At 44.0% G+C, this 288358-nt stretch overlaps 2 protein-coding genes and 1 long non-coding RNA gene across 35 annotated transcripts in view; 1 reads left to right on the plus strand and 2 right to left on the minus strand.

Moving 5' to 3' along the window:
* Nucleotides 1–15083: 15083 nt before the first annotated feature.
* Nucleotides 15084–146810, minus strand: FBXW11 (F-box and WD repeat domain containing 11). 31 transcript variants are annotated; one of them, XM_055554579.1, is made up of 16 exons: nucleotides 146787–146810; nucleotides 137242–137403; nucleotides 105259–105315; nucleotides 104372–104473; nucleotides 56186–56248; nucleotides 52887–53112; nucleotides 43329–43515; nucleotides 42364–42454; nucleotides 35230–35367; nucleotides 33123–33241; nucleotides 31251–31500; nucleotides 28284–28402; nucleotides 26484–26594; nucleotides 25543–25621; nucleotides 24311–24496; nucleotides 15084–17536 (listed from the first exon to the last, which is right to left on the minus strand). In XM_055554579.1, exons 3-15 carry the CDS (start codon nucleotides 105271–105273, stop codon nucleotides 24335–24337), a joined length of 1662 nt encoding a protein of 553 aa, XP_055410554.1. In that variant the 5' UTR covers nucleotides 105274–105315; nucleotides 137242–137403; nucleotides 146787–146810; the 3' UTR covers nucleotides 15084–17536; nucleotides 24311–24334. The 31 variants fall into 31 exon arrangements, with proteins under 31 accessions (XP_055410554.1, XP_055410548.1, XP_055410555.1 ...); XM_055554573.1 differs by lacking the exon at nucleotides 146787–146810 and adding an exon at nucleotides 145957–146096; XM_055554580.1 differs by lacking the exon at nucleotides 146787–146810 and adding an exon at nucleotides 145292–145567.
* Nucleotides 146811–188746: 41936 nt separating this feature from the next.
* The window catches only part of STK10 (serine/threonine kinase 10), a 127527-nt gene continuing 27915 nt past the window's right edge, over nucleotides 188747–288358 (minus strand). Inside the window, exons 2-19 of one of the 2 annotated variants that reach the window (XM_055554571.1) lie at nucleotides 263872–263920; nucleotides 263735–263780; nucleotides 256809–256958; nucleotides 239596–239668; nucleotides 238468–238662; nucleotides 237805–237886; nucleotides 228381–228515; nucleotides 226080–226622; nucleotides 223699–223829; nucleotides 218308–218431; nucleotides 217720–217899; nucleotides 206823–206915; nucleotides 203204–203333; nucleotides 200824–200948; nucleotides 198574–198762; nucleotides 197947–198072; nucleotides 195270–195383; nucleotides 188747–188953 (exon numbers count right to left, since the gene is read on the minus strand). In XM_055554571.1, the coding sequence (XP_055410546.1) occupies nucleotides 188810–188953; nucleotides 195270–195383; nucleotides 197947–198072; nucleotides 198574–198762; nucleotides 200824–200948; nucleotides 203204–203333; nucleotides 206823–206915; nucleotides 217720–217899; nucleotides 218308–218431; nucleotides 223699–223829; nucleotides 226080–226622; nucleotides 228381–228515; nucleotides 237805–237886; nucleotides 238468–238662; nucleotides 239596–239668; nucleotides 256809–256958; nucleotides 263735–263780; nucleotides 263872–263886 (2595 nt within the window). In that variant the 5' untranslated portion in view covers nucleotides 263887–263920 and the 3' untranslated portion in view covers nucleotides 188747–188809. The remainder of the gene's footprint in view (nucleotides 188954–195269; nucleotides 195384–197946; nucleotides 198073–198573; nucleotides 198763–200823; nucleotides 200949–203203; nucleotides 203334–206822; nucleotides 206916–217719; nucleotides 217900–218307; nucleotides 218432–223698; nucleotides 223830–226079; nucleotides 226623–228380; nucleotides 228516–237804; nucleotides 237887–238467; nucleotides 238663–239595; nucleotides 239669–256808; nucleotides 256959–263734; nucleotides 263781–263871; nucleotides 263921–288358) is intronic. The other variant, XM_055554570.1, reaches the window with a different exon arrangement.
* LOC129632860 (uncharacterized) lies at nucleotides 228437–238898 on the plus strand. Of its 2 annotated transcripts, none has more exons than XR_008704706.1 (3): nucleotides 228437–228537; nucleotides 230950–231294; nucleotides 236818–238898. It is a non-coding gene; the product is annotated as an uncharacterized LOC129632860 (long non-coding RNA). The 2 variants fall into 2 exon arrangements; XR_008704705.1 differs by lacking the exon at nucleotides 236818–238898 and adding an exon at nucleotides 233318–233708.

The raw sequence follows: 288358 nt of genomic DNA on the forward strand, positions 1-288358 counted from the left end.
TTGTTTTTTTTTAAAATACTACGTGGGCCAAACAAAATATATCTGTAAGCCAAATTTGACTCAGACCATGGGTTTGCAATTTCTGAAGTTTTGTGTCATGGTAAAGGCAATGGAATCTGTCTGGGTTCAAACCCCAGTTCTCCCATCTGCTGTGGGGTGAACTTGGGCAAGCGATCTAGCCTTTCCAAGTCTCAGTTACCTCATCTGTAAAATGGGTATAATAGCAGCATCTACTAAGATGGTATTTGAGAAAATTATATGAATTGATGTCACGGAAATTCCTTGGCACAATGCCCAGCACATGGTAAGCCCTCTAGAAATGTTAGCTATTATTCATAATGCACCCAGAGGGATAAAGATAGAACAGGAGGAGTGGGCCAAGAAAACCGATCAAGCAGGTGAACAGGGCCAAGTCTGAAAAAGCCAATCAACCATTTCCTGTCTTGCTGTGTCAGGAATGGCCCTTAAGAGATTATTGTCACAAACTGACAAGAGGATTTTAAATAGGTTGGGCAGTGACCCGAAAGGTGGTGGCCCTTCACTATTCCTCCTCGTCCTTCCAGAATATCATCACAGTGATCTCATGAAACCTTCTAGAGTGTTGTAGAGCAAAAGAGGGTTAGGAGGGTAATCTACAGAAGGCAAACCGGTGCCCCGGTCTGTGGCTCAGTCGCGGCCCAGTTTTGTGATTTTAGCTGTGTCATGGCTTCTCCCTCTGAGACTCCACTTACCCATCTGTAAAATAGGCTATAAGAGCTGCTCAGGATACCGGTGGGGATTAGGAACAACGCAGTGTAGCATCTGATGTGGCGCTCATGTACCGCCGATGGGGGCTGCATTATTGGCTGCTGTTGTGATAGTCTGTATGATTAATGGGGGAACAGAAGTGCTTGCCTGACCAGCATCCACTGACCCCTTTTCAGGTAACAGTCTTGGTTTTCCCGTGGGGAACCGTATGTTCCTCATTCCCAACTTAATGGTTCAACTGGTGCTGGCTCCATCTAAGGCTGCAGGGACAGGCGTGTGATTCGGGCGTAGCTGATAAGAGCTGCATAGTCACCTGGGCTGATGGGAACCAGACCCAGGCTTTCAAACTCTGAGGAAAGAGAAGCTCCCTTTACCCCCAAACTTGCTGTAGTGAGGAGCAGGCCCGAGCTGGGGTCAGCCATCTATCGCCACGTGGGGAGAGCCTGAGAATGAAGCCAACATCGAGGAAATCAGAGCAAAGAGTTGGAAAAATTCTTGATTCTTGATAACATTGCTTAAGCACCTGGGTCCAGCTGTGCCTGAGGCTTGCACTATGCTGGGTTATTCCATTACAGGAGCCAAAAAAAATTTTCCCATTTTTGTTTAGACCATTATGAATGGGGTCTTCTGTAACTTGCAGCCAAGAACCTCAACAGATACATGAGACTTAAAGATGAGTTAAGAAAATGCCCCAGAGGAAATTTAATTAGTTGGTAGTTCTTATAGGCTCTCAGATCATGCTCTGAGTCTGACAACACTATTCTCCTTCTGAGAGTGTGCTAATAAACTCTGAAAGCCTTTGGTCAAGCATTCCTTAAAGCAATGGTTCTTAGCTGGGACGATTTTGCCCCAAGAGGACATCTGGCATGTCTGGAGATGTTCCTGGTTGTCACAGTGGGGCAAAGGGGAGGAAATCTGCTTCTGACGTCTAGAGAGTAGAGGTCAGGTATGCTGCCCCAAATCCTGCAATGCACAGGCTAGCTCCCCTCCCCCAGCCAAGTGTGATCCCTTCCAAACATCAACAGTGCTGAGCTTGAGAAACCCAGAAGTAGTACATCATCCAATATTTTACTCCCACCGATTCTCCTCTATAACCATACCTTCCCTGGGGTCTTAAAGTACAACATACTTGAAGACAAAACCCAGGCTGGGAGGAAGCTTTATATATTTCATGATGTTCTCTGGAGTAGGTAAATGTGACTCAAACCCAATTCAGAGAAGCTGCCCAGAGTTTACACACAGGTTATACATCATCCCCTCCTAGGTCTGCAGCTGCCCTCCCATCACCATAACAACCACAGCTCACAAATAGCAGATCAACAGGATGAGCCGGCACCCTCTCTGAAGACAGAGCATCTCATCCAGTGATACCTGCATGGCCTCCCACATCCAGCAGTAATGATCAAACAAATAAGCAATAATATAAATTTCACAAATCCAATAAAGAGGAAAGATAGCATTCCCTTTCTATCTGAGGAATATTTCTCAGAGTGCTACTCCTCTTGATCTGTTTTCTGGGTAAAAAAAAAAAAAGATTTCAAAATCAAACCAGTATGGGAAACACAAAAGCCTTCATTACCTTCTGGGTAATAATAGCATGTGTTAGCATATTAAAGGCATATTAAGTCCTGCAGTTTAAAAAAACCTGTTTATCTTTCTTCAACATGGTATTCCCCAAATTCACATGAACACAGAATCCCCATTCACTTTACAATACTTGTTTAATAATTCACAGAATTACTGCCCCACAGGACACACATTGAGAGACAGTTCAAGGGAACTACAGAGAAAAGGAAATATGAATGAGATGTACAAGCAGAGCTGGGGAAACCAAGTCATGGTGGAAATAGACCAAGACCCCCTGTCCAGAGGACTGTGCCTTCAAACTTCTTTCTCAGTGTGGCTCATCCGAACCACATCTGCACGTCCCTACATTCTTATGGCTCTTCCAAAAGAGGCTTGAGGGCTGATCGATAGTGCTAGAAAGCACAGGACTGAGAGAAAAGTCAGACTCCAGTAGATCCTGCAATGATGGGTGGGATTTGAAGAAACTACCATGGAAGAGATGATGTTGCTGTGTGAATGCCAGCCTTCCTGGAGAGCCTTCTCATGTGAAGGAAGATGGAGGGATTGGCCCCTTGTATCTTAAAATCTCCAAGTAATTTCAGGAACATATGATTCCTACATAACAGTCAGTTATATTGACCTGTCAAAATTTAACAAGGAGCAGGGCAGACATGGGGGAGTCAGGGAAGAGAGCATGGTGACCTGTGAGTGGTGATGGCAGCCTGTGTCCTCCTAAAGGGAGCCACCCACCCAAGACTGGGGCAGCCAATCACTTCACAGAGAGTGCTTGAGCAAGGCATGGCCACGGACTGGACAGAAGACGGGCGCCTGACCCAAGGGGAGCCCTCCATTGGCTGGATGGTGACCTATGAGGCAGCCAGTGTGAAAAACCCTGCCCAGTACTTTCAAGTAATTGAGCTGACAGACTCTGTCCTTCTGAGTTTTAAACAGGAAAAATATGGAGTGAGTTAAGAAGTTGGTGGCAGAAGAAAAAGATACAGACACAGCCCCGATAGAGTAAAGATGTGTGAGTTCCTGCTCTGAAGGGATCAAACAGCAAAGAGCCTGCCCCAAATCCTGACCTCAGAGACTTACATGCAGAGCCAGGAACCCAAGCCCCAGGCTGCCGACCCAGAGTCCTGGCTCCTAATCAGTAGGGCAGCACAGGGAGCCCGGAGCCTGCTATTCCTCGAAGAGCCAGTGCCAGCCTCAGGCTGATGTCACCCAGGAAAAGGCACTGTTTTAGAGCCTGCAGTCAGGAGAACTGGGACCCTAATAGTGACGGTCAGTGTCCAAAGGCTGGCTGGGACCAGTCCTCGGCCAGAAGCCCCTTCGCCTCCCAAGGCATCTTGGGAGGACCATTGGGACTTCACAGATTCTGCAGTCCTGACACATTACAGCTAATGTCACAGCCAGGGGCTTGCACGGCTGTCCCCGAAATCACACGGAAGGCACTGCAAAAACACAATACAAAACCTTGTGCGTAGAATAACAAGGTCACAGTGCTCTTGATGTGAAGGATGGGTGACTATTTGTAGGGGAAGGAGGTGGTCAAGGTTATATATTTGTCTTAATGAAGTCATGCCAACCATGATGCAGAGAAAAACTGACTTCACTTGCCTGAATTCTGCTGCCAACAACAGCGTCCTGGAGGCAGCAGGAGCAGCAGAATTAGATCACACGGCACTCAATTTCACCCCGGACTCTAGGACCTAAGCGTCAGTGACCAGTGTCTCGGGGCGGGAGTGTGAGAGCCAGCGAGACACACAGGCAGCCGGCAGGACCTCCTTGGCAACAACCCAGGAGGTCGCCTGTATGTCAGGCCGCCAAGCAAGGCTGGGGTTCAATTCCATCATACTCACTGAACCCCCTATTTGTGTTACACTGTCCACCACGCCCTTACATGTGTGACCCCATCTGTTCCCTCTGCAACAAACAAGTCTCTCGGCACGTATTAAAGCTACAGGATAAGGCTGCCTGTTAAGCCAGAATGGAGTGAACCTTGCAGGAAATTTAAAATTCAGGAATGAGACTTCCTGGTGGTGCAGTGGTTAAGACTCTGTGATACCACTGCAGGGGGTGTGGGTTCGATCCCTGGTCTGGGAACCAAGATCTCACATGCCGTGTGGCACAGCCAAAAAATAAAATGAAATTTGGGATTTACCATTTTCTTTATTCTTTTTTCCCTCTTACCTCCTGAAAGTTACTTTAAGAGCAGCATCATTTGAATGATGGAGTCTCTGCATTTAGACTTTTCTCTTGCCTCCTTCCTGGTGGCTCAGACAGTAAAGAATCTACCTGCAATGCGGGACACCCAGGTTTGATTCCTGGGCTGAGAAGATCCCCTGGAGAGGGGAAAGGCAACCCGTTCCAGTATTCTTGCCTGGAGAATCCCATGGACAGAGGAGCCTGGCGGGAACAGTCATGGGGTCTCAAAGAGCCGGACACTGACACTGAGTGACTGACACTCGCCTCCTTCGACCAGCTTGGTGGTTCTCAGACTCTGACTGGATGTCCGAGTCACTGCCCTGGGTCAGAGAGCACACGCTCTGCATCCTACACTGAATTCACATTTTAAAAGTTTTTAAGAGTCTTTGACGCTATGGTTTTTCACCTAAAGTGCTCACTTTGGAATCCAAGGACTGTGCAAAGGGAGGCACTATTGTACACCCTGAGAATTTTGGAATCCACAAGTTTGTTCATTCAACACACCTTTATCAGTACCTGCGATCAGGACTGGGATCACAGCGATGGCCAAGGATGGATCCTGGTGTGAAGGAAATCAAAAGCCCTCTGAACCCAGGCTGGGCTGGTTCATCTCGCTGAGCGCTCAGAACGGGCCTGAGAAGGAGGAGGGCTTAGACAGAAGAATCTGGTTCTTGATCATCCAATCACTGAAGAGCAAATAGGAGAATTGAATCCAAACCCTCTGATCTCCAAAGAGGACTCTTCTACCCTCTCCACTCTCCAGTCCTCAAACGTGCACAATTTCTACATCTTAACATTTATTTTTGGCTGCACTGGGTCACTGTTGCCATGTGTGGGGTCTTCACCAGCTGTACCTAGGAAGGGCTACTCTGCTGAGGTGTGCAGCCTTCTCATGACGTCGGCTTCTTTTGTTACGGAGCTTGGGCTCTAGGTGCATGGGCTTCAGCAGATATGTCCGGCACTGGCTCTGTTGCTCCAGGACATGTAGAATCTTCCCTCACCAAGGATGGAACCCATGTCCCCTGCCTTGCAAGGTAGCTTCTTAACCACTGGACCACTAGGGAAGTCCCTTACACGCACATTAATAGCTACACCACCAAGGAGAAAGTGACAAGGCAGGAAATGAGTCCAGGCATAGAGGAATTAGCTCACTCAGTGGATCAGGAAGGAGGTTATTGAAGAGCATGCAAAATTAGTCACATTCCCTGGGGAAAATGCAGGCGCAGTGGCAGGAACAGTGGGCACTGGGTTTTGTCAGCCCAGCCTCCAATGTCCTTTGTTTGTGGACCTCAACACCTAGGCTTTCTTTGAGCGTCAGCCTCCCTTCCCGTCTCAGGCTATGTGGTTTGCACCCACCTGGCTAAGGGTGGCTCTGTGATCCAGGGCTGGCCAGTCAAGAGCATCTCATTCCTCTGACCACAGCGAGGGGTTTCAGGGTGGGCACATGACCCAATCTGAGCCAAGGAGAGGAATTCTAGGGCCCTCGAGGAAGAGAGAGTTTGCCCCACCAGAGATATTAAGAGACTAGGATGTCCTCCAGCGGTTGCTAGGAGCCACTCGGCCACCTTACAGGGAGACAGCCTGTCTTCCAGTGAGACCATGAGAGAAGAGAGCCAGGCAGGCAGGGAGAGTCCCCAGAGCAGGGGGGCCTTGGAGGCCACGCCTAAAGGGACCTCATCCCTGGGCTTACGTGTGCACACTTAGTCGTGTTGACTCTCTGCAGCCCCATGGACTATAACCCGCCAGGTTCTCTGTGCATGGAATTGTCCAGGCAAGAATACTGGAGTGGGTTGCCATTTCCTATTCCAGGGGATCTATCTTCCTGACCCAGGGATCGAACCCATACCTCTTGTGTCCCCTGCCTCAGCAGGCGGATTCTTTACCACTAGTACTACCTGGTAAGCCAAGAAATCCCCTTCTGTGAGGAGGCCGGTTTGAATTGGGCTTCTATCCTCAGATCAATAGAGTGAGCAGAGTAGAATAGTCCTAGAAGAGGTGGCCATTGAAATTATGTTGGACCTTGACATTAATATTCGGCTGGAGATACAGAAATCAAATCTACTTTGTAAACTTTTCTTGAATACAATTTCCAGGTTGGTTGATCAGAAAGCAGGATAATAGACTCTTAAGAGCTTCCGCAGATGGACTGTTTCCATTCTCATTTTGACAAGGAAACGGAGAACGGAAGGACAGGGGCCACAGAGCTGCGAGGAGCCCCACAGAGGGTGCGGTGCTGAGGAAGCAGTCACGGATGGGGGCTGGGCGTGTGGAGGGCAGTGCCTAGATACGGGCCAGAAGGAAGAAGTGGGCAAGGCACCCGGCAAGGGGCCTCGGGCTGGGCAGGACTTGAGGAGACCCACTTTCAGGATGAGAGAGGACTGGGCTCACATCCTTGCTCTGCTGTTTCACTAGCAGGGTGATCTTGAAAGCCACTTCCTATTCTGTGCCTGAATGCCCAGGTTTATAAAAGGGGGTTCAGTCCTGCGCTGAACTGTAAGTCACTAAGCCCTCTGATTACTAAACCCCAGAACAGTCTCTGAAGAGAACAAACCGAGTTCCTGATGGGCCTCAGGAAGGTTACGTTTCCAGTCAGGGAAGTCAGGAAACACACAATTTGTTCATTATCAGCCTTCCTAAGTCATCTGGTAGGCTCCAGGGGGCAAGGAGATTTGTTTCACTACTGCCTAGCTCAGTACCCACCACAAGGTAGGCCTTCAAAAAATAAGTCTTGAATGAATATGAGTAAACTAATAAAACGGCAGTTACTATAGAGTAAATAGAATGAATACATGCTGTGGTAGAAAGTGACAAGGGATAGTTTATGACATGCAGAGGAGGCTTCCAGGAGAAGTGGGTGTTTGAGCTGGCTCCTGAATGGTGAGCAGAGAGTCATAGGAATAGCTGGGGGAAATGCATACCAGGGAGAGGGACCAGCACGTGCAAAGGCCCTGGGCTGAACTCATGACTGGAGAAAAAGCCACGCAGCTCGGCGGGAAGCTGACGGAGAGGCAGGCAGGGGCGGGATCACTGCCGATAACAAGGCATTTGACCCTGAACTGAACCCAGTGGGCAGCCATCAGAGTGCTCGGCAGGGCAGGGGTGTGAACCAACCTGTGCGCTCAAGAGCTCCCTCTGCCCACTGTGTGGTAGACAGATTTCAGCAGGAAAGACAATAATATACGTCACACATCTGGCGCATAATAGGTTCTCAGTGAACAAGATGCACCCTTCACTACCCCCAGTGCCACATCCACAAAGGCTGGATGTATCTGCTTATTCGCTCAGTGGTGTCTGACTCTTGAAACCCCATGGACTGTAGCCCACCAAGCTCCTCTGCCATGGGATTATCCAGGCAAGCATACTGGACTGGGTTGTCATTTCCTCCTCCAGGGGATCTTCCTGACCCAGGGATCAAACCCCCATCTCCTGCATCGACAGGCAGATTCTTTACCCCGGAGCCTTCCCAATGTCCATTCCAAGCCAAGACTGTGCTCTTTATCCTCTGGGTTCAGGCTGTCTCTAGCTACCCTGTGTGTACTCTTGATGGTCACAGTAAAGCCAACAGACAGATTTGGAGGAAAATCCTCTCCCCTTTTTGGTTACAGTAACAGCCCAGGAGCCAGGGAGGGGAGGTGCAGGGTGGGGGCGGGGAGTGGGAGCCTTCTGTTCAGTGTTGAGCCGTTCCCAGCATACTTTTCAAACATTCGTTTGCTTTTGCCCAGTCTCCTCCGTAAGAGACATGCTTTCGGATGTGTTTTGAAAAATATTCCATATGCTAATGGAATGTCACCATCTGCCAAAGAAGGCAGAGCTGTTTTTAAAGGAAAAACTATTACAGAAATGAGGTATTCACAGAGGGGCACTAAAGAGCCCGAACGTCGCTGACCTGAGGCTGACCTGGGCCGCCTCGTGTTACCAACATGAAAAGGGAGTGAGAGAATCTGAGGCCAATTAACTTCTCTCTCTCCCTCTCCCACCCTCTTTTTCTCCCCTCCCCTTCTTGGAGACATGATGAAATTTCCTGAAACAAAAACTCGCAGTCCGTTCTATAAAACGCTTTCGCCTCTGGTGGAAAAAGCCCCGATGGTCCCTTTTATCTCCTCATTCCTGAGGTGCAGACCTGGCCCCGGCTGTACGTGCAGACGGGGCCGCGGGGAACGCTCCCAAGGCGCGAGAGAAGCGGGGCTGGGTGCGAGCGAGGCTCTCCCGGGCGCCCCGAGCCCTTGCCATCGGGTCCGGAGAGCGTGGCCTCATCTTGGAAGGAGAGGGAAGCGGGATTAGGTGTCCTGCGGCATGATTAGCGGACAGGCATTGTTGCCCGGAAGGCCTGGGCCGCTCGGACGGAGGCAAGTGTTTGGAAAAGGTTTTCCAAGTTCTGGGCGCGTCCTCCTGTCCCGCCAGGCCCGCTGGTTGTCACACCCCTACCTTTCCGGCGGCTGCTTCTCCCTCGCGGTAGCTGCCTGTCCTCCTGGGCCCTCTTCTCAGGGCCCTGTGCTTCTGGGCTCTGCCACAGGCCTCTCTCTCCTCCACGGCCCGAGGCCCCGCGGCTTGAGTATCTCCCAGGCACCTGCAGTATGCCTCCAGCCGCTCTTCCACCCCCTCAGCCGGACGCCTCCTCCCCTTACCTGGGGGACCAAGTACCCCACCAGCTAGTTTGGTGCAGGGGGTGTGAGGGTCTCAAGGCCTTTGCACTTCCGCCCGCCCAGCCCGGAGCCTTGTATGGCAGACTCCCACCACCTATCATTGAGGTCCTGGGTCAGATGTCTCCCAGGCCACTGCGCCCTGTGTAATCTCTTCAGAGCATTTATCACGATCTGAATTTATCTTGTGAATTCATGAATGTATGGGCAGTGTAGCCATTGCTGTGTGTAGTCCATTTCTTCTTGGTGAATGTAAGCTTCCTGAGAGCAGGGACCACATCTTCTTACATCTGTTAGAGCGTCACCTAGTGGCGCTCCGGAGACACACCCACACAGAACAACCGGTGCCGTCGTCAGCTCCAGCTGCTCTTCCAATCAAGGTTTCTATCTCCTCGATACCATGCCAGGGCTTCCCCAGCGACTCCGCGGTAAAGGGTCTACCTGCGACTCAGGAGATGCAGATTCGATCCCTGGATTGGGAAGATCCCCTGGAGGAGGGCATGGCAACCCACTCCAGTATGCTTGTCTGGGAAATCCCGTGGACAGAGGAGCCTGACAAGACTACAGTCCACAAGGTCGCAGGGTCAGACAGGACTGAAGCGGCTGAGCACACGTAAGCAATACCCCTCAACACTGCTCTCAGCGTTCTGCCCCTAGTCCAGACCTCAATCCGTCTCTGGAATCTTGATGCTGGCCTTCTACCTGGACGTGTACAGCTCCAAACCCCACCAGGGGCTGCTGCCCACTGCCCCCAGGATACGGCCCCCACCCCACCCCGCTCCACGCACTCCCCGCATACTGCATTGCTGAAAGCACACCACGCGCATCTGCTAGTGACCACGGGAGAAATGCCAGGGACACACCAGTGAGCGGGGAGAGAGGTGTGCAGAGGGCCTGTTACTTCAAGGGGACTGCACGGCATGACGCCTGGCTCCTCAGGGCGACTGCTGGCATCACGGTGCCCACCAAGAGGAAGAGGCTAGGCAGTGTGCTAAGAGGTCAGTCGAGAGAGTCCAGCCAAGGCAGACTGGAATCAAGCCCAGGGCTCACCAGTGAGACACACCTGAGCTTCAGTTTCTTCAGCTGTGAAATGGTAATGGTATAATCACGCAGGTTACTGTCCAGATGAAAGCGCTTACCAGCAGGCCTGGTGCTCACCACTGGCGGTGATTTTTATTTGAGCTGTGGTTGGTATTAATCACTCTCTCCCCTCCACCACCCACTCCCCTCAGTCCCACACCTACAGGTACACTGAGGACATAACGCTGTCTGTCTACTTGGAGACGCTGCAACGAGCTGAGGATACTGGCATGTTGAGGTCTCCTTCTTTTTCCAGAAATATCCCTGGCAGATAGGACAGGCTTTTAAAGCTGAGTTATTCTTAATTAAAAAAAAAAATTAACAAAAATAACTTGGTAGAAATATGATTCGGTTGGTCCATCTCCCTCTGTTCCATCCACTGAACAGCCCGAGTCCTCACCGGGGCCAGTCAGCGTACTTCCTAGTCTTTCCCCCTCAAGAGGCCCAGATAGGCCTCAGTCTGCTTGTGCACGTTTAAATTTGTCTCATATCACACCTTCCTAAACTCTAACCCTTATACTTTGCTCTGGAAATTCTGCACCATCTGTTTAAATGCCACAGTTGAAGCTACCAAAAAAAGCTGGCATCAAAAACCTGTTATGTACCAGGCACTGTGTTAGGCAGTGTAGATTATGTCATGTGACCCATAGCGATCTTAAAATACTGTCTCCACTTCCTAGATGAGGCAGCTCATGTTCACAGCAGGAAATGCCCTGGCCCAGGGGGCCTGCTGTCAATTAGCTACCAGAGGCCTGGTTTTGAACAAGGTCTGCCAGCCCCAAAGCTCATTTCTTTCCTCCCTGCCATCCAGTAGACCAGTGACCCCCCCTGGATGGTCTTCATCAAGATCCAAAGGCCGTGGTGTTCTAAGAGCATTTCTTCCCAATCATCAGAACTGAGGGGTATTTGGGAGAACAAACACAGCCCATAAGCACAAAAAGGTCCCTTGGATCCGGAAAGGGTGGAGGGAGTTTAAGTTGTAGTCACTGAGGTCTTCTCCCCCAGAACATCGGCTTTGAGCTGTTCCTAAGGCATGCCCACCACAGATTGTCTTTGGTGTGGTTACTTCCCGGTTCTGCCAGGCCAACCCACCAACAGCGTCTACTCTAAGAAATATAATCAAGCAATTCCTGGAGACAGGACAAGCAGACGGCCACAACCTGAAAGCCATGGAACAAGACAAATCCATTTACAGGACAGCCTGCTTTCCAGGTTGCCCTGGGTGCACAGAGGAAATGATTACTTCTTGAGCTGCACCACACTTCTACCACATGGCTTCACACAACCGATAAAAATTTTACAACACTGAATGAGGATTTCAGTGCATCTGCGCAAGTAAACACCTGAAGATGGCCCTGTTCTGTTATCCCACAGATGCTGACGGTCTATGAGGTGTTAGACCCAGCTCTGTGCAACAGAGTTGGCAGATGTTGGAGCTCCCAGAGGCTTCCCCAGTTAGAAGACCAAGTCGACCTTAGACCCAAGTCCTGCCTTGCTTTAGCACAAGCTCAATTCCAACACAAAAGCAGGCAGCTGGTGTGCCATGAAGCGTAGCAAGTACAAGCATGCCACCTCTGATGTTAAATGTGACTGAAGACAGTGGCTGCCAGCTCTTGGCTCCTTCCTCCTCCTGTCTTTTCAAACACTTCCCCCTTTTGGTCATTTTTCATTAACCAACCTGTATTGATACTGTGTGCCAAAAAGCTTATCATTAATTTGTTCCTTTTCCCTGGAATCTCTTTCATCCTTCCAGAGTTGTTGCCCTCTTGGATGCAATGCCTCAACAGGTCACTGCTAAAAGTGCTTCAGTTCAGTTCAGTCACTCAGTCATGTCCGACTCTGTGGGACCCCATGAATCGCAGCACGCCAGGCCTCCCTGTCCATCACCAACTCCCAGAGTTCACTCAGACTCACGTCCAGCGAGTCAGTGATGCCATCCAGCCATCTCATCCTCTGTCGTCCCCTTCTCCTCCTGCCCTCAATCCCTCCCAGCATCAGAGTCTTTTCCAATGAGTCAACTCTTCGCATGAGGTGGCCAAAGGACTGGAGTTTCAGCTTTAGCATCATTCCTTCCAAAGAAATCCCAGGGCTGATCTCCTTCAGAATGGACTGGTTGGATCTGCTTGCAGTCCAAGGGACTCTCAAGAGTCTTCTCCAACACCACAGTTCAAAAGCATCAATTCTTCAGCGCTCAGCTTTCTTCACAGTCCAACTCTCACATCCATACGTGACCACGGGAAAAACCATAGCCTTGACTAGACAGACCTTTGTTGGCAAAGTAATGTCTCTGCTTTTGAATATGCTATCTAGGTTGGTCATAACTTTTCTTCCAAGGAGTAAGCGTCTTTTAATTTCATGGCTGCAGTCACCATCTGCAGTGATTTTGGAGCCCAGAAAAATAAAGTCTGCCACTGTTTCCCCATCTATTTCCCATGAAGTGATGGGACCAGATGCCATGATCTTCGTTTTCTGAATGTTGAGCTTTAAGCCAACTTTTTCACTCTCCACTTTCACTTTCATCAAGAGGCTTTTGAGTTCCTCTTCACTTTCTGCCATAAGGGTGGAGTCATCTGCATATCTGAGGTTATTGATATTTCTCCCGGCAATCTTGATTCCAGCTTGTGCTTCTTCCAGCCCAGCGTTTTTCATGATGTACTCTGCATAGAAGTTAAATAAGCAGGGTGACAATATACAGCCTTGATGTACTCCTTTTCCTATTTGGAACCAGTCTGTTGTTCCATGTCCAGTTCTAACTGTTGCTTCCCGACCTGCATATAGGTTTCTCAAGAGGCAGGTCAGGTGGTCTGGTATTCCCATCTCTTTCAGAATTAAGATGGTGTTAATTCAGAGATAGCAAACTGGTGCTTGAGCAATTGACTTATGGGTCTCTTCATAATCTGGATTTTCAGTTCTTAAAAATTCAGATGAGGCATCACTATGTCTGCGTTCCAGCAACAGGTCATCCGGAACTGGAGCACGTTGTGTCCTCTAGGAATTGAGCTAGTGAAGCCTTCCTTTATCGATGAGGAAATGGAGATCCAAAAGGGGTATTGCCACACAGCTAATTAGTAACAGGATGATCAGCCAGATGGCCCAACCTCCTTTTTCCTTGTTAACTAGAAAACAAATAGGCTGAGATGGCAAAGCACCACTTAACCTGACTGTATATCCAAGGAGTTCTATGAAACTTGAGAATGTCCACTCATTCACAGAGTGAATTTCTTGCAGTAACATCGCCCATCAAGGATAAAAGAAAACTAGTGTTCGCTGTCTTGCGCTGACTGAGCACCAATATGTGATGGCAGAAGACAGCTAGAGGGGTGAGGGTCAGCTCTGGCACCGGAGCCTCTGCCCACTCCGCAGCACGGCTTGGGTTCAACATCTGCTGTTCGCAATGACTAGCCCAAATCACCAAGAACAGTTTATCCTGTTTAGTGTTTAGTACAAGCAGGGACATACAGACCTGTGATAAACAAGAGTCATTACAGGGAAAGTCAAGAAACCACATCAACCTCAAGGAACTAAGTGACTTGTAGAATATCATTATAACCAAATACTATGCAACCATCAGCAAGAATGAGGTAGAATTACATGTACTGACACAGGCTAATCCCAAGACTAGATGAAATAGGTGAAGTACAGCAGGCTACCCCAACTATTTCAGGGCACGGGGACAGCAGCTATGAAGCAGGTAGGAAGGCATTTGCGCGCGCACGCAGACACACAGCCTTCTATGCACAGACTACTATCTGTCAGAGGCTATGCAAAAAACTGGCCAATAAGGATTGGAGGACTGAGAGTCAAGAGTGAAAGGGAAAACCACTGTGTACACCATCTCTCTATGGCTTGTAAATTGGCTTTCTTTAACCACAGGCATAGGCTTCCCTGGTGGCTCAGAGGTAAAGAATCCACCTGCTAATGCAGGAGACGTGGGTTCAACCCCTTTGTCGGGAAGATTCCCTTGGAGAAGGAAATGGCAACCCACTCCAGTATTCTTGCCTGGGAAATCCCATGTACAGCACTGTAGCGGGCTACAGTCCACAGGGTCGCATAAGAGTCAGACATGACTTAGCGACTAAACCACAACAATCATATGTGTGCTACCTATTCTTAAAAAAATTTTTACAAGAAAAATGGGTGGGAGCAAAGCTGTGTAGAATTACTCTAATTTCATCTCAAAAAAGTCCAAATAAACTGAGCTGACTAAAGGCTGGTGTGAATCTGGTTATCAGGAAAGCTCTGCAACTACTCAGGACTTCTGAACAGAATCCTGAAGATACTAACTGTATTCCTTCTGCTTTAATCCTCAGTAATGTGTCAATCTGCAAAAAGGAAAGACAATTTCATGTCCCTTAAAGGGCTGCAATTTAACTGTACATGCCCCCCAACCCCCTGGATTCAGAGGATTCACTCCCACTCTGAGCCCTTGGGCACATTTAAGGGACCATTCTCACAGTAAATTTTGAAGCAATTAAGCATTTGTGGGAAGCGAAGTAGCTGGGGAGGAGATCTGAACCAGCCTCCAGCTCCTGAGGTTAAAGTTGGCTTTCAGGAAAAGGTCCCTAGGCAGAGATAGGCATTATCTCATACCAGTTCTCACAGGCCAAAAACGAGTACTTTGCCTTTAACCTCATGGTACAGAGCAGATGTTTCTTTCTTTTTTTTAATCTACAAACTTTAATTGTATGTCACTGAATTACTGACAGCATGTTAACAGTTTTTTTGTGGGGGGGAGGGCGGGAATTTCTTAACAGAACATCATAGCATCGCAACCCTTTATCAATCCAGTACTGGCTTTGAATCAGTGGCTGCAAGAACAATCGCACGAAGCCAGATCAGGTGTACTGCATAATACTCATACTTGATTTATTGACATTACTTAGCAATTTATTGGACAAAGGTCAAACTTTTTGTTTTTTATTAAGCACATTCCACAGTACAAAGCTGTCATGAATAATATCTGTACAATTTAACAGTTTTAATAGCTGTTCAGACACAAATTTATTTCAAACAGATAATTGGCAAACATAATTAATTACAAGTTAGAATTAGACTATCCCAGTGCTTTAAAACATTAATATAGCAGTAATTTACAGTTGCTCAATTATGGTTAGCAAAATAAAGTCCAGAGTACGGCTGGGAATTACTACTATAATCCCAGAAAGTCGGAATTCCTTGGGTGCCAAAGTCCCCTGCTATAATTTAGTAGGCACAATTCAAAGGTTGTGTGCATATTCAAAGGCCATGATCTCCCAAGGAACAGGAACTTCTATATTAAACATGCAAAACAACAGAAAGTCCATCCGTTCAGAAGCACCGCCTCCTCCCCTCCCCCCTGGCCCGCCCCGGGCTCTCCTGCCCAGCCTGCTGTTAAAGCTGCAGGATGAAGAGCGGGTCAGTGAAGACAACTCGCATAACCACCCTCAGGCTCACACATCCACCGGATGAATGGAGATGTATTTTTTTATACTTTGAGACTCCTCAAAAATAGAAATTAACTTAATAATATGTACGAGAGAAGGATGTTATTTTTTTAAAGGACAAAGGAAAACAAAAAAACCAACCAACCCAATAAGCAATCACAGACACACACGTTGATCCCCACACCGTTCTTAATGCAAAAGGACAAAGCAGAGCCCAGGTACCTTCCCCTCTGGGGAGAGTGTGCTCTCACGGGAAGAGGTTTAGTTAACAGGAGGTTCTCATTGGTCCTTGAAAATGTTCGCGACCTTCCTTGATCTTTGGAAACAGTGGCAAAGGGCAAATCAAAACCTAATACTGGACAAGGGAAAAGGAGGGCCAACTGGACACCAGCATCCTTTCCATGCGGGCCATCGTGACAGTGCCATTCACACATTTCCGGCTGCGGAGCGCCTGGGTACCAGGGGAGCTTGCTGGGGCCACGGCAGCAGGCACCAGGGACGACAGGGACGGGGTCTGTGGGCCTGAGGCCTCACACCTCCTGGGAGGACTCTTCCACTCAAGACGGGCCCCTGAACCAGCCTGACCTGGAACCCCGGGCTCCAACACACAAATGGGCCCTGCCACCAACCCGATCCGGGCAGGACGCACAAACGCCGGAGGTGGGACCGTCAGTGAGTAGGGCTGTCTCGCCCTTCCCTTTCCAGGGTTACTAACACACAGAGCGTGACCTGGGATGAGAAATCAGATGAATGAATGCCATAGGAAGTATCCACAAATACAGAGGAGTACTGATGAGGAAAAGAACAACAAAAACATTTAAGGTACCTCTCTTATTGTATATACTGCATGACAAACAAAACATTTCGTGTTCAACTTCAGAAATTACATCTTAAAACAAGATTCCCATTAAAGCACACACACTCACCCCACACATGCACAATGACAATGACGAAATGAAAACACTGTATGAATACTGCAGGAAGGGTTCCAGGTCATCCACATCGACCCCGGGAGCGGGTTCTTGAGCCCAGCCCATGGTGAAGTGCGAACACACTGTGGATTAGTGTCTCAGGCACAGGGGCCCCGACTCGAGCAACCTTGAGGTTAAACTGTTATGTACATTATATCTACATGCGACACAGTATTTTAAATTAGGAGGCAAGCACACGTGTGAAGGTGTTACTCTACTGAATACCAGGAGATGGTGGCGGGTACGGAGAACAGTTAACAGAAGAAGAGGAGCTGTATCACCTGTTGGGAGAGAATATAACCTGGCTTATAGTTCTTTAAATTAAAAGAAATTGGTACAGAAAGGAAGTATAATCCAAAAAAATATCAATCGATCCAGAGAAATGTTTCCATTGTCCAACATGTTCCTAATACAAGTCAGAATTCATCATGACTTGGACAGTCAAAAGGAGAATGCTAACTTCTGAAAAGGGAAGCCCTGGACATTCTGGGTAGGTGTTTGGCACCCAAATTTCACCGAAGAATGCTGTTCCTTAATATCAGACCAAAGTGCAAAGCAATATAAATTAGAGGCCAAGTCTTCTCTTGACGGTCGATTTACTTCTGCAAAACAGACTTTACGTTCCTCTCATATGAACAATTTACATTTGAAGCGTTAGATTTGTTTTCACTGGTAGGGGGAGGAAGTGGGCTTCTGTATTACTACTGAAAGTCGGTGAGGCTAAGGTATCCTTCTCAAAGCAGAGGCCGGAATCGGAGGTGAGAAATATCGGTAGTTGAAGAGTTAGGCTGCTTTGCATCTACCCAGCATCTAGAACCAATTCCAGCTTCTTAACTCAGCTGTGAAGAACTCCCTTAGGCATTTGGTAGCCGCGTAGCCAGTAGTTCAAGACTAGGAAACCCTGAAAAAAAAAACACAAACAAACAAAAAAAAACAAAGGGAGCATGGATGGATATTCTGGTTAGATGTGAAGATATATATCACAGCCTATTCATCTCCACAAAGACACGTACATTGCTGTGCACACATTAACACTGACTGTCAAATAACCAGCATCAAAACAGAGGCTGCAAACTGTTTTGAGCATACTACGTACCAGGGGTCACATTTATTTAAACCTCACAACAAACTTATGAGGGAGCAACTATTATACTCACTTAACAAAAGAGAGAACTGAGGCTCAGAAACATTATTTAGTTTAAAGCATTAGCCCTTATATCCTGGGATAAACCATAACGGAAAAGAATATATAAAAAAGAGTATGTTTATGTGTATAACTCAGTCACTTTTCTGTACAGCACAAATTATCACAACACTGCAAATAAACTAGAATTCAAGGGGGGAAAAAAGCATCAGCTTAAGTGACAGAGGGGGGATTCAAAGAGATGACTGACCCTATACCCTATCATTTTTCACACTGCTAAAAGTTATGCATGTAATATATGCTTAAAGTTACATTTTGTAATTAGCATCATCTTAAATTTATGCCACCCACAGCCCACCAGGCCTCTCTTATGAAAGATCAAGAGCCTTTATCTGTCACTGTAAAACAAAAAATATGTAAAGGCTAGTAAATAAAGTATTCCTTCTTTAAAAAAAAAAAATGCTGTGCTGGGATCTCAGCTGCAGCATGCAAGATCTAGTTCTCCAACCAGGGATTGAACCCAGGCCCCCTGCATTGGCAGTGTGGAGTCTTAACCACTGGATCACCAAGGAAGCCCCTAAAGTATTCATTCTAAATAGAATGCTAATAGTCAGGAATTACTCCTTTTTGAAATAAATCATTTATAAGAGGAAAACACAATGCAGAGGGGGAGGCAACTGAATGGTCTCTATTTTTTTTGACCATGAACTTGAGTGAGCTACCCAGGTGGCGCTAGTGATAAAGAGCCTGCCTGCCGATGCAGATGTATGAGACATGGGTTCAGTCCCTGAGTTGGGAGGATTCCCTGGAGGAGGAAATGGCAACCCACTCCAGTATTCTTGCCTAGAGAATCGCATGGACAGAGCAGCCTGGCGGGCTACAGTCCAAGGGGTTGCAAAGAGTTGGACACAACTGAAGCAACTGAGCACACATGACCTTGCGTGAGGAACATGTTTTAATCACAATCTCTACATGTACACAAACACACACACACTCCTAAGCAAAACATTCATGAAACAATACTTATCATTACTATGAACAATGCAGGTTCACACTTTAAATCCTAAATTTCACCCAAAGTCAAAATCCACTGAAATGATTTCACAACCACTAATTAGTTATAATCCTTTCCAAACACTGCACTAAACCATTGGCCTGGAAGATCTAAGTTGCCTTTAGGTCTAAAACTCTACGGTGTAAAATAGAAAGAAAGAAAAAGGGGTGGGGGTTGTTTTTTAAAGCGTTTGATTTGTTTTTAAAGCTTATATCCTATTTAAAGGCAATTTTCCTAAAAGGTTGGTAATTTTCACTAAGACCAAGAATCCTACTGTTTCTCAATAAATTCAAGACAGATTCAACTTCATCTGCCACTATTTTCCCCATGAAGGATACGAAGAGTACTTGAATTATTTAAAAAATATTAACACTCAGAGATTAGAAGTCAGCACTCTCAAATGCTACTAGTGGGAATGTCACGAGATGTAGCTCTTCTGCAGGGTAACCCCAAGTATCAAAGTCTTTAAATGTCATACTTTTCAACCTAGACACTGCAGACATTTCTAGAGTTCTATCCAAAGGTAATAAAGGGTTGGGCAAAGACTAAGCTGAAAGATTCATGGCAACGTGTTTTATAATAGCTAAAAGCTGGGAGGAAAATATAAATATATAACAGGGCCATATCCAAACAATCAAATTTTATTTTGCCATTAGGAACAATAATTTAGATAAACAGTGACCTTGCTAACAGGCAATAATTTCACAATAAAGGAGGCAGGGAGAAGCACAGTTATCAACCACAATTTTTAAAAGCCTGAAAGGCTACGTACAAAGGAGTTAATAATAGCAAACCGAGGAATTTATTCTCTTCTTTTGGCTTACCAACTTTTACTAATTTCCAAATAATGATCCTATATTGTCTTCTAATAAAAAAGAGAGCTACTGTATACATAGCTCTTAGAAGTCAGTAATTTTTTAAAAAATGACTCAGCGAATAAATCTACTGCTTTAATTTCCTGACATAGAAATACTCTTACCTTATATTTTAGGAGTAAATATCTTACTGCAAGGTTAAATCATCATTATGGTAGTGCTTTTTATTATGCATAAATCTTAGAGTATCACATGGTAATAATTTTTCCTTGTTACAATAAATGAAAAGAACTTGGAAAAGAGCAATGAAATTTATAAAGTTGACTGCCAAAGTTGTCAAAAGTAGTTCACTTTGAAGAGACAAACACATTTAAGGTTTCAATGCTTGTGCTGCTTAAAAAGCAGATAAGATTTTTCCACTGATTTGTAATTGTGGATCACAACGCAGTTGTTCTTAGGCTCCCAACAAGGGGGTGAGAGGATGGACTGGAAGAAGTAACACCTCAGTTTTCTTTCCACCAGAGCCAATGAGAGAGCGAGCCCTGGTGATCATTATTCCATCTCTCAGTCAAAGGAACCATGTTTCAGGGCAGTTTCACGAAGTCTATAAAAGTTGTCCAATTTGTGAATGTTTACTATGCTCTATAAGTCATCTATCAAATATGCCAGAGGGGAAAAAACACACTACAGACGTCTTAGATTTTACCATGTGCTTCTCTAGTAGAGTGGCACATTTCAAAACCACCAAAGAGATACATTTAAGTTGCTATATGATACACCTCCTCCTCTGACCCCATCCATCTCAGGTCGGTCACAGTTGGAGCTGTCCATGTTCTGTTTTGCGCACATCTCCAACACAGGAAAAATAAAAGCAGAGACACTGGGATACAACAAAAGCAATGCAGAGAGAGAAATGTATAGCTTAGAATGGAAGTTAAGAACGGAATCAACTTAACAAAAGATGTGCAAGACTTCGACACTAAGAACTGCCAAGACACTGCTCAAGAGAAACAAGAAGATTTAAATAATCAAGAGATATACTGGGTTCATGGATTAGAAGACTTAACATTTGTTAAAGATGGAAATTCTCCTCAAAATGATCTTTAGACTCAATGCGGTTCTGATCATAATCCTATAATCTTCATAGAATTTGACAATTTCATTCAACAATGAGTATGAAAACCAAAAGGACCTAAAAGAATCAAAACAATGTTTTTAAAGTTGACTTATTATACAGTGTGGTATTGGCAAAAGGATAGCTATAGATCACAGAACAGAAGAGAGGCCAGAAAAACAACTACAAACAAGTGGGAAACTGAGTTTTTGACAGAGTACTAAGACAATTCAATGGAAGAGGACAGTCTCTTAACCCAATAGAGTTGGAATGCCCAGATGGGTGTATACAAAACAAGAACAATGATATTCTTACCTCACGCTATATACAGAAATTAACTCTAAAGAGATCAAAGACCTAAATGTCAAAGCTAAGCTCTTACAATGATGCTCGTCCAAATATGGTAGTCACTAGCTACATGTAGTTGTTTTAAGTTTAAATGAAGTATAATTAAATATAATTAAAAATCCAATTCAATTCAATTTAAATGTAATTAAAAACTCAGTTCCTAAATCAAACTGGACACATTTCATGAGCTTAACAGCTACATACAGCTCATGACTACCAAAGTGGATAGTGCAACCGTGGAAAACTGACATCAATCTAGTGAAAGAAAGGTCAGTGTTCGCTAAGGCTGCGGTGGGTCCGGTTCTGACTCAAGGGCACAAGGGAACTTGGGGGTGACAGAAACGTTCTTATCTGGACTGGGGAGGAAGCTGCAGGGGAATGTAAATTTGTCACACAGTATACTTTAAGTGGGTACAATCTGTTTTATAAAAATCACACCTCAATAAAAATGATTCAAAAAAAAAAATGGAGATTAGCAAAGGGAAAGGGAAAGGGCAGAGGGAGACGTGTACATATAGGCACCTGTGTATATGAAGACTATATCTAGTACTTTGACTATGCTAGTTTGGACAATTTATTCCAATTTCTTACTGAGTTACTCTCTTTATGTTTGCGGAAGGTGACTGTATGAATACACTGCAGTTTCTTATGCACACTTAATTATTTACGGTCAGATTCTGGTTGGCTGAGGAGGAAGGGCACAACAATGTCATGCTGGCCCCAGGAACCACTTGGACAACCAATGCCAGTGAGCGCTCACGGTGCACTGTGTGGGGTCAGACACTGGGGCTCCAGAACAAGGAGGAGAGCCACAGCCTTGTAAGAGAGACAGGCGTGCACACCATTTCAATGCCAAAGAATAAACCAAGTCAGATCAGGTGAAGGAGAGAAGGTGGGGTGCTGGTCTCTACAAAGCCCTGACAACGCAAGCAAGGGGAGCAAGGGGCCAGAGGTCTGAGGAGTAATGAGGGAAAAGGAACAGAATTCAGTCTGGTTGGAGCACTGGGTTTTTGAGAGGGAAGAATGAGAGGCTGAGGTGGGGGAGGGTAGAGAGGACAGCAGGTAAGAGCTAGAGGGTGAAAGTCCTGGTAGCTAGTCCTAGCTAAGCCTTGTTCCTAAAGGCAGCAGGGCGCTAGTGCAGGGCAGAGGCAGGGCGCTAGTGCAGGGCGGAGGCAGGGCGCTAGTGCAGGGCGGAGGCAGGGCGCTAGTGCAGGGCGGAGGCAGGGCGAAGACAACCACAGGTGTCAGCAGGATCAAGGGTGGCCGGAAGAGGGAGAAGAAAATCCCATGAAGGAAGGAAGAAACTAGTTTTCATTCAGGTCCATTCCTCCTTCCTCATGTATTTCTTTTTCTTTGGGGGAAGGAAGGCTGAGCCGGGGATGAGCAAGCATTCAAGAGATCCTTGCCTTCTTCCTCTGTAATTTCCTGTAATTTAATAAATGTAAAAAAGTGTGGCATGTGAATTTCTCAACTGACTTGTAAGGAATCTATCCAGAGAGAAAAAAGCGAGGGAGATGGCCATTATCACAAGAGACAGCAGGAACACACTTGAGACCAGGATCAGCAATGATGTATGTGACTTAAGGGTCACTACTGTGGCTCAGCTCCTACAGCCAAGGAGGCACAGCCAACCCGTGGTGGCACTGAGTCCTCCTGGGTCCACGTGCGGTCGCGTCATCCTTCCTACTGACCGGCAGTACTCCAGCCACGCACTGCTGCTCAAACTGAGTTGGCATGAAGAAAAAACACACTGGCCATTCCTGATGCAGACCCCTGGCTTCTCACTAATAGATGGAATGGGGCAAGACCAGAGGTCAGCATACTTTTCTTAAAAGGTCAGAATGTGTACAGATTTTAGATGCTGTCAGCCACATGGTCTCTGTTGCAACTACTACTTAATACTGCTACTGAAGCACGAAAAAAGCCACAGACAACAGCTATGGCTGGGGAGGGAGAGCGTATAGAGGACAGAAGGTAAGAGCTAGATGTTGAAACTCCTGGTTTCACAGGCACAGACATGACTGTTTCCAATAAAACTATTTATGGGCACTGGAATTTGAATTTTATGTAATTTTCACATGTCTTAAAATAATACTGTTAAGTTTTTCAAAGTATTTAAACTACAAAACACTATTCTTAAAGTGCTGTGCTAAGGATAAAGAAGACTGGCAGAGGGTCAAATCTGGCCTCTCGCTGTAGTTTGCTGACCCTTGAGTAAGTCAAATTTCCTGGAGCAGAAATAAGGAGTATTTGAAAAGATGTCAACTTAGTGATCCATAAACCAGTGATTCCCTATCTTTTCACCAACAAATGTCACAATTCTACACATGGACTTTCTTTACATTTCTAATATTCAATAAATAGAAAAATATACAATGATAAAAAGCTACTAGGCACTAAGTAATGTACATAAATATGAATTTCATTAACACAGTCTTTACATACGTGGTAGTACAATATGCACAACCTTATTTCTTCAATCTACAAAGTTTAATGTGCACAGAATGCACAGGCCTCCTTGCGGAATTCTCAGTTGGGATTACTGGTCCAGATGAACATGATCATCAGTTCCAAGGACACAGCCAAGGAAGGCTTCTCATCCCCTATTAATGGATAACCTTTGTAATCAAAACATGCCATCATCCATGGTTAAAATGGCTCTAAGTCTGCCTGTAACCAGGGCAAAGAACTCTCCAGGGTACCTGCTGAGTCTAATGGATAAAAAGTGAGTTTTAGGGGCTCCCTCAACAAACACCCTTCTCTGACTCCTCCTTCAGGGAATGGTGGTGGTGGGTGGACTGTAATGGGAGGAAGGAGAGGTAGTTTTAAGAGTTTGGTTGATGGTGATTTTTTTTTTTTTAAACATAGAACTGAAAGACAGGAAAGAAAGAGAAAAAGAAGATCCTTATATTGCAAAACAGATTGGGGGATTTTTACTGGTATTAAATTGATATGACCTGGGAAACAGTTTTAAAAACAGGAACCATAGTTTCTGGCAATATGAAAACTCACAATAATCAGGATTCTGATTCAGACCTTATTTTGATGTGACCATAAAGATACTAGAACTATACTAGAGTTCTATACTAGAACTCTGCAAAGCTGATGCCTCTAATAAAGACTAACCACCTTGGTTCCTATTACTTCCCCAAAGGGAAGGTGGACTCAATCAGCCAAGTTAAAAGTGGGGAAGTACTCACCTGAAATGGGCAAAGTGCAGACTGTTATCTGGAGATGTAAGTGTATGTTCTGGAGGGAGAACGGGTCTCATTCTGGGCACTGGGAGGCACATTTAAGAAATCCCAAATCAAAATTGTGTCATCGTGCGAGCTGCTGATGATCTGAAATTCATCAAACTGTAGCCGAAACACACGTCCAGAGTGTTCCTGGGAAACATATCAGCTTGATGAATAAAACGAGACCTTGACAATCCCTCCTATCTCACTACCAGGGAGCTGGCACAGCCAAAAATACAGCTCCTTATCCAGGTTTCCTAAATAAGTCTCCAGAGCTTACTGAGCTTTGCCCTTCACCCAAGGAACACATATTCTGCTTCTACTTCAAGGGTTTTCTTTAATTTAACTTTGTATTCTAGATTCTGGCCTATTAATATGTCAAAGAAGAAAAACTGCCTGATCATCTCGCAACAATATTTAATACCTATTCTTGATACATTGTAAAAACTAGGCCCAGAAGGGTAGTGTTTTTAACATGACCAAGCATACCTATCTCCAACCACAGCCAACATCGAAATCAATGGTGAAATACCAGAAGTATTCCTATTAATATCAAGAAGGAAACAAGAATGGCCCTGACTAAAGTTCTGCATGTTCTAGTCAATGCAAGGAGGGAAGAAATAGAAGCTAAAACTATTAAAAATAAGAAAAATCAATCCATATTTTCAGACAACTGTCTCCTCAAAAATACAACAAAAGCAAACAGATTATTAGAAATAATGAGCTTGGTGAAGTAAGCTTGCTAATGAGCTTGCTAAAATAAAATTAACATATAAAAACAAGTATTCCTGTATGCCAGCAATAATGCCTAGAATACAGATTGAGGGGAAAGTTCACCATGACATACAAAACGTGCTGTGTTGTAAAACACAACCCAGCCACAGACACCCATATTAGGAAATCTCCCAAACCTGCAGACAGGAAATACTCCACGCTCCAGGAGGAAGCCAGGCCATCTACAAATGAGGAGGCCTGCTTTCATATTTTAAGCTGTGGTAACACTCCCGAGGAAAGAGCTCACAGTGATATGAATGTACAATAGTCTCTGATTTTGACTAAACTAATGGAAGAGTCCACTTCGCAGAAGGAACGCTGTGAGATGTAGAAGCTTTCCCGTGATGGGCTCAGGGAGGTCTATCTGCAGGGGGCCAACTGCCAACACAGGGAAGCACTTCCCATTCCAACAGATCACATACCACCAATGTGCGCAGACACAACGTGCTTGCTGGGGCTCGGGGGTCGAGAGCAGCTTGCAAGTCCCAAACTTTGATTTTCCTAGAAAGGAGAATGAGATCACAATGGGTGGGAAAGTTAACGTTTTACACACTGTCAAGCATTTCCTTGACAAAAAGGAGTGCAGTTGAACTGCCTATTTTAAAAGCTAGTGGGGAATCTGCTGATGTTTTGACAAGGTATTTAAACCAACTACACTTGCTTTGGAAGAAATAAGGGCCTACACATTCTCAGAATTGCTGAAATGGTGAAGAACTATTATTTGAGGGGATACAAGAAAACAACTTCATGTTATCTCAATTCAATTCCTGACTTGATAATCTGTGTCACCAAATTCATTCATCAGGGGGCTCTCTAGGGCTGAGTAGGTGCCGCTGACAGAAGCTAGGGCTCTTGGTGAAATTCCAAGGATACCTTTCTCCAAACTAAGCAAACGCTGAAAGTTAATAATAGGAGTATGAACAGACCAACTAACTCAGTGAAGTATATATAAGGTCATCTTGAAAGGTTTATGGTTGCCATTTGCTCATTTTAAAAGTCATGAGGCTTTTTAAAGAGGATGTGTTCAATCTACCAAAAGGGGAAAAATAAATTTATCATTGAACTCACCATACACATACAAAAAAGCCTGGTTTAATTTAGGGCTGGGACAAAGAACTGAATTTCCGCACAGCCTAAGCTACTCCCTTCAGTTTATGACAATGGTTAAAAGCATAAGCTCAGTTCATCCTTCTGGGCCTGAGTGGCCCCACACATCAAGTGGTGCCGCACCCGCCACCCACCATCACGAAGGAAACAGAACACCCAGCACGGGCCCCGCCAATACATGGCCGCTCATCAGCAGTACTTCCTGTTCCTCTTCATATAGTTGTGGCTGCGCCATTTGAAAATCTGAAACACATACCCATCATAGGCCCCGCTGACAATCCTCTTGTTATCAAACCGGATGCATCGGACCAATTCTTCATGTCCCTCAAGGACTCGCAAACAGGCGCCACATTCAATGTCCCACAGCCTTCAGTGAAAAACAGAGCTCTGTGAGCCAGCCTCGCACATGACCACACTATCCACACATCTTCGCCATCCTGGGAGCACTTATTTCTGTTTCACTCCTGCCACATTACACACATTCAAAGACGCATGTGTGTATCTTAGTCAGGTATTTTTTAAGAACTTGGGAAGAGGCCTTACTTTCCACTTGAAACTTTTAAAAACCATGTTGTTATTATTTAAATAAGACCAACAAACAAGAAATTTCAATTATATTTAGTTCCTAGGCATTCTAGTAAAGTCTGAATTGATGAAACCAAGGAGTCAAATGATCTGTGAAGGATTTTTCTGGGGGAGATGAGGATTGTAGGCTGTAAAGAAGAAGCATATGGGTGTAGGGGAGATGAGAGAGACAGCCCAGGGGGTAGGCTTCCAAGCCAGGTACTTGGAGCCTGGAGGCCATGAGGCCCGCTGTGATTAGGACCAGTGGACCAGCTGGTGGTCTCGTCTCCCGATTAGCTTAGGGACATCCCCTTCCTAAGACAGGCTGCAACCTCGGGCTACCCAGAGCACAGCAGGGATCTCTTACTGGGTGCATGTCTTAGAAACACGAACCCACTGACTACATACAGCCCTTTTCTCTATACGATTTATGTAGCAATTCTGGAAATAGAGTTTTTTTCCTATTATCATTGATATGTCTACATTATTTGCAAAAAAGAAATCACAGTAAACTAATATGCACAAACAAAGCTAGCAAATCTATACTGATGTTTTCTTAGCCTCCAGCAGCAGAGCCCAGTAGCTCCTGTCACACATCCAATGACTACTCTATTCTAAGCAACAGCTCTCAGCAATCAGTGAGGGTGGCTTCCTAATCTACTGTGAAGACAGCCAGTCAGCACTGCCCCTATGACTCCAGAGGTTCCCTTCCTTAAACTGAACAGCAATGCGCATTATTATTTTGCAAAAGCTAAGAGATTCCAATGAGGAAGTTATAGATTGTTTATTGCTGAAACATTACATAATGCAAAGCACAGAGAATGCAACAGAACGAAGATTCAAATTCTCAATGGACTTTTATGATATCGTCACACTTAAAATGGTAAAGAAAACTCTTGGCAGTTATAGCTATATTGTATCTGCTTTCATTCTTTTTTTAAAAAAATAATCTTGAACCGAATCCGTATTTTGCTCAAACAGCCAGTTTGTTTATAAAAGTTACTAGCAGATGTTGGGATGGTGGAAAAAAGACCTGGGATAATTAAGTAGATATTTGAGGAAAGTTTTTAATACAATAAAAAGTATTTAAGGATAGGCATATTTATTAGAAAGCAAGGACAACGAGCGTTGGGGAGAAAAAAGGGAGATAAACGACTAAGCAGGAATTGATGACACTCCCATCTGCTGGGGAGAGAGGCAGGAGCTCACAGGTGAGGGAAGCAGAGCATCAGGTGGGAGCATGCTCTGTTCTGAGGCATTTGGGCAGTAAGCGATTCTGGGTGGAGGTGAGGTTGTAAAACCCTGTGCACTGGGGAGTCTTGGAGGAACACCCAGGACATACACAATCCGCCCACTTTAGTATGCAGAGCCAGATACACATAGAAAAATTACCTGAAGCTTGCTTATCAGAAGCAGCCCCCAAACCAAGTCTGCTGAGCATTAGGACTGAGAGACGTGAGCCCACCGGCTCGGCACAGCTGCTTCCACCCACCTTATGGTATTGTCTGATGACCCGCTGACAACCAGCCGGTCCCGGTACTGGAGGCAGGCAATGCCGCGCTTGTGCCCGTTCAGAGTGCGGACAAACTCACAGGTGCTCGTGCTCCAGACCTGAAGGCAATTAGCAATACTGTCAAGAATGGATGCGGAAAAGCTCTCGACAAGATACCTTAAAACACAAGCAGAGCTGCTAAGAACAACCAAAACACTTGATTAGGAAATATGCTGCGGGGGCTGGGGAACAGACTGGACAGCATAACATTCTCTCAGCTGTGGAGTGACAGAACTGGAATGAGGGAGCTGTGGAGCCTCCAAACCTTGAGATCTTCTCAAAGAGAACTTCTCCTGGAGGCTTCCAACATCCATTTGCCTAGAGGGAAGGGTTTGGGCCAGATTTTATGTTTTTACGCCAGCTGACATGTCAAACCCAATGTAACTGATGTGAAAAGGCTTCACCTTTCACATTCTCCTCTTTTCCAGCAGTTTCTCAAACAGCTCCATTTGTTTTGACACACCACTGCTAATATTATGTATGTGAAATAAACAATCCCCCTTTTGTGAAGCTGTCTGCAAGACTCAGATGTCCACAAACACACTTAACACAGGCCAAATGAGACGCAAAGCAGCCAATGTGCCCTGAACTATTTTATTAGCTGCATCTGTAGTTGAACGGGACGACTAGCTATCTAGAGGCAAAAGGGTGAAGTGGAATCCCCATGTCACACCTTATCCAAAAATTTACTTCATCATGGATCAACGACCTAAATGAAGGAACTGAAACTATAACCCTCAGAAGAAACAAGAGTAAATCTCTGTGGCCTTGTGCTAGGCAACTTCTCAGACATGACAGTAAAAGTACAAGTAACAACAACAAATCGGTACACTGAATTTCATCAAAGTTAAAATTTCATCAAAGTTAAAAGTGTTTCAAAGGACGCTATCAAGAAAGTGAAAACATGGGCTTCCCTGTTTTCACTTTCTTCCAGTGGTTAAGAATCCACCTTGCAATGCAAGGGACACCGCCTTGATCGTTGGTTGGGGAAGATCCCATGGCCCACGGAGCAACACAGCCCGTGCACCAGACCCTGTGCTCTGCAACGAGAGAAGCCGCCACAAGAAGAAGCCTGTGCAACGCAACCAAGAGTAGCTCCTGCTTATGGCAACTAGAGAAACTCCACGTGCAGCAACCAAGACTGCCCCCATAGCCAAAAAATAAAATAAATTTAAAAATTTTTAACTTTATCTGATAAGGGACTTGTAACCAGAATATGCAAAGAACTTTTGCAACTGAATAATAAAAAGACAAATAATCTAAGCTTTGAAATGAGCAAAAGATTTAAGTAGATGTTTCTTCAAAGAACTTATAAAAATGGTCAATAAGTCCATGAACAGATGCTCAACATCATTAGTCATTAGGAAAATGGAAAGCAAAACTGCAGATATACTACTACTAAACACCTTCTAGGATGGCTATCATAAAAAGACACACACATACACACACACAAGTGTTAGTGAGGACGTGGAGAAATATCTGGGCTGATATTATGCAATCTGTTTTATAATAGGGCCCAAACCCTCTTGGCTTGCAGACACGGGTCTTGCACAAATTGGTCTGATTGAGTGATGAGTGAGTTGCCACAAATCCTAGTTTTTCAGCTTCCAGGCTATCCAATCTGAAGTTTGATGCAATCTAGTCTTGATGTGTGGAACTAGATACTAGAATGCTGGCCAGTATAGGTCATAAAAGGAAGGTTTCTGATGAAGTCATTTTGGAAAACAGTTTGACAGTTCCTCAAAATGTTCAACACTGAGTTACCATCCCAAGACAATTAAAAATATATGTACTTGCAAAAAATCTGTACACAAATATTTATGGCAGCATTATTTATAATAGATAGAATGCGTAAACAATCAAAATATTCATGAACCAATGAATGAATAAAAATGTGGACCATCCACACACAGAATTTCATTTAGTCATCACAAGGAGTGAAGCACTGTTGCATGCTACAAAGTACACGGATGAACCTTGAAAATACTACACTCAGTGAAAGAGGCCAGGCACAAAAAGCCACACGTAATATACGATGACATTTACCTTAAACATCTAAAATAGGCAGATCTACAGACAGAAAGTAGATTACCAGTTGTAGTTGAATAGAGGAAGAGAATAGCAGTTGTCTGTTAACAGGCATGAGGTTTTTATGGAGGGTGATGAAAATATTCTGAAACTAGTGAGAGTCAAACACCACTATGAATATACTAAATCACTGAATGGTATGCTTTAAAATAATAAATCTTATGGTATGTGAATTATATCTCAATAAGGCTGCTGTAAGAATAAAAGGAAAGCTAAACGTTTTAAAGGTTCACAAGGATACTGGAATCAGCACTGCATTCACCGTGTCTGAGGGATCACCCGGGACCACAACTGCTTATCACATGTCTGCCTCACACCACATGCTGAGCTCCTTGGAGGCAGGGGCGTGTCTTGCCCAACACTGCATCTTCAGCACCGAGCCCAGGGTCGATGATACGTCAGGCTCTCAAGGTTAGGTGAATAAATCAAACTTCAGCTCTGCCACTGACTAGCTGTGTGGTGGTCTCCAGCCCAGCCCATCTGTAACACGTGGCTCAACAAGAGTGCTAACAGGGCGGAGTGAGGCAGTGATGGGAGGCATCCACGCATGACACACGTCCCGCAGGGAGTTCTCTTCCCATGAAAAGGCCATCAGCAGTAACAATCTCCTTTCATGAGGCAGAGGACTGCCCGTGACCCTCTTCTCAGACCTTGCCTATGACTCTAGAAACAAAGACTGAGCATGCCTTGATGTCTCACAAGCACAAATGGAGAAGAATCGAGATCTTGCCAGATGTGAGGCTGGTATAAGTCACAGCGGCTTTCTCTATGTGCAGAAGGGATGGGAATAAACAGAGTTCTGACTGTGGACACACTCACTTTGATGGTCCTGTCCCCAGAGGCGGACACTATGTACTTGTCGTCAAAGTCCACGACGTTGACAGCAGCCCGGTGGCCGACAAGGACCCGGCGCAGAGTGATGTCGGTGGCAGAGGCCATGTCCCACACGGCGATGGAGCGGTCCTTGGAGCAGGTCACCATCAGCCCGTTGCTGAAGCGCAAGTGGAGCACAGCCTCGTTGTGGTGGATCAACGTGTTCAGAACTTCGCCTGTGTTCACATCCCAGACTCTAGAGCAGAACAGAAGAGCACAATGCTTAATTACTGAGACAACCAGGAAAAGACTCCAGAGTCTGTGCTCTGGGCCCACTGTTGGTACTAACCCTGACAGCAGGCTGGGGAAGTGTGGACTTCACACGTACTTGGTGACTGGGACCTGCTTAAAAGGAGCCCCCAGAAGCAATTTTTCTATCTGCAAAGAAATGTTCAGATGGTTTCAAAAAGGTCAATTCTGCCCAGGTATTCAGGGATGGTGTTTGCAGGCTTGTGCTGGTGACAAAAAAAATGATTCAAGAAATCACTGGGCTTTGCAATGAGCCCAAGATGACAGGGAAGATGGCTTGGTAGCTGGCTTTCAAGCATGAGGTTCTTTATGACCTTTGGCAAGCTTCTGAGTCTATTATTTATCCACTGCAAACTGGAGACTGTAAGTCATGGTGTCTCCTCAATCACCACACCAGTCTATTTACCCGACTGCTTTATGGACAAAGTCAGTGTCTCCAGCTCCTTGGGTTCTTAGGGGCAATCCGTCACGTCATAACTTTTCTGTAACCCCAAACTCCTAAGGATACAAGGTCATGTGGAGGAGAGGAGGAAGATTCACACTTCTGGGGCTGAGACATGATCTGTGTCAGCAGGAGTAGCCTGAAGCCCTGAGTCAGGCAAAGGATACAGGCGTGATGGTGACTATCTCTATCTCTTAGGTGTGCCTGTAAAACAACCCTCTTCAAGTCTCTGACTCACCCTAGGAGAGGCATTTCCTTTCCTCCACACAGCAGGCCTTTCTCCGGCTACCAGCAGTCCAGCTGAGGCTGTACTGTATTATCTCTAGGCTCTGGTGAACTCACTACACCAAAATCCAAAACTATCTGGAGTGAAAAATGTCCTTGTCCCAGGGGTTTAGGAGTAGATCCAAGTAAGGTTTCCTTTCTACTCTCAATCGCAACCAGCAATCTTAGCATCCCTTCTACTACAGAACACTGCCACTTCTGTCTTCATCACCTGGGCCTTGTGATGGCATCTGAGAACTGGAGTCTCCACTACTGGAAAAGCTACATATCAACAGTCTTGAATGACAAAACACAAGGCTCAAAATTAACTATATGAGTAAATTATTTGCCTCTCTGGCCTCAGTTTCCCAAAACTACACCTATATAAAAGAAGATACTATTTACCTATTTGGAAAGGTTTCTGTGAGAATTCAACAGGAAAGCATCATACAAAATATCTGGCACATTATTTGGCACATTATTAAAAGTGCTGCAAATAGCTGCCTCCGATTCTTTCTAGTATCCATAGCTTACTACCCATCACACTCCTACAATACCCCACCTCCTTCCTTACCCTCTGGAGCATGGTCTCCGGGGAAAAGCTAGCTTGATATGAGGTAATGTGCTTTTACAGGAAAGCAGGTGCCATCTCTGTAACGTCTGGTAGTGGGAATAGGACCTGCTTAACAAAGTTAGCTCTCCTGTCTATTTTGCTCTAATGCAGCTACACCAAAAGTGGTTTTTAAATAGAGCATACAAAAACATATACACGGTATGTGTGTACTTTATTGCAGAAGAGGGTATGAACCTCAATCTTCTCATGGAAGGTATACAAGTTCAGACTAGTGAAGCCATATCCTCACCTCACTGTGGAGTCTGAAGAGCCAGTCACAATGACACGTTCATCATACTGGAGACAAAGGACAGAGCCAGTGTGGCCCGTTAACACTTTCAAACATTCCAAGCTGGTTTTATCCCAAATCTATTGAGACAAGATCAACCACAAACAGTAATTTAGTATATCACATTCTGATACATGTTTTTATCTCACCTTATTTTCTGAATCATTAAACAAAACAAAGCCGTGTTCCAGTAAATAAGAGCAATGAACATCAAACAGGTGGTAAGTGACTAGGGGGAAGAGGCAATACTGAACGACTTCCACAACAGACGGACCATTCTGTTTACTTTGTCCCTGTTACTACTGTGTCCATTATACTCAGCAGCCTTATAAAGAGAATTTTTAGATAAACTCTGTGAAAAGAGTTGGCTCACCCTCTGGAAAACAATATGATAGTATCTATTAAGAGTCTTTAAGAACGCATACCCTTTAACCCATGACATTGTTTATGAAAAATTTAAAATGAAAAATGTTCAGCATCTTACAAAAAATTTCACAGTAAATTATGGAGAGTTTTTAATGAGAAAATACACTGCTTTATTAAGTTATGTTTTTCGAAAACCCAGAGTAAAAGTCACCCATGTAGTGACATAAACACTAAGTATGTTTTAAAGCAAAGATTAAAAGGAAGTAAAATGGTGACAGTTGGCTCTATACTCTGAGTGTTGTTTTTCTCCCTTCTTTTGATCTTTCCAGTGGTTTCCAAGTTTTTGAGACTGTTCACAAATAATGGGGACGATGGGAAGTGATTTTCTTTGAAGACTGTATTGTTAAAAATAGATTCTTGTAGACCTGTTTCTTGGGGCTTCCCTGGTGGTTCAGATTGTAAAGAATCTGCCTGCAATGCAGGAGACCTGGGTTCGATTCCTGGGTCAGGAAGATCTCCTGGAAAAGGGAATGGCTACCCATTCCCTTACCTGGGCAATTCCATGGATGGAGGAGCCTGGCGGGCTACAATCCACGAGGTCACAAAGAGTCAGACACGACTGAGTAACTGACTAGCACTTTCACCTCTTTCTTCCCTTGTAAAAATACTATCATAATTTGCAGTGTTCCTAAAGTTAACTACAAATGGCCAATGCAAATTATGACAGTATGTTCTCACAAAAAACATGCATGCATATGTTTATAGTGGCTCTCTCTATTCATAATTGTGAAAAACTATAAACACAAATGCCCTTCAATAGGTAAACAGATAAACACACTGTGGTGTAACCATAAAGAGGAATGCTACCCAGCAATAATAAGGAATCAACTATTGTTAAATGTGACAATGTAGCAGAATCTCAAATGCACAATGCTAAGTATAGAAACCTAGACTCCAAAGGTTTTACTATGTGAGTCCATTTATAGGACATTCTCAAGAAGGCAAAATTATAGGGACAGAAAAAAAGATCAGTAGCTGTCAGCACCTGAGGAACCAAACAGGTAAACACGAAGCAGCAGGGCAAAAAGCCTGGGGGACGGCAGAGCCGTTCTGGGTCCTGGTCACTGTTACGGCTGCACAACTGTCTGTGCTTATCAAAACTCACAGAACTTTACATCGAAAGAGCATATGTAAATTGTAACCAAAAGTTTAAAAATCACACATTTTCTTAAATATGAGAAAATAAGCTACAAACCATATGAAAAAAAATGTTAGCGCCATTAAACATTAAACAGAGAAATTATCCAGTTTATCTACTACTGAAAAGTGGATAAAAACAACATAAATTGCTCTTTCTTTTGTGTTATCAACTTAGCCTTTCACAGAATCCATAAAAGGTAATGACTCTTGATTTATGTGCAAGTTAGCAACACTTTCACCAGCTAGCAAAGTACCCAGGAGCCCTGTGATACTGAGGTATTCCCCACTTGCACCTACATACAGAATACAGAAGTGAATGTGCTTCGGGAAGGGAAGGACGTGAGAGGATCCAGGGGTCTGCCGTTAGTAGAGCGCAGACAGCTGCCAAGGTTGAGTGAAACAGACAAAAACCAATCAGGAGGAAATGGAGAGACTGTTACATCTAGTGTCTAACATGTAACCACAGTTCTAAAAATAACACACACAAAATACAGTCATTTACCTTAATGGAATTGTCTCGCAGGCCGCTGATAATTTTCTCGTCGTCATACTGTAAGCAGTAGACGCCTTTGCTGTTCTCAGAACGACACTGAATCCGCTGCAGGTTGTGCCGCCCACACCGCCAGTTAGACTCTATAGTCTGGGGAAAGGGGGCGAAAGGTGAGCTTCCGTCAATCAACTGTTCTATCAGGGTGCAGTCTTTGCATTTCAGAAACAGCACACCAGGGATACTCCATCTTGGTCTGATAGCTGTCTGTGGATAGGAATTAAACTCTTTTCCAAGTAAGACATTAGCCCAACAATATTTTTCCTCAAACGTTCACTGCTCATCTGGCAACTATCACAAGATTTCCAATGAGTGTGGGTTGGGCTTGGAAAAAATGGCCTAGATACAATTCAATATGCTTAAACAATGCTATTTGCACCCAAAACATACAAACAAATAGTAACTCACTGGATCATTCTTTAATGCCACTTAAAATATTTGGCAGAAGACCACCACTAACATAAGTATATACTAACAACCTGTGTATCTATGCAAAACACTGACTGTCTTGATCAGTGAGAAAATACACTGAAAATACCACATGCCGACTACTACAGAAAGAACTGTGTCATCCATTTCTAATCTTCCACAGATTGAAGCTCCTTCAGAGGAAGAATGGCACATTCCAGTCCTGATTTTCATTCTTTCATCATTCATTCAACACTTAGTGAGATGTTGGATACTCCAGGTACTGACTGACCGACTGTGCCAGGCAAGGGGATGAAAAGATTGACAGGAAGCATAGCTGGATACACACTAAATCATGTTTATTTGGTTCAATGATCCATGCATCTACCTTGGAAGGAAGTTCTCATTACTTCCCTTTTACAAACAAGGAGTTTAACTTGCCTGGGGCCACAAAACTAGTAACTGGATGAGCTGGAAACCACACCCAGTTCCTTCCTGACTCTGAGCCTATGGTTTTTCTTTTAAAATATGCAGTGTCCACAAAGTATAGAGGCAATGAACACAGAACTTAGATCAGTAACGACTCCACATAAAATATCAGTGTCAAACAAGATTAAAAACTGTAAGTGCTGCAGGACTTAACGGGTCTTATATAGTGCTATGGCCCGAGACCAGTGGGCAAAGTTTAATGAGGAGGTGGGCCATGCCCAGAACACTAGGCCTATCCCTGGCCGTGGATGTCAGGGATTTTCAGGATCAAAAGACACAATGTTTCCACTAAGGACAACCAAAGTATAAATTCCTGATTCTTGAAATTAGGGACAATAGGGACTACAATAATTGGTTATACTAGTTCAAAATACTTATCTGAGTAGTTAAAAGATTAATTAATTGCTTAAATGAAGAAAGGAGATAAATCTCATGGTTATTCACAAAGTTAAGCACTTAATTACTGGTTCTTCTGACATCTAATAAACCACATTTCTTATTTTGAAGGCAACAGCTTCTGTATGCTCTAAAATGTTACAATTTACTGAATGTTATATGCAGGTGACATGTTTCCATAATCCTATGCCACGTGTTTTATACAGCTTATAATATTCATTTGATCATCATGAGTCTGAAGCCAAAATTATTATTCTCATTTTACAGAAAAAGAAATTGAGCATTGGCGATACGGATACATATATACTTAAAAAGAAAACGCCTTCTCATTTTTGGCCTCCGTACTTAGCACAGGAAGCCTGGAAATGCATGCCCTGTTCTCAGAGTTCCCATACATGGCCTTGAGAGAGGGCAGGATCACATATTTCCAACAACCAGGGGGATGCAAAGAGGTGCCATGGAGGTCCCAAGAGCAAGAAATAGTTCATCTGTCCATCTGCTACCAAATGAGAGCTTCTTAGCCATCATCATCATCTCTAGTGCGTCTATAAAATGCCAGACATAAAGCCACATTTCAAAAACAAACAAACAAAAATTTATTGCACTATGGCTACTGCTATCAAGGTAGACGAAAGACCTGTCTGTATAAGCAACTTTATAAAAAGGGATCCAGACAATAAAGAATCTCTGAAATTGAACTCAGTGCTGGGAACCATTTAGAGAAATGCTGTATTTTTAGAGTGACTAAGCCACTTCAGCATGCTAAGCACACCAGGAAAATTCTGACTTAGAAGGCAGATCTACTGGTAACAAGTCTTATTCATGACCAATGACTCCTGGCAGTGGTTACCAGTATTCAGGCTACACTCTTGGGGCCCAGAAAGTTGCTACTGAATGTGACTCCATATAAACCCAAAGTATTTCAAAGATGAATACATAACCTGTCTTCTCAATATATTTGGTATTATTTTTAAAATTCAAATCACCATTCTTAGTTTTAAAACATACACAATTGCTTTAAAATATTATTGAATCAGTAAATAGCTTTGCTACCCTATATTTCAATGAATAGAAAAAGCACATTTACTATCACTATTTTTGGGGGGAAAAAAATGTTTTTTTAACTTTGGTATGGGAATCCTCAAAAGAATTTCCTACATGCCCTCCCACTACTCTAAAATGTTTTCTAGAACCCAGTGACTTGGTTATAGACTATTACTGTACTTCAAGTCCTGAGGACACAGCAGAGAGAAGCTGGGTATGGTAACACGATCAGCCGCGGTACCCCCATCCCCTGAGATGTCTGGACGAAGAACACTACCCAACATAAAGGGCCAAGCCAGACCTCTAGCTCCAACTCTCAAACAAGAGCCAGAGGCCAGAATCTCTCAAAAGCTCTGCTAGAATCTCTCAAAAGCTCTGCTTTCATTCTAAGTCAAGTAGATATTAGGAAATAGCTTAGCTTCTCAAACTGAGGAGGAGCCTAATTTTCTAGAATATATTTCCAAATTTTAAAAGAAAAATCTTACCAAATAATTTTTGATGGTCATTTTAGGAAGTTCCCATCTAGGGCTATTTTAAAAATTATTAGGTTCCTGAATCCCAAAACAAAAGCAGCTTGTTTCAAAATGCCAGGAAAGGGACACGACAGCAGAGCCGGGAGCGGACTGCTCCGCTGCACACCAACTCGGTGTGACTCCTAAGACCTCACTCTTCTCAAGTCTCAAGGCCACCCACAAAAGAAAGCAACACTCCCTGCTGACTGTGCCTGCCCCAAAATACTACCTACCACTATATGTGACGACCTCAACTCTTATTAGAATGCTTATATAAGCCAGGTCTTTTTCAGAAAAAACAGACCTTTTAAAATGGAAGGCAGCCCATTGTGGCAGAAAATACCTAGGTCAATTAGCAGTTCTGGCAAATGACCTGGGACTATTTGAGCTGTAGTTTTTCCTCTTCTGTAAAAATGGAAACTGTATACTTCCTCAAATCTACTGGGAGGAGCAAATGAGATTACGTGTGTAAGGTGTTTATCACAGTGCTACAGATGGCACCGGCGATGCTCTTCTGAGTGTGTAGAGAACAATGACCAAAGGAGTGGGCGGTGACCAGAAAAAGTCTCACCAAAGTGCTAGGAACTGCTGTCTCGGTCTAGGTTGATCTTCAACGCTGATCAGCCGGAGCCCTCCCAAACCATTCCCAGGAAGGGGTTCAGCCTTCAAATGCAATTCAACAATTACCTTAATGTCAGCAGCAGGAATACAGGGCATACACAGGTGCACCTTTTTAATGATACAGATACCTGCCTTTCACTTGGACATCCTGTGGTATGGCTACTGTAGAGGAATATTTCATGTTTTTGAGAACTTTTAAAATCCCCTTACCCTGTGCAAATTTTCAAAATAACTGGGAAAGTAGCCATGATACACAGAGTATACAGCAGCATTTAAATTGGCAATAGAGTGAAAACAGATGTCTGAGTATGAAGGAATAACATTATTTTTAGAAGCCTAAACACAACTGGGTGGGTGGGCAAGTTTCGGCATTTTCTGGTTAGGACAATGTTAATATCAAGTCTGCAAACCACAAAAAAGCTCCCCACTTTCCCTGAATAAAATGTGGTTTATTAAAAGGTGCGATACAACACACCATCATTTTACTAGTGGTCTGTTCCAAGGAGAGGGCTTCAAAGGCTTTAATCCAGAGAATTTAAAAAAAAAAAGGAAAAAAGGCATTCTACATGAGAGAGTTTGTCACTACTCTGAGATGACAAAGAGAAAAATCCAAGTTCAGGACATCAGAACTCTGACTGATTGAGCCTACTATAACAACTCCCATCTCCCTGTCGAGGAACGCCTAAGGGCATGGAAGGACAAAAGGGGTTTTGGACTAAAAATTTTGGTTCTGACAATTTGAGAAATGAATTAAATCACTGTGGCAAAGTACCTAACAGTAAGCTCACTATTAATAATGATGATGATGGTAACAATTAAGACTCTAGAAAGCAATGGCGATATGGTTGTTTCTTTTAGGACTGTGCCTCAGGTTTTCCAGGAATTCCTTCTCAATTCAGAGGCTCTCTAAACTCTCTCCCTCCCACCCTACCCCCTTCCCCTTTTCCCTTCTACCCGTGTGTGTGTGTGTGTGTGTGTGTGTGTGTGTGTGTGCGCGCGCGCGCGCACGCGCGTTCGCGTGCATGTGTGTGGCAAGAATACCCATGAGAGATCAAACTTTGCAAAAAGCTAAGAATTCTTATTCTCTCCAGGCTTCATTTCTTATATTCTCATTTCCTGAATAATAAGGCTTGGCTACACTAAGCCAGGTTCCCTACTCTTCTTAAAAATTAGCCAATTCCTCTTGGGTCAGTGCGGAAGGGCAAGGTCATCTGCTTGTCAGAGCCAAATATGGGGATGTATAGATGACAGGAGCCAGCACATGAGCTAGAACTGTCAAGGCAGAGCAAGAAGGAGAGAAAGCAGAAGGAGAGAAAGCAAAAGGGGCTGTGAACTGGCAACCCTGCAGAGTATGTGGGAAAAAAACCGACTCTAAGGTTGTGTGTGGATGGTATCTTGTGAGAATTACAAGCAATCAATAATCTATATAAATCACACAACACAGTTCATGAGTATACTGCAAGGGCTCAGAAGAGAGTACCTATAATTATTATAGTTTGCTTGTGAGGGCTTTATACCAGCCACGTGGTAACAGCCAAGCCTGTGAGTCTCCCATTTGTTTGATCCAGGCATCACTGAAACAACTCTTTACTTTGCGTGTCCACCCAGGAGAAGATAAAACACACTTATAAAGGAGAGGTAAAGAACTCTACTTTGATGAAGTACCAGTGATCTCTAGTGTAAAAAAAGCCGTACTGAGTGCAGAAGAACGTAAGGTTGATCAAACTCAACTACCCACTGCCTGTGTGATCATGGGCAAGCTACTTAATCTGGGTAAGCCTCAGATTCCTCAGCTTTAAATCAAGACAGGGCTTACCCTTTCAAGCACTGTCCAGAGTGTAAAATGAGAAAATGCATTATATAACGCTTAAAGTATCTATGACAAGTAATCACTCCATACGTAGTACATTATTTTTATTATTATTACTATGAGTGAATGTACCAAAGTATAAAACACCAACCCTTACACTAAGAGATCTAGCCCACAAAAATCTGGAGGAGACTCTTGTGGCCTACCAGTGGGTTTCCCTCAACCACACTCTAAGAACCACTGGGTAGACCACCGTGATGTAGGGGTTTTGCCCTATAGCTCCGTTTTCCCTCACATCTGCCTCCTCCACTAACTTTAAAATGTTATTTTAGCCTGAGGAAATGGTTATGTTAGGTGGTGTCACATACTGTCATGCCACAGAAAACTGAATTCATACTGTAGGTTATGACAGTACTCATGAGAATTAAAATAATCTATGTCACCAAATCTTCAACCTGATCAAAGTCCTTGCAGAGTTCCTATTTATTAATGATTGAGCTTAGACATCACCCTTCTTATAATGAAGGACTTGCTAAAAATTATTCAAGGAAATTTGGAGATATGTTATAAAGAATAGTTGGGAGGAAAAAAGTAAAAAGTAATAGTTTCTAAGATATATGCATAAGCAGTCTTAGTAAAACTCCATAGGGGTAAAAGACAATCCCTCTTACCTGAAACACACACACCAATTTAAGGTCCAAGCTAACACTATGTCTCAGTTACTAACACTGTTGGAGCAATTTATTCTAAGCTTTGAACTGTCAGTAAATCAATTAATTCCTAAATTTTAGGATGTGTCTGGCAAAAGCTTTAACTCACTTAAAGCTTTTACTTCCCTAAAAGGTTACTTTACAGCTCATTTTAGGGAACAGAATACTCAAGACAACAGCTTGCATTTGAAATAATGATATTCCAGTCACATTCAGATTTACCATTAACCAAACAGTTCCATTAGTTCACATCACATCTGCCTTAAAAAGAAGTGGGCGGCTACAAAAAGCACATGCTTCTCTATTAATGAATTCTGGCACGATAACTTTTATGCCTATCACCTGGGGGTGAGGATTACTTCACATGTGGGAAGCCGAGTGTAACTTTAGGGGTGATACAGCGCTGCCTAGCCAAGGCTGAACTCGCCAAGGAGGAAATAGTGAAGGAACCAAGACCTGCCAAAAACACATGTGAAAGAGTTAATGAGAAATGCCTGTGCATGTCTTTCCTGGTTCAAGGAAAAGGGCTAAATAATAAAACCGAACTAATTAGAACACATGAACAATATCAAACATCTCCAATGTCTCTCATCAAGTTCACAGAGTTTTACTGGTCTGGGGAAGTTGCACTCAAATCCAAAATGGTCCACGAGTGTAATTTGCTCTATAAAAACCACTTAACTATTGCTTAGAATCATATTTGAATCCTTTTAATGAAAAAGCATGGGAAATTTACAGAGGAAACTGAGGCTGTGCCTTCCCTGGTTCTCTAGAGGTGGCTCAAAAAGGTGAAACCACGTTTACCTGAAAAACTGGGCCTTGGATTTTGGAAATTTCATCAAATTAAAAAGGTAATTTTGGATTAAGGTTTCAATTAACTGGCAGCCTTGCAAAAGCATTTCACATTTTAGAAAAGTTAAGACTTTTTTTTAATACAAAAAGGGACTATCCAACCTGAAGAATTACACACTGTAATGAGCAGATCACACATTGTAACATATTTGCTCTAAGACTTCACCTTAAAAAAAAAAAGACCCATTCTATGATTTTTAGATCAACTGAACACTAAGCCCATAAAAAAGATAAATCATAAAATTACCTCTATATCCTGGATAATCTTTGGGTATAATGACCTATAAAATGAATTGGGAGGGCCATCTGTTGGTCTGTTTTTAAACAGGTACTGATCCCTGGCAAATAAAAACAAACAGATGTTACATTTTTGCACATAAAAGGGTGAATTTTATTTAAACATGGTGCTTACAAAGTTGTATCTTTCAAGTCTTTTGATTTGCATTGAGCTTTAACAGTTCAAAAGCAGGATTTCTGACAATTAAAAGTGCATGTTTGACATAAGTTCAACTTACAGTTCTTTACATGATCCCAACTTTTTATTTTCTGAATACCCAACACGATAATCTAGCCTTTCATTCTACAGTTCAATAAAAAGGGCTAATGTAGCTTTGTGAAAAATCTAACTTAGTACATATCAAATCTCTTCCTATAAAGGAAACACAGCCTAGCCACCACTCAGGCCACCGCCTGTGTGTCCTGGCTGTGGCACTTTCTCTGCGCCAACTGGGCCAGGCTACTGACATGTACGGAGCTAGAAGGCTGGATTTCAGAGACGGTGGGTTGTCTCTGAAAAATCCTGCCTGTTGTATACCTCCCGTCTTCAACCAGGATCGATATCTAACAGCAAAATGGCATGATCTGACTTTCTCATGACTCTCCCTTTTCTGTATCTATCTCTTGGTAATGGTATCAACGCCTTAGGAAAATGTGAAAGGAAAAGCATAAACATATAGCTTTGAAAAGTCAAACTGCTCAAACTGTAGAATACATCCAACACTTAATAAATATAAAGGAAATATGCATTTCAGAAGAAGTTATTCTAACAGCTTTAACTTTCCTCCTCTCAACTCTTGACCATGCATCTTTCTCTACTTGTTTAAAATAGGCCAACACATTAAGCCAGTATTTATAACTACATTTTTTAGTACTCAAACTGACCCTAGGTCAAAGAAACTGTCTTTCAAGGGAACAAGCAACCTGAATACTTACCACCCTCTTCTTTCTGAAAGTCCCTTCCACAGAGGATCAGTGCGCACCATTCGTTCAATCAGCTTCTTCCAAAGCATTCCTTCAGAGATCACTCGCTGCCATTCTTTACACACCAGCTCTGCTGCACACAGAGATCTGGCATCCAGGTAGGAAAGAATGTTTTCCGCTATGTGATCTAAGCCTTGCTCTACAAAATACAAAAAGCAATGAAGGAATAGAAAGGGAGACGGAAATGTACCAGCTACCATTTCCTTAAAGCTAAGAGAATAAAGAAATCCTGAACCAGGAAACATACTTGAGTAATATCAGAAGTTCTGCAGATACACATGTACATGAGTACCTAAACATACACACTTCTTTTTGGTTCTGATTTTTCAAGAAAAAATAACTGATATTATCAGTTGCTGGGTCTAAAAGTCAACCCTGGGCAGTTCTATATTTGTCAGATATTCTAACAGAATATTTATTTTCATTTTCTTTTACAGAACTTTATGGGGCAATGACACCCCAAATTTTACAGATGAGGCAGAGAGAGGTAAAAAGATTCATGGTTTCACAACTAGAGGACAGTGAAGTCACGAGTGGAACTCTGATCTCTTCCTCCGAAGTTTGCATTCTTTCCCCGTTGATTTACTGCTTCTCATAACAAATCATCCCATTAATTCATGACCTATGTGAATCCCCTGGGGCTAAGGACACAGAAAGGTGGAACACTAACTTATATGAAAAAGCTTATGAAAAAAACACAACAATCTAAGAATTAAGTCAAGAGTACTCAGTTGTACTTTTGTCAGTCACTTTTCTCCACCTCTTTCTTATACAGGTAAAATCCTCAAAACCATGAACCACATCCTAAAAATTCTAACCCTTAGGAGATTTAATCCTACACAATGCAAGTATCCTTTCAAAGACAACCAAGATTCAGCCTTTGCCTGACACTCAAAGGCCAGACGAGCCCTGCGGTCAACAGTGTCGCCGCCTACACACCCCATCCAGTGGTTCTGGACACGTCCTTCTGCAGCCCCAAGAAATAAAGCTTTCCCCAGGTCTCCTCTGCGTTGCAGTGGGAACACTAAACATACAGTCGGAAAATTCCAATTTCAAGTCTAGGTTCACCACCAAGAAGTTCTATGACATGAAACAAATACTTAAAGAATACTGAAACATCCCTGCCCCTTGTCTTCTTTACCATGTAACATGGCAATGGCCAGTAACTATCCTTTCTCGTATTACCTGTATGAATCAACAAAACTTTGTGATAAGATTTTAAAGATAACAAAGCATCATTCAAGGTTAATATTTTCTTTTTTCACCATAAACAGAAGCAGTATAGTCACACTAACTTGACAGGGTCTAGGTAAATCATTAAACTTTCAGAGCCTCAATTTCCTCATCTGTATAAAATGAGGATAATAATTTCCCTTATTTTGAAAATATAATGAGATGATGTATAAAAAATGCTTTACAAACTAAGGTTTTTTCCCCACTCTTGAGTATTTACACTGTTGATTATGGTTTACAGCCCTTCACATACTGGTTCCACTCTACACTAGATCTAATACTCGAGTCATGATCTGATAACAAAGACTAGCTACACTGGGGTCCCTGTATTTTCTTGTGCGTGTCATTATATCAAGAGATAAGGCAATCAAAGGTTACACTGCCTTCATCTAACAGCCATGTCACAGCAGACTCCTAAGATGTTAGTAAGCTGAACTGAAACCTTACGCATCTCCCCATAAAATGTCTATTAAAAACAATTCCCCCTAATTCTGCATTGGTATGGCCAGGTTAAAAGGGGAGGGCAGATTCACACAGAAGTCTACAGTTATCCTCACTATAGTTCACTTTCTAAGACCCTTGAATTCAGCCTCTACAATTCTGATTCCATCACCCAGAAGTGTGGACATTCCACACCAGATCTGCATGACGGGCAAATGTAGTCTTATTCCAAGCTGTTGGCAAACATGCTAAATGGGTCAGAACCAAGGACAGCACCCGTGATTCTCTATTTCCCTTCAGGCTATTATACATCCATTCACTAAATACAAAGGACCAACCCTGAGCCACCAGTTCCATAATCATCTGGATTGTAGACTATTTTCCAGCCCACATCTCTCTATTCAGTCCTCAAAGATACTTGGGGAAACTGCCCCATGAAGACACTGCCATCTTTACATTATCAGGTGAATCTGGTATGGTTACTCTTTGTGTTCCCTTGCTGGTGCTTACTACATAAAGTTGGCATTGCAATTTTTTGTTTACAAGTTGGCACTACCTGCTTTGTGTCCCTTTTTAAACATACACAACCCATGTTCACTTTGGAAAAACTTTGCCTATAAGAAAATATCTTTAAATCCCCAAACCTCACTGCTCAAGAGATAATGACCTTTGACATTCTGTACACTATATCCTTCTAGGCTTACATAATACTACATAGTCTTTTCAACAGCTAATTAACTTTTGATAACCCATTTGAGAATTTGGCCAGAATGAAACATCAAATTCAAAATCCAGTATCTCCCCAATACACCGTCTCCCAGTTCTCTAGTTCTTAAAAACCAGGAAACTGGCTCCTCAGTCATCTCTGGGTCCTGTCACGCAGGAGACGACCAAACACAGCTGTACGAGGTGTATGTGCGCAAGCGCACCCAGCAGCTCTGCCCACTGGTTTGCAATTATTTCTCAATGTTTCACAATTCTGAAAAAAACCACCTCAGGTTCTGTCACTATCCTGGCACACAACATCTCTAGGTCTACTTGTTACAGGGGCTGTGTGTTTCCTAAATATCTTCTTTCTTTCTTGGACAATTTTTCTACCCTTCTAGTTTTAAAGCCACGGTTCTTAGTGGCAAAAGAAAATGGGATAAGTTAAATGAGGAGCAAAAACATGCTGTTTCTTCCTATCACCACTTCACCATGTATTCCAAGTACAGTATCCCTTCATTCTTCTCACTCTTGCTCCAAATAGTGGATTATTTTATTTTGTTTTTAACTCTCCCAAATTATGTAACCATTTTAGACAATTTCACATTATTCAGGGCTTGGACTATTTGATACCATTCTCAAAGATTCAGGCTACCATTCTGTTATCTCCAGGCCCCTTTCTTCCATCTAAGTGTATTTAAAGTGAGGAAAATTCACGGAGAATCACAGGGGGTTCTACTTGTGTCTCTCCACTGACAAGACTGACAAACTATTAATCTGAACTTCAAATTTCAGAATCTCTCTACCCTCTTTGACCGTATTTATTTTCACAGTCTCCACCCATGGCCTAATAAACTTAACTCTTCTCAATTTTCCTAATTCTGGGGTACTTCTCTGTCTGTCTTCTAGTTTCTACACTTAACATTAGCACACAGTCACTAAGGTTTATGCTAATTCCAATTATAAACCAAACTCTACTAATTGGTTATAAACACACCCCTAACCAACACACCTCTCAAATCCTCTGCTGAGAGAGAAAACAAATAGATAAGAACACATTATATGCTGTCTTTTCAGGCCTCAATGGCTGCCACATCCTCATGGTCTGAATATTAACTGGGAACGCTGCATCCAATCCTTCCACCTGGCTGGGTAGTCTATGAGCTGGTTCTAGGAAGCCTGTGTGGTTATACTTGAACCATTTAGGGCTAGTGATTTGAGAAACAATAGTAGCAAAAATAATTTCTGAATATTCTCATCAACTGAGTCAGAATATGTAGATGGTAGGCCCAGGAATCTATCTTCTTAAGAATTCAGTTCAGTTTAGTTGCTCAGTCATGTCCAACTCTTTGTGACCCCATGGACTGCAGCAAGCCAGGCCTCCCTGTCCATCACCAACTCCCGGAGCTCGCTCAAACCCATGTCCATCGAGTCGGTGATGCCATCCAACCATCTTAGCCTCTGTCGTCCCTGTCTCCTCCTGCCTTCAATCTTTCCCAGCATCAGGGTTTTTTCCAATGAGTCAGTTCTTAAGAATTATCACCAGATAATTCCTACATGCTGGGAACTTCTGCTTTATAGCAACAATATCCCTTTTAGTCCTCACTGATGTTCCCCTGCCTATGGGCGATCAGCAAGATTTTGCATAAGGAAACTCATTATTAGACACATACCTCCTACTCCTTCAAATGCCACTGGTCCAGTCTAGCAACGGCTCAGTGAAATCGGGGGATTTATTTCCTTTTGTTAATACTTTAAATTCACTCCATCTTTTTAGGGTGCAGCATGTTTCAGTCTCTTGGAAAATATACTGGCTATAGAGCCATATAACCTCGTGGAAGCAAATCAGTTTTCCTTTTTGGATCTCAGTCTTCCATAAAAGAAGAGTAATATTAAATGCTTAAAATGGATTATCTCCTATAATCAGCATGATAACCCTCTGAGATAGGCTATCAATAGCCTCATTTTATAGAGAAGGATCTTCCTAACCCTGTTGGGAAGGTTAATAAGAAGAGGTTATTCAGGAGTCAGATACAGAGCAGACATTTGGTAAACACCAGTCTCTCTTCTTCCCTCTTGCAGAAACTGCCTTAGCTGGTATCAGTGGTTAAGGAAGCTAAGCAGTACTCCCTTCCCTTGTTATTTTCTGCGGAGAAAACATGACATGCCTTCCCTGGCAAGTCGCTAAGTCTTCCCTAATAGCTTGGAGTAAATCTCATATTCCTTAAATACTGAAAGAACAGGAATCACACAACCTCTATTTGGGCACCTGGGAGTAGCCACTCCCAGGAGCCATGAAGACTTTATAACTTTCTGGTTTCAAGACTATTCAGAACAAAGAGGTTACTGACTAAGGTGGCCCATTTGCCTAAGCTAAAAAGTGCTCTGAGGTGTTACAACTAAGCATTTTCTTAAAGTATCAATGTCTGGCTCTCATTTACTCTACAGTGCTGAGACTCCCCCATCTCCCACAGCAACCCCCTCCCCAAGGCAATAAGAGGACACATTATGGCCTCGGAAAATGAGTCCAGAATACTGCACACACAGTGCTGAAGACGTGCTGCTGGTGCTAATTATACGCACCAGATGAAGGTCTGGAAATTTTTCAATAATAAATTAAAACAATTAAAAGGCAAAATTTCAAAGCTCAGTATGTAAATAACACTGCACCAAAATGAAACTCAAATGTGTAATGTCAGTTCAATGCCCTTGACTATAGCCAGTTTCAAGACAGCTGCTTAGATCATACAATTACAGAAACTTTTATTATTTTAGAAACGCATTTCAAAGAGCAGCTGCAAAGAAATTTTCTTCCCCACCCAGCCCTGCTGTCCCTCCCCCTCCCTAGTCACAAACCTAGTTGTAAAACCTGAAGTCAGAGACTTTCTTTCCTGACAGCAACAGCATGTCACTGGATTTCTTTAACTTGGAATATACTGACCTAAAGATTCGGACTAAAATGAAGTAAAATAATGCTCAGGTCACAAAGTCCAACATTTTGTTATGCCAACAGAGTGGCACACACACCTACCTAAATGATGTCAGGATGAATCAATTCGGAAATCAGTGGGTGAATAATTAAAACTTCCTGGCAGTAAATCGCATTGCCCCTGGAGAAGCAGGTGTTTCCTGCCTCTCTGGACTTTTTTTTTTTCCCCCTTAAACTGTCATCCTCAGACTACCTACCAGATGCCAGGCATATTATGTACATTATCTTTAATCCTCACAATATCCTATTAAGTATTAGTATTATTCCCATACTGATAAGGAAACTCCAAAACGTGAGCCCACGTATCAGGTGCAGATGATGGGATTCAAACGCAGGGGCCGTAACATGCAACAATCGGCCTCTCCACTGCGTCACACTGGAAATCTGGTCCTGCATATTCTGGTACTTCCACAGCTCCCAAGACCGCTGATCTAATCTCTGTCCCATTTACAGTCTGTAATGGTTTATCATCCTTACTTGGGGGACAAAGGAATAAGCCATGGCCACAAAGCTAAGTGTTTTTAAAATTCTTAATTGCTCAGACACCTCACCAATACTTATCATCCTTCTTGAAGTACAATCTGTCTCTACTTCAAATGGTATAAATTTTCCCTTTAACAACAGTTCTTACAAACCACAAACTTAGCCTGCAGAAATTGACATTGCAGACTAAACATTTACCATGATTTTTAAAAAAGCATATCATAATTATCACTTTTTCCACTGAACCAAAAGGAGCCAGAGACCACAAACATTTTCCATTTTCCCTATACTGACAGGTACGATATTCACAGCAAGTATTAAAAAGTGAAAACTATAGACCATTTTTATAGAATTAATGGTTTTTACAATCAAAAGAAGTCTTAAGTTGACTGTCAATTTCAACAAAGTAAAAATTCAAACTCAGGATCATCTACAGTAAAAGCTAAACATCAAACTAGAATAACGATTAGTAAGTACTCCACACGTTATTAAATCTAAGCATGAACAAACACATGGACCTGTTTCTTCCCTAAAGCTCTTTTCTTGAGGCATGGTCTGTGCTAAGGAACTAATGCCAGATTTACTCCAAGTCTACGAGACAGCAACTAACACAATCAACTCGGCCAGCTTGTCCCCAGCTATTAGATTCATATGTATGATATATACTGACACATGTATATATGTTCAGATCAAATCCTGCTAAAACAAATAGCATTTTAACAAAAATATTTCCATGTCCCAGCCAATGGTCCATTCATTTCATATAATATTCAGCACCACAAAATTCCACTTTAACAGAGATATGGACAGTGCCTTAAAATTCGCTGTAATGAAAACTGAATTGTGTACAATTATACTAACCATATTTATATACATAACACATGTTCATCTGCTCTGTCTCTTCTCCAACTCTGCACACTCCCCAAGAGAAGGGGCTGCCTCTGAACTACACTCTGCAAATCAAGAGAACTTCAACAGTGCCACCTCGTGGATGTTCTGTAAACACAAGCTGGGTTCTCTGCTATTCTAAAATGTTTGAGAAGCAAATTATAGACAAAAACAAAACAATCGAAAGCAAACAAGCAAACAGAACAGATCTGCTTGGAACAATGGAAGCACAGCTTCATTTATTTAAAAGCACTTAAGAGGAACAAGTCCAGGGGTCAACCTGGGCTAAAGGGAAGTTGCTAATATAAAGGGAACTCAACTCGGGGCTGTGATGACCTAGAGGGGTGGGATGAGGGCTGGGGCAGGTTCAAAAGGGAGGGGACACAGGTATACTTTTGGCTGATTCACACTTTTGTATGGCAGAAGCCAACACAGTACTATAAAGAAACCAACCTCCAGTTTAAAGTAAATTTATATATATATATGAAGTGAAGTGAAGCTGCCCAGTCATGTCCGACTCTTTTGCAATCCCATGGAGTGTAGCCTGCCAGGCTCCTCTGTCCATGGGATTTTCCAGGCAAGAACACTGGAGTGGGTTGCCATTTCCTTCTCCAGGGAATCTTCCAACCCAGGGATCGACCCCGGGTCTCTGGCATTGTAGGCAGATGCTTTTACCGTCTGAGCCACCAGGGAAGTCATACATACATAAAACAAAAACGAGCCTGTCTCTTCTTGGTTTGGGTGCAGGCTGGGTCAGTAGAAGAGCCTGGATGACGGGGCTCTGCGTTCGAACGACACACACAGAGGAGCTGCAGCACACGCGCGCCCGCCTGGCTTACACGCACCCACGCTTCTCTCATGCGACTACAAGCGTCTCTCTCCTCGTCCATGCGCTTTCTCTTTAATTAAAAGTACAAGTCACTGAAATGGATTGTAAGCCATGTAGTCTATACAGAGTAATCTTAACTGCAAGTGATTTCAGCTTTCACACTAACTTTGAACCAACCCCCATCATCATCACACAATCACAATAACCAAGATATATGATCTTAGGCATTTCATCCAATTTCTCTGATCCTTGGCTTTATAACCTATCTAATGAAAAAACAGTACGAAATGACACCCAAAGTCCCTTTCAGCAATTAAATACTATGATTCTAGATAAAAGAGGGTTCCCAGAAATACTAATTCAAGAAATGAGGAAAAAAAGGCTATTATTTTCAGCACAAAAAGAACAGCAGGCTCAAATTTTCCTAAGCTAACTCTCAAATATCCTTCAATACTACCGCTGTAGAAAGTGAACTCACAAGTTCTGGAAGCAAGGTTAGAAACCACAGGCTGGCATGTCCCTTGCAGCCCCAGGTCTCAGGCCTGGAACACGAGCCCAGGGCCTGTTCACTGTGGGAGATGCTTAGACCATGGAGCTGTGATGCATTGCGCACGTGTGCCTGCTGAGTCTCCTCAGTCGTGTCCAACTCTCTGCAACTCGATGGACTGTAGCCTGCCAGGCTCCTGTCCGTGGGATTCTCTGTGGGCTGCCATCTCCTCCTCCAGGGGCTCTTCCTGGCCCGGGGCTGGAGCCCACATCTCTTATGTCTCCTGCACCAGCGGGCAGGTTCTTTACCACTAGGGCCAGCAATGCGCTGTAAATCAATCAGGCTAAGCGAGAAGCTACTCTTTGAGGAGCCATCCAGAAGCTCTCACAAAGGGGAGGGCTGGGAGCAATGCTACTGGTTTTTCCTTGGCTCTTTCTAGGCCAATCCTGGCATGGCAGCTGTTACTTCCAGGCTACCCTGACAATGTCAGAGGAAAGTTTTCTGGCCAGCATTCTCAAATTCTCTTCAAGAGTAAAACCTCTCTATTCTACCTGAACAAATTTAAAACCAAAAAATTTTAAAACGAGGGAAAAGAATTAACAAGTGCTCAAAAAATCAAAGGGGGACGAACAGGCAGAGCACAGAGGGTTTTCAGATCCATGAAACAATTATATAGGACACTATAATGACAGATACATGTCATTATATATTTGTCAAAAGCCAGAGAATGGACAACATCAAGAGTGAACCTTAAAGTATGTATTCTGGGTGATCCTGACATGTCAAATGTCCCACTCGGATGCAGGATGTTGACAGTGGGGAGGCTGTGGGGAGGCGGGTGGTGAAAACTACTTTCTGCTCAGTTCTGCTGTGACCCTAAAGTGCTGTGAAAGTAGTCTATTCAAAGAAAACAATGAGGGGGTGAGGAGGGAGAGACCAGGGGGGTGAAGCACACATTCAAGCAGGGGTAAGGCAGTGAGGGAGAAGATGCAGAAGTGAGTTTCAAGAAAGTTACTGAGACACGCTATCAACTTCCCCAATGCTTTGCTGCCATTCCCTAAAAGTCACTTCAGATGTAAGTGAACATCTTAGATTTGAGGGCACTTTCCAAACACTGTAGGAAAAACTGTCCCATATTAAAAAACAAATACTGTATTACAAAGGCAAAATGCAGACGGTATAGAGATCACATCAAAAAAATATATATAGCAACAGTACTAACTAGTAGTCAACACTATTAATCACAGAAACTGCCTACAGTTCCTAGATAGATGCTAAATTATAACTCCTCTTCTAGTACCACATATCAAAATGCAGTGTGTATCCCAAAGAAAGGCTGTCTCACACTATATTCATTCACTCATTCACTTTGCAAACACCTACTTGGTTCCATCTAGGCTCTTGGGATGGGCATTCTTCCACTTTTCAGCTTTTTTTACAGACAAACATGGTTACCTGGTAAAGCGGTAATAAAGTCCCGCTGCAACATGGGCTTCAGGTAAGAGTTAATATGTCCATGCTGGTAATGACACATTCGTGAAATAAGGTGTTCCACAAATTCCACTTGATCTGATTCAGACCACTGGTCAAAATATTTAATACACAAGTCTTTTTCTTTTTGATAGTTTCCTTCTGATGGCCTCTTTCTGGAGACGATCACTGATGATGTTCCATTACTTATCTATTTTAGAAAAACAAAAGAGTAATTAGTTTGACGAGGAAAATGAATCTAAATAGTCTTCTCATCAGAAACATATTTTTGCCATGTGTATTTATACTTAAAATGCCAGTTTTATCCTAAAGCCAAACTCATTCCTTTATTAATTCAGGCAATAATTAAAAATGTATTCAGAGATCATGTACTCGGATTAGTCACTAAAGTAAATGACAAAGTCAGAATTCTTTGTAAAGTTAAATGGTGTCCTAAATTATCCTCCTCCAATGCTTATTCCCAAACCATGTTGTTATCAGTTAATTGATGCTGGAGAAGGCCATCTTAGAAAACCTGTTCAACTTGACTATTGACTATTAATGGTTTTTTCCTTCCTCAGAGTTGAAAGGTAAAGATACACGCATTTACGCAAACAGCTCTCATACTTGTGCATGCATCAGATAACAAAAGAGTGTATTAACAGAGACCGCCAGGGGCCACTCTGGAATAGAGCCCTGAGCTAACGTCTAACAAGTTCCTGGATGCTGCTGCTGCTGCTGCTCTAAAGACTGCACTTCAGGGACCTCACACTCTCTGTAACAGAGAAACCAGAAAGCAGTTCAGTCTAAACAGCTTCATTTTACCTAACAGTTTCAATCGCCTCTGTATTATTTCCAGGGCTGCTAAACTGCTGACAAAATAAGTTTATAGACTTTCATTCCCTCTTTCTGATCACCGACTCTGAAAGTTACCCCAGGCAAACCACATATGCCTGAAAACGTCCTCATCTTATTTAGTCTGTTTGTGGATATCCCACAGACTCCTATACTAATGGCTGCATCTCTCATCAAATCTACACGGCCCGTGCATACAACCAGTACATTTTTTTAAAAACTGAAACTGCATACACTGCATCTGGACAACAATATCCAAAAAAATCTAAATCCCTAGACTGAAGCCACAACTGCTTCTGATAAGGCTCAGCAACTTCCCTGTTTACAAACAAAATAACCTCAATACTTTGGTCAAACACTGTCAGGCCATGTGTCCATCACTATTCTGACAGCCTCTTCATGTGTAACTAGAAGGAATACAGACAAGAGAATTGTGAAAACCAAAGAGTTGTGTCACAAACGTTCGTTAGTTCCATTAGGAGCTTGTCTCAGAAGTCTTGCATGGGAAGAACCAAGAGCTTCTGTTATCAGCATATCCCCTAACAAAGTAGACTGAACCCATCCCAGAAAGAAAACATCCTTTGTAAGTATCCAACAGAGTCTTTGACCGTCCTAAAAATCTTTCCTATCTGATGCAAGTTCTTTTCTCGACATTTATAGGTATAAACCTGGAAGGTCTTTATGTCCCTCCTCATTCGTCTCACCACTTCCTCATCTCGTTTTCTCCCTTGCATTCTTTGGGTGGTGGAGAGCTCACTGACACCGGGCACCACCAGGGGGCAGCACTGGGCGGAGATTTTTGACGCTTGTACAACATTTGTATCAAACAGGACCAAAACAGCAGCATTCAAAACAGTCAGATGAAATGAAAATTATTTGCTGTGGTGAAAATCAGCTAGCATAGGAGCATCTTTGCTACTTTTACGCATAATAATGTTCGCCATAATGTTATATTAAAGAAAATTTAGAAAAAAAACTACCCAGTTACAGGCAACTGGTTCAAGTGAATTATAATACATCTACACAAAGTACTATAAAGCGGCCATTAAAATTAGGTTTATAAAGTAAGATTTTAATAAGAAGAGAACATGTTTATGAAGTATCAGGAACAAAAGAATTTTATATAGCATATGATCACAATAATTTGCGTTAAGGGGTACACGCCAAGACAGAGTAAAGAATAAATATGAAAATGGTAAAAGTGCCTCATTTTGCGAGAGAAAGCTGTGTATTTTTTCCTTCCCCTTTTCTTCCTATATTTTTTCATAATAATTAGCCAAAATAACTACGTTCCTCACAGGTTAAATATAAGTATACGTCCCTAACAGGTTAAATATAAGTACAGTAGCAACTACCATTTGTGTACTGCTTTGTAATTCACAAAATATTTTCACACTCATTATCTCACTGGATAAGCAAAAGGGTTATTACTTCATTTTCAGAACGGTTCCTAGCCCTCTAGCCTCCCTAGAGCACTGGTATACCATTAACTAGTCTATTGAAAGACAGATGAAAAAAAAGCCTGAAAACTAAAGTGTTAAGAACCACTGTGAGTTGAAAAATCAATAGTAAAGTAAGAGAATCCTGTTGCAAAATACCAAACGTGAAGGAGGGAACAGAAGTCAGTCTGCGCACAGTTCCCCCTGAAACGACAGCATGTGCTTAACTCCACAGCACACTCTCCATTTCTACTTCTAGCCACCTGCTTGACCCAGAGATCTTCCTAGAATTGCTCCACTTTGGTACTTTTCATCTTAAATTTGTTGGGGACACTTTATTCTTGTTAATAACTAAATTACTCCTTTGCTTCAACTCAAATGAACCCAGAGAATATTTTCTTTATTAATCATTATTGTTTTTGGATTTAGATTTGTTTTGCCTGCAACTGTATCTTCATGAAAGAAAAATTATGGGTACCATAATGGTTGATGAAAAACATCAAATCATGAAATGTATATGCTCTCTATCTCCCACCTTACCAAAAAACTGGGGGATGGGGAGGGCCACTGGCAAACTAAAATAGAGCCAGGAGAAAAGGAAACTGAATTTAAAAGGAAAAGACAAACATTAAGAATGAAGTGGGGGGAAGGGTGGTGGCTGGGAGAAAAGGCCAGTGCGTACACTGGTGCGTGGCAAGGTTCCACTCTGGTGACAAAGGACACCACTACATTCGTGGCTTAGACAGTGGCCCCAAAGACTGAATATCTCTGGGCTGCAACCAACTTCAGAACCTTGGTGTAAACTCCCAAAATCTTGATAATGACACTTCCCTAAGGAGCAGACGATAAATTAGGGTGGATTCTGAAACTAGCAAAATTGCACAAAAGAAAAAAGTCCTTGGCTCTACGCTTCACTGAGGACAGGAGCTGAGGGAGCATCTTATCTGCAGTAAGTCAGGTGCTATCTTCTCTGTGCGCCGCCATTCCTACCTGCCAAAGAGTACTTTTCTTTGGGGACTCATCTTCATTTTGATCCTCCATAACTGAAGTGTTCTAAGGGGGGAAAAACAGGTTATTTGAATTATGCCGAGTTTTGCAAATCCTAAATAACTACACCAAAATGTAATTTTGAAAACCCAAATTAGAGTGTACCAATCAATACCAACCCAAAAGCTGTTTGACTTATGGCTAACACATGCCATTTTGGGTCAACAGGGGTGTTTTTATCTTTCATAAATAAATACAGTTAGTGGTTGGACAAAAGCAAGCATAAACCTATTTATGAAGGTAGGGTATACTGAGAAAACAGGCTGAATTGAATTATGGGAGTGGGGTGAAACTACCTCAATCATTGCTGTTACTCTTGTAACTCACGGAAAGAAGCCCCAGAGACCCACTAAGCTCCTGATGACTGCACAAAACATTTACTAGCATGTCTGCTATTCAGTAACCCACCCCAGCCATCAGCAATTAGAAGTGACAAAGCCCTGGAAGCCCCCTGCCTCTCTCTTTCCTCCCCTGATAGTCCTGTTTTTCAGGAATGGCTTTGCAGTCTCCCCTAGCAAGCATGGTGGGTGCCCAGCCTTTGCCCTTAAGAGGAGGATGCTGTTAGCCGGTAACAATCTGGCTTGCCTTGGGAATGCATTAGCTTTTGATTTTTGTGTTTACTGCACAAAGAGGCACTGTGTAATTATTCTTTCTGGTGACCCAGTCGTTCAATAGATGCCCATTAACTAGAGATTATACATGATTGGATTTTCCCTTTTGAAGCTCCCACCTAATAGCTAAATGGAAACTTAATGAGAAGGGGAAGTGGGAGAGTTGTACTCTGAAAGGAAGAGCAACTCATTTATGGATGGCAGTCTCTCTCTTCCCAAATCTAAAATTTCAAGATTGGGGTATATAATTTAAACTACAACATTTGTCCACAGTATTAGTCAAAAAGATCCTGTAGTTCTGTTGAGGTTAAGTGTTTACAAGACCCTGTTTATTGCCTATAGAGGATAAACCTCTCTCTTAAATTTTCCCTCTTTTTCCTTTACATTCTTCAAGTTGTAAAATGTTAAAAGACACATACAGTATTTCCAAACAATCCATCTGAAAACACCCAACGCAGGCGGTGGCAGAAGAATCACCACGCGACACCAGTGGCCTCACAGCAGGTCTGATCTCACAGCAGGTCTGATTAGAGATGTGGAATGGTGGAGTAGGAAAGTCAAAGGCTTTGCAAGAAAAGAGAGAGGCTAGAATGGGTGGTGGGGGAGGAAGGGGGGGAGGGGGAGAGGGGGAGGGAGAGAGAGAGAGAGAGAGAGAGAGAGAGAGAGAGTGTGTGTGTGTGTGTGTGTGTGTGTGTGTGTGTGTGTAAGAGAGAGAGAGAGACATCCTAAGCAGGTTGTTCCACGCATGGACAAAAACAAACCACACAAAGTCATGGGCATCGAGAGTAGCAGTACAGTGGCTGGTGTGTATGGGTATTCAAAACCTGTTCACACTCTGCTACTTTCCCTTAAGTGTTATCTTCTCACGATTTTCTGACCTCAGACTCTGAAAGAAAGATTCCAGACACTTGCTTGCTGGATAGGGAAAAGCCATTGGCTTCCTCGGTAAAACCTTACAGATCACAGAACACCAAGGTCTGCAATGCAGAAGGAGGGCAGGAGGGCAGGGCTCCATATGTTCAAGTTGACTGTGAGTTAGAAAGGAAGGCAGTGTGCCCAAGTCGACTGTCAGTTAGAAAGGAAGGCAGTGTGTCCAAGTCGAAGGTGAGTTAGAAAGGAAGGCAGTGTGTCCAAGTCGACTGTGAGTTAGAAAGGAAGGCAGTGTGTCCAAGTCGACGGTGAGTTAGAAAGGAAGGCAGTGTGCCCAAGTCGACGGCGAATTAGAAAGGAAGGCAGTGTGCCCAAGAGTCCCAAGCAGGTCTAGAGTGGTGGCAGTGAAAAATGATCCTGAATGGAAAAAGTGGGATGAAGAATATGGAAACAGAAGTAGTATTCCTCTCTCCAAGTATTTCCCTTTTACTGCTATCTTGAAGGACTTGTGGATTAATAAAGCTGGCAGGTTTCCACAGGGGAACAAAGCAAGTGGAAGCAGCGGGAAACGGGGAACAGTGTCTCAGTAGACCACGGGGGTGTGCCAGGTAGTCACAGAGGCATGGCAACGCGCGATGCCACCACGGCCTGGGTTCTGCAAGAGTGGTAAGAAGGAACATGAAGAGGCAAGCAAGCCGAGCGGAAGATGGATGGAAAGAGACGTGCAGTGTTCTGAACTCAAAACTTTAAAAATATGGGAGCCTGAATCCGCCAGAGCTATTCTGACATAAGCTACCTTCCTCACTCTTTCATAAGTACTTTCCTCACTCAAGGAGGAAACAAAAAGACAGGCAGACCATACAAGAAACAACTATCTTTCCACTAAGAAAATTTAGTTCTTCCTTTCAGTCACTCCAAAACAGAGAAATAGTGTTTACCGAGTTGAGAAGGAAACCACCCCCCCCCCATAAAAATAGCAACTATTCTCTTAAGGCTTGACAAAAGTGGATAAAGTCATACATACAATTTAGTAAAACCGTATTTAAGAGAGTACTGTGGGGGCTAGAATACACATTTTTTCAATTTCTCTTATAAGTCTTCAGCAGAAGATGTCAAAGGGAAGAATGCTGCAACACTGATCAGAGGATCTTTTCCAAAGAGCAGTCCAGGTGATACAAGAGATGCTCAGAGTGAAAAGGGCCCTGGGGTCTTGTGAAGCTTGAGAAACGCTGCAGGCTCCTGTGCAGGCTCTCCCCGCGCCACCACCTCCTTCTCCCTCCCTCCCACCCCACCACAGACACACACAGACCACAACGCCTTCAGCAAGACAGCCTTCAGCAAGACACTAACCCTTCACCAAGATACTAACGTGCTGTTAGTCACTCAGAAGTGTCCAACTCTGCGACCGCATGTACTGTAGCCCACCAGGCTCCTCTGCCCATGGGACTCACCAAGGCGCGATTCCTGGAGTGGGGTGCCATTTCCTTCTCCAAAGATATTAAAGGCTCTGTACATCTCACAATTTAAAAAAATCAGGTTAGATTAGTTTAATCCAGCTTCCCCTAACTTACTGGATATGGCCACCCACCTCCCTGCTCTGCTGTTCAATCCCTAACTAAGAGCTCCACGCACGGGCACACACTGGACTGGGCCGACAGCATGGCATGGTTCCTTCCTCCTCCCACATCGCCACATGAAGACTCTGGGAGACAAAGGAAATGCCCACTTTTGGTAAACACGATATATACCTTTCCTAGTCCCCATTATCTTTTGCCACCTGCTATATGTGGGAATTGGAGAAGGCCCTGGCACCCCACTCCAGTACTCTTGCCTGGAAACTTCCATGGACGGAGGAGCCTGGTGGGCTACAGTCCATGGGGTCACTAAGAGTCGGACATGACTGAGCGACTTCCCTTTCACGTTTCACTTTCATGCACTGGAGAAGGAAATGGCAACCCACTCCAGTGTTCTTGCCTGGAGAGTCCCAGGGACGGCGGAGCCTAGTGGGCTGCCGTCTATGGGGTTGCACAGAGTCGGACACAACTGAAGTGACTTAGCAATATGTGGGAATAAGAATGGATGGCAAGAGTAGAATTTTCTCAGAGCCACAGTTATTTTTTTCTTTTTAAATCACTTTGACTTTTATTTCTTAAAGGTTTAATAGATGAAAGGTCACAAGTTCAAGGATGAGGTAAGAATAAACAATGAGCCTTCCTTCCAGGAGAAAATAAAGGTGGCTTCCTATATCCAGCTCTCAGATTAAACCACGAGGTAAACCAATCTGAGACTTGAAATCCTCTTTAAGCCTCCGACACTTCTGGGAAAAGAAAGTTCTTGGAAATACCAACATGGCTTAATCACTTCCTACCCTCTCATCATCTCTTTCCTCCTACACCTACCAAGAAGCACCACATGCATATAAAACATGTCGACCTTCCTACTACCAACAGAAGATACAATCTAGTAAGAATCAGCTAGACTCTAAGGCAGTTCAACCTTAGTACTAGTGACATTTGGAGCCAGATTAATTTCCTGTTGCGGGGGGGCTGTCATGTACAATATAAGATGTTAAGTAGCGTTCCTGGTTTCTCCCTACTAGAGCCCAGTAGCAAATCCTCCCCAGCCCTAACTGTGATAGCCAGAAAGCATCTCCGAATGACTGCACATGTCAGGGGCTGGGGACAGGGGATGAGGGGCAACAGAACTGGCCCCTCCACGTGAGAGCCACTGCTCTAGGGCTATGAGCTCCTAAACTCACCTTCCTGGGAAAACACACTAAAAACACTGCCACCTCAGATCTGGCCTTTCTCTTCAGGCTTCTTTCCTTTGACCCCTGTGACAATATGTGATTTCTTTAAACACAGTTTAATCTATGGTCAAGTAATTTATGGAGTACACACGTATCTAAATTCTGGGATAAATCCTGCTTGCCATTCAATTCCTATTCAGGAAAACTGATATTAGAAGTTCTTTATACTAGAGATTCTTGGGCTTCAGAGTATGCATGAGGGTGATAAATATCATGAAAGTGAAAGTGAAGTCGCTCAGTGTGTCCGACTCTGTGCGACCCCATGGACTGTAGCCTACCAGGCTCCTCCCTCCATGGGATTCTCCAGGCAACAGCACTGGAGTGGGGTGCCATTTCCTTCTCCAGGGGATCTTCCCAACCCAGGGATCGAACCCGGGTCTTCCACATCCCAGGCAGACGTTTTAACCTCTGAGCCACCAGGATGGCTTCATGAAGTCATACACAAAAGTATGTATACATTCCTCCAGAAAGATCCAGAGTTTTCATTAGATCTTGAAGGTATCTCAAATGTGATAAAATAAAGCATGTCTTTGACCAAACAGGAGGCCAGGGTGAATGGAGCCTAGCTTTATGTGTTTTGCTTTGATTTAAAGTTCTCCCAGGAATTTTTATGTCTGTCTCTGCTTTAAAATTACCGCTGAGGCACAATGCTGTAGTCCATGTAGTACCACCATCCTAGGGAAACGGCACCGATGCCACTGGAACAGACTCTGTCCCAACGCGTGGTATTTCCAAACTACCAAACACCATGAGATCTAATGTCTGTTCCTTCCCTTATAAAACTTTCAGGAGAAGATGCCAAAATGAAAATGCTGCTCTCAAGCTACACTAGCCAGAGGATCATTTCCAAAGAGTATTCCAGGTTAACACAAGAGATGCTCAGAGAAAAAAGGATCCTGTGGCCTAATTATGTTTGACAAATGTGGTGTGTTACGTGAGTGATGCCGCACTCCACTCCAGAGATGAGGACACACCTCCCTAAGACACTGAGGTGAGCTCTGTGAAGCGACTGTCCTTCAACAAAAATAAGGGAATTAAGAAAAAGAGATGCTAAAGGTGCTGTAATATCTCTTAGTTAAAAAATGAGGCTAGGTTAGTTTAACCTAGCTTTCCCAAAGTTGTTGGATATGGCCACCCCCTTTCACAAAGCTCTTAATAAGAGCGCCACACAACCCTGACTAGGGCAGTAACACGGCATGACTCCCCTCCTCCCATTTCACCAGACAAACCCTTTCTGGGGGCAAAGGGAATGTCCACTTCGCTACACACAACACATTCCTCTCCTATTCCCAGTCATCTTCCCCAGTCTGCCACATGGGGTTGGTCTCTGTAAAGGCAAAGCAGGCTCTAAGCAGTGATTTATCTTTGCCAGTAGGTGCCACCAACTAACACAGAATATACTTCAGTTGGAAAATTCTCTACTTTAAAGAGTTACATAAGAGGAATCAACTTCCTACTTTAAAAATGCTACAAATTCTGCATTTTGGCTTCCTGATAAATGCTTATCAGTTTAAGATTCATATCAAAAACATCTTTACTCCTGAGGCGAAGCAAAAACAAAAACCAAAGCAAAACTAAAAATCTTACAAAAGACCTTAGAAAACATGGGGGCATTCTACCGTTTTCTCCTGTGTTTTTAAATTTTTGGATTTAAGAAATTAAGGGCAACAGATACATGGTGCAAAATGCTATCAGATAGCTTTATTTAGTCCCTGCAACAGGCTTGTTTCCTACATTATCTTTTGCTCTTCAGAAAAAATATGAAAGTAGATATTCCAATTTTACAGAAAAAATTGAAGGTCAGAGAAAGAAGTAACTGGTTAAGAGTTACCCAGTAAATAAGAAATGTGGGGCTCAGATCTAGGTCTGCTGTGCTCAGAAATAAATGAACTTTCTACACAGAAAAGTACTTCTCTCAGGTGTTTTCCAACTGCTGGCTGCAGCCTATGAAATCAATTTAATGGGCTGTAACCAGCATTTTTTAAATAAAATGAAATTGAATCCGGGCATTCCCCTGCCCACAACGGTAAGCATAACAAAAATCACACAAAAAGGCTAAAAGCAATAAGCAAAAACATTAACAGGAAAATTCAAATTAAAAGGAATGCAAAAGTCATTACTGCAAGGAGAGCAATATTCAAGTCAAACCAGTAAATCACACACAGGGCTTTAAACCTCTCTAAAAGGCAAAAATCTATAAAGAGGATAATGTGTACTTTTATATAATGAATAAAATTCCAAAAAGTACAAAACAATTACAAATATTGAAAAAAAAATTTAAACACCTTTTCATCTTCGACACATCAAACAGACCAACCAACAAACAACACTTGATTTTCCACAGAACATTTAAAAAAAAAAAAAAAAAAAATGATAGAGCGTCAAGCCAGAGAAGAAATCTCAAATACAGTCAGGAAGCAGGAAGAGATTATATATTTGAGATCAGACCAAGCAGTAAAGTCTAGATTTAGTCTGCCAATTACTACTTGCGTAAACCAAAGATAAATACATGGAACAATGACTGTCACAGGCATATCAAACACCTTTGAGTTGTTACTGTTAATGCCAGGTTGGCCCCTAACCTAGCCTACACTTCTTCCCCTTAGTGTTAACCAACACATTGCTGGAAAATGAGGTCAGTGGAAAGCCAGAAGCATTCATCTGGAAAAAAGAGGGGACAAACTTGTCCAAAAAAGCAGCCCCTATCTTTCATACTACTCTTGCAACTCAGAAGGAAGTTCTATGCACCATGTATCTATCTACGCACTCATGTCTTTTTAATACAATGATTCCAGCCACCAATAAGTCCAGCTTAATCAGAAATGTTCTCCTCCCTCCACACAAACATTACAATGCAGGAACAAACTAGTGGTTTTCTTTCTACAATAAAAAGTAGTAATAAATTGTAAATGCATTGGGAGCCTGACATTACTGTTCACGATGTTACCAGTGTAGTACGCTTCCTCCCACCTTGCCAGCCTACAGTTCCACTCAAGTTTTTAATGGCTGTTAGTAACATTACAGGACAAGATTATACTAAGGTATCTGGCAGAATAAATAAAGGCGATGTTTCTTCCTTTCCTCATAAACTTTATTTCTTAGGCCTATGTTATTAGATTTTCAATTTTTTCTTAAAAGTTACAGTAATTAAAGTAGTGTGGTACTGACAAAGTAAGACCAATGAAACAAAACAGAAAGTCAAGAAACAGATTCATTTACACTTACAATTTGCATATGATGAAGTCAGAATTTCAAATAAGGGGAAGAGGGATCTTTCAAGAAAGAGTATTAAAAATAAAAGTTAGGGACTTTTCTGGCGGTCCAGTAGTTAAGACTCCTCCTAATGCAAGGGGTGTCACAGGTTCTATCCCTGGGGAACTAGGGTCCCACATGCCACTGTGTGCGGCCAAAAAAATTTTTTAAACAAATAATAATAAAAAATATTAAATGCTACCTCATTTCATATACCAATATATACTATTGATAAAAAGAATCAAATGCAAAAAACTCTACAACCATTCCTAAGAGCAGCTACCAAACAGAAATAAAATTTAGATTTGACTTAAAAAAAATTTTAACTCAGGAATGTTCATTATCAAATTTTAAAGACAAATACATTGGGAGGAACATTTTGATATATAGTAAATAACTTACTATATATAAAGATCTCTTGGTTAGGAAACCAAAATTAATACTTTAATAGGCAAATAAAGAGTAACTACCAATATCACAAAATAAGAAATTTAAATGGCTGTCAAAAATGAACAAGTACAATAACAAAAAAAGATGCAATTTTTCACCTATCTTAAATTTGCAACTTTAATTCTTATATACTTTAATCTTTGGTAGGATTATAAATTGTTACCTTTCAGAAAGAGAGTATTTATCAACATGTAACTTCAAAAATTACTACATAACACTGGACATAACTTATAGCAATTTATCCTAAAAATTGTAAACCTACACAAAATTGTAGCTACAACAATTTATAACATGGAAAAATAGAAAGTAATGTAAATGTTCAACACTATGGTGTCATTTAAAAATATGATACAACAGGAGAAAATTTAAGTTCTTTCAAAACTTAACTAGTTAGGCTTTATTATGCTTAACTAGTTCAGCATAACATAGTGAAGAGCTTAATTCTCAAACGTAACCAGTACTCAGAACAACATAAAGTACATTACTAGGACCCCAAACACTGCCCAGTCATTAACGTGCTAAGGGTAACCTCTATTTTTTAAATATCATCATAGATCCATTTTGCCTGTTTTTTAGTTTTACATAAATGGAATCATATTGTATACTATTTTGAGTCTGGCTTCTTTTGCTTATGATTGTGATTTTGAGATCTTTAAGTAGTTGTTCATTCTCTTTCACTGCTGTATAGTATTTCAAAAAAATGTACTCATTCTACTGTAAATGAATGTGTGGGTCACTTCCACTTTTGGAATTTAAAATAACTGTCATGTCTTTTGGTGTATATAGATACATATTTCATTAGGTCTATACTAGGATAGAACAGCTAGGTTATAAAATATACACTACCACTTTTCTAAAGTAATATTACCCAGTAATCTATACCATCAGCAGTTTATGTGAGTTCTATTGCTCTTTACCAGCTATGGGTTTTGGGTTGTTTTTTTTTTTTTCCTGTTTACTTAATTTTAACATTCTGTTGGGTATATAGTAGTATCTCTCTGTAGTTTTAATCTGCATTTTCCTGGTGACTAATGAGGTTGAGGACCTTTTGTAAACTTAGTCATTTGGATAACGTCTTTTGTAAAGCGGAAGTTAAAGCTTTTCACCATTTTTTGGTGAAAAAAATGTCCCTTTAGTGGCAGTCTTTTCTTACTGATTTCTAGAAACTTTATGTATTTCAGAATGGAGTCCTTTTTTCAAATGTATTATTACAAAGATGTTCTCCTAATCTGTGAGTTAATTTTCCATTCTCTTTACAGTGTCTTTTGATAAACAGAAGTAATTAATTTTAATGAAAAGTAACTTATCATTGTTTCCTTGATTATAATTTGTGCTTTTTATGCCTTGCTTAAGAAATATTTCTTTTCCTAAGGTCAAAAAGCTATTCTCTCGCGTAGTAGCCTAGAAGTTTAATTTTAATTTTTATACTTATATCTAAAACTCATCTACACTGGCTTTTATGTACAGTAGGAGTCAGGGCTCATATTCTAAAACTTGAATGCAGTGTTTTTCAAACTGCAGGTTGGAGCTCACAGTATCAATTTAAAGGATAACCAGCATTTTAAAAAAAACTGAAATATCTAAGAACAAAACACAGAGTATATCTGCTATTTCATCAATTACAATTAACATCTCTGAAATTGGGCTATTTCTTATAATAATGGCAACTTACAATTAAAAATGGTAGCACTTTTTCTGTATATTATTGGGTTGGGCCAAAATGTCTATTTGGGTTTCTCTTAAGCTCTCATATAAGATCATTCAGTGATGGAATACAATAGACTGGGGGCCGCTGTGTGAAAGCATATCTATGTGATACAGACACAAATACAGAAGGCAATAGCACCCCACTCCAGTACTCTCGCCTGGAGAATCCCAGGGACGGAGGAGCCTCGTGGCTGCAGTCCATGGGGTTGCGAAGAGTCAGACACGACTGAGAGACTTCACTTTCACGTTTCACTTTCATGCACTGGAGAAGGAAATGGCAACCCACTCCAGTGTTCTTGCCTGGAGAATCCCAGGGACGGGGAAGCCTGGTGGGCTGCCGTCTATGGGGTCGCACAGAGTCGGACACGACTGAAGTGACTTAGCAGCAGCAGCAGCAACACGTACACACATGCATATAGCATACAGACATAAAGACACATGCTCACATACATTAGGTCTAAATATAATTCTTGCTTCTGTGAAACACTGGAAACCCCTGAGTAAGGTGTTAGAGCGCACGGAGCTCACACTGCATGCTGCCACTACCTTTTCAGTTGTCTTTCAATTCTCCCAATTATATCAAAAGTATTTTCATTCTCTTTCACTGCTGTACAGTACTTCAAAAATTACATACTCATTCTAGTGTAGATAAATGTGTGGGTCACTTACACTTTTGGAATTTAAAATCATTCCGTCATGTCTTTGGTGTGTATGGGTATATATTTTGTTGTTTGTTTTTAACACAAAGAACTGGTCTCTTGTTCAGGTTACTGTAACAGTGTTTAGCTAGAATTTCATTATACATTTTGTTTCTATGGTGTTTTTTTTTTTTACAGTAACCAATCTCTACATAGTTTCCTTTTCTGATTTTTTTAAAGGAAAAATATTTTTAAAATATACAACAAAAGAACAAATGGTATGCAGATTTGTCCAAAACTGTGAAGGCTGTAATCTCCTGTCTAAAATTTGTGAAATACTATCTGAAAAGAATAGCGACATAAAAAAACCATGTAAACTATATTAAATGGGGAAAAAGGCAAGTCAAAATAAGTCTGTATGACCCATCTTTACAATGTTTTACCTATCAGTCTTTATTTAAAGAAGCACTAGAACAGTGCTAGAATGCTGACAACGCTACCCCTGTAACCCTCTGTTTTGCTTGTATACCCCATCTAAAGTTTCCTTAAGGGAGACACATTTCTTTTTAAAATAACAATGAACAGTGACTTTTTAAAAACGGAAACTGAAAAAGGCAAATGAGCCACACCAAGACCCCAGATACATATGCTCTAACTTTAAAAAACAGAAACTAGTCAGTCACTGAAACTTCCAGCAGAGTCAGATCCTGCAGACACACGTGACCTGTGTCTGCTTCCTGATCTATAAAGCTGAAGTGAAAACAGGTTCTCCCCGAGAGAGTGAGAAAACTTTAAAAGATAATCCTGGCACTTAATATGGGCTCCTTTAGTCAAATTTAAACTCCAAAGGACAGAAGTGTTTGGCTGTTTTATTCATTCTGTACTCTCAGCATTTAGAATAATTCCTGACACACACGCAGGGTAGTATAATAAGTATATACTGACAATGAATACTACCTAGAATTATTATAGGTATATCTTCCTATTAATTGTAATGACCAAACTGGTAATCTTGTTTCTGCTTAACTCACTTCCCATATTTTCCAAACTGTCTACAATGAGCAAGATTTCAACATGTAGGGCAAGAAACCATGAAACACCATTTCTGGCTGTCACAGGAAAGAAGCAAAAAATAAAATCTATTTTCAGAAAGGCAGTCACCCTTATCACCTCCATAGTATTCATTTACCTAGATAAAAGAAGAACACCTCATTAATTATTTGACTGTTTAAAAAGGTCCAAAACAAGCACAGATACAAGTCTGCTAGAATTTCCCTAAGAAAGCAGACAATGGGTGGCAGAATGTGCACTTTAATGCTTCCTAGGGCTCAGGAAGAGACTGTGAAGAGAACTTTAAAGCAAAACTTGTAAGGTGTTTCATGTTTACTAAAGAAAGCCAGAAAAAGAATGTGCTTTAGAAGCAGGAACAGAAGAACAGGCAACAGACACTGAGTCATGAAGCACAGCGCCACGGAGGCAGTCCGTCCGCTGAAAGGTAAGGAGCAGGCCTTTAGAGCCAGGAGTCCCCACTGCAAACCCCAGGCTTTGCCAATTACTAACTGCGGGACTTTCGGTACGTCACTTGCCTTCTCTCTGGGACCTGGTTCCCTCTTTTATAGGGCAGGGATAACTCTGCCTACCTTGAAGGAAAAGAAATAACATGGGCAAACGACCTACAACGTAACGTTGCTCAGAGAAGGAAAAGGACAAACCAGAAAAACCTTTTTACTCTTTTGCTTCTACTATAAATTATTTTAAAAGAAACATGAAAGTATCTATTAATGATGTGAAGGGAAGTTAGAGAAATGCCATACCACATCACAATCATTTCTCATATTACTGTGTTAAGGGGTAACCTGGCAGACTCAGCAAAGATTTCAAACATAAAATCTACCCAAGAAATTGTAAAGCAACGAATTATAGTAACAGTAGCTACCACTTATTGAGCACACATTAGAAATTATATCATTCAACTAAAACTAGGGAAACAAAACCAAAACCACCAAAAACTTAAGAGTAAGATGATGAATTTAACATAATATCCATCAAATTTCCAGCAGGTTTCATTCTACTCCCCTCCCCACCCCACCAATTGAGCTGATTTTAAAATTTTTATGAAAATATATAGAGTGAAGGCAATCTGGAAGAACTAAGTGAGAGAATTTACACTATGAAATATCAAGATCTACTATATAGCTCTTGTAACAAAGAGAGTATTATATAGGAATAAAGGTAGACAAAGGGCTTCCCTCCTAGCTCAGCCGGTAAAGAATCTGCCTGCAATGCAGGAGACCCAGGTTTGATTCCTGGGTTGGGAAGATCCCCTGAAGAAGGAAATGGCAACCCACTTCAGTATTCTTGCCTGCAGAGTCCCATGGACAGGGGAGCCTGGTGGGCTACAGTCCAAGGGGTCGCAAGACTCAGACACAACTTAACAACTAAGCCACCACCAAATACTGTATCCAAACTCAAATCCACACATTATGAGTTCCCTTCACTAATTACCAAGGTAACACTTCAGTGCAGTGGAGGAAAAAAAATGCTCTTTCCAGTAAAAGACTATCAACTGGATATTCTTATTTTGAGCCCTACCTACCCTCTCAACAAGGGGAAAAAGTATATTCTACATAGACTGCAGATTTAAATGTCAAAGGTAAGCTTCTAGAAGAAACCATAGATCATCTCCATGACCATGGAATAGGTAAAGCTTTCCTAAACAGGATAAAGCATCTGCTAACAAGAAAGAAAAATCTGATAAACTGGATTATAATGAGAAATTTCTGTTCACTGAAAGCATCAATAAGAGACTGAAGATTAAAATGCTCTAAAACTGATTTATGGTGACAGAACAACACTGAACTGCATACCTGAAATGGCTGGATTTTACAACATACACAATACATCAATTTTTAAGGAATTAAACTTAAAAGAAAAAAAGGCAACCCACAAAGTGAGAAAAGATTGATAAAACATCCAGAACATTAAAAAAAAACCAACCCTCACTTCAAATCAATAAGGAATGCAAACACATACACTCAACCCCTCCTCCCCCAAAATAGGTAAAACACTTATATAGGCACTTCACAAAAGAAAATACCCAAATAAAGTTGTAACATGAAAATTCAACCCAAGGGCTATCATCCAGAAACAATAACTTGCATTTTGGTTACAAAGGTTGAAAACTATAGATTTATATATATATATATTTTTTTTTTTTTGAAGCATGCTCTCTAGTAAATTGCTTTTCACATGTGTCAAGGATATCTTTTCATATCACTGTAGACCTTCATTTTCATTTTTAATGCCAACAGTTTACTTCATCCCATAATTTACTCAGCACAGGTAAGTAGTAGACATTAAACTTTTTACTGTCACATACAACTACAATTAACCTTTATGCTTACTTTGAATAATTGCCTCTTTTGATCAAATTCCTAGAAATGCTGGATCCATAAGAACTTGTATTTAATAAATGAATGTCTAAACTGAATTTCATTTCCTTTGTTTAATCATTTCTATTCATCAGAATAGAGTTCATATTATAAGTTATAAAATCTAATGGTCAATTCTCATTGCTTACATTTCAGAACCTATCAAAAAGACTTGAGCATTCTCTCCTCCCGGATATGCTTCAGTCACTTGGCTTCCAGGACTCTGCACTCATCTACTTCTCAGATCTCTAACACAAGAAATATTAGAGGTTTTCAGACACAAGGAAAACCAGAAGAAAACCTGAATCCAGTGAGGGAATGCAGAGATAAATGAAGAGGAAATGGTAAAAATGACAGTATATATAAAATAATATTTCTAGTTTTTAATTTCTTTAAAATGTGACTGACTACCTGAGGAGTTCAAAATGTTGAACCACCACAAATAAATGGAAAGTGATCTTTTAGCCATGAACTACAAGACTCAATATTGTTATGATGTCAGTACTACCCAAAGATTCTATAGATTCAATGCAATCCTTATCAAATTTCAAGAGTTTTTTGCATATACAGAAAAACCCATCCTAAAATTCATACAGAATCTCAAGGGACCCTGAATAGCCAAAATAATCTTAGAAACAACAGCAATACCATCTCACATTTCCTGATTTCAAAACTTATTACAAAGCTACAGTAATCAAAATAGCATGGTACTGGCATAAAGACCGATATAGAGACCAACTGGAGTAGACAGCCCAGAAATAAATCCTCACATACACAGTCAAATGATTTTTGATAAAGGTACCAGGATTATTCTACGGGAAAATAACATTTTTCTCAACAAAGGCTACTGGAAAAACTAGATATCCACATATCAAAGAATGAAGTTGGGCCCTTACCTGATAGCACATATAAAAATTAGCTCAAAATGGGTCAAAGATCCAAACATAACAGCTAAAACTCTAAACTTCTTAGAAGAAAAGATAAAGGAAAAACTTCACTACATTGGATTTAGCAATGATTCCTTGTATATGATACCAAAAGCTAAGACAACAAAAATAAAAATATATAAATCAGACTATATCCAAAACTTAAAACTGCTGTGCAAAGAATACAATCAACAGAGTGAAAATTCAACCTATGAAATGGGAAAACATGTTTGCAAAGCATACATCTGATAAGGGATTAATATTCAGAATCTATAAAGAACTAAAACTAAACAGCAAAAACAAATTAATTCAAAATGGGCAAGGGGCTTGAACAGACACTTCTCCGAAAAGATATACATACTAGCGGCCAAAAAGCTTATGGAAAGCTACTCAGCCTCATTAATCATTCAGTTCAGTCCAGTCGCTCGGTCGTGTCCAACTCTTTGCGACCTCATGAACTGCAGCACACCAGGCCTCCCTCTCCATCACCAACTCCTGGAGTTTACTCTAACTCATGTCCATCGAGTTGGTGATGCCATCCAGCCATCTCATCCTCTGTTGTCCCTTTCTCCTCCTGCCCCCAATTAGGGAAATGCAAATCAAAACCACTGTGAGATACCACATCTATCAGAATGACTAGCACCAAAGCAACAGAAAGTAGCCAGTGTTGGCAAGAACGTGGACACACTTGACCCCCACACACGCTGACAGAGGTGTGAAAGGGGGCAGCTGCCATGGGACAGTGGACGGCAGTTCATCAAAAGAGTAAAGATAGAGTTACCATACGATCCAGCAAGACCAATTCTGCATCTATGTCCAAAAGAATTAAAAGAATCTCAAAGAAATATTTACACAATTGTGTCCATATACCAGCATTATTCACAATAACCAAAAGGTGGAAACAACCCAAACGCTCATTGAAGGATGAAATGCTAGACAAAGATGGTATTAACATGCAAAGGAATATTATTCAGCCTTTAAAAAGAAAAGGAAATTCTTATACGTGCTGTAACATGGATGAACACTGAGGACACTAAGCTAAGTGAAATAAGTCAGTTATAAAAAGAAATACTGTACAATTCCACTTATGTGAGGTATCTAGACCATCCAAATTCATAGAAACAGAAAACAGAATGGTTGTTCTTGCTCCGCCAGGGGAAATGAGGAGTGGTTAATGCACTGTATAACATAGAGCAATGTTAACTTTGTTAATCATGTTGTAATTATATTCCTAATACTTATTTATCTAATAACTTTGTATTAGTCTTTATAGCTTTTGACAACTTTAATCTTTTTTTTTTTACTTTAGAATATTTTAATTTTTTTAAACTTTTTATTTCTATTGGGGTATAGCCAATTAAGTGTTGTGAACAGTTTCACGTGAACGCCAAAGGGACTTAGCCATACATACACATGCATCCATTCTCCACCAAACTCCTCTCCACGTAACACTGAGCAGAGTTCTGGTGCTATACCGTAGGTCCTTGTTGGGTATCCATTTTAAATACAGCAATATTGACCACTTTAAGTCCCCCAGGCCGTACCTCCTGACTCTGTAACTACAAACCTGACATTTTCTAAAAGTCTGTTTGTTGTGAAGTATAACTGACCTACAACACTAGAAAAATAAACAGCTTTTGAAATTATGTATTTACTCACATAAATATGACACAGTAGCAAAAATAGCAACAATATATCATGGACTCTATATCCTTTATAGAAATCAAATGTAAGACAACAAACAGAACAAGCAGCACCAAGGATGGAAGGAGGGAAGGGGAGGTATACGCTGTAAGGTCTTTCTTCCATGTACATGAAGCAGCATCTATCCCTTCAGGACAGGCTGTGGTAAGTTAAAGACGTGAATTGTAAATGCTACAACAAACATGAGAGGAAAATATTAACCAAACAAGGTTTAACTAATCAACCAATGGTAGAGATGAAAACGGAATCACCCCAAAACTAAATTAATCCAAAAGAGAGCATAAAAGAGTAAAAGAGGGGAAAAGAGCAGATGGAACAAGTAGAAAACAAATAACAAAGGGGTAGATTTAAAACTAAAATCTTCAATTCAGTCACTCAGTCGTGTCCAACTCTGTGACCCCATGGAATGCAGCACACCAAGCTTCCCTGTCCATCACCAACTCCTGGAGCTTACTCAAAATCATGCCCATAGCATCAGTGATGCCATCCAACCATCTCATCCTCTGTCATCCCCTTCTCCTCCCGCCTTCAATCTTTCCCATCATCAGGGTCTTTCCCAATGAGTCAGTTATTTGCATCAAGTGGCCAAAGTACTGGAGTTTCAGCTTCAGCATCAGTCCTTCAAATGAATATTCAGGATTCATTTAGGATTGACTGGTTGGATCTCCTTGCTGTCCAAGAGACTCAAGAGTCTTCTCCAACACCACAGTTCAAAATTTCTCCTGGCAATGTTGATTCCAGCTTGTGCTTCATCCAGCCCAGCATTTCACATGATGTACTCTGCACAGAAGTTGAATAAGCAGGGTGACAATATACAGCCTTGACGTACTCCTTTCCCGATTTGGAACCAGTCTGTTGTGCCATGTCCAGTTCTAACTGTTGCTTCCTGACCTGCATACAGATTTCTCAGGAGGCAGGTCAAGCAGTCTGGTATTCCCATCTCTTGAAGAAATTTCCACAGTTTCTTGTGATCCACACAGTCAAAGGCTTTGGCATAGTCAATAAAGCAGAAATAGATGTTTTTCTGGAACTCTCTTGCTTTATCAATGATCCAATCAATGGATGTTGGCAATCTGACCTCTGGTTCCTCTGCCTCTTCTAAATCCAGCTTGAACATCTGGAAGTTCATGGTTCATGTACTGTTGAACCCTGGCTTGGAGAATTTTGAGCATTACTTTACTAGCATGTGAGATGAGTGTGACTTGTGTGGTAGTTTGAGCATTTTTGGCATTGCCTTTCTCTGGGATTGGAATGAAAACTGACCTTTTCCAGTCCTGTGGCCACTGCTGAGTTTTCCAAATTTGATGGCAACATCATCTTTAAGGATATGAACTAGCTCAACTGGAATTCTATCACCTCCACTAGCTTTGTTCGTAGTGATGATTCCTAAGGCCCAGTTGAATTCACATTCCAGGATGTCTGGCTCTAGGTGAGTGATCACACCATTGTGATTATCTGAGTCATGAAGATCTTTTTTGCATGAATCTTTTGTGTATTCTTGCCACCTCTTCTTAATACCTTCTGCTTCTGTTAGGTCCATACCATTTCTGTCCTTTATTGGGCCCATCTTTGCATGAAATGTTCCTTTGGTATCTCTAATTTTCTTGAAGAGAGCTCTTATCTTTCCCATTCTATTATTTCCCTCTATTTCTTTGCATTGATCACTGAGGAAATGATCCATCTTCCAGAGGAGATGATCAAACACTGAGGAGATGATCATCTTCCCGAGGAGATGGTGGAGTAGAAGAACATGCACTCATCTTCTCCTGCGAGAACTCCAAAACTACAACTTGCTGCTGAACAACAGTCAACTGGAGAATGTTGGATCCTACCAAAAAAAGATACCCACGTCCAAGGGCAAAGGAGAAGCCCCAGCAAGACGGTGAGAGAGGCGAAATAGTGTTTAGAATTAAACCTCTTACCCACCAGAGACACTCAGAGGGCTCAAACAAACCTTGTGCACACCAGGACCCAGAGATCCCACAGAGACTGAGCCAGAACTGTGTTTCATTGTCTCCTAGGAAGGTACAGGTCAAGAGTGGCCTGCCACAGGGGTAGGGACTCTGGGTGCAGCAGACCTGGGTATGGCATCAGCCTTCTTGAAGGAGGAGGTCGCCATTAACCCCACCACAAAGCCACCAGAACACAGGACTGGGAAACAGACTCTTGGAGGGCACAAACAAAACCTTGTGTGCACCAGGACCCAGAAGAATGGAGCAGTGATCCCACAAGAGACTGACCCAGACCTGCCCATGAGTGTCCAGAGTCTCCAGCAGAGGTGTGGGTCAGTGGTGGCCTGCTGCAGGGTCGGGGGCACTGAGTGCAGCAGTGCATGCATGGACCTGTTGAAGGAGGTGACATTATCTTCATTACCTCCACCATAGTTTGGCCTCAGGTCAAACAACAGGGAGGGAACACAGCTCCACCCATCAACGGAAAATTGGATTCAAGATTTACTGAGCACGGCCCCGCCCATCAGAGCAAGACCCAGTTTCCCCCTCAGTCAGTCTCTCCCATCAGGAAGCTTCCATAAGCCTCTTATCCTTATCCATCCTAGGGCAGACAGAATGAAAACCACAGTCACAGAAAACTAACCAATCTGATCACATGGACCACAGCCTTGTCTAACTCAGTGAAACTATGATCCATGACATGTAGGGCCACCCAAGATGCACGAGTCATGGTGGAGAGTTCTGACAAAACACGGCCCACTGGAGAAGGGAATGGTAAACCACTTCAGTATTCTTGCCTTGAGAACCCCAGGAATAGCATGAAATGGCAAAAAGATAGGCCACTGAAAGATGAATCCCCCAGGTCGGTAGATGCTCAGTATGCTATGGGATGTAAGTGGAAAAATAATTCCAGAAAGAATGAAGAGATAGAGCCAAAGCAAAAACAACACCCAGTTGTGGATGAAACTGGTGATGGAAGTAAAGTCCAATGCTGTAAAGAGCAATACTGCATAGGAACATGGAATGTTAGGTCCATGAATCAAGGCAAATTGGAAGTGGTCAAACAGGAGATGGCAAGAGTGAACATCGACATTTTAGGAATCAGTGAACTAAAATGGACTGGAATGGGTGAATTTAACTCAGATGACCATTATATCTACTACGGTGGACAAGAATCCGTTAGAAGAAATGAAGTAGCCATCATAGTCAACAAAAGAGTCTGAAATGCCGTACGTGGATGCAATCTCAAAAACGACAGAATGATCTCATTTCCAAGGCAAACCATTCAATATCACAGTGATCCAAGTCTGAAGTTGAATGGTTCTTAATAGCAACATAAAACCTTCTAGAACTAACACCCCAAAAAGATGTCCTTTTCATTATTGGGGACTGGAATGCAAAAGTAGGAAGTTAAGAGATACCTGGAGTAACAGGCAAGTTTGGCCTTGGAGTACAAAACAAAGCAGGTCAAAGGCTAACAGAATTTTGCCAAGAGAACACACTGGTCATAGCAAAGATCCTCTTCTAATAACACAAGAGAAGACTCTACACATGGACACCACCAGATATTCAATACCGAAATCAGATTGATTATATTCTTTGCAGCTAAAGCGGGAGAAGCTCTATACAGTCAGTAAAAACAAGACCAGGAGCTGACTGTGGCTCAGATCATGAACTCCTTACTGTCAAATTCAGACTTAAATTGAAGGAAGTAGGGAAAACCAGTAGACCATTCAGGTATGACCTAAATCAAATCCTTTATTATTCAACAGTGTAAGTGAGAAATAGATTCAAGGGATTAAATCTGATAGACAGAGTGCCTGAAGAACTATGGACGGAGGTTCATGACATTGTACAGGAGACACGGATCAAGACCATCCCCAAGGAAAAAGAAATGCAAAAAAGGCAAAATGGCTGTCTGAGGAGTCCTTACAAATAGCTGAGAAAAGAAGAGAAGCAAAAGGCGAAGGAGGAAAAGAAAGATATACCTGTTTGAAGGCAGAGTTCCAAAGAATAGCAAGGAGAGATAAGAAAACTAAAATCTTAGTAATTGGTTAAATGTAAATGGTGAAAATATTTCAATTAAAAGACAGAGACTGTGAAATTGGGTAACTACATATAAGAAATCCACTTTAAACACAAAGGCACACTGGTTAAATGTAAACGGACAGAAAAAGAAACATAACATCTCATGACTAATCAAAGGACACATCCAGAGTAGCTATGCTATCACTGGACAAAGCAGATTTTAGAACAAAGAATGTAACCAGGGATAAAGTGAGACACTTTCATACTGTTAATGGGATCAATTTATCAAAATGATACAGTAATCCTATATGCATATGCCCTTGAGTAACAGAGCTTTAAAATACATGTGTAAGAGAAAATAATAACATACTCAAAGGAGGAAAAAAAATCCAAAGTTAGATGTGAACATTTTAACACTCCTCTCTTAGTTATGCATAGAACAAGCAGACAGAAAAGAGTACAGATGTGGAGGACATGAATAACACTATCAGATGACTTACCCTGACATCTATAGAACACTCTACCCAACAAGGGAGCACATTCTTTCCAAGTACAGATCAAACATTCACCAAGATAAATGCTATTCTAGGCCATAAAATAGGTTTCAATAAATTTAAAAGGGCTGAGAATATGTCCTGGATGACAAAGAATTAATCCAAAATTAACCTAATAGAAACACCCTGAAATCTGAAGATTAAACAATGCATCATTAAACAACAGGAGTCAAAAAAGAAATCACAAGGAAAATTAGAAAATACCATGAACTATATGAAAATGAAAACTGAACATATTAAACATTGTGGGATATAACTAAAGAGGTGCTTAGAGAGAAACTGATGTCACTGAATGCATTAGAAAATTAGAAAAGAAAGAAAATGGTCTTCAAAGCAATAATCTAAGCTTTCACCATAAAAAAAAAAAAGTAGAAAATTAGCAAATTAAACCCAAAATAAGCAGAGGAAGGAAATAAGATGAGATCCAAAATTAGTAGAACAAAAAATAGAAAAACAATAAGGAAAAAAATTAATGAAACCAAAAGTCCTGTCTTTGAAACAGTCAATAAAACTGATAAACTTCTAGTCAAACTGCTAAGGAAAAAATTATACAAAAAAAACAAATTTTCAGTCTCAGAAATAAAAGTGGGATCATGAAAACTGATGCTGGTTCAGATGGTAAAGAATCTACCTACAATGTGGAATTTGACCCCTGGGTTGGGAAGATCTCCTGCAAAAGGTAATGGCAACCCACCCCAGTATTCCTGCCTGGAGAAGTCCATGGACAGAGGAGCCTGGCAGGCTACAGTCCATGGGTTCGCAAGAGTCGGACACGACTGAGTGACTAACACTTTGACTTTTGACAAACATTAAAGGAAAATAAGGGAATATTACAGACTTACAGTAATCTATTCCACAACTCAGATAAGAGGGACAAATTCTTTAGAAGATACAAGAATACTCATACAAGAAGAAATGGATAACCTCAACAGCTATTAAAGAAACTGGTTTCAGTGGTGAATTTTATTTAGTATTTAAGGAAGAAACATATCAATGCTACAAACTATTCCAAAAAGTAGATGAAAAGGGAACATCACCAACAATATTCTGAGGTCAGTATTACCTTGATAACAAAAATCTATCAACAATATCACGAGAAAAAAAAAAAAAAAGACCAACATGTGACTGTTGTGATCACACTGCATTCGTCTGCCACCTAAACACACTGTGCTTAAAACTGCTGAACTTTATCATAGATAAACTACAAACCAAAAAGCTAGCTTTTGAAAAAATTTAAGTGCTACAGAAAAACAAAGACTTTCCCACAAAGAAAACTCAAGGCCTAACTGGCTTCATAAAGAAATAGTTTCAAACATTTGAGGAAAAAATAGCAGCAATCTTTCCCAAACTTTTTTTGGATATAGAGAGGGTAATTCATTTTATTTCACTGGAGCTTCCCTGGTGGCTCACAGCCAGTGCAATAAGGCAAGAAAAAGAAATAAAAAGCATAAATACCAGGAAGGATCTGGATGTGTCATGATTGTCTAGAAAGAAAACCCTAGGGAATGTATAAAACAAGTAGAATTTATATGTGATGTTGGCAAAATCACAGGATAAAAAAAAAGAACAAAGCTACACAAAACTCAAGTACTCAGCATAGGAATATAACATAGGGAGAAAAATGAATACTTAGATCCCAGGACGCCCATATGTTCCTCCCATAAGCCTTCACGAAGAGCAAAAGTAATACAAGATGACTGCAAAAAGAAATGCAGGTAAACAACCAGCAGACTGAAGACTGACAAAAAACACTGAGAAAGAGTTCTGAATACAAACGAATTCAAAGAGGATTCAAGAGGCAAAGAAACGGTCTTCCAGGGTCACTCTTTAAGGAAATGGAAAGGCAAATGCAAGAAGCTATTCAACTTGATAAAGAACATCTCCCACTCCAGTACTCTTGCCTGTAAAATCCCATGGGCAGAGGAGCCTAGAAGGGTCGCTGAGGGTCTGACACGACTAAGCGACTTCCCTTTCACTTTTCACTTTCATGCACTGGAGAAGGAAATGGCAACCCACTCCAGTGTTCTTGCCTGGAGAATCCCAGGGATGGGGAAGCCTGGTGGGCTGCTGTCTATGGGGTCACACAGAGTCGGACACGACTGAAGTGACTTAGCAACAGCAATAGCAATGATAAAAAAATCTGATGCTTTCGTGCTAAGGAACAATGTCAAGATGTCCCCTTTCACCACTGCTTTTCAACATTATGGTAAGAGTCCTAGTTAATGTGTCATATTTGAGACAAAAGGAAATTAAAAAGTATACACATCAGAAAGAAATACAACTATCTTTGTTCACAGGTTACATGATCACTTATGTAGGGGGAAAAAAAATGACCAACAAATTCCTGGAACTAAAAAGCAATTACCGCAAGACTGATATAAAATCAACCACATTTATATATATCAGCAATGTACAAGTGGAAGTTAAAATTAAGATACGTTATTACCATTCATTTTGTTGTTCTCTGGTCACTAAGTCACATCCAACTCTTTATGACTCCATGGACGGTAGCCTGCCAGGCTCCTCTGTCCATGATATTTTCCAGGCAAGAATACTGGAGTGGGTTGCCATTTCCTTCTCCAAGGGATCTTCCCAACTTCATTTTTTTTTTTTTACTTTTTACTTTTATTTTATTTTTAAACTTTACAAAATTCTATTAGTTTTGCCAAATATCAAAATGAATCCGCCACAGGTATACATGTGTTCCCCATCCTGAACCCTCCTCCCTCCTCCCTCCCCATACCATCCCTCTGGGTCGTCCCAGTGCACTAGCCCCAAGCATCCAGTATCGTGCATTGAACCTGGACTGGCAACTCATTTCATACGTGATATTTTACATGTTTCAATGCCATTCTCCCAAATCTTCCCACCCTCTCCTTCTCCCACAGAGTCCATAAGACTGTTCTATATGTCAGTGTCTCTTTTGCTGTCTCGAACACAGGGTTATTGTTACCATCTTTCTAAATTCCATATATATGCGTTAGTATACTGTATTGGTGTTTTTCTTTCTGGCTTACTTCACTCTGTATATTAGGTTCCAGTTTCATCCACCTCATTAGAAATCCACCTCATTAGAACTGATTCAAATGTATTCTTTTTAATGGCTGAGTAATACTCCATTGTGTGTATGTACCATAGCTTTCGTATCCATTCATCTGCTGATGGACATCTAGGTTGCTTCCATGTCCTGGCTATTATAAACAGTGCTGCGATGAACAATGGGGTACACGTGTCTCTTTCCCTTCTGGTTTCCTCAGTGTGTATGCCCAGCAGTGGGATTGCTGGATCATAAGGCAGTTCTATTTCCAGTTTTTTAAGGAATCTCCACACTGTTCTCCATAGTGGCTGTACTAGTTTGCATTCCCACCAACAGTGTAAGAGGGTTCCCTTTTCTCCACACCCTCTCCAGCATTTATTACTTGTAGACTTTTGGATCGCAGCCATTCTGACTGGTTCTTTCCAACTTCAGATCAGATCAGTCGCTCAGTCGTGTCCGACTCTTTGCGACCCCATTAATCGCAGCACGCCAGGCCTCCCTGTCCATCACCAACTCCTGGAGTTCACTCAGACTCACGTCCATCGAGTCAGTGATGCCATCCAGCCATCTCATCCTCTGGCGTCCCCTTCTCCTCTTGCCCCCAATCCCTCCCAGCATCAGAGTCTTTTCCAATGAGTCAACTCTTCTCATGAGGTGGCCAAAGTACTGGAGTTTCAGCTTTAGCATCATTCCTTCCAAAGAACACCCAGGGCTGATCTCCTTCAGAATGGACTGGTTGGATCTCCTTGCAGTCCAAGGGACTCTCAAGGGTCTTCTCCAACACCACAGTTCAAAAGCATCAATTCTTCGGCGCTCAGCTTTCTTCATAGTCCAACTCTCACATCCATACATGACCACTGGGAAAGCCATAGCCTTGACTAGACGGACCTTTGTTGGCAAAGTAATGTCTCTGCTTTTGAATATGCTATCTAGGTTGGTCATAACTTTCCTTCCAAGGAGTAACCGTCTTTTAATTTCATGGCTGCAATCATCATCTGTAGTGATTTTGGAGCCCCCAAAATAAAGTCTGACACTGTTTCCCCATGTATTTCCCATGAAGTGGTGGGACCAGATGCCATGATCTTCGTAATTGTGTCTCCTGCACTGGCAGGCAGATTCTTTACCACTGAGCCACCAGGGAAGCCCACCATTTACATTAGGATGACCCAAAATGAGATATTTAGGTATAAAGGTAACAAAAACTGTACAAAGTCTGTATGAGGAAAAACTGTAAAACTGATGAAAGATATTAACAAACTAGAGAGTGATATTCCATATTCACAAATGGTAAGACTCATTATTATCAAGATATCAATTCTTCCCAACTTGATCTAAATGTTCTATGTAATCCCAACTGAAACCTGAGAGTTATTTTATGGATAACAACAAACTAATTCTCAAGTTTACATGAAGAAGTAAAAGATCTAGAATAGTCAAACAATTAAAGGAACAGAAGACTTCAAGAACCACTATTAGGTTGGTGTAAAAGCAACAACAGCTCTGCACTGCTGAGCTTTGCTGTTTGATACGGAATACATTCTTAAGTGAATGTGGTTATGTTATACAGCATTCTAATGCACACTTCTCGCTTTCTTTGCTAATGACTTGTTCAGTTCAGTTCAGTAGCTCAGTCGTGTCCAAGTCTTTGCGACCCCATGAACCACAGCACACCAGGCCTCCCTGTCCATCACCAACTCCCAGAGTCCACCCAAACCCATGTCCATTGAGTCAGTGATGCCATCCAACCATCTCATCCTCTGTCGTCCCCTTCTCCTCCTGCCCTCAATCTCTCCCAGCATTAGGGTCTTTTCGAATGAGTCAGCTCTTTGCATCAGGTGGCCAAAGTATTGGAATGACTTATTACTTGGTGTTTATTTTATATTTATTTTAGACTAGGGAAATGATGTTAAGAGAAAAAGCAAATTTGAGCAATTTTTTAATTCAAGTTCAAAGTGGATTGTAAAGCAGCAGAGACAACTCACAATATCGACAACGCACGTGGCCTAGGAACTGGGACACACGGTGCAGAGGTCAGCCAAGAAGTTTGGCAAAGGAGACGAGAGCTGTGAAGATGGAGGGTGCAGTGGCCAGCCATCAGAAGCTGCCACCAACCAACCAAGAGCAATCATCAAAGCTGATCCTCCTACAACTACACGAGACGCTGACGAAGAACTCAATGCTGACCATTCTACAGTCGTTCGGCATTTGAAGCGAATTAGGAAAGTGAAAAAGCTCAGTAAGTGGGTGCCTCATGAGCCGACCGCAAATTAAAAAAAAAAAACCATTTTCAAGTGTCATCTTCTCTTATTTTATGCAACAACGACCCATTTCTCGATCAGATTGTGACATGTAACAAAAAATGGACAACTGGCAAGGACTGAGAAGAAGCTCCAAAGCACTTTCCAAAGCCAAACTTGCACCAAAGAAAGGTCATGGTCACTGGTGGTCTGCTGCCCGTCTGATCCACTACAGCTCTCTGAATCCCAGCGAAACCATTACATCTGAGAAGTATGCTCAGTAAGTCAATGCGATGCACCAAACTTGCCTGCAGCTGGCACTGGTCAACAGAATGGGCCCAATCCTTCTCCACCAAAACGCTCGACCACTCACTGCACAACCAATGCTTCAAAAATTGAACAAACTGAGCTACGAAGTTTTACCTCATCCACAGTATTCACCTGACCTCTCGCCAAATGACTACCACTTCAGGCATCTCGACAACTTCTTTCAGGGAAAATGCTTCTACAACAAGGAGGCGGCGGAAAATGCTCTCCAAGCGTGCTGACGTCACTGAATCCCAAGGCAAGGCTTTTTATGCTACAGGAATAAAGCTATTTCTCATTGGCAAAATGTGCTGATTGTAATTGTTCCTATTTTGATTAATAAAGATATGTTTGAGCCTGGTTAAAATGATTTAAAATTCTCAGTCCAAAACTGCGATTACTTTTGCACTAACCTAATAAGAGAGCTACATTAATCGAGGCAGTATGTGGTACTGCTGAAAGAACACACAAATAGATCAAAGAAACAGAGAAAGAGTCCAGAAGCAAACATATTGTAATAAGCTGATCTTTGCAAGAAGACCAAAGACAATACAATGGAGCAAAGATTATCTTTTCAACAAGTGTTACTGCAGTATCATAGGAGAAAATCCAGATAACCTTGGATATAGTGATGACTTTTTAGATACAACACCAAAGGCACAATACATGAAGGAAGAATTGATAAGCTGCACTTCATTAAAATAAAAAACTCTGCTCTGTGAAAAACAACATCAAAAAAGAATGAAAAAAGAGAGAAGCCAGAGACTTGGAGAAAATATTTTCAAAAGACAAATCTGATAAATGACTGTTAGCCAAAAACACCCCAAAAAACTCTAAAACTTAATAAGACCTAGAGTCTGTCATCATAGTGAAGGCAGAAAGAGAAAAATAAATATCACATACTATATGGACTCTAGAAGAATGGACATGAGTTTGCGCAAACTCCAGGAGATGGTGAGGGCCAGGGAAACCTGACCTGCTGCAGCCCATGGGGTCACAAAGAGTCAGACACGACCGAGCAACTGAACCACAAGGAAAATGGCACGATGAACACATCTGAAGGGCAGGACACAGAGAAACACCTGTGCACACGGGGCGGGGGAAAGAGAAGGCAGGGACCAACTGAGAGAGCGCTGACATAAAGGCACCGCCGTGCTGAAACAGCCCGCTGGCGGGCAGCTGCTGCTAACACGGGCTCAGCTCAGCGCTCTGCGACAGCCTGCATGGGAGGGAGGGATGCCGCCAGGGCGGAGGCTCAGCGGGAAGGGGACACACGCGCACTTCCAGCTGATTCACACTGTACAACAGAAGCCAACACAGCATCGCAAGGCAATTTATCCTCCAATTAAAAATGAACTTTAAAGAACAACTTAATTTTAAAAATGGGCAAGACATTAACAGACACCTCACCAAAGAATATATACGAATGGCAGTAAGCATATGAAAAGATGTTCAACAGCATATGTCATATTTGATATAAAACAATGAGGTACCACTACACACCTATCAGAATGGCCAAAATCCAAAACAAGGACAACACCAAATGCTGATGAGGATGTGGAGCAATAGGAATTCTCATTTACTACTGATGGAAAAGCAGAATGACGGCCACTTGAAAGTTCAGCAGTTTCTTAGGAAACTAAACATACTCATCATCTGATCCAGCAATCACGTCCTTCAGTATTTACCCAACTATAAACTGAAAACTTATGTCCACACAAAAAGTTGCTCACTCATGTTTACAACAGCTTTATTGATAACTGCCGAAAGTTGGAAGCAACCAGGATGTCCTTCAGTAGCTGAACAGATAAACAGAAACAATGAAATATTATTTGGCACTAAATAGAAATAAGCCATCAAGTTATAAAATGACATGAAGGAAATTCAAATGCATATCACTATGTGAAATAAGCCAATGTGAAATGGCTATGTATTATATACTAAATGATTCCAGTTACATGACATTCTGGAAAAGGTAAAACTATGGAGACAGCAAAAATAACAGAGGTTGCCAGCGGTTAGGAGGAGAAAGGGATGAACAGGCAGAGCACACAGGATTTCTAGGGCAAGGAAACTATTCTGTATGCCACTATAATGGTAGACTCATGTCACTGAATATTTGTCAAAACCTGGAAAATGAACAAGAGTGAACCCTAATGTAAACCATGGACTCTCGATGGTGATGTTCGTCCATGGTGGTGGTGGTGGTTTAGTCACTAAGTCGTGTCCAACTCCTGCGACCCCATAGACTGTAGCCTGCCAGGCTCCTCCTTCCATGGGATTCTCCAGGCAAGAATACTCTAAGGCAGGATGTCAACAGTAGGGGAGACTGTACCTGTGTAAGAACAAGCAATACATGGGAATTGGGAACTCTCTATACCTTCCACTCAGTTTTAGGCTAAAACTGCTCTAAAAATTATTATTCGGGAATTCCCTAGCAGTCCAGCGGTTAAGAGTCTGAGCTTTAAATGCTAGGGGCATGGGTTTGGTCCCAAGATCTTGTCAGTTGCACAGTGTGGCCAAACTAAAATAGAATTAAAAGTTTATTAATTAAAAAAAGGAAAGGAAAAGCTAAGCATCTTTTGCAAACTGTATGATCAACGGAAAAAGAAATGGCAGGGGAGAGATTTTAAGATCCTGTAGGATCAAAGAATGTTCTAAAACATTCAAAGGATGCAAAGCCCCTGTTCCTCAATCTCCTGCTCCCCACCCCAAAACCAGCCATCCAGTAAAAAAAAAAAAAAAAAAAAAAAAAAAAATTTTATTACACTAGCAAAAGATGTCCTTAAATTAGGAATCTTATAAAATTAACCTCAAACTGCCAGTCCTGCCCCTCAAAATGCAGTGACATAGCAAATCTTCATCTACACATAAAAAAAGAAAATTCAGCTAATGAAAACCCCACACATGAAAAAAGAGAGGGCAGGAAGGAGAAGAGAACTAAAACCTCAAATCCACCTTTCTTAACTGGGGATCGTCAAGATAATTAAGCTCTAATGAGTGATTTTGGGTAATTGTGTTCTTAATTTTCCTAAGAATGGTACATAGATACTATCATTATAGTTAAGCACAAGAAAGTTAAATTTATTATATACCATGACTGTCTTAGTGCATTATGGCATACTGTACTTACAGAATGTGACTGACAAGAGTACTCCAAACTGAACTAAACATGCTCAAACAAACATTTGATGTTATTTCTTAAATGCCTTGAATATGAATTGAATGAATTTCTTAAATGCCTTAAATGTCTTGAGTCAAAACTCAAGAAAGAAAATGTACCAAAAGCAGAAATAAAATTTAACTCAGAAAAGAAATAAAAACAAGTCTATAACAGAAATGAAAGTAAATTATAATGCCCCCCAAATGATAAATTGAAATGAAAAACGTAGTAAGAGTCATTAAAGAAAAGCAGAAAAATAACCTAAGAGAATGACAGTAAGACAAAGAAAACACGACCGACAGTAGAGGCTGATATGGAAAAACGGGTGAGCAAGGTGCTGTAAAGGGTGAGAGAGTGAGTATCTCAAGCCTTGCAAGCTTCACACTTTGTACAACCGCTTGACTCTTCTGTTGCAGCGCAAATGCAGCCATAGACCATAGGTAAATAAATGAGTGCGGCTGCGATCCAATGTAACATTATTTACAAAAACAGGGCTGGGTTGGGCCAGAGGGCCATGTGGCTAACCACATCCTGGCCTAATGGAGTAGAATGTCCAGAAATAGACCCAGGTACAGACAGAAATTTAGTACATGATAAAGTGGCATCTCAAATCACTGAGGAACTTCTTTTAAAAATTGAAGTATAGTAGATTTATAATGCTGTGTTAGTTTCTGCTAGACAGCAAAGTGATTCAGTTATACCTGTGCATACATTCTTTTTTATATTCTTTTCCATTATGGTTTAACTGAATACAGTTCCCTGTGGTTAAGTATATATATACACACACGCAGCAGGACCTTGTTCTTTATCCACTGTGCATTAGTTTGCATCTGCTAAACTGAGGGAATTTTTAATAAATTTAGTAACTGGGCCAACTGCTCAGCGATTTGGAAAAAGGTAAAATTAGAACACGGGAAAAAATATTTACAATGTATGTCACAGGTAAAAGGACTTATATACCTAAATTTTTCTTTTAAATTGAGGAGGAAAAAAGTTATCAAAATCCCAATGGGAAAATGAGAAAAAGACACAAACAGACTTTTTAAAAGATATAAAAATGGCCCTTTAAGAATAGCTGTTAAGGCTTACTCATACTTAAAGAGATGCAAATGAAGGCTGCACATTTCTCACCTAACACTGAAAAATACTCCCAAGTATGAAAAGACATTCTGTTAGTAACTGAGTGGACCACAGGCACTCTTGTATACTTTGGGGGAGAAGACAGATGTGTGTGCAACCCTATTAGAGGAGAATTTGGAAACATGTAACAACACTACATAAGCAGCTTTACGTTTTCATCCAGCATTACCCTTGATCCTACACCAACCTTTTTCTCCAACAACCCCATTTCCAGGAATCTTCCCTGAAGATACACTATAATGAAATAGTATGAAAATACATAAGCAGCACAAGACAAACACATGCACTGGAGGACTGCTTGTTACTTCAAAACAAAAAAGCAACTACCTACAAGGCCATATATGAAATTTTATATCAACACATGGCATGCAGCCTTAAGCAAGAGAAAGAAAGGCTTCCACAGAGTAATTTTCAGGGTACATTTTTAGGTGAAAAAAGCAAAGTGCAAAATAGCATCTACCCCTATGGTACTCTTTGTGTAAGAAATAAGCAGAAATAAGAAAATATGAATGTGTGTATCTATACCTTAGTGAATAAAGAAACCCAGGGAGGATAAACCAGAAACTAGTGACATCAGTTACCCAATGGAAATGGGATGGGAAGAATGGAGGAATGGGAACAGGACAGAAAGCATGACAATACCTTTTTGGTTTTACTCTTAGAACTACATTAAATGCTTTATATACTCAAAAAAGTTAAAACAAAATCAACAAGGATTGGGAGCGAGTTGGAGTATCCACAGAAACAAATGAACCTAAACACATTTCAAATGAGTAACATAATCATTCTTAATGACGAGGAAAAAATTAAGTGACTTTGGAACTCAGCAGCTAGAATATAGATCCAAAAACAAAAGTTAATGGTAAAAAAATATTCAGTATGGTTAGTAATTTATTTTTCCATGATATAAGTAAGCAATTCTAAAACTACTGTTCATTCTAGAACTGACCACGTAAGTAAATATACCGTGGAAAACAGGAGTCACTGTTTCTCACTGTTAGAGAAAGGAGTTAGAAATATGAAAAGGGCTACCTTAGAATACTAGAATGAAATCTGTAAGACAGGACTAGAATTGAAGATATCACTGTGAGCTCATGGTTTTTAATACACAGAAAAAGAGGTATATTTTTCACAAAAGACATAATTATATATATATTACCTAACCCTGCTGGCTGAGAGCTTACAGAAGCAGTGATATCCCAATAGCACTAAGCACACTTACTGTGTGTGTGTGTGTGTGTGCACGCACGCGCACACCCGAACACTCAATCGCTCAGCTGTGTCGACTCTTTGCAACCCCATGGGTTGCTTCTCTGTCCATAGAATTTTCCAAGCAAATATACTGGAAGGGGTTGCCATTTTCTACCAGGAGACTGTCCCAGGGATTGACCCGTATCTCCTGCGCCTCCAGCACCGGCAGGCGGGCCCTTGACCACCGTGTCCTTCTTCACTGAGAGAAACCAAAGCTCCTTACAGCACCGACTCACGTCAGGGCTGACCATGAGAAAACACAAGACGGGAAAAACGTTGTTGCAGCACAAAGTAAGGACGTGCTTAAAGAACTATGAGGACAGATCAAAAGGACACAGGACCCAGCTTGCAAGTGCAGTGACCAAACTGAGTAATCTAACCATCAAAATAAATAATCATAACAACAGATTAAAACCCACTGAATAAAACAAGAAACCACAAGTCTATACCAATAAGTAAATAAACTGAAATTCTAATGAAAAGAGGACATTTATACAGTTCAGTATGGCATCACCGACTCAATGGACATGACTTTGAGCAAGCTCCGGGAGCTGGTGATGGACAGGGAAGCCTGGTGGCCCAACCTGGTGGCGCAGTCAGACAAGACTGAGCAACTGAACTGATAGTTTCAAAGTATCTCTCCACAAAATATTTAGTAACAAAGAGAAAAAGGGTGACTTTATAGTGAGGAAAGCTCCTTATTATTACTTATTCAATAATCAAGATGGCCACCATTAGTAATGAAACAAATCAGAATCATAAAGAAAGCATCACTTTTGTGATTTCAAAGATTTCCTGCTGCTGCTGCTAAGTCGCGTCAGTCGTGTCCAACTCTATGCAACCCCACAGACGGCAGCCCACCAGGCTCCCCTGTCCCTGGGATTCTCCAGGCAAGAACACTGGAGTGGGTTGCCATTTCCTTCAGTGCATGAAAGTGAAAAGTGAAAGTGAAGTCGCTCAGTCGTGTCCGACTCTTAGCGACCCCATGGACTGCAGCCCACCAGGCTCCTCTGTCCATGGGATTCTCCAGGCAAGAGTTCTGGAGTGGGGTGCCATTGCCTTCTCCGAAAGACTTCCTAGTATAAACTAAATCTAATCATAAGGAAACACATCCAAACTGACAGACATACTACAAAATGATTGATCTGTAATCTTCAAAAGTGCCAAGGATACAGAAGTCCAGAAAAAGCCTGACAATCTGTTTCCAACTGAAATAAATTAAAGTACAGCAATTCAAGGCAGTTCATTACTCTGAAGTAGATGCCTTTGCTACAAAGGACAGAACTGGACCTCTGATGAAACTCAGACACCAAGGACCAGATGGCAGAAACGTGTCAAATGCTAATTTGCTGATTTGACTCAATTAGGATTATGTAAAACATCTTCCTTTGTAAGAAATATACACCAAAACACTAGAACATGACAAACCATAAAGTCAGCTTTATTTTCATACAGTTTGAGAAGCAAAAGGTTCTTAGTATTGTATACTTATAACTAAGCTCAACACTGGCTCAAAATAAATAAAAATATAGTTTTCAATGGCTGGTTTGTAATAATTAATACCCAACACTTCAAGCTATGGGATTCCCCAGGAAAAAATATGTGCTGAAATCTTTTGTGCCCTTTTTCACCACTACCATCAGATGGCCTCAGTAAAGAACTCAATCTAGTGCTGACTGAGGACATTACAGACTCAGCGTCTTCCCCAGGCCATCACTACCAGTTGACAATTAGGGGTTAATCCATCTCTTTCCTTGTGAACTCCACAGATCCCTCTGTGCAATGCTTCTGGCAAAGTTTTTACTTTGAAATTAATGAGGTGATAGTTTTTTCTGGTTCAGTTCAGTTCAGTCCAGTTGCTCAGTCGTGTCTGACTCTCTGTGACCCCATGAATCACAGCACGCCAGGCCTCCCTGTCCATCACCAACACCCGGAGTTCACCCAGACTCAAGTCCATTGAGTCAGTGATGCCACCCAGCCATCTCATCCTCTGTCCTCCCCTTCTCCTCCTGCCCCCAATCCCTCCCAGCATCAGAGTCTTTTCCAATGAGTCCAGTTCTTCGCATGAGGTGGCCAAGGTACCGCAGTTTCAGCTTTAGCATCTTTCCTTCCAAAGAAATCCCAGGGCTGATCTCCTTCAGAATGGACTGGTTGGATCTCCTTGCAGTCCAAGGGACTCTCAAGAGTCTTCTCCAACACCACAGTTCAAAAGCATCAATTCTTTGGCGCTCAGCCTTCTTTACAGTCCAACTCTCACATCCATACATGACCACAGGAAAAACCATAGCCTTGACTAGACGGACCTTTGTTGGCAAAGTAATGTCTCTGCTTTTGAATATGCTATCTAGGTTGGTCATAACTTTCCTTCCAAGGAGTAAGCGTCTTTTAATTCTTCTGGTTACCATTACTTTAATCCTTAATTTTTCATCTCTTGTTGTCTCCACAGATGAAGGATTTAATATTTGCCTTTTACTCTGAATTTAAAAAGGAAGCAAGCTCTAAGAGATTTTACAAGGACTTCAGTAAGCGACTCCTGGTTTTTTAGAGGGAGGGAGGAAGGAATAGAAAGCTCTTCCTTATAAAGAGTTTTCATATGCCACCCATCTACAAAAACTGGCAGCGGGTTCTGTGCTACCAGGTCACAGTACAGTGCATGGCACACAGCAGACAGCAAAAAATGTACAAAATGTATGGGCGATATGTTTAATACTATGTTCTAAGTATTTTCTAAATAATCCCATCCAAACTGCATGATCTCATTTTTCAATTACTATCAGAGCACCCAAGTAATTCAGTAAGAAGGCGCAGACTGGCACAGGTGTTCTGTGTTTGAAAATGTCTCTCAAATTCTTTCTCTTGGCCAAGTATATCCAGTATTATTAGCTCTTCTTTTAGTAGGCCATGGCTTAGCTGACTCAACATATACTCAAATTGCTCAGAGAAGAGTTGCCATTTGTGAAAAGGCCTGTGATTTTAAGAGTATACTACTGAGTTATACAAATTAGGGTAGTTAAACTTATTCAGAATAGCAATGTTCAATCCTAGTGAGGGTACAGTGAGATGCAAACCCTCTGGAAAGCAGTATGACAAGATATATACAGTATATCTCCTAGGAATATATCCTAAGTAATTGAAAAGGAAGGCAAAGATTTGTGCAAAAAGATGGCGATTCATTTTTAATAAATAAAAGTGAAGAGTCTAGCATCCAGAAAAATGTCAAATTATAGGATGTTCATGTAATGTGGTCATTTCAAATCATGAGAAATTTTTAATAATAGTAAAATATAAACACAATAAGCCTGAATAAGTGTACAAAGTATGTAAAGTAAAATAAAGCATATAAGGTTATATAATTATATAGATATAATTCTCAAGGATGTAAAGCAATGCACAGATTAAAAACTCAAAGAAAATATGTCAAATTATTAAGAATGATATTCCCTAAATTATTCCTCATTTTTCTTTCTAATTTTATCCCAACATTCTACAATATGCATGCATTACTTTTATAATCAGAAAAGATTATTTTTTAAGCAAAACAACAATACAACAAGCTAGTCTTCAACGCAAAATCATTTTTTCCTCAAGAAACTCCTTCAATTCACATGAATACTTGAGTTCAAAGAACTCAGCGAACTAAGTCCGAAGTAGTTCTGGCTATGACAGCAAATACTACTACACCATATAATCGCAACAGTCCCTAGCGGAGACAGCCACATCTTCTTCTCCAGTTTATTCTGCCTGTTCAGAAACTATTTTACAAACAGGTGAATTTATCACGCAGACTAAAACATGACCCTTTTCTCATGGAACTTGGGGCTTCGATGGGGAGAAAGACAATGGGGAGGGAAAAAAAACAAACACAGAATGTAATTTCAGGCAGTGCTAAGTGCCATGAAGAAAAAATAAAGTAGGGTAAAGAACAGAGTGAAAAGCAGTAAGCTATTTTAGACTGGGTGGCCAGAGAAGGGCTCTAAAGAAGAGATATTTGATCATGTAAGCTACTGGTGTAACAACATAAATAGCATTCCTATTGCGTAATTGTCCTAGAAAACTCTATTTACAACTTAAAATGCACATAATCGTCTCTATGAAAATAGTTTCTACTTTGAGAGGCAGTAAGGTGTATTGGAGGGGCTTCCCACATGGCTCTACGGTAAAGAATCTACCTGACAAGCAAGAGACCTGGGTTCAATCCCTGGGTCAGGAAGATCCCCTGGAAATGGAAATAGCTACCCCACGCCAGCATTCTTGCCTGGGAAATTCCATGGACAGAGGAGCCTGGCAGGCTCCATGACGTCGCAAAGAGTTGGATATGACTTAAGAGACTAAAGCCACTGAGAGACGAATACCACCAAACCAAAGCATACAGGAACCAAAGAGACTGTTTAAATTCTGGATGGGGAACACGTGTATACCTGTGGTGGATTCATTGTGATATTTGGCAAAACTAATACAGTTATGTAAAGTCTAAAAATAAAAAAAAATAAAAAATAAAAAATAAAATTTAAAAAAAAAAAAAAAAAAAAAAGGCAACCACCACCACCGCCCCTATACTCTCTATTCATTCCCCAAATTGTCTCCATAGCACATATAACCACCTGACACCTTATATAATTGTTTTTTAATATCTATATCTTCCTTGAATGGAAATTCAGAGAATGGATTTTTATCTGTTTTGCTCTTTAACCTAGTAGAATAGCTAACATATAGCAGATGTTCATTAATAGTGATCTAATAATGAATAAATGATTTGTTCCTAAAAAAAAAAAAAAAAATTCTGGTTTTGCCCCTTACTTTTATGTGCCCTTAGGCAAATCACAAGCTTTCTTTCTCTCTGAATCTCCATTTCCTCATGTATAAAACAGACATAACGAAACCTAGTTCATAAAACTGTTCAGAGGATTAAAAAAAAAGTACGGGAAAAGGCTTAGTAATGTGACTGGCTAAGTGTTAACTGTGAGATCCCTACACACGTATGGTTCTTCTACAAAATGAGTCCTATGTACTGAATGATTCTTTGTGAAGAGTCAATACTAAAGCACTTCACTGTCACAAGTAGACATATACCATATTTTTATCTTCCCATACTGGGGACTCAAAAGTCCAAATCACCTCTGACTGTGATTATTAGATACTGGTGATACAAATGGTACTGGCTTGGTAAGATTGGTATGACGCTTACTCATGTCACACTCACTTTTCTTCATTTGGTCACGGGCTGCTTCTGTTTCCATTTGTATCCCTAACTCCAAAGTTGGCCTCTTTTCAGTCACAGTTGTAATGGTTAATTTTATGTGTCAACTCAGCCAGTTTGGTCAAGCCTTAATCTATATGTTGCTGTGAAGGTTATTTTGTAGATCTGATCGCATACTACCTTCCAAAATGTACACAGGGCTTATTTAGGAAGTTGAGGGCCATAGAGAAAACATTCTGCCTCCAGACAGTAACATCGAAATCTTGCCTGCATTTCTAAGCTGCTTGGCCACACAAATTTCAACTTTGCCAGTCCCCACAATCATGTGAGCCAATTCTCTAAAATAACTTATCTATCCATCTACCTACCTAGCACTAACTGGTTCTATCTCTCTGGGGAACCATGACTAATACACTGGTCAACCTTAGAGTTGCCCCCCTTGTTTCCTCTCTTCATTCTATACAGAAGACAGAGATCCAGTAATATTAACATGTTAGCAGGATAAACTGCTCCTCTGGCGGTGGTCTCGTCGCTAAGTCGGGTCTGACTCGTGCAACCTCATGGCCTGTCACCCACCACGCTCCTCGGTCTATAGGATTTTCCAAGCAAGAATACTGGAGTGAGTTGCCATTTCCTTCTCCAGGGGCTCTTCCCAACCCAGGGGTCAAAGCCGGGCCTCCTGCACTGCAGGCAGTTTTCTCTAATGACTTCCCATCTCTTGTAAAACAAAAGCCTCCTTGGAGTGCCCTATCTCCCCCTTTCTCCATAGCACTTCTTACTACCTAAAATACCATGTGATTTACTTATTTCCTTTCTGTCCCCACTAAAATTTAAGTTCCAAGACAGAGTGGCTTTTTGTGCACTCCTGTATTTCCAGCCCCTACAATAATCCCTGGTACACAGTAGAAGCATCATAAATATTTGCTGCTTGAAGAATAAACAAATGAGTAAACAAAGTATGACTTTCTTTTAATGCATTCTTTGTGTTTTCCTATGCTTTCCAGTTTTCCACATTGGGTATTTATTTCTACTATCATATACTGCTGAGAATAATGTAGATCAGAATAACTTTTTGGTGGTGGATTAGTCAATGTTAGAAAACCTTAAAAAGTTTATACCCTTTGATTTAGAATTTTTCCAATGAATACAACCTAAGAAATAAGTACAGACTAAAACTTAATAACTTTAATGTCCACCAGTAGGAGAGTGATTACGTTATTGTACATACAACCTAATAAGTATAGACTAAAATTTAATAACCTTTATGTCCATCAGTAGGAGAGTGATTAGATTACTATACATCCAGACAATTAAAACTCTATATAATTATTAAAAATGAAGACCTAGGTTTATTAATGTGAACCATATTGGTTAAAAATGGGGTTATAATTCAGTATATATAGAGTATAAGCCTATCTATAAACAAAATACACACACACACACAGAGAAATAAAATGTCAAGGGAAAAAAACAAAAGAATGGACACTAAAAGTGAGAATATGGTTGAATGATTAATTTCTTCTTTATACTTTTCTACTATCCATAATTTTTGCAATGAAAAAATGTTACTTTCATAGACAGAACAATAAGTATAAATCAACAGAAGTACATAAACCAGAATTCTTACAAGCAATATAATAAAAAACTTTAGTATGAGGCATATTGTGTCATTTTTGTTGAAAAACTAAAAAGGCATTTTCTGATGTGGTCTGAATTTCATTTATCTACCTACCTATCCTTAAATTATGTATACTGTTAAACCTTATCCATCACATACACTGTTTTGGAAACCATAAATTAAAACTGTCAGTAAGACAAGGTGTCATTTTCACTTTCCCATAGCAGAAGATCTCAACCATGGCAAATGTATGTGACTTCTTAAGTGCTGAAACGTATGTGCATGGTCCATGAGGTAATCAAGTGCTACTTGTTGGTGTTAGTGCTATATGCCAACCACTGTGCTGCCATTAGGACTTTCTCCAAAACATGAATTTACTGGCTACTGCTTCTGCTGCTTCAAATTCTGAGATCACCAAGTCACTCTGTTTTCAGAAAATATGACATGGAAATGATTTTTAAAAATACCCAACAATTTCAATTCATAGTAAAAAACAGAGGAAAAATCACTTCTTTAGAAAAATGCTAAAATAAATCGTTCTGTTTGGCACTTTGAAATTTTGAACTTTCAAGTTTATCATCACTAACAAGACACTTTGAAACCAGCATTATCTGTATAAAAGACAGCATGATATACTGCAGATCATGGCAACCCCACAGAAGTTAAAAACTGATGATGATACTAGGGAAGTGAAGAAAAACAAAATCTTGAAAGAGATTTGTATGAGTGGGCATTATCAGATTTAAGGAAATAAAATAATCATATGATTTCAAAGCAATGGAGAAAAGCTGGATCAGCAAATAGTATGCAGAAAACAGAGTGGCCATTTGGAAAGAATGTGGATCCCTGATTCAAAGAATTTACCAAAGTAAATTGCAGAAGGAACAGAAAGATTTAAATGTAAAACAAAGCCAAAGACCCCTGGAAGAATGGCAAAGGAAAAGAATGACTACGGTGGCCAATAGGTACATGAAAGGATGCTGCTAATTATTAGAGAAATGCCAAGGAAAACGACAATGTAAACCACCTCACACTAACCAGAAGGCCATCGTAAAAAGTCTACAGCAACAGGGTATGAGAATCTGCCTGCCAACACAGGGAACATGGGTGCAGTCTCTGGCCCAGGAAGATTCCTCCCGCCACAGAGCAACTAAACCCGTATGCCACAGCTACTGAGCCCGCGCGCTGCGGCACCTAGAGCCCGTGCTCTGCAACGAGGCGCCACCGCAGCGAGAAGCCCGTGCACTGCAACGAGGAGCAGCCCTGACTCTACAGCTGGAGAGAGCCTGCAGGCAGCAGCCAAGACCCAGCACAACCAGAAATTAGATTATTTTCTTACAGTCTATAAATAACAAATGCTGGAGAGGGTATTGAGAAAAGGGGACCCTCCCACACTGCTGGTGGGAATGTAAGTTGGTGCAGCCATTATGGAACACAGTATGATAGGCTCCTCAAAAAATTAAAGTCAGCATACGATCTAGCAATCCCACTCCTGGGCGTATATCCCTACAAAACTATAATTCAAAAAGCCACATGCACCCCTATGTTCACAGCGTGCTATTCGCAACAGCCACACAAGGAAACAATCTAAATGTCCACTGACAGAGGAATGGATAAAAAAAGATGCGGTGCACACACACAGAAGAGAATGCCACTCAACCATGCAAAAGAACAAAGTGCCATTTCTGGCAACGTGGAAGAACCTGGAGATTACACCAGGTAAAGCAACTCACAAAGAAAAAGACAAATGCCGCATGAAAACGCTTCTATGTGGAATCTAAAACACGACACACATGCCCCGATCTACGAAACAGACGCACACACAGAGCACAGACACGCGGCTGCCGGGGGAGGCGGGCGTGGAGGACACACTGGAGTGCGGGGAGGCAAAGGCGGGCCCTCACACAGAGGGACAAGCAAGGCCCCTACAGTGTAGGGGACCAGAGTCAACGTCTGGGACAAGCCATGACGGCAAGGAAGGTGAAAAAGCTGTGTGTGTGTGTGTGTGTGTGTGTGTGTGTGTGTGTGTGCGCGCGCGCGCGCGCGCATAACTGAATTACTCTGTACAGCAGAAATTAACACACTGTAAATCAACTATACTTCAATAAAAAATAAATTAATAAAAAGAAAAATATGACTATATTTAAAGTAAAAATCTCTAAGCATTATCAACCAAACTGAAAGGCCAAAGTCAGGGGAAAACATCTGCAATAAATGACAGGAGTTACCACATTTAATATATAGAGAGTTCCTAAACTCAGATTTTTTTTTAAAAAGTCATTTTAGAAAAATACAAAGTAGGCATGAAGAGATAAGTCATAGAAGACAAGTAGAAATGGCCAGTAAATACATACGTATTTTAACATTTTCATTCACAGGAATGGAAAAAAAAAAATTAAAATTAAACTATCCAATGCCAGCAAAGACATATAAAAAGGGAATCTCTCATCCACTGCTCTAAGGAGTGGAAACTGACCCAACTTGTCAAAAGTACAATTTAGCAACCTAAAGTGTTTCAATGTGCACACTCTTTAACTAAGGAAATAATCAAAGAAGTATCCAAAGACTTATCTACAATGACCTTCTACTCAACATGGATGTCTCAAAAACTTGAAAAAGTCTTGACAAAGAGGGAGGGTTTCTTAAAATCAGCAATATGTATATTAAATGGAATGTTATTCAGTGATTTAAAATGATGATAGAAAGTCTTAATTCACCATGTTACTATTTGTCATTTTTTATTATTAGTTTAATTTTGAGCAAGTATAGGTTATTTTTAATAATATTTTAAAAGTAAACCGTAAATATTTCTAAATGATATCCAGAGCTTATAGAAATAAACTAGATTATACAGTGGCCCACCCTCCATGGAAACAATTTAGCCACTTCTATCAAAATAAATCACTGTTCATTTGGTGACAGGTCACTGAGGCATAATCAGCAATTAAGACTCTATATTTATATCCATTGTATTGTAATTCAGAAAAAAACTGCTCCTCTCAAATCTATGGATGACACAAGTTGGTGACATTTCCACTGGTAAAAAGAGTTAGGCTTTACAAAATCTGCAGACATGTCTGTAATATGATGATAAGTAAATAAAGGAGACTGTACTGTGGTTTTTCTACAGTGAGCCCATTTTCCCTATTTTAAAAAAATAAGAAAATCCCTATAATTGTACAGTAACAAATCCTATGAATGAAAAAACTGAAATATGCAATGCTAAACATTAACTGTTAACATTTGTTGGGGGGATGGATAGGAGAGATTATTACTTTTCTGTAAATGGACGATTTAATAAAAAAACACTGATATTCATTGACCAAGCAACTGTACTTCTAGGAACTTATTCTACATACATAATTATTCAAGCCTAAAAATATACATTCATTCAAATACAGTGCCATGATAGAAAAAAATTGAGCCCCAAAATTACTTTAATAGGGAACTGGATATATATTTTTTTAAATGATAAAACCAACATAATGAAATATTTTTGTGTCTATTAAAAAGAACAGGGTTCACATGGTCTTATATGCTGATATGGAAAGATGGGCAACGTATCTTACTAATTTGAAAAAGCTATTAATTGAAAAGTAATATGTATAATATGGTCCATATTTGTAGTTTTTTAAGCTTCTATCTAAAGGATAACAGGAGAAACTCCTAAGTAACACTTTGGGAAGTGAGACCTGGGTTCAAAGGAAACATATGTCTTTTAAAACTTTCTATATTAGTTGTACTATTTTTAATTCTTTGAGCCTTTTTTATGATTCTTTTTTTGCTAACATAAAACACTGATTTGTCATGCTCCTTTTTTTAAAGCTATCTCAGATTTGTTTAAAAATGCTCCAGAAAAAAACAAAGTTCAAGAAAGAGAAAGTTGGACTAAGAATAGCTTCATTTTGAAAACTGTTCACAGTTGAGTTGAAAGGGTCTCTTTACTTTTGTGTGTCTGGAAATTTCCATAGAATTTTTCACATAAAATCTTGCTAAGAGTCTTGCTATCTAGTACAGCTAAATCCAGAGCTATTCCAGGTGAGTAGAAGTGTGAGCGGCATTATGCTAAACCCTCTTTCATCCTTCTCATGATTCCAGTCACACTGTGGGGTTCCATAGGACATTAAAACACCACTCTTATAATCATTTTCATCACCACAATAATGAAGAGAACCTGCACAATTTGATGAATTCCTTCCTGCCCAACAGGCAGGAGGAAGAGAGACCTTAAAAGAGCAACAAATGTTCACTGAGTAGTGAGGTTACCAATGGATTTTTTTTTTAAAATAAACTATATTGAGTAAATTTTCTTATAAAGAGAAAAAAAAAAAGGTTTTTAATGTTCATAAAATACTACACTTTACCATTGAAAGGTTATGTCAAGCCTTCCCATTATTGGCCCTAGAGTTCAACAGAATAATGAACAAGAAATAATAAAGCCCCAACACTTACTAGAAAAAAAAAGACACTGAGCTGGAACAGCCACATCTGACCTAAGGAGACAGCCCTGGACAAAACAAGAACCCCTGACAGCAGGGGCCATATCACACACCCAACCTTTTATCTTACTCTGATCCTGCCCTGGGCTCTGAGGCTGTCAGGCCAGACAGGGCACCAGGGGCAAGCAATGAAAGAAACCAATTTTCATTCCCTCAATAGCCAACCAATGGCAGGGTGTAGATGCTATCTCCCTCTACTTCATAAAACTTTGTGGGCAGATATAACCATCTTCATGTAAAGGATGAGGAAACTGGGGGTCAGGAGAATAGGAAACTTGACCAGTGAGCATCATATACCTATTCGGCACCAGACAGAAGACTAGAATTGAGGTTTGTCTGCTCCAGAATCACGATTCTTTCTACCAAGCTATGTCCCTTCTCTAAAAAATATTCTCTTATGTTGGCAGCTGTAAGTTCCAACTGTAGTGTCCTCCATTCAGTGTGGATCACTATACATAGTGAACAGAAAAGAAACAAGAAAGGCAGCTGTCAAAAGTTCTATTCATTGCTGCATAGCACTATCCACAGTGGGGCTTCCCTGGTGGCTCAGTGGTCAAGAATTCACCTGCCAATGCAGGAGATGTGGGTTCAACCCCTGGGTGGGGAAGATCCCCTGGGATAGGAAATGGCAACCCACTCCCTGGGAAATTCCTCTTCCCTGGGAAATTCCATGAACAGAGGAGCCTGGCAGGCTACAGACCACAGGGTTGCAAAAGAGTCGGACGCCACTTAGTGACTAACAACTACCCAAATGGAACTAGGAGTGAGGCACTGAAACTCGATTCTCACGATCCCTTCTGTCACTCCAAGTCATCATCATCAGTCCAACTCTTCAAAAAGGCGCATCCCTAGCTGAGAACTTGTACGTCAGTTCACTGCACAGAACCTCTACATCCAGGTGCATCAGCCTTCAACTTTTAATGATAAAAATAAAAGGGAATTTTTTTCAACCCCAAAATGGCGGTTGTCAAGTTAAGGTCACCACAGCATGCTGACCAGAACACTGGTTTTGCAGTTACCCACATCTAGGTTTTTTGGTTGTTAATATTTATTTACTTCTTGGCTGTCTAGGGTCTCAATTATGGGAACTCTTAGTTGGGGCACGAGGGATCTAGCTCCCCAACCAGTGACCGAACTCCAGTTCCCTGCACTGGGGTGCAGTGTCCCAACCATGGACCACCAGGGAAGTGCCCAGATCCAGCTCTTAACCTAGTTCTGCCACTTAAATAAATGTGTAACCTTAGGCAAGTCAACTAAGTTCCATAACTTCAGAAACAAAGAAGCCAAACTAGGTAACTTCTCCATAAAGAATTCAATGAGATAACCTAGTACCCAGAGCCCAACACTTAAAAACAAGGCGGGTATTTTACGACACCTGTAGTACATATATAGTCATAAATGATACTTAAATGATAATTATACAATCATATATAACATGTGATACACAGATACATGGTCTGAACTCCTGATTATATGATGTAACAATCAACTGGTTGAATCTGAATAACTGAACCAACTGAAATATTGATTTAGTTCAGCTTAGTTCAGAGGCATTCAGATATTCTAGTTCAACTGTTCCAAAAAAATGTTGAGGGTTAGTCACAGTTTTTAAAAGTATGTATGTATGTGTATATATGTAAGTGTGTGTATGTGTGCGTATATTTGGCTAACATCAGAATTTCATTACACACACATAGACACCTGGACTTTGTGGTTCAGGCTGAATTTTGGTCAACAGGTCTGCTTATTACAATGAACTCCAAGACAGCAGGGACTAAATCTGCATTGCTCATCTTTATATACCCAGCACCAATATAGGCCCTGGCACATACCAATTGCTCAGTAAATATTCATAGAATTGAATTTTCAGAAAAGCCACTCAGCAACCTCACTAACTTTAAGATTCAGGAGGGCTCAGCTTGGTAAGGGGAATGTAATTTCCTCCCTCCAGAGATATTTGGCAGGTTTTTCTTTTTTTATTTTCAAATAATGACTAAATAAGCCATACACTGGATATCTCAGTAGCAAAGTTTTAACAAACAAAACTAAAATGGAAAACTCTAGAAATAGTAGCATTCCAGTATAGAGGAAAGAAAATCAATTTTGGAATCACGCAAATCTTGAATTCAAATGCTAGCTCTACCACTTGACAGATTAACTTGAGTTGAATCATACATATCACCTCTGAGTCCCAGTTCCTACATCTGAAAAAATGGGAATAATACCTACCTCATAGGGTTGTCACAAAGCTAATATATATGAAGCCCTGAGTACAACTGGTGGTGAGTGGAGTTTTCTTTAAAACAGTTTTATTGAGGCAAATGAATGGTTTTTATTTGTTTAAGTGTTTCCTATTCCTTTTCCTCTCTCACAGCAGAAACTACAGGAACACATTATGCCTAGAGGCAACTACAGTACTAACTTTACCCCTGCTTTTCAAATGTTATGATAAATCAGCCAACAGGCAGGCTAGTTGGCTCAAGTTGCAACTGCTCCCTGGTGCATGCGGTCATTTTAAGGGGGCCCTTTCATGCAATTCCAGAGCTCTAGCATAGTCAACCAGGCTCTTCGGGTAGCCTGTTCCTGCTTTTCTAAGGCCTTCTTAAAATGGGCTTGCTGAGAATATGAATGCAGAAGTCATCTTTGTGATAAAAATAAGATGTAGCTTATAAGCAACAGGCATTCTTTGAAAAAGCCCCTATTCAAATTAAGTCACTAACTTTTAGTATTTGTTTTGGATACTGGAGGTAGACAATTAAAATAATATATAAAACCAAAGAACAGACAGAAGGAAAGTCTTCGAAGTTCATTTATATATGTTTACTTTCCTTTCACAAATGGAACAAAATAGAATGATCTAACTCCAATCAGCTGAGTGCATATTTCACTTTACTGTGCTGCATATTCTTCCATAAACTAAAGAAAATAAAAATCTAAATGAACAAAATTCCCCAATGCACCTCTGAAGATACTATTTGTTCCATTAACATTTCAGTGAATATCACTCAATATTTCACCTTATTTTAAGGTCTATTCAAGGCAACGTTTATATTTTTTCTCTTAAATGATTTTCACTGGGAGAAATGAGTCAAAGAATTAACTTATCTGGATTTCCATTTTCAAGGTAGAAACCCTATTTGCTCCCTCCCACTCACCCCAACTCCAGAGAATTCACAATACTGCTACTAAAATATACTGAATAATGCCTTCCATTGGTCAATTACTTTTAACTGAATGCAATAAAAATAATCTGCACTTCCAGATGTCATTAACAACTACAATTCTTCGCCTGCTTAAATTTCTGGATAGAAACTGGATCAATCCACTAAAAAGCAACTATAACATTCAAGTAAGCATTTTCAGAAAAATAGAAGACAAAGATGTACACACTATTACTGTAACGCAAATATCCGTTATTTAGCACCAAGGAGAGCACATGCAATAATCTCAGTCTGCTATTTCAAAAACATTTTTGTTAAAGTTATATCACATGCAGAGAAGCTGCTTTTCCAAGAGTAAATATGCATTACACTGGCGCATTACTGAAACACCCAATCCCTGGACCCCAAGAGTGCTAACTCAACTTTTCATATAGACTCTAAGACAACTGGATCTTATATTGACTTCACTCTCAAGTTAACTGTTTTCTAAAGAAAGCAATCTGAATCAATAACCACACTAGCGCAGCTCAGAATGTTCACAATCCCAACATGAAGGAAATTTTCCCCCTTTCTGGCTCCCCAATTCCATTTAAAGACTGTAAACATGAATAGAGAGATTACCTTGAGAACAGTAAAGTAAACTCATTCCATCAATAAGATCCCTCTAAATCATTTCCTGATTCTACAGTGTTTTCCTAAAACAGGGCAGTCTCAACAGGATGCCAGGAATTCAATACTGCTTTTTAAAGATATATCAAACTGTCTGGAATATACAGTGATGAAAACTGAATACTGCTACTGAAACCATACTAAATTAAACACATGCTTTCTCTAAACAGAGCTTTCCCAATAAAGTCACAATGTTTTCCGCCTTGACTCTCTTAGAATCCATCCCAACATGTGAGGTTAGCCCAGCTGCACTCCTGCTAATAGCTTTTATCGGAGCAACCCCTCCCACACCCCCAAAGAGTTTTACTTTTATCTGTGGAATTCTCTGCCAGCCTCGGCCTGGAAAACTGGGTGGACCCTAAGGACAGGTGTCAGCTCTGGTCTTTGGGAGGTGGCCCAAACTGACAGTTATTGCCAGCATAAAGCTGTGATCTTTATAAACTTCAATTTGAGGCTTTATACTGTTAGTGATTCCCTCTCCACTCCTTTATGGAAGGAGGGAGAGAAAGCAAGCCAAAAGGATGAGTTTCAAAATAGAAAAATCACCACTTTAATTATGAAACCCTCCCAACTCAAGAAAGAACTGTTAAAGGTAGCCAAATGGAAAATGTCAAGGTTTTGGGGGTACATGCACAACTATTAAACATGAGAATCACAGATTCAAGGTGGGGGTTGGGAGGATAAAAAGCAGGAGTGGAAAAAGAGGAGCAGAATAGGGCCCAGCCAAAGACCCATTTGCTCAGAAGGGCCCCTCTAGGTATGAACTCCTCCACGTAGGGCACCCAGGCTGGAGGAAAGCAGAGGGTTACACAGAACATTTAGCAGACTTAACATTGGATTAAACACACTACTGCAAGTTTCAACAAATGTTCATGGTATACGTAAAAAACACATTTACAACAAGAAAGAAGAGAGGCACCTGGAGACATCTGACACTGGGCATGCTCTGCAGGCAACTCAGTGCGCACATGCTCTCTACCAGGTTGGCGCAGCCTAGCCACAAAGACCTTGGCACAGAACACTGCAGGATGACAAAAAGGAAGGAAGAGAAGAAGCAGTTAGAGGCCGCAACAAATCACTCCTTCACACAGGCAACTTGAATGTTAGTCGGGCAGGGGGTGCACCCATGGCAGCTTGGAGGTCAGGGGTGGTAGTCCAGCAAAACTTACGGAAACCTGGGAGAGGGCCCACTTTCTGTCCTACGGAAAGGAGGTTTCTGCTGCCAACCACTAACTCCTCAGGGTACAGTGAGCAGAATCAAGAGGGAGAGAAAGATGTTTCAGTGGAAACCCGTTAAAGGGAACTGTAAAGTCTGAGGGCAAAACAAGATTAGTGGTGAGACTGCGACTCTAACATCATGTGCTTAGTAGCTCTGTTGTGTCCAGCTCTTTGTGACCCCATGGACTGTAGCCCACCAGGCTCCTTTGTCCATGGAATTCTCCAGGCAAGAATACTGGAGTGGGTTGCCATGCCCTCCTCCAGGGGATCTTCCCAACCCAGGGATCGAACCCTCCAGCACTGCAGGCAGATTTACCCTCTGAGCCACCAGGGAAGCCTCAATGGTTTTTGGTCTATGTTGTATAATCACAATTGCCATCATTACATTACCTACTATGGGGCCGGCACTTTAAAAGTGTTCCCTAATTACCACACCACAGTGTCAAGAAACTGAGGTTCAAAGGTACGTCATTTGCACAAAGACAGCAAAGGAGGGGAAAGTCAGAATTTCAAACTTTGGTTGCCGCTATTAAGACCCACATTCATTCCACAAGACTATGATGCCTCTATTATAAAAGCTTTGATCACCTGAAACTTGATCATCTGGGCAGTTTCTGCACTTCCCTAGATAAAATCACAGGGCACCTAAAGACACAAGGCAAAAAGAGCAAGAAAGATGAGCGACAGATTGATAGATAAAGGAGACAAAAGAGCTGGTAAAAACACATCTGATTTTGAGTGTCACCCAGATCTCTGCCTTCGCAAAGGCAAAAAAAAAAAAAACTTTAGAATAATCATGACTTTCATTTTGGACTTTGCTTACAATATTCATTTAACACAAGTAAGAATTAAAAGCTTATTTCATTTACCCATTCCCATTATTCTTTAAGAACTTGCTGGTTTTAAGGGAATTAAGTAAAAAAGTAAAATATAAACAAATACAATATAGCTAGTATTTTTAAACCATTAGATTATTTGTGGTATTCAATAAGTACTTTTTCAAACCTAAGGTCAATTAATTTACTCTGGCAAAATGAATAATCAAAAAAAAAACAAAACTGAAGCTGGGTGTTTGGGTTCAACCAAAATACTCCAGAAGTCTCAGACCCAACCTCATAAACTTGTTTATTCTAGCTATAATTAGGATGGTTAAATATACCCACTTTCCTGGGACAGTCCAAGTTTACACTGGTGTCAGCATAACTTTGACTCTCAAAAGTGTTCTGGTTTGGGAGGTAAATTCTATGGTTACCCCAACTACAATATAAACAAAGGGCACTATGCTTGAACTCAGGTAAGCCTGGGCTCCTTCCTATCCGCCATCTGTACTTTCAAGTTAAATCCCACCAATAATGTAATGGAGTATTGAGATTATTTGGAAAAGGCATTTAAAGAATACGAAACCAGTGGACTCAATGGAATAAAAAACTAAGCAGGTTTTTGGTAATGAAGAAAATACCATGTATTTCCAATAGTATGCTTCCTTTTCAAAGCTTCCCATAGCCAATATGGTAGAATTATATCGCTGATACTCAAGGCATACATATGTCATCACCCCAACACTTTCAAAGAGTGCCATAAAAGATGCTGAACAAATGTTTGGATAATATAATGACAATAGCTGCCATTTATCAAGCTCTTGTTATATGCCAGACAGCTGACATAGTAAACCCTCACAAAAACCCTTGTAAGACAAGTATGATTCCATTTTACAGATGAGGAAACCAAAGATCAGGAAAGCAGAGCTTGATCTGCTTAAACAGCAACTTATTGAAAGTGCAAGGAAACAAGGGCTAATTGATGTCAGAACTAGATCAAGAGGTTAATCCCGTCTGACTCTAAGCAAACATGTTTTCTTTCCACTACAACAAACTATCCAGAGATGCCTAGCGAAACATTTAGGGCATAGAAAATGCCCAAGCACATTACATGTGTATATATATATATGTGGATTGCATACATTATTTAATTTAAATGTCCAACATCCTCATAGTTCAATTTAAGTTCCCTTTTTGGAATCTCTGTAGTTATCCAAATCACAGAACCACTTATACCTGAGAACAGACTTCAAGGATTACACCTGTATTCAGCAACTAATACCAAATTAACACCAAAACTCATCTGCAAATCAACTTTCATTGATTCAGTAAAAACAGGTTCCTGCTGCAGAGTTCAGTATGTATTTACCTCAAAGGGTAAAAACCATGAAGGCATAAGGTAGGTAATGTATTCTGATTAGGTTCTGCTAATAACCTGAGATTCAAAACTTTAAAAAAAAGAGAGAGAGAGAGAGACCAATTTTCACATTCACTAAATCAAAGAATTTACAGTTTGTGAGATTTAGATTATGAGAACTGGACCAATTAGTTCAAACTTTCCCCCCACCCCACGACTTCAGAAGTAAAGAAACTAAATAAAGCCCAAAGAAGAAAAGTAGTGAGTAGTTTCCTAATCATCTAATGATCTAATTAATACTTATAAAAATATGGAAAACAACATAAAATAAACCTGAGAACCTAATTTCAAAATATTAAGTATTTATTACAGGTATTTTTTAAAGCTTGACATTGAACTTGTATATTCAGAAAAAGACTTTTAAAGACAGTTTCTAAGAACTTATCTTTATAACACCCATGGAAGACATTCTGGGGTAAAGAGAGTGATGCCAGTGTTTATAACAAATATTAGAACTGCTCTACTTTCACAGTCAATTACCTTGAAGCTAAATAACCAACCACAGTGCTGAAAAATAGTTTTTACTCAACAGAAAATGCCACTCTAGGAAATACATCCATCTTTTTATAAAGATGCCTATGCCTGCTAGTCTAAATAAGGCTACTCTTAGGGCTAACAGTCCAAGAGGACACTGATCTATTTGTAAAGCATGGCTAAACATAAAAGTTCCATATTTATCAACCTAAGAGCATTAAAATGCAGCTTTGACCACAAGCAGTGATTGATTCTTGAAGCTGCTGATTCTAAATCTAGGGACCTGGGTGAAGACCCATGTTGACTACTGTGCAGTAACTTATTGTCTATCGTTCTTATAGTGCAAAGGTCTCTTCCTTTGAGCTCCATAGAGGCACAACGCACACCATTGTCGCTCTCTTTTTCTTTTTTTAAAAAGCTTACAGTGGTCATATCTTTAAACTTTTGGAACACTACCTCATTGTTAAAATATGAGTACCATGGTACTTATCCATGTACCATGGGTATTTATCAATTTTAAGAAACACTTATTGACCTACTTATTAAGCTAACAACAATACAAACTAAGCCTCTTTCCTCCTGAGATTTCAGCCTGGAGCTCAAGAGAAGCACACTGGGATCACAATGAAGATGCTTACAGGGTACAAAACCCCTAAGAAATGTTCGTTTTAATGTTCACATTTAGCAACCAATACTCTAATTTAGGGTTGTCCACAAAGAACAGGAACTAATTCAAACGGGGTTCTAACAGTAAGAGCAAATAACCAATTAGATTGATTTATATTTATATGTTGTATAGCCAAAGAAAAGAACATTAATCAAGGAAACTGACAGTGTTTATTAATTTTGTCATACACACTGTATAATCAAAAACCAAAATCAGGGCCACCATGCTGAGAGACACTGTAATTCTGAAAGGACAAAAAGAATAATAGCTTTTGGCATTTTTCAAAAGCAAAGTTATTAACAGAGGTAGGAGAGAAATGTCCTAGGCTCTCTTCCTATTGCCATAGGAACCACAAATCAAAAGGGAAAAGTGGCTGCAGGCACCTTGCCTCTGATTGGCCGGCTTTTAGAAGAACTCACAAAAGCTAACTTTGGTCTGTGTCTAGATGGAATAGTTTTTGAATATCTTGCCCTGATTCCTTCTCAAAGAGGCAATTCTTTCACATGCTACTCAAAGGGGTATTTTATGTTAATTGTCTCTCTGATGTCACTCTGATCTATTTTCCATAGATCTGATTTAGGTTTTCCATAAATCTCTCCAATTTTTTTCTTTAAACTACTTTCCACAGAACCATTACCCACCTCTTCTGCCTCCTATCATCACGCTTGAGATAACTGAGTTGAGGCGCTTAAATTCTACTCCATTCAACAAAAAACTTATCTGAATTTATATCTACAGACAGAAACACAATTAAGACCTTCTCTCTCCTCTGGGAACTCATAGAAGGGAAATTTGAGAATATGCCATGTAAATACAACACACACACATGCACACATACACACAGTCTTAACACACTCAAAGGAGGAAGATGCCTGAACTAACCATAAAGGATGAGTAGGAAGCCGCCAAGGGAAAAAAAAAAGAGAGAAAGAGATACTCCAGGCAGAATGAATAACATAAGCAAAGCCGAATAAGAAATGACAGTCCTATGCAAGGAACTGGAATTAATCTAGCATGCCTAAAGTTTCTAGTTCAGTTCAGTTGCTCAGTTGTGTTCAACTCTTTGCGACCCCATGAATCGCAGCACTCCAGGCCTCCCTGTCCATCACCAACTCCCGGAGTTCACTCAAACTCATGTCCAACGAGTCGGTGATGCCATCCAGCCATCTCATGTTCTGTTGTTCCCTTCTCCTCCTGCCCCCAATCCCTCCCAGCATCAGAGTCTTTTCCAATGAGTCAACTCTTCGCATGAGGTGGCCAAAGTACTGGAGTTTCAGCTTTATCATTCCTTCCAAAGAACACCCAGGACTGACCTCCTTTAGAATGGACTGGTTGGATCTCTTTGCAGTCCAAGGGACTCTCAGGAGTCTTCTCCAACACCACAGTTCAAAAGCGTCAATTCTTCGGCACTCAGCTGTCTTCACAGTCCAATTCTCACACCCATACATGACCACTGGAAAAACCATAGCCTTGACGAGACAGTCCTTTGTTGGCAAAGTAATGTCTCTGCTTTTCAATATGCTATCTAGGTTGGTCATAACTTTTCTTCCAAGGAGTAAGCATCTTTTAATTTCATGGCTGCAGTCACCATCCGCAGTGATTTTGGAGCCCAAAAAAATAAAGTCTGACACTGTTTCCACTGTTTCCCCATCTATTTCCCATGAAGTGATGGGACCAGATGCCATGATCTTTTGTCTTCTGAATGTTGAGCTTTAAGCCAACTTTTTCCACTCTCCTCTTTCACTTTCATCAAGAGGCTTTGTAGTTCCTCTTGACTTTCTGCCATAAGGGTGGTGTCATCTGTGTATCTGAGGTTCTTCATATTTCTCCCAGCAATCTTGATTCCAGCTTGTGCTTCTACCAGTCCAGCGTTTCTCATGATGTACTCTGCATAGAAGTTAAATAAGCAGGGTGACAATAGACAGCCTTGACATACTCCTTTTCCTATATGGAACCAGTCTGTTGTTCCATGTCCAGTTCTAACTGTTGCTTCCTGACCTGCATATAGGTTTCTCAAGAGGCAGGTCAGGTGGTCTGGTATTCCCATCTCTTTCAGAATTTTCCACAGTTTATTGTGATCCACACAGTCAAAGGCTTTGGCATAGTCAATAAAGCAGAAATAGATGTTTTTCTGGAACTCTCTTGCTTTTTCTATGATCCAGCAGATGTCGGCAATTTGATCTCTGGTTCCTCTGCCTTTTCTAAAACCAGCTTGAACATCTGGAAGTTCATGGTTCACGTATTGCTGAAGCCTGGTTTGGAGAATTTTGAGCATTACTTTACTAGCGTGTGAGATGAGTGCAATCGTGTGGTAGTTTGAGCATTCTTTGGCATTGCCTTTCTTTGGGATTGGAATGAAAACTGCCCTTTTCCAGTCCTGTGGCCACTGCTGAGTTTTCCAAATTTGCTGGCATACTGAGTGCAGCACTTTCACAGCATCATCTTTCAGGATTTGAAATAGCTCAACTGGAAGTTTCTAAGTGTGAGCTAAAGAAAGTTTAGAGAGATAGAGAGGGGCCAAATCACAGAGGTCTCCCCATACCTTTCTATCGAACTTGAGACTTCATCCTGTAGGACAACAGCTCTTACACTGTGTGCGGCAGCTCACCAGTTAACAGCCAATCCTTCCCAGGACCAAAAAAAATGGTGCAATTTTTTTTTTATTAAATTAACAGTGACTCAGTGGTAAAGAATTCGCCTGCCAGTGAAGGAGATGAAGGATACAAGAGTTCTATCTCCGGGTGGGGAAGATCCCCTAGAGAAGAGAATGGTAACCCACCCACTCCAGTATTCTTACCTGGAAAATCCCATGGACAGAGGAGCCCAGAGGGTTACAGTCCATAGGGTCACAAAGAGGTAGACATGACTGAGCATGCACAAGATTTTAATTTCCTGCAACTCAGTATACATACTGCTTCAACAATATGTGTCAGAGGAATAGAAGCAGGTCATGCAACACACTGGCAAGGGTTGGGTGAGGTTCTTAGGCTAAAAGGTAGGAGATAAAGTATAATATCAAATATCAAATCAACACCAAGCTAATTCAAGCAAGCATCAAAGAAAGATGCTGTTTTCTAGACCATGTGGGGAACATTTTCCACATGCAAGACAAGAAAGCAAAGAAGTCTGCTCAAGAGTAACTTAATGATAAATATAGGAAACTCAGAAATAAAGATATATCCATTTGAATGCAGAGTTCCAAAGAATAGCAAGGAAAGATAAGAAAGCCTTCCTTTCTCAGTGATCAATGCAAAGAAATAGAGGGAAATAATAGAATGGGAAAGACTAGAGATCTCTTCAAGAAAATTAGAGATATCAAGGGAACATTTCATGCAAAGATGGACCCAATAAAGGACAGAAATGGTATGGACCTAACAGAAGCAGAAAATATTAAGAAGAGGTGGCAAGAATACATAGAAGAACCATACAAAAAGATCTTCATGACTAAGATAATCACAATGGTGTGATCACTCACCTAGAGCCAGACATCCTGGAATATGAATTCAACTGGGCCTTAGGAAGCATCACTACAAACAAAGCTAGTGGAGGTGATGGAATTCCAGTTGAGCTAGTTCATATCCTAAAAGATGATGTTGTGAAAGTGCTACACTCAATATGCCAGCAAATTTGGAAAACTCAGCAGTGGCCACAGGACTAGAAAAGTTCAGTTTTCATTCCAATCCCAGAGAAAGGCAATGCCTAAGAATGCTCAAACTACCGCACAACTGCACTCATCTCACACGCTAGCCAAGTAATGTTCAAAGTTCTCCAAGCCAGGCTTCAAACTTGCAGATGTTCAAGCTGGATTTAGAAAAGGCAGAGAAACCAGAGATCAAATTGCCAACATCCTTTGGATCATCAATAAAGCAAGCGAGTTCCAGAAAAATATCTACTTTACTAACTTCACCAAAGTCTTTGACTGTGTGGATCACAATAAACTGTGGAAAATTCTGAGAGATGGGAATACCAGATCACCTGACTGCCTCCTGCGAAATCTGTATGCAGGTCAGGAAGCAACAGTTAGAACTGGACATGGAAAAACAGACTGGTTCCCAATAGGAAAAGGAGTACACCAAGGCTGTATATTGTCACCCTGCTTATTTAACTTCTATGCAGAGTACATCATGCGAAATGCCAGGCTGGATGAAGCACAAGCTGGAATCAAGATTGCCAAGAGAAATATCAATAACCTCAGATATGCAGATGACATCACCCTTATGGCAGAAAGAGAAGAACTAAAGAGCCTCTTGATGAAAGTGAAAGAGGAGAGTGAAAAAGTTGGCTTAAATTCAACATTCAGAAAACTAAGATCATGACATCCCGTCCCATCACTTCATGGCAAATAGATGGGGAAATGATGGAAACAGTGACAGACTTTATTTTTTTGGGCTCCAAAATCACTGCAGATGGTGATTGCAGCCATGATATTAAAAGATGCTTGCTCCTTAGAAGAAAAGCTATGACCAACTATTAAAAAGCAGAGACATTACTTTGCCAACAAAGATCTGTATAGTTAAAGCTGTGGTTTTTCCAGTAGTCATGTATGGATGTGAGAGTTGGGCTATAAAGAAAGATGAGCGCCAAAGAATTGATGCTTTTGAACTGTGGTGTTGGAGAACACTCTTGAGTCTCTTGGACAGCAAGGAGATCCAACCAGTCAACCCTAAAGGAAATGAGCCTTGAATATTCATTGGAAGGACTGATGCTGAAAGTGAAACTCCAATACTTTGGCCACTTGATGCGAAGAACTGACTCACTGGAAAAGACCCTGATGCTAGGAAAGATTGAAGGCAGGTGGAGAAGGGGATGACAGAGGATGAGATGGTTGGATGGCATCACTGACGACTTGATGGACATGAGTTTGAGTAAGCTCTGGGAGTTGGTGATGGACAGGGAAGCCTAGCATGCTGCAGTCCATGGGGTCGCAAAGAGTTAGAGATGACTGAGGGACTGAACTGAACTGAATGATAAAGATATGAAGTAAACAGCATAAAAGCCATATATGTTTTTATAAATATTATGAAATAACAGAGCTTAAAATCATGTAATTCCTTCAAATGAGACATCAAAAGCTTTTAATATTGAAACCATTGCTAGAGACAATGATAAGACAACTAATAAACTTTTAATCAGAGAAGTGACCGTTAGCAGCTGGAGTGAAGCGTGTTGAAGAGAAGAAAGATAGGTCTATTACAGAGCCTAAGGACAGTCTCTTATTTTTATTTTACAACTAATGCAAATTTCTTTCAGCTAAGCTACAAAGAGTAGACTCAAGGGCGAATACTTACCTTCAGAAATACTTGCCTCAAGTCAATTTTTTTCCAGTAGAACTCCCACCATACCCTACCAACTGAATATAAAAGAGTAATGAAAATATAAAACAGGTAATGAAACGGTAGAATAAAGGAGTGGGAGCAAAGATCTATTTCACGGTAATCACGTGGTGATAACACACTCTCCATTGAAATCTCTATCCAGGAGTGGGAATTTGTCCTGAAGAATGATACAGAAAGTGGGCTCAAACAGATTATATAACTCCAGCTCTCTAAACCTGGATGTGAAAGCTACAGAGCATCCATTCAATTTCTGATGGAGGCGGTCCTCAACTCAAAACAAATAAAGCAAGAATTAAAATTAATCCAAAGTAGGAACTATCCTATTGTCTGAATTCTCAGACTGTTGCTTTCCAAGAAGCTATAGTAGTTGTAATGAAAATAAGGCCACAGAGCTTTTAAGAGCCTACAACACAGACTTCTGCTCTGTATTATAATGTTTGATGGTAATCTATAAGAAATAGCAAACTCTCACCAAGTAATTATACTGTTTTTAAAACCAAGAATCATAATAATCAGGTCAGAGGATAAATGTTAATTCATAGTTCAAAGGTATTTTCCAAACCATTTTAAAGAACTGAACACTTATAATTTTTCTTTTATAATTTCTATTCATCCACATCTTCTAATGACCACCTAGTTCTAGTTTTTCTCTGACGAACACCTAGTATTCATAATATTGAGGTCCAAGCCTCAATATGTGAAAGGCTTTCTTCTCCTTATAGTGGTATTTTATTATAACAGAATTTGACAGTAACCATGTGACATATAACCAAGAATGTTAATGCTTTAACTGTACTGTAGAACCACGTATTTATAGATAATACAACATACTGTATTTTCAGGCTGGGATATATGTTAAGGGAAGAAAAGGGCATGGGGAGAAGAGGGCAATTAAATGAGAAAAGAAAAAGGGATAAGAATGTGGAAAACTGAAATTTACTTTCTGCCAAGTTTTAGAGGTTCAAACCCAACCAACTTATCATGGAATCAGAATTCAAAGCCAGAGCTCAAACTTTCCTTAAATTCTACTATTAAAACAAACACTTTTAATATCCAGACAATTCTCATCAGTCCATGTGGTCACAAAGAGTCGGCCACAACTGAGTGACATCGTGGACACACATACAACTATCTAAAGTAAGATGCTGTTTAGTTGCTAAATTATGTCTGACTCTTTGCAACCCCATGGACTGTAGCCTGCCAGGTTCCTCTGTCCATGGGATTTCCCAGGCAACAATACTAGAGTGGGTTGCCATTTCCTCCTTCAGGGAATCTTCCTAACCCAGTGATCAAACCCTCATTTCCTGCATTAGCCTGTGGATTCTTTATCTGAGTCACCAGGGAAGCCCCTAAAGTTAAGATACCAGAACCCAAAACTAAAATGGATCTTCACAGTAAAATGGATCTTTGGTAGGGAGATGAAGGGTAAATTTTCTTTTATAGCTTCTATTCATGCGTATTTTCTAACTTTTTCTCCAATGAACACCTAGTACTTATAATATTTTAAAACTACATTGTATAATTTAAAGTAATGCTTTTTGTTTAATTATATAATGAATAATGTAAATTATTATAAGTTACAAGTAGTAACTTGACAATTTAAATAAAAACAAATTCTCTTCCCAAGAATTAATTCAGTCTGTCTCAAATACCTGTGGTTTAAAATGTGTTAAAATGCTGAGTGCCAGAAAATCATTTTACCTAGTGACTTTCAGAAACAGCAGTGAGCAGCAAAATGATAACAGCTTATTTCCAAGTAATTTCAAAGGAAAAAAAAATCACTGTTGTCCACTTCACAACTACCACCCATAATTCAAAACTGTCACCAGGGTTTTTCAGAGCTCTTACAGAAGCTAGAGAGAGGAAGGATTAGATGAGGGGGAAGCAGAATCGCTATTCTAAGCAGCAAGACAAGAACAGGACGTAACAAAATAATCTATTTCCGGCATAGCCACATGGGTCCTCAGTTGTACCAGGACCAGTCTGAGGTTCAGTTGCCAAGAAAGAACAGATTTCCCCTAGCAAGTTCCAGGTCAGATCAGTTTGAACCCAATCCCAGTGGGGTTTATCCAAGATCCACAAAACCTGAGACAGGTGAGAACCAAATGACAATTAAATTAAGTACATCTGAGCCTTGTCAGTTAGCATCTTTGGTCCAATTAAGAACATTTTTCAGGACTAGGGGAGACGATTAAACTATAAATCTAACATTTCCAATTTAAAAATGTTAAATGGAAATGAAATTTACAAAAAAAGAATAACTTGGGAAGGAGATGCAAATTTGTATTTTCAGAGTACCTACTATGTGCCAGACAGGTATAGTTACCTTGATCTCATTAACTGTCACACCACCTCTGGCCAGACTGGTATTTTGGTTTTAAAGAGGAAGAAACTAAGGATCAGAGACATCAAACCACATGCCAGAGGTCAAAAGCAGCAGACGTGCAGTACTATCTGACTCCAAAATCCCCACTTCCTTTGCTGGACATTAAACTCCCTAAAGCAGCAATTTCCTCTGATTTATGTTCAAATATTATCTACTTGTTACTCATTTGTACTGCTTACAGGAGTGTAATTTGTATAACTCCCCGGTGGCAACTTATCAATACACATTTAAGACTTGGAAAACATGCACGTCATTGATTCAGCAATTTCATATGTGGGGAGTTACACTACAGGAAAAACTAAAGATATGCCCAAAAATACAGCTAAGAAAATGTTCACCACATCCCTGTCATAAGAGCAAAGGAAAGAATGCCTAAAAACAGACAATAGACTGGTTATATAAATTACACATCATCCAGAAGACAGAACATGATGTATCCACCAAATAAAAATCATATAGGAGTACGTTTATTGACCTAGAAGTAAGTTATATATGAAAAGAAAGTTATAAAACATTGAAGAAGTTTAAGAAATCTTAAGTAAATAAAGACTACAAAATCAGGACTTTCATTACATTATGATCTTATTTTATTTGATAACATATAACGCATATGGAGAAGGCAATGGCACCCCACTCCAGTACTCTTGCCTGGAAAATTTCATGCACGGAGGAGCCTCATAGGCTGCAGTCCATAGGGTCGCGAAGAGTCGGACACGACTGAGCGACTTCCCTTTCCTTTTCCCTTTCATGCATTGGAGAAGGAAATGGCAACCCACTCCAGTGTTCTTGCCTGGAGAATCCCAGGGACAGACGAGCCTAGTGGGCTGCCGTCTATGGGGTCGCACAGAGTCGGACACGACTGAAGCAACTTAGCAGCAGCAGCAGCAGCAACACATATAAAACATAGGATTAAATACAGGAGATTCTTATTTTACTCTTTTTGTCTGCCATAGTTTTTCAGATGCAGTCAATATACAACTGACAATGCAGTACTTAAGCTTCTCACACCTTTCTCCTCCACCTTTCTCTTCTCATACCTTTCTCCTCCAGAATAACTAGCATTTCCGCACTGTTAACTTAGGGTTCTGGTCCTAGCAACTTTTCCCTTGGGTCAAGCCCTTTCTCCAATGAAGGTGAAGAACAGGTGGGGTTAAGCTAGCTATCAGAGTTTGGTTACACTCTGAGGTAACAAAGACACAACCCTAATCTCTGAGGCTACCTAGCCAGAGAAAACTCTTCAGTAACAATGCTCTGTTTTACAAGGCTACAACTTCTGCTGCTGCTAAGTTGCTTCAGTCATGTCCGACTCTGTGCAACCCCATAGACAGCAGCCCACCAGGCTCCCGTCCCTGGGATTCTCCAGGCAAGAACACTGGAGTGGGTTGCCATTTCCTTCTCCAGCGCATGAAAGTGAAAAGCGAAAGTGAAGTCGCTCAGTCCTGTCCGACTCTTCACGACCCCATGGACTGCAGCGCACCAGGCTCCTCCATCCATGGGATTCTCCAGGCGAGAGTACTGGAGTGGGGTGCCATTGCCTTCTCTGCTACAACTTCTAAATATCTGATAATCCAAACTTCATGACACCAGAGAGGACTTCCAGGTGAGATAACTAAAAGCTTGCCTTGTTTCGTAGTCACCATCTGAGAACCGAGAGGCACCTGGTCTTACCACACGCACCAGGGCACCAGCCTCCCCTTCCTCACCATTCCAACCCAGGTGCTCATGTTCCCCCTCCTTGTCCTTCCATCAACTCTCAGAAGCCAAAAAGCTGTAATCAGAGAATTTATGCAAGTACCCAGACAGCAAGATCTGACTGCCCTATAATATTAGTACTGAGCCAAAATCCTTACCCTACTTTCATGTAAGGGAGAGTGCAAAGTTTATTGTGTTTTAAAAAGAACATTAGAGGGAATTCCCTGGCAGTCCAGTGGTTAGGACTCCACGATTCCACTGCAGGGGGCACAGGTTCAATCTCTGGTCTAGGAACTAGATCCCAAAAGCCACATGGCACAGCCAAAAACCAAACAAACCAAAAAGAAAGTGGAAAATTATTCCCCCTGATATAATGAACAATCTCATTCTTTCTAGGAAGAAGTATCACTTTCAGAAACATGACTTAAGGAATGTTACTGCACCTACTCTCAAAGGGTCTGACTTCATTATAGTCAGATCACATGTTAATTCTATTTTAACTTTTTCACTTTAAACTGATTATTCATTCAAAAAGTTTACTGAACATGTCAATATACTAAATGCTTCAACAGACAACACAAGAATTCTTAAAACCAAATATTCTGGTATCAAAAGTATTTCTGGAAATAAAGCGGTTTCATTTCCTAGTTCACTAAAGGGAGAAAGAGGGTTAAATTTCTAAAGTATCAAATATTTTAAAGAAATACAGTTTCACTGCTTTCAAGAGTATTAAAACTTAAACTCCACCTATTATAATAGTATTTTAAAAGTCACTTTCAAAGATTTGCAAAGCTTCCACTATCTAAACTGCTTCCCATCTCATTACACCTACTGAAAGCTGGAATCAAACATTACACCATAAACAACCCCTCTAATACTTTCTAAACACTGCTCATTTCTCAAATACATACTTATTTTTAGAGACCTAACCATCCTCTATCCCAAAGAAATACATATTCCAAGTTGGTAGAGTCTCATGTTTAAAGTTTTATACACACTTGGACTGATTTAGAAAACTGTAACCAAAATTTTGCCTCAGAACAAAATGAACAGCATGAAAAAAGCTGTCCAAGCTGATACATATAAAGGGATTTATCAGCCTTTAAACATACAGTAAACTTTGCACTTGCTTGACTTTCTCATATAGTCCCCACTGTTCTCATATCCTAAGCTGACCTTGGTTTCAAATAAGAATGAAGTTCTGTGCCTCACAATCCACTGGGCTCTAAGAACAAATGAATGTGTCTTTCAGCCAGGGGCTAGGACTGCCTTAGTAAGGATTCCTGCTGCTTGCTGTAGAGCGGGGATGTCTTTGATTCCCTTCACGTTGTCTCTTTCCTGCAGGCAACTGGGTAAGGGGAGTTCTTACCGCTTTAAGTCAGAGATATCATTAAATTCTGGAGGTGAAAGGGACCTTATAGAGATCATTTTATTCATCTTCTTAAACTGTTATTCTAGCCCAGGTCCTCTAAATGTCTCATGAGATACTTTTGGTACTTGGCCCCTTGAAAGCACCCAGTCTCAAAAGCAGGTAACTGCTGTAAAACACATGATGCGGTAAGATTAACGTACACCTTACAGACTCTCTGTGCAGAAGTAGAGATGAACACAGGTGGACTACAAGACTCTGGAAGCTCCTACACAAAGGAAGTAATGATTTAAAGGCCCAATATCAGTTTAAGAAATACTGGACTTCTTTGTCAAAAACCATGTTCAGCGCCACTGCTTTAACTTCACGCATGACTCAGCTATATGCAGTTGGTCAAGATGTTCTATAAGGAACAGAACACAGATGTCACCATAATAATAAATTTTTAATTAACTGAGAAAATATAGAATTGAGAGGAGGATCAGAAGACAAATCTCATACAAGCATTTCTTGCTGCATTTAAAACAACCCATGATCCACATTTCTTTTAATCGATGAATTAAGTCTAAAGAAAAACAATGAAAGAGCCACTAAGATTGGGATATGAGCAAAAAAGGTTGAAAGGTGATATCACTTATACTTTGAAAATAAATCCAAAAACCAAAAACTGGTCTATAAACCACAGGAAAACGTTTAAAGTAATATATTTTCCTGTTGAAATTGTACTTTATTTCCAAATAAACTAGGTGTTATAGTTCTAAAACAATTAAGGTAATACAACCAGTTGGTAAGATGATTTACCAATTTACAATGTAATGCTTTCAGGTCCTCACAGCACCTGTACAGAGTAGGAATTCAATAAATATTTGTTAAATTATCAAATAATTAATATGTAAAGTCCTGAAAGTTTACACACAGGGCAAAAATATGATTCAGAGGCTAGAGAAGAATGATGTTGTAATTTTACACTTGTTTTTTGGCCACATCACCTAATCACAGTAACTGATTCAGGAATAAGCACATATTCTAAGTTGAATCCAGGACTTCTGTGGAAGCCACAAGAACTCTCTTTCCCCTCTGAGTCTGAACTTGAGAAGAAAGCGGGAGCTGCCCTCAGCCTACCACAAAGCAGAGTACGGAGCTGGTTCAAGGAGGGACCACATTCTCTCTAGGGAAGAAACCTGAATCCACATCCACCTCTGGATTTTTCAAATTTTAAATTCTTCGCTTTGGCTTAACTCAGCCTTGAGTTTTCTACCACTTTCAACTAGAAAAAAGTCATAACAAACCTTAAATACTTAGTTAAATAAAACAGCAAAAGCCAAAAAGGTATTTGACATGGTCAAGATCTTAAGAGATAAGGAATACCCTGCCAATGAAGCATTCTTACAATTTATATTTATTTTCCTAGGAAGTCATCTTATTCTACTGCTGCTGCTGCATCGCTTCAGTCATGTCCGACTCTGTGCAACCCCATAGACGGCAGCCCAATAGGCTCCCCCGTCCCTGGGATTCTCCAGGCAAGAACACTGGAGTGGGTTGCCATTTCCTTCTCCAATGCATGAAAGTGAAAAGTGAAAGTGAAGTGAAGTCGTGTCCGACTCTAGCGACCCCATGAACTGCAGCCTACCAGGCTCCTCCGTCTATGGGATTTTCTAGGCAAAAGTACTGGAGTGGGGTGCCATTGCCTTCTCCGTCTTATTCTACTAAAAATATTCAAAACGAAATGTTCCAAGAATATCTCATTCCTGCTATAATACAGATACTAGAGAAAGAAAAAAAAAAAAGTTACAGGATAAACTGAACACTAAGGAAGAATGCAGAAAGAAAGCACAAGAGAAAAAAATGTGTCCTGATTTTCCAAGGAGGTCTGAAATCCAATACTGAGAAACTCAACCCTCCTCTTTATAGGCACTTCCTTCCAAATAAGCAGTGAGGTTGGCAGTATCAAATATAAGCACCAATTAAATAAATGGGCTTCCCCTGTGGCAATGCAGGAGAACTGGGTTTGATCCCTGGGTTGGGAAGATCTCCTGGAGAAGGGAATGGCTACCCACTCCAGCATTCTTGCCTAGAGAATTCCATATACTGAGGAGCCTGGCAGGCTACAATCCACGGGGTGACAAAGAAAGTGACTAACACTTTCACCTATTTCTTCCCTTGTAAAAATATAATTTGCAGAGTCAACACGATCGAGCCACTGAACAACAGAGGATGAGTTTTGATTGTTGTTTTACTTTAATTGATAGAGAAGCATACTAAAATCCTACAAATCTCTGGATGTGATTACCAATTTACAAGAAATTTAAGAACAAAATTATGTAGACCTATTAAGAACATAATTAGCAAAATCCAAATCCGGGGAACTTATACAGAACAAATGACCAGTCCAGTTTCTTCAATAAATACGTGGCAAGAAAAAAGATGGGAGAGGCAATTTTTATATATTAAAAGAGATTTGAGAGACTATTAACTATAAACAATGAGTGAACCAAGTCTGTCTCCAGAAGTGAAAAAACAAACTACTAAAAAAATGTATGAGAAAAATAAGACAAATTTCAATACAGGACAAAACGATATACCTGACCAGTCCCGGAAAAACTGTCACGATCACCAAAAGCGAAGTCTGAGAAACTGACATAGCCAAGAGGAGCCTAAGAACACATGACAACTGAATGTAAGGTATGATCCTGAGTGAAATCCAGCAGCAGAAAAAGGATATGAAATAAAAACTAAGGACAGCTGAATACGCTATGGACTATCGTTAATAATAATGCATCAGGATCAGCTCACGACCACACTAATGTAAGACGCTACCTGCTCAATTGTTCAGCAAATCTAAAACTTCTAAAAAATAAAGACAATTAATTTAAAAATTATTTGAGACAAGCAAATATAAACAGACTATTTGATATTAAAGAATTATTAATTTTAGGTATAATAATGGAATTGTGTGCTCTGTATGTGCATGTTTTTATCAGTCTTTTGTTTTTAAGTCTGTATCTTTAAAACAGATACATACTGAACCATTCATGGAGAGATGAATGAATAAAGTTAAAAGGGTATTTTATAGCAGTGTTTCCCAAGGTTTAGTCTTCAAGGTGATTTCTGGAGACATGTAAAGGTGTTTTAATGTTCTAATAGCGACACACTTAATTTAAATACATATTGTAAAAATATACAACTAGCACATCGAACATGATTTCATAGATTTTAATTGCTTCAGTTTTCCTTAGGAAAAAAAAAAAGTAAATGTAAGGCTAAAAAAAAAGCCTAGACAGAGGCAGGTTAAGATCCCAGGTTCACAAAATAGGACATTAAGCAAGCCACCCGTTCCAAGGTGTACAGCACCTGCTACCTCCAAAGTAGACACTAAATAAATGTTAACTATATCCTATTGATAAACAGCCAATCTAGAACTCCCACCAAACAGAAAAGACTGGAATTGAGGAGAATGAGTTAAGTGCAGAATGAGGGAGGGAAGGAAGCATGAGGGCTTGCAAAGGCAATCAGGGCAGGGGCAGGCAAGGCTTCCCCTCTCCTGCTCAGTCTCTCCAATACTGATAACCTGCAGCTGCCCACCTACAACCTGGAAACCCTGTTGCCTCAGAGTCTCTGGAGCTCTTTAGAGTTCCAAGCTGCCACCTAACACTCTTCAACTAAGGTGATGATAGCTAGAGGTGCAGAATCTAAGAAAGAGCACAAGGCTTTGCACAGATAGGAAGGGAGAGGAGAGAGGGACAGAGCAAAGAAGGTCCGAGAAAGAAACACTCACTCATTACGTGACCTCGAGCAAAAAATAATTACCTTCACCAGACTCCATTTCCTCACATGCTAAAATGTGGAAGCAAGTCTATCTTTCAAGGTTATAGTGATTAAAAAAGATTAAAAGATACAGTAGATGTAAATCTGCCATTTAACCAGTGTTAGTTCCCTCCCTCTTTACTTTGGCAGGGTGAAGGAAACCCTTGATGAATAAAAGCTGTTAGGATGAAATACAGAAAAATAGTAAAGAACAGCCTCGGGTTCTATCAGTTTTGAGCCAAAATAAAGGAGAGGAATCCTGGGGTCAGAAAATGTGGGATATGTTGGGAAACATATTATTAAAATGGCAATTATCAAATGAATTTCCTAGAGGAGATTACACGCAGCATTTACTAAAATTACCAGACCTAAGGAAGCAACTCTCAGTAAGAATGATCCTATTGATTTCTCTCTCTCTCTCTCTCTCTCTCTCTCTCTCTCTCTCTCTCACACACACACACACACACACACACAAGGAAACGGAGGGCGGGGGAGGAAAGGTTAGCAGTTTATAGCAGTTGGCAAATCCTTCAAAATGACAGCTGAAGTATTACTGAAATAAGACTTTCTGGATAGATTAGAAGTCAATGACAAGTCAATGACAGGTTTTAAAATCTGGTTTAGAGTCAGAGAGGGAAAGAAGGGAAGCTTTCTAATCTTCTGAAAGGAATTTCTGATGCCAAGAGCTTAATTTTCATGATCAAGTCACTTAAAACTACGATGATATTGAAACAGAAAACACCAAGCATTAAATGGAGTAAATGTATTCATTTTAAAAGTACATATCAACTTCTGATACAAGAGAGTAATTCTCATTTGCCCTCCTAAATTTATTTCTTCAATCAACGGGGCAACTAGTTTTACGGTACGCACTATGTGCTAGAGTCTGGGAACATGTTATGAACTGTATGACGTAACAGACACGATCCTTGTCCCCACAGAGATACCTTCTTAATAAAGGAGCTGACTGTCTAGTGGGGGATTATGCAATACATTCATCAATTATAATTATGTGAACAGCTGTGAAGAAAAAGAACTGAGTGCTATAGGAATATGACAAAGGGAATCTAACCCGTAGGAGTATATAGGGAGCCCAGACACAGTCCCTGAAGAAATAATGCTTGAACTCAGCTCTAAAAGACTAGCAGAGGTTAAACGGGCAAGAAAGGAATTAAGGATGACGCATCCCTGATAACAAATAACAGAAGTTAACACTTGTTAGGTCAAGACAGAACCTGGCGCACTGGAGGAAGGGGTGGGGGAAAATCACTGTGGCTGAAGCATGGAAAGACAGAGTGAAAAGGAGCGCAGACAGACAAGACGCAGGAGGAAAATGGATGTCACGGCTGCAGTTTCTGACTATGCAGCTGAAATCACCAAAGAAATATACAAGTAAAAGACAATGGTGTCAGGAACGTAGCTATAGTGCTCTCCACAAATATAAGATGCTTCAAGGAATTTCCATTCAATAGAGAAAAACTGGACTGGAAAATAGGGTTTACTGCATGTAAACAAAGAAAATCTACCTGAAAAGTGCAAGAAATTCCCAGCAGAACCTCACTTCCTAGCTACAGCAGCAAAGGCTAGTAGAAGCGAGTGTCCCTGAAGCTGTCAGTGAGGCCAGAATGACGGGTCCTGAAGTGCTTCATAAAGGCACCTGCAGCCAGGGCAAGCCAGAGCAGGGACCTGGCGTAAGCCAGCTGCAGACAGTGTGCTGAGTAAGGCAAACGCTCCTGCAGCTGGCTTCCCATGAAAATGGCCATTTCAATCACAAAAGAGCAGCACTGGCCCGGCCACAACAAACTCAGAAGCTCCTCCTGGCGACTTCCTTCCGCCACTCCCCAAATGCACCTGGATGGAGAATCAGCAGAATAGAACTACAGCTAAACCTCAACAGTTCTTTCTTCACAAAGAAACTAATAGCCATAAACATAAGAAAAATGTGCAATATCACTAGTAATTAAAGAAAATTTTAAATTCTTTAAACCAAATTGGGATTTTAAACAATTATTAATACCTTAAAACAACATAAACATGAAGAAAACAGCACTTTCATAGAACATGGTCGGTGTGACATGTCATGTTCATATAAATAGGAGAAAGTGGGTAAAACTTTTGACTGTATAAAATGCACTTGCTCTTAAAAATGTGTACACTCTTTGATCCAACAACTCCACCTCTTAGAACTTACCCCAACGTAACACAGATGTGTTCAAAGATTAAACTACAAGAAAGAGCACCAGTTTTAAGTTGCTATAAATTAAAAATAACTTAAATGTCTAATAAATGAGTAGTTTAACTAGTTATCCACTTGAATATTCATGCATATTAGGCACCCCTTCAAATTATAAAGAAATACATGATGGTTCTGAAAGATGTCACAAATATTGTTGAGCTTTAAAAGTAGTTTGCAAATTAATTTTAATGTGAAAAACAAATGTTTGAAACATACGTTTGTATGTTTCAAAACATACAGATACGTATATGAAGGAAAAAAATACATATATGAAGGCAAAGAAGTATACCAAATACTAACAGTAATTATAAGGGGAACTTTTAATTCTTTTTATTTCTTATTTTATATAATTTTTATTTTCAACTTTCTTATAATAAATATGGATTACTTCCGTAAAAAGAAAATAGATTTCTTATTCAACAGTTTTTCAACAGTTTTGTAATGTATGTGTAAATAACGGTACTAGGCTAATTGGATAACCATGGGAAGTAAAAATGAATCTTTATCTCAACTACAGAAAACAATCATTTGAGATAGTAAAACCATTACAAGTCTAGAAGACACAGTATCTTTAAGACTTTAGAGTAGGCAAAATTTTCATAAACAGGAAGTTACAAAAACCAGTAACAATGAAAGAAAAAAATGATTAACTGTGCTTAGTCGCTTCAGTCATGTCTGACTCTTTGCAACCCCATGGGCTGCAGCCTGCCAGGCTCCTCTGTCCATGGGGATTCTCCAAGCAAGAATACTGGAGTGGGTTGCCATACCCTCCTCCAGGGGATCTTTTCAACCCAGGGATCTAACCCAAGTCTCCTGTATTGCAGGCAGATTCTTTACCATCTGAGCCACCATAGAAGCCCAACTACGAAAGAAAAAAATAATTAGGCTTCATCAGTATTAAGTTGCCCATCAAAAGACACTGGAAAAGCCACAGAACAAGAGGTGTCTACAATATGTGTATCTGATAAAGAACTCATTTCCACACTGTTATAAAGAACTCCCACAAATCAATAAGAAAAAGACAACTCAATTTTTATTTAAGGGTCAAAAGATTTGAACAGGCATGTCTCTAGACAAAATAGCTAACTGGTTGACAGGCAGGTGAAAAAATGCTCAATATCATTAGTCATTGAGGAAACTGTCATGCTCTGGGAGCAGGCTGGAAAAGAATTTCCAGACATGAGACAGAATGAGAGGGAAATAAAGTTTATTAGAGTGGGAGACACTGTTAGAACAGCAGGTCAGCTCAAAGGAGAACTGACGTTGAACAGGGGTCCTTACTCCACTTTTATACCCAGGGTACAAAGAGCAGGATGGGGTCTTGCAGGTCATTTGCTGATTGGATGAGGCACACATACTGGGTGGAGGAAAGAGTAAGGCAAATACCTTCTCCCTATGGGGTAGGAGTGGACACAGGTATACTGGTCAGGAGGGCCTGAAATCCATTAAAAGTTACAACTTGGGGTAGGGAAGGACGAGGGTCTGGTTTTTCTATTTCTGCATTCCAAGACCCTCCTTGGTTTTATCTGCTCTTTCATCCTTGGGTCACCACACAAGTGTAAATTAAAACCACTATGAGATACTATTTCTCACCTATCAGCATGGCTAAAATTGAGTGACAGTATCAAGTGCTGACGAGGATATAGAGCAACTAGAATTCTGATACACTGTCAGAGGAACTCTAAGAATGCACAGCCACTTTAGGAAAAGATCTGGCAGTTCCTTGAAAAACTAAACATACATCTACACTATGCCAGCAATTCCACTCTTAGGTACACCCAAGAGAAAAGAAATGTCCAAACAAAACTTTGAACACAAATGTTCATGTAAGCTTTATTACTAACAGCCAAAGACTGGAAACAACCCAAATATTCATCAGCAGGAGAATGGATAAACAAAACTGTTGTATACTCTTAAAATGGAACAATACTAAGCAATGAAAAAGAACAAACAACTGATATAACAAGAAAGAATCCCAAAAAACATGTTGGGCAAAATAAGCCAATCACAGTCAGAATACATGTAGTATATGCATGCTGTACCTGTCTCACCTATATGAAATTCTGAAACACACACAAGTAACCGACAGTTACAGAAATCAGGCGACCTGCAGCCAAGGATGCTGCTGAGGAGACAATGGCAATGAGGGAAGTTCTTTGGGGATATAAATGTTCTATCTTGACTGTGGTAGTAGTTATGTAAGTGTATACAGTTTTCAAAACTCAAAGAGTGTACCTGAAATGAGTACAGATTAACGGAGAAGGCAATGGCACCCCACTCCAGTACTCTTGCCTGGAAAACCCCATGGACACAGGAGCCTGGTAGGCTGCAGTCCATGGGGTCACTGAGGGTCAGACATGACTAAGTGACTTCACTTTCACTTTTCACTTTCATGCATTGGAGAAGGAAATGGCAACCCACTCCAGTGTTCTTGCCTGGAGAATCCCAGGGACGGGGGAGCCTGGTGGGCTGCCTCTATGGGGTCGCACAGAGTCGGACACGACTGAAGCGACTTAGCAGCAGCAGTAGCAGCAGCAAGCTGATTAAAAAAAAAAACAAAAAACAAAAAAAAAACCACTACAATGTAGACATCCATACACACTCAACAGAATGGCTAAACTGAAAAGGACTGGCAAAGCCAAGGGGATATCTGGAGCGCTCCACGTTAGAGAGGGCATCTAAATGGACAGAAGGGCTTGGGAAACAGCTCCACAGATCTACTGAAACGGAATACAAGCCTATCCTCTGACCTAGTAATTTCACTCCAGGCATTTTATAACTGAGAGACCCAAGTGCTTATGTTCACCTTAGAAATGTCATTCATAATAAAAGCCAAAAATTGGCAACAAGCCAAGTAATGTGTCAACAATAAAATAAACATGAACTATATACACAATGGATTAATGGACCAAGGGGGGGGAAACTGTTATATACAACAAAATGGGGAGTTTCACAGATACAGACATGATGGGGGTGGGGGCAGAAATATAAGAGTATATATTAATACATGCTGTATAACTCAATCTATGTAAAATCCAAAAACAGCCATAAGTAAACAATAGTAAAAGAAAGAAAAAAAAAAAAAAAAAAGGCCAGAATAGACATCTGGGAGGGTTTATTTCAAGGGCCTCTAGCATCTTCTCTATCTTGATCTGGGTAGTGGTTACACAATGTAGTACATACCTATGTTAAAAAGAAAATCATTGAGCTGTGCACTTAAGACTGGTGTTCTATACTATTTGTAAGTTAAATACTCACACGTGTGTGTGTGTATACACACACACACACACACACACACAGCTGCCCTGTAACCAATCTTTGTTCATCCCCTGAAGCTGGAAGCCTTTTACACAGTACCCAGGCGTGGTTCCCATTGGTGTACGTCACTCTCACTCCCAGGCTCCTCAAGCCCATGCTCTTCGTGCCCACCTCCCTCAGGTTATCTGAGCTGGCAGCGCCACTAAGTATCTGGGGCAGTGGCACTGCCAAGAGGACTGGATAGAGTCGCGCCCTAACCAGACAGGGGAGACGCCCAAATACTTATTAACAGTATGTAAGATTGTAATAAAGGTGCAACTTTAAGTCTACGGTGCAATCCCTTATTGACTCACTATCCTGTTGATTAAATTCTTGCTGAGATTGTGAAGAAAACTAAATACAAGCAGACAGCATTTGAAAAAAAGTTCCAGCATCACTAATACTTTGCTTGGAAGTTTAGTTCCCTAAAGTTTACAAACAACTTTCAGGAATAACGCCATATCAGAGGCTTTGTTGAAGCATGTTATTGTGCATATTACGAAACTAAACACAGTGACAATGGATGAAACTATTACTACTGTCTTCCAAAATTAACCAATAGATTAAAAAATATGTGGCTAACTTCCAGAAACCTCCAGATACTGATTTATGTGTACAAAGCTTTTTACAAACTGGACTTCATGTTTTAAGAGTCTGATTTACATTCTTTTCAGTACATAGACAGAAAGTCATATCAACACCCTCTACCCGTTCTGCATTTACAGTGTCTTACTTCCTCCTCTTCTGCGCCATCTGTTACTATCTTGTGAGTTCTTCCCTGAAACATTACAACAGTCTATTAATTGGTCTCCCTGCTCCACTGCATCCTCCAAGCTGACTGCCAGAGTGATCTTCCTAAAGCCCGGATGTTGCTCAAACTCTTCAAGTCACCTCTCATCTCCCATTACACCCACTACTCTCATCCTTCCTTTCCTACAGGGAGGACAAGTTCAAAAGAAAGTCTTACAGGAGCTGTGGTGAACTGGAAAGGACGAGCCTTGGCTCAAAAAAGCAGCCACGACTCAGCTCCAGTTTTCAGATAAACCAGTGTTTTGATGGGAAATGTCTCACTTTTTAAAAATCTATGTGGATCAAATAAATTACATCTGTGGATCTCTATCTACAGGCTACTTGTCTGTAACTTCTGACCTAAAGGATAACCCCAGATCTGATTATAATCTCTTTGCATCTGCAATCTACCTCAATTCCTTCACACAAACTACACCCCAACAGTCCACATAACCACTTACTCGTACCTCCTGACAGACAACACACACTACAGCCCACCAGCGACGACTGTTCACTCACTCGCCTTTGCTATGAAATCCCTCTTCCAACCCAGTACATCCACATCCACTCTGCTCAGGCCTCAAAGGATAACTTTTAAAATTGTCCTTTATAGAATTTCCTTTTTTTTCTAGCTTCCACAAATTGTATATCCACCTTTCATGATCCTTGGCAGTTTTCACATTGTACTACAGTTTTTAACATAAAAAAATTGCAAGATTCTGGAAACAAGATATACACCTGATGCTCTTCTGTATTCCCTACATGATCAAACAGAACCTGTTGATTATGTGCTTAATAATTAATGAATAGAGCTATTTATCTGCCTATATGCATGGCAATTAGTACTTCAACTAGATGGCCATTACACAGTATGATCCCTAGGATTCTGAAAATTAAAAGGCTAACAGGTTCAGAAAAACATCCCTGTAATATTAACTTTGACTCAGAACTAACATGAACCCATGATTCTTTCAAATACATATTTTAGTTCTGTCTATTGAAAAGATCTAGAAGCAACAAAACCCAATAGTATTGATTTTGGTTTCTAAACACCGTTCTCCACTAAAAGGAATCAGAGCTTCTTGGAGAAATGGTTGATTCTTGATATGTAGGCAAAGCAGAAGACCAAGGAGCACACCAAAACTGATGGACTCACATTGAAAAGGAAGCAGGAGCTACCCTGAGGGGCTCTTATTAGCCAAATCTGAACACCCATAAAGACTGTAATTGACTGTTAACACACTGAATAAATAAACATCTACGAAGAGTACAGTGATACACAAAAAGGAAGGAGGAGAAACAGGGATGGCCTCGGTGAATGCTAGCTAATAAATACAGACGAAATGACAGAAAGCCAAAATTTTGTAACTTATATTGTAATAAATGATTTCAGGCTCAGGAAGCTGAAACCACAGGGTGAAAAGCTATAATGTAACAGGTTATTTACAAGGTACCGAAATATTATTCCATAGAGTCCTTTCTAATAACAGATGATAAAACTGTACCTTAATGGAGAGATCTGAATGCTGCCACCTTAGACAAAGCATCAAATTTAGCACAGCTCATAATGGGATAACTTGTCATTTGAGGTGCCTCCCAACATGACTCAACCCAAAGTACACTTCACCTGTGATGAAGCACTCTTGTCAAAATGAGCTGCAATCAAGCCTCTCATATAACTTCCCGTTTACAGGAAGTCAGGAGCTAGAGAAGCAAGCTCAATAACACCATGAGGAAATGTTCAAACAAGTGAAGAATGTTGCACATCCTACAGGACAACTGAACTGGACTTAAAAAAAAAAGTCAATCGCAGAAGACAGAAAAGGGCAGAGAGACTGTTAAAATGAAAAGAAATTAAAAAGACACCATAACTAAATACAAAGGGGTTATTTTGTTTGGAACCTGGTTTTTGTTTTTTTAAAGAAGGTGTGCTCGAAAAGACATTCTTGGGACAAGTGGAAAAATTTAACTGAATATTATATTACTGAATTACTTTCATTTTCTCAGATAAAAATAGTTTTTTGTGGTTTTTATTTTATGTATAAAATGCATATGACTGTATTTAATATTTGGTTATAATATGGAGATATATACTATATACATGGTACATGTATTATGTGTGTGTTGGCTTTCAGAGAGGAGAGGTTATTTTTATTCTTAAAAGGTACATGCTGAAATATTTAGAGTGAGGTATAGTGTCCGCAAGGTACTTTCAAATTGTTTAACATAAAAGAGTGCTTACTTGGGGAGAGGACACCAAAGGGAGGAGGGTGGGAAGGGAAGACCAAGGTGGGAGCAGAGAAGTGATTCAAATAAGGCAAAATGTTAGTAACTGTTGAGCCTAGGTGGAGAGAGTATACAGTGGTTTGTTGTACTGCTTTTTCCTCAACTCTCATATAAATTAAATTCTTCATAATAAGAAGCTATGAGAAAAATAAAAGAACAATTTAAAAAGCAACCAGTTTAGAAACAGTGTAATGCCGTTATACCGGTTACATCTGTCCTCCACTACCTTCAGGAGTTTGTCCAAATTCATGTCCACTGAGTCAGTGATGCCCTCCAACCAGCATCCTTTGCCGCCCCTTCTCCTTCTGCCTTCCATCTTTCCCAGCATCAAGGTCTTTTCCAATGAGTCAGCTCTTTCCGTAAGGTGGCCAAAGTGTTGGGAGTTTCAGCTTCAGCCCTTCTAATAAATATTCAGCATTACCCTTTAGGATTTTAAATAGCTCAGCTGGAATCCCATCACCTCCACTGGCTTTGTTCCTAGTAATGCTTCCTAAGGCCTGCCACTAAGTCACTTCAGTCCTGTCGACTCTGTGCGACCCCACAGACGGCAGCCCACCAGGCTCCCCCGTCCCTGGGATTCTCCAGGCAAGAACATTGGAGTGGGTTGCCATTTCCTTCTCCAGTGCATGAAAGTAAAAAGTCAAAGTGAAGCCGCTCAGTCGTGTCCAACTCTTAGCGACCCCATGGACTGCAGCCTACCAGGCTCCTCCGTCCATGGGATTTTCCAGGCAAGAGTACTGGAGTGGGGTGCCATTGCCTTCTCCTCCTAAGGCCTACTTGACCTCATATTCCAGGTTGTCCAGCTCTAGGTGAGTGACCACACCTTCATGGTTATCCGGGTCATTAAAACCCTTTCTGTAAAGTTCTTCTGTGTATTCTTGCCATTTCTTCTCAATCTCTTCTGCTGTTAGGTCCTCACCATTTCTGTCCTTTACTGTGCCCATCCTTGCACGAAATGTTCCTCTGATACCTCCAATTTCCTTGAAGAGATTCCAAGTCTTTCCCATTCTACTGTTTTCCTCGATTTCTTTGCACTGTTCATCTAAGGCCTTCTTATCACTCCTTTCTATTCTCTGGAACTCTGCATTCAGTTGGATATATCTTTCCCTTTCTCCCTTATCTTTCCCTTCTCTTCTTTCCGTGGCTATCTGTAAAGCCTCCTCAGACAACCACTTGCCTTCCTGCATTTTTTTCCCTTGGGATGGTGGAGACGCTGACACTAAAGAGAATGGGAAACTTTTCTTCTTACTGAATACTCCTTTTTGCACCTTATAACACAGACATATACGATGTATTCAAAAAAGTTTTTTGATAAGTATTGATTGTAGCTATGATGAAATCATCATATCTTCATGCTTTCATGATCAAAGCCTAATTACAGTGGAGTTACAGCTCACCTGAGAATTACAGTCTGAAGTCTGTGCATAAGGTGAAAATAGCATATAGTAAAAATCCGCCTTAAAAATCTCTTAAATATATGCCACACTGGACCAACACATCATCTCAATTATTTCTACACAGCTAATTTTCACACAAGCACTTGAACAGTTTGCTGTTTCTTCGACTGACTGACTAGTAGACGCTGAATAGCTGGTTTCTACTCAGGCCTCCTGCTGTGATGTTAGAAATGTGTCTTATCACAGTCAGATGAGAAGCACTCAGGAACTGAGACAGGTTGAGAGAAGAGCAAATTTCCATTTCCCATTTCACACTTAATCCAGAACATTCACTGTTTAGGTTAATTTCCCCTTGTTTTTGTCATTGGATGTAAAAAATGAATTTGACAAATCTACGAATGGACAGAGGAGTCCATTGGGTTGCAGAGTGGGACACGACTGAGTGACTAACACACAGGTAAGATGTGTAATGACAAAATGGCTCTTTAAAAATACATTTCAAAAACTGTATCCTTTTGAATGAAATAAATCATTACAGTGGAAAAAATATCACAATCCAAACATAATGGACTAATGTGAAGATTGGGAATAGGCTGTCAGAATTCCCAGATCAGTGTGAAAAAGAGAGAGTAGTAACACCTCTTGTTCAACATCATAACCTCAGCTGTAGCCCGTTTCTTTATATTAGCATTTCCAGGCACAGATATAGATTCCTCAAATCTTTATTTACTCTTATTAACCTTCAGTTCAGTTCAGTTGCTCAGTCGTGTCCGATTCTTTGCAACCTAGTGGACTGCAGTACGCCAGGATTCCCTGTCCATCACCAACTCCCAGAGCTTTCTCAAATTCACGTCCACTGAGTCGGTGATGTGATCCAACCATCTCATCCTCTGCCATCCCCTTCTCCCACCTTCAATCATTCCCAGCATCAGGGTCTTTTCCAGTGAGTCAGCTCTTTGCATCAGGTGATCAATGTATTAGAGCTTCAGCATCAGTTTTTCCAATGAATATTCAGGATTATTTCCTTTAGGATGGACTGGTCTGATCTGCTTACAGTCCACACTCTCAAGAGTCTTCTCCAATACCACAGTTCAAAAGCATCAATTCTTTGACAATCAGCTTTCTTCACAGTCCAACTCTCACATCCATCCATCGCTACTAGAAAAACCAAGGCTTTGACTAGATGGACCTTGGTTGGCAAAGTAATGTCTCTGCTTTGTAATATGCTGTCTAGGTTGGTCATAACTTTTCTTCCAAGGAGCAAGCGTCTTTTAATTTCATGGCTGCAGTCACCATCTGCAGTGATTTTGGAGCCCAGAAAAATAAAGTCTGTCACTGTTTCCATTGTTTCCCCATCTATTTGTTTCCCCATCTATTAATCTTCTAATTCCACTAAATAAAGTTAGCCACCACTTGAGGCTAAATAAAAATTCCCAAACCTTTCTTTCTCTGCTCTCTCTGGTGAGTTCCCAATCAATATTCTTACTAGATACTTCTCCTTTTAGAGGATTCACCCACAGGCAACTCAAATTCATTAACTGAACTCACTCCTTTCTCCTCCCTCCACACTCTCCAGTCTATTCTTCTAGTCTTCCCTATCTTGAAAAAGAGAACAAATATCCATTCTGGCGCCCAAAGCAAAAATCTAAAATTCCTGTTACATCCATCTTTTACTCCTATAGCCAACCCCCAAGTCTGTAGGTCCTACCACCTACATCTCTTTTAAGTCCACCCCACCTCATGCCCATTGTCAACACTTTGGTTTACCTAATCATTGCTTACTTGAACTAACTAGTCCCCTTGCCTTGAGTCTCTTCAATCCACCTTGCAGACACCTGAAAAGTTAACTTCTTAAATGCAAATTTGGTTACACCACTCTTTCTACTTAAGGAACAAAAGGCTCAAGAACAAGTCCCAAAACAATGATACAGTGAGCTAAAAACAAGCTCATTTAATAACATGAAGTAATACAAAGAGAATGTATCAGGCATTTTTACATGAGTATGTTCCTATTCTACCCCCACACTATAGGACCAAATTAAATAAGCTAATAAGTGTATTTCAGTAAAAAGAGGCCTCAGGGAAGCAAGGAAAATTCAACTGCCTTCTTAGAGACAAAAATGAACACAAAATGGATCCTAACAGTGATAAAAGTGCCTTAAGGAAAACAAAGAGCTTCCCAGATCTGTAAGACAAGACTGCATTCAAGCTGAATGTATTAACATGCCTAAAATGAATGCCATAATCAGAAAAAGATATGGGAAGTAAAAGCAAGCACAGAAGCTGCAAGAAGACAGAAAAATCATCCATCCTTAAAGTAAAAGATGGATGAGGTCATCTCAGTCTCAGGTCAGCAAATATATAACTTCCCTGGTCAAGTCCATGCTAACTAAACCACTTGATTGGCTTGAGTCTTCAGGTCCTTCTAACTAGTGTTTCTTACTTGAAAAACTTAAACTGGCATGTTGAGTAGGACCTAATAAGCAAATCTACCAATCAGAAAAGTTTACATTAATCACACCAACATGCACATATCATTATAAATTAATAAACTGGAATTCTGATTTTACATTATCAGTCTTGTAAGTCCAACCATGGGATGATAAGGAGCTGGCTTTCAGCAAGCTGACAAGATTAGATTTCTAAGAGTTAAGTTCAGAATCAGACATAAGATGAAGTTAAATTCTAAACTGTATTTGTGGCTATTTAAATTAAAATTTTAAATCCAGTTCCTCAGTTACAGAGCGTCACATGCAGCTGGTGGCTATCATATTGAACAGCACAGATAATGAACATTTCCACGATCCAGAGAGTTCTAACTGAACAGCACTGTTCTGGAAGATAACCTTAAACTCACCCTATTGTGAGTCCTCTCAGGAAACAGCCTGGTAGACAGTCTTGGATGACTGACACAGAATCCTAGAGCTAGACTATCTTCTACAGAAGGTACAAAATAGATACTCAACAACAATTGTTTCCTTTCCCTTTGTAATGATTTCATGGAATCAGAATACACAATTTTAGTCTTCAGGATTTCCACCCCTCTTTTTATCACTAGATGATACTCCACAAACTTGAGGCACAGACATTAGAAGCACATTCTCTAAGCCAAACTGCCTAGATTCATATCTCATCTTTGGCGCTTACTAGATATGAGGCCTTGAACATGTTATTTAAGTACTCTAGCCTTCAGATTCCACATATGCAAAGTAGAAATAAGGGTACCGACTTCACCAGGTTCCCATGAAAATGAGTTTATACATGCACAATGTTCAGAACTGCGCTCAATACAGAGTAAGTGCCCAGTGTTAACTGCTACTGCTTTTACTATCAGCATCAGCATCCTGAAAGCTCTTCACTTTCCATGTGGAAATGTGAAAAATGCTCACCCAGAAGAAATATCAACAAATATAAAGGAATAAAATAAAAGAAGGATCGCAAAGCCATAGGGTCAGTCTATGATAAAGAATTTTTTTAAGATTAAAGGAAATGAGTACTCTGGAGTGCTTAAACACCAGAAAAAGTCATGAGTTTCCTGAAAATGTCTTACTTGTAAGACTGACAAACCTCAGGTCAAAACTAGTCTATATAATAAGCTACCGAGCTATTTAAATAACCAATGAAAACTAAGGAGGAACTGAGAAGATAACAGGTTTGAGTTCACTAGACCAAATGATACTTCCCCGTATAAAGCACATTTTGACATTTAAATGTACAGCCTCTCCTAAGTTAGCTTTAGGTTCACTTGATAAACTGACCAAAGATCTTCTAATCTTTTCATTAAGAAGAGAGAGCACCAGATGTAAGTAAAATATCATGCCCAACAGCGACCTGTCAGGTGGTCTCCAAGTGGAACCCCACAGGAGAAAACCACACCTTGCTCTAACGGTATACAGACGACATGAAAATCCTGACATTAAGTGCAAACCTCAGCAAATGTAGCCAGATGGCAAGAGCCAGCGCTCTGGAGACACACAGGCTCCAGCTCCGAGCCTGGCTCTGCCACTCACTAGCTGCAAGTGGCTCTGCCACTCTACTTACTGTGCTTCCTTAAACTCAAGAGCTTCATCTTACTGTCTGTAAAATACACACGAAGCACAGGCCATCTAAATACGAAAAACGTGCAAAGAGCCTACAGTAGTGGCTGGTACTTAGTAGATGCTCTGTAAACAGTAGCTAAGTAGAGAAGACTCTCCAGGAGTCTTAAGAATAAAAGACCACTACTTTACATAGTAAAGACAAAAATTATTTTGACCAGGTAATAACTATAAATCATGAGATAATACAAAATAATCATCTGTTTCCCTTATCTTCCAACTTATTCCTCAAACAAAAGTCCCTTGTTCACTGAACTGAATTTCCTGTTAGGCTGTGACTACAAACTTTTTGGGCCTATTTAATAAAAATAACTACATTTCTTACACTGAAACAAAGTTTTGACCAGCAAATACCCAACTAATCCACACCAAAACAAAAACACTAAACATAAATATCTAACTTTTTTTCCTTTCTCTATTATATTGGAAAAAGAAGTAAAGGAATTTTAAGTTTCTCTCAATGAGTCGAGTTCTACATAAGAAAACAATACAAGGTAATTGCTTACCTGGACAATATTTTGTACTTCAGATCCACCAATCCAGAATGAATGGGGGTATTCCCTTTGAGACTAGTCTGAGAAAAGACAGCAGTCAAGCAGCTTCCAAGATTCTGTCCGTCTACTGTATCCAGCTTTCTTCAACAAAATCCCAAACATGCACTTCGGTAACTGTTGAAAGACAGAAAGCAATCCATACACCCACCATGGCACCAGCGGCAAAGGACAGCCACCAAGAAATGAAAGGAGGGGTCGATGGAGTGGCGGATCTGAAGCACAGAAAAAAGGTACAAGCCCTGAGTCTGCGGGTTCATACGAGAGGGTGTGCAGGAGCACTGCTCACCTCTGTGCTGAGAGATGGACAAGAAATTCCACAAAACAAAGAAGGAAGCATCCCTAACATTAATACTCAGTCATGACAAGTATGTAATTTCCAAATACATGATAAAAATTTCCTCTACTATCCATATAAATTGTCCCAGATCATTCAGCTACAATGAATTTTATCCATTTCCTAAAACCGTTCCTCTACAATTACAGAAACTTTGTCAGTCATAATTAATAGGGGAAGAGGCTCAAATATTTCCTAATAAAAATTTATTTAAGCACCTAACAAAAAATTTTTAAGTTTGCTACACATAAGACATCTACACATCACTCAAATCTTAAACTCTCAGCTACAATACAGGACATTTCAAAACATGTGACATAACTTTAAAAGTGAACTTCTGACTCAGTAAAGGCCAATCCCCCACAATGGCCAGTCACTGGGTACACCAAGGAAAAGAAAGAACATAATAAACAATTTACTAGATAACACCTTTAAACACATCAGCCCGGTCCACATTATATCAACATTCTTTTATTACCATACCAACTCTTACAATTAGACTATAAATTCTAAGCAAACTACAAGGAGGACAGGAAAAGGTATTCAACAGGATGCCACAGATAAAAAGTTAAAAATCCAAAGACTGTGAAGCTGCTTGCACATACATTTGCTACTTCCTCAACTGCCACACTACTGCCAAAATGCTCCTGAAGTGACCATGATGCCTGAAGGGCTGCTACTGGACCAGGCCTTATACATTCACTACTCATATTTAAAAATATGAGAAGAAAGAACTTGCTCAAGTCCCACATCCACTAGGGGGTAGAGCCCATGCCCTTTTCATAGAATACGGTGGCCTCCAAAGTCCAAGGACCAAAAAGACCACGATTCCTGGGGCAGAAGAAACCAAGCTCTAAGCTAACTGACGTCAGAACAGAGAACCACAAAAATACAAAACAGTAAGTATTTCAGCCTAGCTGAACTAAAATACAACTGAACTTGTTCAGCCATCCTGAGAGGGCTAACTCCCTTAATCTTGCCACTTAAAAGCACTTCAATATCAAAAACTCATTCAATTCTAAGGCCACAACATGAATTTTATACCCTTGCCCACACAGCCTGTGTGCCTAGTGGCAAAGATGTGTCTGTGACAAAGAACCCCAAACTCAGCTGAAACCAAAGAATTCCTGAATTCCAAGATTGGTCAATAAATAGTCCATAGGCAAAGACTAAAGATGTTCTGGTTTTTCATGTATAGGCAAAGCACTGAAGTGACTGAAGTACCAGTCTAAGAGTAACCTCTTCATAGCAAACAGGTGGAAATACCTTAAAACCCTCAACTTAAATCACAAAGAATAAGCGCTCAAGCTCTTCTCATTAGTCTAGAGCCTAATAAACTACAAACCCAATTTTGACAAAAATTGCTAGTGGGCTATGGCTAGTAGTCACCTGCTAGAGCAGTACAGTCTGATCTTCAAAGCATGTAACTCACTGCTACAACCAAAACACAGCCACAAACAATTTGACTAACAGACTCATTTCTGAGCCTCCTGCACCATCAGGCCTTTTCTTCCATTAGCGAGTTAACTTCCCCCCTCTTTCCTTCAAATAAACATTTACTGAATGCCTAATTGGTGGCAGGCCTTCCGCCAGAGAAACAAAGATTAACAGATGCCAGACCAGGATAGTAAGGATTAAGTTCTTCATGTCCTCTGCCCCTTCCTCTTTGAGTCTCCCAAGCAATCATTTCACAGAACCAAAACACATTTTATCATTAGTTCCCAAAACTGGTTAAGAGTTCTCAATTTAACTCTGAAATAATAATTACTTGGGTTCTTTTTTCTTAACAGAGTTCTCACTTAATTTTTTTTCTTCTGTGGACCAGTGGTTTGCTCTTAGAGAACAGTTTTCGATATTCATAGTACTTAGGTATTTGCACATCTCTCTATTCACAAACTTTTTTTCCACCTACATGTTAATGTCCCACAGTTTCTACTTCACAGCTTTCCATTCTGTGAAGGTCTTCATTGCTGACTAACCCTGAGAGGGAATCTCCTAAAAATGCTTCCTGCTGACATAATTGGACTCAGCAATCTTTGACTTTTGTTAATAAAATCCAGAGTAGATACGCTACTGGACTGTCAGGTCTACCTGGCTGGTGTCTCATTTGCCTACAAACTTCCTGTTAGGCAATTGTGATCAGCAGAAACTGAACTGAGGGTAACAAGCACATTCTTGACCAACAGGTTTTTCCCCTTTTGTCAACTAATTCAATGAACAACAATAGAACTCAGGAGGAAATCTTGTATCCAGTCACCGCTTACTCTGTTAAAGGTCAAAATCACCAGCAAACAAGAATAAGAATTTAAAAATTCTAATTTCCTTGGCTAAACTAAATTGATCAAACATAAATCACTATGCTCAGTGTTAGTATGAACAATTACCAGTCTCCTTCTACCAGGATACGTAAAACAGGGTTAAAGTGGGTTCTCTCCGTAACAGTACAGGTCTAATTATGTCTAATTGGTAGTTCTTAGTAATTGAGAGAGTATTTCCCAGATTTCCAAGGCAGTATTGACTCTGTATGATTTCATCATTTTCCCCAAAGAAGCCTCACTAAATGCATGGCTAAAAGCAACTGAATTTTAGGCCTCTGCAAAGCTTCACAATTAAGTACATGCACACATCAGGGACAAAAACTAAAACTTTTCTCACACCATCTGTCTTGACTGTACTTGACAAAATACGGTCCCTGTACTTGCGGGGAGAGTTAGCTTGGCAGACAGTTGCTGAGAGACAAGTCTTTGCAAGGTCCTTTCATACACATCTCTCATAATCCTCCCAACACTGAAGCGATACCTGCATTTTTTTTTAATTTTTACACACAGTGAAATCTTACCAGAGAAAGGTTAACTTTCTTCAGGTCACACAGCCAGCAAGTGAGAGTTACGATACAAACTCAGGTGTTTCACCCTAGAGCCCATGCCCTTTATGTTAAATCATGTGTCTCTAAGGTCACAGATCCTTAGAACTTATCACCATTTGGCAAGTTCACATCAACAGATATAAAAGGAATTTGGTTTCCTCAATATTCTGCTATCACCCACACTCTGGGATGTACATAAATCAATTTGTATATGTTTAAGAGTCTGTAAATAATGGTTAAAATGTCCATGAACAGAAGTTTGTGCTACACATACCACCCTTCTTTTCCCTTTAGCAGTCTTTCTCCCCTATCCATCCCCACTTGTCTTAAGAATTATCAAACAGAAATGTTAAAAAGGTTTCATAGCATGAAAAAAAAATCTAACATTAATTTAAATCAATATCTATTGCACACCCAAGCGCTAAACATAATGAAGGATTCAAAGGACAATCAGCTTTAGACATGATCAAACTTCCATGATACACAGGAAGGTCTGGTAAGTCCCATATGCATTAGGAACAAGTTATTATGAGAATTAGTGATATAGGTGAGAATTTCCAGAAAAGAGGATGGCTAAGATATAGGCAGACAGCAATAATACATGTAAGCAACCAACAGGAAAGCTCAACTCAACATTTACTGAACACCTACTACAAGAAGGCGCTGTTGAGGAGTTTATCATTTAACAGGGGGCACAAACAGGAAACTCTTAATACAAGCGCAGAAGATGCCAAGTGCCACAGGATAAATACAAAGTTCCAGCACTCATTCATTTAACAATGATTATCATGTAGGCATTGCTATCGATATAAAAACAAAATTATATCTGCCACCATAATATAAATTGACATCAAGAAGAGGTATCTAAATTGTGTTCTGAGAGGAGAGAAGAGGACGGGTGTTCCATCAACATGGGTGGAAGAGAGGATTGCTGAGATCTCACCTAAATCAATTTGGCTGGAGAGCTATTAGGTCCTTCCCATTAATATCAGTAGCCTGAGACATGGGCTTAGGTCAGTTCATATCAGTGCTGACAAAGGAAATATGAAGAACAATGGTCCTCCACACTTTGGCTGGAATATAGAATAAGTGAGGAATGTGAGAAGAAAAAGCTGGAAGGGAGGCAGGAATCTGAATTGTGAGGACTTCAAATGCTTTCTTTCCCTTAAACTGTAAATATCACCAGGTGGAACCCAAGATCCCAGGCTCCTCACAGCTCAGGAAAGTCTGTTTCTAAAATTCATAGGACCAAACATAACAACTCAGAGGAATACACGTGCTGTTCTGTAAACCTATGAAATGGGCTAGCAATCCTCCTGTGCTACAGAGCTCTCTCAGTTTCCAGGAGACAGCAGTCAGGGGCCAAGAGTGCCAAGACGTGCGAGCAGGTTCAGGTTTATCCTTATCAAATCTGAAAGGACATCTAACCTACTCCAAAATCAGGACTAAAAATTGATAATATTTGAGCCACAAGCCTCTTGAGGCCAGTCAGTGAGGTCTATAAATAGCGTGTGATTTATTTCATTTGGACCCTACTTAAGCCTTTGTCTATTTAATCTGCATTTGGTAAAGCAGCACATGGCTAGAGGCAATGAGGATAAGTGATGGTGACAAAGACCCAATTTTTTAAAGGCGCCACTGAACAATCCCACTATTTCACTTAGAAAGCCAAAGGCTAGAAGGCGGCAGGGGGAGAGATGTAAAAAGAACAAAAGATAATTACTTCCAATAATGTCATTTAGTTTCTTTCATCTCTTTGGTCTTGTGGCCTGTCTGTACTTCAACAGCTCTAAAAATAGATTTGATATTATAAGTTCTTAATGAGATCCAATGTATTTTACCCATGTTACTACATTCAACAAGTAATATAGCCATTCAGAGGTAACCAGAAGGGAAATGATTCACTTAAGGTCACTTAGCCAAGAAGTGAACCAAGCAGCTAACAACAAAGGATAAACTGCCCATTACTTGAGTAAAGGGGGTAAAGGGTACTCTCACACCCACAGAGGAGGCAGGATTATCTTTCCCAAACCTTTAACATTAACTTTTGCTATTTTCTAACAGGCAGGCCTAATGATCATTTCTTCCAATTAGCAGGTCTGAGAATGCTTTCTAGTAATAAGGGCCTGAGCACAACATATACTTCCCATTCAAGCATTAAATATCATGTGATACATAATGCAGCTTTCATTCTTCCCAGTGAAGTCCACCACACTAGACAAAGCCTGGTGAACTTCTGTGTATTTCCAAATGGTTTACTCCTTTTCTAGCTCAGTAATATTAAGGCTAATTAAAACCAAAGTTGGTGACGGAGAGAGAAGCCTGGAGTGCTGCAGTCCGTGGTGTTGCAAAGACTCGGACATGACTGAGCAACTGAACTGAAAACCAAAGTCAGAAGTTTAAGAAGCAGTCCCACAAACTAGGTATGTATTGGGCCAATATAAGGCCATGAAAGTCATCTGATGGTTAAATTATTCACCATCAGGAATTATAAATTCAGTTGTCTCGATCAAGAGTTTACAGTCTATATTAAAGACTGAGTTCTACCTACGAGGTAGGTCAGCTGGAGAGGCACTTTTTGTGAACCTGGTCACAGGCAGGCGTATGAGTAACAACAGGGGTTATATTTTGAATATTTAATTATTCTATCACCAGTTTTATTTCCTAGGAAACTCAGAAAGTGCAAGAAAAAAAGGAAGGAGGAATCAAAATCAAAGAAAGTAGAGGGATGAAGATTAAGAAATTGGTGAAACCCTGTTTCCTTTCTTTGATAGAGCACACTCTGGAATATCAATTTAAAGTTATCCTGTTAACCATTAAGTACCGAACTGGTACAGGCAGCACAATCACAAATATTTGAGTACTGAAGCTGACTCATAAAAATCTAAAAATATTTCATGCTTTAGGCTTTCAAAATACCATCAGTTTAACCCCTTCCCCTCCTTTCATCATGTTATTTTGAAACCAGTGTAAAAAGTGTTTTTAATCTAGTTCTGGAAACTGTAATTAAAATGCAGTGAATACAGAAAGCCACGTGCAATTAGATTTTAAGGCATTATCATTCCTATTCCTGATACTGGATTTATTAAATCAGTTGTTAAGTATCTGTGCTATCTATAACACTAAAATAAATACATATATGTTTACGAAACAGATGCGTTAAGAGTCTTAACTGGTAGCCCTTTGAGAGAATATCACAATCCGTATATGAAAAGCAACTTTTAAAACTGATCCAGATGATTACCTTATTAAGTCTTCTCTGTTAAATTTTCTAAGAATTCCACTTAATAATGTCCCTGAAAAGTCTGAAATATCTTTTCAGATCAGACAAGTACAATCATGTAAAATCAAAACACACAGAAAGCCAGTTATATTTAGGAAGAATTTTTTTTCCATATCCATTCAAAGACATTAAATGGATTACACTGTACTTTAATTCTTTTGAAAAAAAATTCTAGTTATTTTATTTTAGGCTGCGCCATGCAGCTTGTGGATTCTTAGTTTCCTGACCAGGGATAGAACCAGGGCCCTCCACAGTGAGTTCTACCCACTGGACCACCAGGGAAGTCCCTAGTTATTTTTTAAATGAATGAAAATGGAAGGAGAATTTAACAGCCAATTTCAAAGAGATACCAAATTACAATTTTTTGCTATGTCCTACTTCTCCTGTTGTAAGTAAGTACAGGTATTGTACATATGTAAGAATATGTACTATATGTGTCATTCCATTAGGATATTTTACCAAAATAACCCCTACAAAATTTGCAGAATATCAAAAGCTTGATTACAAAAGTTTGATAAGTTGTACTGACAAGTTACCTAATAAGTGAAAACCAAATAAAAACTCGTATCAGTATCCCTTAGAAAGCAACCACACGTGTGCTCGCTCGCGCGCGCACACACACACACACACACACACACAAATCAGAAACTACCAGAGCTTTTTTTTGCCCTCTAATTTCCAAGACTGCTAGAGAAGTGCAGTGAATTATGCAAAGGACAGCAAATATTAAGCTGCCTCTGTATTTACGCTACTGTACTTCCATTTTTAAAACATGCATATCAACTCCCCAGACACCGTCATCCACAGAAGCATGCGGCTATCCAGCAGACTTTCAGTATCACCATTTATTATTTATAGCATTAAATGGGGGAAGTAGCTCTGATGTCACCGACCCTACCCAGTGGAATCACTGACTCAATAAACATTTTCACACTGGAGAAAATCTGGCTAGGAAAACATTTTGCTGTGTTAAGTAGATTCTTTCATCTTTCTTCTCAACCCTAGGGTAGAAGAGGTTACTGTTTGGAGAGATACAAAGGCACTGTCAAGGTTTCCACAGGAAGAAAACCTGGGCATGTTCACTTGCTGAGGCAAAGACTTCCCCCTCCCAACTCTCCAGAGCCCAGTTTGATTTCCCTAATGTTCAAACTGGCAGTAACAGCTGCCATATTCTACTTTTTGCGCCAAATCATCCACCAAGTAGCAAATTTTTCGTTTCCACTAGCCACTCTCTCGTGGTCCTGTTTCTAAAAACCCATTCTGGATCCAAGTCCTAAGGCGGAAGGGGGCTGGGGTGTTGGTGGGTTCAGGGAGTCTGGCCTGGCTACCAAAGGTTTCTAAACAGAAGAGAGATCGCTTCCCCTGGGCCGTAGGCTCCCCCTCTCCTTTTTTTTCTAGAAGAAAGAACTGGCGGCAGTGATGAGGACAGCCCCTCCCCCCTCCTCCCCAATTTCCCAAAGCAGCTGAGGAAAACGTGAAGTTACAGTTTCTCTTAACAGGGAGATGGAATCCAGAGTACCTAGGGCCTTGCTCTGCAAACATCTCTCTCGGCCGAGTAGGAAACCCTTTGTCCGAGAAGCCGGACACCACAGGGGGCCGGGAAAGAGGCCCCTTTCGGTCACAGCCTCCAACCCCAGAGCTCTCCACCTCCTCCCCCATAGGGCCGATGCCGGCACCATACAGCCCTAGGTCGAGACGAGGGTGCTGAGACCCCTTCCGGGATGCGGAGGCCACGGCCCTGTCGATCTACTCTGTACCCTCTCCCATCACCATCTCACTCGGCCTGAGTGGGGCTGGCAAGAGCGATGCAGGCCTGGGCTGGAGAAACAGGGAAGAATTAAAAAAATACCTTCTAAAGGGGGAACGGGATGCTAGAGTGAGTGTGAGCTAAGGCCACAGCCTGAGCGAGCGAGGGTAGTTCGAGGGACGGGCCCGGAGATAGAAGGGAGGGAGGGTGGGAGGAAAACCGAGTGGCATGGAGGGGGCCGGGCCAGCTCCGGCCTGCGACCTCAAGGGATCCGGAGGAACCGCGCCGGGCCAGAGGCCAGGCAAGTCGGGGGGCCCAGGTCCGGGCCGAGGCAGCAGGGAAGGGCCAGGGCTGGCCTCGCGCCGGACGTTGAGGTGGGCAGGCCCGCCCGGGGCCGGTCGGACGGAAGAACGGACGGTCCAGCGGGCCGCACTCACCATGAGCTCGATGGTCTTGTCCTCAATCACCGAGTCGGGCTCCATGGCGGCCCCGGCGGCCCCGCCTCGCTCTCCCCGCGCAGCAGCGAACGGCCCGGGCGGAGGAGGCGACGGCGGAGGCGGCAGAGGCGGAGGCGGCTCTCGCACCCACTCTCGCTGCCAGCCCGCCCGGGCCGCCGGCAGCTCCGCCCTCCCCTTCGGCGAACGCAGTACGCAGAGCGAGGACTACAGCTCCCGGCAGGCGCCGCGGGCCCCGCAGAGCGTTGTGGGGACGAGAGTCCGACAGCAGGCCACTCTCTCCCAGCTGCTCGAAGCGGAATTCGGAGCGGAAAGCAGCATTGGACTGTGAATGCGAGACTTGCAAACCTGAAGACTTAAGGGCTCTCTCAAAGTAGGGCCTGGGCAGCGCCCCAACTACATGTCCCAGAAAGCCCTGCTCTCGGGTTCTCCTTCCGGCTACCTTCCCCCGACTTCCTGGCAGCCCGAGGCTACCCGGACCGGCACCGAAACTCCAAGGCAACTCTTCACTTGTCAGAGATAGTGCGACCGATTTCCGCACATGCGCGTTCGATGTCTGCAGCGCCCACTCGACGCTGAAGTAGCGGCGCTGCTAGTCCGCTAGCGTTTAGGATAGGGTGAGGTGTGGGCGACAGGTGGGTTCGACGTGCGACAGGAGGGGGTGGTCTTGGGGCTCAGGCGTGGGAGAGCGGCCAACGAACGGGAGAATCTCAGGCAGATGGGTAGACTCGGACAGTAGAGGCGTCCTAGAAGTGAGTGTTAGGAAAGTTAGTAGGGGAAGAGAAGGTTTATGGTCTATATGCACCACGTACCGGGAGGAACTGAGAAATGAAAGGGGATCTGTGTATATTCAGCCCCTTTAATTCATTTGTTCAGAAATTTTTAAACTTCCAGCCTCTGCTGGGTACCAGTGTGGGCACTGGAAATTCAACTCTGAACCTTACAGACAAGGCCTCTCTGCTCAAGGAGTTTAATTCCAGTGAGGGGAAGACAGGCATTAATCGCAGGAGTGACAGGTGCTAAGAAGGAATACAGCTGGAGACGCCTTCCAGTGAATTCGGCCTTCAGCTCTGTGTGAACTTTGTCAAGTCTGTCCGTACCCTCTAACCAAAGGGGAGCAAGGGCACACCAATAGCTGAACAAGTTGAGTTTACTACTGGGTGCAGGAAGGGAGGACACACACCGTCAAGAACTGTAGAGCATCTCAGAAGGAGTTGTCAGGTGGTTTGGAAGAGGGTTTAAGGAAGTGGGGCTTTATTCTGGATAAGATGCTGTCAGGAAGTGGGGAAATTCTCTGATTGGGTATCCCAATAAACCTTACCTAGAAAGAAGGAATGCTAGAATGAGTCTAAAACTCTAATTGGTAGAGAAGCAGGAGTCCCTCATTAGCCAGGTTGGGGGATGTTTGGTCATTTTTTATGGTTTGGACAATGTATATGTTTTACCTGTATTCAAATGTAATTAAGGAGTGGTATTGCTTTTGTATTGATCTGTCATGATCACAGAATGGCTTTGTCTAACGTTATTGTTCTGTGAGATTATATTTAACAGAGGAACACAAAGCCTAGCTAAGACGGCCAGGTTTATCATCTAATTGCATTACTACCCGTCCAATTGTATCAGGCTGGCTTCCAAATGTCAGCCTTTCTCAAGTGTTTTGCATTCTCTGCACCTGTAAAGTGAAGGAACTAGATGACCTAGAAATCGTTCCATTTCCAAGGATTAAGTTATTAGAGTAATTTATATGCAGGCAGGACACAGTGTAAAGTTCTGTGCAGGTAGATTTTGAGTTTCATAGTCCTTTTCTGCTGCTTTCCACTGAAGGAACTGAAAGAGCACAGAATTAGAAAGTTATTGCTGCTAACTTGGTGTCTTATTTTCACCATACCCTTTGCCTCTCTGAGCCTTGAGACGTTCATTAGTAGAATAAAGGGGTTAAAATAAATGACCTCTGTTTCAGTTACATATTGCATCTTACAAACCACCTCCAAGACATAGTAGTTTTTTTTTTAACTTTACAATATTGTATTGGTTTTGCCATATATCGAAATGAATCCGCCACAGGTATACATGTGCTCCCCATCCTGAACCCTCCTCCCTCCTCCCTCCCCATACCATCCCTCTGAGTCGTCCCAGTGCACCAGCCCCAAGCATCCAGTATCACGCATCGAACCTGGATTGGCGACTCGTTTCATATATATTATACATATTTCAATGCCATTCTCCCAAATCATCCCAACCTCTCCCTCTCCCACAGAGTCCAGAAGACTGTTCTATACATCAGTGTCTCTTTTGCTGTCTTGTATACAGGGTTATTGTTACCATCTTTCTAAATTCCATATATATGCGTTAGTATACTGTATTGGTGTTTTTCTTTCTGGCTTCCTTCACTCTATATAATAGGCTCAAGTTTCATCCACCTCATTAGAACTGATTCAAATGTATTCTTTTTAATGGCTGAGTAATACTCCATTGTGTATATGTACCACAGCTTTCTTATCCATTCATCTGCTGGACATCTAGGTTGCTTCCATAAGACATAGTAGTTTAAAATAACAGCGCTTTATTATTATTTACATTGTGTGGGTTAACTGGACTCAGCTGGGCCTACGTAGTTTAAGCTGAGGTTACTCATGGGAACGCAATCGCTGAGAGCTCATTAAAACAGTTTCTCATCCTCCAGGGCCTCTCTTTACCAGTTTCTTACCATTCAGGCTTTTGTATGGTGACTAGCTTCCAAGAGGACAAGCCCCAGTGAGCAAATGCTTACCAAGATTTGGTTGCCCATATTCCATTGGCTAAGACCAGCCAGATGGCCAAGCCCACAGTCAGCATGGAAAGGGCCTATACAAGGTTGTGAATTCAGAGGCATGGTTCACTGGGGCCCACTAATGTAACAGCCAATCAAGACCTTTAAAGTATCAGCACTTGCCACAGGAACTAGCAAAGGGCTAGGGTCGGAATCACAAACTAAATACGAACCTCCATTATATATGTTTGTCCTGCACTTTTTTTATTGTTTCAAGTTGACAGTTACACATTTTCAAATCTGAATTTCTAACTTGTCTTAAAAAATTAGATTATCTGGTTGTATTGGATCTGCATGGCAGCAATATGCAGGGGTTATATAGAATTGGGGCTTCCTAGGAAGGAAAGTTAGAGAAGGCAATGGCAACCCACTCCAGTATTCTTGTCTGGAGAATCCCAGGGACAGGGGAGCCTGGTGGGCTCCCGTCTATGGGGTTGCACAGAGTCGGACACGACTGAAGCGACTTAGCAGCAGCAGCAGGAAGGAAAGTTATGACCAACCTAGATAGCATATTGAAAAGCAGAGACATTACTTTCCCAACAAAGGTACATCTAGTCAAGGCTATGGTTTTTCCAGTGGTCATGTTTGGATGTGAGAGTTGAACTATAGAGAAAGCTGAGCGCCGAAGAATTGATGCTTTTGAACTGTGGTGTTGGAGAAGACTCTTGAGAGTCCCTTGGACTGAAGGAGACCCAACCAGTCCAACCTAAAGGAGATCAGTCCTGGGTGCTCACTGGAAGGACTGATGCTAAAGCTGAAACTCCAATACTTTGCTACCTCATGCAAAGAGTTGACTCATTGGAAAAGACCCTGATGCTGGGAGGGATTGGGGACAGGAGGAGAAGGGGACGACAGAGGATGAGATGGCTGGATGGCATCACCGACTTGATGGTAATGAGTTTGGGTAAACTCCAGGAGTTGGTGATGGACAGGGAGGCCTGGCATGCTACGATTCATGGGGTCACAGAGAGTCGGACACGACTGAGCAACTGAACTGAACTGAGGCGGCTCTAGTGGTAAACAGCCTTCTTGCCAATGCAGGGGACCTACAAGATGCAGTTTCCATCCCTGGGTCGGGAAGATCCCCTGGGAAATGGCAACCGACTCCAGTATTCTTGCCTGGGAAATCCTATAGACAGAGGAGCTTGGCAGGCTATAGTCCATAGGGTTGCAAAGAGTCAGACACGACTGAAGCAGCTTAGCACACTGGCACGTGAATAGCAATTACCTTCTTTATGTAAAGCATGAACTCTATAGATTGCCAGTGTTCCCACTGCTCCCTGTTGCCTTATATCTGCATGCTTTACTTGTTTAAGTTGTACACTTAACCTGTATAGATATTTGATTTGAACCCTGGGCGTTGGAACTGTAATGGAGATAACTCAAGGTTTCTATCCTTTTATGAAAACCATATCCCACCTTAAGAGGAAAAAAATACTAATATTATTGGGTCAGATTCTAGGAGCTCAGTGAGATGAAAAAGTTGTGTATATGATAGAAATCATTCCCAAGCTGTATAAGAGGCAAGCTGAGCCAAGACCTATCATTGTGCTCTTTCCTCAAACAAGAACTCAGGTACTTACATATTTTTTTATTTCTTCAGGCTTGATGGCAACTGGCAATTAGATTTGTCATAGACAATGGCAGAAGACCTTGGGGTTTATATGACATGCCAAAAACAAACTGATACAGGTCCATGATCCCTCAGCCAAAACCTTGAGGTCCAGATATGCTTCAATATTCAGAATTGTTCAGATTGTACAAAGGCAGTGTGATTTACATACTGTATATATAACGTGATACTCCCAAGGGGTCTCGGACAGCATTTCATAATCAAATACATGCATTTTTCTGTAGCAGAGCCTGGAAGTGCCTATTAGCAATTTATAGCCTCTCAGTTCCAAATCCACCCTTCCTTTCCATGATTTGAAATACTGGAGTGGGACCTTGTAAATATTTGCCAGCTGACAGTGCTTAACTTTGTCAATAGAGAGCCCTAGAGGGAAACAGCCAAATGAAGGGTCATCTCTTCCCTGTTCCAGAATAGTCTTTTCCTTCTTGTCTTTATGGCACAGCAGCAAATGGCTTGCAGAACCCACGCACACGCGTGTGGTGGGAACATTCCAGAGAATGCTTGCAGTGAGTTCAGGGGCACCTTAGCAGGCACTTTCCTACTTACCAGCCCCAACGTGTAGCACCTCAGCAAACTTCACCATCCAGCGGGCCATAACTGTCCTCTCTCTAGTAAGGTTTGAATCTCATCCGAGCAGTGGGGGTGGGAGGATTCTTCCAAGTCTCTTCCTTCCCTTGAGTACTCTGCCTCAGTCTCAAAGGTAGTGGCTTCTCCCTGTAACTGCTACTTCTGTATTTTTCGGAGTTGTCTTTACTCCAATACCCTGTTACTAGTTAATTATTTTTTACATTAAATTTACCCAAAAGAGAGTATGGCAGATGTGAGGGTGTGTGATTTCCAAGACTAGGTCATGAGAGTTGTGGGTTCTTCCTTGCTCCCTCTATCTTGGATTACTCACTGTGGAGGAAGCAAGCTGCCGTGTCATGATGTCACTTAAGCAGCCTTCCGTAACATCCGTGTGGTAAGGAACTGAGGCCACCTGCCAACAGCCAGCTCTACCTTTCCAGACCTGTGAGTAAGCCGTCTTGGAAGCTGTCTCCTCCCACCCCAGTTGGTTCTTTAGATGACTAGTCCCATTCGAAACTTGACCTTGTGAGAGACCCTGAGCCAAGACCCACCCATCCAAGCCATTCCTCAACTTCTGCCCTGCAGAGGCTGTGTGAGATAATAAATGTTTATTATTTAAGCTGCTAAATTTTTAGATAATTTGATATGCAGCAACAGAAAGCTGAGAGTTACCCCCCCCCAAAAAAAAAGAGTTGGTTCAAATACTGAACTTGGCGAGTTCTCTTGTAATCAAGGCATCATAAACCCTTGGTAGGGCTTTGTGTCTTGCCTTTTCTTATAAATACTTTTGAAGGTAAAGAGTGGTACTTTAAAATGGTATATTTTGATCTGTGCTGACTTTTCTGAATTCAAATACATTGTAAAGGATAGTACAGTGAAATTTTGACTTAACTCATTCCCGACTAATGTAAAGAACAAAATTTTCTTGAATCTTGTGAAACCAAAGGAAAAAGAATGTTGGGAAGTATTGAAGGTAGGAGCCCCTTATTTTATCCACATGACAAAGTTCCATGCCTTATCCATCTATGTATAGAATCTAGAAAAAAAGATAGTTGCCATGATATCCATGCTGCTGCTGCTAAGTCGCTTCAGATGTGTCTGACTCTGTGCGACCCCATATGAGTACATTTATTTGAGCAGGAAAGACAAAGCCATACTTTTTCTAACTTGGCTGACTGGTTTGATAGCACCACTAACAGATGTTACTAATAGAGAGGTAAATCTTTAGTTCTGTAATTTTTATGAATATACATTTAAAGCACATAAGGAAAAATACTTCATCAATTAATTTACTGGCACATGTATTGAAATTAACATTTGTATCTTCCCCACCAATTTTTTTAACTTATCAAGTTACATAAGACCTCCAAGTGAAAGGGTGAGAAAAGGTGTAGAGTGGAGTACACTGTGCCACCATGGCAAATTAACTGTGTGTAATTCAGAATTCAATCAGGGAAACAGAACCAGTAAGATGATTACTAAGGCGCTTTTTGTACAAGATGGCCTCACATAATTGTCCAGTTTAGTTCAGCAGTCTCTGTAAGGTTGCAGTTTTTGTGTCGATGCTGGATTTTCAAGTCCACAGGGCAGGCAGTCAAGACAAGAAAACAGATATAAGGGTTGGGGAGAGCTGGCATAAAAGTCAGACAAAACCTGTGTCAGTTCTCACTGCCCTGACCTTGGTGGTATATATGTCTTGCAGAGCCTGGAGCCGTTTGTCAGGGAACTGAACACGCACATCTGCCCAGGAATTGGAGAAACTGGAGGAGTCTCTAGAGGAAGGTAGAGTGATTGCAGACCCAGCTATTCCTCACATGAAGGAGGTGAGTGAGCAAGCAGATCAGTGACAGTGTATGTGGGCTACAAAATGACTACAGTTTCACTTCCACCTTCCAATTCCTGGCATCTGGTGGCTCACCCTGATCAGAACCATATAGGAACAGAATTTGGAGAAATGTAGTTTGGCTTAGTCAAACTGAGATGTTACTCAGCTTCCACACCCTGGAAACATAGTGGCATCATATATATGTCTTGTTCATACAAGGTCTAATGGAGTCAGCTAGCCTTGCATCCTGTATTACTGTACGCCATCTAGAATCCATGGTCTCTGGTATTGCTAGGATAGAGGAAAAGCTCACCAGTTTATTCAGAAGCACATTATTCCTGCTCACTATTCATTAGTACCTAATCATGTGGCCCTAAGAAGTGGCAAAGGAAGCTGAATTTGATGAACACAAAGGAATTTTGGTAGAGGATCTGTGCTATACCAGCAAAATTAATATTCATTTCATAAATCTTGGTTAAGATTTTTTAGTATATTTCCCAGAAATTGAGAAAAGGAATTGAATATACAAAAAAATGAGTGAATATACAAAAAAAATCATTTTACTAGTCAGGTGGTTTCCAATACTTTGCTATCAAAAAATTGGAGGATTGAATTGAGTTTTAATGATAATTTAAGATAATCTTCCTAACAGACCACTATGTAGTATTTGGCATGACAACTTGGAAATAATCTTTAAAGTTGCATGCTATTTCTGTGAGAAATGTTCATTCTTCTATGAACAAGTCTTCTTAGTACTAACATCAGTAAAAATAAAATCTAAAAATGTATTTATATTTGACACTGAACCCTGTCTCATTCTAACAACAAGTAATATTCATACTTGGATATGCACGTTCAGTTCAGTCGCCCTGTCATGTCCAACTCTTTGCGACCCCATGAACTGCAGCATGCCAGGCCTCCCTGTCCAACACCAACTCCCAAAGTCCACGCAAACCCATGTCCATTTGAGTCGGTGATGCCATCCAACCAACTCATCCTCTGTCATCCCCTTCTTCTGCTGCCCTCAATCTTTCCCAGCATCAGTGTCTTTTCAAATGAGTCAGCTCTTCGCATCAGGTGGCCAAAGTATTGGTGTTTCAGCTTCATCATCAGTCCTTCCAATGAACACCCAGGTCTGATCTCCTTTAGGATGGACTGGTTGGATCTCCTTGCAGTCCAAGGGACTCTCAAGAGTCTTCTCCAAAACCACAGTTCAAAACCATTGATTCTTCTGTGCTCAGCTTTCTTTATAGTCCAACTCTCACATCCATACAAGACTACTGGAAAAACCATACCCTTGACTAGACCTTTGTCAGCAAAGTAATGTCTCTGCTTTTTAATATGCTGTCTAGGTTGGTCATAACTTTCCTTCCAAGGAGCAAGCATCTTTTAATTTCATGGCTGCAGTTGCCATCTGCAGTGATTTTGGAGCCCAGAAAAATAAAGTCGGCCGCTGTTTCCACTGTTTCACGATCTATTTACCATGAAGTGATGGGACCGGATGCCATGATCTTAGTTTTCTGAATGTTGAGCTTTAAGCCAACTTTTTCACTGTCCTCTTTCACTTTCATCAAGAGGCTCTTTAGTTCTTCTTCACTTTCTGCCATAAGGGTGGTGTCATCTGCATATCTGAGGTTATTGATATTTCTCCCAGCAATCTCAATTGTGCTTCATCCAGCCCAGCATTTCTCAGGATGTACTCTGCATATAAGTTAAATAAGTAGGGTGACAATATACAGCCTTGACGTACTCCTTTTCCTATTTGGAACCAGTCTGTTGTTCCATGTCCAGTTCTAACTGTTGCTTCCTGACCTGCATACAGATTTCTCAAGAGGCAGGTCAGATGGTCTGGTATTCCCATCTCTTTCAGAATTTTCCACAGTTTATTGTGATCCACACAGTCAAAGGCTTTGGCATAGTCAATAAAGCAGAAGTAGATGTTTTTCTGGAACTCTCTTGCTTTTTCCATGATCCAGCGGATGTTGGCAATTTGATCTCTGGTTCCTCTGCCTTTTCTAAAACCAGCTTGAACATCTGGAAGTTCACGGTTCACATATTGCTGAAGCCTGGCTTGGAGAATTTTGAGCATTACTTTACTAGCATGTGAGATGAGTGCAATTGTGCGGTAGTTTGAGCATTCTTTGGCATTGCCTTTCTTTGGAATTGGAATGAAAACTGCCCTTTTCCAGTCCTGTGGCCACTGCTAAGTTTTCCAAATTTGCTAGCATATTGAGAGCAGCACTTTCACAGCATCATCTTTCAGGATTTGAAATAGCTCTACTGGAATTCCATTACCTCCACTAGCTTTGTTCATAGTGATGCTTCCTAAGGCCCACTTGACTTCACATTCCAGGATGTCTGGCTGTAGGTGAGTGATCACACCATCGTGATTATCTGGGTCATGAAGATCTTTTTTGTACAGTTCTTCTGTGTAGTCTTGCTACCTCTTCCTAATATCTTCTGCTTTTGTTAGGTACATACCATTTCTGTCTTTTATTCAGTCCATCTTTGCATGAAATGTTCCCTTGGTATATCTAATTTTCTTGAAGAGATCTCTAGTCTTTCCCATTCTATTGTTTTCCTCTATTTGCATTGATCGCTGAGGAAGGCTTTCTTATCTCTCCTTGCTATTCTTTGGAACTCTGCATTCAATGGATGTATCTTTCCTTTTCTCCTTTGCTTTTCACTTCCCTTCTTTTCACAGCTATTTGTAAGGCCTCCTTAGACAGCCATTTTGCAGCGCAGGCGGCTGCGACGCTGCACAAGCGTGGCCAGGAGGAGCTACCCCACGTCTGAGGTAAGGAGCAGCAGCTGCGCTTTGCTGGAGCAGCCGTGAAGAGAGACCCCACGTCCAAGGTAAGAGAAAACCAATTGAGACGGTAGGCACTGAGGGAGGACATCAGAGGGCAGACAGATCGAAACCACAATCACAGACAACAAGCCAAGCTGATCACATGGACCACAGCCCTGTCTAACTCAGTTGAAACCAAGCCATGCTGTGTGGAGCCACCTAAGACGGACCAGTCATGGTGGAGAGGTCTGACAGAATGTGGTCCACTGGAGAAGGGAATGGCAAACCACTTCAGTATTCTTGCCTTGAGAACCCCATGAACAGTATGAAAAGGCAAAAAGATAGGACACTGAAAGATGAACTCCCCAGGTCAGTAGGTGCCCAATATGCTACTGGAGATCAGTGGAGAAATAACTCCTGAAAGAATGAAGGGATGGAGCCAAAGCAAAAACAACTCCCAGATGTGGATGTGACTGGTGATAGGAGCAAGGTTTGATGCAGTAAAGAGCAATATTGCATAGGAACCTGGAATGTTAGGTCCATGAATCAAGGCAAATTGGAAGTGGTCAAACAGGAGATGGCAAGAGTGAACATCGACATTCTAGGAATCAGCAAACTAAGATGGACTGAAATGGGTGAATTTAACTCAGATGACCATTATATCTACTACTGTGGGCAGGAATCCCTTAGAAGAAATGGAGTAGCCATCATAGTCAACAAAAGAGTCCTAAATGCAGTACTTGGATGCAATCTCAAAAATGACAAAATGATCTCTATTCATTTCCAAGGCAAACCATTCAATATTACAGTAATCCAAGTCTATACCCCAACCAGTAACGCTGAAGAAGCTGAAGTTGAATAGTTCTATGAAGACCTACAAGACCTTCTAGAACTAACACCCAAAAAAGATGTCCTTTTCATTATAGGGGACTGGAATGCAAAAGTAGGAAGTCAAGAAACACCTGGAGTAACAGGCAAATTGGCTTTGGGGTACAGGATGAAGCAGGGCAAAGGCTAATAGGGTTCTGCCAAGAGAATGCACTGGTCATGACAAACACCCTCTTCCAACAACACAAGAGAAGACTACACATGGACATCACCAGATGGTCAACACTGAAATCAGATTGATCATATTCTTTGCAGCCAAAGATGGAAAAGCTCTATACAGTCAGCAAAAACAAGACTGGGAGCTGACTGTGGCTCAGATCATGAACTCCTTATTGCCAAATTCAGACTGAAATTGAAGAAAGTGGAGAAAACCACTAGACCATTCAGGTATGACCTAAATCAAATCCCTTATGACTATACAGTGGAAGTGAGAAATAGATTTAAGGGACTAGATCTGATAGATAGAGTGCCTGATGAACGATGGACAGAGGTTTGTGACATTGTACAGGAGACAGGAATCAAGACCATCCCCAAGAAAAAGAAATGCAAAAAAAAAAAAGGTAAAATGGATATGCAAACTACTTTTTAAATTATTTGTTGATTTAAAAGATATAATTCTAATAAAATTCTATGTTTATCTTTAATCATTATTAAACTTCGAATGTACTTATTGTTTAATCAATTGTATTTAATAATAATTATCATGTTATTTTAACCCAGAAAGGTTTTTTTCTACTAATAGGTTGACCCTGTGGCCACAGAAAATACAAATTAGAGCATATAGAAGTATGATAGGATGATCAATAAAACACTTTTAAGCATTAGAATATGTTTGGGATAAAATTAGGATAAAATTATCTGGTGAAAATGGAATGGAAATACAAGTTCAGGGAGGAAAAGAAAAGAATATTAAATTTCCTCCTATTGAAAAAGAGCTTATTCGTGTGTATTTTTAAAGGTTGATGGTATAAAATTCTTACTTAAATTTCATTGAGAAGAGTATTGAAACAATTTTTCACTATCAACACACTGAAAATTCTTTTCATCTATTTATACTGAAAATTTTAGATACCAGTTTCAGTTCAGTTCAGTCTCTCAGTCGTATCCAACTCTTTGCGACCCCATGAATTGCAGCACGCCAGGCCTCCCTGGAGTTCACTCAAGTTGGAGTTCACCAACTCCCGGCGTTCACTCAAACTCATGTCCATCAAGTTGGTGATGCCATCCAGCCATCTCATCCTCTGTTGTCCCCTTTTCCTCCTGCCTTCAATCCCTCCCAGCATCAGAGTCTTTTCCCATGAGTCAACTCTTTGCATGAGGTGGCCAAAATATTGGGAGTTTCAGCTTCAGCATCAGTCCTTCCAGTGAACACCCAGGACTGATCTCCTTTAGGATGAACTGGTTGGATCTCCTTGCAGTCCAAGGGACTCTCAAGAGTCTTCTCCAACACCACAGTTCAAAAGCATCAATTCTTCAGCGCTCAACTTTCTTTGCAGTCCAACTCTCACATCCATACATGACCAATGGAAAAACCATAGCCTTGACTAGACGGACCTTTGTTGGCAAAGTAATGTCTCTGCTTTTCAATATGCTATCTAGGTTGGTCATAACTTTTCTTGCAAGGAATAAGCGTCTTTTAATTTCATGGCTGCAATCACCATCTGCAGTGATTTTGGAGCCCAGAAAAATAAAGTCTGACACTGTTTCCACTGTTTCCCCATCTATTTCCCATGAAGTGATGGGACCAGATGCCATGATCTTAGTTTAAGAAATGTGTAACTGCATAATGTTTGAAGATTTGAAGGGGGTGGTGATGTAAGCAAAAAGGGTTAAAGATTACTACTGAATATCACTGTGGTGACTAAAGAAAGGGTCTTGCTACTCTGAGTGCCAGAATCTGAAGCCTTCAATCTTGAATAAGACTAGACATCTGCCAAGAAGTCCTTGACCTAAATGTGAAAGAATTGGATTAGGATAATATACCTCCTCAGTAATAATGGGGGACTCCCCTGGTGGTCCAGTGACTAAGACTCCTTGCTCCCAATGCTGGGGTTCAGTCCCTGGTCAGAGAACTAGATCTCACATGCTGCAACTAACTAAAGATCCCACAACTAAGACCGTGTGCAGCCAAATAAATAAAAATAAATGTTTAAAAAAATTTAATAACCAAAGACATACCTGTTGAAATAACCATCAGATAGTCAATCCTTTTGTCCCACTTCTGACTCACGAGTAGCTGCACGCAGGCTACCTACCCTACCACTGAAGACTGTTAAGAGTCTAACACCTTTTCAAAATCATTCAAAATCACTTTCCCCACCTGTGTTCTGGCTCTTCGCATTTCCCTCACAGCTCCATACTTGCTGGGATCACTCTTTCTGGCATTTCTTCTCCCATGCTGGGGAGGATGAGGTGGGTACTAGCAAACGAGGTGAGAAATGAGAACTGACAAGAGCAAAATTCAGCAAGTTTGATAAGAGTCTTTTTTTTACCAAAGCCTATCCCAGGCCTTTCTGGAGGCTCTGAACAGCTTCGAGTGTTCCAGGTATTAAATTTATCCTAAGGAATATCCTAAATTCTGAAGATAGATATAGATAAGATATAGAGTATAGATACAGAGGGATGAAGTTATATAGGGATTTCCTGATGAACTAAATTCTAGCTGGAAGAACAGAATTTATATGACTGAGGTTTCAGGCATGAATCCCAATGAGTTGTGCTTGTATATTCAAGTTTGGTCCGTTGCTGGCCTTATTCTGTCCCTCCCACCTGAATGGAAGTGTTGTGTGTCTGCCTTTTGCCTTTTTTCTGTCTGCTAGAAGAACTTTGTAACCAGTTGGGGCTCAGAATTACCAAACTTGGAGTGAAGTGTCTGCACCAGGACCATTATCCATGTAACAGGATGTTAAAATACAACTCTTTCAGTCCAGAATTTCAGTTGTGGCCTCAAAGCCGAAAACAATAGGTGTCATTTTAATGCAAAGTCTTACATGAAGTTTGGAAGACCTGTGAAGAGATTGTTGGGAAAAAAAAAAAAAGAAAACCCTAGGAAATGCCCTGGTGGTCCAATGGTTAGGACTCTGTGCTTTCACTGCTGAGGGCCCAGATTCATTCCCTGGTTGGAGAACTACACTTTCACAAACCTCACAGTGCAGGGGAAGAAAGACCAGTTCTGCAGCTAGTAGGCCCATCCCTGACTTTGAGGGTGTACAGGAGAGCTGTGGAGACTGATTGGCAGAGGTGTGAGAGGATTTAGAGACTTTTTCCCTCCCAGTTCTGCACAAGTACACCGATATGTGTTCCCTGAAGTTGCAAGATATGGGCACTGGTTCCTCATTCATGTGCGGAAAAGTAAGTACATAGGCCAGAGGCTGAGTGGGAGCAGCCTGTGGCCACAGAGGGAAATACCTGTCTTGGGAAGGCTCATACTTCCTGAGTTCTGAGGGACAAAAATGCGTGGTTTGTGGGGGCCAGCTGTAGATTTTGCGAAAAGATTGTCTTGAAATATTTGCTGACCAAGAGGACCATCTGAGGGGCCAGTGTGATCTCAACAGATGTGCCTTGTTGGGGGAGTACCCCACAGAAAGTCAGAGATTAAGAGAGGAGGGGGTTCAGGTATCTGACCAGAGGAGGTATCTCTCATCTGAGAATAACAGGAACCCCATGGTGGCCCATGAGAGCACTCTGCCATGAAACACCTAGGGCATACAGGTGCCAGATTACAACTGTGCGAGTCAAGACATCTTTTCCCCTGCCTCAGATAGGGTTCCTCAGATGCAGACCATGAGGCAAGGATCCTGTAAAGGGCTTTATTCAGGAGTGGTCCCAGCACTCTCCAACCCGTTAGAGAGGAAAATAAGAAGGGGAAGTTGTGCTTTCAGGCGGAGTTCCATGGAGAAGAGTTTGAGCTGCAGACTGATCCTGGTGTGGTGCTCCAGAATGTCAGTGACCCTCAGAGTCTCATGACTGGCAGGAAGGGAACTCGGCTTTCCTAGTCATGGATCAGCAGGCTGCCCCTCGGCGCTTCTGGCCTGTGCAGAGCGTCACCAGCACAGGGGGCTATCCTCCAGAGAGCAGCTGCATGGCCTTTGGAAAGAAAAGCACAGGAGGCCAGAGGAGGAGGTTAAGGGATTCTGGGTCTGAGCACTCACAGCACTTGCTGCAGATCACCCCACACACTCTTCTGATCCACTTGTTTTTTACATTAAGTTTACCTCATCACAACTTCAAGATTTGAATTGGTCACAGTTTCTAGGAGAAAGATTAGAAGAAGGATGTTAGAGGGATGAGCAACAGCTCTCACTGCTGCTGTTGGTACCAAGGCTGTAAATAGTAATTTGTCATCTTCCTCTCTCTGTTCTGGATTTCCTCCTTTATACTGCTAAAAAGTATAGCAGTATACTTAAATATATATATATATATATATATATGCTGCTGCTGCTAAGTCGCTTCAGTCATGTCCAACTCTGTGTGACCCCATGGACTGTAGCCCACCAGGCTCCTCTGTCCATAGGATTCTCGAGGCAAGAATACTGGAGTGGGTTGCCATTTCCCTCTCCAATGCATGTATGCATGCATGCTAAGTTGCTTCTGTTGTGTCCGACTCTGTGCGGCCCTATGGACAGCAGCCCACCAGGCTCCTCTGTCACAGGATTCTCTAGGCAAGAATATACTTTATATATATACAGTATACTTTTTTGACTATACTGCTTCTGCTGTTCGAGGTGGCTTGCCTTGAAGGGTGTCCTAGATCTTCATCCATGAGAGGTCTGAGGCCCTGGATACTCATACCTTTATGAAGCTGGGCTTGCTGGGATTGGCCATTCACCATTACAGCTGGCCTGGGGGAGAGCACAGGCTGAGCTAGGACCTCTAAGGGACCATATTCGGCCCCCAGTTCTCACCCTTACTCACAGGAGAACCAAACAAAGTCCTGCTCTAGCTCTTCTTCAAAGTGATGTGTCACATCTGCCTGGTCTTTGCGTCTTCTGGCTCCGTCTCCGTCTTATTTTACTCCTATAATCTCAGTGTGTCCATATTAGCTTCCTGCGCTGCCACAACAAATGAGCACAAACCTAGTGGCTTCAGACAGCAGAAGCGTGTCCTCTCACCATTCTGGAAGCCAGAATTCTGCAGTCGAGGTGTGGGCAGGACCATATTCCCTCAAGGGCTCTAAGTGAGATTCGTGTCTTCCTCCCACTTTATTTCCCATCTGTCTTTTAGTTGTGGTACATAGGTGTGCATGACCGTTTTCGCCATCTGTAAGTGTGCAGCTCAGGGGCACTAAGTGCGCTCACACAGCTGTGCCACCATCCGTCACCAGAAATGTTTCCCAAACTGAAACTCCATGCCCATTAAATAACAGCTCCCTGTTTCCCCTCCCCAAGCCCCTGGAAACCACTATCCTACTTTTCCATCTCCGTGAATTTGACAACTCAAGGTACCTCATGAAATAGAATTATACATCATTTGTCCTTTGAGATGGGCTCTGTTCACTTAGTATATTCTCAAGGCTCATCCATGTTGTAGTATGAGTCCAAAGTCCTTCTCTTTTAAGGCAGGACTTAACATATAAGAAAGGAGTAAGTTGTATTCCCCTGGATTTGTGTGCCACATTTTTGTTTCTTTGTCCTCCCATCGATGGACACTTGGGCTGCCTCCACCTTTGGGCTTTTGTGAATGATCTTGCTATGAGCCTGTGTGTATAATATCTTAAGTCCCTGCTTTCGGTTCTTTTGGGTATATACTCAGAAGTGGAACTGTTGGATCACATGATAATTTTATTTTTAATTGTTTGAAGAACTGCTGTACAGTTTTCTGTAGCAGCTGTACCATTTTACTTTCCCACCAGCAATGTAAAGGGTTTCAGTCTCTCCACACTCGCACCAACAACTGTTATTTTCTGCTTTTTGATGATAGCTATCTAATGAGTGTGAAGTGGTGTATCTCCTGGTTTTGATTCGTATTTCCCTTATGATTAGTGAGTGACGTTGAGTATCACTTCATATTGCCATTTGCATATCATCTCTGGAGAAATATCTGTTCAATTCCTTTACTCATTTTTCAACCCAATTATTCTTTGTTTTGTTGGTGTTATTCTTGAGTTGTAGAAGTTCTTCATATATTCTGGATTTTAATTTCTTATCAAATATATGATTTAAAAATATTTCCTCCAATATTTTCACTCTGTTGATAGTGTCCGATGCACATAAATTATACATTTTATGTAAATATTTTTCATCTGCTGCCTGTACTTTTGGTGTCAAAGCCAAGGCATAACTGCCAAATCCAGTGTTTTGAAGCTTTTCCCATTTCCTTCTAAGTTTTATAGTTTTAGCTCTTACATTTAGGTCTTTGATCTATTTTGAGTTCATTTTTGTGTATGGTGTAAAGTAAGGGTTCAACTTCATTCTTTTGCCTTTTTTGCCTCTTCCAGTTGCTGGTGGTTCCTGGTTCCTTTTATTGTGGAAACATAATTCCAATTTCTGTCTCTGTCTTCACATGGCCTTCTTCTCTTTGTCTCCATGTTTCTCCTCTGTGCCTGTATCTTATAAGAAGTCCATCATTGGCCCACGTTAATCTGAGATGATCTTAACTTGAGATCTTTAACTTAGTGGTGTCTGCAAAAACACTTATTCCAAATAAGGTCACATTCTGAAATTGTGTGTAGAAATATTTTGGGGAGGTCACCATTCAGCCCACTACAGTGTCCATTCTAATCTCCTTTGCTACAAGCAATTTTATTAGCAATGCTTTTGTTCCTTTTCCTTAGAAGAATCTTTGACATCCTCTGCCACATCCCACCTAAAGCACTCCGTTCAATGCAGTTAGCTCCGGGTCCTGATCTACTGGCTTTTTATTTTTTTTATTTTTTTATTTTTCTACTGGCTTTTTAGCTGTATCTGTTCATTATTTTCTTAGTGGTTGTTCCAGGGTTTGCATTATACCTCCTTAACTTTTCAGTGTATTTAGAATTAATATTTTAACACCACCTAAAATATGGAAACCTGGCAACTGTATGGATGCATTTATCCCTTCCCATCTTTTATGCCATGCTTAGTCACTTCAGTCGTGCCCAACTCTCTGTGGCCCTGTGGACCATGGCCTGCCAGACTCCTCTGTCACAGGGCTCTCCAGGCAAGAATACCGGGGGGCCTTTATGCCATACGTGTCGTATTTACTAATACTATGTCTAAATACATTATAAACCTCACAAGGCAAAGCTCTACATTTTACCTTAAATAGTATTTCTTTTAAAAGTCAGAAGAAAAAACAATCTTTTATGTTTACCCAGTTATTTACCGTTTGTGATTCTCTTTATTCTTTTGTGCATATCCAATTTTCCATCTGGTGTCATTTCTTTTCAGTCTTCCTTTAGCATTTTTTTCAGTACCTCCCTGCTGACAATGAATTGCTTTGTTTTTTCTTTTATCTGAAAATGCCTTTATTCATTCTTGAAGGATATTTTGGCTAGATTTAGAATTCTTGGTTAAGAAGTTTTTTCTTTCCACACTTAAAGATGTTGGCTTTCTATTATATTAACTTCTTGGGAATCCTATAAGTAACTACCACAAATGTCATGGCTGAGAGCAACAAAATTTATTCTCTTGAAGCTTCTAATTAAAATGGTTTGATTTCCACCACCCCCCACCAAAAAAAAAAACAAAACAAAAACCCACCTGCAGACAGAGAGTTTCACTTCTTCCTTCTTCCTTTGTTTCTGATACCTTTTTTAATTTTTCTTGCCTGATTGCTCAAGTAGGACTTCAGTGCTATGTTGAATATGGGATGCTGAGATTAGGCACCCTTATCTTGTTCCTGATCTTCAGACGAGAGGCTTTCACCACTGAGTATATTAGCTGTACACTTATCATATATGACCTTTATTATGTTTAGGTACATTCTTTCCATATGTAATCTGTTAAGAGTGTTTATCATGAACAGATGTTAAATTTCATCAAATGCTTTTTCTGTGTCTATAGAAATGGTGTGATTTTTTTCTTTAATGCTATTGATGTGATGTGTCATGTTAATTCGTTTGTGTTGAAGCAGCCTTACATCCCAGGTGTAAATCTCATTTGATAACAATGAATGAACCTAATATGCTGCTGAATTTGACTTGCTAGTATTTTATTGAGAGTTTTTGCATCTGTATCCATTAGGGATACTGAACCTAATGTATCTTTGTGTACTAATGTAACTTAATGTACCTAATGTGGTTTTCTTTTCTGATAGTGTCCTTTTCTGGTTTTGGTCAGTGTGATGCTGGCCTTTTAAATGAGTTTGGAAGTGTTTCCCCCTCTTCAGTTTTTTTAATAGGACTTTGAACATTTGGTAGAACTCACTGCTGCTGCTGCTGCTGCTGCTGCTGCTGCTAAGTCGCTTCAGTCGTGTCCGACTCTGTGGGACCCCGTAGACGGCAGCCCACCAGGCTCCCTTATCCCTGGGATTCTCCAGGCAAGAACACTGGAGTGGGTTGCCATTTCCTTCTCCAATGCGTGAAAGTGAAAAGTGAAAATGAAGTCGCTCAGTCATGTCCGACTTCTAGGGACCCCATGGACTGCAGCCCACCAGGCTTCTCCGTCCATGGGATTCTCCAGGCAAGAGTACTGGAGTGGTGTGCCATTGAAGTTATCTGACTTTATCTGGTTGTGAACTTGGTTTTTGGGAGGTTTTTGATTACTGATTCCATTTCTGTTGAGATTTTGTGTTTTTTCCTGATTCAGTTTTATTAGGTTGCATGTTTCTAGCAATTTATCCATTTCATCTAGGTTGTATAATTTTTTGCTATGTAATTGTTCATACTAGTCTCTAATGATCCTTTGTATTTCTGTGGTATCAGTTGTAATGTCTTTTCTTTTATTCCTTTTTTTAAAACCTGTTGTTTGCGGGGGAGGTTGTTTTTATTTATTTTTTGGTTGTGATGGGTCTTTGTTGCTGCATGTGGGATTTTAGGCTTCTCATTGAGCTGGCTTCTCTTGTTGCAGAGCACAGCCTCTAGGAAACGGGCTTCAGTATTGCAGAGCACAGGCTAGGGAGTTGGGGCGTGCGGGCTCAGTGGTTGTGGCTAACGGGTCCTCGAGCACTCAGGCTTCAGTAGTTGTGGCACAGGCTCCGTAATTGCAATTCTTGAGCTCTAGATGGCAGGTTCAGTAACTGTGGCACATGGACTTCAGTTGCTGGTGAGCATGTGGAATCTTCCCAGACAAGGGACTGAACGCATGTCCCTGGCATCGGAAGGCATATCCCCATCCACTGCACCACCAGGGAAGTCTCTTTTCTTTTATTTCTGATTTTATTTGAGTTCTCTCTTGTTGCTAAGTCTAACTAAAGACTTACCACTTTTGTTTAGTGTTAAGAACAAAAAACATCTCTTCAGTTAGTTCAGTTCAGTTGCTCAGTCGTGTCCAACTCTTTGCGACCCCATGAATCGCAGCACGCCAGGCCTCCCTGTCCATCACCAACTCCCGGAGTTCACTCAGACTCACGTCCATCGAGTCAGTGATGCCATCCAGCCATCTCATCCTCTGTCGTCCCCTTCTCCTCCTGCCCTCAATCCCTCCCAGCATCAGAGTCTTTTCCAATGAGTCAAATCTTCACATGAGGTGGCCAAAGTACTGGAGTTTCAGCTTTAGCATCATTCCTTCCAAAGAAATCCCAGGGCTGATCTCCTTCAGAATGGACTACTTGGATCTTCTTGAGTCCAAGGGACTCTCAAGAGTCTTCTCCAACACCACAGTTCAAAAGCATCAATTCTTTGGTGCTCAGCTTTCTTCATAGTCCAAATCTCACATCCATACATGACCACTGGAAAAACCACAGCCTTGACTAGATGGACCTTTGTTGGCAAAGTAATGTCTCTGCTTTTGAATATGCTATCTAGGTTGGTCATAACTTTTCTTCCAAGGAGTAAGCATCTTTTAATTTCATGGCTGCATTCACCATCTGCAGTGATTTTGGAGCCCCAAAAAATAAAGTCTGACACTGTTTCCCCATCTATTTCCCATGAAGTGATGGGACCAGATGCCATGATCTTAGTTTTCTGAATGTTGAGCTTTAAGCCAACTTTTTCCACTCTCCTCTTTCACTTTCATCAAGAGGCTCTTTAGTTCTACTTTACTTTCTGCCATAAGGGTGGTGTCATCTGCATATCTGAGGTTATTGATATTTCTCCCAGCAATCTTGATTCTAGCTTATGCTTCTTCCAGCCCAGTGTTTCTCATGATGTACTCTGCATATAAGTTAAATAAGCAGGGTGACAATATACAGCCTTGTCGTACTCCTTTTCCTATTTGGAACCAGTCTGTTGTTCCATGTCCAGTTCTAACTGTTGCTTCCTGACCTGCATACAGATTTCTCAAGAGGCAGGTCAGGTGGTCTGGTATTCCCATCTCTTTCAGAATTTTCCACAGTTTATTGTGATGCACACAGTCAAAGGCTTTGGCATAGTCAATAAAGCAGAAGTAGATGTTTTTCTGGAACTCTCTTGCTTTTCTGATGATCCAGCAGATGTTGGCAATTTGATCTCTGGTTCCTCTGCCTTTTCTAAAACCAGCTTGAACATCTGGAAGTTCACGGTTCACGTATTGCTGAAGCCTGGCTTGGAGAATTTTAAGCATTACTTTGCTAGTATGTGAGATGAGTGCAATTGTGAGGTAGTTTGAGCATTCTTTGGCATTGCCTTTCTTTGGGATTGGAATGAAAACTGACCTTTTCCAGTCCTGTGGCCACTGCTGAGTTTTCCAAATTTGCTAGCATATTGAGAGCAGCACTTTCACAGCATCATCTTTTAGGATTTGAGATAGCTCCACTGAAATTCCTTCACCTCCACTAGCTTTGTTTGTAGTGATGCTTCCTAAGGCCCACTTGACTTCACATTCCAGGATGTCTGGCTCTAGGTGAGTGATCACACCATCATGATTATCTGGGTCATGAAGATCTTTTTTGTACAGTTCTTCTGTGTAGTCTTGCTACCTCTTCCTAATATCTTCTGCTTTTGTTAGGTACATACCATTTGTGTCCTTTATTGAGCCCATTTTTGCATGAAATGTTCCCTTGGTATCTCTAATTTTCTTGAAGAGATCTCTAGTCTTTCCCATTCTGTTGTTTTCCTCTATTTCTTTGCACTGATGGCTGAGGAAGGCTTTCTTATCTCTCCTTGCTATTCTTTGGAACCCTGCATTCAAATGGATATATCTTTCCTTTTCTCCTTTGCTTTTTGCTTCTCTTCTTTTCACAGCTATTTGTAAGACCTCCTCAGACAGCCATTTTGCTTAAAGCATAGAGCTACGTTGTTTATTTGAGCACTTTCTTGCTGCTTCATGCAGGCATTTATTGCTTCTAAGAACTTCCCTCTTAAAACTGCTTTTTCTGTATCCCATAAAGTTTGGTATGTTGTATTTCCATTTTTGTTTGTCTCAAGATGCTTTTTAATTTCCCCTTTAATTCCTTCTTTGATCCATTGCTTGTTGAGGAAAGCATTGTTGAACTTCCATGTGTTCATGAATTTTTCAGTTTTCACTTGTTATTGTTTTCTGCTCTCATGCCATTGTGGTCAGAGAAGATACCTGGTGTGATTTCAGTCTTCTTGAATATAGATAAGACTTATTTTTTTTGCCTAACATATGGTCTGTCCTAGAAAATGTTCTGAGAAGTGTTTGTATTCTGCTGTTGTCAGATAGAATGTTCTTTCTCTCTAATACATATGTGTGTATAATGTATTAGAGATATGTAAGATATAATGTATATAATATACATATGCTGCTGCTGCTAAGTCACTTCAGTCGTGTCCGACTCTGTGCGACCTCATAGACGGCAGCCCACCAGGCTCCCCTGTCCCTGGGATTCTCCAGGCAAGAATACTGGAGTGGGTTGCCATTTCCTTCTCCAATGCATGCATGCATGCTAAGTCGCTTCAGGCATGTCTGACTCTGTGCGACCCTATGAACAGCAGCCCACCAGGCTCCTCTGTCCACAGGATTCTCCAGGAAGAGTACTGGAGTGGGTTGCCATTTCCTTCTCCCTATATATAAGATATAATATATAATTATATGTAATATATAAATAATATATATGAGATATGATGTATAATGTATATATATAATACACACACACACATATATATATATAGTATAATTAGGCAGGTTCATTTGATCCTATTCAAATCTACTGTCTCCTTATTGATTCTGTCTGGATGATCCATCCAATAATGAAAGTGGAGTATTAAAGTCCCCTGCTATTATCATATTGCTTTCCATTTTCTCCTTTTAGATCTGTTAATATTTGCTTTATATATTTAGGTACTCCAATTTTGGGTGCATCAGTTCAGTACAATCACTCAGTCATGTCTGACTCTCTGCAACCCCATGGACTGAAGCATGCCAGGCTTCTCTGTCCATCACCAACTCCTGGAGCTTGCTCAAACTCATGTCCATCGAGTCAGTGATGCCATCCAACCATCTCATACTCTGTCATCCCCTTCTCCTCCTGCCTTCAGTCTTTCCCAGCATCAGGGTCTTTTCCAGTGAGTCAGCTCTTCGCATCAGGTGACCAATGTATTGGAGCTTCAGCATCAGTTCTTCCAATGAATATTCAGGACTGATTTCCTTTAGGATTGACTAGTTTGATCTCCTTGAGATCCAAGAGACTCTCAAGAGTTTTCTCCAACACCACAGTTCAAAAGCATCAATTCTTTGGCGCTCAGATTTCTTTATGGTCCAAATCTCACATCCATACATGACTACTGGAGAAACCATAGCTTTGACTAGACGGACCTTTGTTGGCAAAGTAATTTCTCTGCTTTTAAATATGCTGTCTAGGTTGGTCATAGGTTTTCTTCCAAGGACAGATGTATTTTAATTTCATGCCTGCAGTCGCCATCTGCAAGCCCAAGAAAATAAAGTCTGTCACTGTTTCCATTGTTTCCCCATCTATTTGCCATAAAGTGATGGAACGGAGGCCATCATCTTAGGTTTTTGAATGTTGAGTTTTAAGCCAGGTTTTTCATTCTCCTCTTTCACGTTCATCAAAAGACTCTTTAGTACCTCTTCAGTTTTGCCATAAAGGGTAGTGTCATCTGCCTATATGAAGTTATTGATATTTCTCCCAGCAATCTTGATTCCACCTTGTGCTTCATCCAGCCTGGCATTTTGCATAATGTACTCTGCGTATAAATTAAATAAACAAGGTGACAATATACAGCCTTGATGTACTCCTTTCTCAATTTAGAACCAGGCTGTTGTTCCATGTGCAGTTCTAACTGTTGCTTCTTGACCTGCATACAGATTTCCCAGGAGGCAAGTAAGGTGGTCTGGTATTCCCATCTCTTGAAAAATTTTCCACAGTTTGTTGTAATCCCACAGTCAAAGACTTTAGCATAGTCAATGAAGCAGAAGTAGATGTTCTTCTGGAATTCTCTTGCTTTTTCTGTGATCCAGCAGATGTTGTTAATTTGATCTCTGGTTCCTCTACCTTTTCTAAATCCAGCTTGAACATCTGCAAGTTCTCAGTTCACATACTGTTGAAGCCTAGCTTGGAGAATTTTCAACATTACTTTGCTAGCGTGTGAGATGGGTGCGGTTGTGCAGTAGTTTTTGAACATTCTTTGGCATTGCCTTTCTTTGGGCTTGAAATGAATTTTGGGTGCTTAAATATTTACAAATGTTGTGTCTTCTTTTGGATCAACCCCTTTATCATTATGCAGTGACCTTCTTTGTCTCATTACAGACTTTGTTTTGAAAGTTACCTTGTCCGATTTAAGTATAGCTATCCTCTCTTTTGGTTTCCATTTGCAAGGAGCATCTTTTTCCATCCATTCACTTTCAGTTTGTGTGTGTCCTTAAATCTGAAGAGAGTCTCTTATAGGCTGCTTAGATTGGTGTTGCTTTTTTATCTAATCAGCCACTGTCTGTTCTTTAGTTGGAAAATTTGGTTCATTTACATTCAAAGTAATTATTGATAGATATGTACTTAATGCCATTGTGTTAATTACTTTCTGTCTTTTTAAAAAATTCTTCATTTTTTTCTTCTTCTCATGCTCTCTTTTGTGATTGGATGGTTTTCTGTAGTAGTGTGCTTAGATTCCTTTATCTTTGGTGTATCTACTATGGATTTTTGCCTCCTGGTTATCATTACTCTTACATAAAATAACTAATTTTATTAATGACAGTCTGTTTCAAGTTGATAGCAACTTACATTTGAATGTATTCTAAAGATCTACATTTTTATTCCCCCGTGATTTATGTTTTTGATGTCACAATTTGCACCTTTTTTATTGTGTATCCCTTAGCAAGTTATTGTAGTTATAGTTCTTTTTACTGCTTTTGTCTTTTAACCTATACTAGCTTTATAAGTCGGAGAAGGCAATGGCACCCCACTCCAGTACTCTTGCCTAGAAAATCCCACGGATGGAGGAGCCTGGTAGGCTGCAGTCCATGGGGTCGCTACAAGTCGGACGCGACTGAGCGACTTCACTTTCACTTTTCACTTTCACACAATGGAGAAGGCAATGGCAACCCACTCCAGTGTTCTTGCCTGGAGAATCCCAGGGTCCGCAGAGCCTGGTGGGCTGCCATCTATGGGGTCGCACAGAGTCGGACACGACTGAAGTGACTTAGCAGCTGCAGCTTTATAAGTGATTAACCAACCACCTTTACAAGAATAAGTTATTTTAAATTTTACTGAATATTTACCTTTGAGGTGAGGTTTATACTTTCTTATGTTTTCTTATTATTAATTATACTCTTTCATTTCAGCTTAAAGAAGTCCCTTTAATATTTCTTATAAAGTCAGTTTGGCGATTATGAATTCTTTTAACTTCTGCATATCTGGAAAACTCTTTCTCTCTTCAGTTCTAAATGAAGACTTTGCTGAGTAGAGTATTCTTGGTTTGGCAGGGTTTTTTTTGTTTTTTTTTTTTCCTTTCACACCTTTGAATGTAATGTGCCACTGCTTTCTGGCTTACAAGGTTTGTGCTGGAAAATCTAGTCATAGTCTTATGAGGATTCTGTTGTATGTAGCAAGTTTTTCTCTTGCTGCTTTTAAGATTCTTTCATTGTCTTTAGCTTTTCATACTAATTACGTGTCTTGATGTGAATCTTTTTGGGTTGATCTTTGAAACTCTCTGGTCTTCTCGGAACTTGATGTCTGTTTCCTTCCCCAGGTTAGAAAAGTTCTTGGTCAATATTTCTTCAAATAAGTTTTCTCCTCCTTTCTCTCTTCTCCCTCTGAGATCCTTATAAGGCAAATGCTGATCTGCTTGATGTTGTCATGTTAGTCCCTTAACAACTTCTTAAAAGTTGTCTTCACTCCATTCTTTTTCCCCCTGCTCTTACTAGGTAGGTTCTACTGCCCTATCTTCAGGCTCACTGATCCTTTCTTCTGCTTCATCTGGTCTGTTGTTGGTCTCCTCTAGTATGTTTTTCAGTTTAGTTATTGTATTCTTCAGCTCTGCAACTTCCATTTGATATCTTCTTATATTTTCTACCTCTTTGGTGAAATTCTTACTTTGTTCATCCATTCTTCTCCTGAGATCAGTGAGAATCTTTGTGACCATTACTTTGAACTCTTTATCAGGGAAATCACTTGTCTCCACTTCCTTAAGATCTTTTTCTAATGTTGTGATCTTATTCTTTTGCTTGGAATATAATATATTCCTCTGAATCTTCATTTTTATTTACCCTCTGTGTTTTTTTCCCTTATGCATTAGATAAAACAGCTACCTCTGCCAGTCTTGAAGGAGTGGCCTTATGGAGAGATGAAATTCACTGTTCAACATTTTGCTCAAGTTCTTGGCTATCTCCCCAAACATTTGTGGTTGTCCAAGCAACCTACATTATTTTTAGTGGCTTCCTGTAGTTGAGGGACCTGCCAAGACCTATAACTGTCTCAGGTGGTAAGATCTCAGCACTTGATTCAAGTTGATTGGAAGTCAGGTCCTCAGGCAGCAGCTTTTAAAGTATGCAAATATATGCCATCCTTTGGGACTGTGATTATTAAACCCCACTTGCCTCCAGAGCCAGCTGATCTAGACATGTCCCTGGGCATGTAAAAGTTAGGGCGCCAGACAAGTGTACAAGCTCCTTTCTGAGAGATACTGGTGACCTAAAGTGAGGGAGAGGGAGGACATAAAGATACTGCCAGGTCTTCTCTGGTGGTTCAGTGGTAAAGAATCCACCTGACAATGCAGGAGACATGGGCTTGATTCCTGATCCGGGAAGATCCCACACGCCACAGAGCAACTAAGCCTGTGCACCATAACCATTGAGCCTGTGCTGTAGAGCCCGGGAACTGCAGCTGCTGAGCCTACATGCCACAACTGTTCCCGCACACCCTGGAGCCCATGCTCAGCAACATGAGGAGCCACTGCGATGAGAAGCCCTTGCCCTGCAACTAGAGCATATCCCTTGCTTACCACAGCTAGAGAAAAGCCTGTGCAGCAGTGAAGACCCAGCATAGCCATAAATAAATAAATAAAATAAAATACATAAAAAGATACTATCAGACTTCCCTGGTGGTCCAGTGATTAAGAATCTGCCTGCCAATGCAGGGGGCAAAAGTTTGATCCCTGGTCTGGGAAGATTCCACATGCCGCAGAGCGTGTTGGCCAGATCCTGTAATTTTCAAGGAATACCAGGAATCAGACTTTTATGTGGGGTTTTCCAGTTTTTAAAAGTTGGTGGTGGACTCCTTTTGCTTCCCAGCTTGCTCCCCATCATGACGCACATACAGAATGAGGATGTGTGTAGCACACGGTGGGCTCAGTGCACGGAAAGGCTGCCTGTGATCAGAGGCTTCAAGCACCCCAGACCCCGTCTGGCCATCGCGAGGGCCCAGGGGACCCATGTCTTGGCACCCTTGTAACCCATCTGCAGCTTCAGCGCTTGGCTGAGTGTAAATTTAAGTTAAAGCTAATTTAAACTTTTGATAAAACATTTGTGTTAGCCACTCAGTCATGTGTGACTCTTTGCAACACTATGGACTGTAGCCCACCAGGCTTCTCTGTCCGTGGGGGTTCTCCAAGCAAAGATACTGGAGTGGGTTGCCATGCCCTTCTCCAGGGGATCTTCCCAAACCAGGGATCAAACCCTGGTCCCCCGCATTGCAGGCAGATTCTTTACTATCTGAGCCACTGGGGAAACACATAAAAAGAGGAGCCACTGCAGTGAAAAGCCCACGCACCACAACTTGGGAGTGTCCCCCACCTGCTGCAACTAGAGAAAGCCTGCATACAGCAACAAAGACCCAACACAGCCCCCAAATAAATAATTTTTAAAATACTGTCCACCAGTCTTCACCCCAAGAGAGTACCTCAGCCAGCTCATAGACGTTTGCCAAACCAGAAGCTGTCCCTCAGGCCAAAGCTTCAGGAGAAGCAAATAGGCCTCTCTTCACAGACTGAAACTGGAGGACTGTTTCATTCTGCTGTCTGCACTGTGCCCTGGAAATGGTAGCTGCTCAAGAACTGTGTCTGATTGTTACAGTCCCGTGGGACCCAGAAGCACAAGCCCCACTCCACTGGCCACCACAGTCAGATGATCCAGGCAGCAGCACAAAAACAGGGCACCCAGTATAAAATCGGGGTCACCAGATGCATGTACAAGCTCTCCTCTAGGAAATACTGGCCCTCTGGGCATGGCAGAGGGAGAGCAGGAAGATAGTGCCCACACTTTATGGTCTCTGGAGAAAACTGCAGCCAACCCTTAGATGTGTGTTTAATAAGAAACTTGTCTCTCAGGCTATGAAGATAAACTAATAGACCTCTTTCACAGAAGGACTAAGTGCCTCAGTCTGTTGCCTCTCTCCTATGCCCTGGGGTATAGCTGGTTAAGAACTCTTTAATCTGTTGTTACAGTCCTGTGGGATCCATGAGCATAAATCCCACTGGCCATCAGAGCCAGGCAACCTAGAGGTAACGCCTGGGTGGCAGCAGCAAAAATCATAGCAGCAAATGAGGACAAAAGCTGCTTTCTGGGAGTTACAGGCAGGCTGGAGCAAGGCAGGGGGAGATTGCAGACATGGCGCCCACCAGCCTCTCTCTTTAGAGAATGTCTCGGTAAACCCCTCCATGTGTGTGCAATTAGATGCCTTTCTCTCCAGCCAGTGCTTTAAGATAAGCAAATAAGCCTCTCTCACAGAGTGTCTGGGTACTTTTCAATCAGCTGCCTCTATTAGGCCCTGGGGTGGGGGAGTCTGTGAATGTGAGCCCTTCGGGAACAATTTCTCAGTTTGCTAAAGACGTGTGAGTCTCATGAAGGCAGGCCCAGTTGGCTTTCAAAGCCAGATTTTTGAAGGGCTCATCTGTCAGGTGCAGGTGTTAAATAGCGGGGGTGTTAGATGAGGGCTTCAAACCCTTCACTCCTCAGGGCAAAAATTGGCATTTTGAAATGCCTCCCAATTGTGGATCTCCAAGCCAAGGGCGAGGTTATGGTAAGATTGTGTCTGAGCCCCCTATCTGCTTTAATGTGGGTTTTTCCTGTTCACTTGATGTGTAGCCATTGCTCAGCTAGTTTCGGCTTTTTCCGGAGGAAACTGTTCTTTGTGTAGCTGTAGACTTGGTATATCTGTGGGAAGACGCGAGGTCCAGACCCTCCTGCATTGCTGTCTTTTTAATATTTACTCTATTATCTGGCTGCGCCGAGTCTTAGTTGTGGCACACGGGTCTTCATTGCAGCATGTGGGACCTTTCGTTGCTGAATGCTAGCTCAGTAGTTGCGGTGCCCAGGCTTAGTTGGCCTGTGGCCTGTGGGATCTTAGTTCCCCAGCCAGGCATCCAACCTGCATCCCCTGCATTGGAAAGCAGATTCTTAACTGCTGGACCACCAGCGAAGTCCCCTGCATCGCCATCTGGAACCCAACTCCAGTCAGATCTTTTTTGGAGCTTCACTTCAACCCACTCTGTGTTCTGGCCTCTACCTTTTCTGACGAGGTTAGTACTCATTCAAGTTGTTGTTCTCCTGTATGTAATTTGTCACTTTTTCTCTGACTGCTTTCAAGAATTTTTTTTATCTTTATTCTCAGTAATTTGGCTATGATATGCCTGGGGATGGTTTTCTTCATATTTATTTTGCTTAAGATCTGCTGGCCTTGAATCTTTAAATTTATATCCTTCCCCAAATTTAGGGCAATATCAATCATTTCTGCAAATATTTTTCTGCCCCCTCTCTGTCACCTCCATCTGGATATTGTCCTACTGGTCCCTGAGTCTCTGTTCATTTTTTTCCCTCATCTGTTTTCTCTCTGTCTTATTGGGTCATTTCTTTTACTGAGTCTTTCCTCTGTCACCTCCACTCTATCTAGTGAATTTTTTTACCTCAAATATTGTATTTTTTAAATTCTAGAATTTCTTTTTTAAAAATGCACATATAGTTATATATCAAAATATACATATATAAGTATATGTAGCTTCTTATTTTCTGCTATGTTCTCCTAACTTTTCATTCATTGCAAATCTGTTTTACTTTATACCATTAAATATTATTATAATAAACACTTTAAAAATCTCTGCTTGCAAATTTCAACATCTGGTCATCTTAAAATTGATCTCAATGGACTGTCTTTTCTCCAGAGAGTGGGTCACATTTCCCTGTTTCTTTGTATGTTAAGTAATTGAGACAAGTATCCTGGATGTTCTGAAGGTCATATTGTAGAGACTAGATTCTGTTATATTCTTCTGAAGGGTGGTAGTGGTGGTTTTAAGCAGACAATTAATTTGGTTGAATTCAAACTGTGAATTCTGTCTCCTGGACATCAGCTTACATCTCAGTTCAGTTTTTTTTATTCTTAGCTGGGCTGCTATTGGTTGGCCCTGTGTGTGCATGGTTCAGGGGTCAGCTAGAGTTTGGGCAAAGCTTACACACACAATCTGGGGCTTCCCCTCTCTCACAGACTCCTTTCTGGGATACCCCCCCTCCACTTTGCAGTCCAAAGTTTGTTCCCTGGTTTTTAAAGCCAAAAGACAGAATTTTCTTTCAGAGTTTGAGCTGGCTTACATAGCACCAGCTGCACCCTACCATCAGGCTGAAAGTCAGAAAAATTGGAAACTCACCTCATGCTGTTCGCTTCTTTCAAGTTTCAACTCCCCTCCAATATATACCAGCTTTTATTTACTCTCCAGTGTCTTCTATTTTTCAAATTGGTCCATTGTCTCCATGGTGACAGTTGTTACCTGTGGGAACTTATCATTCAGGTATATCAGCATACCCAGATGTTTTCCTCCTCCATCAGCTGGTGCAGAGATCCCCCTCTCCCCATGAAGCCCTAGGTATCAATTGAAGGAGCAGCATTAATGGGGCACAAAACTCATAGCCAAATTACTCAATAATAGATTGGACCAATATTCTCAAGTACAGCACGTGCCATCTCTGACCATGGAAGAGGACTGGCAAACACAGTGCTTGTTTCTTAGTATTAGGAGTCGCAATGATAAGGTGTAATAAATAACGATTCCTGTACCCTAAAGGGGATGTCCTGGCATAACATGCCCTGGATCATTAAGTACTAAAGAACTGTACTGGCAGAGTAAGATTCTTATCTCGCAGCCTCTTGGAGCACATGGTCTTACTGGGACATCTAGAGTAATCGCCTTTCTTGCTCACAGGGTACAGTTAACACTATGTATCCACATAATGCACCAGTGTGATGATATATGCAAGGTCCCGAAAATCAGGGTTCATTTGGATTGTGTTTTGACAGAGAACAGAGTTCACAGGAGAGCCCTGAGTAAGATGTCAATGTATACTGTTGTCCATCCTAGGCAGATGCTTAATTCTTTCTAATTTTTCATTCTGTTGGAATGTTAGGTCAGTAATGACACGCTATGTAAGAGAGGCCATGTTGCTTCCTTCCAGTATAGGTACCATGTCTAGCATAGGTGCAGTGTGGCTGCCACTTAGTTAAGTTTGCAGTAGTCCACTGTCATCTGCCAAATCTGTCTGGTTTTTGAAGAAAGCTGAGCACAGAAGAATTGATGCTTTTGAACTGTGGTGTTGGAGAAGACTCTTGAGAGTCCCTTGGACAGCATGGAGATCAAACCAGTCAATCCTAAAGGAAATCAAGGATATTGATTTCCTCAATGAATATTGATTCCTGAATATTCATTGGAAGGGCTGAAGCTGAAACTTCAATACTTTGGCCACCTGATGTGAAGAGCTGGCTCATTAGAAAAGACCCTGATGCTAGGAGGGGACAACAGAGGATGAGATGGTTGGATGGCATCACTGAATCAATGGACAGGAATTTGAGCAAACTCCAAGAGATAGTGGAAGATAAAGGAGGCTGGCATGCTACAGTCCATGGAGTTGCAAAGAGTTGGACATGACTGAGCAACTGAACACCAGTTACCACCCTTGCATCCTTTAAGTTTTCTAGGTTAGCACAGCATTCCACCCAAGAAGCAATATTGTTTGCTTGTTTTTTTAATTTTTAGTGGAGTGTAGTTGATTTACAATGTTGTGTTAGGTATACAACATAGTAATTCAGTTACACATATACATAAATCTACTCTTTTTAGCTTCTTTTCCCCTGTAGGCCATTACAGAGTATTGGGTAGAGTTCCCTGGTCCTTATTAGTTATCTGTTTTTCATATAGTAGTGTAAAGGCTCCCCTTCTGAACACGGACTGTGTCACATCTTTTAACCAATAGCAGGAATTCTACTAACTTGAACAAAAGTTTTTTATGCCATAAGAGAATGCTTAAACATTCTTCTAAACAAAGGCAAATCACTAACTTGGGAGTTTGTCCGTTCTGATTGTAAACCCAAGTTTCGAGCATGTTGAGTTAGAGATGTTGAATGAACATTAGGACCTGTGAGCAATAGTAACAACGTTGGCTATTGTGGATTCTCTGCTGAGGCTGTATTGTTTGTGATTTATTATCTTAGCTGGGCTTCCCTGGTGGCTCAAATGGTAAAGAACCTGCCCGCAATGTGGGAGACCTGGGTTCGATCCCTGGGTTGGGAAGATTCCCTGGAGGAGGGCATGGCAACCCACTCCAGTATTCTTGCCTGGAGAACCCCCATGGACGGAGGGCCCTGGTGGGCTACAGTCCATGGGGTCACAAAGAGTCAGACATGACACAGTGACTAAGCACAGCTCATCTTAGCCAGATTTGAGGCGGCGGGGAGGAAGATAGCAGTTCAGGGGCTTTCATTTGGCCTTTTCTACTACAATAGTCATTGTTACGTAGGTCAAAGAACTAGTATGAGGGTTCTTCCAGGTGCTGAGTATATACAGCCTGATTATACATTTAGATGTCAAGGAAATGATTACCAGGTATGCCAGTGAAGACTTGGGGCCCACTGTAAGAAAGTCCAGAGCCAGGACTACATATATTACCTGACTTCCAGAATCCCTGCTCTAATGATGAGTCTTTGATGTGCTTTAGTTTGGGAACTTTTCATTCCTTCCTGATCTGTCACGGTCGTTCCATCATAGTTCCTCATGTAATGTGGATTGGCTTCTCCAAGTATCTAAAACACTATCTTACTATTAGGATCAGTTCCAAGGCCTCTTGTCAGGATATTACATATCGAGTCTTGGAAGAGTATCTCCATGTCAACAAGCACTCCGTTAACCACAGTAATATTCCATTACCCCTGACCCTGGTTCAGCAACCTCAGGGTGCATTTGCAAGCAAGCACTCCTGGCTTTTGCTGCTCTGTATGAGCCTGGTCCTGTCACTCCTTTGGTGAAAATTCTCCTCCATCCTTAACTGGCCAGAACTTCCTGTGTGGGTTGTGCCGAGACATAACCCTAGTTATTGGCCTAGTGTCCAGGAGGGGATATGGAGGAAGATTTTGAGTCAGGCAGGTATTGTTTTGCAGAAGGACATCTTACTCAGTTCAGGTCTTTGTGTAGTTTCTGCAAGGAGGGGGGCTGTTGTTTTCTTGCAAGGGGAAGGGGTTCAATCTTGCATGCCCAAAATGTTCAAATGGGTCTTATGGTTAAATATTCTCAAGTGCATCTTTCTGGATGTTTCTATCCCAAGTCTCAGGGTCCCACTCCTTCCCTATCGGGGGCCTGACATTGGTGTAGGAGACTTATAAAGGCTGTAAGCTTAGCTGTTGCTGAAGTTCTCCTATTCTTACAGTAGTCTTGTGCCTGGCCTTTAGCACAATAAACATTACAGTCTTTTTTAAAAGCTCCTAGAGAGACTTTTTGACTTTTACATCTCGCCTAAATCGGTAACTGTCTGCTCTGAGCTTGTCATTTTCTCTCTTCCATTCATCAATAACATCCAGCAATAATGAACTAATTCCATAGTCTGCTCTGTATTGCACAAGACCACGCAACCCCTTTCAGCTGTTTCTGATTCCAGTTTACCACAGGTACATATTTTAGTAATAGTAATGTTAGGGTGTACCAGCTGCTAATCACACTGTACTTAGCATTAGTGATAGCATCTGTATTGTCCCCTAACCAGCAAGTGATCAGATTCCAAACTCTCGACTTTAGAGTCTGTTTCCTATGACCACTACCAATTCCAAATGTCTTAGGGTTTTTCAGAAGTAACTATGAAATGGGACTTTGCATGTAAGTAATCTATTTAGGAAATGCTCCCAGGAAAAACTGGAAATGAGTAAGAGAAGCAGGATACAGGAGGAGAAAAGCAAAGCGAAAGTGTGACTTCAAACGAAGTCCCATGGAGGATAGCTTCAGTCTGGGCCACAGGAAAGCTTTGGAATATAAACTGTGCCTCAGAGTTTGTCCAGACTTGTTGCCAGGGAGCTGGCTTTCATACTGCCACGCCAGTCACTGGCTAAGGCCCATCTCTGGGTGGGACGATGTTAATTCCTGAGCACTTCTGACTCTGCTGTGGGCACAGTGGCTCCAGTAGCCCTTGAATAGGCCTTTGAAAAGTCTCAGATATGGCCTGGTAGAAGGCAAAGACACAGAAGCTGGGGAAGGAGCAAAGAGGGGCCTTTAAGGGCATCTTAGTGGAGCGCCAAGAGTATCCACTGTGAGTGTCTTACCTCTCCTTCCCTCCTTAACTCCCTCTTCTCTCCTCCAACCCTGGAGTGAGTGGGGAAGAAGAGAACAGAGTGGCAGAAATGAGGAGGCAGCAGATAAATTGGAATAGGCTAGTTATACTATAGTAATAAACACCCCTCAAATCTCAGCTGCTTATCACGGTAAGTAATCTATTTAGCGGCTTATGCCCCCTGGCCTGTGTGGATTGACAGAAGGCTGTGCTCCACATGGTCATTGGAGGCTACCATCTTGTTCTGCAGTATCTTAAACACACAGCTTCCTGGGTGGATTTTTTTTCTCTTTTAATTGAAGCATAGTTGATGTATAATATTGTATAGTTACAAGTGTATAAATAGTGACTCACAGTTTTTAAAGGTTATACTCCATTTATAGTTATTATAAAATATTTGCTATATTCTCCATGTTGTATGAGCTTCCCAGGTGTGCTAGTGGTAAAGAACCCACCTGCCAACGCAGGAGACCTAAGAGATGCATGTTCAGTCCCTGGGTAAGATTCCCCTGGAAGAGGGCACGGCAACCCACCCCAGTATTCTTGCCTGGAGAATCCCATGGACAGAGGAGCCTGGTGGGCTACAGTCCGTGAGGTCACAGAGTTGGACACGACTGAAGCGACTGAGCACACACACACCGTGTTGTACAGTATATCCTCAGAGCTTATTTTATTCCTAATAGTTTGTACCTGTTAATCCCCTGACCCAATGTTGCCCCTCCCCCGTTCCTTCTCCCCACTGGTAACTCCTGGTTTGTTTTCTATGCCTGTGAGTCTGCCTCTTTTGTTATATTCTCTAGTTTGTTGTATTTTTTTAATTCCATATGCTAAGTTTGTCTTCCTCTGTCTGACTTACTTCACTTTAGCATTGTGCCCTCCAAGTCCCTCCATGTTACTGCAAATGACAGAATTTAATTATTTTCCATTGTGTGTGTGTGTATATATATAATTATACATATTTATGTAATTATATTTGCTTACTATATATAATTATACACACACACATTTTCCTTATCCATTTTCTTTAGCCACTCTGACAGGTGTGAGGTGATATTTCATTGTGGTTTTGATTTGCATTTCCATGATCGTCACTAGTGTTAAGCATCTTTTCATGTGCCTATTGGTCATCTACATTTCCTCTTTGGAAAAATGTCTATTCAGTTCTTCTGCCCATTTTTCAATCAGGTTGGGGTTTTTTTTGACATTTCATTAGCTGTTTACATATGTTGGCGAATAACCCCTATTGGTCATATCACTTGAAAATATTTGAAATATAGAGAATCAAATGATGCAGTTGGTGAGTATCATCCCAGTCATGCCTGTCTTTTTCACTACACGCGTCTTAGTCTAGTTCAAGGTTGATTTGGCTGAAAAAAGTTTCAATTAAATGTGAAAGTAAAACGTAGTAACTAGATTTGCCCCCAAAATTTTAGGACTTCCCTCATAGCTCGGTCGGTAAAGAATCTGCCTGCAATGCAGGAGACTCGGGTTCGATTCCTGGGTTGGGAAGATCCCCTGGAAAAGGAAATGGCATCCCACTCCAGTATTGTTGCCTGGAGAATCCCATGGACAGAGGAGCCTGGCAGGCTACAGTCCATGAGGTCGCAAGAGTCATATGTGACTTAACGACTAAACCACCGCCAAATAATTTTAGAAAATCATTGATATTTCCCAGAGATTTTTATCATCAAGGCAGGGGGAAGTGGTTTTACATAGTACAGAAGATAAACATTTATGTGAAATAATTAAGGTTCCTAACATAAAACTGAAAAAAAGCCAAAATGCCAAACTGTATAATAGTGGTTAAGTGGATTATGTATTGATACATTCACAGGTGGGTAGGTTATTTAGCCATCTAAAGCTATATTTACAGAGACCTTTCAGTTGTTAAAATGCTCATGATACAAGGGGGAAAGTCAGGATATACAGCTGTATATGAGAGGTTGCCCCCCTACCTGGGCTACCATAAAGACCCTGCCCACCACCCTCTGCTCCAGTACGTTTAGTTGCAGCAGTCACCTGTCTCCAGCACGGAGCTGCTGTCACACATGGCCTTCAGGATGAAACCGCTGTTTCTTTTTTATAGTTTACATATATCTTTTGGGGCTTCCCAGATGGCTCAGCGGTAAAGAATCTGCTTGCCAATGCAGGAGACTGCAAGAGATGGAAGTTCAATGCCTGGGTCAGGAAGAACCCCTGAAGAAATGGCAACCCACCCCAGTATTCTTGCCTGGAAAATTCCATGGATCACGGAGCCTGGTGAGCTACAGCTCATGGGGTTGCAAACAGTCAGACATGACTGAATGAGCCCTTTGGTCATACCTATCTCTCCTACTTAATTTCTCTCAGCTACCCACTTCATACTCAAATTTATATCCCCAGCCCAGACATTTCCTCTGAACTCCAGACCCCAAGGACTACAGCCTGCCAGGCTCCTCTGTCCATGGAATTTCACAGGTAAGAATACTAGAGTAGCTTGCCATTTCCTCCTCCAGGGGACCTTCCTAACCCAAGAATTGAACCTATATCTCCTGCATTGGCAGGTGGATTCTTTACATCTGAGCTACCTGAGAAGCCCCCTCAGAATATACTAGCTCCTAATTTATTTAGCAAGTCTCTTCTGAGGAGCAGCACAGGGCATTCTGGCATATACAAAAAGGAGTGTGTAATAATAACGGACCCGATTCCACAGGCAGGAGGAGATGTAAATCACCTTACCTTTGGCTGTCCATCAACTATTGTCATAGTACAGTCACGGTTGGAGAGGCCAGCTGGCCAAGTCAGAGTAGAACAGGCGGCACCGGTGTCTACAAGAAATTCAGTTCTCCTGCCTGCCACATTCAGGGTAACCTGAGGCTCCGTTTGAGAAAGGAGGATGAATCCAGTAGCATCCGGAGCCAGGGAGGCTCTTGGGCCTCACGAGTCAGTATGCAGATGTTCACGAGGAACTGGGGCTGGTCGAGGTTGCCCCTCCAGCATCCCATAGGAAGGCAGTCAGGCCATTCCCCTTGCAGTAACCCTCCTTCTGATAAAAGGCACACTCATTCAGGCCCAGTCGACTTCTTGTCATTCTATCTAGCCTCCTCAGCCCTCCAGGGTCCCCTTGAGGTGGTGGGTGTATCAGAGCAGCCGAAAGCTGTGTTTTATTAGCCTCTTATCCCTGGTGGCTCAGTTGGTAAAGAGTCCGCCTGCAATGCAGGAAACCTGGATTCGATCCCTGGGTTGGGAAGATCCCCTAGAGGAGGGCATGGCAACCCACTTCAGTATTCTTGCCTGGAGAATCCCATGGACAGAGGAGCCTGGTGGGCTACAGTCCGTGGGGTTGCAGAGTTGGACACAACTGAGCAGCTAAGCACATATCCTTATTGGCCTCTTCCATTTAAGTCTTGGTGGTTATAGACCTTGAAGGCCCCCTCTACCAAGGTTGACAATGGGGTTTGAGCCCAGCCTCTAGCTTTTGTAATTTTCTCCTGACATCATGAGTAACCTGGGTTCTAAAATGCATGGCCAGTAGTGTCTTTCCTTCTGCAGGCTCAGGGTCTGAACTGGTGTACTTCCTGACTGCCTGTCACCTGGCTCAGGAAGCCTGCCTGAAACAAGAGGTGGCCACTTGTCACCCATGGGGAAGCTGCATTTGGTGGTCCTGGAGGCACTCAGGTCCCCTCCCAGGAAGGGGACTACCGCCCCACACTGGGCACCGTGCATCTGTCACCAACCCTGGTTCTTGGCCTTCCTTAATCAACAGAAACTAAGAGGCCAAACAAATGCAGGCAAGGCTTTATTGGTGGAGGAAGGAGAACAAGTAACAGGTTCCCGTGCTCACTCCCTGGGGCGGAGGGGCGGGTTTGTGATCTGTGGTGAGGGTAGGAGTGTGTCCCGAGATCAGGTCAGAGGGATGGTTTGCATGCTCCTTAGCTGCTGGTGTGCGCAGGGGGCATGCTCATTGCCCTGCTTTTGCTCCCATCTCTTGAGAAGTGAGAATTGGGGGTTTTGTTTTGTTTTTTACCTTTTTGAATCTTGTTGTCCACGATTTGCCTCAACTGCTCCTGCATAGTTATTTTTAGTTCCTTACAGTTTCTCTGTATTCTGTTGCTGGAGGAGAGGTTTGTCCAGAAACAAGCACTGCAGCAGAGGCTTCCAGGCCCCAGCCTGCCTCATGTTTAGTTCTATCAGTGTCATTTTTAACTGAAGACATACTTGTTAATCAGACCTAGTGAAAACCCATGGTAGCAGAGTGAATGTACATCCGGTCTATAGCCTACAACCCTGCTGCACACTTTTTAAACGCTTTATCACATCTAAAGCCCAGACTGAAGTCTCTGGGTATCTAGGGGTCAGCTAAAGTCTTCCTCCCTGCCCTTATGAAGCCTACAGTATGCCCTTTCCTTCCTAAAGCCTCCAAGCTTCATGGGCCGATATTCCCATTTGATATTGTCTCTGTTCTTGGCTGATCTCTTGAGTTGCCACACTCATGATGTCGTGTCCTTCCTCTGAGAAAACTCTTCCTTATCCTTCTTCCTGCTCTCAGGAAGCAAAGGTCCCTGAGCCTGGCTTGCAAGTCTGGCCCTGTTCTTCAGTCAGCCTCATGGCCCCACAAATCATTCACCCTCAACTACAGCCCAATCTCTGAATGTGTGTGTTTTGACTACATACAAGCTTGTTTTCCTAGATACAGCATCACCTCCACTGGAAAGTCTTCCCTGATTCTCCCAGGCTACGTCAGCCTGAGCGAACCTTCTGCCTCACCAGGACTGTTTCTCGGCAGGACGAACATTTTGAAGCCAGTGTCAGCGTCTTATTCATTTCAGCTTCTCTAGTTCATGGTGCTTAAGAGGTGTCAGTTAATGTGGAATGATCTCATGGGAACTTGGGGAAATTCCCACGCATCCCTAATGCATCGTCTCCTCCACCAGTCTCATGAATGTTTTTTCCTAGGAACCTCAGTCATTTTCCCAGCCCTTAACGATCCCCCAGACACGTCAGGTTGACAGGCCTGTGGGGCACTGTGACAAGGGACCGCCACCTGCTGGTGAGAGAGTTTCCAGGCCAGTGACAACTCAGGACTGCAGACAGGAAGGGCCAAGGCATTCCACAGACAGTAGAAACCCCTTCTCAGGGTAACATTGGCAAATGCACAGTGTAAAGCACATAGATTACAAGTGAAACTGACCATCATGAAGCAGAGGTGTCAAAATATTAGAAAATGTGTGTATTATGTAGATATATATATAATATGTATATTTGTATCTCGTTAAATAACAAAATCTAGTGATAGGTCCAGTAACTACTATAATTTCAAAATGATGAACAAAAATGATAATTGCAGATGTCTGCAACATCTCTAATGTGAGATGAAGTATCTGTGATTTCTACTGCTGACACACTCACAAGTCCTGCTGATGGTAGTGGTTTGTTGCCTATACCCATAAAGAAAGGAAATGCTGAAATTCAGTTAGAGCTTGAAACTACCTATCTTTCTCATTCAGGTACAACGATACCCTGAATTTTACCCATGGATCCCTTGTGTGCGTACAACAGGGGTCCATGGACTCCAGGTTAAGAACCCTGAATGAGGCTTTAGAAGCATGGCCATTGCTTTCTATATGGCAGAGAAGCCAGTGGTTAATTGTGTGTGTCTCTTGCTTGAGTGTAATGCGTGCGGTTGGTGGGAGAGGAGCTGTGGAGACGACCGTGGAGTTCAAGCTTTTGAATTCCATGGCGTCACCAGGGCTGTGAGCTTTCACCCGACCTCCCCCTGACCTAGCATGCTTCCTCATCTATAAAATGACAATGCCTTCCTCACAGGTTCTTGAAAGGATTCAGTAAGTTAATGTGTGAAAAACTCTTAGGGGCCAAATGTTTGCTGTTAAATGAGAATGATATAAATGTCTGTAGAGAAAATACATCAAATGTAACTTTTTCAAGAACAGAAACCCCGAAGTCTGACCTGCTGTACACCCTGGGACGCACTCGGTGTACTCAGACAATAGTAAACCGTGTCCTGGATAAGTCTGCCCTGCTTTCCCCACCCCAATCCAAGAGAACAAACCCAGATGCAAAGAGTTTCTCACCTTGTTATTTTATTAGAAGCATATTTACATTCTTGCAGTTAACTTTGCAGAGAACACTTCACAAAAGTTTTTTATATAAAGTTTGGAAACTACATAAAAATAACTTCTCCATAAAAGGGAAAATATAAGTTAGTTCTATTTACTCTGCTAAAAACTGCCTGAAAATGAGAAACAGTTCCGTCTGTCCCTTCCAGAGAAAACGTTAGCACAGAACACGAAGAATACTGCATGGGCTTCCTCAGTGAGGGGCCGCATGCTGGCTTAACGGTGAGCCTGGGAGACCCAAGTGGACCCCATCCAGAAAGGACGGGGGAGCTAGTAGGGCTCAGGCGGTGCTGAGCAGAAGGCGGCAACTCCTTGAATGAGATTCCAACGTGAAGGACTTCCTCCTAAACCATGAGACCGGCCTCCCTCCTAACACTCTCTCTCATACCCCAGGCTACAGAAGGCAGTGTTGTAAAGAAAGCCCAAATCAGCCCTGCCATCGGCCAACGCGAGACCCTTCGCCACTGCTGGCCTCGCCCGGTGGGGCCGCATCCATGTCCTGCCGTTACACTGCCGCTAGTTCCTGTTTCCCCAGCACCCGTGCCCCAGAGAGAGGCAGAGGGGATCAGCACTTCCCTTATCTCACCTGTGGGAGGCCTGAACCCTGTCCTGGGTCAAATACTGAAGCAGGCAAGCCGAGCGCTCACTAACCTAAGAGGACCAGCGCCTTCCCACGGGCCTCGGGCATCTTCACCGCGTGTGTAGTCTGTGGAACCACAAGTCCCTTTTTGTATTGAATGATTACCCTCCTTTCCCAAAATCCAGTTACAAGAGTACCCAGAAAACTCCAGGGACTTGCTGTAGAAAGACAGAACATCTAACCTTAACCTATAGGGGAGGAAGAAAGAGGAACTCTTCCCAGAGTGTTAACCACTCATCACCAGCAAACTCATGCCCAGAATCAGTATGCCCATTTGACTCGTCTCAGTCACCTTCATTTTTTTTTTTTTTTTAAAAAGCAGATGTTTTCCTAAGGAAGACATTCATTTATATCAAGTTAGACATAAAGGTGGGAAAAAAAAAGGTTTTCTTTGTAGATGAGTCAAATGCTGGGTTGAGGATTTGCTTTACCGGGTTATATACGCTCTAGCCTGTGGGGAGTGGAACCTCTTGGGGGCCGGCTGAGGCATCAAGGCCCAGGACTCCATCTGAGAGACAGAAGCTTTGCTTCTGTCTGGTTCCTGGGGGCAAGAAGCACTCCATATTTCTCCCTGATGTTTTTTCTCCCTGAACAGAAGGTGCAGTGCCTGTGAGCCTCTGTCTGAAGTGTGAGGCTGGACCCTGAAGTAGGAGGGGCACAGCACAGAGGGAAGCGGCCTTCCCGGATCACCTGCAGACAGGATGGGCAACGCGAGACAGAGTGACTGGGCTGGGGAAGTCTATCCCTGAACATAGGATCCCTCTGTGGGACCAAAAAGGCATCACAGACTGGCAACTCAGCCAGTACCATCTGTGCCTTTGGGGCCAACACCCAGCACCCCCACCCCATACCAATGGCTCGCCCTAACATGCTCTGTGGCATGGGCTCAGCCGGCAAGTACCTTCCAACACACCCAGCACAAGAGGCCCAGGGTAGAGGCAAGCCTGCGTAGCACCAGCGGGCCCTGTTCTGTGTGCATGGGAAGGGGGCGTGGACGTGTGTGCAGAAAGGGGGACCACAAGATGGCATGAAACCCCTGAGATCAAAATAAAGCGTTCAGGTTCTTCCCGTTCCACTACTGTGGAGGTGGTCTCAAGAGGAAAGCAAACTGGGGGAGCTGGGGAAATGGGGGTACCCCAAGCATCCAGCTGCAGACCAGGCTCTGCTGGAGCCAAAATGGCCATTAAGAGCCCTGGTTCTTGTCTTCCACCGCAGGGAACGGCTGAAAAGCCCCCGAGAATTACAGGATGAATGAACCCACGGGGACCTCGGCGGCAGTGCTTTGAGCTCACAGACAGCACAAGTGCTTGTTTGGCAACAGGAGGGGCCTCGCAGCCACAGAACACCTATTCCTCCTGGTCTGCGGCCCCACCGACAGCCCAGCTCACTGGGGCCCAAATGGAGCATGTACAAGGGTCAGGCAGCCCGTCACGAAACCTCGCCCTCCACAGTAAGCGAGCAGTCAGGGATGCCAGGGCCGTCAGGCACAGCCGAGGCGGCCCTCAGCAAGGGGCTGGATTCGAGTGGCATGGAAGCAAGAAGGAAGGGGGTCCTGAGTTACTTGTTCACAGAGGGCCCTGGGGGGCTGTTAAGAAGCAGCATCCGCAGAGCTGTAGGGGAAGAACTTGGTGACCTTATTTGGGGAGGTGGGATTCGCACACTCTGACTCCTCGTTCATCTTGAAGAACATCTCCTGCTCTCGCTTTTTCTGGTTCAGATCTTCTTCCAGAGCCTAGGACAGAGGGCAGATGGAGCTCAGTCATATCACTTACTTAGGACACAAGTCTCCCCCAACCACTGGACCACCAAAATGGTCTTCTCTGGAAATTTCCACCCCCCGCCCCCCAGGCCTCAGTGCTCAGGTAACTTGGTCTTCCCTCTTTCCTTTCCCAGAGCCCACCACCCAGAAGGTAAGTACCACCTCCTCCTTCCTACTGCCCCAATCATGCAGGAGTTGCCTGTGGGCCAAGAGTTCTGCTTTGGGGAAATGCAAGTCTAGACAGGGCGCGAGGGAACAGCAGAAGTGAGTCTGCTGGCAGGGAGCAGCCAGATGACTGGAGAAAAACCTGAGGCACTAATAGAAGATGGAGGAAGAGCTTTAACAAGAGCTGTCTGAGCTACACAGTGTTCCTAACCAGACTGCTGTCCTGCCAAGGCAGGGGGCTTTTCAAAATCTAAGCGCAGTCGTGCCACCCCCTGAGATTCTGATTCTGAAACTCCACTGTAGGACAGGGCTTCTTGACCCTGTAAAAGCATATCATGTAGCTCCGAGGGGAGCATCAGGCAGCCGGACACACGCAAGCTTAACAAGATAAATGGTGTCCTACCAGAAAAATGTCTTAAGTTCTCCAAAAATACACATCCAATTAAGAAAGGAAGCATGGAAACATATACACTAACATATGTAAAATAGGGGAGAAGGCGGTGGCACCCCACTCCAGTACTCTTGCCTGGAAAATCCCATGGATGGAGGAGCCTGGAAGGCTGCAGTCCACGGGGTCGCTAAGAGTCGGACACAACTGAGTGACTTCACTTTCACTTTTCACTTTCATGCATTGGAGAAGGAAATGGCAACCCACTCCAGTGTTCTTGCCTGGAGAATCCCAGGGACGGGGGAGCCTGGTGGGCTGCCATCTATGGGGTCGCACAGAGTCGGACACGACTGAAGCAACTTAGCAGCAGCAGCATGTAAAACAGATAAAATAGACAGCCAGTGGGAATTTGCTGTATGACTCAGGGAACTCACACTGGGGCTCTGTGACAAGCTAGAGGGGTGGGATGAGGTGGGATGTGGGAGGGAGGCTCCAGAGAGAGGGGACATATGTATACCTATGGCTGATTCATGTTGATGTATGGCAGAAACCAACACAACATTGTAATTATCCTTCCATTAAAAATTTTAAAAAGTTCCTCTAAAACCATTCAAGTATAACATTGAAATAATATTGCCGGGAGAAATATCAATGACCTCAGACATGCAGATGACACCACCCTTACGGCAGAAAGCAAAGAAGAACTAAAGAGCCTCTTGATGAAAGTGACAGAGGAGAGTGAAAAAGTTGGCTTAAAGCTCAACATTCAGAAAACTAAGATCATGGCATCTGGACCCATCACTTCATGGCAAATAGATGGGGAAACAGTGGCTGACTTTATTTTTTGGGGCTCCAAAATCACTGCAGATGATGATCGCAGCCATGAAATTAAAAGATGCTTACTCCTTGGAAGGAAAGTTATGGCCAACCTAGACAGCATATTAAAAAGCAGAGACATTACTTTGCCAACGAAGGTCTATCTAGTCAAGGCTGTGGTTTTTCCAGTAGTCACGTATGGATGTGAGGGTTCAACTATAAAGAAAGCTGAGCGCCGAAGAACTGATGCTTTTGAACTGTGGTGTTGGAGAAGACTCTTGAGAGTCCCTTGGACTGCAAGGAGATCCAACCAGTCCATCCTAAAGGAGATCAGTCCTGGGTGTTCATTGGAAGGACTGATGTTGAAGCTGAAATTCCAATACTTTGGCCACCTGATGCGAAGAACTGACTCATTTGAAAAGACCCTGATGCTGGGAAAGATTGAGGGCAGGAGGAGAAGGGGACGACAGAGGATGAGATGGTTGGATGGCATCACTGACTCAGTGGACATGGGTTTGGGTATACTCCGGGAGTTGGTGATGGACAGGGAGGCCTGGCGTGCTGTGGTTCATGGGGTCGCAAAGAGTCGGACACAACTGAATGACTGAACTGAACTGATTTACAAATAAAGGAAATCATACCAGAAGACCAAAAAAAGAAAAAAAAGGAAGAGTGCAGAGGAAAAAAGCAGGGGCTTTACAGTCAAATGGGATTCAGCTCCATTAGCAGCTGGGTGGGCCTCTGCGTGTTCCGTTTCCTCCCCAGGTCTGTTTCCTCTAGTGTAAAATGGCAATCTCACTGTCTTCCTGGCAGGGCACTTGCAAAGACTAAATTAGAAACCAATGGGCTGGGATTTCCCCCTCATCGTCCAGTGGTTAGTACTTCGTCTTCCAATGCGGTGGGTGCAGGTCCAATCCCTGGTTGGACTTGCACGAGATCTTATGTGCCTTGAGGCCAAAAAACCAAAGCATACAACAGAAGCAATACTGTAACAGATTCAGTAAAGACTTTAAAAATGGTACACATCAAAAATATATATATATATATATATATATATATATATTTTTTTTTTTTTTTATGATGGCATAGTTTATTTAGTTAGACTTTCAGTGGCCCAAAGACTGTGGATGCTAACAAGATAATTGGGCAATAAACTCTAGATTGATGCAATTAAATCATGACCTGTAACAAACTAACTGTACCTCAATTGTGAGGTAATTGGAGTTCATTTTTTAAGAAATACAATGTAAGGAACATCATTTTTTTTAGTCACTTGGCCAAACTGTTAAAACGATGAAATTAATAACTATTGTCTAAAGTTCTACAAATATGATACAGGAGGTGGGGGGAGAATGACCAATTATTTTTAGTTTGAGGCATATTGTCTTTTACATGTTTTACATGTGATTCTAATGTACTACTTTTCATTATTGTTGATCTTACATCTGAAAAGAGCTGCATAATCCAAAAATTACATAGCATTGAAATTTGTTACCCCACAAATAAAAATGTTTCTGGTGTAACTTCAGAAATATACTAATGTGTTAACCTATTCCCTGTAAAGAGTCAGGTCTAAGTTAATGATGTGCTATATCTCAAGTATTAAATAGAACTGATGGAAAAAGTGAACGGTCATAAGATAGTAACAACACATGAGTTCATTTTTCAGATAACAGATGCTGCCCCTTTGAAGTCCCATCAGCTTTTAATCAATTTTTAGATACTTATTTGAAGTTATCTTACACAATTTTACCCTCTAGCATTGAACTTATATTTTTGAAGACTTGGAACCATCATTATGGACTTGGGTTATCATACTAGACTAAGACACACTGACATCTTTTGAGGACTTAGAAAAATGAGTAAAAGTGATGATTCTGGGGAAACATCATTGAGTTTGAAACTTCGCCCCCCTCCCCCTTACTTAACCATGTAACCTGGACTAGTTACTTACAACTAGAGCTTTAGTACTACTGTACCAATTTTTTGTGAGAATGAAGTGAGTTGATATATATGAAGGGCTTAGAAGAGTGCCTGGCACATAGAAAGTGCCTAATACTGTTCTCATGATTCTTGGGGTATTTATTTGCTCACAGACTAATCCTACACTCTTGCTTTTGCTTTTGTTTTATAGATATTTGTTTTCTTCCTGCTTCTTTAAATTGGAGATGTTAAGGGCATCAAGAATCTGTCATACAGAGTGAATTAAGTCAGAAAAAGAAAAACAAGCATCATACATTAACATATATGTATAGAATCTAGAAAAATAGTTCAGATGAATCATTTCCAGGGCAAGAATAGAGATGCAGATGTAGAGACTGGACATGTGAACACCAGGGAGGAAGATTAGGATAGACATAAATACACTGCTGCTGCTTATATATATATATTTTAAAAAACGAATGGGCTGTAACTACTGAGTACTTCTTGCGTGTCACACACTATGCTAAGTGTATTACAGCTTATTTAATCTTCACTCTGTGAGATAGATACTATTATCCCCATCTTATAGATGGAGAAACTGAGGCTCAGAGAGTTCAGGTCACTTGCCCAAGGTCATTCAGCTACGTGGGGGCAGAAGCAAGACGGGTCTAACTTTAGAGTTCAGGCGCTGAAACTCTCCGCAAAGTCAGGCACACATGGGTTACTCAGTAAATGTGGCTTCATTATTACCTGCTTTCATTACAGAAGTAACCATTCACAGGAATGGACCAGCATTCTGTCTCTTAAAACTATTCTCTGATGCCCTGAAATAGTCTCAGCAAACTTACCCCCTTAAGCTCACATTCCTTCAACAGTACTAAATTCTAGTGAGTTCTACCTTAAAGGAAAGATGGGGAAAGGACAGTGTCTTCCCAGCTCCAGCTGATGGCCGTCATGTGGTATGATGGGCCCAGTGTTGCTAGAGCTCCTAAGGTTTCAGAAGAAACTGGAAATCCAGGTTTTTATGTAAAATTTCCTTAAACTTAAAAAATTGGTAACTCAAAAAAGTCTTTAAATTGCTGTCTGTTGGCCAAACCTCTCTGTAAGCCAGTTTCAGCCTGTAAGCTGTCAGCTACCACTTTTATTTTAGCACAGAAAGGGTTAGTAACTGCCTAGGGTCTCACAGCTAGTAATGGGGAAGCAAAGACTTTCTCCCATGTTTGTCTTACTTCAGAACCTATCCTCTCAAGCACTCCTCTCTTTTACCCCTACAGAACCTCTATGTCCTCTATATAACCCAGGGCAGTCGGCAATCCTTCTGTAAAGGGCCAGACTGTAAATATTCCAGCTTTGCAAACATTAAGGCCTCTGGTGAAACTGCTCAATCGCTGCTGTAGTATAAAGTCAGCCATAGAGGATATGTAAATGAATACGCATGGCTATGCTCCAGTAAAACTTTATTTACAAATACAGGTGGTGGGCCACATTTGGCCCGTGGGAATAGGCCTTAAAACACCTGTTTTAAGGGAAGAAATGTTATCTTCATCTTATAGCCATAAAAAGCAAGGTTCAGGAGGAAAGGCTTGTCTGAGGCCACATTCTATGTTAACTATGACCCAAGCAACACCTTATTGAATTCACCATTCTATACTTACTGAAAGAAAAAAATCTGAATTTTTCTAAAAATATTCCACAAGGTACCGTCATCTCCCCTGGCTCCCCCAACATGGGCCACAGCTCAAAGCTGCTGATGGAAATCCAAGAGTGTAAAAACATTTATTCTAGAATGAAAATCATCACCTCTGGGTCAGTGTTCCACCAACAACCCAGGTAAATGAAAAAAAATAAAAATGAAAAAAAAGGAGAGAATGAATCTACAAAGAATTCAGGAAAAGAGGCAGCCACCACCAGCAAAACCCAATACCAGCTCACCAAACACACACTTGGAATACCTCCCTAAGTCCAGGCACCCCCCTGAAGCAGTCTGGGAACTCATGCAGTTGCTGGAGGCAATGTCACCGTTCACTTTCAGATTCTCTCAGGATGTGCAAAGCATACAGAACCACTGGGTAAGAGAACCAGGCAAACATTTACTTCTGATACCAGAGGGAACCTATGTCAGCAGTATTATTGATCTGAGTGTCAAGTATCACAAGTCCCAGCAGACCACATGTGGTTACAAGTAAGTGTGGACCTTTTAATCGGAAGGTCTGGGGCCTTGGCCAGCTTCCAGCCAGAAATCTCCATTAGCACAGGGAGGGAGGCCTCAACTCAAGGACTTCCAAGGCCACTCTGAGGCAGAGGTGGGCGGCCGCCTCCTGGCCAGACCTCAATTAGCGCATGTAGAGCTGAAGATGCCTGCAGAACAGACCTCAGGGCTTAAGGACAGAGAATCAAGGACAGTTAGGGCAGCTTCATCCTCAGAGTTTAGAATGGAAGGAAATGAGTCTGTCCCTGGCCTATACTGTGGGACTTTCCACGTAACACTGTATGATATTCCTATCTTCACTTTACAGATAACCACACTGAGGCCCTGTAGAGATTAATTTATCTGTCAACCTGCCAAAGCCATGGTAACCAGCTGTTTGGTCAAACACCAGTCCAGATGGCACTGTGAAGGAATTTTTTAGATGTGATTAACATGTAACTCAGTAGACTCTGAACAGAGCAGCTTACCTGCCATAATGAGGGTGGGCCTCGGTCAGTCAGCTGCAGGCCTTAAGAGGCAAGCCTGAAGCCCCACTGAGGAGAGGACTGTGCTCTGGACTGCCCTGGTGCTCAGGACCACAGCATCAACTCTCTCTGGCTCTCCAGCCTGCAGTCTGCCCTGCAGGTTTCAGACTGACCAGCCCCAACCATCGGGTGAGCCAGTTCCTTAAAATGAACCCCCAAGTCTGTATCTCATCCATATCTGTATCTCCACCCGCACCCTAGGCAGGTACCGGTGGTCCAATGAAGCAGAGCCCTCCACAGGCCCACCAGCCCAGACACGGTTACCTTTTTGCGCGGCCGGAGCTTGTCCCGCCATTCCTTCAGGTTCTGGTTATGGCTTTCGTCCAGGGCCTTCAGCTTCTGGGTTTCGTGCTCTATCAGGAGGTGACACTTTTCATTCTGGAACACATTCCAGGCAGGACAGGTAAGAGGCGCAGAGGGCTGAGACATACCATGAGGCACGAGCACCGTGCGCTTACGTCTTCTTGATTATAAACCCCATTTATACAAAACTATACACATGAATACAAATGCACCAAAAGGTGCCTGGAAGAATAGTCCAGAATATTAACATTAATAGATTTTATTGTGTAATAGGATCTGTAGCAGTTTTGCAGCTTTCTTTGTGCTTCCTGCGTTGTTTGAATTTTTCAACGTGAACATATATGTCGTTTTAACAAAACAATAAAACCATTAACAATAAATATGTGCCCTAATTGTACCACACAGAGGCAACCACTACAGAATTTTAGATATATTTCCTGTCAGGCTCTGTGCTGTGTGGTGTTCGGCTCACCCTGTATATAAAATTCTGAAACGTGCCTCCCTCTTAACATTAGAATGTAAACAGTTCTACAAAGAATTAACATTTTTTATAATCATGATATTTGATTCCTGGTATCTTACAGTATGGCTTTATCTAATTTAAACATTCCCATATTTTTGGCCAGCTTGGGTTGCTCTTAATCTTCACTGTTATAAATAGCATTGTCTTAAACATCTGTGCTGTATACTGAATTGTTTCTCCCTAAAATTCATTATGTTGAATCTGTAATGTCCAATGTGATGGTATCTGGAGATATGGGGCCTCTGGGAGAGAAGGAGGTTTAGTGAGGCCAGGAGGACAGGGCCCTCGTGGTGGGGTGGTTAGGAAGAGACCAGAGAGCTCACATGCCAAGTGCTCCATCCTGTCTCCGTCCCTCCTTTCCCCTCTCCTCTCCTCTCTCCCTCCTTTTCTCTCCTGTCTCTCTGCCACGTGAGGACACAGCAAGAAGGCATCCACTCCCCCGGAACCCAACCATGCTGCCAAAGCTGATCTCTGGATCCCAGGCTCCAAAACTGTAAGAAAATAAGCTCCTGTTGTTTAAGCCAGCCGGTCTCTGGTATTTTGTTACGGCAGCATGAGATAAGATAACCTGTATGTATAAACATTTTGTATCTACGTAAGTCATATAACTTTCTGTGTCACATACCATCCCTCCAGGAGAGATCTGTGACAAGGGATAAGGGCCGTGGACCTGCCTGAGGCTTGCCAACATCACTGCTCTCTCTCTGAGGCAAGTTACCTGCCTCACAAAACTGAACCTGGAACCTCCCACAGGGACAATTCCCTGTTGGCTCCTCACAGAGAATCAACCCTGCGGTTTATCACGCATTTATAAAGCAGGGACCGCCACCCTCCTGGACTGGAGGAGAACTGCTGGGGGATTTTTACCTGGGGTTTCAAGCTCTAGGGGTCTAGGAATTTAGAAACCGCCTTGTGGGAACAATACTCATAGCCGCCCTGAGTACTTGTGGCCTGCCCAGAGCTGGCTGCTAGCTCTCTACAGCTTCTCTCAGTTGATCCTCACAGTAACCCCATGAGGCAGGGGTGGGAACATAAATACAGAAGGTGAGCAGGCTGGCTAAAATTCACACGGCAACACGCAGCAGAGCCCCTGCCTGCCGGGCTTCAACACCTGCAGTGTTTCCTCCACACCCCTCTGCCTTTCCAGAAATTGCCGGGTGGATCTCACAGCCTCAAGAGTTTCCTGAGGTCACAGATGCGTGTGTCAGTGCATGTCAGGCAGAGCGATGCCTCGCTCCACCACAAGGGGGCTCCAAGTACCAACTCCTGGGCAAGGGCCCTTAGGGTGAGGCGAACTTGATTGGGATTGGAGAAACTTAAAGAGGTCAAGGATCTCCCCAGGGAAGGGGTCACAGAGGGGCTTGGCAATATCGGGATTCCTTTTCCTGACTTTATGGGAAAATTTTGAGCTTCTTACCATCAAAGATAATGGTAGCTGTAGGTTTCTGTAGATACTCTTTATCAAGTTAAGGAAGTTCCCTTCTGCTAATTAACATAAAAAGGTGTCAGCCTCTGTCAAATGTGTTTTCTGTATCTACTGATGATATGATCATGTGATTTTTCTTCTTTAGCCTGCTGATGTCATGGATTACATTAACTCATTTTTGTATACTGCACCAACCCTGGGGGGTAAATCCCACCTGGTCATGGTATATACTTCTTTTTATGTATTTTTAAATTCTGTTTGCTAACATTTCATCGGGGATTTGTGTATCTGTGCTCATGAGAGATACTGATCTGTAGTTTCCCTCCTTGTAATGTCTGGTTTTGGTATTAGGATTATTGGGACACCTTTTCCAAAGACACAGTGATGACCAAGAAGGCCAGCAGCATGCCCAATGCCAGGTCCTGGGCGTAGCACTTTTGGCTCAGCTCTGCCATCTCATTCACAAAGCCTCACTCCAGTTCTACAAAATAGGAGTGATCACCTTGCCCCACGCCTGTTTTATAAATGTGGAACCTATGGCACGGGAGGGGGACATGATGTGACCAACATCACAGAGAATAGCATGATGGAAACAGCTCCACCCGGAGCTCCCCTGTCTGTAGGGTCCCCCCAGACAGCTGCGCGCCCCCGGGGAGGCGGGGGGAGCACAGCGGGGCAGGGGGCGGTACCTGCAGCTGCTGCAGCTCACTCATGTTGCTCTCACACTGGGCCAACATGTCCCGCATCTGGTTCTCGTGTTTCTGCTGCTGCTGCAGCCGCTCTGCCTTCTGCCTCTTTTCTTCCTGCTGGGAGAACTGCAACCAAAAACAAGTGAGGTCGCTCCCTCAGGGAGACGCCCCGAGGGGCCAGGGTGTACACAGGCACAGTGTCCTGCGCCACTCAGGCAGGGCCCCCTGTGCGAAGTCCTCCCAGCCCCCGCCTTCAAGGAGCCCACAGACGGGCGGGACATTGAGACGTGCTAGGACAGTGTGTGGAGGAGGCAGGAAGCACAGGAGCCCAGGGTCACCGACTCCACGCGCCCGAGCCACCTGGGTGACTCGTGAGTGGGGGTCTCAGGAGATGAAAAGGGTAGAAGCAGCTGCAGGGTAGAAGCCCAGGAGTGACGGGGAGCGTGCACCAGAAAGCAACGCCAAGCCTCCTTCCTACCCACCAGAGGGGGTCAAGTGAGGCTTCCAGTCCACTCCTCTCTCCAAGACTCGGCTGCATCTTATATTTTATATTCCTCTAAATGTGTAAGATTCAGGTCCCACCACACCTGGGTCTGGCCCCACTCCAGGACACCCCAGGCCCCCGACCTGCTTGATCTTCTCGCGCTGCTCAGCGGCGCTGCCCCCTCCGTTGATGTGGAGGCTCTTCTTGTACATGGCCATGCGCGTCTTGCCCTCGCTTCTCTGAATCTTGGGCAGCCGCGCCTTCTCCTGCTGCTGCCGCACCTTCAGCTGCTCGATCATGCGCTGGTTGTAGCGCTGCATCTGCTCGCGCTCCTGAGAGGGGCACCCAGAGGGGACAAGGTCAGCTGCTGCTCCACACACACAGGTGTAGGCAGAGGTCAGGGCCGCCACACGCCCCTCAGGAGCCCAGGACCCGCGTGGTCCAGAATGCTCAGAACGAGGCTCGCGTCATTTGACTTCTCTCTTAACTAACATTTTCTATTTTCAGTTTTAAAATTACCATTAACAATGTTTTAGAGTCTAACCTTCTGAACGCCTTCTCATTTAACCAATTGGTAACATGCTATCCTGAGCTATTATCTCAGAGCAAAATGTACATTAATGGGATGGTTCCTCATTATTGATAGGTGTCAATTCATATTTTTTAAAGTCTTGATAAATTTGAATATTTTCCTTCACCTAACACTTGTATTTCAAAACTTAGTACAGGCATCCCTTCTCCCAAGAAGCCTCCCCTGACTTTCTAGCCAGGTAGGGCATGCCACAGCCTTGGGCTGACTTCCAACACTGTACTTAGGTTAGGAGCTGTAATAACCCACACCAGATCTCAGTTTAACCTGTCTCTGTCCCCACTAAAGGGACTGAACCAAGACAATTGCACAGAAGTAGAGTGCTCCAGCCACACAGAAGGGGCCCTTCTCTGGGCTGGGGAGGTTAGGGAAAGCTTCCTGGCAGTAGCGGTATTTAAGTTGAGACTTAAACGTATTTTGAAAGACTTCAGACAACAGTAGAAAGCTACAGTAATCAAAACTGCATGGTACTGGGAAATCTATGGCAGTCCAGTGGTTAGGACTCCTGAGATTTCACTGCCAAGGGCCCGGTTTGATCCTTGGTCAGGAAATTAAGATCCCACAGGCTGTGAGATAAATAATAAAATAAATAAATAAATAAAAACAAGTCTATCCAAAAAATAAAATAAAAAGGCCAGTGTGGTATTGGTACAAAAACAGATATATGGATCAATGGAACAGAACAGAGCCCAGAAATAAACCTACACACCTACAATCAATCTTCAGCAATGCAAATCAAAACTACCATGACGTACTACCTCACATTTGTCAGAATGGCTGTCATTAAAATGTCCACAAATAACAAATGCTAGACAGGGTATGGAGGAAAGGGAGCAGTCCTGCACTGCTGGGGGGAATGTAAGTCAGTATAGCCACTACGGAGATCAGTACGGAAGTTCCTCAAAAAACTAAGAGCTACCGTATGATCCGTCAATCCCACTGTTGGGGAGACAACACTATGATTCGAAAAGATACATGCACCCCTATGTTCATAGCAGCACTATTCCAATAGTGAAGACATGGAAGCAGCCTAAGTGTCCACTGACAGAGGAACGGATAAAGAAGATGTGCACACGTACCCAGTGGAATACTACTCAGCCATAAAAACACAAAGGAATGCCTTTTGCAGCAGCATGGATAGACCTAGAGATTACCACACTAAGTGGAGTGAAAGACAAATACCAAAGGATATCACTTACATGTGGAATCTAAAATAATGGCACAAATGAACCTGTCTACAAAACAGAAATGAACTCACAGAGAATAGACTAGCTGCCAAGAGCAGGGATGGGGGTGGGGGGATGGAGAGGGATTGACTGGGGTGTGGGGGTAGCAGATGCAAGCTCTCACATTTAGAACGTATAAACAACAAGGTCCTGCTGTACAGCACACGGATCTATATCCAATCTCCTGGGAGAAGCCATAATGGGGAAGACTATAAAAAAAGACTATATGTGTGTATATGTGTGTGAGTCACTTTGCTGTACAGCAGAAATTAACATTGTAAATCAATTATAACAAAAAAAATTAAAAGTATTCTGAAAGAATGCATGGGAAAGACAAAGTGAAAATGGAAAGGAGGGCAGGACAAAAGAAAGGAAAAAGGGGGTAAGAGTGAGACATATACGTCAGGCGTCAGGGTCAGGGAGGGAGCTTCCATGATTCCTGGCCCCTGGATCTGAGGCAGGACGTTGCCGAGAACCTCTCGAGCCTCCCTGTGGCCAACCGGCTCCTCTCAGAGACGCGCAGGGTGGCCTCCCGGCCCCCCAGTGGCAGCCTGGGAACCGCGGGCTCGGAGCCTCACCTTCTCATGCTTGCGCAGCAGCTCGTGCCGCTGGAGGAAGTACTGGTCTTTGAGCTGCTGCTTCACCAGCTGGTGCCTCTCCTGCAGGTGATGCTCCTCCATCTCCCACAGCGCCGCCTCCCGGTCTGCAGCGGACACAGCACCCAGTGAGGTGCAGATGGCCAGAGCCCCCAGGCCCTCCCCTCCACTCCCGAGCCGGTCTCCACACCGCAGCTGGTGATGGCGCCACCTCCTCAGACTATGCTGGCTGAGCCACCAGCTAGGAATTTCCTCAGCACCTCAGGGATGACAGCCCCCCGAAGCATGGTACAGCAGGAGGTGTTTGGAGTGTCAGGACGTCAGGAGCCAGAGAAACCAGAGACCTAGGCTAGAACCCAGCCAAAAAGTCTGCTCCAGGCCCCATCTTCCACCTCTGCCAAATGGCATACCATGGAGGGAGGAATACCCTTGGAAGACACTATTACATTCTATCTGCACTGCGCCTGCGCTTCCCTAAGGGGCAGATGGGAAGCGCTCATGTGGAAACCCTATGGAGAAGGTATGACACTCTTGTCACTATATCCTACTTTTTTTGGGGGGAGGTCATTTTATTTTATTTTATTTTTTAATTTTATTTTATTTTTAAACTTTACATAATTGTATTAGTTTTGCCAAACATCAAAATGAATCCGCCACAAGTACACGTGTTCCCCATCCTGAACCCTCCTCCCTCCTCCCTCCCCATTCCATCCCTCTGGGTCGTCCCAGTGTTGGATGGGACCCTCCGCATCCCATCTATGCATTTTGGAACAATACCTGGCATTTTATCACTGGAAGTCCATTAGTGCTACAGGGCAGGGAGGTGGGCTCAGATGGAGAACCTCACGCCCTGCGAGACGTAGCTGGTCCTGCTCAGCCCACTGTGAAAGTTCCGTTTATTTTGCTTCCCTCCCATCCCATGAAAGCCAACATCTACCCACAGGACATCGAAACAGTGATTTGGCTTCCAAACCAATCAGAACCACAGTCCCACAAGTAGGATGGTTCTTACAGACCATCACGTGATAAGCAAAGGAAACAAGGAAAACGAACTTTTCCGAAACACCCGTGGCTCTGTTTAGGATGTCGGAATACCAAGGACTCCGTTTTGCTTGGTCCACATTAAGTACTGGGCTCACACCGTTTAACTGCCCTGGCCATCGGAGTCCTGGCTGCAGTCCCCGGTATAATAATGAGCCAGAAACAGTACTTGGGTATCAGTCCTGTTTACATCTTTACGACAGACAGGGACCATTAGGTCCACAGGCACCAAAGTCCAGTTTTCACTCAGCCAGCTGCTGTAAATGGAGTTCAGACCACAGAGTTCTAGCCATTTGGAGCCTGCTTGCTTTCCATACCCCATAAAATTGTACCCAACATCTGCTGCTGCTGCTGCTAAGTCGCTTCAGTCGTGTCCGACTCTATGCGACCCCATAGACAGCAGCGCACCAGGATTCTCCAGGCAAGAACACTGGAGTGGGTTGCCAATTCCTTCTCCAATGCGTGAAGTGAAAGTGAAGTCGCTCAGTCGTGTCCGACTCTAGCGACCCCATGGACTGCAGCCTACCAGGCTCCTCTGTCCGTGGGATTTTCCAGGCAAGAGTACTAGAGTGGGGTGCCATTGCCTTCTCTGGCCATAAATAAGACAGCCTGGGGGCTATATAAAGACCCCAAGCCCTGCGTCCTCCAGAGCGCCCTACCCAGAGCCTCCCCAGCGGAGCTCCCCACGCTGAAGGCCGTCGCCCAGACACGCGAGCTCGCCCCGCCTAGGCCCGTCGCCCCCGCACTGTTGTCTCTGGACAGTCCCGAGCTGGGAGGGGCCTGCCAGCACCAAACCTGCCCAAACCCCACCCCGCCGGGGACTGAAGGGCGTGGCTTCCAGAGAAGGTCTGCATCCGAGGCCCACTCGGCCGCTCGAGAGCGGTGCAACTCTGGCCAAAGCACAGCCGCCCTCCAAGCCTCGGCTTCCTCATCTCTAAAAACGGGCGTGATGAAGGTACAAGATGAAGGCACACGGCTTGGCAGAGGAGACGTTCAACATGTGATATGGCTGCTCTGAGGGGCTCTGGATTCTGTCCGCACCTCACCACCCCACTGACCGGCTCACTGATTCTTTAATACAGTTTCCACCCATTCTACGTTGCTTCTTTTTCTCCTTCCTTCCTTGACGTGTGCCAGCATGTTAAATCGTGTTATTGATAATGGTATCTCTGCCTCAGTCTTGACTTCAGTGGGGGTTTTCCTGCTGTTTTGTCACGAGGCTGATGTCTGGTCTTAGGGTGGGGAAGTCTCAGCGTCCTTCCCGCCCAGGGCTGGGCCGTCCACTCAGGCCCGACGTGCACCCCCGCTCTCAGGCACCCACCTCGAAGGAGCTCCTGCTTCCTCGTGAGGCATTCGCGCTCCTTGTCGCAGATCTCCCGCCTGTTGTCGGCGGTGATCCTCTTCATGGCCAGCTCCAGGTCTTCCTTCTGCTTGGCCACGAACTCCCGGTCCTGTTAAGGTTGAGTATTTACAATTTTAGGGGTGAGAATTCCCTGGCGGTCCAGTGGCTAGGGCTCCACTCTTCTCTCTGCCCAGGGCCAGGGTTCAATCCTGCTCAGGGAACTGAAATCCCACAAGACACATGGCACAGCCAAAAAAAAAAAATGTTTCAATAAAAAATTTATAAAATTTTAAGTGTGTTTTTGGTTTTGTTGTTATTTTCTTAGAGATACATATTGAGGTACTTACAGATGAAATGATATGAGGTCTGGGATTCAATTCAAAATAATACAGTAGAGTGGGGAAGTGAGCAGATAGGGGTTGATAATTGCTGAGGTCAGGTGATCTGTATACGGGGTGGTTGTTCAGCCACACAGTCATATCCAACTCTTTACGGTTATTATATTATTATACCTATTTGTGCCAATGTTTTTAATTTTCCTTAATAGTAAAAGCTAAAATTTAAATTTAAAATTTTAGCCAACAAAGGTTCGTCTAGTCAAGGCTATGGCTTTTTCTGTGGTCATGTATGGATGTGAGAGTTGGACTGTGAAGAAGGCTGAGCGCCAAAGAATTGATGCTTTTGAACTGTGGTGTTGGAGAAGACTCTTGAGAGTCCCTTGGACTGCAAGCAGATCCAACCAGTCCATTCTGAAGGAGATCAGCCCTGGGATTTCTTTGGAAGGAATGATGCTAAAGCTGAAACTCCAGTACTTTGGCCACCTCATGTGAAGATTTGACTCATTGGAAAAGACTCTGATGCTGGGAGGGATTGAGGGCAGGAGGAGAAGGGGACGACAGAGGATGAGATGGCTGGATGGCATCACTGACTCGATGGACATGAGTCTCAGTGAACTCCGGGAGTTGGTGATGGACAGGGAGGCCTGGCGTGCTGCGATTCATGGGGTCGCAAAGAGTTGGACACGACTGAGCGACTGATCTGATCTGATATATGACGTAGATAACCAACAAGGACCCACTGTCTAGCACAGAGAATGATACTCAATATTTTGTAATAACCTGCAAGGGAAAAGAATCTGAAAACGAATATATATATACACACACACATATATATCTGAATCACTATGCTGTATACCTAAAACCAATACAACATTGTATACTTCAATGAAAAATACTAAATTAAAAAATTTAAAACTTTAGGAAACATGTTAAGAAACTAAAATTTGCACTAATCTTATCACTCATTGCTAGCAGCTGGTTTTGGTACATTTAAACAAATGTATCTACACCTGTTGTTTCAAAAATTACTTTTAAAGACTTGAAGAGATATTTATACACCCATATTCATGGCCCTATTGTTCACAACAGCCAAGGGATTGGAAACAACTCAAGTGTCCATAAACAAATACACAGATAAACACAGTGTGGTGTACACATACAGTGAGATCTTATTCAGGCTTTAAACGGCAGGAAATCCTTATACACGCTACAATGCGGATGAACCTTGAGGACGCGGTAAGTGAAGTAAACCAGACACAAAAGGATAAGTAATGTATAATTCCATTTGTATGAGGTCAAATTTGTAGAGACAGAAAGTAGAATGGTGATCGTCAGGGACTGGAGGGAGGGTATCATGGGGAGTTCTTGTTTAATGGGTACAGAGCTTCTGTTGTGAAAGATAAAGAGTTCCGGAGATGGATCGTGGTGATGGTAATGCACAATGATGTTAATGTACTTAGAATCATTTAAACATGGGAAAGATATCAAATTTTATGTCAATTTTACCACAATTTGTAAAATTAAAAAGACCTTTCCATGTCATAATGTAACCTTCTATCAAAAATATATTTTAATGGCTGAATATATTTCATGGTATAACTACACCCTAACTTATCAAACCAATACATAACAGGTTGCTTATAGATTTTCTTTTAGATACTGCTGCTCTTCACATTCTGGTAGCTAAATGTCCTTGAGCCTCTGTGATAACTCATCTGTAAGATGAGCCCTCGAAGCAAAAAATCTAGGCCAAAGGATGGATTTGGGGGGCCCTTAATACATTTTTGAGGATCTTGATGCAATTGCCAGGTTTCCAAGGGCCAATCTGCTCTTGCTCTCAGGGGAGGAGGGCCTGTATTCCCGCCACTCCCCAGCACTGCATTCTTCCTCTAGTCACAGCATCGAGGACAGGTTGTAGGAAAGCAGGAGAGTCTGGAGTCAGATTCAGTCTGAGGCCTGGGACCCCACTGTTAACTGTGTACTGTCAACTCTCCAAGCCCTAGTTTCTTCCTCTCTGAAGGGAAAAACAAGTAGCACCTATCCTGGTAAGCTGTGAACACTGAACTAGATAATATATTAACACAAATACATTTGTAATGGCAGACTCTAATGTTCTTTGCATTTGGGGACAGAGGAAGTGGGAGAAGATGGGAGCATGAAGTGGGAAGAAGGCTGGTGAGGCTGGAGCAGAGGGGACTGTGTTCGGCTGGGAGAGGCGGACAGGAACCAGACCTCCAGGGCCTTGAAAGCACATGAGAAGGCTGATCTGTTCAGATGGGTAAAATGAAGGTTTATCCGTACAAAGGGCTTAAAGGCCAGGGCTTTGGAGGGAGGGTGTCATGATCAGATCTGGATCAGATTTGGAATTCGTGTTGATCACACCAACTGGTGTGCGAGAAAGGGCTGCAAGAGCTTCAGGGAAACCAGCTGGGAGGTTACTGAAGTAGTCCAGGCAAAAGACAACAGGCTTAGGGGTCACAGAGATGTTGACAACTTGATGGATCCAGAGAGAGTTTGGAGATTAAAAAAAAAAAAATCCAAACTCTGAGAAGCAGTGACGAACTAAGGGAAAAGAGGCACCAGGAATGACAAGGCCTCTGGTCTCACAACACAATGGAGGACAGTGACCCCTCAGAGCGTGAGAACAGGCCAAGGTCTGGGGGATCTGGGCCTGATATCTTTGATACTCCAAGCAGGCAGATGGATATACTGGGTTGGTCAAGGAGATGTGATGTACAAACAACCATAAAACAAGGCAGGAGGTGCTAAAGGCTTTGGGAGAGATGGAAATAAATGTCTGTGGTGTCTCACAGAGATAGGAGAGCTCACTTCCAGCTGGAGTGAGGGCTATCAAGGAAGGCTGCGTGGGAGAGGTAATAAAGGATAACCAGGATGATCTGGTTTAGATATTCAGAATAAGGGATGGGGGGGTCTCCCTAGTGGCTCAGTGGTTAAGAATCTTCCTGCCAAAGCTGGAGACCCAGGTTCAATCCCTGGATCGGAAAGATCCCCTGCGAAGGAAATGGCAACCCACTCCAGCATTCTGGGAAATCCCATGAACAGAGGAGCCTGGCGGGCTACAGTCTATGGGGTTGCAAAAAAGTTGGACATGACTGAGCACAAGCAAGAATAAGAGATAGGTGAATATTCAAGGGGCAGGGCACGGACACAGACAGAGAAGTACTTGGGGCACCATTCAGGGTCTCAAACCTGGGACTCCCCAACCCCTCCAACCCTCCAACTCAGGGACAAGGACTCACGAGAAGCTGCTTTTTCTGAGTGTGCTCCTCCATCTTCTGCTTCATGCTCTCCTTCCGCTGCTGCCTGGGGAGCTTCTCCACCTCATTCTTCACCTGCACCAGCAACAGCAGAGAATTGCGGGGTCAGGGTACCTCCTCACACTTCATATCAAACAACCCTTCAATCCCAGAACTCCTGGGCCAGGGAGACTGAAGACAAGGCTCAGCTTTCTAGGCACTAGCCCCCACCCTGCTCTCCACCCAGTGACAGAGGGCACCCCCTGGCCACCAGTCTGCTGCTGGCTCCAGTTTCCAAGACTCCGCCAGAGCAGGTAAGTGCTGTTTTTGCTGTTTGGTATCCATGCCCCTTCTTTTGACGACAGTACCTCAGTTTCATTTAGGGCAGTGTTTCTCAACCTCCTTTTAAACTGTTGTCCCCTCAGAAGCCCTTCTCAACATTTTTTCATAGTTACCAACCTCCATGAAATGTTAATCCCACAAATAACACTGTCAATCTGTTAAACTATATATTATCTAAGATGTTTTTAATTCCTTGGGGGTGATATCACCCTGGCTGAGAACGCATGTCTTAAGTAGCTCCCATTCAGTGTCTGAGGTTCAGGTATAACTGATGTCTCAACTCCAACTGACCCCAGGCTGAGCATAAGATCGAGGCTGTCTGTCAGCATGTTCCATGCCTTGGCATCAGAGACTGGTTCAGAGATGAACAAGCGGTCCTTGCCGGGCTAGTGAGAGCTTCAGGATGTTTGCTAAACTACTGGGGAAAGCCACTCTCTGCCCTTCGGGGTTGCTGATCTGGGAGGATGTAGGTCATGGTGGGCCACTCTGGAGGGATCTGCCCGAGACAGAATCAACTCAGGGAAGCAATGTTAAGAGATGAGGAAGGTGACATTTCTGGCTTCCTGGTCAGAGGCTAACAGTATTCTCAAGCCAACCAGAAGTGGGTTTCTGTCTTTGATAACACAAGAAAGAGAAGCAATTCATGACACTTCTCTGTAAGGAACCTAGATTTACTCAGACAGTTTTCTGTGAATAACTTATATCTTTATAGGCACCTGATATCTCAAAACATACACTCACTGACAGGTTCCTTAGGAGCAGCAAGTGAGGGTAAAAATACTGTGATTAAAAAAAGAGCATTCCAGGAGAGTTCTGCTTCTGACATAATGAGGTAAGTCAATACAACCTCTCTTTCCTGCTGAATACAGTGAAAAAATCTGGATAAAATACAAAAAGCAACTACCTGAGGACTGAAAAGTAAACAAAAGAAGGTGACTATATGACAGGGAGTCAAGACGTAGAGAAGGGCTGGTACTGGGGGTGAGTTTCCCTTTTTTCTTTTTCCTTTTGCTCTCCTAGCTTTGCCCCAATCCTGAACAGTGATGCTGTGAAAAAGTAGGTAAAACCCTAACAAACCTCATGTTTCTGGCCAGAGAACCAGGCAACAGTCAGTAAAATTAACAAATCTTTAGCCAGATTGACAAAGGAGGAGGAGGACGAGGAGAGGGAAAAGGAGGCAGGAGAGAAAGAGGCCACAACACAAACCACCACATGAGGAGCAAAGAGCAACCACCACAGACCCCACGGCCACAGAAAGGGCGCCAAGGGAGCAGCAGCAGCAGCCCAGCCCATTCGGCGAAACAGACAAATCCCTTGAAGGAAAGCACCAAAGCACATTCAAGAAGAAATGAAGAAAACCACGGCAACATTAAAATAAAACCACAGACCGATATATTTTCAATGAATACAGACTCAAAAATCCTCACCAAAATAATAGCAAATTCAATCTAGTAATATATCGAAAGGAAAATACATAATGACCAAATGGGCTTTATCCCAGGAATGTAAACCTCATTCAATATGTGAGAATCAGTCAATATAATTCACAATATCAGTACTCTAAAGAAGAAAAACTATATGATCATATCAATATAGGAAAACCGTTTGCTAAAATTCAACATCCACTCATGACAAAATCTATTAGCGAACTAGAAATAGAAGGGAACGTCCTTAATCTGAAAGACAGCATCTACAAAAACCCTAATGCTAACATCATACTTTACTAATGTTTCCCCCTGAAGACTGGGAAAAGGCAAAGACGTCCACTGCACTGCTCCTGTTTAACATCCCACTACAGGTCCTTGCCAGTACGATAAAGCAAGAAAAATAAACAAAAAATATATAGATTAGAAAGAAAGAAATATGATAAACAATAAGGTCCCACTGCACAGCACAGGGAACTACATTCAATATCCTGTGATAAACCGTGATAGAAAAGAATATGGGCTTCCCTGGTGGCTCGGCTGGTAAAGAATCCGCCTGCAATGCGGGAGACCTGGATTTGACCCCTGGGTTGGGAAGATCCCCTGGAGAAGGGAAAGGCTACCCACTCCAGTATTCTGGCCTGGAGAATTCCATGGACTGTATAGGCCATGGGGTTGCAAAGAACATGAAAGAGAATATACATTTATGTAAAACTGAGTCACTTTTCTGTACAGCAGAAATTAACACAACATGCTAAATAAGTCAACTATACTTTAATAAAAAATTGTAAAATAAAATAGGAAGAAATAAAACTGTTTGCAAAATTGTTGTCTATGTAGAAAAATCCCAAGTCTATTTTTTTCAAAAGTCCTAGAACTGATGAGTTTAAGCGAGATCAATATATGGGGCTCAATATACCAATATTTTCCTATACTCTAGCTTTGACATTAGAAATTGACATTAAAAAATAGTATCTTGTACAATAGCACAAATGAACTAAATATAATTCTTACAAAATATATGCTGAATTTGTATGCTGAAAACTATAAAACACTAAGGAAGGATGTTAAAGAAGACCTAAATTAATGGATATATTATGTTCATAGAAAATAAGCTTCAATATTGTTCTGATTCCATTCTCCCTAAATTGATCCATGAGTTCAACTCAATCTCAATCAAGAATTCCAGCAGATATTTTTACAGAAATCAATAAGCTGATTCTAAGATATATATAGATGGGCAAAGGAACTAGAATAACCAAACTAATTTTGGAAAAAAGGAATAAAGTTGGAGGACTCACACCACCTGATTTACTGTAAAAATATATTTATCAAGACATTGTAGAATTGGTGAAAGGTAGACAAACAGATCAATGGAACTGCATATAGTCCAGTTATAGACACACACAAATATATGGTCAATTGATTTTGCATAAAGATGCAAAGGCAGATCAATGGAGAAAGGACAGTCCTTTCAGCAAATGGTGCTAGAAAAGTGGACATCCATAGGCAAAAACCACACTAGAAATGGTGAACCTCACCCACACGTTACACATCTAACGTAAAACTTAAAACTGTAAAACAGCTGAAAGAAAGCACGACCTTGAGCTATGCAAAGATATCTCAGATATGCCACTAAACACACAATCCGTAAAAGAAACAATGGTCAAGTAGACTTCATCAGAGTAAGTGCTTCTGCCTCATGCAAGACACCGTTAGAGGAACCAGAAGACAGGCCACAGAGGGGCAGCAAACATCTGCAAAATATGTAACTGACAAAGGACTGTATCCAGGATGTAAAAAGAACTGTCAGAATTCAGTAATACAAAAATAAAGAAATCACCCAGCTAATAAATGAGCAAAGGATTTAAACAGGTACCTTGTCAAAAAAGATATACAGACAGCAAATAAACACATGAAAAGATATTCAACATTAGTCATTAATGAAATGCAAATAAAAGTTACAATGCAATTTCACTTCCTATCAGAATGGCAAAAATAGAACACATCAAACTGATGATACCAAGTGCTGGTGATGATGTGGAGTTGAGCAACTGGAACTCACGCATTGTTCTGGAGATGTAGAATAATACAGACTGTTTTGGAAAAGGTTGGCAGCCTCTCCTGAAGTTAAACATACACTTAACATATGACCCCAAAACCTACCAGCTATCCTTTATCGTCTCTTCTTTCAGTTTTCGGGTGTTTTCTTTCATGGCTTTAGGTTTGTAATCCAAATCCTGCCCCTGTATTCTTTAGCCTTCTTTAGTCTTAGATTAGGGTTTCTCAACCTTGGCACTATTGACTTTTGGAGCCAAATAATTCTTTGTTGTGGGGGTTTCCTATGCACTATAGAATGTTAATAGCATCTCTGACCCCTACCTACTAGATGCTATAACTAGTCCTTCTCCCCAGTCATGACAACCAAAAATGTTTCTAGATATTGCCAAATATCTACATGGGGATGGACAAAAAGAGTCCCTGCTTGAGAACTACTGTCTTAGACATCCTCATAAGATATCTCAAAAATTGCATTTGTGCCACTTCACCTTCCATATCCAAGGGCTCCCCTAGATATATGGTACATAATGATAATTTAGCACATGTCTAGAGTTTGTCAAAATGCCACTGCCAGCCCCATTCAAGGCATCATACAGTTGAAAAGACCCACTAGCTTAGAAGGGTGCTTTTCAAGCTTGATGAAGTAGTTTTCCAGGACAGATGAGAAGCAGCAGTTTAGAAAGGGTCTGGAGGTTTCTGCTAAAGGCAGCGAACACTGTGAGAAGTGTTACGCCGCTCAATGGAGGGAGAGAGGAAAAGGCCATCCAGAGTCGAGCCGCATGGGGCTTGGCAAAGGGGCACTTGGACCTCCTTGTAAGAAGCCGCTGAGGGCAGGGATGTACCAGCACCACTCTGACTGAGGGCTATAAAGACAGGCTCCCTACTCAGTGTCAGAAATCCTGCTTTCTCATCCAACTGCCCATCTTTGGAACAGTCCCTGGACTTGTTTCCCATTCTCTCATCAGAAAAACTTATCTGGCTTTTAACTAAAATTTCCAGGGTCCTTCCAGGAGTATAATTCTGTGGAATTATAGAGATCCAGACTATTTAAGAAGTAGTTAAATCATGTTTAATGAGTTTTGCCTAGGAAGGCAAGGAAACAGGGTTCTGGAAAGATTCCCTTTAAGACTGAATCTGTTTTCACATTTAGGGGATCTAAGAAGCAAACTACAATCGTCAACTGAGTTTCTCACAGGTATTAAATGTACCGTGTGTATGGGCAATGAGAAGCAGACCATCAATTCCATCCTCACAAAATATATTTATTATATTTCTATGTGCAGACATGCACAGTACTGGGTTTAATTACGTGAAACAAAAACTAAGAATAAATATGTCCCCATTCAACTAGCTTACTAATAATGATTTTTCCTATATGCATACCTTCTAAGTGCAGGAAGGTCATTAGCATGATAAATATTTCATAATAATTGCTGTAACCTTGAGAGTCCCTTGGACTGCAAGGAGATCCAACCAGTCCATCCTAAAGGAGACCAGTCCTGAGTGTTCATTGGAAGGACTGATGCTGAAGCTGAAACTCCAATACTTTGGCCACCTCATGCAAAGAGTTGACTCATTGGAAAAGACTCTGATGCTGGGAGGGATTGGGGGCAGGAGGAGAAGGGGACGACAGAGGATGAGATGGCTGGATGGCATCACCAACTCGATGGACGTGAGTTTGGGTGAACTCCGGGAGTTGATGATGGACAGGGAGGCCTGGTGTGCTGCGATTCATGGGGTCGCAAAGAGTCGGACACGACTGAGCAACTGAACTGAACTGAACCATGAAAGAGGCCCCAGGAGGCATCTCAAGTTTTACCCTCTGTTATTTTTGTATGTTTTCTATGCCTGAGATCAAATCATGACCAGCTTTCTCACATTCGATAGGTGGTAGGGAAATGGACAGGGTGAACCCTGCCTTGCTCTGAACTGGTTAAAGAAAACTCCACACTGGGACTTCTCTTGTGGTCCAGTGATAAAGAATCCACATGCCAATGCAGATTTGATCCCCAGTCTGGGAAGACTCCACATGCCATGGGGCAACTAAGCTCATGTGCCACAACTATGGAGTTGGTCATCTAGAGCCGTGAGCCACAGCCGCTGAGCCCACAGTGTAACCATGGACGCCCACGCACCTGGACCCTGTGCTCTGCAACCGAAAGCCCACCACGAAGAGAAGCCCATGCACCGCAACGAGAGAGGAGCCCCCCCTCGCTGCAACTACAGAAAGCCCACGCACAGCAGCAAAGACCCAGCACGGCCAAAAAGAAAAGAAAGATATAAACTTCTTTAAAAAGTCCACACAGATCTGTGTATGGTGCCCCTCGCCAGCACCCACGTGTGGATTTCTCTGGTGCAGCGCTGGGCTGGCTAATGCACCTGCCGATATTGCAGTCTGCTCACCTGGGCATCCTACCCATTCCCACTTTCGTCCCTCACCCCTGCTAGTGCATCCTAACACCAATCCAAGGGCCACAGGCAGGCGGTCTCTACCCAAGCCGGCCATTCCTACTGGGCTTCACCTGCACAGAGGTGACCTTAGCAGTCAAAGAAGGCCTCTGACTATGAAGTAGGCCATGGCAGGATACGGAATCTTCGGACACTTTGGGGGGGTGTTCCATGAAGCAGAGCCTTTCACTGGTCCCACCAGCAGGAATCCTTAGACATAACAAGGATAATGGTAAGCATGACCCAAGGGGCCACCGTGCAGTAAGTGCTTACGAGGTGCCAGGTGCCTGGCGGGCACTCTGTCATTTAGTCTGCATCTAGAACAGCCTCCCGGGCGATCCTGTCATTACCTGCTTTCACATGTAATGACAGAGGCTTGGTGAGTTTAAGCAGCTTGCCTGAGGTCAGAGTCAGCATTCAAACTTGGGTCTCTGACCCCAGGCTCCACATAAGCACTCCTTATAACGCCATTCTAACAGGACTTGCTTTTCTCTTTACAAGCTGAAGAAACCATCACTCTCCTTTACGCACTCGGATAGACATGTAGCACATTCCCAAACTTCTTAGAACCATGTAACTCTTCCCATGTTGACAGCCTCTTACAACAAGGGCAAGTCCGAGGACAGGGGCTGTACATGATTTGCTCATCATTGCCAACGAGTAGAAGCTTTAAAGATATACACGGATGAACAAAACCCCAGCAATTAGCTCTGGGAACCAGAAGCAAACGCCAGCCTACGCTTTGCCTGGCTCCACCATGAAGCCAATTGAAGCCAGCAGCTCTGTTCCTGCAGGCCAGGTCCTGTCCACAAGAGCGCGTCATGGAAGGACAGGGATAGGATCACAGTCTTACTAAACAGCAGAGGCCAAAGGCACAAAGACATCAAGCTTTTTCTTTCTGTGAAACCTTTTTGAAGAAAAACACCCAGGAAATAAGAAAATTAAAAAAACTGAACCTGAGCAGAAGTGCAAGTATCAGACCCCACACACGGCCTCAGAATTTACCGACATACTGCAGGGAGCTCAGCTCGGTGCGCCTAGAGGGGTGGGTGGGGCGATGGCGGTGGGAGGGAGGGGATAAATGTACATGTACAGCTGAGCCCCCTCGATGTACAGCAGAAACTAAAACAGCATTGGAAAGCAACTCTACCTTGATTTAGAAAAGAAGAAAGAATTCACTGACAGGCTGAGACCGCACCCCACCCCCTCCACCAAAATCCTGCCAGCAACAAGAATTTTCAACTTTGTTAAACATCAGTGCCAGCAAAGGGAAGAAACTGTGGCAACCTCCCACTCCTTCCCATCCCAGGCCCTGCCTCCGCAGCCAGCTCTTTTTCCCACTCTTAAATCCCCATGACTCCTTCCCCACCCACATACACAAAGGGTGTGCATACGGGGCAGGGTGAGGAGCCAGGAGGAAACTGGAATTTACCTACTTCTCACCGAATGCTCACAGCATCTGTGAGAAATGCACAGTTAATAGCAATGAATCAAATGCAAACTCCTGCTTAGGAGTCACGTCTGTGCATGATTTGGCCCCTACCTGATTTTATCCCACAGTCATCTCCCCAGCACTTCCAAATCTCCTACCACTCTGACCATTTTTCAGCTCTTTGCACACCCCAAGCTCTTTCCCATACCTCAGGGTCTTTGCATATACTATTCTACCCTCCTCGAAGCATCCTCTTAACCAGAGGATGCTGGTTAACCAGCCTATTTGCTCTAACAGCAAGTATTACTATGTAACGGGCAACGGTTTTATTTATTTAATATTGTACTTTGTTTCTCTAGCTTCCCTGGAAATTAACAAACTCCTTGAGGGACCCTATCTATTTCGTTCATCACAGTGTCCCTGGTCAGTGCCACACAGGTAGGTACTCAACACAACCGTCCCTGAATAACTCTCACAATGACAGAAGACAGCCAGAACCAGGCCAGAACTCGAGAATATCATTGGTTTGGTTCCAGACACCCACAATAAGGTGAAGATTGCAATGAAGCAAGTCCCATGAATTTTCCTATGTACTGAGAGTACATAGGAAAAGTTACATTTACACTATATTGTAGTCTGTTAAAGTGTGTGAAAGTGAAAGTGAAGTCGTGTCCGACTCTTTGCGTCCCAATGGACTGTAGCCTACCAGGCTCCTCCATCCATGGGATTTCCAGGCAAGAATACTGGAGTGGGTTGCCATTTGCTTCTCCAGGAGATCTTCCCAACCCAGGGATTGAACCCGGGTCTCCCACATTGTAGGCAGATGCTTTACCGTCTGAGCCACCAGGGAAGTCTTGAAGTGTGTTACTACATGCATGTCTTAAAAAACTGTATATAACGTAAACATGTTTTATTGCTAAAAAATGCTAGTCATCATCTCAGCCTTCAGCGAATTGTAGTCCTCCTGCAAAAATAACCATCACCGATCACCATGGCAAATATAAAGTCTGAAATATTCAAGCATTACCAAAATGTGACAGAGACAGGAAGTGAGCAAATGCTGTTGGAAAAAATGGTACAGAAAGACTTGCTCATGGGAGGTTTGCTACAAACCTTCAACTTGTAAAAAGAAAACACAACATCTGCTAAGTGCAATAAAACAAGGGCTGCCTGTAGCTTGCCCAAAGCCTGGCAGTTAGCTTTGAGCCACAGTGCCCAAGACTGGGAAACAAGCCTGCCTCCCGAGCCTGTGCTCCCAGCACTGGAGCTGCGGCTGTGTTAGTACCAGCCCCTCCCCTCCCAACCCCACATATCTCAGCCCACGAGCCCGCCTCTCAGCAGGAGGTTCAGGACCAGGGTAAGTCAAGGCCTTTGGAAGGAAAGCTATGACAAACCTAGACAGTGTGTTAAAAAGCAGAGACATCACCTTGCCGACAAAGGCCCATATAGTTAAAGCTGTGGTTTTTCTAGTAGTCATGCATGGGTGTGAGAATTAGACCATAAAGAAGGCTGAGCACTGAAGAACTGATGCTTTCATACTGCAGCGCTGGAGAAGACTCTTGAGAGTCCTTGGACAGCAAGGAAACCAAACCAGTCCATCCTAAAGGAAATCAGTCTCGAATATTCACTGGAAGGACGGATGCTGAAGCTGAAGCTCCAATACTTTGGCCAACTGATGTAAAGAACAGACTCACTGGAAAAGACCCTGATGCTAGGCAAGATTGAAGGCAGGAGAAGGGGACAATAAAGGATGAGATGGTTGGATGGCATCACCTACTCAATGGACATGAATTTGAACAAACTCCGCGAGATCGTGGAGGACAGAGAAGACTGGTGTGCTACAGTCCATGGAGTTGCAAAGAGTCGGACATGACTTAGTGACTAAACAACACAAAAAGTGGAGGCACTCACCTCAGGCACAAAGGAGCATATATACAATTTTAGAAACTCAAAATTCATGCCAAAGAAACCATGAACAAAATAGCAAATACAGACAGGATCAAGTCCTATACTTGCAGGGCTCAGCCTCATCGCCTCACACTAATCCTGGCTCTATCGGATCCTGCCTTTATTTTAAATAGCTGATAATCTGTTCATCATGAATTTTTTTTATTTTTGACCCACCATGTGGCTTATGGGATCTTAGTTCTCCAACCAGGGATTGAACCTGGGCCCTCAGCAGTAAAAGTGCAGAATCTCACCGCTGGACTCCCAGGGAGTAACCCGTGATTAATATTTTACACTAATTTCTATTTTAAAACATTGCATCAGAATATTATTTATCTTGATTTAGGAGTTTTACTGTACCTCCTTAAATTTTGTGCCCTAGGCAAGTTGTCTCATCACAGCCAGTGGCCCCGATTCCCACAGGCAGCCACTGGATTCAGCACATGTCATGTCTGACACAGTAAAGTCTGGGCCCTGGGCTCTGCAGGCCCCGAAAAGCACCATGGGCCGCCCCTACAAGCTGCTCCTACCATTCCCACCTGGAGATCGGGAGTAGCCTGGATTGGTATGCCCTGCCCTAGGTTCTACCCTCCTCGCTCCCATCCTTTCTTCTCAGGGCTCAGGAAAGAAAGTCTGGCCCAGCCTCCAAGTGTCTGGCTCCACAGGGGAGGCGTGGACTGCTCTCTAGGACTCAGATGCCCTGCCCTGGGGCAGGCCTCCCTTCCTTTGTCTCAGGACCGTTACGTCTTTGCCACTTCCCTTTCCAGCTGGGGAAAGAGGGAGAAGAGGCACGTGTGTCCAAGCAAAGGGAGCTACTCTTCTAGGAGAAGCGAGAGTCAGGCATGGAGGATGCGTGTGCACCCACCCAGCACTCAGCTCCCCTCTGGGTGACAGCATCTCAGGTTTCCCTAAGCCGCCATCCCTTCCCTCCTCTCTGCTCTCTTCCAGCTCAGGCTGCTAAGCTGGGGGGATATAGAGGAAGTTGCCTGAGGCCACAAGACAAGGGCCTGCCTGGAGCCAAGTGCACGCAGAGGAAGGCAGAGCCCAAAAGACGGAGAAGGGGCTCCTGATGGCACGGCTGCGGGATGCAGATCCAGACATCCCTGGACATGCACTTTTCAGGTACATAAGCTCCTCCAAATTCCCTCTATTGCTGAGGCAAGGCTGAGCTGGAGTTTTGGTCATTTGCAACTGAGAGGGCCCTCATCCTCCCAGGACACCCTGCTTCCGCCCAGCACATGTTCACCTCCTTCTTCATCAGCTTGAGCTGCTCCTGGAACTTGGCATAGTCCCGCTCCTGCTCCAGGCGAATCCGCTTGGCCTCCTCCCGGCGGCGCACCGCATGGTCTTGCTCCATCTTCTCTACTTGTTGCTTTTGCTGACGCTCCAGGTTCTCCAGCTCTATGTCAAAGAACTTCTTCTTGGCCTAGAAAGAGCAGAAAGGGAAAGTTAGGAAAGTCACCTGGGAGGGAGGTGGGGAAAGCCCAGAGGCTGTGCTCACTCCTGGGCTTGAATCCCAGCTCCACTACCTCGCTGTGTGACCTGAGACAAATCACCTAACCTCTCTGTTTCCTCAGGTGCAAAAGAAAGACCAGACCATCGGCCTCGCAGTGTTGCCGTGTGGGGCTCAATAAAGGCTATGTCTGCTCTAGAGGTCCTCCCGTGTGTGAGCACAGCACTGTGACCCAATGCCTAATGGCATCAGGAAACCAGAGGAACTGGGAAACTGTTGTGAATCATTCTCCATGCCCAATCATCCTCACTCAGCAACTTCTGCTTAAAGAAAATAAGGAGGCAAGAAGCCCTCTGGGGGCCCATCTTTCCTCACACTCACGTTGATTTCTTGTTCAAAACGCTTATGCATTTGCTCCAGCTGCAGCTCATGCTTGCTGCTCAGTTGGGTTTGATTCCGATGTTCTTCTTTCTGGAGCAGCCGAAGCTCTCGGAGTTCCTGGCGCCTGAAGGGTAGAAGGATGTGGACATTCCAGTCAGAAAGTGTCCTCAGTGGTCACATACGTCATAGCTAAGGGCGCGGAAGGTGGGGGCATGGTGAGGCATCACATGGTCCGGGACAGAGGCGAGACGAGAACTTAGAACTCACACTTTATTTGACATTGATTGACAGGCAAAACATTAATAATCTTGGTATATAAAGAGTGCTTACAAATCAATAAGAAAAACAGGAATATCCTAATTTTAAAAAGCAGCACAGAGCATGAACAGACATGAAGCAAAAGACAAAAAGAACATTTTAAATCATCTATATGGGTATGAAATTCAAATGAAAAACAAATACATTTTCATGAAATAGGTAAGAATATAGGGGAAATTGATATCTTCCTACATTGCTGATATGTACAAATTGACACATTTCTGGAAGGCAATTTGTCAGTAAGGTTATGTCTTTTGACATAGGTCCACTTCTGGATACTGATTCTAAAGAGAGATTCATAGATATACAGCAAAACTGAATAAGGATATTCACCCACTCCAATATCCTTGCCAGGAAAATCCCATGGACAGAGGAGCCTGGCAGGCTACAGTCCATGGGGTCACAAGAGTCGGACACAACAGTGACTAAACCACCACCCCCACCATTCATAACAATGCTATTTATAATAGTACAAAATTGGAAACAACTTCTATGTCTGTCAATATAGATGTAATTAAATAAAATGTCTATCTGATATAATTTTATTCAATCATTAAAAATGAATTTCTAGAAGGTATCAAATTACATGGGGGAAAAAAATCTATGAAAAATGCAGCAGTTCTTTATAAACAGATAGGGACTGATCTCTAAGTGAAAAGAGCAAGCTATTAAAGAGTGGGTCTATTATGCTACTGACCATCTGCTTGAAAAACAAAAAGGACCATATATGTGTGTGCACATGGGTCTGTGCAAGTTTACTTTCCTATTTAAACACTGTTTCTGGAAGGACTGCACTGTGAAATATTAACACAAGGAAGGGAGCCGGCGGCCAGCAGAGAGTGGGTGAGGGAGGCGTTGTACTTTCACCCTCTTTTCCGTTTCGAGTCTTGAACCGTGGCATTATATTACCTACTCAAAAGGTAAATACAATAAAAATTTGACCCAAACCACACAGTGTACCTTAACTTTGTAACACATTTATTGTCAACGTGTGTATGAGTGTACACCCAAAAATATACTGGTGGCATGCACGCATGCTCAGTCGTGTCTGACTTTTTGCAATCCCATGGACTAGAGCCCACCAGGCTCCTCTCTCCATGGGATTTTCCCAGCAAGAAAACTGGAGTGCGTTGCCATTTCCTCCTCCAGGGGATCTTCCTGACCTAGGGATCGAACCTGAGTCTCCTGTGTTTCCTTCACTGGCAGGCAGATTCTTTACTACTGAGTCACCTGGGAAGCCCCCTGGTAGGATAAAGCCCAACTACCATGTTTCTTTCTGGGCAAGTCCATTAAAAATTGGTATGTATCCTTTATATAATCAGAAAAGAGATTAAAATGATGGCAGAAAGAACGTGGGCCTCCTGGCAGGGAATGGGGATCCCTTGGCAGCCTGTGCTCTGCTCTGGTCCAGCATCTGCGGGCGCATCATGGTCACCCCCAATGCGGGCCTGCCTCCCAGCTCTGAGCAGGCAGAGGTCCCCAGGAACTGCCCACAGCAGCTGCTGGAGGGGAGGCCTCCTGCTCTCAGAGGTCAGAGAGGCCTTGTCTGAATCTTAGCTCAGCTTGTTTTCCAGCCGGGTGCCCTCAGGCAGTCGCTCAGTCTTTGCACGCTCTTTCCCTGCATCTGTAAAATGGGGAGATAATCTCTTCCTCACAGGTTCTTTAAGGTTAAATGAGGTGATACCTGCAGCGTCAGGTGATGCTGTCTGACACATGGCAACCACTCCCCAAGTGGCAACTTCTCGAATGATAACGAGGAAGAAGAGGCAAAGGCCACCCAATCTCTGGGAAAAGCCAGAGACACTTTTTACAGCTGTGTAAGGAAGTGTCTCTGGGAGCCTCTGCATTTCAGGAAGAGAGGAGGCAGGAGGCGATTTCTGAGACGTGGAAATCCCGACACAAGAGGAGCTAAGGCTTAGAGAGCAATGACAAAAAACAAACAGAGTAAGGTAAGCAGCCAGCTTCTGACATCACCTCCTTGACCCACCAGAGTTCTCACAAGCGAGAGGCAGGCAGAGACAGGTCAAGAACCAGCTCCAGGAACTTTAGGGGAAACCAGAAAGAACTCTGACCCAGCAGCCGCCACCTGCGCGAGTGACTATCCGGTGATACTGCTCAAAACCCTACGTGGGACCCAAGCCTCCGGAAACGCTAGGACCCAGGTTCAACTAGGGACGCGTCAGAGTCTGACAGCCCGCAGCCCGGCTGGACTCACAGGGCCTTCAGACACGGCAGGCAAACAAGGGAAGTCTCGTTCTTTGCGAGCACCTCTTCTCCACCTCGGCTAAATCTCACCTTTCAAACCTGGGCAGCACCCGCTCCTGCGCTGAGGATGCAGGTGGGGGTCCCGCCTTGGGGCCACTTTAAGATGTGGTGTGGTGGAGCTGGAATTTCACCCCCAGGAACCTGAACTGCCCAGAGGGGAGAGGACAGAAAGGAAACCCAGCCCCGGAGTCTGAAGCTCGAGGAGTGACCGTGAGAACAGAAGGCCGTGTCTTCAGCCGAGAACAACCACGACCACCCCTCCCCAGACCCGAGCCTCCCCAGCACACACGGAGGACACGTGTGTGTGTGTGTGTGTGTGTGTGTGTGCGTGTGTGCGTGCACCCATACGCGTGTACACAGAAACTGCGGCCACCTGACACAAACAGCTGACTCACTAGAAAAGACTCTGATGCTGGGAAAGACTGAAGGCAACAGGAGGAGGGGGTGGCAGAGGATGAGATGATTAGATGGTATTACTGACTCAATAGACATGAATTTAAGCAAACTCTGAGAGACAGTGAAAGACAGGGAAGGCTGGCGTGCTGCGGTCCATGGGGTCGCAAAGAGTCGGACACAACTGAGCGACTGAACAACTGAACAAGTAACGTCACCAGTGCAAAGTCTGCCTGTCATCCCCCTGGCTTCGAGAGGGGAGACGCGCCCCGAGACATCCAAAACTCCTTCTATCGGGCTTTGGAATGTCTGTGCTTTTTTAAGATAAGAATGTGTTTGATGTTTCAGAAGTGTCCTCCAAGCCTGGTCTCACAGCAGCTTCGTGGCTCTGGGGCCTCTCTCCCTAGCTGCTAAGCCCCCACCTCCACCCCTGGGGAGCCCCCCAGAAAGCTTCTGGGTCCAGTGGAAGCTGGTAGAATTCTCACACAGACAGATCTTCTCACCTGGGTGACCTGAGGCAAGTAAGTTCCCACCAGGAAACACTGTTTCCTCATCAACAGAATGGCCGAAATAGGGTCTCCCGAGACCCTTGGACTGCACAGAGATCCAGCCAGTCCATCCTAAAGGAGACCAGTCCTGGGTGTTCATTGGAAGGACTGATGCTGAGGCTAAAACTCCAATACTTTGGCCACCTCATGTGAAGAGTTGACTCATTGGAAAAGACTCTGATGCTGGGAGGGATTGGGGGCAGGAGGAGAAGGGAACGACAGAGGATGAGATGGCTGGATGGCATCACCGACTCGATGGACGTGAGTCTGGGTGAACTCCAGGAGTTGGTGATGGACAGGGAGGCCTGGCGTGCTGTGATTCATGGGGTCACAAAGAGTCAGACACGACTGAGCCACTGAACTGACTGGGGAGGGCTGTCAGGGCGCCTGGGTGCCTTAAGAATGCAAAGATGACTCCATGCAAACAACTCTGCCACACACCCTCCTGCCCACACCAACCCCTCCCGTCTTCAGCTTTGCCTCCAGAATGCATGCTGAACCCAACCTGTCCGGCCACGCCTTCCCTCTGTCTGGCCACTGTCCCGGCCAGGGTGTCCCTGCATCCCTGCTTCAGTCCTGCCCCCTCTATAGCCCAGACTCGGATGACAATGGAGTCGGCTTTTAAAAGGGACATTACAGCTGGTCACTCTCCAGATGCTTCATTCCAGTTGTTTTTTGTTGTTGAATAGCTAAGTCATGTCTGACTCTTTGCAACCCCATGGACTGCAGCACACCAGGCTTCCCTGTCCTTAACCATTTTCCAGAGTTTGCTCAAACTTGTCCATTAAGTCGGTGATGCCATCCAACCGTCTCATCCTCTGTCGTCCCCTTCTCCTCCTGCCCTCAATCTTTCCCAGCATCAGGGTCTTTTCCAATGAGTCAGATCTTCGCATCAGGTGGCCAAAGTATTGGAGCTTCAGCATCAGTCCCTCCAATGGGGATGAAAACTACGTTTCTCCACCCCTGCACATGGACTGACGTGACCTGGACCCTGTGGGCCCTGGGGATGACTCCGCATCCTCTCCCTCCAACTCCACACTCCAGCTCCACCCTCTCAGGTCCCTAAACAAGCCTTAGCTTTGCAGTTCCTGCCATGCTCTCCCGGCTCTGCCAGTGGCTGGCTCCTCTGAACCCTCTGCTCTGCTCAGGGGATTTCCTGCCAGGCAAGGCCCCCCACCCCTAGCCCAGTGGCCACTCTCCCATCTCCCATTATTCCCTCCACAGCATGAACTACAGTTGGGAATTATCTTGAGTGCTGTTTGCGAGCCTATGAGGTGTAAGTTCTACAATAGCCACAGCCTCCATTATCTGGGTCATCAATGTGTCCCCCAACCTGGTGAGGGGGTGTGAATACATCAGTGAACGGATGGCTGGAGGAATGAGTGGATAGGGAGCTGAGTGGGTGCGTAGGTGATGGGTGGGTGGGTGACTAGAAGGATGTGTTAGAGGATGGAGGGACGCGTGTGTGGATGGATGGATGAATGAATGAGTGGGTAGAGGGGTGGGCTGATGAGTGGACAAGTAAATGGAAGGGGAGGGAAGTGGATGAAGAGGTGGGTGGGTATATGGAGGAGGGAGGTGAGTTAGGGAATACAGGGTCTCGGGCAAAGCCAGCTTCTTTTAGTGTCCCTGATTCCACACTTAATGCTATAGACAGACAGATAGGTCTATTTTTTGGCAGCGTAGCAGGTGAGATCTTAGCTCCCTGACTATGGACTGAATCTGTGCCCGTACAGTTGGAGCACAGAGCCCGAAACACTGGACTGCCAGGGAAGTCTCAGACAGACAGTTCTTGCACCAGGAAGACCCAAATCTCCCGTCTCATCCCTACCCTGTTACGGCCGTCAGCAGCCCCTCCCAGCCTCACCTGAGGAATCGCATCTCCTCGTCCTTCTTCTCATCCTCGCTGATGATCTTGGAGGTGGTAATGCTCACCTCCACGCCGTCCACCACAAACTTGCGTGTCCTCTTCAGGGTCTTATTGTGCAGCCTTGAGTCCTGGCCAGGGAAGATCATTAGGCAAAGCTCAGCATTACAGCCATGAATCCATGGGTGGCCCAGTCTCAGCCCAGTCCAGGAAGGAGGTAACTGTCCATGGTTCCCAGCATGCCTCAAGCTTCTCAACCTGGAGGCCTGAGTCTCTGAGGTTAGGCCTCTTCCTCTCCCTGACCTCACCCTTCGGACACTGTCCAGGCTCTGCCTGCTGACCGCCAGCATTCTCTCACACACAGGGCACAGCAGCCAAGCGAACTGGGTTTCGACTCTCCTTCTGCACCTCCGGGCCCTGTGACCCTGGGCAAGCCCCTGGTCCTGCCCAAGCCTCAGCTTCCTCAACCTGTCAGAGGAGACGGGCAGTGCTTGCCTCCCAGGTTGTTCTGAAGATGCAATGAAGCAGGGGCGGGTGGAATTCAACAGCACCTGGGTCATGACAAGGGCTCAACACTTGATATTTATTTCTGACGGTTGCTATTGCAGACCACAATCTCCTATCTTCAATGCCAAAATCCAAGGAGCCTGGAAAACCAGAGTTCAAAACTATGTTGGCAGCCAAGCCTAACCTGACCTGAACTCCACAGGAGGCCACACCCCTCTGGAGCCACCCTGAGATTACTCATATCTTTGTCTTTACCTTTTCCTATGCATAATCATGCCCCTCACCTGTGATCGCTTACACAGTGCTGCCAGAACTCCTGGGGGCATTTAAACACCCTTTGAACATCCTCCATCCTGACTTAGATGAGCCTGTGGGTCTGCACTGGAGTCCTCATGGCATCTCCTTCTCCAACTCCTCCCCTGGCTCCAGAGGCCCTTCCTGGTGGAGCCCAGCCTGGCCTTTCCAGCATCTTCCTACGGCAGCCCCTCCTGTGCCCCGAGACTCAATTCAGGATGAGTCAGACTAGCAACCAGGAAGAGGCTAGCCGGAGATGGCGAGGGAGAAAGGCCTGGGTCCCGGTCACAGGGCCTCTGCAAGGGGGTAACAGACTCCCCGTGAAGCCAAGGGCGCTGACGCAGCCAGGCGCTCTTATCAGAGCAGCTGTGTTCCCTGACTCACTGCCAGCCCTCCAGTAAAGGGATCCTCTCAACACCCTCGAGGAGAGGCGAGGTGGACCAGACTTAAAAAAAAAAAAATTATCTTTTTTTTTCTAACCCTTAGTGTCTTTCCAAGAAGAAAAGGGACAGAAACCCTGTCCTAAGACCCCGATGCTTCTTACACCTAAAAGCTGCTGCCCTTACTGCTTGTCCTGTTCTATTTGTCTGATATTCTCACTTTAAAAAGTTAGCTTTTAGTTTTGTGCTTGCCTTTAATGTACTAGCTTTAAATGTAATATGATCTAATCTATTCAATTTTTTGGTGTGATTTCTCTCCCCCACTCCACCCCACCCTCAAAAAGAAAAAAGAAACATGCTTTCTTTCTGTTCCCAAAGGCAACTGCAACAGCTGGCTGCTTCTCCTTTTTCCTTCTTTCATTTGGGCCAAAATTTTTGAGTCTCTGCTGTGTGGTTTTCAAACAAAAAGGTTGCAAAACATTTCCTAAATTCAGCCTTGGTTGGGGGTGAGGTTCTTGGGGCGGCCAATCAGGTGACCAAAGGTGAGTTCGCGAACATCTCATGATCTGTGGGAGCGGGCCGGGGAAGGGCCAGGCCTCCCTGAGAGAAAGAGGCCACACAGCCAGCAGCCAGGACACCGTGACATGCGGGGTCCAGAGCACAGAGGCTGAGGTCTGCCCAGCTCCCCACCTGCCACCTGAGGCTCTGTTTGCGGGCTGTACTCAGTGATACGGCTCCTTTTAGGCATTTTGCAGCACAGGCCTCGCGTTGAGCTCTCAGGTGCAGTGGCTAGAGTCGCTCACAACGCCGCTCCCCCTCAGAACAGCCATAAGCCCACTCCCTTCCGCTGACTCTATCAGCAAATGGACCACACAGCCGGTCCATAAGTCAGAGAGCTTTCACTTCCAAAATTCTCTCTCCCTAGTTTGAACAAGGCCTTTAACCAAACTCAATTTAAATAGAACCCCAAACTGAAATTAAAACCCAAACCTACTGCCTGACATGTCTTAACCCCAGACTGAACTCAAGATATTTGGGGGATTAAACAGCGATTCAAACAAAGGGCTCCTAAGAAAGAGAAATCTCATGAACCACTTAAAATGCAAGGCAGCCACCGGACGCTCTCACAACCCAACACTGAGCAGCAGTAACTTCTGCAGAATGCCTGCCCCGAGCCCGCAGCGCAAGAGGTGCGGTTACCTTGATGGACAGAGAGCCCGACTCCTTGTTCACGGACAGGTCTGCTGACAGGGAGGTGCCGAAGTCCGTGCTGCCAGAGGTGGAGACGCTGCCACAATCCGAGTCCCTCTTGGAAAGGCTCTGTGCCCCCGGGGCGGGGAGCTCCAGACTGCCATTGGTCAGCTCGCTGCGCAAGGTCTCCAGGGCGCTGCTGTTGGGACGGCTCTGGCTTGCTTTCTGGGACCTGCTGGCTGCTGGACTGAGGTCTCCACCCTGGTCAGCGGCTTGCTTCTCCTCGGACACCTGAATTCTGGCACCCATGGACACCGGTCGGAACTTCCGGAGGGGCACAGGCACCGCCTGGCCGTTCTCATTTCCAGGGGCCACATCCAGGGGGCTGGTGGCCGGGAGGGCCCCGTCCCCAGGGGGCTCGCTGGGCCCATTTGCACCGTCCTGAGGCTGGCTGGGAGGTGGCGGGGTGAAAGGTGATTCTTTGAGAAGTTTGTCTGCATCAATGCTCAGCTGACTCACCTCGGAGGAGTCTCGAGTGTGGTTCTCCAGAGGCTAGGAAAAAACAGACAGTCAAGGCCACTGTCCTGTGTGTCTCAGCAACAGTCAGAGACGCAGCGAGGCTGGACAGTCAGACACCCACAAGGTTCGGAAGAGGGCCAGGGAGGTCTCATAGGCGCCTCTCTAGTGACCCACAGTCCTCCCCACTTCCTGCTGCCCAACCAACAATAAAATTACCACTTGCTGTCAGGAACAGGTATTCCTCCTAGGAGTGGAGGCAACTGCGGCCAGCTAGATAGCTCAGGCCCTGTCTAAAGCGGGCAGCAGCTACCATGCTCCAGCCAATCATGAAAGCCTGGGAAAACTGGGTCCCTTGAGCCCAGACCTTCCAATTTTTCAAGACAAGCTGGAATCTGGAGTTTTACATGCCATCTCCCAATTTTTAGATGGCAACTAATTCAAATTTTTTAAAAGTCACAGAAAGGCCAAGCCAAACTAATCCAGAGGCTAGATTTCAGTCTATTAACCGCTATGTTTTCTATGTTTTGTTTTTGTGTTTTAGAGCTTTTGGGGGGTAGAAGTACTAAAAATGTTGTTATTGTGAAACAGAACAAGGATTTCTGTGGATGAAACATAAACGTCCCCCTTAATGAATAAAGTAAACACCCACGGAGCCACCTTCCAGGTCAAGAGTGGGACACATCCCAGACCTGAGACCCTCCCCTTGTCCAGGAGGGTCTCCCTGTGTCCAGCCTCCCCTTAACATTGTCCTGACCTTGACCTCTAAGTGTTATAGGTTAGTTATAGGATTCACACACCAGGTCCGGCTCCTCCCAGGAATGAATTACACTTGAGGAAGTGCTATATCATCCTTCCCAAACAGACAGGTCTGGACAAGCCTCGCTAGGTCCACAGCACCATCTGGACAGTAAGTCTCCCCTCCTGGAGGAAGCTGTCCCCAAATGACTAGACCAGGGATCCGAAAGTGGCAGTTCAGGACAGAATCCAGCCCACAGATGTGTTTTGTTTGGCTCAAATGTTTTGTAAAAATTTAAATTAGCTTTAAGGCTCCCTGGTGGCTCAGAGGGCAAAGTATCTGCCGGCAATGCAGGAGACTCGATTTCAGTCCCTAGGTTGGGAAGACTCCCTGGAGAAGCGAATGGGCAGTCCACTCCAGTATTCTTGCCTGGAGAATCCCATGAACAGAGGAGTCTCAAGGGCTACAAGTCCATGGGATTGCAAAGAGTCGGACACGACTGAGTGGCTAACACAAACGTTTTGTAAAAAGTTTAAATTAGCTTGAATTTAAATTTACACTCAGCCAAGCGCTGAAGCTGCAGATGGGTTACAAGAGTGCCAAGACATGGGTCCCCTGGGCCCTCGAGATGGCCAGACGGGGTCTGGGGTGCTCGGAGCCCCTCGGCCTGTTGCCTGTGATCACAGGCAGCCTTTCCGTGCACTGAGCCCACCGTGTGCTATACACATCCTCATTCTGTATGTGCGTCACGACAGGGAGCAGGCTGGGAAGCAAAAGGAGTCCACCACCAACTTTTAAAACCTGGAAAATCCCACAGAAAATTCCAATTCCTGGTCTTCCCTGAAAATTACAGGATTTGGCCAACACACCCTGCAGCCTCATCCTGGCCCTTGTGCTGTCTTACGTAACCGGTGGCGTGGGAGCCTGTGACCTCTGAGCTGGGAAAGAACAGAAAGGAACCTCTCCTGCACCTCCCGGTGCCCTTCCGCCCCAGCTGAGGCCTGCGGGGACCCCATCCCTCCCCAGTGCTCCCCGGCACCCCCTGATCTCCTTACAGAGGCAGCCTCCACCGCATCCTCCTCATCCCCCTCATCTCGGCCGTCTTCAATCTCCTCCATCACTTCAGCCTTGGCCTCGGCCACCAGCTCCCGCAGGGCCTTGTTGCTGGTGACGCTGCTGACGAAGGGATGCTGAGAGGGGCAAGACAGCTGGGTAAGAATCACAGCAGGCGAGGGTGGGGGTGGTGAGGAGGGGCACCCAAGGCTGGGGAAGGCGATCCCCCAAGCAAAGGGGGCTGGCAGCATCCCTCAGGGAGATGTGAACTTGAACTTGGTCAGGCAGACCCAGAGGCAGCTCAGAAAGTCCTGTGTGTGGTGAAAGAGGGCAAACACCAGCTCCGCTGCTCACTAGCTGTGTGACCCTGAGCAGGTCCCTTTCCCTCTCTGAGCTGCGGGCTCCTCACCTCTGCATGGAGAAAATCATAGCAAACCCACAGGGATGGTATGAGGGTGGAAGGAGATCAAGCACAGAGAGGAGTTTAGCCCAAAGTGGGAGCAAAAAATAATGTTTCAGGAGGGTTATTTGTGTTTGTTAATTTATTTTTCATTTTTATTTTTTGGCCATGCCATGTGGCTTGTGCCATGTGGGATTTCAGTTCCCTGACTAGGGATTGAACCTGGGCCCTCAGCAGTGAATGCATGGAATCTTAACCACTGGACTGCAGGGAATTCCCTGTTAATCTACTTCTTAAAAAGATTTTAAAGGTGTAGTTTAAAAAATATTGGCTTTCCTGGTGGCTCAGTCAGTAAAGAACTGCCTGCAATGCAGGAGACTGCTTGTAATGCAAGAAACCCAGCATATGCACAAAGTATAATATATAATATCTAGTATGCACATACAGAGTATAATATATAATATCTAGTATGCACACACAGAGTATAATATATAATATCTAGTATATACATACAGAGTATAATATATAATATCTAGTATGCACAGAGTATAATATATAATATCTAGTATGCACATACAGAGTATAATATATAATATCTAGTATGCACATACAGAGTATAATATATAATATCTAGTATGCACACACAGAGTATAATATATAATATCTAGTATATACATACAGAGTATAATATATAATATCTAGTATGCACATACAGAGTATAATATATAATATCTAGTATGCACATACAGAGTATAATATATAATATCTAGTATGCACATACAGAGTATAATATATAATATCTAGTATGCACACACAGAGTATAATATATAATATCTAGTATATACATACAGAGTATAATATATAATATCTAGTATGTACATACAATATAATATATAGTATGTACATACATATACACACACACACTTTATTGAGGAATTACACACAGAAAAGTTCACAAATCATTAAGCTCAGTGACTTTTTCCATATATACAGACTTAGTATAACCACCACCCAGCTCAAGACACAGAACATTTCCACCACTTCAGGAAGGTCACCATCCCCCTTGCAGTCAAACCCACTGCCCTCAGCCGTCAAGCTCCAGAGACTAGTTTTGCTTGTTATTTAACTCCATCTGAACAGAATCCCAAAATACGTAGTCTTTTGTAGTTGGCTTTCTTCACTCAACACAACTAAGCTGAGACTATGAGATTCCCTTACCTTGTTGCATGTTAGAAAATGGTTCCTTTTCTAATTTTTTTAAAACTTATTTTTATTTATTTTTTAAAATTTTGTGGCCACAGCGCGTGGTATGCAGGATCTTAGTTCCGCAACCAGGGATCAAACTCATGCCCCCTACAAGGGAAGCAAGGATTCCTAACCACTGGGATGACTGCCAGGGAAGTCCGATTGTTCCTTTTTGGTTCCTGGGCAGCATGCTCTCGCGTGACAATGGCACAGCCGTTTATTCTTTCTGCGGCTGATGGCCACTTCTGTTTTAATAAAGCTGCTGTGGAAATGCTTGTATAGGTCTTGAGTTTTGCAAAATCTTGAGGCCAAGAGGTATATGTTATATTCTGAGGCATTTTCAGAAATGTCCCATCTCTGAAAAATGAAAGTTATTTCATGGTCCTTGGGACACACCCAAGCTTTTAAGGCCTCAGTAGATGGTAAACGAGCCTGAAGATCTCCCTACTGCAAGTCTGCACTGCATCAGGGTATGGAAAGGGACGCGGGAGTCCTCAATTTCCCACACTCACCCAGGGCCGCTGAGAAAGGCACAGTGGCTCCCTGTGGTCCATGGCTAAGTCTCCGAGCTCCCAAAGCAGGGGGCCCAGGTTCGACCCCTGGTCAGGGAACTAGGTCCCACATAACACAACTAAAGGCCTGGCGCAGCCAAATAAATAAAAATAATTTTTTTTTAAAAGAAAGGCATGTTAGGAGTGGTCATTAAGTTGGAATTTGCTCATTTGAAATTTGCAGGAAGGCTCCAATGAAACTCACTGTTCTTACTGTCAGAAAATTTATCAGTGGAGGAACAGTGTCAACAGGATTGCAGGGTAGTATCTAAATGACTAAAGAGAATAAATTGTCTAGCACCCTGAAAACACATTCACCACAGATAGGTCTACTACAGATCATTCTTATCTGCTTATTCGCTTTTATCTGTTTAGTTCATTTGTGAACGGCCAGAAGCAATACCTGATCACCCGGGGACCTGATTCTGCACACCAGAAACCAACGCAACTCACTCCTGTTAGAGAGCTCTGGCGTTCAGACTGCTCTAAACCAGCTGGACTTCCTCTAGGTAGTACCAGCTTTGAAAGGCATGAAGAATTTAATTTCTCATCCTTCTCTCCCACACCCCTCTTCATTTGTCGATTCACGCCTCGGTCCCATGTTGAGGCCAGCAACGTGCTAGGTGCTGAAAAAGGCCAAACAAGCAGACAGGCAAGGTCCCTGGCCTTGGGAAAGACGATGGGCATGTCACCAGATGACAAGAACATTTTTCAGATCAGGTAAGAGGACAGCACGAGGCTGGAGGAACATGGGCCTGGGCTTGGGTGCTGGGGTAGGGTGGGGTGGAGTCTGCTTAGGTCAGAGGGGCCCCCTTGGGAGGGAACACTCAAGGTGAGACCTGAGGGGATGTAAAGGGGCCACCGACCAGGGGAAGATCTAGGCACAGAGAATTCCAGGCAGGAGCATAAGCGAGTACAAAGGCTGCAGCAAAGCAGTGCTATAATCAGGGACCCTTCAGAGGTGTCACTCCAGTGGCCAAGCAGCTCTGAAAGGTCTTGAGTTGGATGTTAATAAGAGCTGACTCATTTGAAAAGACCTGGATGCTGGGAAAGATTGAGGGCAGGAGGAGAAGGGGACGACAGAGGATGAGATGGTTGGATGGCATCACTGACTCAATGGACATGGGTTTGGGTGGACTCTGGGAGTTGGTGATGGACAGGGAGGCCTGGCATACTGCGGTTCATGGTGTCGCAGAGTCGGACACAACTGAGCAAATGAACTGAACTGAGGGAAGCAGGAGAGTATAGCAGTGAACACTGCGGGCTCTACACTTGAGACCAGGCTGCCTGGGGTAAAATCCCACTTCCAACAACTTGGACAAGTCAACCTCTCAGAGCCTCAGTTTGCTTATCTGTACCCTAGGAATAATAGTATGGATGGTCTAAGCATTGTAGTAAGAGCTCAAAATATGGCTCAAAAAATCATCTGCATGAGCATCACCACCACCACCCTCATCCCCAGCACCATCCTCATCCCCACCATCACCATCCCCACCACCATTATCATCACCACCAACAGGAGAACCACAATCAGAGAAGCCCGTTAGCACCAGTCTGCCCTCCCAGCCATTCCCATTCCCTCCTGCATCCCCACAGAGCACAGTGCTTCAGAACTGAGGATGAGAATCAGATCCCAAATGTTCCCAAGCTTCACATTGCACAACCTCACACATGTGAACTTGAGCAAGAAGCCACGGGACACTCCACTGCAGTGGCTGAAGCAGATGCAGCAGAAACAAATAATGCAGACACAGGCTTCTGGAAATACCAGGTTTCCATCAAGCCACATCACATATTGACCAAATTAGTGGTTCTTCAGCTTGGCCAGAAGCTGTGTTTTCTTGAGGCTGAACATCTGCTCCATGGCCTCCCTTGAGTACCCCGGAGTCTTTAGAAAGTGGAGGGGGAACTGTGGGGAAGAAAGCTTCTGATGAGGGGCAGGCGAGCAGGGCCACTCCCCTGGACCCCAAGCTCCTGGAATCCCTGGGCAAGCGAGGCTGGGAGACGGAGCAGGCCCTCCTGTCTGATGAGGCCCAGAAGACTGCTTTCTAAACTGCTCTGGGACACAAAGCACACATACCACCCCCACCACTGACCCAGCTCTGTCACCTCCGGGATGTGTTTAAAAGGAGAGACAGCGTGCAGCACAGGAAGGCGTGGGACCTTCCCCAGCGGCCAGCACGCTGTGCGCCACCTGGGGACAGGCTCATCTGGGCACAGGGTCCCTGGAGAGGTGCTCAGGTGCCCCCGAGAAAGACCCGGACCAGAGGGGACGCAGCACTCTGCTCCTTCAGGATGAGGACAGCTACTTTGTGCTGTCCCTGAGGCGAGCCCCATGATGCCACAAAGCTTACCAACTGGCACCCAGCATCCAGCCAGGACCTCTCCTGCCATCTGCATAGTCAACCTTCCAAGACGTTGAGCCTAGTTTTCCTCTGTGTACTTAAAAGTCATCAGCCAGGAACTTCCAGGGGTTAAGACTCTGCCTTCAATGTAGGCAGCATGGGTTAGATGCCTGGTCAGGGAACTAAGATCTCAGATGCCACACAGTGTGACCAAATAAAAAAAGAAAATTAAAACAAAAAAAGAAACCACCAACCGGGATATCCCACACTCCAAGACTAGCTTTAAAAAATGCCTAATAATACTTCCAAGTTTTCAGGTGTCAGTATTTTTCCTTCATTCTCCTTTCCCCACCTCCTAACTTTCCTCCTTCTCTTCTCTCTCTCTTTCATTCGTTCAGAGAGGCAGCTTACTAGAGTGGTCAAATGAACAGGTTTGGAACCAGATGACCAGAAATCAGCTCTGTCGCTTACATGCTGTGTGACCTTCTGCAGGCTACTTGACCTCTCTGTGCCTCAGTTTCTTATCATCTGTTTGACGGAGATCCAAACAATACCTACTTCACAGAGTTGTTATGAAGATTAAATTAGTTAACATTCGCTAAACACTTAGAATCAAACCTGGCATGGGAAAAAGCTTACATAACAGTTTACTAAGTCAAAATAAATATATTTAGCAAATATTTAGTCGAAGGCCCTCTCCATACGAGGCACTGTTCTGGATGACTGGGGCGCACTGGTGAAAACAAAACAAAACAAAACAAAAGCTGCTGTCCCCAGGGAGCTGACACGCTGGTCAGGGTGACCAGCAATAAACCTGATACACACATTATACACTCTAAGTGCTATGTGCCATGGAGAACTAAAGTGGTGCAGGAAGACTGCCCTGGTGGTCCAGTGACTGAGAATCTGCCTTCTAATGCAGCAGACACAGGTTCAATTCCTGGTTGGGGAACCAAGATCCCGCGTGCCTCAACTAAGACCCAATTCAGTGCCCCCCCCCCCAGAAAAAATGTAGGGCACAGGAAGGAGAATTAGGAATGTGAGGGGTGCAGGTGGTTTGCAGTTTTAAATAGAACACTTGGGGGAGGCCTCACTGAGAAGCTGCCATGTGAGCAATGATTTGAAGAAAGAAAAGAGGTGGAGGTGTCTACGGGAAGAGCAGCCCAGGCATAGCGGACAGCCAGCACAAAGGCCCTGAGGCAGGAGGGCGCCTGGAGTGTCAGCAAGAAGGCTGGTTGGCTGGGGAAGAGTGAGGGGGTAAGAGAGAGACAGATCTGAGGGATCAAGGTGAGACGGGCAGACCTTGCAGGATCCTGCAGGTCACTGAGACTGGATTTTATCCTGAGTAAGATGGAAGTCTCAAGCGGCATGGACTCAGGAGGTATAGGAGCTGACTTGTGCTTTTCCCTCGGCTACAATGGAGGTGGTGAGAAGTGGTTGGATTCTGGGCATGTTCAGAAGGCAGGGATGACGGGACTCCCTGGTAGAATGGATACAGAGTGTGTGAGAAAGACCGGGTAATCCCTCTGAGAAGATGACTGCAAGGTTTGGGGCCTGACTGCTGGCAAGGTGGGGCTGCCATCAACTGGGATGGGAAAATCATTGCTAGAGCACATTTGGGAAAAGATCAGTGGCAGACTTGTTAAGTGTGAGATGCCTGTGGACACCTAAGGCGGGCAGAGAATACTAAGGGGGGTGGAGGGTAAACAATCGGACACAAGGGTCTGGGGTTGAGCAGGGCAGTCTGGGCTGCAGGCAAACTAGGCGAGCCCATCGAGGGGATGGAGACGGAGGAAAAGGCCCTGGCAAACCTCATGTGAATCAGCTGGAGAAAGAGAACAGCCAAAGGAGACAGGCTAGTGACCAGTGAGAAGGAAGGAAACCAAGAGGGCGTGGAGACCTGACATCAGGAACCGACAGCAGGAAGACGCGGGTCGCCTGCGACCGCTGCTGGGGCCCGCAAAACCAGCCCTGCGGCCTGAGCTGACCATGACGTCCAGAGGTGCCGACAACCTTGAAAAGTATGCTGTGCTAGAGCGGAGCAGGTTTAAGAGCAAATTCAACAAGTGTATACTATGCACCAGTGATGCTCCAGACGTCAGGTGGCTACAGACCTGCATCCACTCACACACTTCTGTGATGTGAGCACAATCCACCTCCTGCAGAGGAGGAAACAGGCTCAGGGTGAGGACCACTCATTCCTGGCGGGTGAGCCTCATTTCAGAGCCTGGGGTACCACCAAGTAATGACAGTCCCAGCTAATATCCAGGCAAGCGACTGAATGGACCACAAGCCAGCAGGGGCAGAAGTCAGTCGGCTGAAGGCAGGATGCAGGGAACGACGAGGGCCAGGAGGAACCAGCAGTCAGGCAAGGGCTGAGGCGGGGGCGTGATCAGCTCTGGAGGAGGCGCTAGCTGGCAGGACGAGATCTGAGCTCGCGTCTGGCCACTCAAAGCCAGGTGACCTCAGTAGGCCTGTTCTCTTCCCTGAGCCTTGGGACCTCACCTATGAGGGTAACAATGCCCCACCCTCCCTAACTCAAGAGATAAATAGGGACATGGAAAAAGCTGACGGTAGCCTAAGCTCTGCAAGCAGTTTTATTTATGTGGAGGGATCTCTCTTTTCTTCTGCAACCCTTCTGTCTTAGCAAAGAGTCCTCTGGCAGGAAGGTTTTTTCCCCCAACTATGGAAAGGAAATTCCTGGCCCAGGCTGAGGCTCCCGCGCTGCCATGGGGGATGAGAGACAGCTGGTCTCTTCACGGCAGCGTCCCGGAGGCCGGATGTTCCAGGCCGGGAGGTGACTGTTCACAGGAAACAATCGGCCCGAGGAGCCTGGAGCTCTCGCATCTGAGGAGGACAGCAGGCCACCCCACCCCCACCGCCGGCTGCCCAGACCGTCCCTGCCCAGCGCCTCCCCACCCGACGGTGAGGCCTCTGTCACTCCAGCCGCGAGACTGCAAACACAGTGCAGAAACCCACAAGGGACGATCATGACCCCAAGCAGATAACCCCGGTCTGCATCCCCATTTCTTTCCACTTTTAAACAATTTAATTCAAGGCATCAAACAGTCACCGAGCACAGCACCGCACAGTTTAGCTAAGCACTTTCCAGGATCTTCCACTTAACCCTCACAATGACCCTGTAAGGGGAGGGGGGCTGATTATTATCCCCACTTAAGAGTGGGAACAGGGTCACGGCGGGGTGAAGCCCCTCAAGCAGGGTCCCACAGCCAGGAAGCAGCAGAGCTGTGATCTGAACCCAGGCCTTCCCACCCCCAGGCCACACACTTCACCACTGTGCACAGAGCCCAGAGGGATGCCCTAAGCGCCAGCCCAGCCCCCGTGCCTGACTCACAGGAAGTCAGCGCTGGGAAAAAGCGGCTGCATGTGAAGAGAGCCTCCAGGGCGCGGTGGGGCGCGGTGGGGCGCGGCCCCCTCTCCTCCCACCACAGTCAGAAGCGGTCACACAGGGGGAAGCACCAAAGTGGTGGACGGGGTGGAGGGCCAGCCCCTGCCCAACCCCAGGCCCGCTTCCTCTCCCTCTCCCAGCAGTGTTGGTGCCCCCAGGGACAGTGGCCAGGCCACCTGGAGACGGCCGAGTGAGTGGTGCGTGCAGGTTTTCAAACACAGCTGCCAAGGCTCCAACACTCACCCCGTCAGCTGCGGACACCAGGACCCAAGGCATCGGCTCTGGACAAGGGTGGCTCACAGCTACTTCCAGTATTTCAAACAGCTTCAAGGAAGCCACCATCCACTTCCCCACCCAAAGGTCATTCAGCCAGCTAAGGGGATGCTCCCCGAGTCACCTGTCACCCTGGCTGGTCTCCCAGATGCCACGTCCAACAGCCAGAGAGACCTTTGTAAGAGTAACTCAGTGTTTCCCTCCAAACCCTCACAGGTGCCCTGTCCCAAACAGGGTGAAGTCCACGTCCTCCCAAGGTCCTATGTTACCCTCCGTGACCTGGCCCAGCTCTCCTTTGGAAGGCTGCTCCCATCATTAGCCCTTTGCTGGGAGCCTGGACTTGGAGGGGGTTCCCACCGTGAACTGATAAGAGGGGCTGACTCGGCCTACACTGTGCAAATGATGGAGTCCATGCGGACCACCTGCCCAGCCTTCTGGAGCCTGGAACTCTGGTCTGTGCCAGCAGAGGCTGCCCACGTGGTCAGCTGCCAGTGAAACCCTAGGCCCCGAGTTCTCCAACATGCTTCCCAGGGAAACAACACTTCCCACGTGCCACCAGGGAAATAGCTGGGGACCTCGGTGTGTCATCTGTGACTCCACAGGGAGGGGACTCGAGGCACTTCTGCCTGCCTTTCCCACGCGCCTTTTGCTCTGCATCCTTTTGCTATAATAGTCACAGTGGAGAGACTGACTAGATGCTTCGTACCCAGAGTCCTCTTGCGGAAGCACTGAGCCTGGGACTGGACACACTCTGTGCAGCTCTGACCTTGTCTCCAGCCCACCCACCTCCCACACCCCTGTGCTCACCCCAGCCCCTGCACCCAGGCCTCCTGCCTCTGCCAGCTGCACCCATCATGCCCCCATCCCAGGCCTCCACCTCCACTCTCGAGCACCACGTGTGGCCCCCCTCGCCTCCTCTGGGTGTTGGCTCACAGAGCCCCTCGCGTCCTCCTTTTATAGGAGAGCAGCCCCTCCCCTGTGCTGCTCATTGGCCGCCTGTCCCCCTCCCCCAGAAGGTTAGTCCCGTGCAGACAGGACTCTGGTCTCCCTTCGCCCTCCCTGCACAAGGGCTGGCGAGTATGGGTGCCCAGGGCACGCTGGCTGATGACTGCACGGCTGTGCACGACGCCCCCAGGGCAGGGTGAGGACGAACCCAGCTTCCAGGTCAAGGCAGGCAGCCACCTGGGAGGGGGGACCACTCACCTCCAGGAGCTGCGCAGCGCTGGGCCGTGTCTCTGGGTTCTTATCCAGGGCCGTCTTCAGGAAATCTCGGAACTCTGCAGACCTGGGAGGACAGACAGGTGGGGGAAGTGAGCTGGGAGCAGGCAAGAGCCGAGAAGACTCCCGCATCAGGGACTCCGCTCTCCTGAGAGTCCCGTGCTTCCCAAACACGCCCCTCAAAGGACAAAGGGCGCCTTCATAAGCGAGCCGGCGGAGGCGACCTCAGGACGCCCTCTGGTCACTGACAGAGGGGATGCAGAATCAGAGAGGGGGCTTGCCCGAGGCCACGCAGCGGAACACAGCCGTACTGGGGCTTTGAGTCCCAACTCCCAGCCTAGGGTTGCGCCGTGTGGCTGCAAGGGCTCATGTGGGCTCTTATTCCTGCAGCGGGATCCGGCTTATTTGAGTCCCGCGGTCTGCGTGGAAGGAGAGCTGATGCTCAGAGCACAGAGGGAGGAAGGAGCTCTGAGGGCCCAGGAGCTCAGAAAAAACCTACCGACCCCCAGGCCTGACTGCTCCCCCGCTGTGGGGCCAAGCGGGGACAGCAGAGCCTGGCACCCCGCCTCCCCTCAGCCCACCTGCCTGGCCACCCAGGGCCGCTGGCCGTCCTGCAAACACCCCCGGGCAGGCCTCCGGGCTCCTTACCACTTAGAGGGCGAGAGCAGTGTGGGAGGGTCGGACTTGGCGATCTTGAGCAGCACCCGCATGGGGTTGAGCTCGTGGTGGGGGGGCTCGATCTGGGCCATCTCAATCAGCGTGATGCCCAGCGACCAGATGTCCGCCTTGTAGTCGTACGGGGTGTCCTTCATGGTCTCACACATCACCACCTCGGGGGCCATCCTGAACCGACCAGGGGACAACAGAGCGCTAAGACCCTGGCCTCCAAAGGCGCCTCCTGGAGGCTCAGGGTCAAGGACCAGCGCGAGCACTCCCAGGACCTGATGTGCGTTCCTTCCCACCCACTATATTCCTTGGGACGGTTTCCTCACAAAAGGACGCCTTCCAAGCAGCTTCACAGCCCAGTCCTGCTGCAGCTCCGATTCCTACCAGAAGAGGGCAGCAGCAATCCAGAACACAGGGTCCTGGGGAAGGGGCGGGTGGGAGCAGGGCGGAGGGGACCCCGGGGAGATGGGGGCGGGAGGGTGGGGGGAAGAAAATACATCAGCACAGAGAGGGGCGGGAGAGAAAAGGAGGAGGAGGAATAAAAGGGGGGAGAGAGAGAGAGTGAGTAATAAGCAGGCAAAAAAGGAACCCAACTCCATGATGGGAAGGGAGTAAAACAGAAAGCAGTTAGGTGTGAAACTGAGAGAGGCTTTTTCTTTTTGGAAAAGAAGGAACCAAAACGGACTAGAAGAGTCTAGGGAGATTTCATATAAGCATAGCAACAGAACTCATACTGTTCATCTTCCTGGCCCCAGCTCTAGCTCTGGGTCTGCCTGTCAATCTACACTTGTTGAATTTATCAAGAACCATTCTCCAGGGAATGTCAGTTCTTATTAGTGGAGCACTTTCTATATGCACCACCCCATTTAATCCTCACAATACCACATTATATAGGCACTATTATACCCCTCATTTCACAGATGAGTAAACTGAGGCACAAAAAGCTGGGTAATATGGCCAAGGTCTCAGCGCGCGCAGGCTCAGACCCAGCAGGCTGACTCAGGAGCCCCTGCCTGTCCTCTCGCCTCCAGCCCAGCCAGGGGTCACCAAGGGGACATGGAGGTGTGACGTTCAGTCCACCATCCCATTTCCAGAGGCTACACGACTCACCAGTAAGGCGTTCCTATGAAGGAATCTCGCTTCTGCAAAGTTTTCAGATTCTTGGCAGACACACCGAAGTCAGCTGCAAGGCAAGAATCTCAGATAGAGGACTGAATGGACATTCCTCCACCCACGGCCCTGGGGTGTGGACGCAGAGATTCGCGTTCCAAACGCGATACCATTTTCTGTCTAGCAAATTAGTGATCATTAAAAAATAATAACACCCACTGCTGTAAGAGGTATGCACCTTCCTACTTGCCAATAAGAATATAAATTGAAGAGGCTTTCAGGAAAGCAGTTTGGCAATAAATAGCAAGAACTTCTGAAATACCCATACTTGGGACATCCCTAGTGGTCCTGTGGTTAAGACTTTGAACTCCCAGTGCAAGGTGCATGGGTTTGATCCATGGTTGGAGAATTAAGATCCGACATGCTGCACGGTGCAGACTAAAAAAATAAATAAAATAAGACACCCATACTCTTCTGGTGCAGTAATCCAAATCTAGGAGTCTACCTTAATGAAATAATTTTCTTTCTTTTTTTTGGCAGCACCTTTCAGCTTGGGGGATCTTAGTTCCCCAGCCAGGCAGGGACTGAACCCAGGCCCTCAGCAATGAAAGCACAGAGTCCTAACCATTGCACCACCAGGGAATTCCCTGAAATAATCTTAAATATAAAAACATTATGGGTAATGATTGTTCACCAAAATGCCATTATAATAGATACAACTTAAAAACAAGCATCATTGCTTAGCTTTCATGGAGGGATTTTTAAAATTCTTATGTGCAGTATATAATACATTCTGTCTTTTCTAAAAAGGATTTAAGATTATGTATCATATATACAAACGTACACACAAGAAAAATGAACTAGGATGTGAAGAGCTGAAACATTAGAAAAGACCCTGATGCTGGGAAAGATTGAAGGCGGGAGGAGAAGGGGACGACAGAGGATGAGATGGTTGGGTGGCATCACTGACTCAATGGACATGAGTTTGAGCAGCTCCGGGAGATGGTGAAGGACAGGGAAGCCTGGCATGCTGCAGTCCATGGGGTCACAAAGAGTTGGACACGACTGAGTGACTGAACAACAACAATAAGAAAGAAGTATGTTAGTTGCTCAGTCATGTCCGACTCGTTGCGACCCCATGGACTGTATTTCCACCAGGTTCCTCTGTCCATGGAATTCTCCAGGCAAGAATACTGGAGTGGGTAGCCGTTCCCTTCTCCAGGCAATCTTCCCAACCCAGGGATTAAACCCAGGTCTCCTGTACTGCAGGCAGATTCTTCAGCATCTGAGCCACCAGGAAAACCAAGAAAGAAGGTAAAGACTAAATAACTGAACAGATTAAGTGTGATACACACACATATGGTGGAATATTTTATAGTCATTAAAGTTTTAAAATATCTTATTCAATATTTCAATACTGAATTGTACATAATATTCAACTTTAATATACATTTAATAATGATAATAGATGAGGGCGACTAAGAGGTACAAACTTCCAGTTATGAAATAAATGACTCATAGGAATGAAATGTACAGTGTAGGAATATAGTCGGTAATATTGTAATATCTTTGTGCGGCAATAGATGGTCTTATAGCAGTGATCATTTTATAATGTGTAGAAAAATCAACTCACTACGTTTTACACCAGGAGTCAATATAGTGCTGTCAACAAACAAACTCACAGAAAAAGAGATCGGATCTATGGGGGGTTGGGGGAAGGAGAATTAGATGAAATTAGTCAAAAGGTACAAACTTGCAGTTATAATTTAAATAAGTACTAGGAATGTACTTAAATATGCTTAAATATAATTAAGCACAATAAATATATATATAAATAAATATAACATTATTATATGTTATATATAAGAGTTGTTAAAAGAGTAAATCCTAAGAGTTCTCATCACAAGGAAAAACTTTTTTTCTTTTATTTTGTAACCACACAAACGGATATTCACTAAATTTATCATGATAATCATTTCATGGTGTATGTAAGTCCAATCGTTAAGATGTAACCTTAAACTGACATAGTGCTGAATGTCAATTATATCGGAATAAAAATGTAGGGGAGAATAAATTAAAATTTTAAAATACCATGTGTGCTAAGTCACTTCAATAGTGTCCACCTCTGTGTGACTCTCTGGAATATAACCCACCAGGCTCCTCTGTCCATGGGGTTCTCCAGGCAAGAATACTGGAGTGGGTTGCCATGCCCTCCTCCAGGGGATCTTCCCAACCCAGGGATCACACCCACATCTCTTACGTCTCCTGCACAGGCAGGACTTCCCACCTGGGAAGTCTTAACAAATACTGAAATATTCAATGTTTAATAGAATATGAAAATATTTTATTGGTATATTTATATAGACTCAACAGGAAAGGGAGAGGATGCATATTTGAATATATTGTATGGTTGGAATTATACCCTACCTCCCCACAAGAGCAAAACTACAGTTTGAATTATTGGAGGAAATGTACTAGCTTGCTTAAATTGTTGTCCATGGGCAGAGAGACGAGATGAGGTTTCTTCCACTTTTCTGAAGTTTGCCATTACAAAAGCATTTGACTTTCAGGACTAACAAAATAATACAATTTCTCTTTACACACATCCATCACCACCACCCATTGCTAAGGGAAGAAGCCAGCACCACAAAGAGGAATTTTCTCCAGTGCTCCAGCCTTCCAACGCCAAGTTCCACCTTGATTAAAAGCTGAACTCGGGAGGAAGCAACACACTGAGGGAACCACTGGAGTGGCAACAGCCAGCCGCCCTGAAAGCCGCCACCTGGGTCTGGAAGCCACGCTCGGCAGTTTCACTCAGACTCACAGTTTCCAACTTGTCGCTGAGCGACAGGCCTGAGCGCGAGAGAGCGGGGCTCCAGGTTCACCCCTTCTGTGTCACTGCCTTCTTTCATCTATTCATTTAAGTTCCATCTGGAACCACCCATGAGCTGGAGCAGAGAACACAGTGGGGAAAAAGCAAACAAAGTCCGTGCCCTCTGGCAACTTGAAGTTTAGTGGTGGAGGCAGCCGGCAATCCCATGAATACCAACTGTGTCTGTTCACAATCGTGTGACGTGATGGGGAGACGGGGGTGCAGGACTCGAGAGACAAGGAACGGGGGAGCCGGAAGAAGTCCAGCTAAGGAAAAACCCAGAAAATTATTCGGCGTGGCCATCTTACATGCTTATGCGTCCTACAAAAAGCTACATATTCAGCAGCGCTGCAAGGAGACGTTACACCCTGCTGCTGATATGTGTATGCTCTGGTGCACAGATGTCATTCTGTTGTCACAGCACTACAGGGAAACACACAAATAAAAACTTAAATTCATTAAAAAAAATTTTTTTTTCCATTTCCAGGCAATTCATTCATTCAACAAATATCTATTATGTGCCAGGCACTGTTCTAGGCACAAAGAGGAAACAAAACCTTCACCCTCATTGGCCTGTTTTTCTAGTGGTAGAAACAGGCCCTCCACACCATGGGACTCCTGGTAATGGGAAGGGCCATGCAGGGATAAGGCAGAGACAGGGCTGGTGCGTGCGCGGCTAGACAGGTCAAGGGCTAGGGGAGCATATTTCCAGGCAGAGGAAACAAGCTGGCTGGAGGGCCCAGGATGGGCAGGGCAGCATGGCTGGAAGGGGTGGTCTTAGATAAGGGGAGAGACAGGCAGGGGCCAGGACAGTTACCAAGCCTCCGAGCCTCAGTGTCCCCGCAGTGACACAGGGTGAGACTGTAGAAGTCACTCTGCAGGGCTGCAGTGAGGATGAAATGACACACCAAGGCGCTCAGCTCCAAGCCCAGCTCGTGGTAAGTGCTCCACCATGACAGTGAGTATTCCAGGGGGTACCTGAGCTGTACTCCCCAGAGTCTGAGGCGGGGACGAGGACGAGGCTGTACTGAGACCTCCTCCTGGGAATGGTCAGGACTGCTGGCCTCTGAGCCTCAGTCAGTGCTAACTGGACAAGAGCTACTTGGTCAGCTGAGGGAAGTGCTCACGGGACAGGTTGGCTACTGGGGCTGGAGAGCTGCTGCCTTTCAGGGTGGGAGCAGCAGCAGCTACAGGGTGAGATGCAAAGCCCAGGAAACCCAGGTGAGACGCCAGCTCTGCCCTGTTGGCCTGGACACGTCACCACCCCTCTGGACCCAGGGGTGAGGACGGGCACCCACGTGGGCCTGGCTCCCCATATAAACACCAACAACGGCTGACATGCCATCCCAGAACACCTCTGGGGAAGAGGGACTGCCTCTCAGACCCAGGGTGAGGCTTCCAGGAGAGACACTGGAGCTGGCCACTCCCATATCTCAGCACCCACTGGTCCCTTCCAAAGAAGGGAGTGGAAAAGCAGAAACCACCAGCTTTCAAAATGACACACAGTTGGTCCCCAGGGTCCTCCCTAAAACAAGTGCCTGCCAGCCTCTTGGGTGGTTGCTACTTCCGCTTCTGGGGCCCAGGCTGGGGGGGCGGCCCCTCCCCAAAGCCCAGGAACCTCGGGCTGTCCCTGGGCAGGGGGCAGGGGGGCCCCAGCTGTTTGCTCCCTGAATGGAGTTTATAAGCCATGTCCCCCGACAGGTAGACGGCTGCCCTCGGACAGTTCAAAGGGGATTTTCACCAGGCAGTCTCTGTGGTTGAAAACATTCCTCTCCCCCCTTCTCCTATTTTAAAACAAGAATCAGAGACAAAGCAGCAGGCACGTGGGGACTCTCTAAACTATCACTTCCATAAGGCAAGAGGCCATTTCTGCTTTGTCCACAGCTGTACCTGATGCTACATCTGCCACGTGAAACACTCAACAGGGCTATCAAATGAACAAGATAAATGAAGAAACAGAAAAAAAAAAAGACAAAACTGGGCCTTAAGACATATGTTTGCAGGCCTTCCCTGCCAGTCCAGAGGTGAAAACTCCATGCTCCCTGCATGCTGCAGCCAAAAACAAACAGTGGAAAAAGAAAACACGTTTGACAACAATTCTACCTCTGGAAATAAACCCCCAAACCAGACTTCAAATATACATGGAAGCTTTTAAAATATTATTCAAAAGAGTGAAAGACTAGAAATGACCTGAGCTGCTGCTGAACCCTGACTGGCAGATAGTTCAGGAAACTGAGGCTCACTCAGACCATGGGCGGAGGAGCCTGGTGCGCTGCAGTCCATGGGGTCGCTAAGAGTCCTACACGACTGAGCGACTTCACTTTCACTTTTCACTTTCATGCATTGGGGAAGGAAATGGCAACCCACTCCAGTGTTCTTGCTTGGAGAATCTCAGGGACGGGGGAGCCTGCTGGGCTGCCATCTATGGGGTCGCACAGAGTCGGACACGACTGAAGCGACTTAGCAGCAGCAGCAGCAGCAAACCATGAAATCACACGCAGTTCGTAAAAAGGATGAGCTTGCCTTTGTGCTAATTTGAAAGCTGGTCCATAACATGCTATTTCTTCCAGGGTGCTGACAGCCCAATGCACAGTGTGAAATGGACAGTGTAGACTCCAGTTATATCTTAAGAAGAACGACACGTGCTTACTGTGAACACACAGATGTCTATAAGCACAGAAAACGGTCTGGGAGGCCATCAGACTTAGTCGTGACCACCTCCCGGGAGTGGGACTTTGGTGGGGGCAGTGTACTGAGGTGGCCTTACGTTTTTTACTGTGTACACTTCATAGAGAGTATGCATTGCTTTTATGGTTTGAAAAGCTGAAATATATGTGGTAAGTTGGGGGGGGGTTGTTTTTGTTTTTAAGTAAAACCCGGTGGGGGCCAGGATGTGGTGAAAGAACTTCACACTCTGCGGGGGGGTGTGAACCGGCGCATCCAGCGTGAAGGGCACTCTGGCCTCAGGTATCAATGCCGCCTGACACACCGCACCCACCCAACGGTCCTGCTTCTGAGCAGCCCTCTAAACGGTGCGATTACAGACTGAGACCCACAGACACACACACAGGCCTGCCCGTCACCACACCGCCCAGAGGGTCGTGCGAGAAACCTCGCGAGACGCCCAAATAGCCAACTTCGGGGGATTCATAAGTTAATCATGGTTTGCACAAGCAATGGAATGAAAGAAAAACATGAAGTAACCATGTTTCTAAGGAACGTTTAAGGATATGAGGGGTTATCTGATATTATTCAATTTTTTTAAAAAGCTGACTGGAAAATATTTGTATATATTAATATATGTATATATACCATGATCTCACTTAAAAAAAAAACAACTACATGTTGATCTAATAAAAACTACTATTTACTGACAAAGCTGCTAAGCTGCTTCAGTTGTGTCCAACTCTGTGACCTCATAGACGGCAGCCCACCAGGCTCCCCTGTCCCTGGGATTCTCCAGGCAAGAACACTGGAGTGGGTTGCCATTTCCTTCTCCAATGCGTGAAAAGTGAAAGTGAAGTCCCTCAGTCGTGTGCGACTCTTAGCGACCCCATGGACTGCAGCCCACCAGGCACCTCCGCCCATGGGATTTTCCAGGCAAGAGCACTGGAGTGGGGTGCCATTGCCTTCTCCAATTGGGTGTGCAGCACTACCCAAAGAGGCTGACGTGTATCATTTGCCTTCCTCTAGATATCACCTTGCATCTCATCAGCATATACATTACTATATATTTATCATTTGTATCTATGACCCTTTGGGACAGGGAAAATTATTATCCTCATTTTACAGATGAGGACAATGAAGTTTAGAGAGATTAAGTAACTTGTGGATGGTCGCCCAACATTAAGGACAGATGTGCCGCTAAGTCTGTGTCCTTTACCACCCTCCGGTCCCACTTTTCTGAGCACAGAAAAAAGACGGGAAGGAAGCTGACAGTGGTACATTCTGGCAAGATCAGAAGGGACTTTAATTTCCTTCTTTGTGGGTCTTATTCCTAATTGTCTATAGGACTATATCTACCTATATAGTCGTTCTTAAATATATTTACTTATTACCAAGGCAATGCTGATTATCAAAAATTCAGACATTTACACAATAAAAAATGTCCATAATCCTGGCAGTGATAAACACTTATGAAATTGTTGCATCTAGCTCTAGACTTATTGATATAAATAAAAATCACATATGTAAATAAAATCATAAAAAATTATATGTGTGTGAGTGTGTATACACACACACACACACACATATGCTGCTGTATAGTCACTTCAGTCCTGTCTGACTCTTTGCAATCCTATGGACTGCAGCCCACCAGGCTCCTCTGTTCATGGAATTCTCTAGGCAAGAGTACTGGAGTGGGTTGCCATGCTCTCCTCCAGAGGATCTTCCCAACTCAGGGATCAGACCTGGGTCTCCTGCATCACAGGCAGACTCTTCACCACTGAGCTACCAGGGAAGCCCATACATATATGTGTATGTATATATATACACACACACACATACATTGGAAAAGGAAATTGCTCCGGGCACCAATGGCGAAGCATTGCAATAGTTCCAGCTGAATCAGTATTTAAGATATTTATTACAAAAAGAGCATGTTGCAAGAGGTGAGTTTAAATATAGTTCTTCCCATCACCTCTTGCAACACGCTCTTTTTGTAATAAATATCTTAAACACTGATTCAGCTGGAACTACTGCAATGCTTCGCCATTGGTGCCCTGAGCAATTGAATGCAAAACCATCAGTTAAATGGAAGGACCTCCTCTCCGGACAATGGAAAGGTCCCGACCCATTGTTAACCAGCGGTCGAGGATATGCTTGCATTTTTCCACAGGACGCAGATTCTCCAATTTGGGTTCCAGACAGATTGATTCACCATGTCTCAGCCCCTCGGATACCGGATTCCCCGGCCGCCGCGACCCCTAAGAAGGAAGGGACCTCCTCTGCCTTCACTCCCCCCCGCCAGCACGGGAAACGCCGCCGGCGTCAGGACAACTGACATCGGAGATCCCGGATGAGCAAGGAACGGATCCACCCACCAAGCAGATGTCTGAACTTCACATACAGGATATTGCTCCCCCTGATCCTTTGCCTCACAAAAGGGTGTCAGGCCGCCCGACTCAGGCGACCCGGAATGCCTCCATACCCACTTGGGGACAAATAAAAACACTCTGCCACCAGGCACGGGGAATAGCTTCCTTACAGGGATCTCCAGCTTCTCCTGAGAAAATGTTTATTGCCATGCTTGCTTTGCTTTCCTGTCAGGTAAGCGCCTCTCCTATTCCAACCAAATATTGGGCATATCTCCCAGATCCTCCAACTTTCCAAGTTGTTACTTGGAATAATGAGCCTATACGGGTCAACACAGACCAACCTCAGCTCTTGGGAGGATCCTATACTTCTTACACTAGAGATAAATATCCTATTAACTTCAATTATACCTTCAGGGGATTAACAGGTGATTTCCCTGTTTGCTTTAACTTCCCCAATGACCCTAGAAGCTTTATTACCCCCACCAAAGAAGGATGTGTTGGGGCCTCTAAAAAAATAATTATAACAGATTCCTGGTCTTTATGTCATCGGTCAGCTTGGGTATTATTGGCTCATATGCCTGGGATTCTTGACCCCTATGTAACCCTGCATTTCAAATCTCCACCAAAATATCCGAATTGTTATAAGGTTGCTCCTTCAGACAAAGTATGGAACACCATAGACAGTTGTACAGGGTATCCGACTTGGACATCTTGTACTTATGATTCAAGGATTGATTATAGGATACCAGGAGGTGGAGATTATACTATTCAGGACTGGAGCAACCCGAATCCAGGTGAGGATCCATTGGCCAATGATACATTTGAGGGCAGATTCGAGAATTTCCAGAGGGACTCCTGAGGCTCGATCCCATCTTTGCGTATGCCGAGCCTCCTTCCTCATGACCTTTGCCATGGGCGGAGTTCCTCACGCTGGCTCCCGGCAGTGATAGAATTCCAGTTGAGCTATTCCAGATCCAGAAAGATGATGCTGTGGAAAGTGCTGCACTCAATATACAATATGCACTCAGTATGCAATATGCCGGCTCCCGGCAGGAAACGGCAACCCACTCCAGTATTCTTGCCTGGAGAATCCCATGGACAGAGGAGCCTGGTAGGCTGCAGTCCTTGGGGTCGCAAAGAGTTGGACACAACTGAGCAAGCACATATATATACATATATATAAAATTTTCAGGTATTTGCTGCTTTTAAAAGAATGAAATCGGATTAAACATACTATTTTGCAACTTGTTTTTTTCCCTTTCACAGTATGTACATACATCTTAACAAAAGATTATCATTTTCTACAACTTCATTTTCAATAACTGAAAAAGATTCTACTGTATGACATACCATAACTTATTCAAGTAATTCTCTACCGGAGTAAATTGGATCATTTCTGATTTCTCGCTGTTACTAATATTGTTGAAGTGAATACCACTGTACATATCTTTCTATACATGTGTAAATAGCACACATAACTTTTATAATCAGAAAACTACATAACAGTATACATGCATAACATATCACACTCTGTGCACACACAGAGAGGCAGTGAACAGCATGAAGTTATATAGGAGACTCTCATCTGTCCCCTTAACTGCAGGCAACCACAAGAATCCAATATAAGAGCAGCCTTTTCCCAGACAACGCCAGGCCAACTAGAGCCAACCGCTGCCCAGCAGTCCTCCTCTCCTGGACCCTCCACCCCACGCCCAGGGGGTCCACAGTCCAGCTAGGTCAGGGCTCACCTGAGAGCCTTCCCGGTAGGCCTCAACCCAGGGTGGTGCCACCTGCCCCAGGAAGCATTTGGAAATAAATGGGCAGTCAGGCTGCCACAAGGAAGAACTGCTGCTGTTCAGTGAGCAAGAGCCAGGGATGCTGCCCTTCCTTACTTGGCAAAAACTGACCCATCGAAAAGGCTGGCAGCGACCCTGCAGGCAAACACTAGCCACAGGCCTCCTGGTGCAGACAGAGCAGTGGAGCCTCACTGAGGGCTTAGGACCTGCTGAAACCGGGGTGGGGATGGGAGAATCAAAGGCTTCCACCACCCAGCCCTGGGAGCCCAGGGGCCTCCTTCCTCTGGATCAGGGCAGCCAGAGGCATGCCTGGGCTCAAAAGAAGGAGGCGTCTACCAATAACCCATAATCTCTCTCATAATAACTACCAGGACATCTGTCTTCCTAGGAATATCACGGAAACAGTACCAAGCAGGGAAGTGAAAAGATTCTACGGTGATTTGAGACAAACTATTTCATGTTTCTGAGCCTCATTTTCTTCATCTAGTAAATGGGGTCATATCTTTTAAACTAATTAATTTTTGGCTGCATTGGATCTTCGCTGCTATGCACGAGTTGCAATCAGCAGCTACTCTTGGTTGCAACGCCCAGGCTTCTCTCGTTACAGAGCACAGGCTCTAGGCACGAGGCTTCAGGAGTTGCGACACGTGGGCTCAGTCGTGACTCACAGGCTTAGTTGCCCCTTGGCATGTGGAATCTTCCCAGACCAGGGATCAAACCCGAGTCCTGTGTCTCATCCACTGTACCACCAGGAAAAGTCCAATGGGTCATATTATACAACCAACTGTGAGACCGAAAGAACTGCTCTATTTTTCTATTTCCATTTTTGTTTTGTTTTTCAGGCAGCCAGATACAGGGGACCCCTAATAAGGGCTTTGTTTTCCCATTTAGTCCCCTCTGTCTTCGGCCTCCCACTCCCACTGCCTTCATCCTCTCTTCTCTCCCATAACTCTTCATTTTTCTAGTCGTTTCCCTTTCTCAAGTCAATTGCAAATTCAGTCCTTTGTTTTCCATCCACTTCCACCTCACTCACTCCCTTTTCTGAGTCGCTATTACTCCAACAGGCTGTGTCAGTTTAGAGTAGACAGCAGTTGTTTTTTTGGCAACTCCAAATCTTTTCTCCTTCTGGAAAACCTGTCCGGAAAACCATGTCCCCCACCCACAACCACACTGTTCCATGGTGGCAAGGGGGACTGTCACACTGATACATAAGCCAGCCCAATTCTCACAGAGTGACTACAAGCTGGGCCAATCAGAGAAGCCTGCTTGCTAGGCCTCCCCAGTTGGACCTGGAATCTGCATCTGAGCCACGCTGGGCCCATCAGAGCTCTTCACTGGGATTATTGACTCTGAGATGTGAAATGCTGTGGCTCAGTTTACTGCAGGAGGTGGTGCTGGGAAAAGTGAACACTTAGCCAGAAGCTGTGGGTGAGGGCTTGCACTGAGAGCCTAACCAACATGCACAGAAAGGCAAAAACCAGCGACATTCAGGGCAGCACTGTTTTCCAGGGTCCAACCACACATCTCCAGCTGCAAATATATAACTCGTATCTGTCCCAACAAGGTTCCGTATACCCTATACACATGTTACCCTGTCTGCCTTACGTCACATGAGACCAGCTTCTATCATCTGCCACCAAGAGAATCTAAGGAGGGTAGTGGTTAAGCACTTGGGCTCTGAAGCCAGTTGTTCCTCAGACTAGCTTTGTGACCTTGGGTAAGTTAATTAACCTCTCTAGGTGCCAAATCCTTCCTCTGTAGAATGTTAGCAGTAGTAGTCTGCGAGGATTCAGTGAGTTACATATTAAACACTGGCTCAGTGCCTGGTCGCCATCATAGAAGAACCAGGACTCCAGCCTGCTGGCGGCAGCAAAAAGGGATTTGGGGTTAGGGTCCAGGTGGGGGTGAGAGGCAGGTGACTGGTCCCTGCCAGGCCCACCTGCTAGGGCTCCTAAATATCAGGGCGCTTTTGGGAACTAGGGATCCTGCAGTGTCAGGCTGCTAAAGGAATGGCGGTGCTAGTTTCTACTACTTACTGAGCACCCACTATGTGTCGGGCTCTGTGTCAGGCACTCTGGTTTTTAGGGCAGTTCAGACCTCATCTTGGAACTTGAAAGACCCAAAAAGTTATGAAATTCCACTCCCATCTTCAGAGAAGCACCTCTGGGGAGAGGAACACGATTCTCTGGAGAATGAGAACCATTCCTCCTCACTACAACACTGAGTCATTCCTCAGCCCAGGAAAAAACTCAATGTATGATTGTCCTCTCTGATGGGCTGGGCACCTATAGATGCTTTGCATGTAGTGTCTCATTAAATTACCATTCCAACTCATGAGGTAAGAACTATCAGCCCAGTCTGTCTGAGGACACTATGGTTCTTAGCTGACTCATCCAAGGCCAAGGACAGATCCAGGACAAAAACACAGATCTTTGGACCTCAGAGTCCTTACCCTACTTTATATCCCAACTGTCTCAGACAGCAGACACTCTTCCTTTCTCTCTCTGCACAAAGGGATCCCCACCAGCCAGGGAAAATTTCTTCACACCCACCCAGAGCTGGAATGCCTGCTCTGCTTGGCAACTATCCAGTTGAGATTCAGAGGAAGTTTGAAATCCTAGACAGAAGTAAACACTTAACACGAGAAAGAAACCAAATGCCTAGCAGCAAGAGGAACATTACCCTTAGCTTCCCTGTAATAGTTACTTTGTGCTTTAGCTCACAGGTCACAACTCTGCAGGGAGATTCTGTTGTTACACCCATTGCACAGATGAGAAGACTGAGGCCTGAATGGTTAAATGTGTTTATTCAGCTCAGAAGTGGCAGAACCAGGATCTGAACCAGGCTTGTCTGTGTCTAGGGCCTACACTTTGCTCAGTTCACTGTGCTGCTTTCCATTTATTCCCGTTCCACTGAGAAGCACAAACAGTGTCTCCAGTGAGACCACATCCTTGCCTGGGAGGCAGAGCTGCTGAGCAATTCTCTAACACAGCCCTGGGTTGCTTAAGGCCATGCAGGGGAGTGGGGGTGCCTCCAGGGGCCCAAGAAGAGGCAGACAGACTGCCACCCCACCTCCCAAGCTTCCTCCACTGCTTGCCAGACTGCAGATTCCCGGCCCCAGGGGGAAGGATGATTTTCCAAAACAGAACATTAGGTCTCAGCAGGCGTCCACACCACAGCTCCCAGGGCCCAGCGGTAATTGTGTAAATACCCGCACATTCAAGTCCCCCTGAACTGTTCTTCCTCCTTAGTTGGCTTCCTGGTTTTCTCAGCGGCATCTGCCAAGTCACTGGGAAAGCTGATGCCCCTATCTGCTTACGTCCCATCTCTGCTGGGTTCCAGGTGGGATTCTGGAGTCTGCTCGGGAAGTCAGTGCCCCCACCCCCCGGACTGCAGGGCCGGGGTGGGGGAAACAGCATGGGAAATGAGGCCCCACCAGGCACATCCTCGCCTGCTGTCTCCACCCTGAGCTTCCCCGCTGATCCCTCAGGCTGCTGCAGACCCAGGCTCTGTGTGTCCTGCCTTCTCTGTTTGACACGTTCTTGAAGGCTGAGCCTAAGGTTTGCCTTGAATTCCCCAGGGCACATGAGACTCTCCCGTCCCAAGACTCTGCCTGACCTGGCCCTTCCTGCCTTCCCTCCACCTTTGACAGAGCCGGTCGGTCCACTAGCAGCTGGAGCCAGAGGGACGCGAGTCCAAACTCTGCTGCTTCTCGCCTCCGTGGACCGACCCTGAGCATCTCATGCTAGCGTGGGCTTTGGTGCCACACCATGATGGGTACAGTCCCCTCCCCTCTCCCAAGTGTCCCCTGGAGTGCTGAGTAAATGAGATCACATCTAGAAAGCACTCTGTCTAATGGCTGGCGTCTAGATGATGCTTCAGAGACCCAACACATATGTGTTATTATTTTTACCATCACTCCCCACAAAATACCCTACCGGGCCTTACTCGGCGCCTCTGCCCACAAGGCTGGACCTCTCTGCCCAAGCTGGTTTACCTGGCAAGTACCTACCTGCCTTTTCACAACCCAGCTCAAACTATCCTCTCACCAAGTCTCTAGAATCCTAAACACCCAACCCTGAGGCCCAGGTAGGGGAACAGGCCACCCCTCCCTGCACACCTGCACCCCAGCACCGGCTCCTTCCCCAGTCCCGATGCTCCCGTGTCTCCCCACTGGCCTGGGAAGCCTGCAGGAGGAGGACGGGGGTCTCTGTCCTGCCGTCCCCAGAGCCCAGCACAGGACAGGACTTGGCACACACCAGACACTTGACAAAACAGCAGGAATTATAGCTGGCTTTTCTGGAGAGCTTACTCTATCTTCTTATAACCAGTATCACAAAGCTCTGGATGAGCCTTCATCATCACTTCAGTTATACAGATGAGGAAGTCCACAGGCAGCAGGTGAGGTGACATGCATATCCAAGATCAAAGAGCTGGGCGCAGACTTGGATCTGAACCCAGGTCTCCCTGGCCTTCCCTGGTGGCTCAGACAGTGAAGAACATGCCTGCAATGCAGGAGAACTGGGATCGATCCCTGGGTCGGGAAGACCCCCTGGAGGAGGGCATGGCCACCCACTCCAGTATTCTGGCCTGGAGAATCCCATGGACAGAGGAGCCTAGCGAGCTACAGTCCATGGTCACAAAGAGTCAGACATGACAGCAACTAAGCACACACACACTCTCAGGCTCCAGGGTGCAAGCTCTTAGCCTCTCCAGCTAAGAGGATGAAACAGGAGGAAAGACAGCCAAAGCAGATGGGGGCTGGGCCTCAGGGTCCCACGGAGCCTTGTCTTCAGGAACAGAACTGAGTGTGGCCTCACTCATGCCTGGTTATGAGAAGCCCTCTCACACAGCTCACTTCAAGAGAGCACCAACCCTACCCTCTTGGGGACAGAGAACTTCTAACAGGCTCCCAGGTAATGTTGATGCTACCACTGACCAGGCTTTGGTTCCTGAGGGTTCAGAGCTGAGGTTCTCAAAGTGTGGTCCCTCGGATCGGCAGCATCAGCTGGGAGCTTATGAGAAACGCAGGTTCTTTGGCCCCCTCCACAGACAGAAACCCCAAGAGATGTACCCAGCAAGCTGAGACTCAGAAGCCCACCAGGTGACCAAGAAGTACTAAATCTGAGAACCCACTGGTCTTGCGTTGCTCGTGTAAGACCTCCAGCTCTCGGTTCCCAGAGGTGCGGGAGCCGGGAGGTAAGCAGTGGCCTGGGCTCGGCCCCGCCTCTGTCCTCAGCAGGTCTGCTGCAGGCCCTCCCCGTCTCTGAGCTTTGGAGTCCTCAAAGTGGGGATGAAGGAGCCGTGCTGTTTCTGTGCCAATCCTGATTATTGCTGCGGTTCTCTATCACAGGGGCTCGCTGGTGCTGCAGGTTCTTATGGACATAATTAAAATGTTCCTTAAAGAGACGAAGGTAGGGACTTCCCTGGTGGTACAGTGGTTAAGAATCTGCCTTCCAATGCAGGGAACATGAGTTCAACCCCTACTCAGGGAACTAAGATTTCACGTAACCCAGGGCAACCAAGCCTGAGCACTCCAACTACCGAGCCTGCCCGCCCTGTGGCCTGTGCAACTCAACCAGAGGAGCCCGCACACCGCAACGAGCACCCTGTGTGCCACAGCCAAGCCCCAGCACAGCCAGACACAAAGAAAGGAGGAGACGGAGGGAGCTGCTAGAGAAACCGCACACAATGACACTTCTGAGTGGGAAGCTCAGGGCTGAGCAAGAGGAGCGGCTGCAGGTGAATGAACTATTTATTCTCAGAGGAGGATGTCAGTAGAAAGTAGAGGTGAATGTAGTCAAGAGATTGCCATCTCTCTACTGTTAATATCACCCCCTAAATCCTCTCTATCCGCACATCCTTCTACGGACAAGGCAGGCAGAGGTAACTGGGATGACCCTCAGGGCCAAGGTCTGGAGGGTGAGACTGCACGCACTTTCTGACTTCCCCTTTAAACCTTCCTGCACTGTGTGCATTTTCTATAACAAACACACAGAGCTTTTTCATCAAACAATGAAAATCATTGCTTTAAAAAACAGCATTATAGGCATTTATACAATAGTGAAGGAGTAGATGCGGGAAGAGTTAAAAGCTATTGTCTCAGCGGTGGGGACAGGGAAAGGAGGTAGTAAAGCAGAGGACACAGACATGTGTTGCTGCTACTACTAAGTCGCTTCAGTCGTGTCCGACTCTGTGCGACCCCATAGACGGCAGCCCACCAGGCTCCCCCGTCCCTGGGATTCTCCAGGCAAGAACACTGGAGTGGGTTGCCATTTCCTTCTCCAGTGCGTGAAAGTGAAAAGTGAAAGTGAAGTCGCTCAGTCGTGTCCGACTCTTAGCGACCCCATGGACTGCAGCCCACCAGGCTCCTCCGTCCATGGGATTTGCCACGCAAGAGTACTGGAGTGGGTTGCCATTGCCTTCTCCCAGACATGTGTTATTTTGGTTTAAAAACGTATTAAAAATAAAAAGAAGTTCTGACACATGCTACCACGTGGACGGACCTTGAGGACATTGTGCTAAGAGAAATAAGCCAGTCACGAGAACACAAATGATTGCGCTTGTAGAGCAGTTATATGCAGAGAGACCTGGAGGAGAGAGCGGGCAGGGACGCTGCTTAATGGGCACAGTTCGGGCAGAGGACGAAGTCCCGGAGACGGGTGACGGTGGCGGTTGCCCAGCAGTGTGGGTGCACTTCATGCCCCTGAACTAGACACTGACAGATAGCTAAGACGATAAATTTTATGTTATGTGCATTTTGTGTGTGTGCTCAGTTGCTCAGTGGGTCCAACTCTCTGTGACCCCATGGACTGTAGCCTGCCAGGCTCCTCTGTCCATGGGGTTTTCCAGGCAAGAATATGGGAGTGGGTTTGCCAGTTCCTCCTCCAGGGGATTTTCCCGACCCAGGGGTCGAGCCCACGTCTCCTGCATTGGCAGGTGGATTCTTTACCGCTGTGTCATCTGGTAACCCTATGTATATTTTACTACAGTTGGAAAAAAACAAAGAGAAGGGATTCATAATGAAATAAAAAAATAAGGTTTCGATATATGCCCCTGATGTACTATTTTCCACCTGCAAATGGACCTCCATCTGTCACTTCCCCTCAAATTCTCTCTATCGGAAGCAGGAGCAAAAGGGGTTGGGCCAGTGCCTCCTTGAGGTGCTGCCAGCCCGTGGACGAGATCATGGTTGGCAGTGAGCGGCTGACTGTGCTACAGGATGCTGGGCCCCCATCACCTCCACAGACCAGGTTCCAGGGGTCTCTCCCCACCCCTAGTTGTGACAATCAGAGATGTCTCCAGACAACTCTCCCCCAGTTGAGAACCCTGGGTTAGATGCAGCCACAATGGGAACTGTGCCCCGCTGGATGGGGACAGACCTGGAAGGACCTCAGCATCCCATGGGAGTGTGGACTCACACTCCCTCCTGTCCACAGAGGCTGGGCCCAAACCTCAGGTGGGCGGTGCGGGGCTCTGCCTTCCCACCTCGCCCGAGACGCCCCTTACCCAGCCTGATGTCCCCCTCGAGGGTCATGAGCACGTTGCCGGCTTTCAGGTCCCGGTGGATGATCTTCTTGCCATGAAGGAAGGTGAGGGCTTCCAGCATCTGGCGGCAAACCACCTGAATCTGGGGCTCGGTGAGGCCTCTGTCCAGCTCTGCAAACAGAGAGGAGAACACGTCAGTTCAGCAAGCGTTCAGTGCAGGCAACTGCAGTCAGGCTCCCGCAGGCACAGAAGCACACCAGCCACCAACGTGCTTGAGCCCTTACTGTACACCAGGTACCCTGCCAAGCACTTTACACACCACCTGCTTTGGGGTCACAGTAACCCTATGGGACAGGCACAGCTGTTACCCCATTTCACAGGTGAGGAGACTGATGCTCAGAGAAGTCAAGTCACTTGCTCAGGGTCACACAGTAGGGTCACAGATCTGAGACTGAAAACAGCCAGCTGGGCTTCAGAACTCAGGTTCACAAACACAACCCTTCTGAAGGGCAGAGACCCGTTCCGTGAGCAGGTCCTGAGGGTCAGGCTCCGTGCTAGGTGCAGGGTCTCAGAGAGGCATGGAAATGACGAGCAGTGCTTTGAACACAGTGGGCGTGGGGGCGAGGGAGGGCAGCAACCCCTTCTACCTGGGGAGTCAGGAGGCTCCCCAGAGGAAGAGGCATTCACACTGTGTCCTGAAGGAAGAACAGATGTTTGAGAGGAGAAAAGGTGGCGCCAGGGCATTCCAGGTCAAGGAACCAGCCAAAGGAGTGGCCTGGAGGCGACAGGAGCTGGTGCTGAAAAACGGTACACAGGCTGCTGGTGATGGTGGGGCACGAGATGTGGGAGGAGAGGGGCCATCACCAAAAGCCTCTGGGGCACGAGTTGGAGCCGAGGATGCACACGAGCGCACACACAGACACAACACACACAGACACACACACTCTACATACAACACAGTGCCCACTGAGAGATGGCAGGGCTGTCTTCTTTGAGCAGGTGGGGAGCGCAAACAAGAGTATTCCAGCAGGGGGAACAGCAAGTGCAAAGGACCCTCCCCTCCCCGCATGGAGAAGTGGAGGATACAGGTCAGCAGGAGATGTGGAGGCTGCGTTTTCTTTGAAATCCAATGGGCAGTGCAGGAGAGGTTCTGAGAGGGACAGAGATACAACCTGAGCTTTGCATTAAAAAATTCCTCCTGGCACAGCAAGTGAAGAGCTTGCAGGGGAACAAGAGTGGGCAGGGGCTTAGCTGGCAGCCACATGGTAGTCCAGGAGGGCTACGTGGTGGCCAAGGCTTCACAGAGGAAGGATTCCTGACAGGGAGGTGGGAATGACAGGGTGTGCAACTGGTGGGTGCAGTGGGAGGAAGGGCATGAGAAGAGTCAAGGATGACATCCCATGCTCATTGCTTTGTGAGCCATCATGATTATTTATTTCTTTTAAAAATATTTTGGGCATGCCAAGGGGCAAGTGGGATCATAGAAACCCACACTCCTGCACTGGAAGCTTGGACTCTACTGCAGAACAACCAGGGCAATTCAGTTCAGTCGCTCAGTTGTGTCCAATTCTTTGCGACCCCATGGACTGCAGCATGCCAGGTCTCCCTGTTCATCACCAACTCCCAAAGCTTGCTCAAACTCAAGTCCATCGAGTCAGTGATGCCATCCAACCATCTCATCCTCTGTCGTCCCCTTCTCCTCCTGCCTTCAATCTTTCCCAGCATCAGGGTCTTTTCCAATTAGTCAGCTCTTCGCATCAGGTGGCCAAAGTATTGGAGTTTCAGCTTCAATATCAGTCTTTCCAGTGAACACCCAGGACTGATCTCCTTTAGGATGGACTGGTTGATTCTCCTTGCAGTCCAAGGGACTCTCAAGAGTCTTCTCCAATACCACAGTTCAAAAGCATCAATTCTTTGGCACTCAGCTTTCTTTATAGTCCAACTCTCACATCCATACATGACTACTGGAAAAACCATAGCCTTGACTAGATGGACCTTTGTTGGCAAAGTATGTCTCTGCTTTTTAATAGTTAGTCATGGCTTTTCTTCCAAGGAGTATCTTTTAATTTCACGGCTGCAGTCACCATCTGCAGTGATTTTAGAGCCCCCAAAAATAGTCTCTCACTGTTTCCATTGTTTCCCTATCTATTTGCCATGAACTGATGGGACCAGATGCCATGGTCTTAGTTTTCTGAATGTTGAATTTTAAGCCAACTTTTTCACTCTCCTCTTTCACTTTCATCAAGAGGCTCTTTAGTTCTTCTTTGCTTTCTGCCATAAGGGTGGTGTCATCTGCATATCTGAGGTTATTGATATTTTTCCCGGCAATCTTGATTCCAGCTTGTGCTTCCTCCAGCCCAGCATTTCTCAAGATGTACTCTGCATAGAAGTTAAACAAGCAGGGTGGCAATATACAGCCTTGACGTACTCCTTTCCCGATTTGGAACCAATCTGTTGTTCCATGTCCAGTTCTAACTGTTGCTTCCTGACCTGCATACAGATTTTTCAGGAAGCAGGTCAGGTGGTCTGGTATTCCCATCTCTTTAAGAAATTTCCAGTTTGTTGTGATCCACACAGTCAAAGGCTTTGGTGTAGTCAATAAAGCAGAAGTAGATGTTTTTTCTGGAACTCTCTTGCTTTATCGATGATCCAAAGCATGTTGGCAATTTGATCTCTGGTTCCTCTGCCTTTTCTAAATCCATCTTGAACATCTGGAAGTTCACGGTTCATATACTATTGAAGCCTGGCTTGGAGAATTTTGAACATTACTTTCCTAGAGTATGAGATGAGTGCAAATGTGCGGTAGTTGGAACATTCTTTGGCATTGTCTTTCTTTGGGATTGGAATGAAAACTGACCTTTTCCAGTCCTGTGGCCACTGCTGAGTTTTCCAAATTTGCTGGCATATTGAGTGCAGCACTTTACAGCATCATCTTTTAGGATTTGAAATAGCTCAACTGGGATTCTGTCACCTCCACTAGCTTTGTTCGTAGTGATGCTTCCCTAAGGCCCACCTGACTTCACATTCCAGGATGTCTGACTCTAGGTGAGTGATCACACCATTGTGGTTTTCTGGGTCATGAGGATCTTTTTTGTATAGTTCTTCTGTGTATTCTTGCCACCTCTTCTTAATATCTTTTGCTTCTGTTAGGTCCATACCATTTCTGTCCTTTATTGCGCCCAACTTTGCATGAAATGTTCCCTTGGTATCTCTAATTTTCTTGAAGAGATCTCTAGTCTTTCCTATTCTGTTGTTTTCCTCTATTTCTTTGCACTGATCACTGAGGAAGGCCTTCCTATCTCTCCTTGCAATTCTTTGGAACTCCGCATTCAAATGGGTATATCTTTCCTTTTCTCCTTTGCCTTTAGCTTCTCTTCTTTTCTCAGCTATTTGTAAGGCCTCCTCAGACAACCATTTTGCCTTTTTGCATTTCTTTTTCTTAGAGATGGTCTTGATCACTGCCTTCTGTACAATGTCATGAACCTCCATCCATAGGTCTTCAGGCACTCTATCTATCAGATCTAATCCCTTGAATCTATTTGTCACTTCCACTGTATAATCATAAGGGATTTGATTTAGGTCATACCTGAATGGTCTAGTGGCCTTCCCTACTTTCTTCAATTTAAGTCTGAATTTGGCAAAAAGGAGTTCATGATCTGAGCCACAGTCAGCTCCTGGTCTTGTTTTTGCTGATTCTATAGAGCTTCTCCATCTTTGGCTGCAAAGAATATTATCAGTCTGATTTCGGTATTGACCATATGGTGATGTCCATGTGTAGAGTCTTCTCTTGTGTTGTTGGAAGAGGGTGTTTGCTATGACCAGTGTGTTCGCTTGGCAGAACTCTTATTAGCCTTTGCCCTGCTTCATTATGTATTCCAAGGCCAAACTCCTGTTATTCCAGGTATCTCTTGACTTCCTACTTTTGCATTCCAGTCCCCTATAATGAAAAGGACACCTTTTTGGGTGTTAGTTCTAGAAGGTTTGTAGGTCTTCATAGAACTGTTCAACTTCAGCGTCTTCAGCATTACTGGTCAGGCCATAGACTTGGACTGCTGTGATATTGAATGGTTTGCCTTGAAAATGAACAGAGATCATTCTGTTGTCTTTGAGATTGCATCCAAGTACTGCATTTCGGACTCTTCTGTTTACTACGATGGCTACTCCATTTCTTCTAAGGGATTCCTGCCCACAGTAGTAGATATAATGGTCATCTGAGTTAAATTCACCCATTCCAGTCCATCTTAGTTCACTGATTCCTAAAACATCGATGTTTGCACTCTTGGCATCTCCTGTTTCACCGCTTCCAATTTGCCTTGATTCATGGACCTAACATTCCAGGTTCCTATGCAATATTGCTCTTTACAGCATCGGACTTTACTTCCATCACCAGTCACATCCACAACTGGGTGTTATTTTTGCTTTGTCTCTGTCTCTTCATTCTTTCTGGAGTTATTCCTCCACTGATCTTCAGTAGCATATTGGGCACCTACCGACCTGGGGAGTTCATCTTTCGGTATCCTATCTTTTTGCCTTTTCATGCTGTTCATGGGGTTCTCAAGGCAAGAAAACTGAAGTGGTTTGCCATTCCCTTCTCCAGTGGACCACGTTTTGTAAGAAGTCTCCACCATGCCTCATGGTGTAGGGCCACCCAAGACAGACCAGGGCAGTCTGTGATTATTTAGTTCTTGCTCCTGCCCAAGCTCCCTGGGCTGAGGCCAGCCCTGAAGTCCTGCCTGCTCAGCCCTCAGGCTGAAGGCTCCCAGGCTGGTGGGCAAGAGCACTGCATTGAGGCCTGCCTCTGGTTTGGGCTTCCAGGTCCCCCTGCAGCGCCTGGAGGAATCCCCACGGTCAGATCCCTCAGGCTCAGTAAAAACAAATATGCCAGCCAGGGTGGAGGCGCTGTCTGCAGTGTCCTGGGAAGCCCGGCTCCAGAGCAGGGCTCCTGAACCAGGGATCATTCTGGGTCCGTATCTCCTTCCCTGCAGCCTCGTCCTCAATCCCTGCATCTCCCCCAGCCGCGGTCCAAGATCAGAGTCTGTGAGGACTTTAGGGCCACACAGACTGTGCCTGAACTTGGGCACTGCCTCTTACTGGCCGTGTGATTTCTGGCAAGTCACTCTATCTCCCTACATCTTCATTATTGGTCTGTAAAATGGAATGAGGAGGACATGAAGGCAGGGCTCAGAGATAAAGCATGTTAATGTCTCAGCATGGAACACAATCAAGAAAAGGTGATGACCATTACGCTGGTCCTGAGATTATGCTGGACTGTCTGTAGCAAATTTTTAAATGTCAAAAGTGTACCTGGAAAAAAAAAAAAAGTACCTGGCTCATGTCTGATTTACTTACATAGATGAAACAGGAAAAATCAAAGCGAGGAGGAGGAGGAGGAGGAGGAGGATGACCTCAACGCCACCATTTTTTGAGCCTTTACAACGCACCAGCACAAGGATTGGGTGCGTTATTTCATGAAAGCTTTATAATGATCCAAAGAGGCAGACAGACATAACTCAATTAAAAAAATTTTTTTTGTTTTGATGTGGACCATTTTTAAAAGCCTTGTTATTAAATTTGTTACAATATTGCTTCTGTTTTATGTTTTGGTGTTTTTGGCCAGGAGCCATGTGAGATCTTGACTCCCCAACCAGAGACTGAACCGGAAGGTGAAGTCTTAAGCGCTAGATGGCCAGGAAAGTCCCTATGACACATTTTTAAAGTCCAGTTTATTGAGATACAATTTACATACAGTAAAATTCGCCTTTTTGGGTGTACAGTTCTGTGAATTTTGGCAACTGTATGTGGTCACACCAACAGTCCCACAGTTTAGATACAGAATACATACTTCTATCACTCCCCAAAATTCCCCACTGTCCCCCTTCCACCCCCCAACTCTAGCCACGAAGCAATCACTAATTAGATCTGTTCCTATAGTTTCATCTTTTTCTAGAAAGGCATATAATTGGAATCACACAGCATGGTGAATTTTTAAGGTAAATTTTTGATTACATAGCAATACATGAATACTTTCTTCCTAATAAAAAAAAGTTGCAACATTGCAGATGAGCCTAAGTCCCCTTTGAAATCATATCCCAACCCGCGCCTCATCCTTCTGCTCTGCAGGAGGGCTGAGAGCCAAAAATGTGTAACAGCTAGCAAGTCACGGCCAGCAGGATCAGAACGAGCACTGGCCTTAACAAACTAAAGCGGCCATACAGTGATGTGCTGGACGCATGCTCCCCTCACGCTGTAAAGGGGCCAGCCCAGTGCCCACAGCCACCAAGCCGAGGAACCTGGGATGGCCCTCAGGAACCCTGGGCCCTGAAACCAGGCTCATCCCTCTACACAGCTCTGCAAGGCGATGGGTGACAACCTGGGGTAGAAAGGCCCTCTGAGCAGGGCAGGCATCTGTGAGAGAGTCAACCCCTGGCCACAGAGCTGCAGCTGCGACCTGGCTCTCACTGGGCCAGCTCTCCCCATGCCAGCTTCTCTTATCCCACCTGGATTTCTAAAACAGTAATGGCACTGTTTCTTCAAGCTGCCACCATCAGAGAGCAAACCACCTGGGGCTGGACCAGTTAGTTCCATCAGGAGAACTGAGAGAAAATGGTTGGAGATCCCTGCTTTTCAAAGAACCTCTCTCAGGGGTCTCATTTTCACCTCCTACAAGTGCTGTTGGTTTCGGCAAGGGGGCAGCGCACCTGTCTTACATCCGGACAGCTTGAGGGAGCCAGTGATCCACTCAAGGACATATGGCTCTTTGAACGAGGAGTTTTGGTCTTCTGAGTATCCTGCATCCTCTCCAGTAACCCAACCCCTGCTCCCAGATGCGGACAGAGTGGGAAGGTACTCAAACAGGCCATGGGCATTACAGGGGTAGGGAAGTGATGGATCCCAGTGCTCAACAGAGCTGACCCCAGCACCACCGCCCTGCATCAAGGAAGACTCACCCAGGGGCTTCCCTGGCCGTCCAGTGGTTAGGACTCCATGCTTCCACTGCAGGGAACACAAGTTCAATCCCTAGTTAAGGAACCAAGATCCTGCAAGCCACTCAGAGAGGCCAAAAAAAAAAAAAGAAATGACTCACCCAGCATGATGGCATCCACAGCTCCCCCAGGACAGAACTCGATCATAATCTGCAGAAAATACAAGGCAAAGTAACATGAGCAGCAGTGCCCAGCCCACGAATCGGGAGCCTCTCCAGGGCCGGCCCTGATCAGATAGGTCTGCTAGCACCTGACGCATTTGCTCTTCGGCCCCTCTCCCTCCTGCCCAGGGGTTTGTCCAGTCTGCCCCCACACCCCTGGAACCTGACATCAGTTCTTACAGGAGGCTCTCACACCCAGGAATTACTTGGGCACTTCACTTTTCAAGGAAAAAAAAAACCAAGTCACCATGGAAACCCGCAGCTTCAGTGAACAGCCTTTTCAGCCAAGCCCACATCCTTCCCTTCTCCTCTGATCGGCCCTGTCTGCTCACTCACCCCCACCCGCCAGGCACCCTGCTTCTTACAATCCAAAGCCAGGTCTCAGAGGACACCTCCCAGCCACACAGAAGCTGGCCAAGTCCTCCTGGGACTCCAGCACCTGTCTGTTGACTCTTCTCCATCACCCAGAGCCTGGAGTATCAGAACATCAGGTCCTTGAAGCCCAGCTCAGGTAGAGAAATCAAAGCCCAGAAAGGAGCTGTAATTGACCAAGGCCACACAGGTTGTCTAGTGGCTCCTGAATGGAAAGCAGGTTTTCCTAACCTCCAGGTCATTCATGCATTCACTCAACACACATCCAACAGGTAGCAGGCCCTGGGAGAACCACCTGATACGGGCCTTCAGGCGCCAGCCCAGTGCAGCAAATTGGAAAAGCCAATCAGAGCCACAAGTGCCGGGGTGCTGACACAGGCCCCCTCCCCGGTCTACTCCCATCTTCACTCTTTCTGGCCCACTCTGGGCTCCTATCATATACAGGAAGACGTTTTCTCTTTTTTTTAAAGTGCAGGTAGAGATGGGTGGGGAAGGCAGAAAGTGACGCAAACTTCAAGGCACTCCCAGCATCTCCTCCAGCTCAGGGTCAGACACAGTGCCTGAGGGGTGCTCAAGAAGGCCTGTCGCTCTAAATAGAAAAGAAAACCTCAGCCGTGACCTCACTGGGCCAGGGCCAGCTCTCAGGCCAGAGCCAGCTCTCCATCCATAGGAGGGAGGAGCTGCTTCAGTGTTTCGACGAGGCCTCCTAACTTGTAGTTGACTTTCCAGAGGCTTCCTGGCACTGTAAATATGAGGATGTGGTGATGCCTGGTTGGACCCAAGTCCCAAGCCCACCGCTCACTAGTTGTGGCCTTGGGCAAGTCGTTTCAACCTTGAGAGCCTGTTTTCTCAGCTGTAAGATGGAGCTGCTGATGCTGTTCCTCTTAGCTGGGCCCCACCTCTGAGCTATATTTAGGGTACAGGCTACCCCTGGAGGTCAAGCAGGGAGCTCTAAGCTGAGCCAGGGACACCAGAGAAAAGGGTAAAAGGGAGGGGAAGGCTGTGGCACCCTCCCTCAGCCCAGGGCAGCAGACAGGCCTGCCACATGCTGGACAAGGCTACACGCCACGGGAGGGGGCCAGGCAAGGGACTGTCCGCCCGCTCACACACCACCACCTGCCAGGGAGGAAGCACAGGGCCTCTGACACTCCCACAGTCACTCTGGTCCTGCCTGGCCTTGAGAACGTCAGGCCTGCCCCAGCTCCCCTGGACTACCCTTTACCAACGTGCTGACTATCGTCCTAAATAAAAGTCATCAGAGATGCGTTAACATGCTGCAACCCAGTACACAAGGAAGTGGTACTTCTTTCTTCCACTCACTCGCTCGCTCGTGTGTTCACTGAACCAACCACCAACCAACCAGGCTTGTTCCCAGGGTCAGAGTGACCTGGACATGGGCATCAACCTCTTGAAGCTCTGCCTTTTAATAATGCTTAGCACTACAAAAGAGAACCCCAAATCCTACTAATTGCTAGAAAAAGCCAAGCCACAAGAGGCAGCAGTGGAAGAGAAGCCCAGCTCAGTCACCACACAAGTCACTTACGAGTACATGGCCTATAAGATGGTAGAACGGCGTGCCCAGAGCCCACAGGAGTGACAGAGTCATCCAGGCCTTGATGGGTGACACGTGAGACTCAGTCAGTATGGACTGATTCTAGGACTTCTTTCTTGAGCTCAGGGGTTCAGGGTTTTTTTTCGTTTTGTCTTGTGTTTTGAGGCCCCATGAAAGCCACCCTCTCACCCCTCATATAGAAAAATGCAAACACAAACAAATGTCCGTGCGCGATTTCACTGACTCCTTCCATGCCCTCAAGTCCCACCACCAAACCCAGGTCAATGTTTTCACCAGCTACTGACTATGCAGCCTTGGCAATGACCTACCTCTCTGTGAAATGGGACGACACTACAGACGCCCCCAGAACCACTCTAAGGATCCGACGAGGTGGTATGTGTCAAGCAGCAAGCCCGAGCCTCACACACACAGAGGCTCAGGGCAGGCTCAGCTGTCTCCTCCTCTACTAGGGGCAGCTGAAGAGGGAAAGGTGGTGGGCTTGGCCTCGAGGCCTGGCATGCGTGTGCTCAGTCACGCAGTCCTATTCAACCCTTTGCGACCCTTTGGACTGCTGCCCGCCAGACTCCTCTGTCCATGGGATTCTCCAGGCAAGGATGCTGGAGGGGGTTGCCAAGGCCTCCTCCAGGGGATCTTCCCCACCCAGGGATCAAACCCACGTCTCTATGTCTCCTGTACTGACAGGCAGGTTCTTTACCACTAGCACCACCTGGGAAGCCCTTCAAGTCAGCTTCCTTATTAGCTATGTGAACCTAGGTAAGTCACTTAATGTCCCCATGCCTCGATTTCTTCATCTGAAAATGGTACTAATATTTTCTGCCCCCAGTGTCATCAGACAGCCAATGACATGTCCAATACAAAAGCTACAACAACGAATATGCACTTGGTGAATCTAGCAAAGGAAATCTCTAGGAAGATCACACTTCAGTTCAGTTCAGTTGCTCAGTTGTGTCCGACTCTTTGCGACCCCATGAATCGCAGCACGCCAGGCCTCCCTGTCCCTATTTAGGCTTCCTACAAAAACATGCCTTCCCAGAATTACAGTTCTTCAACACTCCCACTGCCAGTATCAAAACTCAGTATGAGAAGTGGTCAAACCTGGGCGGTTCCTGCATCTTTCAGTGAAACTGTCCCTTACCCAATGCCCTTACACAAGGCCCTTACACAAGGCCCTCATGACCCCTCCCCTCCCAGGTCAGCACTAGGAAAGTTGAAGCAGTCTGCTAATCTGGTTTGCTTCCTCTTCTGCAATTTGAGACCTCCATGATGCCTTGCACTTCCCATATTTTTTTACTTTTTATTTTCTTTGAGGCAAGGAATACGACCTTATTTGGAAAGCCAGCAGACAGAGAAGATGGCAGACTAATATCTCAAAATAGACATCTTCCATTATCATTATTATTCTGTGCCAGCTACTGGGAAGCTCTGAGTTTAGCTTTGGTTTTACTCCTATGAATAAATGTACCAACTTTTCATTCTAAACCAGGATTAAATCTACAATATTCTACAATTTGCATATGAACCCTGATGAAGTGTCTTTAGAAGATGACTGTCCTGGAATCCACACTTCAAAATGTGAAGCTCTTTTTGAAACAGCAGTCCTCATTTGGAGTTAATCATAGCCTATGTCAGAGTGATATTCTACTTTATTAACTTTCTGTAATTTTGCCCAACTGTACTTTCATATGTGGCAAAATACAGTTTGGTTTTTCTTCTTCTCCTTTTTTTTTTTTTTTTTTTGAAAGTGGCTTTTTTCGGTCCTTTTAGTTTAAAAAGTTTCATGTCTTGGTGCCTTTTATATGATGTAAAACAGAAAAATAATGTCTCTTTCATGACATGGTTCATATTGGGTTCCATTACATGGGTCTTAACACTTCACATTTCAGCTCTCAATCACAGGGAGCTTATAACATGAATTTCTTAGTGCTTTTATAGAAATGCATGAGGTTTAATTAATAAAATGATTACCTCAATAAATGTAATAATCACAATAAATAAAAAGAAAACAATCGTCTGAATGCCTTAGGATATTACTAAATAGCCTGTTTAGAAAAGAGAATGGAAAAATTACATCAATACCCACAGAAGGTTTCAGTTCAGTTCAGTTGCTCAGTCATGTTCGACTCTTTGCGACCCCATGAACCGCAGCACACCACGCCTCCCTGTCCATCACCAACTCCTGAAGTTTACCCAAACTCATGTCCATTGAGTCGGTGATGCCATCCAACCATCGCATCCTCTGTCATCCCCTTCTCCTCCTGCCCTCAATCTTTCCCAGCATCAGGGTCTTTTCAAATGAGTCAGCTCTTCGCATGAGGTGGCCAAAGTATTGGACTTTCAGCTTCAACATCAATCCCTCCAATGAACACCCAGGACTGATCTCCTTTAGAATAGACTAGTTGGATCTCCTTGCAGTCCAAGGGACTCTGAAGAGTCTTCTCCAACAGCACAGTTCAAAAGCATCAGTTCTTTGCTGCTCGACTTTCTTTATGGTCCAACTCTCACATCCATACATGACTACTGGAAAAACCAGAGCCTTGACTAGACGGAGCTTTGTTGACAAAGTAATGTCTCTTCTTTTTAATATGCTATCTAGGTTGGCCATAACTTTTCTTTCAAAGAGTAAGCATCTTTTAATTTCGTGGCTGCAATCACCACCTGCAGTGATTTTGGAGCCCCCAAAAAATAAAGTCAGCCACTGTTTCCACTGTTTCCCCATCTTGGTCTATTCTTGTATTTTCTACATTTTATTCAACTAATATGTTATAAAATTTCATATTAGAAGTACTGTTAACAAAAAGTACTGGCCTAAAATCACCCATGGCTACAGATGCATCTATTCATCTGGAAGGGGATGGGGCTGTGCCTGTCCACAGTGAAAGTCCCAGCAGGACCATGCCCAGAACACCCTCTGTAGGGTTTTCTATGTATAAGAGCTTGTCATCTGCAAACAGAAATAATTGTACTTCTTCTTTGCAATTTGCATTTCTTTTATTTCTTTTTTCCTAATTGTGCTAACTAGTGCTTTCAATACTATGCTGAAGAGAAGTGATGAAGGTAGGCATCTTTGCCTTATCTCAAATCTTAGAGTTTTTAGACTCTCACCATTGAATATGTTCACTGTGAGTTGCTCATATATGACCTTTATTATGTTTAGATACTTTTCTTCCATTTGTTTGTTAAATGTTTTTCTCATGGAAGTGTTGAATTTTGTCAAACATTTTTTCTTCATTAGCTGAGATGATCATGTGTTCTCCCACTTTTATTCTGCTAATGCAGTTTGTTATATTCACTGATTTTCATATATTAAACCATCCTTGCTTCCAAGAATAAATTCCACCGGTCATGGTGTATAATCCTTTTAATATGCTGCAGTGTAGCCAAAAAACCAACAACAAAAACACTCTGGGCTTCTAGACACGAACAACGAACAATCCAGTAAAAGAAAATTAAGGAAACGATTCCCTTTATAATAGCATCAAGAAGAAGAAAATACTTAGGACTATCTAGGAAAAGGGAATAAGATTAAGCCAAGAAGGTGGAAGATTTGTACACTGAAAAGTGCAAAACACGGCTGAAAGGCATTAAAGATGACACAAATAAATGGAAAGACATCCTCTACGCATGACTGAAAGACTTTGTTAAGACGTCAATACTACCCAACACAATCTACAGATTCAATGCAATCCCTATCAAATCCCCATGGCATCTTTTATAGAAACTGAAAAAGTTCATACTAAAATTCATATGGAATATTAAGGGAACCCAAGTACCAAAAGAACCTTGAAAAAGGACAGTTGGAAAAAATTGTTCCAAGAAAGTTGAAAGTCTCATACTTCTTGATTTCAAAACTTACTACAAAGCTACAATAATCAAAACAGCAAGGCAGTAGCACAAAGACAGACATACAGACCAAGGGAAGGAGATCCCAGAAACAAACCCTTGCACACATAGTCAGATGATTTTCAACAAAGGGGCCAAGACCATTCAGTGGAAAAAGAATAGTCTTTTCAACAAATTTTGTTGGGAAAACGGAATTACCAACATGCAAGAGAATGAGGATGGTCCCTTACATCATATACCAAAAGTTACTAAAAATGGATCAAAGACATAAATAGAAGAGCTAAAACTACAAAATTCTTAGAAGGAAAAAAAGTGAGGGAAAAGTCATGACATTGAATTTAGCTATGATTTCTTGGTTTTGACACCAAAAGCACTGGCATCAACAACAAAAAAATTAAACTGGACTTTATCAAATATAATAACCTTTGGACATAAAAAAACACTATCAACATAGTGAAAAGGCAACCCACAGAATATAAGTATATACGACACTTACAAGTCATATATCTGATAAGTGACTGACATCAAGAATATATTAAAGAAAATACTTTCACAACTCAATCTTGAATAGACACTTACAGATATACAAATGGCCAATAAATGCATGAAAATATGCTCAGCGTTACTAATTAGAGAAATGCAAACCAAAACCACAATTTAGACCTAGAGGGGCAGGATGGGGTGGGAAGTGAGAGGGAGGTTCAAGAGGGAGGGGACAAATGCATACTTATGGCTGATTCATGTTGATGTATGATAGAAACTGATACAATATTGTAAAGCAAGTATCTTCCAATTAAAAATAAATAGGTTTTAAAAAACCACAACTAGATATCACTTTTCACCCATTGGGCTGGTTACTTTTAAGAAAACAGAAAACAAGCAAGGATGTACAGAAATGGGAACACGTGTATTGCTGGTGGGAATGCAAAATGCTGTGGCCACTGCAGAAGACATTATGGAAGTTCCTCAAAAATTTAAAACTAAAATCTTAAAAATTAAAAACAGAATCAAAAATGGAATTGCCTTATGAACTGGCTTTCCGCTTCTGTATATACCCAAAGAAATGAAAAGCAGAGTATCAAACATGTTTGTATATCAAAGCAGCATTATTCACAATAGTTAAAAGTTGGAAACAACCCAAGAATACATCAAGAGATGAACAGAGAAACAAAATGTGGCACATCCGCACAGCGGAATATTATTCAGTCATTAAAAAGGAATGAAGCATTGACACATATGAATGAATCTTGAAAATATTGTGCTAAGTGAAAAAAACATCAGCCACAAAAGGCCACACATATCTGATTCCATTTCTATGAAATGTCCAGAACAGGCAAATCCATGGTAGACAGAAGATCTAACCAGTTAATCCTAAAGGAAATCAACCCTCAATATTCACTGGAAGAAGTGATGCTGAAGCCGAAGCTCCAATACTTTGGCCACCTGATGCGAAGAGCCAACTCACTGGGAAAGACCCTGATGCTGGGAAAGATTGAGGGCAGGAGGAGAAGGGGATGACAGAGGATGAGATGGTTGGATGGCATCACTGACTCAACGGACATGAGTCTGAGCAGCTCCAGGAGATGGTGAAGGACCTGGTATGCTGCAGTCCATCCAGACACCAAAAAGTCAGACATGACTGAGCGACTGAACGACAACAACAAGAGAGACAGAAAGATCAGTGGTTGCAGAGGCTGGAGGAAGGCTTCCAGGGTGACAGACTGTGGGTCTTAAAATATAACCTAAATGCTTTTCAGCTCAGAAAAGTGCTGACACTATATGCGAAGCCCTGTCCAAGGTCACCTATTCACAGTCTCTCATTTAATCCTTACACATTTCTTTAAGGTGAGTACTGTTATTATCTCCATTTTCTAGGTCAAGGATCTCCTAAGTTTATCTGTAAAGAGCATGCATGCTTACTCACTCAGTCATGTCTGACTCTTTGCAACCCCATGGACTGTAGCTTACCAGACTCCCCTTCCATGGGGAGTAAGAATACTGGAGTAGACTGCCATTTCCTTCTCCACAGGATCTCCCTAACCCAGGAATCAAACCCTCATCTCTTATACTACAGGAGGGCTCTTTACCACTGAGCCATCAGGGAAACCTTTCCATGAAGAACCAGATAGTAAATAATTTTGGCTCTGCAGGGCTTTGACTCTGATGCTCCAGCCTGAAAGCAGTGGTGGACAGGACCTTATCAAATGAGTGTGGCTGTGTCCCAGCAAATCCCACGGGCCACGGTGATGGGACTTCAGGGTGTGCAAGAAGGTGGCAGGCCAGATGTGGCCCATGGGTGGCTCCTTAACACCCCTATTCCAGATGAGAAAACGGAGGCAGAGAGCATTTCAGTAACTTGACAAGGTCCCCAACTAATAAGAGTTGAAGCCAGGATTTGAACCCAGGTGCTCTGATTCACGAGCTCATAGTCTGTCCTTGGGCTCGAGTTCTTCCCCAATCATTTGGAGGACACTTAACATGTCACACCCATCCCTCATGGCACCGGAATATCTTTTTCATGAGGATTTAACCCCACCGGCCAGGTCAGAATCGCCCTCCCACCCAGTCTTGAGACCCACAGCAAGTACAGGCCGAGCTGGGATCTGATCCTAGGCTGCTCACACTAGCTGCCCTGCGTGATGAAGACAGGTCTGCCTGAGCCTGAATACGGGGAGCACACTCTAGAGCAGGAGGCGTTTGCTTTTCCTGGGCCCTCTTGCCAGGTGAGTAACCTCGGCACAGCTGGTCTCCCTCGTCAGCACTCACGAGCTCTTTGTGTCCCTGGAGACCTCAGCCCATAAGCATGCTCAGAGGACGCCCAATGGGAGACAGCCTGCAGTCACTGGCTTGGGACTGCTTGGCGCCCAAAAGAAACTGGAAACCTGTGTTCACCTGGATCCCCTATCAGTTTAGATTAAGCAGCTGTCATGGAGCGGCTTAAGGGTCACAGCCTTGCTACATGATCCTGGAGGGCCAGCTCACCTCCCCGATCATGCGTGCATTCATTCATTCATGGACTGATTAGGCACCTACCCTATTCCTGCACTATCTCAGCCATGGGAATTTGGCCCTGCACCTGGGCAGGTTCTCTCTCCCCGCATGGGCAGTGTCCTCTCAGAGTTGCCCTGGAACTGGTGACTATTAAAATCTTCCTTGGAGCTGTTGCAAATAGAGAATCAGCTCAATAATCCTTAGGACTGAGACAGCAGAATTTAAAAGCTCTCTCCTCCACCTGATCAACTCTTCAGGACGAAACACTGACACCAGAGTCCTGTGCCAAGCTGATTTCTGCCCCAGCAAGTAACATATACACAAAACCCACCGCCTCACCCACCGCGGGTTCACTATCCCCCGTCGCACAGTTTCACTCCATGCCCTCAACTTCCTTAGGACGTAAGCGGTTGCCTGATCAATTAACACAGGTCGGCCTCAGTTTCCCCATCCACGACAAGTAACAGGAACTGAGAGTCTTATTCTGTGCCCGGCCCTATGCCAAGTGCTTTGCATAAATTATCTTATCATTTGAAGTGGGTATTCTAAAGAATGCCTCTGCATCACAGGATCTATCGTGAGGATTAAAGGTAACAGGGGTTAAGGTAACAGATGCCTGGCTCTCAGAACATTACCTGGCAAACAGTAAGTAAATGCTTGACAAACGCTACCCGTTATTATCAGTATCTGGTGATGCTTTATTCCCATTTTATATATGAGGAAACTGAGGCTCAGAGAAATTAAAGTCACAGAAATAGTAAGCACCAGAGCCAGGACCTGAACTGGGACCTCTCTGGGTGTCAAGTCAGCTGCACTCACCACCATGAAGGAAGAGACCTAGTGACCCCATGCCCCCATCCTTGTGCTTCAGGAAGGAAGCCAAAAAAGCTTGAGACATAGCCTCCCGGCGGTGGGGGAAAAGGCGCCTCTGCCTCCCTGCTCCAGCACTCGCTGGGCCCCAGGGGTCAGCTCACACATACCAAGTGAGCTTGCTCACCCGGAGATAAAGGGGCCAAGATGTCACAGCCCAGATAAGAGCAGGCTTGAACCACCCACGGGGTTTCGGACATTACCAACATGTACAGCCCACAGGCAGCAGGACCAAGCCTGACCATCCTCAAGAGCCAACTGAGGCATGCTCAAGCCATACCCTGGAGACCGCACGGGGCTCGATGCCTGGCTCTCCTCCTTTCCCTGGCCCTCCCCAAGGCCAGCAGGAGCTCTGGGTACACAGAGACGCTCAATGATTAAATGTTGGCAACACTCCTGCAACCGAAAGTAAATACAGTTAAAGGGCAACCCTCTCCAGTATTCTTGCCTGGAGAGTTCTATGGACAGAGGATCCTGGATGGCTACAGTCCACGGGGTCACAGAGAGTCAGGCACGACTGAGCACACCTCTTGCGTAGGTCTGGACAGTCCCGGACCTCCCCCTGTCCTGTGACTGTGGTGTCCAAACCCCTCTCCTGCTTTGAGCCTTAGTCTCCCCGCCTGGAATCTGAAGCCTCTAACAGCTGGAAGGCCATTCGCAACATTGACATTTGAGGGTCCAAGGTGACGGACATCACTTAATCATTAAATATTATTATATTTAATATTTATAAAAGCTCGTTCATATCATACATTATAAGAGCCTGGACCTGATTCGTGAACAGTGTTTGCTGAACGAATTTATGAAGAACAAAGAAATATGAATGAAACATTTCAGTGGCCTTCAGATGCCCAGAAATCAGGGCAAAACTGCCAAGAAGATGACTCACATAGCTGATTCTGCAAAGAAAGCAAGCCAGTCCCTCCCTCTGCTGCTGCCCAAGAGAACAGAGATAATGACTGCCATTATTGAGAGCCTAAGGCATACCAGGCACTGTGCTGAGCATTATACAAGCATTCCTTTACTTATTCCTGTAAGCAATTTATTTCTCTCTGTTTTACAGATGTGGAAACTGAGGTTTGGTGGGGAAGGAGCCTCCCCAAAGCCACTAACCTCCTAAGTCCACAGAACGAGGGTAGAAACCCAGGTCTGTCCGAATCCCAAGGTCCAAAGATAGCTGAAATGTGCAGCCAAAGGCAAGCCCGTTCCCCTCTCGAGACTTGCTTCTTCTTGGGGAAGAGGGGTGGGTGCTGCCTCTTCACCCCTTCTTTCCCAGGTCTCCCTGCCCTGAGAGGCACAGGGACACCCCACCAGCACAGAAGACAGAGGCTCTGTTTACTCAACAGAGACCTGTAGAAAGAAGGTCCCCGAAACACAACAGTAAACCCAAAAATGCCTCCAGCTTCTCAGCAGCTAGTCCCTGGAGGTGGAGTCCGGAACCTCCACACCTCCGAGCTCCAGGCCAGACAATGCAGCCATTGAGAGGGGCGGCCCACACCCACGAGGCCTCCCGGCACGCCGGGCCTTGCTCCTCTGCCCCCAGCCCCACCCACCACATTCACAGAGACTCGGGGAAGGAATTCGGGTTCCCCTCGAGACTGGCAACTGAGTACTCCATGGCAAGAAGGAAGAGCACAGGGGATGACCTTGGGGTTCCTAAGAAGTGTGTGTGGGGGTTCCTGTCAATGCAAGGGGGAACCCCTAAGCACACCCCCCGGGCGGGGGTGGGAATTACTAGACGAGATAACCGAGACAGCGCCAGTGTACCGGCCCCAGCCCCAGGGCACCCCTGGGATAGAACTGAGGTGATTCAAATTGGGGGTGCCTAAGTCCTTCTGGCACCGTCTGGCCCAGAAGTCAGGAGCACTGACTTCAGAGTCACGTCCTCTGAGCTTGAGTCTAAACACTGCCACTGTGTGTCTTCAGGCGACATGCTTCACCTCACTGAGCCTCTAACAGTATGTGCTCCCCTGTAAGTGGGGACAACACGTTCTCACCGTGATGGAGTCGTGGGCGAGTAAATGAGCTAGCACGTGGGGGAACAACAAGCACCAGGCCTGGCAGCTAGCAGAGCACGACAGACGACAGTCACCGTCGGCACGGGGATGACTACCACCGTCGCCACTCATCACACCAGGAAATCAGGGCTGGGACCAGACTCCAGGCAGACACGGACTGGATTTTCAGCCCCCAGGGGAGACACAAACAGATCTCTGTCTGCACAGATATTTTTGATCTCGACCATCTGTCCAGCCATCATTCCCGAAAACCAGGGGTGGCAGGGCTCCTGCTGCCAAAAAGAGGAGTAGTCCAGGGCCGTGCCCCTCAGAAGATGGACTCACAACCCACACGACCAGGAAATCAGGGTCACAGGAAGCACAGATACACCTCTGGGAGGCCTGCCTGCCTGGTAGGACACACATTCTTCAACTAAAATCATTCAAGGTTTGTGGCATGTGAGACAGTCCTCAAGGGGCAAGTAGAACTGAAACCAAGGGGAGCGGGGTGGTGAGGTGGGCACGGCAGGCAGAGATGGGGCTGAGCTGCTCACAGGCAGGGAAATAGCACAGGCTGGGCATCCATGGTGAGGTGGGCACGGCAGGCAGAGACAGGGCGGAGCTGCTCACAGGCAGGGAAATAGCACAGGCTGGGCATCCATGGTGAGGTGGGCACAGCAGGCAGAGACGGGGTGGAGCTGCTCACAGGCAGGGAAACAGCACAGGCTGGGCGTCCATGGTGAGGTGGGCACGGCAGGCAGAGACAGGGCTGAGCTGCTCACAGGCAGGGAAATAGCACAGGCTGGGCATCCCTGGTGAGGTGGGCACGGCAGGCAGAGACGGGGCGGAGCTGCTCACAGGCAGGGAAATAGCACAGGCTGGGCGTCCATGGTGAGGTGGGCACAGCAGGCAGAGACGGGGTGGAGCTGCTCACAGGCAGGGAAACAGCACAGGCTGGGCGTCCATGGTGAGGTGGGCACGGCAGGCAGAGACAGGGCTGAGCTGCTCACAGGCAGGGAAACAGCACAGGCTGGGCGTCCATGGTGAGGTGGGCACAGCAGGCAGAGACAGGGCTGAGCTGCTCACAGGCAGGGAAATAGCACAGGCTGGGCATCCATGGTGAGGTGGGCACGGCAGGCAGAGACAGGGCTGAGCTGCTCACAGGCAGGGAAATAGCACAGGCTGGGCATCCATGGTGAGGTGGGCACGGCAGGCAGAGACGGGGCGGAGCTGCTCACAGCCAGGGAGACAGCACAGGGTGGGCGTCCATGTTCTATTACATCCCCAGGGCAACTCCCAGATCATCTCCAAGGAACAAAAACCTGAGTAAATAAGGTGAGCCCAGGGTTTCGACCCTGGAGTCAGACACGCATGCATGCTCAGTCACTCAGTCATGTCCGACCCTGTGACCCCATGACTAGCCCTCCAGGTTCTTCTGTCCATGGTTCCCAGGCATACCTGGGTTCTAATTCTGGCCCTGACGCTAACTAACCCTGAACAAGGAATGACCTTGGAACAAGTAAGCGTAGAGCTCTGACCCTCAGTTGGAACTATAGAATCTGCCACCTTGGGAGTGACAAATGGGAAGACTTGGGGAAAGCCCAGGGCTTGGGACCTGGCACTCGGTGAGCGTGCTCCAACCAGCAAAAGCGGAGGCTGGACGCACGTGGGAAACTGACATGACCAGCCCGCTCTCAGAGACAAGGCCCCAGCGCCAGCAGCTGCCCCAGGAAAAGGGGAAGGAACAGTCTGAGAGCAGCAGAGAGCAGAGCAACGACCCTGGGTGCCCTGGGCAAGTCCAAGCATCTATCCGGCTACACACTCTACAATTTTATTTTTTTGTCTGCCTCCTCACCCCCACCCCACTGCCCCACAGAATGTGAATTCCTGAAGGGCAGAGCTTTGTATCTGTGCCCTTAAAGCTGCCTGGCACACAGCTGATACTCTGGAAACATTTGTTGGTGAACAAATAAACGCACGAGTGAGTCAGTGACTGAACAAGTGAATGAATGAACAGTGGCTGCCCCAGCTGCTGCGGTGGGAGGGGAGGTCAGTCACACGGGAGCATGGATGCAGAATACCAGACACAGGTAGGAGTTACTGCAATGGGGACACAGAGGCTCTGCCATGGCAGCAAGCACTGAAGGTCCCATCAGTGAGGACCCAGGTCTAAGGGCTCCGGAGACAGAGACCGGTGCGGGCACAGCCAGGAAGGAAGAAGCAGCCCCCGAGATCCAAGGAAGACGTAAGACTGCCTGCCAGCCTCCGGCTCGTCCCTCTGCTTCCCCACTTCCCACGCAGGCGGGCAGTTACCTACTTACATCAGGGCCAGGCTGGGTTAAAGGCAGCGAGGCCGCCTGGGTGGAGGTGGCGGCGGCAGAAGGTGGCTGCCCATGGGCGACCACGCTCAGCCCAGCTCATAGATGCCATCAGGAGTATAAGCCCCTGTGGCTGGAGCTTCCAGTCAAGCCAGACACTTGGATTCTCACGCAAAAAACGCCATTTACAAAGGGTCACAGTTCTGCAGAACTCTAGAGAAAGCCTGCCTTCGGTACAGCCTGTGGGCCAGGTCTGCACGTTTAACTGCCATCTAGACTTTGAACAACAGACATGACGTGTCTGCTGGGTGCCTGGCATGGGGCTCCTACTGTCTTGCCAGCTGGGACACCCTGGGTTTCTAGTGAAGCCAACAGTATCGAGATCAGCGTCATCACCCTTAACGTCCAGATGGGGAAACTGAGGCTCAGAGACATACCTGGGTCACACAACAGCACACAGGCAGCCAGACCCCAGCCCATGTCTGGCTGCCTCCAAAGCCACTGCCTGATGGGCCGAGGGCAGGGAGGGTGTGTGTGAAGCTGGGGCGGGGCAGTGAGCAGTGAGCGGGTGGGAGGGGCACACAGGAGTGCCCCGGAGGGCATGACGGCAGGCTGATGGGCTCGGGGTGAACTAAGTGCTTGGGAACGTGGCAGGCAGATCCCCGGACCACAGAGTCACCCTTGTGCCTGTGAATGTGACCCAGAGACCCCAGCCCAGCCATCGCAACAGCAAGATTCCAGACAAACCCCACGTTACTCCAGCCTTGCCGTCCACAGCTCCTCGGTTCTACCTGCTCAGGGCTGAGGGTCCACTGAGCCAAGGTAGAAGCTGGAGGGATTCCAAAGCCACAGGCCCCTCCCCACTAGACACTGCCAAGAAATGCTCTGCAGGATAACAGCTCCTCAAGCGGAGGAGGGGGGCCCAGGCTGTGTCCTCTGAACAGTTCCCAGTGGTTCCCAGGGCTGGTACCCGGAGTGCGGGGGCACCACAGCAGTGGGAGTCTGGCTGATCTGGGTTGGAACCTAGCTGGGAGCCCTGAGCCAATCTCTCTCTCTCTCTCGCTCTCGCTCTCACTCTCACTCTCACTCTGACCCTCAGTCTTCACACCCGTAAAATGGGTTGACGACATCGCAATCCCATATAAATGTGAGGATTTGGCAAGTTAATCACGACAGGGCCCAGCGCACAGAGGGAGTGTCCGGCAAAGGCCCGCTCTCTGTGCTCTTTTGCTGATCCCTCCCTCTCACCTCCACCCCCTGCCTCCTGTCTCCCTGCCTGGGCCGCAGAACTGGTAAGGAGTGACAGCAGGCTTGCCCGGTGGGCTCAAGTGCCCACAGGCTCTCAAGCGCTCTGTGCTTCGCCGCTCGGTGGTGTCCGACTCTTTGAGTCCCCATGGACAAGTAGTGCTTTATGGAGTGCCATTATGATCACGTGTGTCCCCAAAGTGGACGCCCCTACAGGCCTAATGCAGAAGGATACAGAGGTCGACAACCGCCAGGGAACGCCAGGAGCACCAGGATCCCATGGGAAGAGGTGCTGCCCACAATTCTGCCGAGAAGGGACACCACAGGGCACCAAGCTGACCACAAACATGGAACTCAGACTTCAGAGATAACTGGGCAAGGGCAAAATGAGCCGACTTGAGCCAAAGGGCCTCCTTCAGATCACCCCTTCCGAGCCCCGGGCGCTGCGGGCCAGGAAGGAGAGGGGCAGGGAAGGGTCAGTGCCTCCAAGGGTCACAGAGAGCTGGGCCCAGACCTGGGATCTCAGGTCCAACTCAGCCCTGCGCCCTTCGACTGCACTGGGCGGCTGTCTACACGCATGCCGCGCTGCTAGTGACTTTCTCGTGCCACATTCTCTTTACAATTCTTGGATTATTTTAAGGCCAGATATGCAATCTCTGTCGGTAACCAACGGCTAGCCTCAGAGCCCAAGGCAACAAGCCACAGAGACCCTGGCCAGTGACACGAGGTCACGTGAACATGTGTGGCCAGCGGGCCCCTCCCACCCACACCCTGCTCTGTGACCCTGGCCTGCACTTCCTCTCGGGAGGAGACTCACTTTCAGACAAGCGGCCACATTCTGGAAAGCCTGCAGTCACTCCTTCAGACTCACCCGTGCAGACAACTCGGTGTACACGCACAGGAAGTTCACATATGCCTCACAAGCTTATTTTTGGATTCCTTACACCAGGAGTCCTGGTTTAAACACCACCAGATCTGGGAAGCTCAGTTATGGGCAAAGCAGCCCTGACTCTATGAAAAAAACAGTCATCTTGCACAATTTTCTGGGAAAACACAGTCCTCTTAGTTATCTGTACTTTCCTCATTTGATAGAGACAGACGATGAGAAATAGACCCTGTCACTTCTACTTTAAGAAAAATAGTGACAGATACAGAGAACAGACTTACAGTTGCCAAGGTGGAGGGGGCCTGGGGAAGGAAGGATTGGGGGTTTGGAATTAGCAGATGTGAACTATTACATACAGGATGGACGCAAACAACAAGGCCCTACCGGACAGCACAGGGATCTGTTAGTCAATCAATACCCTACGCTAAACCGCAATGGAAGAGAGTATGAGAAAGACTGCATATATATATTACCCAGTCATTCTGTACAGAAGAAATTAACACAGCATTGTAAATCAACTGCAGTTCGATCATTTTTTTTAAAAAGAAAGAAAAGCAGTGGTGTGCGCCAGTGACAAACAGCCCTCGGGCTCAGCATCGGGCACGTTCGGGAGTAGTGAGGCCTGAGGCCCATTAGAGAGCGAATCTCCCCCTGCGGGGCCACTGCTGCCCAGCCCCAGGCAACTGCTGCCACTTCTGCTGCTTGTTCTAAAAAAAAAGTCCAAAGGCCAACAAAACGCTAGCCGCAAATTTCTAAAACCATCTTGTGTGCCAAACAAAATCTGCGTGGATCTGTTCTAGCCCGACATCCTCAGTTTGTGACCGAGCTCACAGCCTGACTGGCTCCTCCCAACAACACAAGAGGCTGTGAGCGGGAGAGAGACAGTCCTCGACTGAGGGCGATTTGGTCCCCAGGGGACATCTGGCAACACAGAGGCCACGCACGTGTGCCCAGTCGTGTCCGACTATTATGAGCCCATGGACTGTAGCCCGCCAGGCTCCTCTGTCCATGGGATTCTCCAGGCAAGGATACCGGAGCGGGTAGCCATTCCCTTCTCCAGGGGATCTTCCCGACCCAGGGATCAAACCCAGGTCTCCAGCACTTCCGGCAGATACCATCTAAGCCACCAAGAATAGAGGCAGAGACATAGCTAAGCACCCTACAACATACAGGGCAGCTCCCCCGACACAGAAATTGATCCAAACCCTGATGCAGACCAGACAGAGTCCAAAAGGCCTGGAAGTTCCTCTGGGGAACATGACTGGAGTGGTGGGAAGCTTGCCCCTCCAGCCTAGGGCAGCTGGTGCTTTCTCTGTGGTTCCATTAGATTTCAACAGAGGGCTCCACAGCCAAAGATGCTAGGAAAGTGCAGGTGGAGATGATGCAAGTTGACACATGAGGTGGGGTAGCAAGACCACTGGCCTCCAGGTGGTGGCCTCCAGGGAGAGGTGGGTCCAAACCCAGTCTCTGTCCCGCAAGTATTTCTGGACAAGCTGGGCCACCTCAGTAGTAAGAGGAACACCCCAACCTCTGGCCTTTCAGGCTTGGCCAGGCCCAAATGCACCAGCCAGACAGTGCCCGGGCCTGGGGCGTGTCTCCAAGTGGAGGTCCTGAGACTGGGGCACCGCACAGCCCTGGGGGAGAGGAGTCCCTCCCCTGCTCACCCTCCCTTCTGAGCCCAGTCACTGCTGGGCACCAAAGAGGCCCACGGAGACAGCATCCCTTCTAACGTGGAGTGCAGGGTCAGGGTGGCAGGCTTTGGCAGGCAAAGGGATTGGGCCAGAATGGAGCAAACTGGTTTATCTTCCTTTATTTCTATTTATGGCAAGTGGGCCCTAGTTTTCCATTTAGGGTAGTGAGATGAAAGTTTCTTTTTCAATAAATATATTTAACTTCTAAAAAGTGAGTCACCTTAAACAAATACTAACTATTTCAGAGGTAGCAGAATGAATGAGGTTTAGGAGAGGCAGCCCTACCAAGAGTGTTACTATAGCTCTTTAAGTCTGAGAATGACAAGATCATCCCTGGGGGAGGTGGGGTGGGGAAATCCAGGAAGGCTCCCCCACTGTGGAGGCCTTCCGTGCTAAGCAAGAGTCACTGCTTTCTCTGATGGTCAGCAAGGAGATTCCTGGGCTGATAAACTTGTGCAAAACTTTCTGCGCAGACAAAACTTGAGGGCATAGGGGCTTCTGAACGTGACCTGCGCCAGTCTCCAGGAGTGGAGGCCAGCCCTGCCGTGTGCACACGAAAGGCCTTTCCTTAGCCCGTGCAGATTTCATCATCCACCCTGACATCACTTTTCATCCTGTTGGCCAGTGGCATGATAAAGCCTCAGCAAGGTTCACTGAGTAAAAGGCAGAAAAGCCAGAAGAGAAGAGGCTTCCAGAAACCCAGTATGAAGACATAGCGGGAATGGAAAGAAAGAACCGTGAGAGGAGGGGAGAGAGAGTCAAAGGCATTAACTAAGCATCCACTCCGGGCCAGACACCGCTGCCCGTGCCCAACCTGCATACCTCACTCAATCCTTACAATGGGCTAGGTTTTGTTATCAGCATTCCCATTTTAGCGGTAAAGAGCTAGAGACTCAGTGGTCAGCTAAGATCGCAACTGGCGCTTCAAGCCAGGACTGGTCCCCACTTCCTCCACTGCAGGGCAGGGAAGAGGACGATGCATGAGATACACGTGCGGAAGAATCAACCAATCGAAGACTCAGACTAATTAATCCCACTGATGGCTGAGGAAGAGGGCAGCCCTGGCCTGCCTGAAACCGCCACCCCGCCGAGGCCTCCCGACACCCACAATAAGACCACAACCCCTACCTACCTGTCCTCATTTCCTAGCACCCCACCCCAACCCAGGCACAGTGGCCCCTCGCCCCCTCTAAACGTGATAAGCACACTCACCTCAGGGGCCCTTGCTGACCCCTGGATCCTCCCTCAACTGGGTCCTTCTCGGACAGGCCTCCCGCTGACCATGCATGAAAGGTGGCTTGCCCTGTTCCAAGTCACACCTCTGATTTCATATCCATCATGGTCCTTATGGTTACCTGAATTATGTGTTTATGCGCTTATTGGCTGACTTCCTCACCAGACTGTAAACTCCTTGAGCACAAGAACTGTATCTCTTGTTCACCACTGAATCCCCAGCCCGCAGAACAGGGCCCGGCACACAGCAGGTGCTCAGCAATGTGCTCAAGGCCAGAGAGAATCTGGTCTCCTTTCATGTGGGTCTCTGCTCTTCTTCCTTTGCCATCTTCCAGCCACAACTTTTGTCTGGTCCTTTACAGGCTCCACTGGGTCCTGTCTCAGGGCATCTGAGAATACTTCCTATTCTCTCTACCTGGAAATTTCTGCTCTCTAAATTTCTGCAGGTCAGCCCTGCAGCCTGTCTTTGGGGCCTCAGCTAAAAGGTTACCTCGTGAGAAAGGCCTTCCTTATCTATCCCATTTGAAGCATCTGCCCCTGACCTGCCTGCCCCCCTCCCACCAAGAACTTCCACCACATTTCCCAGTCTATTTTTCTTTCACACACTTATCACTTGCTGAAGTCCTCTCGTTTACTTCTTTATCTGCTTCCATATTGTCTGCTTCTACCTCTAGACTCTGAGCCCATTGAGGCCAGGGATCTGGCTGGTCTTGATCATTTCCGTATCCTCTGGCAGGGATCAGGACTGGGCACAAGGAAGGAATTCAACAGACACTTGTTTACACGAATAAATGGAGAACCCTGTGATCTGACAGGGCTGCAGGCTTAATTCCTCCAAGATGACCCAAGCTTCTAGAGACAAGAGCCAGAGTCCCATGGTGAACAGGTAAGATCTCGACCGCAGATTTGCTGTCCTGTAGGAAGGCTGAGAGAAACCCAGGCTCAGAAACCAATCAGGAGCTTTTAGAATCATCACAGCTTGCCACGCAGGACTTCACAGGCACCTTCACTTCCTGGCCAGATTCTGCACAGGAAAAGCTTCCACCCTGCAAGCGACTGAAAGCTACAGAATTGTTTTAGCCAAAAACAAGGGCAACATCGCCCCGAGGCTACACTCTGTGGGCTGCAGGTACTCAGCTGCCTTCACTCTCCCTAGGGCAGACCCCACAAGGGGAGGGGCGCCTGCCTGGACCTCCACTCCTGCCTCTGCTCTGGATCAGCACTGGGGGAGCATGAAGACAGGGTCCTGACTACCAGAGGAGGGAGATACCAGGACTGACATCAGCACTAAAATGAGACGGTAGGATGAGCCACCACAAAGGAGCAGAGAGAAGAGGAAGAGGAGGTGCGCTCCACCGAGAGGTGCCTGGGAGAATAGTGTGGAAGGAAAGGTCCTGCTGACTCTGCAGATGACACTGCAGAGGGCTGCCTGGAGGAAGGCACTAGATGCAAAGACCTGGAGGTGCCACCGACAAGCAGCCCGAACGGCTGCAGAGGGAGGCCTGGGAAGATGCTGGCAGACAGACTATAACTGGCCTACGTTCTGGGTAATGGGTTTGGAATATATTCTGGAGAACTGTGGAAGGGCTTTTCAAAGGGCAGTGTGACATGAGCAGGGTCTCTCATCCACAGTATCTGATGTCTGTATGTCTGGCCTTGTAACTAATTCATTGTGTGACTTTAGCTGAAATTCCAACACTCTGGCCACCTGATTTGAAGAACTGACTCATTGGAAAAGACACTGATGCTGGGAAAGATTGAAGGTGGGATGAGAAGGGGATGAGAAAGGATGAGATGGATGGATGGCATCACCAACTCAATAGACATGAGTTTGAGTAAACACCAAAAAGCTGAGTAAACACCAAAAAAGGAAACACCAAAAAGTTGGTGCACCTTTAACCTAGTATTTGAGGAGACTCCTCTTTTCCATATTTCCGTCCATGCTGCCCTTCAGACTGCCCTTCCTTCCCTTACCCCTTGGAGAACTCCTATGCATTCTTTAAGATCCGGTTCAAATGTTCCTTCCTCTAAACCCTTTTCTGACCAATGATGCTCCCATCTCACATCCTTGGACTTCTGGCCTAGTCCATTCTGACCATTTCCTGGTCAGCGTGGGTACTCTCACTCTTGCCCCCTCAAACCTGATTTCTTTCTAAATGTGTGTCTCTCCCCCATGAGACTGCCACTGGGTCCCTATTACCTTCAGCAATGGTTCTCAAACGTCAACAAGCATCAGAGTCACCTGGAAGGCTCCTTAAACAGATAGCAGGGCCCCTTCCCAGAGTTTCTGATTCAGCAGCTCTGAGCTGGGATCTAATATTCAGCATTTCTAACAAGGTCCGTGGTGCTGCTGTTACTACTGTTCTGAAAGGCTGTACTTTGAGAACCGCTGATCTAAAAGACCAAGTGCAAACCTTCACCTTGGCATTCAAGGCCCTCCGTGACCCTGCCTCCAACGACCGCCCTCATTTTTTACGACATGCTGATAGACCCACCAATCCTAGTATACCCATGATCCCAACATGTCCCAGCTCTCCCACCTCCATACCTCGGCCTAGGCTGACACTGCTTGAAATCCTCTGTCCTTCTCGATCCACCCAGTGACAGGGCACCTGCCTTGATTTCACAATGTCTAAAACCCAAATCAAAAATGAGAGATAACACCTTTAAAGGTCTCAGTTCAGTTCAGTCACTCAGTCGTGTCCGACTCTTTGCGACCCCATGAATCGCAGCACACCAGGCCTCCCTGTCTATCACCAACTCCTGCAGGTCACTCAGACTCACGTCCATCGAGTCACTGATGCCATCCAGCCATCTCATCCTCTGTCATCCCCTTCTCCTCCTGCCCCCAATCCCTCCCAGCATCAGAGTCTTTTCCAATGAGTCAACTCTTTGCATGAGGTGGCCAAAATACTGGAGTTTCAGCTTTGGCATCATTCCTTCCAAAGGAATCCCAGGGCTGATCTCCTTTAGAATGGACTGGTTGGATCTCCTTGCAGTCCAAAGGACTCTCAAGAGTCTTCTCCAACACCACAGTTCAAAAGCATCAATTCTTCGGCCCTCAGCTTTCTTCACAGTCCAACTCTCACATCCATACATGACCACTGGAAAAACCATAGCCTTAACTAGACGGACCTTTGTTGGCAAAGTAATGTCTCTGCTTTTCAATATGCTTAAAGGTCTACAAAGTAACAAATGTAGGCTGTGGGGGCAGCTACAGGAGAGGGGGGTGAGAAATGATTTTGGCCACAGCAGCAGCCCTGGATAAGAAAGTACCAGCCTGAAGTGACAACCTTGGGACAGAAAATTCTGGTGTATCTATTTAACCAACTTCACCACACTCACTGTCCAGTTACAAACTGTCCTTTTCCTCCAGTGGGTTCTCTAACTCTGCCCCTCTCCAGCTGTGTGGCCTAGCAGGGGAGGCAGGAGCCTGACTTAGCATCTTCCTCTCTCACTTTCATCTATATGATGAAGATAAAGCAACAGCCTCAAAGAATACGATTAAATGACATAATGCGAGTCAAATGCACACAAAAGGCCCAGCACACAGTAAGCCTCCAATTAATATTAGCTGCTGTTGGCATTATCTCTGGACTTGGAAAAGCAATGAACTTGGTAAACAGCCACAAGCAATAATGGGAACAGATATATAACAGATGTTTTCCTCAATGCGTACGTCATGAGCAATCCAATGAAGGCTGGCGGGATGGAGAGCTGGATGGATAGATGGATGGGCGTGTGTGTTGTGGGTAGGTGGTGAGATGGAAAAACTCAATTGTATGATATCAAAAGTGGCTCTGTGAGGCCAGTAGGGCAATAGATTTAAAAATCTTAAAAATTCTCCTAAAGAGATTCTCAAGCAAGAACATAAAAATTCAAAGATGTCCATCACAGAGTTGTTTATAACAGCGATAAAAAACAAGAGCAACGGCCTAACTGCTTAATAGTCAGAAGATGGAATTCTACAGAAAAAGAAAAGAGGGAGATGCAGGTGTTTCCCTAAAACATGAAAAGTCGTTCTTAATATATCTTAAACAAAAAGAGTAAGAGAGAAGTAGCAAGTCTGGTATAAGTTCATCTTTTACAAAAAAACCTGTGTGTAGATACAGAAAAAGTCTAGAAAATTTTATTATATTATTAAAAATGATTATCTTTGGTATAAAGATTCAGGTGACATTAATCTTTTGCTTTTCTGTATACTCCCATTTTTCTGATAACCATGTATTTAAAATTTTAATTTCTTAAAAGAATAAAAACTTTCTAAAAAGCAGATCCATGAATCAAGACAGAAGAAACGCATCGGTGTCAGCTGTGTGACCATGAGCAAGGAGCCTGCCTTCTCTGTGCCTCTGTTGCCTGCTCTTTGGAAAAGGGAGACCAGTCTCCCTGCCTGGGTCACCTTCCAAGGTGCCAGAGACAGTGAATGAGGAAGGGCTTTGAAATCTTCAGCTGATAGGCAGGTGATGGTGGTTTTATTGCCCCCAGTGATAACTAGAAGACTCCCCAAGGAGATGCTCAGAGAAGCAGAGAAGCTGGCCTCAGCTGGCGGGCAAACAGTTTTAGTGGTCAAAGGTATGGGCAGGGTAGATGGCCAAGTTTCTCATCCCCCTCGGACACTGGCTTTCCTCATTTCTCTGAAATGAGAGGGATGAACTTTGACAGTGGTTTCTAAACCACTCCTTTGGTTTTCTTAAATAACAGGATCCCTTTCTCAAATGAAACACAGATTTCCCCATTAAGCATCAGTAGCTCTGTTCCTAAAAAGCAGGCATTCTGACTCCAAGACTCAACTTGGTGTCTATTTCCCATTATTTCAAATGGGAAAACTATAAAGCATGACACAGCAACTCAGACTGCCCAATAATTTCCTAAAATGTATCTAACACATAATGACACTCTCCCTATACATGATAAACTATCATGACAGGAGGTCGATGCTTAAAACATTCCCTCCTGGGAATTCCCTGGTGGTCCAGTGGTTAAGACTCAGTATTGTCACTGCCATTGGCCCAGGTTTCATGCTTGATTGGGGAAGTAAGATCCCACAAGATGTGCAACCAAAAAAAAAAAAAAATCCCCTCCTGACCACCAAATCATTACAGACAACCAGTTAACTGTGGTGCCATGAACCTGGACTGCTCACGCAGATCTGGTTCACTCCTAGAGGCCCAGCCCCTCTGATACTTGCTCCCTTTGCAAACCATCTACTGGTGGGTCTGACAGCTTTCCAATTACATCTATTAATTCATGAGACTATCTGCACATTATTTTGTCACAAATGTTTGGCTGAGTTTGGGAGACATAAATATGATGCTTGATGGGTACAATACTGGCTGAAAATGGAGTATGGAAACCCGTAGCTTCTAGGAAGTTTGGGTTTTATAAACTGAGAGGCTGGAAGAATGTCC

The sequence above is a fragment of the Bubalus kerabau genome, chromosome 18, assembly GCF_029407905.1.
Source record: "Bubalus kerabau isolate K-KA32 ecotype Philippines breed swamp buffalo chromosome 18, PCC_UOA_SB_1v2, whole genome shotgun sequence".
Lineage (NCBI taxonomy): Eukaryota > Metazoa > Chordata > Mammalia > Artiodactyla > Bovidae > Bubalus > Bubalus kerabau.

What these genes read in the sequence shown, in the direction of transcription:
- FBXW11 (XM_055554572.1), bottom strand. Translation starts at nt 146,001, where the DNA reads ATGGAGCCCGACTCGGTGATTGAGGACAAGACCATCGAGCTCATG. An exon ending in CCAGTGTCAGATGTCTCCAG is followed by an intron (nt 56,249 to 104,371) that starts GTGCCTCTCTTC and finishes TTCCCCCCTTAG; the next exon opens with AACACTTCAGTTATGGAGGA. An exon ending in TGCGAGACAATTCCATTAAG is followed by an intron (nt 33,242 to 35,229) that starts GTAAATGACTGT and finishes TTGTCTCAATAG; the next exon opens with ATTTGGGATAAAACCAGCTT.